Raw genomic sequence first — 211,127 nt, forward strand, 5'->3', positions numbered from 1 at the left:
TCCTTGCAAATAATCACTTATTCTGTGCATGTGGCTCTGGGATGTCAATCAAAGATCAAAAGATTTGATTTAGGCAAATGCAGAGTTTTATTTCTACTGTTACTTAGTAATAATATATACACTAGGCTATAATAGTGATATCTCTTTCCAGTTTTTTTTCCTGGCATATTTTCTTTTACCCAGCAATTGGAGGGCGGGGGGTGGATTATATCTGTGGAGCCTACCCAGAAGAACAGGAATTGATTTATTTTACAAAGCTAGAGTTTTATTATCACTTTTTAATGAATAGCTTTGGCAAGTTGTTGTTAGTTTTCTGGGAGACAAGAAATAATCCTCTATCACTGTCACACACAACAGATGGTCTTTGAAACTAAAGACCAGGAATCCTAATAAAATAACTCAGAATCACTCACAGATGTTTTCCAAGCAGCCTCAGTTTCTTTCTGATATATACTGGGATAAAAAATTTTTTGGGTCAACAGGGAAATAAGACAGCAGCAGGGAAGCAAATGTGATCTCTAACTACCACCTGCACAGGCAGAAAACAGAGACTAGAACAAGACATGGAAGCCACTTGACAGATTAAAAGAGAAAAATTCACAATGCATGAGCTGAAAAGTTAAAAATAAGAATAAGAATGATACCAAAGACCAGAGAGTGCTGTAAAGAACATTTTTTGCAAGCCGCCAAATGAAAGGATTCCGTTTAGGGAGCACGTCCAACTTTCATTAAGAAACAGCAATCTGCTCCTGAAAAAAGTAAAAAAGTACAGAAATCTGTTTCCAGGATGAATGACACAACAGTAATATTCAGTCTCACAGCAATAGAGAACATATTGCAGAGCACATAACCATTCATCAGGCAGTTTGCTATTTATTATTGCAACTCAGTTAGAGCTCCCGAACCCTGCTTGTTCAACATCTTATTCTGGCTTTTAACATTTGACGGTTACAAAATAAGACTCTTACCACAAAGCCTGAAACCCGTTTATGTTTAGACAGAGTTTAGACCCGAAGAAAACCATTTTCTGTCATCTGTAAGAGCTCAAAATTAAGGTGCAATACTACGGAAGATGACAACATAGGCTTTAAAACCTTGTTCTGCAGATATAAACATTTTAATATTTATTTTTGCTCTGTGCTCTTTACCCTAGTAGGGTAAAGCAGAGGTGTTTGGGGGTATCTTTAAAAATGTACAGACACCTGGCACGATTGTGTGGCTGAAGCACACAACATGTGGACACTGAAGCACACAACTATGGACATTGAAGAAGCAGGGCTTCAGACCAGAGTTTGCGCCTAGCATGCTGACATTTTTTAATTGCCTCCCACCCACAAGGGGAGAGTTGATTTAACTCCAAAATGGCTGCTCAGGGCTAAAGTCAATCCCCACAGTGATAAATGATGGGGGCAATTAATGGAATTCCTTTGAAATCCTCACAATGGCAACCAAGCCTGGAAATGAAGGTACTAGTTCTAAATCAGGGGTGTCAAACTCGATTTCATTGAGGGCTGCATCAGGGTTGTGTTTGACCTCAGGGGGAGGGTGTGTGTGTGTGTGGCTAGGAGGCATGACCAGCTCAACATCACTCACTGACGCTCTATTTTCATCTGTGATGGATTCCTGCAGCCCTCTGCCAGCGAAAATGGAACTCGGGAAGGCTGCGCATGGCACTCCCAAATTCCATTTTCGCTGGCAGAGGCACTTTGGGACAGTCCTTTGCTGTTTCCAGGGTGGGCCTGCTCATCTAAGCATCCTGCAGGCCAGATCCAGCCTGCAGGACTTGAGTTTGACACCTGTTCTGATCAAGGCTCATTGAGACACAAACAAACACACATTAGTTCCAAAACCCTTTTTTCTTTATTTCCAACAGCTGTGAATTTTATTCATTCACAGCCTGTAATGAGTCTCAAACAGTTTGCAAAGAGTCTTATGGAAGTTGTCCTTCAGGATAAGTCAGATAAGCACGCACCTTTATCTTCCTTGAAATTCTGCCAATGACTAAATCTCCAATTAGTTATACAAGGCCAAACGGAGCACAAATTCAACAGAGCTTCAGGTTTCAAACCGACCAGTATGAACAAAGTTGCTTCCTGCAAATGTTCATGTCCCTTTGCTCTTCCTTTATGTCTTATGGGCCAACAACCTCCAAGCCTTACTCCTGAGTCGTTCCTTTTGTCTTAGCTGTTCTTGTCTTCTGGCAGCTCTGCGCATGCGTGCACTGGGAACAGGCTCCCTTTGTTCCTCTGCCTCGCTGATCTCAATACTGGACTCCTCGTCTGAGTCCTCCCCAGACTCCTGGACTGGCCCACCCTGGAAACGGCAAAGTACTGTCCCGAAGTGCCTCTGCCAGCAAAAATGGAATTTGGGAGTGCCATGTGCAGCCTTCCTGAGTTCTGTTTTCGCTGACAAAGGGCAGCAGGAATCCATCACGGATGAAAAAAAGAGCCTCAGTGATTGATTGATTGATTGATTGATTGATTGTATTTGTTTGTCAAACATGTATGTACAAGATAACAAGTGTAGGTATGAACATAAACATGAACAAAGGAAGTAAATACAGATAAATGGGGACAGGAAGAGAGGGACGGTAGGCACGCTGGTGCGCTTATGCACACACCCTTTACAAACCTCTTAGGAATGGAGTGAAGTCCATGGTAGACAGTTTGAGATTGCAGCTTTTCTGCCATTTCTGTTTAAAAAATGAAACTCAGGGGCTTACACTAACTAAATCCACAGTAAAACCCATAATTATCTACAACATACAGTATATAAAATATGTCCATAAAACCCCATAATAATTATAGGGACACAAGAAGCAGCACCCGCAGCCATTTTAGGTACAAATTTAACAGTCACCACAATCTCCAAACGCCCACGCCAGTTTTTCACAACCTTTGTTAATAAATGTTAATCTCAATAACGAGGACGCTGTTCTTCTTTCCTGACTCTGTAGGAGGGATGTTCTGTCAGAGAATGCAGTTCAGTCCTCACTTTCTATAAAACTTAGAAAATCTCCATGCAGACTAGAATGCCTTCCTCAGGGGTAGCCCTTGGATTTAGCATAACAGATTTGCAACCTTGATTACTAGGTTGGATCAAAAGGTGAGTCCCTCTCCCAACTTTATCTAATCCGGCATGCCAAAATAACAGTTATAAGCTCCATTTTATAATTGGAAAACACATTCAATAAATCTAGTCGACGTTTAAAATGTATTTCAAGGTAAATTGTCAAGTCATGTCCGATTCTAGAGGGTGGTGCTCTTCTCTGTTTCTTAGCCAAGGAAGCCAGCGTTGTCCAAAGACACACACACACAAACACACATACATTCAATAAGTGCTTAATGAACAGCATACTGAGTCCATTTGTTTACATAATAATACTTCTTAAGTTCCTAATTTCTACCCGTTATCCAATCATTGATAAAACAAGTCCCAAGTTCGAAAATATTCTGTGTCTTCTTTTTCTTTTAACTTCAGTGTTAGTCTGTCCATCTCTGCACAGTCATATTTTTTTTAATTATATCTTCTTCTATAGGTGTTTCCTCATTTTTCCAATGTTGTGCAAATACAGTTCTTGCTACTGTTAAAACATATAACATCAAATTTACATTCCCTTTATCATATTTTTCTGGTATTAGGCCTAACAAAATTAGTTCTGGCTTAAAATCTATATGCTGTCTTAACATTTTTTTCTAGCCACATGTGCATTTTCACCCAGGTTCTTTTTTTTTTTTCTTTTGGTCATGTCCACCAGAAGTGATAATATGTACCTGGTTTCTGATTACATTTCCAGCATTTGGTGGACATATTTTTAAACATTTTGGCTTGTCTTGCTGGTGGTATGTGCCTTGAACATGTTATAAAAGCTTTTTATAAGTGGTTGCCATCACCAATGTATAATTTCTTTTCCAAAGACACTTCTTTGAACGATCCAAGGTTGTACCAAATACTGTTACCTTCCCTCCAAAGTGGTACCTATGTATCTACAGGCATTTGCATGCTTTCAAGCTGGTAGGTGGATAGGAGCAGAGGCAAGTAACAGGAGCTAACCGTGTCATGCGGCATTGGGTCTCAAACCTGGGCTGTCAGCTTTTCAGCTGACAAGCCCAGCATCTTTAATCACTGAGACATCACACCCCCTAAAATAGCAGTAGCACTTAGACTTATATATCACTTCACAGTGCTTTTACAGCTCTCTCTAAGCGGTTTGCAGAGTCAGCCTATTGCCCCCAACAATCTGGGTCCTCATTTTACCAACCTCTGAAGGATGGAAGGCTGAGTCAACCTTGAGCCAGTAAGAAATGAACTGCCTAACTGCTGGCAGCTGGCAGTCAGCACAAGTAGCCTGCAGTACTCCATTCTAACCACTGTGACGTCACGGCTCTTAATTTATGCATTTATTCTCTGCAGATATAATCATTTTCCAGATTCTCTTCTCTCTTTGGCAGAATTTTAGGTCCTGACAAAGTTCATCATGGTCAGAAACTGAGGGCATACATATGATTGGGGATAAACTAATGTCTATCACGCAGCCAAAAAATGCAAAATTTATTTTGTTTTAGCTGAAGTCATTCTTCAGGAATAAAAGTGTTTGCATCAGACTGAGGCTGAGAACAGCAAGGACAGATGTTTTTAACTAGGTAATCTTAATGACTTTAGTCCATGCAGCCCTTTCCTCCAATGATACAAGCAAAGCTACTAAGGTGGCCTTGTTAGCTGAAAAATAAAAATAAAATAGTAAAATAAAAAATAAATAAAATAAAATAAAAACAACATAAACAGACAGAGGCAAATAGTATCCCTTTCTCTGATTTTGGTTACCTCCGGATGCCTTGGACTGCATCCCCTGTAGTCCTTTGTCTTTGACTCTTGGCGATGAATGGATGGAAGTTGAAATCCAAAGCATTTGACAGATACCAGATTGTGAAGATTTGGTTCAGTTTAATTAGATGTCATCAAACTGGGTTTGATTTCTGGTGACAACTTGGACAAATGCCTTCCTTCTCAACATCTCCTCAGCAATATTTTGGCTTAAATTACATAGTCAAAGGTTTTAATGCGGTTAAAGGAGACCTCCTCTTTGTTTTTTCTCTAGGTGTTTCTAGTTCCTTTCTACGCAGGCACTGCAGTCCACATTCCTCCTATGTTTCTATGGAGATTCCCTATCACCCAGGTTATGGTTGTCCCAGAGGTGCTTTTTCAAGAGGTAACCGGACTTCAGAACTGGAGAAGCTTCTTGGGTGAGAAGCAAAACGTCTTCAAAGAAAAACCAGAAAGCCCAGTTGCCTCTTGGGGGCAGATGGGGGGAGCACCTTTGGGATTTCTTCCTATGTGCTAGACCTAGACTAGAGCAAGGATCTCCAGACTTGGCAAGACTTGTGGACTTCAGCTCCCAGAATTCCTGAGCTAACATGACTGGAGGAGGAATTCTGGGAGTTGAAGTCCACAAGTCTTAAAGCTGTCAAGTTTGAAGAGCCCTGTTTTAGAGGAAAAGAAAAGGGATACCGGGGAGAGAGGGAGGGATCGGTGGGAGGAAGCAACCCTTGATACACGGCCACGGGCAGAGGATTTCTGCCCAAAGCGGTCACTTTCACTTTCGCCCCTGCTCGTTTCCATCGTTCCAGCGAGCATCAAGTTTCCGAACCCCCACCCCCCCGCCCCACCGCAAGTAAAAACCTTTTAAACTACAACTCCCATCATACCCCAATCTCCCTCGTCTCTCTATCTCTCTCTTTGGCCCAATGGGAAGAAAAAGATTCCGCAGCGTTTGACCTTCCCCTGCGATGCGAGCCAATGGCGAGCCCGGCTTGCGCCCTCGCTCAGCCAATAATACGGGAAGACGATCGTTTGAGGGCCGGGCGGGAAAGTGGTTGCGATTTTGAATGTCGAGAAAAGTCTGAAAGGTAAGCGATGGCGAAACGGGTGTCTGTGTGTGTGTGTGTGTGTTGCCTGCCTGCCTATCTGCCTATCTCTGTCCAGAAACATTTTTTTTTAAATGTTTAATGTTGGTAACTCGCTTGATAATTCTAGGGAGACAAAAGGAGAAACGCTAAAAAACATGTTTTGGAAAATCCTTGCTACTAAGCTTTATCGAGGGCTTTTGCAAACGGAAGTTTACCTATTGAAAAGGAAGCAGGGTGGTTGTCCCGTTTCATAAAATTCGTGTTTCTTTAATGGATAGCAAAACCCTCAAACCCCCTGCTTTGATGTGTGCATAAATCTTGGTTTCTGTCTCTGGTTCAAGATCAACACTTTCACAAGGTTTTAAGCTGGAGGGTGTTTAGAATAGACTACTTTATTGGCCAAGTGAGATTGGATACACAAGGAATTTGTCTTGGTGCAAATGCTCTAAGTATACATAAAGAAAAGATACATTCGTTAAGAATCAAGAATCATAACGTACAACACTTAATGATAGTCATAGGGGTACAATCAACAATCAAATCATGCTAGGAAGCAGTCGAATATAAATCGTAAGGATACAAGCAACAAAGTTACAGTCATACAGTCACAAGTGGGAAGGGATGGGTGATAAGGAGTGATGAGAAGATTAACAGTAATAGGAGCGCAGACTTTGTAAATAGTTGGACAGTGTTGAGGGAATTATTTATTTAGCAGAGTGATGGCATTCAGGAAAAAACTCTCCTTGTGTCCAGTTGTTCTGGTGTGCAGTGGTCTATAGTGTCGTTTTGAGGGAAGGAGTTGAAACAGTTTATGTCTGGGATGTGAGGGGTCTGTAAATATTTTCACAGCCTTCTTTTTGACTTGTGCAGTATACAGATCCTTGATGGAAGGCAGGTTGGTAGTAATTGTTTTTTTCTGCAATCCAAATTACATTGAAGTCTGTGTCTGTCCTGCTGGGTTACAGAACCAAACCAGATAGTTATAGAGGTGCAGATGATAGACTCAATAGTAGAACTGTATCAGCAGCTCCTTTGGGCAGTTTGTGCTTTCTGAGTTGGTGCAGAAAGAACATTCTTTGTTGTGCTTTTTTAATGACATTCAGCTTAACATTATGCAGAATACTCGGGTCTCTAGCTTAAATGATTTGAATGCCTGGGATTTTTTTTTTAATGTAAATAGCCTGATGGACGAGTAACAGCAGAATTCCATTGCAAAACTGTCCTTAAGCTGGAACAATGATTTCATTTTTGCTGTTTGAAATATCTTTTCAGAACGATGGCTGAGATGAAAGATGATAATGATGAGCTGGCAATGCTTGAAAAAGACATCAAGGAATTTTGGGCCAAGTTCAAAACTATTTGTTGCCTTGAGCCTATTGATCAGGTGTTGGGGCTAAGAGACTCGTTCTATGAATCCATAAACAATCTTTCAGGTAAAATTACGTCTGGTTTATTATTTTGTTGCAGCAGAAAATGAAATATCCAGTATATTCTTCATTCCCCCTTCTAGCTCTAATTGATTGGGGTAGGCGGACCATGGAAAAGAAGAATGATATCTAAAGTATCTAAACAAGACTTTTTCCAACCTTTTGGCTTGCCTGGGCCACGCTGAGTGAAGTGGAATTTTCTTGGGCTGCATATAAAATAGATAATGTAGTTCATGTATATAAATAATAAGTTTCCTTTATTTTTAAATATTTTTAATAAACTCTTGTGGGGCCACATTATTAGATGTCCAGGGCCACAGGTTGGACATACCTGATATGAACTATGTACGATACTCCTTTTTCATTTCACAACAATATTGTGGAAAGTTTCATCTGAATATAAAGTTTGTGGGCAATGTTATTGATTAGATTTATATCCCACCTTTCTCAGGAAGGTGAATTTATATATTTTCACTGCTTTATATTTGGTTTTATATCTGGTTTTATATTCTGTAAGCTGCCTTGAGTTGCCAGGGGCGAATAGGCGGCAATATAAATCCAATAAATAAATACATAATAAATTAATTTAACCTAGTATCAATATTTATTTACCTTATATAGCTGCACATTTCACTTTTGCAAGACTAGGTAGCTTATAATACAGGTAGTCCTTAACTTATGGCCATTTGTTTAGTCACCATCCAAAATTACAACGTCCCTGAAAAAAGTGACTTATGACCATTTTTCACACTTATGACCATTGCAGCATCCCCAAGCTTAAATGATTTGGGTTTGGAATTTGGACACTTGGTAACTCACATATATTTATGACAGTTGCAGTGTCCCAGGGCTATGTGATCACCTGCAACCTTCTGACAAGCAGAGTCAATCGGGAAGCCACATTCACTTAATAAACATATTACTAACTTAACAACTGTAGTGATTCATTTAACAACTGCAGCAAAAAAGGTCATAAAATGGGACAAAATTCACTTAACTGGCTTGCTTAGCAATGGAAATGTTGGGCTCAATTGTTGGTCATAACTCAAGGACTACCTGTACAACAAATAAAAAATATAAAATAAAATAAAAACAATAATTTCTGGCTGAGTTTTGATTTTGTTTTTTACATTATAGATAAATGGTCTAAAAGACTGAAAGAAGGGGATGAAATTATCAACAAATTTCATGAGTATAGCAATGGTACAGTATGAATCATTTCTCATTTTTCTTAACAATCATTTTACAGAAGCTGATAAACCAAGTAGAATGCCTGAAAAAAAATTTGTTTTTAAACTCAGTATCGATGTCTATCCTGAAAAATAATGTCCGGGCCACCTTTTCTATAAAAGCAAATGTAAACTGCTGAATGCAGTGCGGATGAGCCAAACCTTGATCTAACTTCCAGTTGTGTTATAGAATAACAACATGTATTTAATTGTAAAGAAGCATAGTTATGAACTTCAGATAATCTTTGCATTGTCAGTAATGCTTCTTCTGTTCCTTTCCTCTCAAAAGTCCATGAATCAAACTGTTTGGATAATGTCCACTGTATAATATTAAGATGATGAAGGTGCCAGTTTTATGGGAAAATGTATTTCTGTTGGATTGGGACTAAATGTAAAAACTTCCAGGAGCTGGGTTTGGCTTTTCAGGCCTACAGGGATATGTAGTTTTCTCAATAACAGTATGAAATTGCTTTCCGTGGCTTTCTTCTGGGTTTTCTTTTTCATCCCAACCTAGTCTTTAGTCCTGCCTCTGCCTGATGGTTTATCAAGTACTAATGAGAATGTGTTGTACTGTAAATATAGCACTAGCACTTAGACTTATATACCACTTCACGGTGCTTCACAGCCCTCTCTAAGCGGTTTAGAGTCAGCATATTGCCCCCAACAATCTGGGTCCTCATTTTAACAACATCCGAAGATGTGAAGGCTGTGGTGTCATCCAGGTGCTGTGTAGTTTACTAAAACAGTGTTTTGTTTTTCTTTATATTTCATGTGGGTGTTGCATTTAATGTTGCATTTAGTGGTAAGGATAGTGGTTAATATCTAACACATGTAATATATAAACAAAATGTTCTCAAATAAGATAGAAATATTTATTTTGTCATATTTATGCAGTGTATGTCACAGCATCTTTCCAACATATTTTGTTCAACTTTTTAAAAGTTTTATTCAGTAAACTATATTACCCAAATTACTGAGGGGTAAACCTAAGTAAATAGCTTTTGCGTTTTAAAAAAAAGATGCACCTTGTTTTCTCTCTTTCGTACAGAAGTCTGTGAGTTGAACAAATCAATTGAAGAAAAGCAAGCTAAAATCTCAGAAGTTCTTTCTAATATTACGGATGAGGAAAAGGAGAAGACAGACTTGATGAACAGCATTCAAGAGTTAAAGGAAGAATTAATCCGAAACAGTAAATGTAAGTTACACTGGGAAAATGGAACATGAACAGTTTAGATTTCTATCCTGCCTTTCCTCCTGAAAGTATCCTATGTAATACTCTGTGTTCCAGTTTCCCCCCGAAATAGCATCTGGTTGGGTTGGAATGAGAGAGAATGGCTGGCTCCTGAGCTTTCATAACTGAGGGTGTTATGGAACGTGGGATACCCAGGTCTCGAATAAACACATTAATCATTACATCATACTGGCTATTTTGATAATGACTCGGGAGATGTTGGAGCTGGCCATTCCAATTCAACCAAGTCAGTTTGGAACCACCATGTTAGGATACCCACATGGAAATATTTCTCCCTGTAATGAAAGAAATAATACAAGTTAATTCAGTTGTGGGTTGTTTTTTTTTAAATTCTTGCTCCGTATGCTAATTTGGTGCTTCTGGAATGCTTTACTTAGCCCTATTAAATGGCTCCAAAGAGCACAGTCAAATAGGAAAAAAAGCACAGAGAAAACAATTTCATTTCTCTTCCTTGTGTGTATTTTATATTACTGTCTCGCTTTTAGTGCTTCCTTGCAAAATTGCCTGCAGTTTTAAATTGAAAGTGAAATATTTGATTTTAGATAGCAATAGCACTTAGGCTTATATACCCCTTCACAGTGCTTTCCAGCACTCTCTAAGCAGTTTACAGAGTCAGCCTGTTGCCCCCCTCAACTATCTGGGTCTCCATTTTACCGATCTCAGAAGGATGGAAGGCTGAGTCAACCTTGAGCTGGTCAGGATCAAACTCTTGGCAGTGAGCAGTGAATTAGCCTGCAATGCTGTATTCTAACCACTGTGCTGCCACGTCTCTTAGATGAAGATGCCTTAATCTTAATGGGCTTTCCAAGCTGAGTCTGTACAGTTAGAAGTAAGCATATATGTTCAATGATACTTGATGAAGAACCATCATATCCAGAAGCTCATATACTTCAAGCCTCTTAGTCTTGCTGGGGTTGTGCTGTAACCTGGTCTCTCTCATCCGGACTCTTACAGCTGGGTATCAGCATATTAATGGTATTTCACTCTGTGCCAACAGATGACCTCACCCAGATGTAGGAGTGAGAAGAGAGATGAGTTCTGAGGCATCCCACATAAGAGCTAGATCTTTTCCCCCACCAATGCTGGCTGAAACTAACATTGGAGAAAGGAAAGCGTTACTACAGAACAGGGCCTTCATCCCAGCCGCTGAAGCTGGTCCAGAAGGATACGATGGTCAATGGTACTGAAAACTATCCAAAGATCTAGAAGGACCAGGACAGATACATCAAGCCCGTCAGAGGTTATTCATGAGCACAACCAATGCTTTCTCAATAGTGTAACCTGTCTGACTCCTGATTGGAAAAGTCTAGATAATTTGCCTCTTCCAGGGTCTACAGAAGTGATGCACCTACCATTTATTCCCCAATTGTCCCTTAAAAAGGGAAGGTTGGAAACTAGATAAAAATCATCCAGTACTGTTGAGTCCAAGGACAGAGTCTTAAACAGAGGGAACAGACCACTGTCATCTTCAAAAACCCCTATCCTATAAAGCATTCACCACCACTTGGACCCAACGACGTGTCATCTAGCTGACCTTGACCAACTAGGAGGGAAACAGGTCTGATACACAGGTAGTAGAGCTCATAGCTCTGAAGACCCTGTCCAGTTCCTCAGAGCTAACTGGCTCTGAAATTCACCCCAAACTCATCCCTTTCGTAGGACCTGTCCAGCTAAATGAAGTACAATAGATCTGAGCAACTTTGTCCCACAAACTACCCTTTCTCAGTAACCCTGCAAGGGCTTCTCCATCCCCTCCCAGAGGAGGGATCTGGTTACCTGAAACAGGGCTACCAGTTTCTATTTGCAGATGCAATAAGAGCAGAGAAGTGAGTCTGCTTTGTTGCTCTTACCACTAGCAAATAAATCCTAAGAAAGGCTATTATCCATGCTCAATTGGAATTGTTCTCCAGCAATGAACTGAGTGTCTATTGTGATGTTTCCTTCCCCCCAAAACTCAGAAACTAAACAGCATTACACAATCCCAGATTACAGGGAGTTCACAGAAATGCAATCTAACCTAGATAGCCCAGTAAAGAAACTGCAAATGATAAATTGGGTGATATTTTTTAAAAAATGGTTCTTTTGTTGAAAACGTCAGGTACTAATGCTGAAAAAAGAGATGCTTGATTCCATAAACTTATCAACTTACTAAAAAAAAATGGACCCAGGCATAAGCTTAGCAGAGATTTTGAGGCTTTGTTTCTTTTTAAATTCCAGCAAAGCATAAAACAGAAGAAACAGAGGGAAGACTTCAGAAAGCTGAAAAATTATTCAAAGAGAGGCTTGGATTAGAAATACGAAAAACATGTGGTAAGGTTGACGCTCGCATTTCTACTTCAGAATGACTGAGGTTATCATTTTATAGCAAAATCAATTTGTTTACAAAGCTGATGATTATCACTGCTATGCTATATAAGCTTAAAAGTAATATTTTTTTCCATGCAGATTTGCAATGTTGCCAACGGTTTCTGCAGGGGAAAATATTCTCACATTCAAAAATTTCTTGTCTGTGCAGGGCATCACTGCCAGCTCAGCCTCATTTTAAAAGCTCTCTGTAAGAGACCAGTTCAGCCCTCCGCTAACCCTTGTCTTCATCATCTTGCTTGACAATTTCAGGCAATGAATGAAAGAGGAAGAGGTTGATCAAAAATGGGGGGCAAGTTGTAGAGTAGGGGGTCATTGTCCCCTTCAGGTTTTGCCCCACTCATTGCTTGCTTCAATCCAATTTAGCACGTGGTTTCCAATTAATGATAATTATGATAATTCAGGCTGTGCAGATGGCACCATTTGGGGGACGGAAGGCTCTCAGCAACACTGAACATTGAAAACAGTGAATTTCTGTGACTGTCAGAAACACCAGTTCTGATTTATGGAAAAATGGAGAGATCTCTTAAGAGATGAGCATAGTTCAGCAGAAAAGGGAATCCTTCATCTTCAAAACAATACATTTTGCATATCTTGAAAATTTACCTTTCCATAAAATTGGGTACCAATAGCAATAGCACTTAGACTCATATACCGCTTCACAGTGCTTTTACAGTCCTTGCTAAGCGGTTTACAGAATCAGCATATTTCCCCTAACAATCTGGCTCCTCATTTTACCCACCTCGGAAGGATGGAAGGCTGAGTTAACCTTCAGCCTGGTGGGATTCGACTTGCCGGCAGTTGGCTGTCAGCAAAATAACCTGCAATATTGCATTCTAACCACTGCGCCACCACGGCTCCTGAAAAAGCTGGTAGCTGAAAAAGCTGCTACCAGATTTCTTACGTTTTTGCCTCGCAGACTTAACACGGCTCTCTTTTCTACAATATCCCCAAGGATAATGCTTTTCATGAATGAGTAGAACGTTTCTGCGTGCCAAGTGGTGTGGGTTATTTTTCCTCACAAGGGTTTTGTGCAGTGTAAGCTTTTTTTTTTTTGCAAGCCTGGGAACAAATAAATATTCAGTGCCATACTGAGCTCTGATCTGTCTGAACTTCAATAAGAATCTTCTTAGCTTCTTAAGTTTTTAAAAGTGCTATTTACTATTATAACGATCAGAACCATGGAGTCTTAAAAAATTCAGCCTTCACATGTTTTCATAGGGGATAAAATATTTCTGAGCATACCCTTGATGAAAATAATGGTTTTCAGTACTAGAATAGATTAGAATAGAATAGGCTAGACTAGACTAGAATAGAATAGAATAGAATAGAATAGAATAGAATAGAATAGAATAGAATAACAGAGTTGGAAGGGACCTTGGAGGTCTTCTAGCCCAACCCCCTTTTTAGGCAGGAAACCCTACACCACTTCAGACAAATGGTTAGCCAACATCTTTTTGAAAACTTCCAGCATTGGAGCATTCACAACTTCTGGAGGCCAGTTGTTCCACTGATTAGAACTGAGCTAGCGAATCCAGTCACACATACATTAGGTTGTTTTTGTGACATTTACGCATCCTAGTTTTGCCCTCAAGTTTTCAGCCAACCCTGCAAACAGGGATGGGCTTTTATTGCTGATAAAAGCCTTCAACTGGATTATCAAGAGACTTATTTGAATGGGATGCTCATCTCCTGCCCATCCTCCAAAAGGACCGGAAAGCCCATGGGAGTGTGTATTGCAGCTTCCCTTTTCTTGATCTCTTCAAATGGCTTTTTCTCTCCCTGCTCTGAAGAATGGACACGGGAGCCAGAAATCCTGGGGAAGGCAAGCAGTTCACATTTCCATCCCTAAAATCTTCGAAAATGGCCTTTAGAAAGGCTCCAAAGGGATAGTGGCCCTATATGGGCTTGAAGTTGCCTGTCCTTCATTAAAGGCAGTCAGTTCGCATCCATTTATTTCTGTCTGTGCACAAACATGTCAAAAAAAATCTGTTATTCTTTAAAGGGAATTTCTAAAACTGCAGTTAAAGTGTTACTCTTGGTCCCAAGATTATTCAGGGTTAGGGGATGGGGGGGGAACTTCAGTGCACAATAGCCCAATCAGGCATTGTGTGTATTCCCATTGATCCTTTGTAAATGACTATTTGGATCCAGGGGAGCTTTTCTCAAAGTAGAAATAAGTCTCTGTGCAAATAAACCAGGAGTTGTGATTGGTCAAAGCTTCCCGGGGGAAACAGTTTGCCATTTCCCACACCGTTTCCTACACTAGTTAGACCAAGGGTTTTCAAAGTTGGCAAGTTTAAGACTTGTGGACTTCAACTCCCAGAATTCCTGAGCTAACATGACTGGAGGAGGAATTCTGGGAGTTGAAGTCCACAAGTCTTAAAGCTGTCAAGTTTGAAGAGCCCTGGTTTAGACATTCATTACTAATAATTTCTTAAAATGTGAGAATAAAGGAGGAACCGTTTCAGACTTTATAAAACGGCAGTACATCTGAAATATATATACAGTTTTATCTGGCATACCTGAGATTTAATGCCTCTTTATTTTTGCATCCAGATAAGCATTTGCAATTTGTATTCCGCTGCATTGATCACAAAGATTTCCAAAAGCCATACATACTTACTCTTTCCATAAATGAAGAGGGAGCTTACGAAGGTATGTATGGAACTTCCAACCATGTCTTATTTTCCTATTTCCTTTATATCAAAATAAGCTCACACCTATTCATTCTCATCATCTTTTCATTCTACTATTTTTTAGTAGCCGTCAGTATTGAAATGATTATTTTAAGATTGTAGTTCAGTTTTTCCATCAATTTTTATACATTTCTCTTGGCCACCTCTGGTTTTTCCATGCTTTTTTTTTTACCCCCTAAGGGCTTGAACAATTTACTAGTCTGTGCATCAGGTTGTATTATGTCCTGTGTTCCAAAACTTCCCTGCCTTCTCTCCAACAAGACTGGGCTTTGGCAGCTTTTTGTGAGATCTGTCCTGATTTCTTATTTCATTCCTGCTTGAAAAAGACCTGTGTGGCTGATTTGCGCTCTCTCTCTCTCTCTCTCTCTCTCTCTCTCTTTTAACCAACTGAAGCTGGGTTTTACAGGTAGTCCTGGAGAAACGACCGTAATGGATCTTGCCCATTACAGTCATAAGTCATTGCGGTTGTTAAGTGAGGCACCCATAATTCACCTTGCTCAGTGACCACTGTCCTTTGCCCTCTCAGGTCTGGTTGTTATAGGTCTGTGATGGCCAATCTATGGCATGCATGCCAGAGGTGGCATGCAGAGCCCTCTCTGGCCACACGAGCTGTTGCCCCAGCTTAGCTGCGCATGCGCCTCATGCCGGCCAGCTGGTCTTCAGGCCTCTGCCATGCATGTGTGGGGGCGGGGTGCATGGGGGGGAGAGTAGGGTGCATGTGCAGGGGACGTGCACACATGCGTGGGGAGCGGGGCACATGCGTGGGGATGCATGTGCATTGCATTTTGGGTGTGTATGTGTGTGTGTGTGCATGCTTTGGGCACTCGGTGCCGAAAAGGTTAGCCATCACTGTTATGCGTCATTAAACAAATGGAACAAAAGAGATGCCTGCCAAAAGAGGACAGGCAGATCCCCTCGGTTGCATAGAAACGGTTGCTAAGCGGGAGAAAAAAAAGGGCCCGGATCCCAAATGATCTGAGTTTCCTTTCTCTGGCCCAGCATGCTGGCTCCCCTCCTCACCATGCATTATAGAGAAAGAAAGTCTCCCTCTCTGGCTGAGGATGGGGAGTGGGTAGCAATGCGCTGTGCGAAGGAGCAAAGCTGTTGCAGCTTTGTTCCGGCCTCTGCACAGCAGCACATTTCCTGCCCTGCCTTCCCTCTAGCGTGGGGCAGGGAAGGAAGGCAGCCCATTGTGTAGAGAAATGAAGTGGCTTACAACATTCCTTGTGGACTTTCTGAAGAAGCTGGCAGGGAAGGTTGCAAGTGGCGATCACGGGATCGTGGAGGGCTTGGCAATCTGTCGTAAGTCTCAACGGGTTGCCAAAGGGTCCAGATTGCAGTCACATGACTGGAAGCCCTGCAACAGCCATAACTTTGGGCACCAGTGGCTGTTATTTCAACCGGTCAACTGAGTGAACGGTTTGCAAGCCAGGGACTTACCCATATATAGTGCAGAGGCACTGGGATTAATGCGAATCATGGAAAAGGATATGCCAATTGGGGCAATGCTGCCAGCAAAGCATCAAGGTGATGGCATTGTTAGGATCTTCTAGGGTGGCTACTTCAAGGGCCCCTCCGGAGGCGTGGATAGAAAAGAGGTCCTCTTCCGTAGGACAGTCAACCTCCGAGACCTCCTCTGAATGATTTGCATGGTCATTCTTGTAGCTATCCATTCTCTTATTTCTGCTTTGCGAAGTATTAGTGGCCACTTATCTAGCACAGGGGTGTCAAATGCACATCTGGTCTTCAGGGTGCTTAAATCCAGACCACGGGGTCAGCCTGGAAATATCAAAGGACCAGCCCAGGGTGCCAGTAGCGACTAAAACGGGATGCATGCGCCCCCCGCACTTCATTTTCACCCTCCATGGCCTCCTTCAGCACTCTGCTGGTCAAAAATGGGCCCCAAAACAGGTTGGAAAACAGGCCGAGAACAGCCCTGAGAACGGCCCAAAAATGGGCTGAAAAAGGCCCCCAAAACAGCCCAAAATGGCCGGCAGGAGGCATGGAGGGTAAAAACTAGCTGCAAGGGGGCCACATGTGGACACCCCCACCCCCCCATGCTCTGTTGTGGCCATCAGGGTGCTGAAGGAGGCATCCATCCCGTCCTGCCAGCCCATGGAAGACACCTACAATGCTGGTCTTGCCCTCGAAGAAATCCAGTTTGACACCCCTGATCTAGCAGCTGTGAAAAGTAATGGTAAGAGATAGCCCAGTTTTCTTAGAATGTATTGACTAGTTTATTAAAACTTCCCAAACAGTTTAGAGTAAAACAAACCAAAATAGAGTAATATATTTTAATAAAAGCCCTCAGGAAGATTTAAAACCTTCACAATGACTTACAGTATAAGAGACAGCTGATAATATGAAGCCAGCATTCAACTTCCCACATATGTGTTTCTTGGTCTGATGTTGAGATAGAAAATTGTGAGAAGTGAAGGCAGGATATTCTTTTCTATGTCCCTTTCTGACTTTTATATGTCCAGATGTAATATACTATGTCAGGATGTCTTATTTTCAATTTTTTTTGAAGAATATAATTCACTGCTTTTTCCTAGTGGTCTCTTGTTCTCCTCCCTTGGACTGCACAGAAGAACTACAGCGGAAAGTGAGAGAAACCAACAATTTCTCTGCATTTATTGCCAATGTTAGAAAAGCCTTCATTGCTTTGACCTACCAATAAAGCACTGCTTATTCTCTAAATCTGCCCTTCATATTTTGTCACTTCATACTTGGGAAGAATAAAAGTCTTGTAACATCTTGAAGGTCTTGGACAATGACTGTGAAAACATAGGTCCAGATCTTCATTCTTATTTTGAGTTTTTAATGCAACCTGGGTTGTGAGAATAAAATAGGTGTGGGTGGAAAGCTAGCTGTGCTGGACATAACTCTTGGAAGGATTCAAATGTAACATATCTAACTAATAACCTAATAGAATTAGGAAATAGTAACCAATCATCTGTTGAATGATTGTCCTACCTCACTAGGCAACAAAATAATAATCCGAGGATCCCCTCAAGGGGGTATATTTGAAAATTGGAAGTCTTGTATCTTCTAGCAGAACAAATTTCTGGTTTGCTCAGCCTTGCAATAGGGGTGCTATTATCTTCATGTCCTAAAGTCTTATGAGTCTGAAACAAGAAACATTGTGTAGAATTTGATTACATGGTGCCAATTCCGTTTATGAATAATCTCTATGTAAATTGACTTCCTCTTGCATTTCAGAAATAAATGTCAGTTTCCCTTTCATTATATCGCAGAGATCTCCCAACAATTTATTAAATGACTGGTTAACGTGATAATTTAAGAGTATCATTTAAAAGGGATTTAATGGAAGTTGTCTCTAATTGTTTTGTTGCAATGCTAATTCACCAAATATCCATTTCAGAGCTGCTTATAAATAAAAGTATTCTTTGGCTTCTATTCTGAGCATAGAAACATGTCTGTTGGATTTGTTATCCATATTGGGGTGGTTATTTTTCTTTTCGTTTTAAAGAGAAGGTTCATCATTGCTCCTGTCAGTCGCGAGAGTGACTTCTTCCACATATGTAGCAGGAAAATTGCCTTGTTTCCCCTTTCTAGAACCGTACCACCAACCACTCTTGTCTTTGTGATGAATTACAATTACATCACCTGAAAGGATAATACAAGCCAGTTAATATTTACTTAATTATGTTGTGTCATTTAATCTAATGCATGGGACAATACCCACCAATGCAAGGCATGTATAGAAGCCCTTCCCTCTACGGTAGGTGTGTCAAACTCAAATTTCATTGAGGGCTGAATCAGGGTTGTGTTTGACCTTGGGAGGCCAGGATGGGCGTAGCCAGCATGATGTCACTTGTGTCACCTGTGGCGGCCTGAGCGCTCTGCCAGCAAAAACAGGCTCCCGAGCTTCGTTTTCGTCTGGGATGGTCTCTTGCAACTCTCTGCCAGCTAAAATGGAGGTTGGGAGGAGCCCTGTTTTTGCTGGCAGAGGCACTGCGGGCCGGTCCTTCTTTGTTTGCAGGGCGGGCCCATGGGCCAGATCTGGCCCCCGGGCCTTGAGTTTGTCACCCCCTGCTCTACAGGCTTTCAAACAAGGCACCTACTCTTAAGTGCATCTTGCACGTAAGTAGGAAGAAGATCAGGAGACACAACTTTGCAGAGCTAAAACTGGGTTAGAAAAAACGGTGCATTCTTTGAATTCCGAATGAAGTTCATTCCATTCCTCTGGTTCATCCCAACCACACTGTTGCTTAACTTAATCAGGAACCACATCATTGAACCAATTTATAACAAGCTTGATTTCTAAAGCTCTATTACAAGATACAGACTTGCTTTTAATAGCCTTTAGCTGTAAGCCGGTCCTTTTGCAATATCAGCTCAGGTTTTTTTAAATTCCCTAGCTGGTTTCTTTATACATAGATTTCCATCTTTTTTTTTTTCAAGCTGTTTATCTTTGATCAATGAACATCTGCAGAAATGTTCAAGGTGTGATTATAATATTCTTCTATGTGATTGTAATGACAGCCACGTTCCTCCCTTGAGTTTTAATTTGGCCAACTTAGGACGGCTGTTTTAAACCTGTATTTTCTCAGTCCATTTATCATTGAGATAATTACTATTATTTGAGGTACACTGATAGAGTTAGGCAGGATTCAAACCTTTACCAAATTAGTTTCTTTTAAATATATATATATTTGCATAGTTAGCTCATATCCCAAGTTTTCTCATCAAAGTAATTCTAACTGCGTAGCTTTTTCTTGTTACATTCTGAAACAATTATCCAAGGGCCTAGGCAGAACAAAGTTCTGAAATGACCCACAAACTTTCAGAATTTTTTAGGCAAATGAGATTTGGTTACCTCTTTCGTTCTTTCTCCACTTTCATTTTTAGCATCCAATAAGGGGGATTAAAAACATGGGCAGCCGCCTTGAGATGGTGGCCCAGTAGGAATACCGAAGAGCATCACAAACGGAAAAAAGCTCTGAATAACAAATCAACTGTGATAAGTTGACATTGGCAAACCATGCCAGAGGGCCCCCAATAGTTCTATGACCTATGTTAATGAGTCCTCTTCAGAGGTGGTATTCAGCAGGTTCTGAACGGTTCTGGAGAACCAGTAGCGGAAATTTTGAGTAGTTCGGAGAACCGGCGAATCCCACCTCTGACTGGCCCTGCCAACCCCATCTATTCTCTGCCTCACGAGTCCCAGCTGATCAGCTGGGTCTTCTTTGGTTGCCCTGCATAGGAGAACGGAGCTGGAAAGCAGGTTAGTGGGGTGGGGAGGGAATGGGGATTTTGCAATAACCTTTCCCTGCCACACCCACCAAGCCATGCCCACCAAGCCACAGAACCAGTAGTAAAAATTTGAATCCCTCTACTGGTCCTCTTTGTTTAAAAAAAATATGGGTTGGGCACCCATTGATTTTTTTATTACAGTCCTCAAAAGGGATTAGCATTTTATTGATTTCCAACTCTCTTTTTTCGAGATTTTTTGGAGATTAGGATGAGTAAATGTTACCTTTACTTAAGCAAAGCTCGTCCTCTCTTTCTGCGTGGTAATCATACACAGCTCGACACGTTCTGCTTTCTGAATTCTCTGGCTGCAAGGAGGTGGTGGAATTGGCGCTGCTCCCTGTTTCTGCAATGTCAAGCCGAAAATGGAATATTTTTCATATCGGCCCGGTTGATGCCTTTTTCTCTGCAAATGATCCCAAAGCTCTATACAGGTAGCCCTCGACTTAACGACCAGCACAATTGAGTCCAGATTTTCTGTTGTCAAGTGAGATATTTGTGAAGTGAGTTTTGCCCCATTTTACAACCTTTCGTGCCACAGTTGTGAAGGGAATGATTGCAGTTGGTAAGTTAGAAATTGTGGTGAACAGCAAAGGACTGGCCCGCAGTGCCTCTACTAGCAAAAGAGGAGCTTGGGGGGCATCCCCCCCCCCAGCTCTGTTTTTTTTTGCCATTTTGGGGCATGCACAGGGGGCCCGGCTCCATTTTTGCTGGAAGAGGGCTATCAACACAAACAAAACGAATCAAGAAATATTTCCCCTTTTGCATTTGATCATGCAAGAAGGAACAGGAAAGGAGAGAGGAAAAGAGGAAAGACAAAGAAAAAGAAGGGAAGATGAGAAGAGATCAAGGAAGGAAAAATAAGGAAAGAGGGGAAGGAAGGAGGGAGATTATAATGAGAGTGAGGGAGGGTCTCAGGGAAGTCCTGCCTTACACTTGGCCACCACAGGTGACCATGACATGAGTCCTATGTCACGCCCACCATGGCCCGGCCACACCCCACATACACACACCCTGGCCCTCCAAGGTCAAACACAACCCTGATGTGGCCCTCAGTGAAATCAAGTGTGACACCCCTGCCATAGAGCATTGTTTGGGTTCAATCTTCCTTTGATTAATAGCTGCTCGTTTAGTATATGAAGTAGATTACAATTAATTTTGCAGCCAAAAAACAACTGGGTGGGGAAAATTAACAGGAATAATAGCAATAGCAGTTATATCACGTCATAGTGCTTTACAAGAGGTTTACAAGTCAGCATATTGCCCCCAACAGTCTGGATCCTTCCAAGATAGAAGGGTTAGTCAACCTTGAACCGGTCAGGATCAAACTCCTGACAGTGGGCAGAGTTAGCCTGCAATACTGCATTCTAACCACTGTGCCAACACGGCTCTATATAATTCATTAACTAAGGGTCTGAGGAGTCCACCGGTAAATTTAGCTATTGTTTTAAAAATCTCTATTTCAGACTTCTCTAATCATTTGATGCCCACCTTTCTAATATTTCCTTGATAGAGTAAGGACCTCATTTCAGCTAGGTATTTATGAAAGGGAAACAGAATCAATTTGGTGTAGTGCTGAAGGCATCACACTAGAAACTGGAAGACTGTAAATTTTAGCCCTATTATAGACATGAAGCAGCTGGCTTGACCTTGAGCCAGTCACTCTCACTCTGTCCTGGGAAGAAAACAATGGTAGATCAGTTCTGAAAACTGTAGGGACTTATCCAGGTCATTGTCAGAGTCAAAAATTGTCTCAAAGACATACACAGACAAAAAAAGCAGACAGAAGGAAGCTGGAGTGATATAAACTGGGCTAATAAATAAATGAATAATTTACCTGGCAGGCAGTTTGAGCTAATCCCAGATTCACCAGTATTCTTCATTTTCAAGTTCTGCTTAACACTCTTCATTGTAATAGGGCAAATGATAGTCACAGAACTATGTAGACAGTCCTAAAGGGAAAGGAAAATAGTATTATTTCTCTTTGCTTATTCAAAAAGTGTACAATTCGGATTTCTTGGTCCGTAATCCTGTTGAAAAAACTATCACCACAGATAAATTCAAATTCTGCAAACATTTAAAGCAATCATCCCAGATGCCACCGAATCCAACCACAACTTCTACACATGATTGTTGATATGTATTTTAAAAATAAGATGTAGGAAGATTTTCTAAAGTGAGGATTCTGACAAGAGTTGCTTTGAATGCTGTTGGAAAGCTCTGCAACCATTCTGATCTGTAGCACAGCAGGGGAAAAAAACTTGCCACACACAATCTCAGCAGCAAAAGCTGACTGAGTCAAGTCTTTATGTGTGTTGTCTATAGGGTTGTGTGATTCTTGTCTTCCCTTCTATGTGAGGAACTGGAGCTTTCCTGGATCAGCTTTCAGTAACGTTCTATTTTTAATAACCCTGCATCTTTGAGTGCCATACTATTAAGAATATCTCTCTTAATTGTTGGAACCTTACAAAAAAAAGTTCATTTTGGGGCTACAGTGGAAGTCAGGGATTCTTTTCTGGAGGATTTTTCCAGACAGTATCAAGATGTAGAAGAGAGGGCTTGTGAAGATGACTTTGGAGGTCTGTGGACACTTCCAAGCCCGTCTACTTTATACATATTAAAATAATCCATAACATTAAATGAGTGGAGTGGAATGGAATGGAATGGAATGGAATGGAATAGAATAGAATAGAATAGAATAGAATAGAATAGAATAGAATAGAATAGAATAGAATAGAATAGAATAGAATAGAATAGAATAGAATTTTTTTATTGGCCAAGCATGATCGGACACACAAGGAATTTGTCTCTGGTGCATAAGCTAACAGTGTACATAAAAACCAGCAAGTAATAGGTCATAGATATAAAATATAAATCATACTTTCAGTCATTAATCATAAGTTACAAACAACAATTCTCCAATAGGAGAAGATAGTAGGAACGGTGAGAAGATGAGAAATGAGACAGTGCTGTGAGAATTAGGTATTCAGCAGACTGAAGGCATTGGGGGGAGGAGGGGAAATCTATCCTTGTGTCTAGTTGTTTTGGCATGCAATGCCGTATAGCAGCGTCCTGAGGGGATCAGTTGAAACAGATTATGTCCAGTTTGTGAGGAGTCTGTAGATATTTTCTCAGCCTTCTTTCTGATTCGTTCAGTATACAGATCCTCAATGGAAGGCAGGCTGGTTACGGTTGTTTCTTCTGTAGTTCTAATTATCCGTTGAAATCTGTACCTGTCCTGTTTGGTTGCTGTGCCAAACCAGACAGTTATTGAGGTACAAATGACAGAGTCAATAATTCCTCTGTAGAATTTTTATTGTAGTTTTACTGTAGAATCTAGTATGCCACAAATCATTAACCTCTGAAATTTACTCCATTTCCAAAAATGTTCCTGGAAATTGCATGGTTTCAGAAGCATCCTTACAAAATAATAAAATGTGAGTGGCTGCAACTCAATACTTAGTTTGGAATTGTGGAGGAGGGGATACTGACGAATTTTACTTTGAATAAATGGGGCTTTGGGGACTGGCCAAATCACCACGGCAGCCATAAATGCTTGAAAAACTAAACATGTTCCAAAAGACTGTTTGGGAATGACAAAAGGGTTTTTAAAAAATGATTTTATCCCTATCATGAAGACAAGTTATTGGCAACGGTAAAATGAAAAAGAAAGAGAGAGAGAGGGAGGGAGGGAGGAAGATCATTTACTACCACAAAGGAAATATGGATGCAGATGCAGTCAGAGAAAGGCATGAAAAGAATTTTGACTAAAATCAATATTTAAAACAGAACATTATGATACTTGTTTCACCTATGCATATGCAAGAAAAGAGATTAAGATGAGCAATCAGGGTAGTCTAAACTTTAAAGTGGTAGTATCACATTCATGTAAATATTAACAATAAAGCAGTAACATCATTCAGAAGGGATTAAGAAATTGTAAACTTCACTTACAGTCACTATAGCCAAACCTGAGAGTATATAATATAATAAATGACATGCTGTGTACATATCAAGATGTAACCACCTTCAAGTGGATTAATTAGTAACCAAGTATTAATCCTGAGACTGGGCCATTTCCAGGAGGTCTTACAATAACATAATAATAATCCAGGTGGGTTTACAATAGCCTAATAATATCTGATTTCCATTACTTAGCTATAGGATTAAATAAAAGGGCTGAAATAATTCTGTAGGTCTATGGCATGAGGTTATAGATGCATATATAGGTGATCTCCAAAATTATCTTATGGACAAGTAGTACCATATCTCAAAGGTCATAATATTACCTTTTCTTTCCATTTTGAAATGCAGTCATTGCAGGGATGAGTTGGTTTAGGCTTCTTTTCAATTTCAGCAAGTGCACTCCCCAATTTGAAATGATTTGCTTGCAGAAGGGCAGCTTTCAACGTTGCCTTTAATATATATATATATATATTTAAATATATGTAAATAACAAATATTTTGATGTAACCATTTTGTTTTCCCAGTTCTGATTATTGGGAGCAGAAGGAGACACTGAGATTAAATGATCTAGTTTAAAATACACTTAGTCCCCATTAGCAACTACAGGAAGCAGCAACTTAGATATTGAGAGGTCATTAAGTATAAAATATCATACCCACTGTACTTATGATTTTACTTAAGCTTTGCTTTGCTTTATAGCTATAAAGACAGTCAGGTGTGCCCAAGTGGGAGGGAAAGATTCTGGAACTTTATTCATAAGAAAACTGAGTGAAAGGGCAACTCTTAATGTCCTTTTTCTCCACTCCTCTGGCCATTTGAATGCTCACCCCCGTGTTGGGATATTTAGCGACAAAAGAATTGATGTTTGCATTTACATTAATTGGAGAGAAAGGGATTACATGAGAGCAAGGAGGGACATATGGGACATATGGGTAATTCACTTGGAAAGGAAGCCCTGGTTCACTTAGCAAGCAAATAAAAGCAGAAGGTGTAAAACTGATTAAAGTGTGGTCAGTTACAGGAAGCAGCGGTCAACTGGCTGATTAAGTTTCCAGAGTTGATCTTTTTAACTTGCAATTAAGACTTTTTTAGGTATGCGCTATGTTGCAGAGAAAAGCAGTTCAGGACTTTTTTATTTTTATTTTTTTTGCCATGTATATGTATACATCCAAGGTAGACTATGATTCTGTAATTCTGTTACAGAATCTGGTTGTCCTGCTATAGATGCATAAACCTCCTCCCAGGGGAGAACAGAAACAAACTGAAGTGGATGTGCAGTGTCTCTAACAATGCTTCAAGCTCCTAAGCATATAAGCATATAGCGCTTATAAGCAGTATAACGGGAATAATGGGAAGCGAGCTTCCTACAATCTTCTCAGCTGTCCTTACCATTCTCTGTATGGACCTTCTATCTGAGTCACTTCTACTGTAAAAGATCACTGTCCAAGCTAGTTACTAATTGAGGACTATCTGTACTTGTTTTATTGTTCTAAAATATTTGCTCAAATAATATTAACCTATTATAGCCAATGAATCTTCTAGTAAAGATGACATTGTCCTAAACATTTCAACCCTATTCATGTATTCATTCATTGTATTTTAATTCATGTCAGATTATCTTGTGCAAAGTGCCTTTCTTAAATGGCTTTCCTTAAATGTTAAAATGACTTTCCTTAAATGCAGCCCCAAAACTGAAAGGTTGTTTGAGTAGTTACCAGCCTAACTTCATTGATGTATGCATTATTAATTTCCAATGTACCTCATTAAGCTGTGCAATGGTATCATTTATATTCTTTGCATCTGAAAACTGTGGAGTTTCTTTGTAAGCCTGAAGCATCCGTTCTAAGCCTTTAAAAATATAAACACAAGGATTTGCTTAGTCTTCATACACTTCTAAATTAAACCTGGAAATCAACCATGATATAATAGCACTGTTAGCAAATTTCCATTATTTCCATTAAAATATTTTTTAGGTTCTCAATACAATATGTAATGTTAGAATAAAGCAATATACATGCTTTAAAAAAAGAATGAACAATATTAGAATGTACACAATGGTATTCATCTACTTTCAACGGTAGAAGTACTAATCAAAAGGAACATTATTCAGGCACCCACAGTTTTGTTACAGTGACAGTGTGTCTTGTTTAATATCAGTTCAAACTTTAGGAACCTACATATCGTATTTTCACCTTAAAACAGTTGAAAAGGCTGTTCCAAATTGAAGATGTTACTTGTATTCCTACCATGCATCCTCAAATCTCTATAAGTACTGGGAAAATTCCTGGTCCATTTGAATATTTAAAAAGTTAAAAGATGTAGCCCACTCTCTTAAGTAGGGCTTTTGATCTTGTACCCCTTGTTGATCTATGAACTTATATTGGGGGGGGGGGGGGACTGCATTATTTTTTGTTAACCTATAAACTCAAACTTAATTGTTGCTTTTTATTTATAGGCAAGAAAGTAAAGTATGGTATCTAAACTCCCCTCCATGTTAACTTCAATATATTTCATTATCTAAAATCATATTCCCAAAAGGGTATTGTCTTTTTATTGATTTAATGTATTTAATTTTTTAATTTTTAAATATTTTAATAACAATATAAGCAGAATTGGTTTCATTTGTAATGTAATCTCTAGATAGATAGATAGATAGATAGATAGATAGATAGATAGATAGATAGATAGACAGACAGACAGACAGATAGATGATAGATAGATAGATAGATAGATATAGATATAAATAGATAGATATAATCTAGCTATTTATCATTTATCTATCTGTCTGTCTATCATCGATCTATCTAATCATCGATCTGTCTGTCAGTCTATCCTCTATCTACTATTTGTCATTCATCTATATTATTTTATTAATTTAAATACATTTTTCTGAAAAAGTCTCTGCAGATTTCAGTGAATTCTCAAAGGAGTCCCATGACAAAAAAAAGTTAAGAACCCCTTCTGCAAATGTTACCAGCTAAAGGGGCCAACAAAACCCATTATCCCAAGGGGGACAAACTAAGTGAGAGTTGGGCTTCTTTAAGTTTGGAAGAGCTAGAAAGGGCACGAATTAGATACGCCTTCACCTTGTGTAAATGATCAAGTATAAAATGCTGAAAGTGTGAGGTAACCTGTTTTGTCCTGTAGGGCCTTTTCCAAGTCTGTTTGGACCCGTGTTATTTTAGCTTTAATGGCAGTTTGTCTCCTTTCTTTTTCAATTAGGCTCATCATATCTTCTTCCTTTCATAGAAGAGGGGAGAATGAAACCAAGATTAATATATTTTGATTAAAAGGCACGCAGGGTATGAAGTAAATTTTTCTCAATTCATGCCCATTGTCAAACTAGCAATTTGCTGTTTATTTTAGTAGCCTTATGAATTATGAAATGCTTCAGACATTAAAAGGAAAGAGTTGGATCCCTTTGGCTGGGGGAAAAAAAAGTGGACAGACATTGCTGACAGTCCGAATCAAGGGTGAAGCTCACAGATGCCCTTCTACCCTAATATACTTTCCCAATTTGGTCTGTAATAATTTGTTTTTAAGTTTATATGGAAGTGTCAGTGGAAGACAGCAGATTCCTTGTTGTTTTTAAAATTCCATTATAGGTGTGTCCATTCTCCTCTGCATCAACTTTTTGCTTCAATTGTCTCCCAGAGACCACTTGTGTCACTTTCTCATTAAAACTTTAATCAAAATCCCCAAAGATGCCAGATGAACAACTGTATGGTCCCAAAGTCATAACAATCAAGACTAGCTCCTAGAACTGTTATTTGTTTTTAATCTTTCCTCAGCTTTAGCCTTCTCTTCACAAATAGTTATAGGTGAACACTTCAAATAGGCACGTCTGCCTGCCTACTTCCCTACCTATCTCTCATCTCTCCCTGGCTACCTGTCTCTCATTTCTCCCTCTCTCTCACACACATCTCTCCCCCCCCCCCCTTTCTCTCTCATTATCATCTATGATCGTGATGGCAAACCTATGGCACATGTGCAACAGGTGGTCCGCAGAGCCCTCTCTGTGGGCATGCAAGCCGTCGCCCCAGCTCAGCCTTCCACTGGCCAGCTGATTTTGGGGTCTCTGCCACGCATGTGTAGGGGGTGGGGTGTGCATGTGGGAGCTGCGTGCACATTCGTGGGAGTGGGGGGGAGTACAGAGGGGTGTGTGGCATGCTCCCCCACTGCTCCCTCCTTTTGCTCCCAGGAGGCTGCAGGGAAGCCTGCTAAGCCCAAAACGGGGTGTGAGGTGTGCGTGGTGTGGGCCCCCCACTGCCCATTTTTGCTCCCAGGAGGCTGCAGGGAGGCCTACTAGGCCCAAAATGAGCAGGGGGGGTCACGCACACACGCGTGGGGATGGGGGGAGTTTGAAAGTTCACACATGCATGTGGAGCAGGGGGTGTCAAGCACATATGTGTAGGGGTTGGGGTGAGCAGGAAGGGATCGCGCTCATACTGCCTTCTGGGTGCAGGCATCACTGATCTATGATCTACCTATCTAATTTATATACCACCTATCTCATGAAAAATAACTCTGGGCAGCATACAATAATCAAGTAAAAAACAATATATACATCAAAATAAGCATTTCAAATATAAAAAGTCAACATTAAACAATTAGAGATTAATTGAAACAATACAAATATATTTTAAAAATATCTAAAGGGTGAAATAAAAATTGAGATTATGTGGGATAAAAAGTTGGAAGCTGGAAAAAGCAATTCTGTAGTAAACTTGAATCTTTTCACATGGCCGTAGGAATTTACGTTATTGAAATCTATGTCCCTGTGAAATAGACATGACCCCTTTATGGCTTTTCTCCAAGTTGATATGTGAGCAGAATTTGAAATACTGCAGCCCTATTAAAGAATTTGCATGTGTTTAATTAAAATACTAGAACGCAGTAACTAATATTGAGTCTCTTCAATTAAAAATAGAGACCTTGAAATCCTGGCTATACCCATAATAATTGTTAAAATATTTTGTTCGACTATGCTGTCATATCCTTGTGCATCTCAGATCTGGTTTATCCTGAATACCAAGTGTTATTCACATAAGTATTCTGTGTGACATTGATCCATATAGGTGTATGGATCATGCCATGTACTGATAAGGTTGCATCTGAAAAAGCACAAGTCTCTGTGTGTGACAGGAATATTTTATGGAAATATTTTATGGGAAAGTATTTTAACAATGTCTTTCATTCGACATGAGTCAAGATTAGGGGAAGAAGCGTACATAACTATGTGGACAGAAGCAAATCTTGTTTATGACTTGCATATTTTAGAGGACAAAGTATATTTGGTTTGAGCTACAATAATCTAGATCAGGGTTGTCAAACTCAAGGCCTGCGGGCTGGATCCAGTGCTTAAATCAAGTGCTTAAATCTGGGCCTTAAATGTGCCCTGGAAACAGTGGAAGACTGGCCTGTGGTGCCTCTACCAATGAAAACGCCGCTCTGTTTTCACTGGCAGAGGGTTGCAGAAGGCCAACACAGCCAAAAACAGAGCTCGGAAGTCCGTTTTCGCTGGCAGAGCTCTCAGCCCACCACAGGCTCCTGCGGCATGAATGATGTTGACCTGGCCACACCCCTTGGCCACGCACCCCTCTCCCCTGGGGTCAAACACAGCCCTGATGTGGCCCTCAATGAAATTGAGTTTGACGCCCCTGGTCTTAGATGGTCATTCTTTCTAATGACATCATCATCACAGAGATAAGGAAAACTTTTCCCTGGTGGGGTCTGAATCAGAGGTGGTATTCAGCAGATTCTGACCAGTTCTGGAGAACTGGTAGTGGAAATTTTGAGTAGTTTGGACAACTGGCAAATATTACCTCTAACTTCCCCTTGCTCCTATCTATTCTCTGCCTCCTGAGTCCCAGATGATCAGCTGGGTCTTCTTTTGTTGCCCTGCACAGGAGAACAGAGCTGGAAAGCAGGTTAGTGGGGTGGGATGGGGATTTTACAGTATCCTTCCCCTGCCACACCCACCAAGCAATGTCCACCAAGCCACACCACGACCACCAAGCCACACCCACAGAACTGGTAGTAAAAATTTTTGAATCCCACCACTTGTCTGAATTTGTTTAACCCTGATATGATGTTGTTTAGTCCCCATCTAAGTAGAGTTAGTTTGTATTTTCCTTTAAGTGAAGGAAATAAAGTATTAAACTAAGTCATTGATGCTGAAGGTGTTGATTTTCCGTGCCATGATTCCCATAGAATGCATTATAAGATATGGGCTATGTTGGCACAAGATTTGTCCATAATTAAATGTAGTTTCAGTCAGAACACTTTTTAGAATTCGTTTAATACTGAACCATGACACACTTGCTGTGTTTGAGAGTACAATAGACTACAATTTATGTCATTCATTAAATAACATAAATATGCTGTCCATCTCTCCTTCCAAAGTGACTATAAAATGTGTGCTGCAGAGATACAGCTCCAAAATCAAAGATTCTTGCCACTTTTAATCCCATTGATTAACAGAAGCATTGTGAATGTATACATATGCTGTCTCCTTTGTTTTCCCTTTCCTCTCTGTTCTGCATATTCCTGATTAGAAGACTAATTTTCTTAAGTTCTGCCTATCAACATACTCCAGTGGGAAAAGTAGTTTCATCTCTTTTCTTCACCATGAAGGCTTTATATTGGAGCATGAAATGTGCTTACAGTTGATAGGAGATTTTAAGCTTCAGATTCTGAGTACTCTATAACAGGGGTGTCAAACTTGATTTCATTTTGGGCCGATCAGGATCATAGTTGAACTTGGAGGAGGGCTGGGAGGGTATGTCCAGGGTGGCATGGACAGCTTGACGTCAGTCGTGTTGGGAGTGCTTATGGCCCGAGAGCTCTGTCAGCAAAAAATGGGGTCCCAAACTCCATTTTTGGCTAGGATGGCCTCCTGCTACCCTCTGCAACAAAAATGGAGTTCAGGAAGGCTGTGCAGGGCCCTTGTGAGCTGTTTTTGGCCACGGTGGCCTCCTGCAGCCCTCTGGTAGTGAAAACAGAGACCCTCCGCACTCCGTTTTCACTGGCAGAGGCACTGCAGGCTGGACCTTTGCTGTTTCCAAGGTGGCCCAGTGGGCCAACTTTGCAGGCCAAATCTAAGTACCCTGCAGGCCATGAGTTTGACACCCCTGCTCTATAGTAAATGGTTTGGGTTCTACTCATGTACCAGGAAAACCCCAGGTGAAGGGAGGGGTGGTGTAAAACCAAAGTCAGGGTGACAGTGGCAACCATGTAATCAATATCCTGCTCCTTTTGTATGTAAGTTGAAATCATGAGCATACACAAAGAATTGCACCAATGTGATCACTATCTTGACATTTTGATATAGCAATAGCACTTAGACTTCACAGTGCTTTACAGCCCTCTCTAAGAGGTTTACGGAGTCAGCATATTCCCCCCTCCCCCCCCCCCCAGCAACCTGGGCTTTCATTTTACCCACTTCAGAAGGATGAAAGGCTGAGTCAACTGTGAGCTGGTCAGAATCGAACTGCTGGCTGTGGGCTCAACTAGCCTGCAATACTGCAACCTAACCACCATACAACCACAGCTCTTGGTGGCATAGCGGCTAGATATTACACCTACCCCTTGGACACGGCTGTCATAAACATGCGCTGTGCTTGTGAATGAACTGAAGCATTCCAACCTACCCAAAAGTACAATTGGCTGGCTTGTGGTTTTGTCTTGTGCAAGCATAACCAGATTCTATACCACCACCCCAGTTAGCTAATCCATCCTGATATCTTTCAGACGTGCTCTGTTTCAGCTTCCAGCATCTCAGTCAGGAAAAACTTAAAACAATTCCTTCCATGATTGAGGACAGGAGATTTGGCAGCCCACTTACGTAGTAGTCCGTTAACAAGAGTTCGAGCTTGGTCTCGGCAGCGGTTACTGACATTTCCTTCACTAACATCTGCACGTCCTTGTCAGCTTCTGCTTCGGCGACAACACTGTGAACCTTTTCATGACACTAGAACGAACGACAGATGAGGTTAGACTTTCCGGTAATATTTAATTCGAAGCAAAAGAACGTGGGATTAACATACCGCAATGAGGCTTTGTCCAAAATGAGAAAGAAGCTGGCTGTAACGATGTAACGTATTGCAGAGGAGCAGGAGTCTGTCTTTTTCGAGGTCAAGAATGCTCTGTGGAAAAGGAAACAATGATTACTCTCTGCCAGGGGTGTCAAACTCACGGGGTCACAATGGCATCTTGTGACGTATCGTTCCCCCCTTCACTAAATCGGGCATGGGCGTGGCCAATGTGTGATGCATCCGGCCCGCGGGCCGGGAATTTGACAGCCCTGCTCTATACAGAAAGAAACATTTAAACATGAGAGTCAGAGCAGTTACTTCAACCTTACTCAGCCATTAGCCATTAGGGCTTGTATCTAAAGTGAATCCTATAGCGTTGAATGGGCCTTCATTCACTCAGATTAGCTTAGAGAGTGCGTTAAAGTAGTAGGTGGAAGTGTTAGATACCTAGGTGCCTTGAGAGGACCAAAAAGAAAAGTGGGATAAAACTCAATAAGTCAAGATCGAATCTGGCTCAGTCATCACAACCAGAGGTTTATTCTTCCTTGGAGATTCTGGTCCTGGTAATCAGCCCAGATTCGATCTTGCAACATTATCCTGGGACATGTATGTTTGCCTTTACTCAATCAGTCAGTTTAAAAAATTCTGAATGTACAATATTACTATTGATTAAGGGCACTTTGAACCCTAGTGATTATGAATTGTCAGGCTTACATGCAGGAAGTATTTTTTCAAAAACAATGCATTTTTGTACTTAAAGTGAGATTTATATTTGGGACTTGATCTTTCGTTCTGGCTGTCGCTCACTGTTGAAAACTCAAACAATGAAAGACGGGTCTTTGAAAGATGCCCATCCAAGCATCAGGATGCATCTATGTTATTTGTTGTTGGAAAGAAAAGTTTTGCTCTTCTGGAGTGAAACTTAGGGAAATTGATGTCAGGAAGACAGTAAAACTCTCTGAGTGTGACTAGTTCTACTACAGCTGGGCAGAAGATTGCATTTATGCATTCCCTAGAATTTCCTCCCATCGGTTCCAGTCCTGCTAGAAATATTGGTTAGAGAGGTTCAGTCTGGTTCAGAATTTATTTGGTAAAACTTCCCCGAGTGAGGCAGATGCAAAATCAGATCTTATTTCCTTCTAATCAGCACAAAAAATGCAAAATAGTAATCAAACATGATCTAATTGCTTATTTAATGTGGTGCACCCAAGTCAATAATGATGCATCATTCCAAAAACTAGATGAAGAAAGGAGTGCAAGTGAAATTCCCTCTCTCCCTCCCTCCCTCTCTCTCTTTATTAGGAGCAGCTTTATTTCCCTATGGAGCTTTAAGAATTGATTCTAAGATTACTTCAACATTGTATTTCTGGGTCACTGAAGCCATCCATTTGCACTAACAATAGCTGGAGAATGCCATTTGCTTGCATATTGTTAAGAGCAGAAAGAAATGGACCCAAACACTTGGGAAACAGCTGGAGCTCAATCAAAAACTAAGCTGGGGTTTGGATCGTGAATCTTTCTGACTGCTATGTAGGTGTGTTCCTTTTAGCTAAAGAGTACTGAAGGAGTTGGATAAGACCTAAGGATGTAATTAAAGATACAGAAGCTCTCAGTGGAGGTGGTGATGCTCAACAGCGTTTAATTAAACTGCTCCAAGAAAAAAAAAAAGAGAGAAAGAAGATTTATGGCCAATTTGGTGGGTTTTTTTTTAAAAAACGAAGCACTTTTAACAAATTTCAGTATTTGTACTATTTTTTTAAGATTCTAATCTAGTTCTGGGTGGTCATTAATCTGATTTTAACTAGGTTGGACTCAATGAGATATACGCTAAGAAAAGAAAGAAAGAAAGAGTCCAGGAGCCCTTTTAGTCTTGCATGACTACACATCAACTATGGAGCTATTTATTTTAGCATTTTAGTAAGCCTTGCAGGCAAAAGGACAAGGTTGTCAGTCATGGCCAGAATAGAATCATGGAGTTGGGAAGGCCCTTGGAGATCAGTTCAGGATCCACTGGACCATATCTGGCAGACAACCTTTCAGCCTGAAGACTTCCAATAAGGGAAAGCTCGTCATTTCAAGTGGCAGTCTGTTGACATCGTCTCTGAATCTACTTCTTTGTAGTTTAGCTCACCGCTTCTGACTGCGCTCTGGGACAGTGGTGGGATTCACATTTTTTTACTACCAGCTCTGAGGGTGTGGCTTGGTGGGTGTGGCAGGGGAAAGTTACTGCAAAATCCCCATTCCTTATCCACCCCACTAACCTGCTTTCCAGCTCCGTTCTCCTGTGCAGAGCAACAAAAGAAGACCCAGCCGTTCAGCTGGAACTAGAGAGGCAGAGAATAGATGGGGGTGGAGCCAGTCAGAGGTGGCATTTGCTGGTTCTCTGAACTACTCAAAATTTCCACTACCGGTTCTCCAGAACTGGTCAGAACCTGCTGAATACCCCCTCTGCTCTGGGGTAACAGAAGATAAATCTACCCCTTTGCCTACATAATAATCCTTTAGAAATCTGAATGCTGCTGTATTTTTCTGCGGTCATCTTTTTTTAGGCTAAACATATTCATTTTCTTTAATTGTTCCTTACGGGATGTTTTAATGTGAAGAACATGTTGGTTTTAACTATTTGGAAGGAGGAAAGCATACAAATACATATTAAATATTTGTTTTTATTTTTAAAGCTAATATGTATGCACAAAAGCAGGAGTCAGTCCAAGCCAAGAATTTATATTTCGCTGTTCATCTTGTCAGGGAATAAATCTTGGGAACAGCATGAGCCATGGAAACTAAACATATCTTGACAACATTTATGTTGCTGCAAATCAATATACTTTTCTCACGTGGTGCTCTGTCTTGCCAGAAAGTAAGGAAAATAATATATTACCGATGAAATTCATATACTCACATTTGATTTTACCAAATATAGGTAACAATTGCCGTAAAAGTATACTACAAACCAGGAAACTTCAGTTGGCATGTGAAGAGATCTCTTTATCTATCCTGTTTCTCCAACAATACGGCCTCCCCCAATAGGAAGTCCCAGCATGTTTTATAGGCATGAAATGAAATTAAGCCCCTCCCCCCAAATTAAGGCCTATATTAAAACATGCGAAATGGGGGGGAATGGTGGGGGGGCTTGCCGTTAGGAAGTACTTTTGTTGCACACCCGGATATGGTGCTGCCTGCATTGACCCCGACACGAAGTGCCCCACCAACACAGAGGTCAACATCCAAGCCGTCGCTGCCCGCCCGCCCAAAGATGCAAGGGGTGGAATTAAGTCACCCCCGAAAAGACACCCTAGCCATTTTTTCGGGGCTCAAAAAAAACTAAGACCGGCCTTAGTATATGAGAAACACGGTACATATGTGCCCTGTTATTCTGTCCTCCAAATATGAAAGTTAATGATGATGAAAATCTGACAGATAGGAGAAGGGGAAAGAAGCTGAATCTGTGGTAAGTGAGGATGAAAAAGGAAAAATTTCTTATCCTTCCTCCAAAGCAGGGGTGTCAAACTTGCAGTCCGCAGGCCAGATGCATCATGTGGTAGCCACTCCCACCCCCAGTTTAGCAAAGGGGGGAAAAGTTGCAATGCATCACATGATGACAACGTGTTGTCGTGAGTTTGATAACCCTGCTCCAAAGAATTAGTAGCAGCTCTACAAATAACTTCTTGCCTGCTGTTACCTACATCTTTGCATCAGGCTTAATGCTGGGAAAGGAAAAATGATTATCCTTCCATAATTAGGAAGTTGTAGGTGGTTCTCTTGCAAAGAGCCCAGGAACTTGCTCTAAGTTTTTTTTTTTTTTAGAGTTGTGGTCAGGGGTGGGATTCAAATTTCTTAACAACCGGTTCTGTGGGCATGGCCTAATTTGTGGGTGTGGCTTGGTGGTCATGTGACTGGCTGGGCGTGGCTTGTATGTAAATATTGTAAATATATATGTAAAGATTGAATTTTGTATTTTAAAAAAAGAGCAACTTTTACCCAAAATCAGGCAAAGCAGGTAGGCAGATTGAGCTGCTTGCAGAATCACAGCTTCACTCCCAGATCTACCTTTCTGCAATCTGCTGCCTGAGTCTGCACTGAAAAATAGAAGCTTCAGTCCTAAGAAAGGTTCAGCTCTGCTCTCAGGCCACGTCTCCCTCCTCCAACCCCCTGAATACCACCCCTGATTGGGCCTCAGGGAAGCCTCCTGGGCAGGGTGGGGGGGAGGGGAGGAGCCAGCCAGTGGTGCGATTTGCCGGTTCTCCGAACTGTACCGAATCATAACCGGTTCTATAGAACTGGTCCGAACTGGTAGAATTCCCACCCCTGTTCGTGATCCTGGGAAGACTTTTTGGCATGGGACCATGCAGGATATTTAAAAATGAAATGAAATTGCTTCAACCAATGAGTCCTGCTCTCACACACAGTTCATTCTTCTGGAATGGTGACAAAAATTCTGCACGAGGTCTCCATCAGTACCGTTAAAATTATTGGCCCATTTACGTTAGGGATTTATTTGTTATAAATAAATAACTTTCCATCATAGAGTGACAAGTGTGGGATGTTTGAGATGCTGGGAACAGAAACCATTTGATTTCATATCTTCGTCAAAACAGGGTTTAAAGTTATACTTTGGGGGGGCCTTAGATGTTTTATCTTGAATGCACACCTGTAAATCAGGAGGTGCCTCACGGAATTGCAAATCAAACTTGAATATAATTGGAAAAGGAAAGAATATGACTTGTTTCCAGCTGAAGAAAAGCTCAGTAGAGACATAACAGTGCTGGAAAGAAACCTCTAGCGACTTGCCTGATGCCCATTTTCTAATGCCTGCTCCCATTTCACACGAGTTTCACAGGCAGTTAAGTTCTTCTTGTAATAGTCTTCGTCTTCCTTTGCCAGTTTGATAGCAGATTTTTCTAGGTTTCTGAGAAACTGAAATGAAAATATAAGTGCAGGATTATTATTTTTTTTAAAAAAAGCATAATTGATTTCAGACAGCAGGGGCACTGCTTTCAAAGCAGGTTAATAGGTGAAAATGGTATTTTATCTTGACACATGCAAGGAAAGAGGAAAAAGCAACTTCTCTGTAATCACTAAGATTTACCAAGTAATGTAGAAGAATAGGAGAAATGTGCTATTATGGGCTATGGAAGTGCTGACAGATACTTCCCCAGAAGGTAATTAGAAAGCAGATAAGTGTTACTCTGGGAATTGAACATCCTGAGTCAAGTTACCTGTCTACCTACTCCACCTCATTTATATAATGTCTCCATTTGGGCATACACTGTCTGAAGACATACCTTTTTTTTGCTCTTAGGGGAAGCCAATGGGTGGGAGCTTTCTGTATCACGGAAAAGTGCTTCATGGTCCTTGGTCAGCTCTTTCAACTTCTTCTTGGCCTATCCCGCAAATACACCAGTATCAACAGAATTCATAATCAGAGTGAATTAGATCAGGGGGATCAAACTCAAGGCCTGCAGGGTGCTTAGATCTGGCCTGCAGGACTGCCCGGAAACATCCAAGGACTGGCCCGCAGTGCCTCTGCCAGCAAAAAAGGAGCTTGGGAAGGCTGCTGGCGGAGGATTGCAGGTGGCCATCCCAACCGAAAATGGAGCTTGAGAGCCCGTTTTCACTAGCAGAGGGCTCAGGCCACCACAGGTGCCCACAACACAAGTGACATCAAGCTGGCCACACCCACCTTGGCCACACACACACACACACACACACCCCTCCTGAGGTCAAACACAACCCTGATGCAGCCCTCAATGAAATCAAGTTTGACACCCCTGTCTTAGATGCTTTTTACCCAAACCATGGGTATTGAGATATCAAAAGCCAAGAGGGTGAGTACAACTACGGGACCAAAGCTCTACTCTTTTTAATGCTCATTGGCTTCGTGACTCTTTTTGACACACAAATATACACAGCCACGGTAGGCATCTCTGGCTTGCAGTAGGTAATATTTAGATGAGATCTATCAGTCACTGCCCTGAGAATAGTAAATATTTCATTTTGCATACTGGTCAGGGTAATATAGGGTAGAAGAAAATGTTCATTTGTCAAAAAAAAAGAAAACAGAGTTGTATCTTTCAGATTACTAATTTTTAAGCATTGGAAAATTTTAAGTCCCTTATTTTAGAATCATCTTCTTTCCTTCTTGACAATTAGAACTCAGTCAGCCAGTATCTTTTTTGTGGTCATTAGAGACACCCACTTCTGAGAAAGAACTTCTGAATCCCATTTAAGTAAATGGAGCCACTGCAGCAGTTTCCAATGGACGGTTCACTTCTAAGTATTTTGCAGGAATAAAAGATTAAAACTTGCCTTTAACTGTTGACGCCAGTTACTGGTAACTGCTTCAGCTGCCTTTTCAACTGTATTGTCTACCTTATGGGAGAAACACCACAATTGAGGGAGGGAGGATATAAGTGTTTGTTAGGTTTTCATTTTTAATCTTAGAACTGATACGATTTCAATAATTTCCTTTGGGGGAACATAACCTAATATATTTAGTTACGTTGGACTTTTTAACTGAAGGTAAGTTTTAAATCTTGATTTTTTAAAAGAGCCTTTTCTTTTTTTACAATAGTTAGCATAAAACAAAAAAAAATATCCAAGAGAATAACAGTTTACATTTCTTTCAGTGTAGGACTTGCCAGGCATATGTGTCTATCTACCATACAAGAAAAGGATGATTGATATTTTTTTTAAACCTCACACCTGCACATAGACACCAAGTTTTGCTAAAGAAATACGTTGGAAAAAGCTTTATAGCGAAATCTGTAGGAAAAAGTGAATTGCATCAACTGACATGTAATATTGTGCACACCATCCTAAGAACAATTCTATCATTTTCAACTTGATCTCCCATTACACTTATCACCAAGTTTTTCATGGACCATGTTTCACAAGGTGTCCATTTTACAGTGTCTTAGATCAAACAAATCACAAAGGACAGAATGGGTAACCAGTGTGTCTTTAGGTTAGAAAGATTTTCTACCTAAGAGACCCTTGAAATGTGTCTGATGCCTTCGTCTTGTTTTGCCAGATCACACAATTGTTGATTGACTGCTTAGAATCCTAAGGGGTGGAAAGCATGCAGTAGATGCTTTGCCCACAAGATGCACAGTATGGAATAAATCACCCTAATAAAATCATGATTCTCGAGCCAAACTCAAAAAACTTCAAAGGATTCATTAGAGGCGACATACTGGCACTGTCTTGTACGAAGCCAACTCTGGCATACGTAATTTATAGTCAGCTGTGATACTGTTTCCCCCCTCCTCCCTGGGTGTCTCATAAACCAGATTCTTCAATTGAGCATGTTCATGGGCTGGCTGTCATCCTTCACATTCTCCAATTAAATATATTCGTGGGCAAAAGCTCTGGTATTTTAGTTATAATCTTTTAAAGATAAGAGTTGGAATGTACGTTCAATTTCAAACTGTTGCACGGCTCTTCCAGATTTCCTTCATCCCCTCCCGTTTTTTTATGGCAACTACTAAAACCGGCATAGGAATGTTTTATGAGTTGACAAGATCATTGCCACAGCACAGTCACATTGTAAAGGGCAAGGCCCTTGGTGAAATTAGAAGCCCATCCCAAAAGCCAGATGTAACCTTCTTTTCACCTGCATATTTTACATTCAAGATTTGAAGAAGGAATCAGTTCCTGTAAGCCGGATACAAGAAAAGCAGGTCACCTATGGTGATCCTTGCCCATCTGGGTTGGTTAGAGACATGAGATAGGGTGAACTATCCCAAATCTGGACAATAAGGTCTGATTTGAAAGGAAATATTGCCTTTACAGCTTGCGGTCATGAATGACTCTCCTTTTTCTAATGCATCTTCCCTCTTTGTCTGGGTCTCCAGGAATAATCTGGTAGCTAGTGTGGGCCAAAGTCAATTTTGCCCATATTGCTATATTTGTAACATGTTGAGACCTGGGGAATGGATGAGATTCAAATGAAGGATTGGTAAGTGTTTTTCCCCCATCGAGAGATATTTTGATGACAATTTGGGGTACAGGCTTGGATCCTAGTCAGTATCATGGTAAGGCCCAAATACTGTAAGCAAAATGTTGCAGTACATTATCATAACAACAAGGGTTATCTGAACTCACTGTTTTTTTCTTCTTCTCATGGTCCTGCAGGATACGATTCATTGGGTTTATCGCTTCCGTCTGAATGGCTTTGCCAAGCTTTCTAGATGCAGGACATAAAATACATACACCTATGTTATGAAAACTTGCCTTCTCAGAAAGCAATATCATTTGCCAGACAACCACAGCAGAAAGGATTGTAAATATCACCCATTCAATCTCCTCCGAGGAGACAGTAACACGGCAATGTTTATTGTAGAAGTTTTAAAGCCCTTCCAGGCCTCACTACACTTTGAATAATGAAGCAGGTACTGCTTACCTGTGCAAATCTGATTCAGATTTCAGCTCCTCCGAAACACAAAGCGAAGTACGATGAATATAGCTAAAGAAAGACCACGGGGTGGAAAAAAGGAGAAATATGTTTTTATTTCAGCTCCTGAATGAGTAAGTTATCATTGCTAAGAACCTGGGAAATATGATATTTTTACTAGGTTTGGGTTTACATTTTCCTATGATCTATTTGGGAAATCTGAGACCCAAGTTAATTCCGCAACAGTGGTTTTATAAGATGAATTATAGATGCGTATTGCTTTATCGAAATGAACCCTGGAAGCAAGCTGGCTATATTTGAAAATAGTTTAGTGTGGCAAAGTGACACCTGAGTGATATGAAGTTAATGTGAGGGCTGCTTCATTTTTTCCCCCAACATTGGAGCATTTTGTTTTAATTCTATTATGCACATAGAGCAAAAGGACATTAGATAGATATGGACCATTAGTTAGATATAGATCATGGAAACCCCCTTGTATTTTTTTTTCCAATTTGATCACTACCATTGACTAATAGTGGAATACTTTCCCTATTTTGGGTTGGGAAACAAAGGCAAACTCCAATGAAAGCTCTATAACGCCTTTAACACATATTTTTTTTAAAATATGGAGAAGCTTCCCAAGTTTCCAGTGAACCTCTCCCTGCAAAAGAGAAGATCACATGAACTTTGTACTAAGGCTTCTCTTGCTTAGCCCACAACCATGTGAGGAAAGGAAAAAAGAAAACCTTGCCCTTTTGCAATAGGCAAAGTTCTTTCCTTTGTAGATTCAAATTTCCCGGCTGGGAGAAATGCAAAATGATTTGCGTTCAGCTGCATTGAAAGTCAGAATCAGTTTATTAATAGGAAGGCCAATAAGAAGAAATCTCACGGTGTCCCTAGGATTAATCTAATAGGTGAGTAGGAAAACCTCTCTTTTATACACTTCAGGTTCTTTGATTTGTAGGTGTGAATCTTTGAAGACTTTGATTTCTTTGTGTGTGTTGAATTCTTTTCTTGGGATCTTGGTTTTATGGTCCTGATCCTTTGTAGTTGCTTGTTTGCTATCTTGTTTCCTTCCTGCCATGCCTTTTGGTTTGCTTTTCGCAAGTTTTTATAATTTGCCATCTATTTGATTTCTATGGGAAAGGATCTTAGCTAGTTTGTAGGGTTTTTTCTCTGTATCTCATGCCTGTAATTTTCTCCTTCCTTTGTTGTGAAAAGTAAGCTGGCTCCAGCTATTTTAATAGCCCTACTTGATAAAGGGTGGGGGCTGTTTTCCTAGAAGAGGGAGGAATCGAAACTTCCAACACATGTCTACATATACAATTGTTTCTAACAGAGATTGCCCATATCTGATATAAAATGAAAATGATGAAAATGAGAAGAAGGATTCCCATTTGTGATTGGGGACTATTATTAATCCACAAAAGTACTATAGTTGTCAGTGGTCAAAGCCAAATCTGGCTCTAGGTTCTACTTCAGTTTACCTTTCCAATGAGCAACTGAGCCGGAAGATCATTTAAAAACAGTTTATTAGTGTACCCCAAGTAAATGGGGTCTCTCTATGAACAAAAAGAAGAGACAATCTCTGGCCTCACGTTTCCCTCCTTTTTATGGCTAACACAACAAAGAAAATGCAAGAGGAAAGTTGACAGGACAGAATAAAGGTAACCTCCCCTTTGCATAGGAAATCAGTTGCATGTAGTCAAACATGCTACATATTTGCATCCCATGATATCACACATGTTCATTAAAATGAGGTCTGACATCAGAAGGGGCATAATTGTAAGGAAGAAAGGTTGTTTAGCATTCACCAAAGAGATCAGCCAGACCTCAGGTTGTACTAACAAGCTTTTTCTTATCTGGAGCTAGTCTCCAGCTTGTTTATCAGTTTAGGAATTTAAAAGTTAATACAACTGAACATCATTTTAAAAGAGAGAAAATAAAGTCAAATTAAAATACAAAGGAACTATATTAGTTAACAAATTATAAAACCCATGTCATTTGCCCCTCAGTGGTGGACTTCAATATAAAAAAAAATGATAGCCAAATCTCACATGACAATTTTAGGTAAGGATTCTAAACTCTTGTAATATTTGGTAATATGAAACAATTCTCGTTGTTTTAGAAACATTTTAGGGAGCCTGCAGTGTCCCTGTGGTTCCTCACAATCACCTTATTTGTAACCATCATGCATGGTGGTTCTCAACAGCTTCCAATGAGGATGCAATTGCTGCTGTTCTCAAGTGGAAAAAAAAATCAAGAAAAGCTGGTCTCAAGCAGAGCAATTCTTTTTAATCATCAGAGCTCTGAGTTCATCCCATTTGGTCAGATTACATCACTACCAGCACATCCAGGAAGACAGATTTCCTTTTGTCACACCCAGAAGAGAAGAGGACTTGTAGACTTGGATCTCCAACAACCATCCGAGGCAACACATCTTTACCCTGGAAGAAAATCCTGGACCAGGGGCGGAGGAAAAGAATATAAAAGTATAGTTAATACTTACTTCACTTTTATTTTAGTCAACATTTTGGCAAGCTTGTTTGCCAATTTCTCCAGTCCTTTACCGTATGTAATCTCCAAACTAGTTCTGTGGAGAAAAGAATCAGTGGGCACTCATTCATCTTAGACGTTTAGAACTTTGGAAACTTCACCAAGGGAGGGAAAAATGAGCATTTGGGGGGGGGGCGCTGGGGGGGCTGGAGGAGGGAAAGTGGGGAGACAGGAATCTATACAGCAGGCGTTAAAATAATACAGTAGTTTTAGCCTTGACCCAAACTGTGCTAGAGGCTGTACAAGCCAGAATCTTCTGCTAAACAGTCTAATAAATCTCACAAAAGTCAGACTTGGAGGAAGTTGAATAATATGTGAAAACAAAATGGACAAATCCACCAGTCCAAAGACAACATTAAAATGAACAGCTTCTGAAAGTCTGAATCAGGGGCACCCACAGCAATGTTTCCATGGGCAGAAAGGAAAAAAATCAAAGCTTTTTTGGAGTCTCTCTCTCCCTCCCTCTCTCCCTCCCTCCCTCTCTCATCTCAAATGACATCTAGGATTATGGCTCATCAGTGAAGGTTGGCAAATGTCCTTCCCTGCCATTGCAAATGTTTTCAATCATGTTTATGGCATTAAATTAGAATCGACACTTCTCTATCCTAAAGGGTTTCTCAACTAAAATTCATACATGCCTTTAAAAAAATTGAAAGGAAATAATTTGATTTTTTTAAAAAAAAATGGAAAGAAACTGAACAAGCAGAGAAATTACGCTTTACCTGTAACTGCCAATTCATTCTCTCTGCAACTGCTGGAAGCAGGGGGAACAATTCATTAAGCTTTACCCAGCACGGGTTTTATCCCTATGCATGCACAGGCATCGTTCCCCCAGCCTTCCAGAACAGCAGCAACAAAGAAGCAAAACATTTCACCAGTTTCAGCAGGTCCATTTAGAAGTGGTTCGATTGCAAAGTTTTTAAGAACACAAATACTACAAAAACGGTTTATATTCTAATTCAATGATTTCTTTTATTTATTCCCAGACAGCATGAATCCATCACCGATGGATAAATAATTATTTAGTTGTGCTTGGAAGGATGATTAATGGGATTTTGCACCTTGTTTCAAAGAGTACTTTTTCTTTTGAAGGCACCTCTTTAGAAGAAGGAGGGTGGATTTGAACTTTCTCAAAACAATTGGTTTTCAAAAACCCCTTCCTCTTCCAAATGCATGCTGCTCCTTGCACTTGACAGAAACGATCTGTCATTCTGGAAATTTTACCCTTCCCTGCTGCTCTATAATTCATGTCACTCAGCAGCTCATATTAAAGTCAGCAGCGCTCTCCTAAGAATTCTCATTTGCACTGTCATGAATCAGTTATGCCCTGTTTGCCCTCAGCACTCATGTAATTTACATGAGAAAATTGGTTTCCGTCTCTCAGCCACTCTTAGTGGCTTTGACTGGAACGTAATTCATCAAACATACTCCTTGAATGAAGGTGGAGCAGGAGGGGACTATAAGAAAACGTACAGGATAAATAACCAGAGGACAGTTAAAAGAGTTATTACAGCCAGAGGTGATATAACTGGATCCTTTGAAAGGACTGATCACAGATCTGTATACTAATTCAGATACAGATGTAAATAAGTTGAGCAGTTTCTCTTGTTTATCCTTTTTTTAATATTAATTTATTAATTTTCAATAAACAAACATACACAAATAAAACACAAAACATAAAAACATAAAACTTCTTTTTGGAAAGCGGCTTAATCCCGGGTTACATCTTTTTGTACAGACATAAATTCAAATTCATACTCACTTTATATACCATTTCATATCTTATTTACCGTTCTACATTTTCTATAGAGCTTCTCCCCTCTTTTCACTCTCTTAATTCTATTTTATTTATTTCATCTCAATTTAGATCATTTTGCTTATATCTTTTGTCTGTTCTGTTTCAATTATCTATTATCTTTTCTCATTAATACAAAATTTCTCCTGTAATCACCGATTGAAGTATGACGCCTTTATATCTTTCCCCTAAATTTAACACTTAAAATAATATATAATTTTCATTCGGATTCTGCTTAGTACATTCTAAAGCTACATACTGTATTTTAAAATAAGAAAAAATAATAAGTTTATAATATAATTAAAACAATAATCCATAACAAATTAAACTCTATCATTAGGTCTTAAACATTTTACACATTCCTTTTAATATTTTATCCCATTTTATAATCATATAATGTTCCAGTTTTCTAACATTATTTCAAATACAAATACAACAATACAATCTTATGTACTTTTGCAGAATCTCTTTTTTAATTATATTTTTACCCATTATCTCTGAAAAATTCCTGTTTCTTTACATCTTGTTTCAAACCTTTGTAACTTCTCTCTCCTTTTTCCCTTCCTTTCTTCTCCAATCTAGCCTTTTTACCCCCTTGTCTCTTGATCTCCACCCTCTTGATCTCCACCCTCTTCTGTGTTCCTCTTTTCTGTTGTTTTCTAACAATGTGTCCATTTTTCACCGTATTTTTCTCTATTTTGGTTGTTTTTTTAGGTCTTAAATTCTCCATTCCCTTTCCCCTCTTTCCTTTTTCTTCCCCAGCTAGAGTTGCTTGTTTGTTAAAGATGGCTTCTTCTTCACCCCAATCTTCTTGTTGTTCTTGTAGTTTCTGATAGGTAGAAATCGCCATTTCTAAGAAATGGAAAACAGAGCCAGAAGAGCCCTTCCCTTCTTGTTCCTCTTCTTTTAACTTTTTGAATTCCATTTTCAGTTCATCGACAAGTAATCCCATTGTGAAAAAAATATTTTTTTTTAAACAACCCAAATGTTTTTAGTCTTTCAAATAATAATTTCCAAAAGTCCCAAAGTCACTAAGCAATCCAAATACACACAGACTGTTTCATTTAGCACTTTCTTCTTTTTACACTTTCTCTTCCTGGGGTTACAGTTCAGTTGCAAAGTTCCAGTTTAAAATGTATCTTTTAAGAGTCTTGTTACAATTTAGCTCTAATCTTATAAATTCCAAGCAGCCTCTTCCAACAAAATCTTAATATTAATTCTTTTCCTCTCCCTTCCCACTTATAACGAAAAAAGTTTTTTTTTCCCCAATGTTCAGAAATCTTTATTGTCCCCTTGGCTTTACTTTTCAGTTTAATTACCTGCTGATGCCAAAGCGGGTTTTTCCGATTTCTCGTTCAACAGCTGTCACCGTAAGGAAGGAGAGTGAGAAAAAACAAATTTTCCCTTTTAACTTTCATTTGCTGCTTTTTCTAATCTTCTTTGGGAGCGATGTATCTTTAATGAAATTCAAATTCCAGGGTATTTAAATGCTACTTATTGTCCTGGTCAGCCAAAACTTTCACTTTCTCAGCTTCCTCCTGCACATTCTTATCCGGATGAAAGCTTCTTTGTGGCGGCCATTGCTGACCGCCACTCCACCGCTTTCGGAAAAGGGAGTTAAGCCAGCTGAGGAGGGGGGTTGCGATTCTCCTGGACCCCTGCCAGATCTCCCCTGTCTTCAGTTACCTCTACGGGGTAACTATTATCCCCCAAATCCGGCTGGATTGGGGGCACTCCAGCGGCGAGCGCAGCAGAAACCGTGCATGATCGCAGATTCCTGCTGCCGCCAAAGACTTGCAAACCAGAACTCCAGTTTCTCTTGTTTATTCTTGATTTGATAATAGCAATAGCACTTAGACTTACATACCGCTCAGAGTTGGTATTCAGCAGGTTCTGACCAGTTATGGAGAACCGGCAGTGGAAATTTTGAGTTGTTTGGAGAACCAGCATATACCACCTCTGACTGGCCCTGCCCCCATCTATTCTCTGCCTCCCATTGAGTCCCAACTGATCGGCTGGGTCTTCTTTTGTTGCCCTGCAGAGGAGAACGGAGCTGGAAAGCAGGTTAGTGGGGTGGGGGATTAGTGTGTATTAGTGTTTTTTTCCACTTGCCTGCGATAATACACACTTCAGGAAAGCAAAACACAACTCAGGGGTCATAAGCTTTGCAGGCAGACAAAGCTATATTTCTTGTTTCAAAGGCCAAGACAGGAGGTGGTGACACAGTGCTTGAGAGCCAGTAGGAGAGGAATGACCGCTTAATTCACTGAGATTAAGAATTTTGAAATTAATTTAAATGGCACTTTTGAAACAATCCCAAGATGAAATCAGAATGGCCTAAAATAAATACTTGGGGAGATCCCAAGATGTAATCTAAAATTGAAATGTTTTTTTTTTTTATGAACTGATAGAACAGCTATTCCTGACATCACTCCATTAAATTGTACATCTGAAATTGTACATTCATGTTTGACTTCAGGTTTTGTGTGAACACAGCTCTTGTGCATAAATGTATGGCTTACTGTGTTATGTGTGAACATAGGCATTGTACTTTATTCAATAAACCATGATTAAATCCAACCATGACTTACTTCAATGTGCAAATCAAACTAGTTACTGAGCCAAATACTTGCTTGATTCAGAATCAAGCTGTTAAGAATAGTTCAGCAGCTCCTAAAAAGTTGTGCATTTTATTTTCTCAGTATTATAGGCGGGGGGACACACTCCGATGCTCGGGCATCTATGAAAGGAAGAGCAGTGATTTTTGTTCACCTTCATTTCCCCCTCCCTTTAACTGCACATATGGTAAAATGTTTCATTCTATTTATAAAAGCATCACTTTCATGTCATACAAAGGAAGTCCAAAGGTTTAAGATACAAGACAAATCTTCAATATAGTGGCAATTGCTTTTTTTGAAAGGTACAGCAAATGAAAACCATAGTGTTCAAAATATTTGACAAGAAAATGAATTGGGTTTTCAGGATGAAATAAGCTGCAGCTAAAAGTCTTCCCTCTCTTTTCAGTGATAAGTACATTTTAGTAAATCTTATGGAACTTTTGTTATGGAATAAAAAAAAATCAACAATAACAGCTACAAAAAGTGTCTTCTAGCCTAGAGATATAAGTGATGGGAAGGAAGTAGAATGGTAGATTTCAATTAAATGTCATCCATTTTAAATTAAATAGAACGGTTTAAAATTATTCCATATTGAAATCAGTAAAGCATATGCTTCAGTAAAGCATAAACACTATAGCTAAAGTTTCCCATGTTATAAGATGTTATTCAGAATAAGGGTGTGACTATTCTTACGTAATTCCCATCTCTGGAATGAAATCATGTGGGATGAACCAAGCTGAAGATTTGATTCAATGGTTCGCCTTGAAAATCAAGACCGGAAAAATGTGGCCCTCCCAACTGCTGTTAGATTGTCGCTTCTAATGTCTGCATTCTGTTTCCAGGATGTCTGAAACTGCTTGGGAATGTCATCCAACACAATTGGAAGACTATAAGTTTCCTATCTAGGCCATAAAATCAACTTTAGAGAAAGAATATTCCAGATCGCCTTTTGAATACTTGATTAATAAGCCAGCAATAGGGTTCAGATTAAATTCCTTTGTTTACCTGGGTCTGCCAGTTGGACCGCCCCCGCCAATTTGGGTGTTCTATGTTGGAGGGTGTTCTATGTAGGTAGAAGATCTCCATCCTGATGTCCTCTTGGATTTTAATCTTTATTTAATTTTTCATAATCATAATTGTTTTGTATTATCTTTTTAAATAAACTTCTTTATCATTCTATAAGCCACCCAGAGTTGCTGCAACAATGAGATGGGGCAGCATGTAAATTTAACAAATAAATAATATATAAAATGTGTCAAGTAACTAACCTGCAGCAGAGTGACATGTGGAGCACATCAAATAACACTAGAGGTGATCAAAATAAATAGAGCAATGGGGGAATTAAAGCAGATGTCACCCAGAACATGTTTTCCCCTTATTAGAAGAGCTATACTGACTTTCAATTAACAACTGAACTGAATTCAGAGGTCTCCTGTTTAAGAGCTTTAAAGTCAGTAGAGTTTGGAAATGGGTAACTTATAGACACTCCTCTTCCGTATCAGTTACCTGTTCCTTATCATCCACAAGACATATTGATCCAGTATTTCACTCCTTTTTCATTTAACAGAGCTTATTGATTTTTTTTTTGGTCACCTTGATCATTTCAAAATAGATAGATAGATGCTAAATAGATTAATAGATAGATTTCATTTGTATCAACGATGTTCTGCAGAGTTGTGCATTTCCCAATTGGCTAGAATTTGCTTCACCATCTCTTGAAAGTCAGTTGATGTAACATTCGTAAGTCTCTAAAGGGGAATTGTGCCTCCTTGGCTCAGATGTGTTTTGTGTAAAACAAGTGAAATGGAAAGCACTTTTTGCTCATTCCAGTTTGGCTCTTTGCAAAGTATCTGCAGAAATGACTTTAGCATCCTCTTGGCCTTCTCTTCCTCTGGCATTTTCTCTAGGAGGTCAAAAAATTTAATTTCCTTTTTAAATTAATCATCCTGTATTGCTATTTCTGCAAATTCAGTTATGGTTAATTTTTACTAGCAGAACAAGCCAGCTTCTTAAACAAATTGGCTTGCTTTAACAAACCCTGGCCAGAATTTCTTGGATTTAGATGAAATGGCAGCCTTGTAGCCAATCACAAACAGAAATAAAAACCTTCAATATTTTCTCAAGATGTGGCTATGCAAGTGTGGGTAACAGTACACAAGGGCACACAAAGAAATAAAATCCAGGTATATAATATTATTCTGAAACTTGTCTTTCCCCCCATAGTATTAGTTGTCCTGGTTACCACTGGGTGAGTAAATTAAACACTCCTTGCAAACAATGCAGAGTCTCATCTTAAAGCCTGCTCCATGTGACAGCAACTCTCTCTTCCTTCCCAATTTTGAAAACAAAAACAAATTCAGTAGCACAATTTGTTTCCTTCTTTCAGGCTGTTCATACATACCTCTGCTGAAGGATAGATAAGAGTTGCTTGCAGTAATTATCTCCATTTTTAGAATACTCTTTCAGCGCTTGGTATGCCTGATCATGCTGAAACACAGCACAAGGACTGAGTCATTTAGAGGGTTTAACATTTCACAATATTTCAAGCCTACGTTAGGGTGGCCTGCTATGTGGTTCTGGCACAAAGCATTTGGAATTGTCTATACCTGCATGGGGTGTGTTATTGTGTGTTTGTGTGTAATGGGGGGGGGGGGAAGAGTGGAATGAGTGAGTGGCAATGATTTTCTTCCCAGCAGGAAACATTGGGAATAAAAGAGTGGAAACTTAAAGGAATAACTCATTTTGTAAACAGGTGAACCAGTGAGAATATATACAATGCCCAAATTTGTGAGCGTGCGTGCACAAGAATTTCAGCTATTAAGGTGCAACTATTTTCAGTATCTGACATCTCCACCCAAGAAACGGAATGCCCGGCCTACTCACAAAGAGATGTATTTACAATATTACCACAGCATTTTTAGCATCCCTACAAGCGTTCCTGCCTGCTCAGTTGTCTCCCTCTTTCAAAAACACCAGTTTTTCTGTTCTTAATGTATGAATGATGTTAATTTTTGAAAGCATTACAGTATTAATAAAACTGAAAAGCACAAGGCAGCAGAATCTAAACCAGTTTGTGTCCATATATAGTCAATCCAGATGAAGCGGAGAAAGACAAAAAAAATTGCCAACTCTGTCCAAAAATCCTTGTAAACTTTCTGTGAAATATTTCTAATATCCAAAAATTAAAACTGCAATAGCAACAGCACTTAGGCTTATATACCGCTTCACAGTGCTTTTACAGCCCTCTATAAGCTATTTACAGAGTCAGCATATTGCCCCGTAACAATCTGGGTCCTTATTTTTTCGGCCTCCGAAGGTTGGGTGGTTGAGTCAATCTTGAGCAAGTCAGGATCGAACTCCTGGCTGTGGGCAGAGTTATCCTGCAATACTGCATTCTAACCACCGGGGCACCACAGCTCAAATACATTTGACACTGTAATAGATGGATATTATCTTCAAGCATGTTAGTGATCCTCACTTGTTTTTGCACCAAAATGAAATTTGAAACATGACAAAGGGTTGAGGGTGTGTTTCTTTCAGGCTGTCCTCCAGTCAAAATCACCCAGCTCAGAGAAAATCCTGCCGTGATAATTGGTTGAAATAAAGGTTCTAGCAAGGATCAAAATCTCTTACAGGAGGCAGGAGACAAATGTGACAAAATATGTGATTGAACAAACAAGGAAGTTTTTTCCCACTACTAGGAAGGGCACTGCATTTTATTTTATTTTCTCTGTAACTCTTTACATACCCAGGAGTTGTTTCAAACAATCAGAGGAAATTTCGTCTTAACCACTGCCTGTAATTTTTTGCAGCCTCCTTCTTGATCTGCCATTTCAGTTAGAAGTGTAGTCTTTGAACAGGAAAAACTTAGGTGCTTCTGATATAGAAAGATGGGCAAATTGTTATTGGCAGAGGGATATAGGAGGTCTTATAAATTTTGGACCTGCTTTGAAAGGGGGAAAGGAAACTACCATTGCAACAGATTTGTCATTAGGGGGGATACTATGTGTTTTTGTCCTTTTTTAAAATTCCCATTTTTTTACACGTTTTTGTTTAGTTTTGTCTCTGGTTAATTTTTTTTCTTTTGGGTTTTGTACTTTAACCTTTGCAATAAAAAATAAAATAAAATCATGCTTTGTTTTTTAAAGGAGACCTTCGGATGGTATGTTAGGGGTGCAATTTGGAAATGGGCCCAGGGCAAAATGATATTTGATTAATCAAACCCCTTAAACTTCACATTAGATTACTTAAACATTGTTCATCCGATTGTTCCTGTATGTTGGAGAACTCCCCCACCCGCTGGTTATTTTGGTTGCAGGTTTTTGGAGGAAGTCTGCCAGCTTCTCCCACAGACTTCCCACCTACTGGTTTCAGCAAAGAGAGGAAGAGAGGAGCTGTTCTAGGAGAGGGGAAACTGAACTAAGAAAACAGGTTAACTTTGGGCAGCAGGGCAAAGCTGTGTTTTTAACACAAACATTGTGGAAGCTATTGTGTGGCATTAGCCACGTCATAGGAGCATGGGGTCTCACGTGGCTAGGATGCTAGGTTGGAGATTAGCAAGCCTTCATTTGGGACCTGAGTGCTGCCATGGGGCAGAGCGAGCTCTTATTTTTTTCCTCCAGTTTCTGCCAGGGACATAATGGGAGCCCCCAACTAGGCATCTCGCCCACCCCTCACCGTAGCTAATCCTTTCAGCCTTGAAGTGCCTCGGTGCTTCTGATACAAGTGCACAAAAACAAAACCGATCACCCTCTTGACGCTTCCAGAATGCCTCAAAGAAGAGATTCAAACCGACAAACCAAAGCATTCAGGGGGGATCCTATGCTGCTTGGGCTCTTTTCCCTGCTGGGTTTCTTCTCCTGCACTTTTTTTTTTAACCTTTCATACCCAACATCTTCATCTCCTAAGGAGGAGCCCCACTCAGAAAATCAAGAGGCCTCAGCTTTTGAGTATGCATGAAAGGCACCGAGATGCTCGTCCTTAGCTTAAGGAGAGGTGAGCAAGTTGGAGACAGAACATCTGAAGAGTGAAAAAATAAAGAGGAAAGGGTACTTAGAACATCCGAGGATCGATGGTACAGCTCAACCCAGTTGCCAGCTGCTTGATCCAGAATCCAACTTCCAGGTAAGAGCCCTCAAGAAACCCTGCGGGAACAAGGAATTCTTTCTGCTTGCCTCCAAGCCTTTTTGAAACTGTCCCTTTTCCAAGCACATATTCCAGTCCTCTGGTCAAAGGGAGGAAAACAAAGGAGAAAATTGCACAGGAAGGCCCATTTTCTACTCACCGTGCAGCCAGCAAGTGGGTTCTTCATTCTGAACTGCCTGCTATTGCAGTAGCATATCCAGTTTGGTCTAAGACTGAGGCTGGGTGTTTCACGGCAAGCAATTAGGTCAGATGAGCAAAGCAAAATACGAAGTAATTAAGAGACTTGCCCAATGGGTGATTGTTATCTAATGTGTTTCCTGATAGACAAGGAAAAATCAGAAGGCTGGAAGCAGTTTGGGGAGTGATTTCTGAGCATTTTTTAAAAAATCAGCCTGCAAACAGAGCGCCACTGTAGAATAAAAAGTGATCCCGCCAGGGTAGAGTGAATAAGAGGTTGGGTTAGAACTGACAGCCTTCTCTCGTAATTCAGATCCTCAGTCATAAAACTCAGTAGGTGACTCTGAACCAGTTATGCGTCTGAAACCTTTACCACTTCACTGATGGTAAACTTGAAGCATCTGTACTGGACTGCACACAAGAAAGCCAGAACATCAGTGTAGCAAACACTTCTGTCTAAGAACCAGAAGCAGAACTGAATTATATTGAGTAGGCATCCCCGATCAAAACTTCTACAACTTCTCCCCCAAAATGTTGCAAAACCTCCCTTGATGTGATTCCATAAGCACATGAAGGTTGTTTTAATTAGTGACATTTTCTACTCTTGGTATTTCCCGCCCCCCAAAATTTCTGAAGTAAATGCATGACCCAAGCCCCCCTCAAAAAGAGCTTTCTTTTTGGTGTCCGGCTTCTTAGCTTCTCCTTGGAGCAAGGTAGCTGCTAAAAACATTCAACTCGACTCCCAAATCCTAAGATATATAAAAGCATATAAGGACATTATTCAGTCTGGACCAGAGGTGCTATTCAGCAGGTTCTGATCAGTTCTGGGGAACCGGTAGTGGAAATTTTGAGTAGTTTGGAGAACCGGCAAATCCCACCTCTGACTGGAGATTTTACAGTATCCTTCCCCTGCCACGCCCACCAAGCCACACCCACAGAACCGGTAGTAAAAAAAATTTGAATCCCACCACTGGTCTGGACTCACGAAAAAGGCCATGGGAAGCACCCGAAGAAGAGAAGGATCATAAATCAATACCTGTGAGAAACGAAGATGGCAAAGAACCTGCCGATAAATGTTGGATCGTTATAGCGCCACATGGGCCATTCTTGATGTCCACAAGGAAATGTGTCTTATTCCTTATGGGAAACAGCTGAAGATGGGCATTTCTGCTATTCCCTTCCCAATCTTCCCTCAACACACCTTCCAAGCACATGGAACAATTCAAGGCGTGCCCATCTTCCTTTGCTCGAGAGAAGAGCAAACACAGGCAAGGCACACCTAGGATTAGGCAAGCTGTTTTCATTCAAGGTGTATTAGGAGGGGATTGAAGATATCATAATACTGGCAAACCTGTTAGGTAGCTAGCTAAAAAAGAAGACTAGACTCTCTTAAGGACCATCTATATCTGATAATTTATGCCCATCCTGTATAATCAGGCAGATCAGGCATAATCTAATAATCAGGACCAGGAAACACACTTTGCTCTCATAGCACTTGTCTCTGAACAGCATCCTCTCTGACATCCCTATGGTCCACACCCCGAAGCTGCTTACAAGGTCTTTGAAAACCTGGCTGATTCCCCAGGTTTTGAATTTAGGTGAGTGGCAGGATCATCACTGAATTTTTAAAGTTGCTTTGAATGTTTCTCTTCTAGACAGGTATCATTTTTTTCCCCTTTGCTTTATTGTTCTGACTGTTTTGAACGTTGTACACCGCTCGGAATCTTTATGGAGTTGGGTGGCCTCTTAAATTTGACAAAAGAAATGAACAAGACACATTGGCTCAAGAACAATCATTTAACATTGTATGAACCAGGACAAGTTTGGGCTATTTTATGTGGTTCAAAATTATGATTGAGTGTGATATGTAAACCCAGCCAGTCATACATGCAGCCTGAAACAAACTCCGTTGTGTTGAATAGTGAGAAAAAGAACATAATTTGGTGTTTGCAGAAGCGTAACAGATGCCTGAATCCAAACCGGCTAAACTACTATTCCCGGGCAGTCCAATTTGTACTAAACATATTCAGTACCTGTGGAATATTAAACCAAAGACAAAAATGGAGGAAGGGTGAGGAATGTTGCTTGTATCTCTTGAGGAGGCATGGCTCCCTAGTGCCCCAAGCAGCAGATCTTGTTGGGACAATATGTTTTACTGCAGATCCATCTTGTACATTCTAAGTTTAGTTCTCTTTTAGAGCTGAATACGTGGGGATTTAGGTGAGTGGAGATTGCTCTCCATCCTGGAAAGTGAGATGTAACCCCATTGGGTTGGAAGCAAATATCTCAATGCCATTTAAGAGTATTGGGGTACTCTTAGGTCTCACAGTACCTAACCGTGGTCTCAGGAAAATAAATGGGTTGAGCACAAATCAAAGAACAAACCCCTTTAGGTGCTCTGTCTGACCTATCTTACAATATTTGAAATTATTAAACAAAGAAGTAACAACAAAAATCCATCCTTATCTTTATTTTCAGAAATGTGTCTAGGCATTCTTAGATGACGGTGATGCCTCATTTGGAAGGGATTGAAGGGAAATATATTCTTGAATGTCCTCCTGGGTGCTGGACACAGTGATGGACTTAAGTTACATAAAGGCAGCCTCCATCTGAACATTAGCAAATACTTCCAGTAGGACGAATGGTTGGATAGTCCAACCAATCACCAAAGAAGACAACAGAATCCCCTTTTCTAGATAGGGCCAAGCTGACTCCAACAAACATTTATTGGGATAGTTTTGATTGGGTTTCGACACCAAGCAGGACATTCTATCAAAAACAAAGGATGAAATTTAAGGAAATCTGCGGCATGAGTCTTTAGTGGCTGTTTCTATACATTCTTATAAAGTCTTTAGTGGATTTTTTTATACAGTTAAAAAGATATTGGGAAATGAGAGCAGTCAATTTATTTTTTGCCTTCATGGAATCATTGAATTATTCTTCTAGCAATAATTCCTCTCTCCAAGAAAGCAGTAAGCAATTTGAGGGAATAGTACTCAAGACATCCACAAATTTTGCAAAAGTGATTTTGATCCGAGATTAAAACATGTCCTTAATATTGACAATGGTGCCTGTGGCACTGCCAATACTAAGAAAATACTCTGCTCACTGAAACAATCCTCAGGATTTGCCTCTTGGGATTTGTTTTTTTTTTAATAAACTACAATTTGTGAATATCTATCTCACCAACAGGAGGATCGTCCATTTGGGCAAGTAGAAGTGTCCAGTGATTCCTCAGTTCTCAATCTGTTTCAGAGGCATATTTGCTTTTGGGGACAGGAGGAAACGGGGATGCATCACTTTAGGAAAGTTGTGCTGAGTCAGAAAGTCTTTTCAGGCAGGATATGGCTTGTATACAATGTAAATAGGTACTAATACCAGCAACACTGGAAGTTTTTAAGAAGAGATCGGATAACCATTTGTCTGAAATGGTATAGGGTATCCTGTTTGAGCAGGGGTTAGATTAGAAGAACCCCAAGGTCCCTTCCAACTCTGTCCTGTTCTATTCTATTCTATTCTATAGTCTATTCTATTCTATTCTATAGTCTATTCTATTCTATTCTAAATTCTATTCTTATGAAAAAGAAATTTCCTTACTGAAGTTCTATCAATTTTTATGTGAACTTTGCTTTGCTCAAAATATTTCTATTCTGACTTTCAATCAAGAAACATCAAGATGGTAGGAGCAGCAAGGTCCATGCAGCTTTCTTCCAGCCCTACGCAAAGCTCCTTATTGTGAGTCGTGTATATTCCTGGTGCCTGAGGTCACAGTTTATTGAACATATGCAAATGTTTCTATAGATTACTGGAAGGTAAAAGGGTTGCCTGGGCGATGCTCAATTACAATGTGCTTTTGGCTAATCGTGTTTTATGGCTTGGCATGAAGTGGGAGTCCAGATCTTGTGGTTTATGCAACAAGTAATAGCTTAGTGTGATTTGTGAATCCAACTTCTGATCAATCCGCTTAGAGGACTTCAGCCTAGGTTCAGGCCTTAAGCTTCCCTTTGCAAACATTTAATTAGAAAGAAGACAAGTGGGGAAAAAAAAGTCCTAATGCTTAGTGTTTATTATGAAAGTGTTTTCAAATCTAAATTCACAATATTGATTGATTGATTCCAAGTATTCCAGAAGAATGGTTATTTTTATATTTACAACAAAAAGGAGAAAGAAGCAAAATCCAAGGCTATACATATTGTTCTTTTTTTTCTTTTTTGACCATGGAATATGCCAGTTAAGTTCTGATAGTTCTACGAATTTCTCAGACTGTTCGATTGTCTTGAAATCTCAGGGGGAAAAATTACCGCTTTTGGTCCTGAGCTGACCTACTGAAAAGGCACAGGGCACAAAAATGGTGTTATCTTTTGGGGTACGTTGCATTTCCCGACGCCCATCTGTTGTAGCCCTCCATCATATCTGATTGCCTTAAATCAAACTTTGTTTTGATCTGATTGTCATTACCATCTGGTTATGATCACCTTATTGTATCATTAATGTGCAAGGCTAAAGCGAAGGTTGAAATAAATACTACCAACATTAAAAGAAAGGGAAGCTACTTCCTAAGTATGCAAAGCTGAGCCAGGCACTTGATTTTCATTTCAGTTAAAAACATGCTGTGATGGAACCTACATAAAGGAAGTTCCTCCAACAACTCAAGATAAATTCTGAAAGAGAGAAACTAAAATTGGGCAGTTTAGCAGCAGCATCCCATTTGTCCAAGGAAGACTCTTGTAGTATAATAAGAGCCCTTTTGATTGTTTCTGATTTCCAGACGGCTGGATTTTGAACACTTTGGTCATTCCCACAGTAACATGCAGAACTTTCAATTTATGAGAATTCAGGAATACACAGAACATATAACGGCAAACAATAATGAAATAATTAAAATATTAATAACAAGAGAGAAGAAACTATTCCATCCGCTTCTTACAGAAAACTAAAGTTTATGTTGTGGTGAATATATGTGTGTACATATGTATATGTATATATGCTTGCACACACACCTATTACTTTGTGGTGAAAAGAATGCACATTAATAGCCCTAAATGCCAAATTCTGGCCTGTATTGTTAAAGTGATGACAGACTGTATAATTGACCTGAACCATTCATTAGCATACTGTGTAACCCATATCTTTTTATATATAGTGTAAGACAAGCTAAAGAAACTGGCATTCAGTTACATAACAATATGCCCATCATTCATGGGAAACTATAGCATTCATAAAGCACACAAACACGCTCAGTTCCAGTTGTGGAATATCTGGAACAAAAGCATAGCTTCACAGGCCATCAGTCTGAAGAAGGGCCTCCAGGTTCACTCCCAGAAATGTATTTGAAAATATGTGAAAATGGTCGGTTAATCTCCTTCTCTAATAATCCCAACTGAAGGTTTTATTCTGCTAAAAGACGAAAGAGACCTACCTCCATATATCAGATATAAGGAAGAAGCCTGCTTCAACATGTGAGAGGAGTAGAGAGGAAAACACATACAAATGCTTCTCAGAAGAATGGCTCATAGCTTGATCTCATTAGCAACTACTATCCAATATTTTCTCCTTAAACAAAATGGGGAGTATTTCACAAAAGAATGTGTGTGTGTGTGCGTGTTTTATAGGATGTGCAAGGAAGAGAGAGGAAGTGAATTCTGGAATGTATGCACTTTCCCCTCCATTGTATATAAATTTTCAGTATGAATCAATGCGTGTGATTAAGCTCCAACTAAGGGTACTATTTAAAAACAGAAATTTGGGGTGAGGGGGGTAGGAGAGGAAAGGAGCAAGTTGTCTGTGTAAGGGCTGAATTACAAGATGAGCGCAAAGATAGTCACATTGAAGTTTCTGACCCAGACTTCTATGTTGGGTCTCAGGTAAACCAGTCCTACAGGAAATGGCAATCTGCATCAAAGAGGCAACGAATGAGAAATCCACTGAGCCAACTCAAAAATGACAACAGATACGTGTATTATTTCTTTTTGGCATTTTTAATCTGGCACTCTACAGTTTGGATTGAAACTGCAGGTTAGGTGTCACACTTCCAACTTAACTGGATGTATACCAAAGAGACTTTTGCCTTCAGACGTGTAGCCAATCTTTTTCTTTTCTTTCTTTTTTTAAAAAACACACTGTTACTTATTTTAGTGCGTTCCATTGTTATTTGATAACAGAATAAATGCACACAACTATAGATCTTACTTCACTACTCCAGGGCTGGCTACTAAAACATTCAGTCAATCTAAAGGCTACTAACTCCCAGAGAGTTTTCTTCAATTTTTTTTTTCCTATTCTACACACTCCACCCACAGCATTTCTTACTCTAGTGCAAAAAGGGACCAAACAGCTTTTACAAATCAGACCTTTTAAACTTTTTTTTTTTTTAAATAAAGAAGCTACGTGAGAAAATACCGTTAGAGGCAAAGGAATACCAGATGGATTCTAGGAAATCTTCCTGGGAATAATTCCTTATTTTGACTTGGACTCTTTGCAGGCACAATCAGAGGAGGACATTGAACTTACAGACATGTGAATACTATCCCCGTTTTCTTACAAGAAGGGGCATCTTTCCAGTGGAATCTTCATGGCATTAAAAGAGGCCAATTTTCCTGTGGTTTAACACTGTTTACTTATATTTTATAGCCTTAACACCCATACTATCTAACACTTTTCTAGTCGCTGAGGTGCCAACTAGTGAAGTTGAAACCCCTTTCTTTTATTTATCTAATTGCAATGTTTATATGGACATGGGATTAAGCAGGCCAACTTTCCAAATTAGTGTTTGCTTTCAATATTATCTAACTGAAAGAACATCAAACACACATTTATTTCAACCACCTCACTTTATCAAAACTCAGGTTCTGTTCTTTGTGTGGCCCTTGTAATCAATCGGTTTAAAAGACATCAGCCTAGCATCAAAGAGTTGAGCTTGAATCAAAGGGTGACAGCTTTGGAATGACAATATAGAAATAAAAATAGAAACTCTGGTACCAATTAAATTTTAACAGATATCCAGAAGAGTATGAATACTGATTCACAACTCCTGTTAATTTCCCCTTTCTTAAACTCTTGTTGAGTGCAGGGCTATTGATGGATTACGTAGAAAACATAACGGGACGTTTTCCATATTTGCATTTCAAGAGATTTTTAATCACAGAAGTAACTGGTTTTTTTTTCTTTTTGCCAATGTATTTGCACAGAATAGTCAAGTGCCCAGAGACCAGCTCAAGACTTAAGATACTTTGGGGGATCTTGTGCAACAAATCAAACATCTGGAAGATTGAGACCGGCATATCTACATCCATTGGGAAAACAGAAAATACCAAGAAACAGTCGTACAAACTCTTTCTTCATATAAATGGTAATCAGAGCAGCTAATTATTTTGTCTTCTTTTTACCTCAAAGCTCTTCCCATATAATAAAGCCGGATAAAATGCTATTCAACTTTTCTCAAGCTGTAGATATGCAGCAGCAAAAAACAAAACAAAAAAACCCCATAAAACAGACCACCTTCCCAAACTGGTTTACAATTAATTTCCGGCTCATTTAAACTAAAAGCAAGTGCCTCTTAAGCAGGAGGTTTTGGTAAGATAATATCCATTTGAATGAGCCACTCGTCTTGTCACCCCAACAGTAAATGTAAAAATTGGGCCTTTGACTATGATCCATCAAAACTAGCCCTGTGGATAATTCAGTCTCTCTTCTACATCATGCCTCTAGAGCCCACATTATTCCTAGAAAGACATTCTTCCCAGTTTCTGTTCTTTCCTTTGTGCTAGATCGTTCAGTACTAACTTTGGCGCGTGTGACTTTTGGGCCAAGCAAATGTATATCTTCTAAAATAGCTTTTAAAAAGCATTGACGTGAAATTCAAACCATTTGTTCCAGATGTGGCCTGTGTAACTAACTGGCAAAGTGGATTCCCCACTCTTACTCACAGCAGCCCATGAGCCCTCCCAAAATAGGCTACCAAGATGGTTGGGGGTATCCTTGATCGATAGACTACTGAAAGTCCTGGTGGAGCTGAAACTAGGTATCTCCAAACTTTGGGTGGAAGACCTATTTGTGAGTGCATTTCTGCTTAGAAAAGAAAGAAAGAAATCCCTCTCCCCCATTTCCCTGACTATCAAGGTCTCTAACCCTCAGATATTTTTCCTATAATACAGCTATAAAGATAATTGGGGCTGACTGCTCTCTCTTTTGCAACACAGAAAGCTCTAGAAGAGCCTGATTTAGACTTCACTCTCCTGCAAAGGTTTGTATAAAAATAATAATAATAATAACAGGAATGCATGTGGGATACAATCCTCCTGACTTATCTGCAGTGGTACCGATTCTACCTGTGCCATGTATGTGTAGTTTTTGCTTCAGCTAAATAAATATATAAATAAAAGTAAAGCTGGAAAAGGAATGACAGGCTCCCAGCCAAATCTGAACTGACTGGAAGGACTAGAAACAAAAGAACCCTGGACCGATTGATAATTGATTGAATCATCCCAGCTCAGGTGTTGCTGATGCACAAGATGAGGCACTGGGATGGTTTGGTCAGACTCTACACAGCATTTTGGAACAGCTGGAATGGCTACTCAGGGAAGGAAATGAATATTGTAAATAACAAGAAAGTAAAAGCAAGAAATAAATATTATAATTATTATAAGCTAGTCCTTATACCAGTTCAATTGCACATGCTTGAAAAATGGATCCAAACAGAACATTTGAGGTAATCTGCAAGATAGGAACCTATGCTGAAGATGAGTTAGTTCATTTGGCTGGAAGCCAAATTAAATTTGCCACTAAGTTGGGGTGGGGGTGAGAGGTTAAAGCAATTTAAAAACGTGTTCTTATAGCATGTATAGTGAACAAAAATGAATGTTCAAACTGACTCTGTTATATAAAACTATCAAGATAACATTTTAAAATGGGGGGAAATGACAACTGCGATTGTACCAGCAAGTTCTAAAGTCAGCAGCTTTCAGCAAAAAGAAACCTCCCTCTCTTTAAAAAAAAAAACAACAACCTAGAAAGAGTCATAAGCTTGTGTGATTTTTGTAATAAGAGAAATCTTAGCAGGCGACTACAATATCAGAATACTGGCTAGAGAAACCAAGCACAAAAAACCCTCTATATTTAACCCAGCAATCTTTAACCCCAATGAAGTCCAAAAGAGAATCTTGAGGAAGTTTTTCTGTTTCATTTGGAAGTCATCTCAAAGTAAGATATAAAATATATAATACGCAAAAATCTACTGAAGAAAATACTGCTCCCTGGTCAGAGATATATAGATAAATAGATAGATACAGCATGCCTTCATACAGAAAATCATGTGGCGCTGTCATTTACAAACAGGAAATAAAGCAGTGTGGTATTAGAAGCTTTAAATATTCCAAGTGTGTGTAGATAATTTTTCTGAGATTCAAACCCCCACACACACAAAAAAAAAAGAAGGAAAGAAGAACAGAGAGAGAGAACAAAATCAAATCAAATCCTGCATCCACAACTTATTTGTTTTCTGTAGCAAACAGTTCACGTAGCAGTGTATACTCCAAGGATTAATATTCCTCTGCAGAGTTGCTACCAGTGAGATACCCGTTTGTTCCATTTGTCCCATTGATGGTAGCTGAGCTGTGGGAGGTCCTTGACTGAAGAGTGGAGGTTTCCTCATCTGAACTGGACTCAACATCACTTCGGTCATCTTTTGTCTGCAAAAGATGTTAAGGAAAGGGGAAGCGGGGAGAGGAGAAGGAAACCTCATTGGTATCAGTTGCATAAGAGAAAGGAGATTGGCTCTATGTTCTGTTGTTTTTTATTTGTTCGTTAAATCTGTGACCTTGCCAACTATCAAAGTTTCTTGGCAGTTTCTCTGCCCCCGTGCAAAGTTAAACTGGAAGTTAAGATACTTCCAGTTGCACCTTAACTATATGCTTCTAAAGTGCTAAACCAGAGAATTTGAGGGACCCGTGGATCAAACCAGTAGGTGCTGGGTGAGGACCCGCTTCTGTGCTTTGCACCAGAAAGGACACTTAGTTGAGAAGAGCTTAATCCTTTCCCCTTTCCCTGCTACCTTACCATCTGCATCTGATCAGTTCAGGCTTTTTCCCTCTCCCAGCCCATCTTACATCTGGTACTAGAGCTAGGCTGGGAGGAAAAAGGGCACTTTATAGAGTTCAAGTTCAAGTTGGACAGCAGACTGATCCATTTGTTAGACTTGAGAACTAGGTTAGACTCATGCACCAGGTTTTGCACTATTGCATATATGCCCAGTGGGACAGACAAAATAGACAGACAGACAGACAGACAGATGAAAGAGGGAGGGAGGGAGGCTGGATACCTCTGGTTTCATCCTTTCTGCCATTTGCTGCCTTCTAACCTCACCTTTTAAACTTCTGTATTGCGGTCCTCCCTCCCTTCCACAATGTCTCCCAGAATCTCTTCAAGATATACTTGTCTCAACTTCTGTTGCATCTAAAGCGGGGCTATCAAACTCCCGGCCCAAGGGCCAGATGCGTCACGCACTGGCCACGCCCACGCCCAGTTTAGCAAAGGGGAAAAAAAAGTCCCGATACGTCACGTGACACTGCTGTGATGACATGAGTTTGACACTCTGATCTAAAGCAAGCTTCAGCATTATTATATTCCTATCACTCTGAATGTCCCTTGTCAATAAAGCTAATGTAGTCTGGCGCCCGCTTTGAGGAAGGAATGGCAGATAATCAGAAAATCTGATCCATTAATCTACGGCTTAAGCTTTCATTTTTTCTTCCTCTCCATATAAACAAGGAGAGGAACAGCAATAAGGGCATATTATCACTTCTTGCAAAACTACACTAGTATATTGAAAGCTTATACCAGCTATTCGTCTTGAGGTTGTTATTGCTTACGCCACTAGATTTGCCAAAATAGCCGTAAGAGATTCCAGCTGACAATTTTAATTACACATTTTTTTGTCTAGAGTTCCCATAGGTAATTACATTTTTGACAAACCAAGCCACTTAATTGGTAATATCTCTAGTAAAGATATCAACAGTAAAAAAAAAAAAAAAAGGTTGGATAGCGAGGAAATGTTGGCCTTAATAAACAACACACAACATAGGAAGCTACCAGTCATGGCTTCAAACTGGATTATGGAAACCAAAACCCAACAAAACAAACCACTTGCTATAATAATAATAATAATAATAATAATAATAATAATAATAATAATAATAATAGTAATAGTAGTAATAGTAATAGTAATAGTAATATTAATAATAAAAAAGCAGGATTTGGGATTACAGAAAGCATGCAATCGTGCTTTTGACTGATCAGAAGAGAGATCAGTACTGGAAGCCATGTCTGTAGTGGCAGTCAAGATAAGCAGGAGAAGGCGTGTGCCAAGAAGCAGCAGCAAAGAAAGTATGGCAGCTGAGAAGGGCAGGAACAGCTAGTGAGCCATTGATTTAAGATGGGCAATTTGTAATCCAACAATCAAATTGTAATCCCATATGTGGCTCCCAAATTCTTATTTTTAGGGTAGTTCCCAGAGCGACCTCTAATCTTGACTCTGAATGGTACACTCTCCCAAAATTAGCAGTTGCCTGCCATATTGAGGTGGAAAATGTGAAGGCCACACTTTTAAGAGCTTATATAATCTGAACGTAGTTAGTCGGAGAAAATACATTGTAGAGAAATGGGGAGAAATCATGTAAACTTGCAGCTGTATTCTTAATCTCATTCTGTTTACTCCTGTCTCTCAGCTTTCCCCCAAATCCCACTACCAAAAAGTTCCCTACTCCTGCATCAATGAGTGCTCAATATACTATGAATTAATGTGCTATATAATAAAATCCCCGATCGTGAATTGCATTTGGCATAACAGCAGGCAGTAAATTTTGAGCAGAAGAAAAAAAACACACACCTACTAAACAGAAAAAGGAGCCTCAGAAAAAGGCCAAGCAGTATCAAAAGTGACAAGAGATGGAGGGTTGAGTGAACCTGCAAGGGTGTGAATTTGATGCATGTAATGAATTTTAGCACCGCATAAGAAAGGAACTCTAGCATCTAAAGCCTCTGAAGTCTTGCTGGATGTCCACAGGACACCTATTATTTCAAGGCCAAACAGACAGATTGTTTAAGTCATGTATATTGAATTCAAATGTAGGATGTAAACCACTGACAAAGCAGAAATAAAATTCTCTGCTGTTTACTGTTCTTACAGTCACCAGACCAAAGGAAATAAATAGCCCTATCTAGTAACATTCCATAAAATTTTCACAGGAACCTTGTGGGCCATTGCAATTATTTTTAATTGCCTCTCCTGTAAATTAATGGCAGGATAGAAATGATAAGCTCAGCTGGGGGCAACGCTAGAAAAATTTCCCTTTTTCATATTTAAATGTTTCCATTCTGAAAAGGTCTGCAGAACAGGAGGTCAAGAGAAGAGTCAAATAGCTTCATATTTTCATTCTGTCTAGGAATATGCTAAATAATTGTTAGCTCTAGTATGATGTCAAGCTCGGTCAACAAGCCAGTTGGTCAATTCATGTTGCATCCAATGGATCAACACTCAGCTGATTTGGGGGGGAAAAGGTGGATGCTGCCCTTTTGGGAAAACCCTAAGGAAGAAAACAAAAACAAATTGCTGGCTCCAGAGCTGCAAAGAGCATGCAATCTTTAGCAAAGTGAATATTCAGCTGAACAATTAAAGGAAACAGAAAAGAAAGGAGAGAAGCGGCAAGCCCACAGAAAGAGATACTGTGCTGTGTTTTTCCTATCAGAGAAACTTACATGCAAAGGATTCCACTTCCCAGCCTTCAGAGGCAGCAGAAAGGAAATTATTAAGAAGGTTTAGAAAGAAGACACATGCAGTTTTCCCATGAAACAAGAGGCTGCCTACCAGAACACCAATTAAATACCTTCCAGTATGCAGCTCAATCTGGAAGACACAGAAACTGCACAGAACTCCAGCTATCAGTCTAAAGATGAGATGCCTGGGTAGATTTGTGGTTTCACATTCTGCAACTGCTCAGGGCTGTTTTGCATATTGCCTTTTTAATGTTATTTATTTATTTGTTTGTTTGTATGCATGTATGTATTATATTCTCCACACATATTTTTTTTAAAGTAAAATACACTGCAAGAAAACGTTTGTAATTGCACAAGTGCTTTCAGAAGGATTGAAAATACCCCTGAGAAGTGTACACACTCACAGGTAGAGAGATTCTTCTAGTCCTAAAAAAACAGACCTTTGCTCTGGTGATGAACTAAGCACAAAACTTCAACAATAAACACTTGAACCAGAATAATATATTCAATCTAATACTCAAATAATAAATACGTATTCAGATGGTCAAAAATAAATATTTCAGGCTCACAGTGGCTAAACCACATGCAAATGTGCTTAGCCAGGGTTCACTGAATAAACCACGGTTGGCTGAGTTAGCAAAATAGTCTAAACTATTTCCGGAAAACCAGGCTGTAGAGAAGTGCAAAAGGCTGTTTCACCTTCTACTGCAATTAGGCAGTTTGGAGGAGCTGTTCAAAATGATCTTTCCACTGGAAACTAGAATTTAGTTCAGAAATCAGGTAGATAAATAGGAAAAAAAATACAGACAACCTAAAATGAATTTCCATATGTATAGAGCTCAAATTTCAGCCTTTGAACCTTTCAGAGTGTGAGATACCCACCTACAGTTTCTATTTTGAGGTAAAATAGTGCTGAGTGATTCTTTGGAGAACCACAATTTGCTAGCTGTGATAGTTGAATTCACATAATGTACTAAGATATAGATATAACAAAAACTGAGCTTATATTTATTGGAAGAACTGAGCTTATGTTTATTGTGAGTCTCTTTAGCAACATATTTAAAGTCAAAAATCCTAACAAAACTACCCTAACAATCCTAACAGACTTTCACTGCCAAAAAAGTCAATAAAGCATGCAAGAATATTTACTGGAAAAGTAGATGATGAAAAGACATCAAGAAAAAAACATCCCCATTGATCTTACCTTGCCTTTCAAAATAGCTTTATAGGCTGCCTTTATTATTAAATAGGACCAAAAGCAGTGGAGAATTTGAAGTATCGAAAGTAAAATGATAAAAATTGATAAACCGGGAAAACCACCAACAATTTCAGGCAGTTCGAAGAATACGGTATTCAGTATCCTGAAAGAAACGGGGAGGAATGAGATGTACACTCATGAGAAATAGATCATTTACCAACCACTTTATCACAGAAATATTTAGCAGTCAAGCTGGTAGCAAGGGAGATTTCACACAGCTTCTATGAACTTAGAGATGAAACTGTCAAATATTACTTTTATATTCTTGCAGAATTTACACATTTGATTCACAGAGGACTAGTTTATTCCTATTTGTCTAATCCCCATTTCCTCCTTTTAAAAAAAAAATTTTTTTTACATTTATATCCCGCTTTTGCTCCACCTATTTTGAGAACCCTCTACAGAATCATACCCATTTCTGTTGAGTTTGCTGTCCTAGAATTACTTCCATGTAGACGCTTGATTGACTTCTATTAAAATGCTGGTTGATAATCTATATTTATACCATATTCTATTTCACAACAATATCTTTAAAGAAGAAACAGAAGATTAAAAAGCAAAACATAATGTGTGACAATAAGATAATTTTTTAAAATAAACTACCCCAAACTAAAATATATGCCTGAAGTTTAAAGTCATGCCACATTCACGATCAATTATTTAAAGAAGAGAAACAATACAGGCTGTAGTAGCACGAGTCCAAAAGCTCAGAAGAGTAAACCTTTGGTCCCAGTGACCAATCCAGATTGGATCTTGCAACGTTATCCTCGGACCTGTATATTCGCCTTCATTCATGGAAAAAAACAACTACCAACCAAATCAAAAGTATGGTTCATTTAGCACCCTAGTCTAAGTATCAGAGGGAACAATGAGGTCTCTGATGTCTTCTATAAATGGTCAAAAGAGTCAAACTTATCCTCTTGGGAGGATGGTGTTCCAAAGGATAGGTGTTATGACAGAGAAATCATGACAATAAACAGAAGGGACACAGAGCATGCCTACTCTGTTGGTTCTGGTGGGAGATAAGCACAAACAACTGCCTACAAGTAATGCAACAAGTAACTTCCTGCCAAATGTTGTCCTATTTTGCTTTAGAGACTTGTTTTATTTTGCAACCATTCTTCAGTGGGACTACAGTGAGAATTTTGTCTGTATGTAGAAAGACATGTCTTATCTTGAGGGTGGATATTTTTAAAGGTATGGTTGAATTTTAGATTTCTTTTTAAGAAATACATCAAACAAAAAATAAATATGGCATGAAATGCTAAGTCGGGGTGTCAAACTCAAGGCCCGGGGCTGGATCTGGCCCCCGGGGTGCTTAGATCTGGCCTGCGGGGCTGCCCTGGAAATAGCGGACTGGCCTGCAGTGCCTTTGCCAGTGAAAACAGAGCTCAGGAGGGCCACCCGCAGACCTCCTGAGCTCTGTTTTCACTGGCAGAGGGTTGCAGAAAGCCGGCGCAGCCAAAAATGGAGCTTGGGAACCTGTTTCTACTGGCAGAGTACTCAGGCCACCACTGGCACCCTCGACATGAGTGATGTCAAGATGGCCATGCCCATCCTGGCCTCCTAGGTTAAACACAACCCTGATGCAGCCCTCAATGAAATCAAGTTTGACTCCCCTATGCTAAGTGATATTTATTTCATTAGTCTTGCAGGATTATTCATTGTGTATCAACTTTTTTTTCCCTTCCAAGGAAACATGATAATAGACCAAATATAACCACCAGGTGGCATCTTTGGCAAGTTAGCTTCAGTAGTCCATATTATGATTTTTATTTTAGGGGAAAGTTCTGCAACAACCAAGAAATTTGAAGCATCAATTTGCTTATATTTGCAATTCAATGTTTGTGAGGAAACAAAATCTGACATTGCATGGAAAAGTGGAGATTAAACTTTATACAGGATGTGACTGAAGATTCTAAAGGTGAGAGACACAAATGGGAGACACATCAGTAGAGTCCAGAGACAAGGAGGATGAATGAATTTCATTCATGAATTGGAATGAAATTTGAAGCAAGGAGAGAGATAATCTTACAGAATGATCTTGAATGTTCTGGACTTAAACCAAGGAGCTGCTATTCTCTGAGAAAGAGAGAAAGAGAAAGGAATGTTTTCAAAAGGATGGTTAAATGAAGCCTGATTAAATGGGTCAGATTTTTCCCATTGTGGTATCTTCTTCATGATTCTCGATTCCAATGTCTTTAATTCTAGTCAACACGGCTGGAAATGGAAGACTCAGAAGTTTAAAGAGAAATCATTGAATTAGGCAGTGGCCTAGAGTATACCATAATGAGAAAAGATGATGCAGACAGAAGATGAAAGGGAGCAAAAGGAATTGCTAGGTTCTACAATTACTAATTGTTATGAATTAGAGATCATGGTTTTTCCTCAACGCACTAACTTCCATCAATGTAATTAAAAGGAAAATGTATCATCCACAGTCTTAAAAGACTTAATATTTTCAATGGTCTATGCAAACCTTTCAAATTTCTCAAATGAAAAAGGGCGTTGGTACTTACCTGATACACCCGTTCTCTGTGAGCTGTGAAGAGCATCCAGAAGTGGGAGGTGCTTCAGTCTCTTCTGGAAAGGCTGGGCTTAAAATTCCGGGACGCTCCTCCTCCTCCACAGGACACCTCCCCAGCGTCCCCCAGTTTTGCAAAGACTGAGTGCCAAAGTCCGGAACTTATCACCTAATCTAGATCCCTGACCGGAACGGAACCCCACCAGACAGAAAGAAATGGGTGGGGTTGGATGCTCTTCACAGCTCAGAGAGAGCGGGCGTATCAGGTAAGTACCAACGCCCTTTCTCCCATGAGCTGTTCAGAGCATTCAGAAGTGGGACATACCAAAGTTTGGCCTGTCCTTAGGGAAGGACTCCGTCTGGGTTGAAAGCCACTCCTAAACTCTGTGGACCCTCTGCAGGACTTTCTGCCAAATGAAGCGTCCGCTGAGGCATAGGCATCAATTTTATAATTTCTGACAAAGGGCGATGGTGAAGACCAAGTTGCCGCTCTGCAAATTTCGTCTATGGAAGCCCGTGTGGCCCATGCTGCTGATGTTGCTGCACTCCTTGTTGAGTGTAATGCCCTTAGGAACTGAGATGGACTGGCATTCGTAAGTTTTAGCTATGATGGCTCTCAACCATCTACCGATGGTCGTCGACGACACCTTGTGTCCTAAAGTGGATGGGTTGAAGGATAGGAATAGAGCCTCAGATTTTCGAAATGCCGCTGTGCGGTCTAGATAGATGCTTGATGCCCTTCGAACGTCAAGTCGCTGCCATTGATGCTCCAGTCTATGAGCTGGTTTCAGACAAAAATTTGGAAGCACCAACTCCTGCGCTCTGTGGAAGACTGAATTTACTTTAGGGGTGAACGATGGATCCAATCTGAGAACTACTCTGTCTGCATGAAACACGCACAGGTCCTTTCTCATCGACAATGCTGCCAATTCGGAAATCCTCCTTGCTGATGTGATCGCAATTAAGAAGACCACCTTATATATCAGGAATTTGAGACTAGAGGTTCTTAAAGGCTCGAACGGGCCAGTTGTAAGTGCGATTAACACCTTGTTGAGCTCCCAAGTGGGATAGCGGTGAATTACAGGAGGTCATAAGTTTGCAGCACCCTTAAGAAAGCTGTGGACATGTGGATGGTGCGCTATGGAATGAAGGTCACCCCAGGATATCACCGGGGATAAGGCCGCCACCTGTCTGCGTAAAGTATTTGGAGATAGGCCCTTGGTCAACCCCTCCTGTAAAAAGTCCAATAATTGTCCTATTGATGGGGCAGTTGGGTCGATCTTAGACCCCCCGCACCAGTGACAGAAAGCAGACCACGTGGCCTTGTATATACGATTTGTTGAGGACCGTCTGGATGCTTGTATGGTGGCAATGGCATCCTCTGAAATCTGTTGGGTCCTTAAACAACTCCGCTCAACCTCCATACGGCTAGGCTGAGCCATTGTGGGTCCGGGTGAAGTACCGGCCCTTGCGAGAGGGAAACCCTCGACAGTGGAATTTTCCAAGGTTGTTCTCTCGACAGGTCCTGTAAGCCTCATTGGGAAAGGTTGAAGAAGAGGCCACTGCCACAATGGGCTCATCCACCTCCGGCATTTTGAGAAAATTTGAAAACTCTGGTGCCAAATTATAATATCGTTTATCGTACCCTGTTGGGGCTGGGTAGGATGCTGCTGATGCCCATTGATTTTGTACTAATTCAGCAAACATATGAGGGACAGGAATAGTTTCTGCCTCATTAGCCGGTTGTGAGAATATTAAATCCTCGGATTTGTCCTGAGACCCTGTTGACAATGGATGAGGGCTTGATGTGTCTAGTTTAGCTGTATTCTTTGCTTTGATTTAAAGAGGTGCGGACGAAAAAGGCCAGAAAAGGTAGGTTGGTCCGGAATGAGGCCTTCGTCATCCAACATTCCTCATTCTAGGAATGGTCAGCCTCTGACACCCCAAGTCCATCTGATGGATCGACCCCACCTCCATGGGAACATCCTGGTCATCTAATTCCACCTCCTCCCAAAGACCCCGGACTGGTATGTCAGGAATATTGGGGAATACCTGAGTTTGATGATGTCCCATATGCACAAAGGATTGAACAGACAGGGATCCCGCTTCCGAAGTAGCCGAAAAGTGTCTGGTCTGGATGGATTGCTGAACTCCAGCCGCAATGCCCTTTTGTATGGCCATCTCCATCCATTGCCTCATTTCGATGGGAATAGTCTCAGGTAATCCCTCCTCCTGTCTTAAACCGGCGGTCGTAGAGGTGAAGATTGCCTCTGGGATTCGCCGGGCAATGCTCATTGGAGGAGATATGCCTATGGGAGGCTGTCCAGAAATAGCCTGTCTGGGCTGGGTGGATAAGTCCAAGGGCCCCAACAATGTACTTGGGCCCTGATCTGATTGTTGTGTCATAGCCATTTTGTCCGCCTCCCTGGCCCGTTTCTGCAACTGCCTTTCCAAGGCTTGGTGCCATCTATGGGCATCCTTATTCGCTGCCTTAGAGGCCTTTTTGGGCCCACTGACTTATCTTGGGACTTATCTGTCTTGGAGCGGAAGATGTTGTCACCTTCCATTGTGGAGGACTGATTCTCATGCCTCTAACTTTATTTTTTAAAATAATAATAATAATAATAATAATAATAATAATAATAATAATAATAATTAGTTGTAGTAGTAGTAGTAGTAGTAGTAGTAGTAGTAGTACTTCGGGGTGATTCCTACCCCTGTGGTTGAAAGTAGAACGCTTCTCCAGGAGTATAAGTCCATATATATATATATATATATATATATATATATATATATATATATATATATATATATATATATATGGCATTCAGCTTTGTTTGGGTATTTTCCCACGTCATTGTAGTTGTGCTTTTAAAGTTGTAGCAACGTTTCGGCAGAATCTCATCTGCCATCATCAGGCTTCTGTATAGTGTTCTTCTGTGAGTCAGGCTTTTACAGTGGTTTCAGATTTAAATTTGGGGCAGCCTATTACTGTGCCAGAATGGTTTTTTCTTCATCCTGATTGGTTGGGAGTCTTGGTCTGTGTTTATTGGTCTTGGAGTTTGCTGCGTTCTGCTTGATTGGTGTTTCTAATATCTTCTGTCTGTTTTGTGGCTTTTACAACACACACACACACACACACACACACACACACACACACACATATATTTACGTGCCTATATCTACATGTAAAACTGTGTATATGGGAAACAGTATCTAAGGGTCCGCAACAAGTGAAACCCCTAAGTGCTCCAAGTAAGAAATATTCTGGATCCCTGGTCCCCAACAAGGGAAACCAGCTATACAGAGCCTGGATGGATCCTTTCCTGTCAAAAACGTCCCGCTGTTTGAAATGGCACTTGCGGCTTCACTTCAATGTAATGATCCAAAAGCAATTGCAAAACAAACAAAAAAAAATCCAATTTAAGGACTAGCCTGCTTATCCAATGCCAGCAAGATAAAAGAGAAATAATGCCAGGGAAGTGGAGTGGGAAGGTACCTGCCCCGGTCCCCAAGAAGGGAAACCAGAGGGGAATGTGATATTTAGGCGCGAACTTGAAGCCAGCCGTTGAAAATGGCGGGAAGGCAGAATCCCCGGTGTTAATTGCCTGAGCAGTTTAATGAGCCGCTGCTGCTGACTCTCTAAATTGTCAGATAAATGATCCTGTCAGTTGAAACGGCAAGGAGAAGTGAGCCGCGGCTGCAAGTGCTCCACCAAGATCGCAGAGATAAGACAATTGGGGGATTAGATAAGCTAATTGCCTGAAGCGGCCGTCTCAGGCTGCCTGCGGAGTGGCAGGCTCTGCCAGCTACAAGGAACAGCTCTCAAACTGATCGGGGGGATGACCTAATAGAGCCACAAGCCTTGAAATCGCCAAATTAATTGGGGAAAAATTTACAAGCCGAATTAACCCAAGAGCAAACCTGAATTTTGACTAGCTGAATCAGAAAACCGTTCCAGTCAGGGAGTGCACAACCTCTTACCACGAAGGCTGAGCTAAAACTGGGGGATGCTGGGGAGGTGTCCCGTGGAGGAGGAGGAGCGTCCCGGAGTTTTAAGCCCAGCCTTTCCAGAAGAGACTGAAGCACCTCTCACTTCTGGTTGCTCTGAACAGCTCATGAGAGAACAGATACATCCATGCCCATAAATGTATGAGGCACAATGGCATATCTGGTACTGTATATGAGAATGGGGACAATGTGACTCAGATAGATATTCCATTGGGTGAAATTGTGAATGGTGGAAAGAATATGATGGGGGGAAAAAAGCAAACATATTGATCTAGCTCATGGGTGGTACTTTGTCATGGTTTACTTAACTGCTGTTCATTGAACAGACCACAATTAGCAGTTCATACAATATGCTAAGCCCAAATCAAGGAATCCAGAAGGTGTTGCTATGACATGCGATTGCAGTCACTGTGATAGAAAAAATTTCTAGGTTCATGTAACTAATGTTTTTAAGAGAAACTGAGTACACTTTCATTTATATGAAAGAAAATATCTGACTTTCTTATGGCTACAAAATAATACAGATTCACTGTTAAAATTGTTTCAATTTTCAATAGAAATCTCAAGAAAAAATGCAATTATATGAGTTTGAACCATATACTGTATGTACTTCCTTTAATTTAGATTTAATATTCTATTTCAGCAACAAGTATTAAAATCTTTAACAGCATCTTCAAATCCTACTGGAAAAGACTTCCTTTCAAATGCATCTTTTTGCAATTCTCCATTGCCTTCCATTTTTAAAATGTAATGATTAAACACCTGTAATTACCCTTTATTCTATATGAAACATAGAGCTGTATGTAACTATAAAAATTCAATATAATAAATAATATAAATGCTAATAATAAAAAACAGATGAAACAATAAGATAGAAGATATCTAGCTACACTCACTACATGGAAGGTTGTTATACTTCAGTGCTAAGTCGCTTTTTATAATTTTGTCCCTTGGGATACTTATTAAAAAATACCTGAAAAATGTGTCCAATTACTTTATGATACTTAATTAAATGCAACCCACAATAGAATTAACAGCGTCTACCTTTTTTTCTGTTCATATAACTCAGACAAGAATAGGTAATATATTTATATTACAAAAGTACACTTTGTCTTTCCCAATTTAAATAGCTGCTTGTTTAAGATAACATTTATGTGACAAAATGTACAGTAATCACCAAATCTTAATTTGTTAATTGTCCAATTAATTAAAATAGTTTTTGAACAACATTCTTCATAAATCTTTACCACTGTCTGGGATTTATATGAATTGTAATTAAAAATCTAGAGATCAGACCATTTACCAGATTTTAGGAAACACTGTTCTGAGTGTAGCTAATTACAAAACGTTAATTTCCCAAAGGAAAAGGTGAGATTAAAAGCAAACAGAACAGAACAGAAAATTAACAATACGAATACTGTTTTTCTGTTTGTACATTTTTTTTTAAAAAAAGCAAACTCCTGAATATAAAAGATCTTGCTCCAAATTTCAAATACTTTATAGAAAGGCGATTCTAGCCTCACAATACACACCACGACCCCCAAAATTCAACCAAACTGCTAAGGAAGTACAAGGTTTGATAAAAATTGTAATCCAATCTAAAGCAGGGTGTTGAGTTGAAGGAGATGATACATTTTGAATATTATTCAAGAGTATGCCTTAGGTCAATTCTGTTGCAAAGGTTTGAATGTAGCTGAAAACCCATCCAATCTACAGCATTTTTTTTTCCCTGCTGAGTAATCCAGTCCTGGTTACTTCTGCCATTTTCAAAGTGTAATTACACTGAGAGGAAAGCAGCAAGGAAAATAAAAATCTGCTACTGCACTTCCACTGAATTTCGACAGATGGATTAGGGAAGATAATCATAAATCCAGGCATCATACAGTCAATCAAATTTTTATTACAATCAAAAGCAGCATAAGGAGGGTGGGTACCATCAATTAAAAAGCATCTAAAATATTAATCACGATATAAAGCTAAAAGATATAAAATAAGCAGTGAATATCTAAAAGGAGGAGTAGGAGCATTAGAGGGCTGCAGAGAAGCATAAACTTTAGTATGGGGTAGATAATTCTATCAAATTACAGAGCATGATGAACTAGATGCTCATTTAGTTTAGTTTTTGGCACAGGGGCATCATCTGATGGGTTTTAAGCACCACAGCACAGAATCTGGCAACTTTATATATTGTAGCAGGGTTGGTATTTGAAAGCAGAAGAAAAATGTAGAATTTTTCAATTGCAATTAATGATGAGATGAATGACTCTGTAATATAGGCACTGGAGAAGCACATGCTCTGTTGTTTCTGTGGGTCCAGAGTCATAGGGCATTCTCTCTCTCTCTCTGTCTGTCTCTCTCTCTCTCTCTCTCAGGAGTCTTCCTGTATTGCCTTCAAGGACAGCTTGGGGAGGGGGGAGGGAATGATATCATGCCAGAGTACAGAACACACAGAGTTTTAACTTTTCTTAAAAAGAAATGAGAGTTTATCAAGCCACCAGAATTACTTTTAGATTTGGCAAAGCTGTAGGAAAGTTTAGAGGATCTTTTAAGGTTAGGCTTCAGGGGCATGTCTTTCCACAATTTTTTGTTGTCACAGAATGCAAAGCCCTATCCAATTTCTGTAACCTGCCACCAAGAGAAGTGGACACAGCATCGAACTCCAGCAAATTACACCTAAATGGTCACCTAGCTGAGAGCCACATCTTTTCCATGTTATCTGTCATCTGCACCTCTATAACTGTCTGGTTTGGCTCTGCAACCAACAAGACAGACACAGACTTCAACGGATAACTAGAACTGCAGAAAAAAAACAATTGCTGCCAATCTGCCTTCCACTGAGGACCTGTATACGGCACAAGTCAAAAAGAGGGCTGTGAAAATATCAACAGACCTCTCACATCCTGGACGTAAATTGTTTCAACTTCTACCCTCAAAACAACATTATAGAGCACTGCACACCAGAACAACTAGACACAAGGATAGTTTTCCTCCTGCATGCCATCGCTCTACTAAACAACTAATTCCCACAACACTGTCAAACTATTTACTAAGATTGTATTACTATTATTCTTCTCATCCTTCCTATTATCTCCTCCTACTTATGACTATAACTTTGTTGCTTGCATCTTTATGATTTATATTGCTTTATTTAGTTTCCTAGTATGATTTTGATTGCTTATTTAGTATCCAATGACTAACACTAAGTGTTGTATCTTATGATTTTTGATGAATGTATTTTTATGTACACTGAGAGCTTATGCACCGAAGACAAATTACTTGTGTGTCCAATCACACTTTTCCAATAAAGAATTCTATTCTATTCTATTGTTACCATAGTCACAACACTATAAAGCAATCTGTGTAATAATAAAAAAGCAGATGTTAAATTTGACACCTAATATTTGGATGGTGGTAATCTTGGCAATGCTCTCTTCCTGCCAGGAATCACCGATTCTTCACTAGGGGGAAAATATCACACTATAAAAAAACTACAGTCCTGAAAACATTTCAGGCAACAGACCACGAACAGGTTCTTCCCATACAATCCTTGAACATAGTCTTTCATAAAACCTGGAGCCACCTATTGGCCATGCCTGGTAGAAACTTTGGGAAGGGCAGCCCAACAAAGCCACAGATTTCCAGATTGAGGAAGGTTGCCTTAGCATATGCAATCCCACGGGGGAAAAAAGTACACTTACTTACCATAAAGGATATATGCCAAGCCTTGTAATAATGAAAATAATAGCAAACGAAAGGAAGAGGAAATCACAGAGTTTTTGAAACTTGCAGTAATTTGCCATTTTGGCTGCCTGTAATAAGAAAAGGAAATAGGTCACTTTCTTTGTAAAGAAACTGCAGAAATTGTACCGTATAAAATATTCAAGTATGCACGGTCACTATTTGAATTTTTTTTACTGCCCTTACTACTTCTGCTTTGAGGCTTTGCAGAATATCGTGAGGGCAAAAATTGACACTGTCTGTTAACACCTCTCATCTTATTTTTTTAATGTCTCTACTGCTACATGCCACCTTTATTTCTCGATGATACTTTCCTAGTGCTTTCAGAGCTAACTGGAATCTTCAAGATACCCCCTTCCCAAAGAGGTCCACAGCCATCTAAAAATCATCTGTTTGCTTTTTCTTCTGTACTAATTCAATCACATCCTTGTTATTTGACCTCTCTACATTCAATCCCTTCTTTGAATTATATTTCAAATACTGTATACTTGGGCTTACAAAAAGTTTTGACAAAGTCACTGTAGTAGATTTAGGGATGAAGGCAGACGATGACAAGTATTTTAGTACTCCATTAAGGCCCCTATTTTCTTCTGATGAGAAGAAGCTGGGACTAGGGGGAGTTTGGGCTGTGAGAGGTAGCTAGAACTTCCTCCTGACCAATAAAATGTTGGCTGCAGGTTCTGAGAATATCAAAGATTGCAGGATCAAGTTTTCTGAGTAGGTATAATAGTATGTGGGAATGACCTTGGGAGAATGGATAAAGAGATGCTGCCTAGGAAAACGGTCAAACAAGTGACAGCATAGCTTGCAGTTGCACAGTTGGTGGAGCAAAAGGCTCAGGAAGGAGTTCTCCCCAAGTCTTTGGGCTGTACAGTTGTCTGTGGGAAAACTATAACTTCAGATTTGCAAGATTCTGTAAATGTAGCTTTACAAAAAAATAGAATTAGTTTATCTGGTCATTTCCTGTCTGGTTTAGCTGCTAAGGATGACACCAGGCTTGGATTCATATCCTCCCGTAAATGCCTGGGAGAATAAGAACCAACAGGGTAAAATTAGTCAGAAACATACCAGCAAAAACATCAGGAATGTTTTATTTCTTTTCAGTGCTACTATACTTAGGTGTGTAGTTTTAAATTTGGTCATATTTTGCTTCCGTGGTTTCTTGCCTGCATTAAAATGTGCTCATATAATTATCTAGCAGCGTGTTTTAAATGAATTTTGATAATAACACAAATTATGATAAAAATAAACTACAACAAAAACGGATTCTGAATAAGGTGCAGAAAGTCAATCTCACTGTGTTCATGAGTCTCACTTCCAAAGACAAATACAAAGGTATTTATGGTCTTACAGAAACCGTCCTTTAAAACAATGTCAATACATTATGAGCTTTCACAGGGTACAATATTTGTTCCAGGTAGAGACCATTTTGGACAGCAAAGAATTATTACAAATAACTCTCTCTTACCTCCAGCACGAAATCGACAACATCATGAAGACAACAAGCCAGGGTTCCAAGTCGTGTGAAGTTGACTACGTAAGAAATAATTAGTAATAAGACTGCCACAATATGATGTGTGAACATGATGCTAAAATCCTGGAAGATAAAGAGACAGAAAATAAAGCACCATTGCATAAACTAGTTTTAGTTTTCCATGTGTCTTTATTTTCCATCTTGATATTTTTGAAGAGTAAGGAAGTCTAATTTTTCTTTGTGTCACAATATAACATAGTCTTCATTTAGCAATTCTTGTGGTTACCTATCCCTGCCACCCCACATTGCCTGCAGTTGATCTTTGTGGCTGATGCCAACTGATGAAGCCATGCTCAGCTGAGGCAGCTGCTGCCTTTCATGAGAATTTGGGGAGGCTGCATGAGGGCCTCAGGAAGGCCAGCAGCTACCTCAGCTGGATGCACCTCATCAGCGGTGGAAGGAAAAGAAGTGCAAAGGGCAGCTGAGGCTAGCAGGGGTAGACACAGGGGTGGGATTCTACCAGTTCGGACCAGTTCTATAGAACCGGTTGTTACGATTCTGCACAGTTCGGAGAACCGGCAAATTGCACCACTGGCCTGAAAGCAGAGCTGAACCTTCCTTAGGACTGAAGCTTCTATTTTTCAGTGCAGACTCAGGCAGCAGATTGCAGAAAGGTAGATCTGGGAGTGACTCTGTGATTCTGCAAGCAACTCAATCTGCCTGCTTGCTTTGCCTCATTTTGGGTAAAAGCTGCTCTTTTTTTAAATAAAAAAACTCAACATTTACATAAATATTTACAATATTTACATACAAGCCATGCCCACCCAGTCACATGACCACCAAGCCACACCCACAAATTAGGGCATGCCCACAGGACCGGTTGTTAAGAAATCTGAATCCCACCGCTGGGTAGACAGCAGAGTGCAGGATGGCCAAAAGGGCAGAGATTGTGGGGGGAGGGAAGACACATATTGAATGTGTTTTATGTATGGGCACATGTATATAGGAATTTGGCAGCAAAAGAAAGACTATCTCCTATCTGCTAGAGCCAAAATATCTATGCATGCTCATAAATGCTTTTCAGTTTCTTCAAGGATCATGGACTTTAGCAGATGGGCGTCCACGCCAAGTATGTCCCTCTCTCCAAAAGCAAATTAAAAGGATCTGCTCTTTCCTCTCTTGACTCTTACCTTAGTGCAGATTGAGCAATTCACACAATCTCAAAGGCTGCAGTAGGACATGTAGGCATGTTTTAAGGAGTTGTAAATGGTGAGATGAGTGGCTCAAGGATTAAAGCATTCGTTTTGCCCTTTAAACTCCCCCAAACTCCCCCAAATCTACAAAGAAGCTCAACATTTTTGGCTCTTTGCTCTGGGAGATGGCTTCATGGAAGGCACAGATAGAATGGTGGAGGACCAGACAGCCTGGATTTTATTTTTATTTTTAAAATTAATACCTAGGAACATCAATATGATTTTAATGTTCTGGGAAAGACAGTGTGGGTTGGACAGGTATTGGAAAGACTCAAGTTCAAGTACACCCTTACTTCAATGGAGGAATCTGAATATAAATCTAACAAAATAAAATCAATAAGCATGTGGGGACATTCCAAGACTGCCCCCTGGTGTGTTTAACATAAAAATACACTTTATCCTCTATCGGATGCACTAGAAGAAAGAGACACATTCTTTTTATTGTTGCCATAATAGTTTAAGTTTCTACTATTCCACATTAGCAGGATTAGCACTGCCAAAGCTATCTCTCTCTAAAGGTGACTGAGTCACTCTAATTATTGCTGATTTTAATCAGGTTCCAAGAGACAGACAGTTTTCTAGGATATTTTGATAGGTTTTTTTTTCCAGAAATCTGGAAAAGAAAATTACACACATGCACACCTCTATGATACAGGGTAATTAGCAGCTACTGTAGTTTCAAAACTGGCATTAGCTACTCCAACTCTTCATAAATACCTGTGCAAAGGAACACATCTATTGTAGATTGCTCTTGGCTAGGTTATGATTTGAAGTAAATGTCAGTATTTCATCTGCTTTTGGAGGAAATACTTGATTGCTCTATAGAGGAATCTAAATGTCTTTCCCCCAAGTAAATATTTTAGTACACCAATAACTTATTAAGGTAGCCCTTTTCTAAAATCCTTTAAACAATGACTTTGAGATAGGTCTCTAAAAATAATATCTGGCAAAACAGACCTGACCTTGTCATCCTACCAAAGTGTAAAAGTTACACTGGTAAATTTGACTGATGTTCAGGTAAGATATTCTAGGATAATCATAAACTTCTTGCCAGTCCATTCTCTCTCCTTAATTCTTTCTGCAAACCATAAATGTAGCATGGTGATACATAGAAAAATGCTAATTAAACTGCCCACACATGCCTCTTAAGCTTACAACAAGCTGCACATGATGATAGCCAATAAAGATAATTCATCCCTCAGGGCTCATTATGAGCTATGCAAAAAATGGCATCTGTTCCAACAGGTTATTTTTGCAGAATGCCAATCCGATCATATGCACTGGATTTGCATATCCTGTTCATGAAACCTCAGCCAAGCAGAGGTAACCAAGTGGAATAAACGCATCAATAACTAAAAGACACTTTTGAGAATCGGAAGACGCTTTTCTGTCAAGAGTTTGCTACTGGATAAACAGCAGGGTAAGCACATCTGTAATATCAACCATTCATAACCTAGGATTATCCAGTTGTTGGATGTGTCTTGCTATGCCTCTTCTCCTCAGCTGCGAATGTGAATGAAGTCACCAACATTAATTCCAAAAGACAGGTTGTTGTTTTCTTTAAAAAAAACTCACACACAGTTGCTGTGATGATTGTTCAGTCTGTATTTGTACTTGGCAGACTGCTATGGTTTCCTAACAGATGGAGGAAAAAAAACCCCTCCATGTTCTTTCTTTCTTTTATTATTTATTTATTTGTCAAGCAATTATAAGATAACATAATTATAAGAATATTATAAGATAACATAATCTTCTTCTTTTGTGTTTCTTCCTTTATCTAATTTAGACCCCTTGCCCACCTGACAAATAAATTGACTTTATGCATTCTTGTGACAGAAAAAAGATTTTCTCTCCCATCATGTTGGCAAAGGCAGCATACAAGAAACCTGGACTTCTTATAAAGCCAAGAAGAATATGGCTGACACTTCAAGCTTCCACAGGTTAGAAGTACCAGTTATGGTAAGGAGGAATTGAACAGTTCTCCTCCCACGCTTGTGATGAAACGGCCTTGAAGCATTTTCTGGCATATGAAATTCATGGAAAAGTCTTCACAACAGAAGTCCCCAGGTTGTACTCATTGCTTAAAGTTGAAGGGCATACACCAGATAGAATAGAATAACAGATTTGGAGGGGACCTTGGAGGTCTTCTAGTCCAACCCCCTGCCTAGGCAGGAAACACTATACCACTTCAGACAAATGGTTGTCCAATCTCTTCTTAAAATCTTCCAGTGTTGGAGCATTCACAACTTCTGGAAACAAGTCGTTCCACTGATTAATTGTTCTAACTGTCAGGAAATTCCTCCTTAGTTCTAGGTTGCTTCTCTCCTTGATTATTTTCCACCCATTGCTTCCTGTCCTGCCCTCAGGTGCTTTGGAGAATAGCTTGACTCCCTCTTCTTTGGGGCAGCCCCTGAGATACTGGAACACCGCTATCATGTCTCCCCTAGTCCTTTTTTTCATCAAACTAGACATACCCAATTCCTGAAACCATTCTTCATATGTTGTAGCCTCCAGTCCCTTAATCATCTTTGCTGCTCTTATCTGCACTCTTTCTAGAGTCTCAACATCTTTTTTACACGGTGGCGACCAAAACTGAATGCAGTATTCCAAGATATTCATCTGATGTACAAAGTGAAGTCATAGTGAATAGCAAAAAGTCAGAAGTCAGGAAAATCATTTGTCAAACTGAAAATCAGTAGGCCCAGTTGGGTGGAAGCAATTTTGCTGCTAACCTGACCCCGGAGAAATAAAATAGGATCACAGCTGCTTAATGCAGTAAGATCAAGGGTCCCCCTACTGCTTCTGTTCTGATTCACCGTGGAACTGGGGTGTTCTGATTTTATGTATGCACTGGTAAGTAATGCATCTGGTTGATTCCTCTTCTGTATGACATATGCGGGCAGGGAAAAAAATATCTGCCAATCATGCTGCAGTCAGTCTGTCTGCACCAGTCTGTTAGTCAACTTTAGGTCCTTTCCTGTTCCCCTCCACTTACTCACAATACTTTCATAGACAAAGCTGAATACTCTAAAAAACACAACAGACTGGAGTCATGAAAAACCTGAGTCATAAGTGTGATTTTTATTCAGGATTTATTTCCCCCTCCCCCCTGCTTTCTTTATATAGCCTTCCAGATTCCTTCATGCTCTGTGTGGGGACACTGAGATGGAACTGATCCTATCGTTTCAGAGTTCTACTAGTTCACCATTCCATTTTAACACCACTGCGGCTTTGACATTCTCTACTTTTTTCCCTTCCCACCCACATCGTTTCAATCTTTGCACAAAATCGGGACTGCAGGATTAATGTGAATTACTGTAGTCATAGGACAAGCTGAGTAGTCTACCCTGCTGTGCAATTTTGCACAATGCAATAGAATGATAGTAACCAAGGCTGATCAGGAACATGAAGGAAGCGGATCTTCCTGAATTGGGTAATACACACTGCTCAGATCCTATACCCCAATGTCCACCCCATTTTGCCTCTGACTTAAATAAGTGGTGAAACACGATTGATTTTATACTCCTCCCATCTACTGCTGGATACTATTGGCTTAAGGGCTGGTGAAGAAAGATAGATGAGAATGATTTAAGTCTATCTCCTCAACTATGACCCCTTTATGACCTGTGGGCTTTAACTCCCAAAATTCCTGACCCACCATATATTGGTCCATTCAGAGTTCTGGGAGTTGAAGTCCACGGGTTGTAAAAGGGTCGTAGTTGCCCATCCCTGGACTAGAATAAGCAACAACCAAAGGATGAAGTGGGGGGAAATTGTTATGGCATGTTTCTTCCATGGTTGTCTATAGGGAAGATTTGTAATATCTTATCCTCTGCTTGTCACTTGGTTGAGTTGGGCAGCTATAGAAAGAGAATGAATGAATTAAGAAATAAACAAAAGGCACACTTCCTAGCTCCCATCAAATGATAATACTTAGGAGAAGGAAGCAGAGCGTGCCCACTCTATCTGACCTGGTAGGATAGGTAGATGTCCCCAGGGACATCTGCCCTTGGCCCTTGTGTCATACAGAGCTTTAAAAGATGATGACCAGCAGCTTGTACTTCACTCAAAGTATGTCCATCATAGTGCAATTTCTTGCTGTTTCAAAATCATAAAATATTCCGTGAAATAATTGGAGAAAGCTGTGACACTCCCAAAAAGCTGTGACCTGAGAAGGCTTTGCAGCAACATCAGGCTCCGCAGCATATCTTTTGTTTCCAATGCTATTCTCAGGCAATACTAGGCAGCTGAAAGTGAATACCCATTTTTATTCCCACTAGGATAATTTTAAATCCTACTTCCAAGATCAAACATGCTGGAACATGTTTAAGATTTTTTTTCCCCCTCTAGGAACAATCTGCTTTCTGATAAAAAAGCAACAGTAGTAACAAAAACATTAGGTTACCAATTATACAAGGATGTTTTTTGTGTCGTGGAAATGAAAACCACCCAGAGTAGCCCTAAAGCGAGATGGGCAGCAAATAAATCTAACAAACAAATAAATCCAACTGCTAAGCAACCAATATGTTTTCACACAACCTTTCCCAACCTGGGGTTTAAAAGTCAACTATGATCATTTCTACCAGCATGCTCAAGTTCAGTATTGGAAGAATATCATATTGGGTTATGTTACTATAAATTATTTCTTAGTACATATCCCCCCCGCCCTTAGGTGTCCTCTAAATCAGGGGTCCTCCACCCCCAGGGCACTACCAGGCAATGACCTATGTGGAACGGGGCCTTATGAGCTACAGGCCAGCACATACGGGCAGTTCGACTCACACGAACGGTGGCCTGGCACGCATGCACGCGCAACTCAACTTGCAATTGAGCTGAGTATGTGTGCGTGCTAGCCTGCCGCTGATGCGAGTCAAACTGCGCATGAGTGCACGCCAGCCAGCCCCTCACATGTCCTGGTTCCCCTCTTCCTTCCCCCACTGCGTTGCCAAGGCACAACGGTTGGGGACCGCTGCTCTAGATGAGTTAATTTCAATTCCCAAAATTCTCTGCAACAGTTTTACTGACGATGGAATTCTGGGTGCTGAAATCTGTACATTGGAATATTTAATGACACATAAAAAATAAATATTTTCTAGAATACTTTAATATAATCTTAATAAAATGGTATCATACTAATGAACCAGTGATCAATATTGCTATCAGCTCCCAAAAGATATTAAAAGTACCTCAGCCTAGTCCAATAATGCTAGCAGGTTATGCAACCTGACTTTATATATTGTTTTCTGAAAATATAATAACCATTCACAGCTGCAGTCTTAACACCAAATTTATATTGCCCTGGACAATTAGAATTAAGATGCTGCTAATAGGGCAGTGCAAAGCATTCATAAAAGTGTTTTGGAAAGCATATTAGTACAGATGAAGTACTTCTTTTTATACTCTATGTGCATGCAGACAATGTTTTTATTGGGATTATCCACAAAATTAAGCAACTATGCATATACACAGAGGCTGACAGAGTTGAAAATGTTTAACTCTGTTATATTTCTGCCTATATACCACTTTTTATGTTTTTATTTTAAACCACCCAGAGTCACTTAGGTGAGAAGGGCTGTGTAGAAATGTGATGAATAAAAAAATAAGGTGCATAAGTCTTGCAAAAGACATGGCTGGATTAATGCTTTGAAGGGCAATACTGTACTTAGTGGTTCAAATGCTTTGCACAGTCCTTGGTCACTATTTAATGCATATGTGTCAGTCAAAGAGATGTTACACAGCTCTATCACATAGCATTGTTCTTACCTTTCTTTTGATGTCAATGAACTGAGAAAACATTAGAGACCAATAGAATGCCAGTTCAAGTATATAGTAGTAATGAATCTCAGGCATCAATGGCTGGAGAGTAAAAATAAAAACAAAATATTAAAACCCAGCAAGGTAAATTCAATAACTTTGTGAACAAATCCTTATCAAAAATAGATTTCTGCATAACAATTTTGGAGATTTGGTGGGTTTAAACAATATTTTGAACAATACCTTTTCTTTATTTTTTTTCAACCCAATGAAATATTGGAAAGAAATTATGTGAAGGGCTGAAAACTCTCTCTGTCCATCAGCAGATTAACTCTCCAAAAACAAATGAAAAGAGCTCAAATTTGGTGTGATGGGAGAAGCTGACAAATAAAATCAAGTTGGAAAATTGTCTGGTTCCATCATTCCAGAAAAAAATATATCCCACAATGCATACTACTTATGAGAAAGGCAGCTGATCCATCTCATAGCTGTTGTTGTGGGGGAAATAGAGGAAGGAGTATTAGGTAAGTTTGCCACTTTGAGTTATTGGTAAAAAATAATAACGGCATGATACAAATAAATAAAATACAAGGGCAGTAAAACTATATATAGACACACGTTAACTTCAGGTAAAGAAAACAGAACTGTTTCTTATGACTGCTGCTGATAAAAGGGTTCAAAAAAAAAATTCAAGAATGCTTGCTTTTTTCAATGTCCAGATCTGTGTTTTTCAAACTTAGCAACTTTTAAGATGTGTGGAATTTTGGGAGCTGAAGTCCACACATCTTAAAGTTCTCAAGTTTGAAAAACACTGATCTAGACTAAATGAACGAACTGCAAGGTTGTATTTGAAGATGGCAGCTACGGCCATTTCAAAGGATGGCTGTACATTTTCAACATTTTACATTCATGTTATGCAACACTGGTTGTTGTTATTTTACCTGGTATGGGTAACCAATCCAGCACTGCTTTGTGTTCCACAGCCAGGGACTCTTAAAAAAAGTAAATAAATAAATGAGAGAGAAAGAGGGAAAAAAAGATTAAAATGCATGCAGAGCAATGCAACCGCATCTTTTGGATATTTGAAACACATTCATTTGGCCCTGCCAGAAGGAATAAAGCTGGGTGACTTTGGGCCAATCACATTCTCTGAACCCAACTGCTTTCACCAAGTTCTTGTTGTCGGGATCATAGGAAGAAGAAGGAGTGTTGGATATGTTCTTCACTTTGAGTTATTTGTAAAAAATAAATAAATAAAGGTGAGATACAAACAACAAACAAACGTACATTTGTCTGTGGCTTAACTTGTCATATGAACTCAACCATTATGCTTTGCAAATTAAAGTTTATGGCTTAAGATGTTGTAGGATTCTAGCTAGCTATGGTTTATTCAGCAAACCATGGTTATTTGAAACAGGACTTAGCACAATTAAGTAATTCAGTATTACTAATATCATATCTCAAATACTAATTATTTTCACTTTCAATGTTTTACTTATGTGTCTGAGGTACTTACTTTATACTCTAGAGTCTAGACCTCATTATAAATGACATTCTGCTACACTCAATAATGCCGTGTTCCATTAGTCCATAACTTTCTTTCCTACAAGGTCTCAAAAATAAAAAGGGGCACTAATGGTTGATCCTTGATTTTTGTCCAAATGTTTGAACTTAATTAAGCAGTCTGGCTATGGATCCATTTAGGAAATGAAGCTAACAGTTATTGGCAATCCTAAATACTTTTTAAAATAAGTCATTTAAATCTTAAGCATGTATATATTATCTTGTATAAGGAGAACTTCATATTCTGCATTTCTTATGAACTGTGTCACAATCAGCTACACAAGTGGGTGACATAGAATTAATAATCAAACCACAACCTAGCAATATGTAATACTAGAAATATTTAATAATAATACACAGCTCAATTAATTTTTGTTATATTCTATGGACACTATACCTACCTACATTTATAATGAGAGAAAGATAAATTTATTTTTCTTAAGCTATAAATGATCCAGTATGAAAAAAGTTGAAATCTGAAATTTGAAGTAAACTTGAACATTTTATTGACTAAATTATCTTAATTGTTAGGATTGCAAAATATTCATAGTACTTATTATGGGCTAAATATTGATCTGGGCTGCAGGTATGATTATCAGGCAACAAATAAGCAACCATACAATGCAATGAATAAAAAAGGGGGAAAGCTAAAGTAATACGTACTTTTAATGATTTTTTAACAAGGCAATCAAAATTGAAATATATCCCAATAAACAGCTATTTTGGAGCCTGCCATACTTTCTTGGTGATTTCAAATTTTTAAATCTGAACAAGAAGAAAAATCCTCAAAACTGTAACATAATGTTCTCACTGGCTCAACAATCAACCTCTGACTACTTTTGCTTAGTTAAAACCTTGCAGCCAGTCACAAAAGAAGCTGGTACAAAACTAACTGATAATTCTACTTTCATGTAGCTCCTGGCCCAGTTTCCAAACATCATCACCTCATATTTCTGGCAAGAGCAATCTGTCTTTTCCTCTAACTTGAAATAAAGTGGATATCATAAACATAAAGAAGAGGGGATCACAAATAATGGGCACCACCACCAACTACTAGTGCAATAATATTATTTCCATTTATTCATTATAGGAATGAAATGATGGCAGCAGTGATATATGCAGAAAAGAAACAGTTTGTGATATTTACTAATCCTTGAGCAGAAGACAGCATAAATAATAATAAAAAAATTCTTGGACTAGTAAATAATAAGGAATTTTGTTAGGATGATTAAGTTCTGATTCTGATACTGAGTTTGGAATTCACCTGTTCTTCCTCTACAAATGTTATTTGTTAGCTTCTTCTATAAGTCGATTTATCCATTTACCTTAACCAAAAGATGTTTTAGAAGGTCTTCCCTGATACCTAAACTTCTAAATAAATATTTTTAAACTACTCAAGGCCCAGGCAGATGGCCAGGTTGAAGTCCTATCCATCAGCAAAGAAGTACAGATAGTCCTCAACGTATAACCTTTAGAAATTACAATGGTGCTGTACTTCTGCAGGGCCCGCATGATCATGTGATGAAAAATTGGGCACTTACAAGTGACTGTTGCACCTGCCCCATCTGTCCCCTCCACCCTTTCCGGCTGGGTCCCAGAGGATTCATGTCATCTCAGAGCCTCCTCTGCATCCCATTATGCCTTGTTCCACTTACCTTTTCCAAATATTGCCTTTCTGAAAGAGTTCCTAACCAATGCGACATGTGGCCTTCTTGCAGAGGCTATCTTGCACCATTCTGAACTTGGCTGCAATTCTTTGCGATCTCTCGGAAGGGCATGGTTTTTCCAAAATATGAGATTTGGGGGAAAACTTTCTGAAGGATTGAAAAAATGGTGCCCGCTTCCAGAATGGTGGGAGGTGGCCTTGATAGGAAGGTCGCAGGTCGTATCAGCTGGGCACTCTAGGAAAGGGGAGCTTCAGAAATCGCCATTCTGAATGAGCATCCTGCTCATGTGACATGTGGCCTTTTTAACAAGGATGATTTGCATCATTCCAGAAGGAAGCACCATTTGCCCAATTTCTCTGAAGAGTGTTTTGGAAAATACTTCTGATACCTTTCAGTCAGGTTATGGTAACAAAATGGCATTGGTCGCACTTTTAGGTGACCACTGGCAGGAGCAGGATAGGGGTAGTTCATCCATTCTTACTATTCTTGACTGTTCAGCTTCCCTCAACCAGTATGGTTATCAGTATGCTTCTGGTTCAATGCAAGAAGTGAGTAATGACCTATAGAGTCCCATGGCATGGGGCTGAGACCACCTCTTCCCAGTTATGTCTACCTGCAGGGGTGGGATTCAAATTTTTTAACAACCGGTTCTGTGAGCGTGGCTTAGGTGGTGGGCATGGCTTGGTGTCATGTGACTGGGTGGGCATGGCTTGGTGGTCATGTTACTGGCTGGGCATGGCCAATTCAACATCACTCACATCGAGGCATGCATCTCCTCGCCTGGCCTCTCATGACTGTGGGGAGGCTGCAATAGTCCTAAGTGTGAAAAATGGTCATAAGTCACTTTTTTCAGTGCCATTGTAACTTTGAATGGTCACTCCACACAAGCAAAGTACCAGCAAAGGAGGGGAAAAAAACTCCAGAGAAGTTCCTGAGACAGGAAGTCTAGCCCTGCCAAGAATGTAATAAGGGTTAACGGAGAGGCAGTTTCTGTAAGCAACACCAGAATGTTTCCTTCCTGCCTTCCTTACAGGATTAGGCCAGTAATTTCTTCTAACAACTGGTTCTCCAAACTATTCAGAATGTTAACAACTGGTTCTAGCGAATAGGTGTGAACCTGTAGAATCCCACCCCTGTCTACCTGTCCCATCAGCTCTAGCAGGAGGAAAGGCATGCTAAAACTCCTTTCTACTAGAGAGCATCATCTGACAGGGCCCAGGAAATAAAGCCTTTTCTACTGTAGTGTCTGCTTTTGAAACATCATCCCCACCCCCACCCACTCCCAGCGCTTAGACTGACCTGAATCCTACTGGTTTTTCAGAAAACCTTAAGGTATGATTTTGTTACTTGGAGATCCAGATGTGTGTTAGAGGCTATATACTCTGTTAAATGTCTGGTGCTTTTTTGTACTTTGCCGTCTCTAACTTGCATAGTTTTTATATTGCTGCTTGTTTTTTAATTGTTGGTAACTACCCAGAGATGTGCCTTTGAGATCATACTTATCATACTTCTGCTTTAAACTTCTCTCTCACGGGAGACGTTCTAGCCCTCTAATTTCCACCTTTATTCCACCTAATTTACTCCTCCTCATCATAAGAATCCAGCAGGCCCTGACAGTTTGTTCCTTCTATTGGAATATTTTTATTAATAGCAATAGCATTTAGACTTCTGCTTGATCTTTATTATTTTTAACAATAGGAGAACCAATAAAGATTTTTCCTTCCTTCTTAACTTTTCCTGCTTAAGATATATAACATTAAGCCTAAATGTTGCTAATTCTTCTCTTTTCTTCTACATGTTTATAATCCTCAAAAAGATTATTAACATTTTAGGCTATTAGTGTTAAAACATCTGTAGTTCAGAATCATGGAATAAATTATATCACACTGGTGATATTACTGAAGGGCCAGGTTCTATCTGTTTTTTGTTTCTTGGCCATTGCCCTTAAATGAGCAAAGAACTGACAATTTGTCACAAAGCATCATTTTAAAGCAATTTAGTATTCAGATAGATTTGATGCTGACTCCAATGCTTTTCACTTGTGAAAAAAAAAATTTCATTTTCTGAAAAGCCCATTTTGAAATTTTGTTGGGTGGGGGGGAGTTTAGGAACATTATCATACAGAGAAAGGAGAATCTGGATGTAAACAATTAATAGTCTTATTTGAAAGCAATGTATTATTTCAAAGTGTATAGAAAGCATCTTTGTTCTTAATCCCACATGAAAGCCCTTCCCTACAAATAGTGCATCTAGAAGGCCAATAAAGAATATATCCCACAGAATCATGTCTTTTTTTGTGTGAGAAGACTACACGCACAGTTCCTCATTTCACAAGCTCTCAAGAAAGTGTAATGGAATGGAATGAGGAGGTTAACCCCAGGACTGAGGTGGTACATTCCAGAGGAATAAGAGGAAAGTTGGTCCAGATGTTATGTGGGAGGATAAAAGGGTGAAGATCTCTCCCTAACAGTTCACATAATATATTATACCTGTAGATAACAGAAAGTGGGGAAAAATTATTTATAGGTGTAAAATAATAAAGAACTCGGCCTGGAAGAACTGCCATGTGTCATTCTGGGTTTTGGGCCTGACAGAAAGATCCTCTTGAATCAAGTTCAATAGGTGAAGCACAACAAAGGACCTCCAGGAATAATAATTTCTCTGTTTCCTGTTTGCCAAAAATCACAACAACCACAGAAGAAAGCAGGAGACCCATCAGCTTTATTCTAATATATGCCTCAAGAACCAATCATTGGCTCTCTTGTAGAAAAGGCTCCAGAATAGTTTTGCAGCATAGAATTCAGACCAACCAAATTTCAACAGCAAGCTTTACAACTGATAGTGAAAATATTAAAATGGTAGATAGCTTCTGCCTTTTAGCATCAGTAATCAACAGTAAAGGAATAAGCAGTCAAGAAATATACCACAGAGTAGCACTTGATGGTGCACCCATGAAGGCTTTGGAAAAGATATTCAGAGGCTGTGGTGTGTCAATACTTACAAAGATCAAAATAGTGCAAGCCGTGCTCTTTTCTGTGATACTCTAAGGAATAAAAAAATCAGGGGTGGGATTCAGTAATCCCAGCAACCGGTTCACTGCACAGTGCTGGGTGGGCATGGTCTATGGGAATGTACAGGAGGGTTGTTTTTCGTCTTCCTCTGGGAGGGCGAAAATGGTCTCCCCTGGGCTCTGGAGGCCCCCTGGAAGCCAGAAACAGGCCGGTTTCCAGACTTCCGGAAGGTCGTTTTCTCCCTCCCAGGGTCCCCCTCTGTGCGGACCTTTCACTAACCTGCATCAAAAATGGGCCACATGGAGATTCCTGGGAGGGGAGGGGTGGAACCAGCCGGTTGGTTCAAATACCGATTTGGCAAACCAGATGCAAATTTAACATCCGGTTCACCCTAACTGTTCTGAATCGGTTCACCCGAACTGGTCTGAATCCCACCCCTGCAAAAATTGGACTTTGAAGAAGCAAGATAGGAAACATATTGGCATTATGTCCCCAGAGTAGGGTAATTTGAGCTGCTTCAATTTGTGCCTTGAGTGACAACTTTAAACTGATTTTTTTTCAATGTTCCATTTGTTTACTTTCTTGGCTGTCCACATATTCTTGGGAGCCTGCTCTAAAACACCAAAGCTGAAAATTGTCGATACTATTGGGAGTGGGACTAGGAGGAGCCCTATGATGACGAAGATCATTACTTCACCAAAAATTGGCAGCACAATAGCAAACATGTAGCACCATCAAAAAAGAGGCTTTAGTCAGGGGTGGGATCCGACAGGGTTAACTACCAGTTTGGTCATTTACGAGGTTCAGTGATTTACAATGTGTTTCCCTGCAAGCTGCTGGTGCGTGTCTGTAAATCATCATCAGCATGCTGCGTGCAGAGAAGCAGCCTTTGAAAAAGCCCATTTTTCCTGTTTTTTTTTAACTGCAGCTGTGCCTCACACGGCAGCTGAAATTGAAAAAATCAGGAAATAAAGGTCAGGTAAGAGCCCGGGTGGGCAGGTCGGCAAAAACATCAGCAGACATAGAACCGGTTCTATGTCTGCTACTCTTCAGAGCTACCGTTTCTACAGAGGTGGACAGAACCGGTAGAAACCCACCCCTGGCTTTAGTGCTATGATGGGCTATTGAAGAATTTACGGTCTATTTATGAGGGGAGAGAGACTTTCAAGTAATCACCACTCCTCAGTACTCACATGGATTTATTAAATGAAGGATAGCAACTCAAAGGTTACTAAATGGTACCTATTGTAACAGCCATATAGGTCTACCATTCAGCATCAAGCTGGAAAACAGAACATCCAGAAGACTAAATGTCTATGGAGATGCTCAGTCATAGTTGTCCCAAAGGTGCTTTTGCAAGAGGCAAGTGGACCTTCTGGTTTTTCTTTGAAGACGTTTCGTTTCTCATCCAAGAAGAGCTGAAGAAGAAGCTTCTTGGATGAGAAGTGAAATGTCAAAGAAAAACAAGAAAGTCCACTTGCCTCTTGAAAAAGCACCTTTGGGACATCCAGCAGATTATTTATCACACTGGAGTGAGTGTAGTACTCCAACCTACACATTAAATAGCTAATGTAGACAAGGGAAAGAATGAGGAAGGAAAATCTGGCAGTGACTAGCATAAGCATTTCCTTCCCTTTGTTTTCTCCCCCGGGGGCTTTATAGCAGCCTGAAGGACAGGGCACCACACCTGGTCTCAATTATAAGGACAAAATGCTGAAACTACCAGGATGTAGGTGTGTACATTTGGAAGAAGATTTATGTGGTGTAGAAGAGCCAAAAGGAAACATTTGAGCAGTTATAAGCTCAACAAGCAACTTAGGCAGTGGTGGGATTCAAATATCCTTACCACTGGTTTGGTGGGCGTGGCTTGGTGGGCATGCACGCACCAAACACACACTTTGCACAGGCGCAGAGGCGTTCTAACTCACCTCCTGCAAGCCTGCATGATCCCAGTTGCTTTGCAGCTGCCGCGCGGCACTCTTCTGTGCCGCGCTAAGCAGCTGCGCTTCAAAAGCAGAGGATAAAGGTGAATATGGGAGTCCGGGTGGGCAGGTGGGCCTAACAGCAGAGCAGCAGAGAGAACCAGTTCGGTCTCCACTGCTCATTGCTGCTACCAGCTAGGCAGAACCAGGCTGAACCAGTAGAATACCACCACTGAACTGAGGGTAAAGGAGAAGCCGCCAAACCAATGGTGGAGAAGCAGAAGGGAGAAGCAGAGCTTAATAGTGGCACCACTCCAACAGGAAAGCTGAGGAGCTACAGTCAACCAGTCACTGGTGAAACATCTTTCTTCTTTCATACAGTACAGAATGAGAAACTGCACATCAGTGAGTGAGAAATGCAGCTGGCAGACACCAACCTGAAGGTGGCTAAAGACATTGGTTCAAGTTCAAGCAACAGATAGTGTGGGAATAAAACAGAGACTAGACAAGACTAGACAAGAGTAGACTAGACTAAACTAGGCTAGGCTAGACTAGAATAGAATTATTTATTGGCCAAGTGTGATTGGACACACAAGGAATTTGTCTTGGTGCAAATATTCTCAGTATACATAAAAGAAAATATCAAGAGTCAAGAATCATAACATGCAACACTTAATAATAGTCATAGGGTACAATAAGTAATCAAATCATACTAGGAAACAGTCAATATAAATCGTAAGAATACAAGTGGCAAAGTTGCGTATTGGATGGGTATTAGTACAGATATGGTATAAGCCTAGTAATAAGTACATTTGTTAATTTTTTTGTAATAAAACTCAAGAGGATAAAAAACTGTCTGTATGATGTTGGGCTATACCAGGGGTGTCAAACTCGTGTTGTAATGTGATGTATTAGGACGTTTTCCCCCTTCACTAAACCAGGTGTGGGCATGACACATCCAGCCCATAAGCTGCAAGTTTGACAGCCCTGACCTATACCATTTTGCAAAACAACCAGTTACAGGAAACTATTCAAATGGAAGTTCCATAGTAGACAAGCCTGGGAGATAAGAACTTCATGAAACAGCAGAACCTTAAGAGTCTCCGCTGGAAGATTCTTCAAAATCTAGGATAGGAACTCATACAAAATGATGTGCCAAAGCAGGTGGCAATTTAGAAGACAGCCACCATTTCAACAGGGACAGCAGAGAAAAACTTGAAATATATTTTAAGAAGGGATGACATGAAATATTAAAAAAGAAAACATCCAAATTTACTTCTCCCTCAGTAGTCTGGTTTAAAAAACCAAATAATTAATCTTAGTGTGAACTACTGTGATTATCTATGGGGAAGGAAAGAGAACCAGACCAAAAATAGCTTTTAGCAATAGAGTTCAATAAAACACCAAATCACTTGGATCCACCCATGTACTACGACAATACATTACAATATCCTTGGTTCTTGGGAAGAACTCGATGTGTATATGCAGGCCAACACCAGCTAAAGAAACAGGCATTTGTGACTTCTGAACATTGTACTGAACAGATGGTAATATCTGGGCATTTTACAGTTAGATAATATCAAGCATGGACAAATTAAGAATTTGATTAATAAAGAACACATCCAGAGGGTGAGAAAAGTGCTAAATTCTCAGGGTAATGAGTTAATAGCTGACCAGTTGCTATAATGTTGTAATACAATAATGTTGTAATGATGATGCAATGGTAGCAATGAGTCAGCAGGGTTATTTGACTGCTACTACTTTAAGAGGCTATATTATATAAGAGACCCTGTGAGAGCGTATCTTTCTCTCCATGTGTGCTTCTCTGGTGTATCTGATTACTGATTGCTGATTACCGATAGTTCAAGTCCTCTATCAAAGCACAGCTGTGTGAAAAAGTCCTGCACGCTTTCAGTTTTAAGCTGTATTTACATGCTTAATCAACTTTTCACTCATAGAAACCATGCAAAATTAGTACTTTGATGAAAATTTCTGTAGTCAGATTGAGATGCATAATTTTTATTAATATAACCAAAGTCTTCTAAAGGTTTTGAGTGAGTTTATGTGCTAAAATAAACACAACTTGAATTTTTGAGAATGTTAGGATCGAAAGTAGCCAATCAGCAGCGAGCTTTGGCTGACCAATCAAAATGCACAGAGGCTAAATCTATGAGCCAATCAATGTTGTCATACTCTCTGACTATAAATAGGCATGAAAAGCATCGAGAAATTTAATTTAGCTCTGGCTCTAGGCAAGGATGAAGGCCTTTGCTTTCACCAGTACTGAGCAGCAGCATCGTATCATTGTGCTTCATGAAGAGGGTTACTCCTGCACAGAAATAGCCAAGAGAGTGAAATGCCATCACACCACAGTGAGCAGAGTGGTTGAAAATACCAAATAACTGGTTCAAATGATGACAGGCTCCACTCTGGAAGACCAAGAAAGTTGACAAAACGGCAAGATCAGGCTCTGCAACGCATTTTGATGGCTAACAGGAAGCTCATCTCACCTCAGATTACAAGAATTTGGGGTGAAACATGTGATGTAAAAGTGTGCACAAACACAGTGCATTGCAGACTGCTTTCCAGAGGGCTCAAAGGCTGCAGGGCTCAAAGCAAACCTCTGCTCACAGATGCTCACCACTCTCATCGACATGCGTGAGCCAAGAAGTATGCCAAGTGGACCAACAAACAGTGGCCCAAGGTCATCTTCAGTGACGAGAGCAATTTCTACTTGACTGGGAATCAGTGCAACAAGTATGTCAGAAGATTTCCAGCTGAAGAATTTAGGCTGTACTGCCTGAATCTATCTGTGAAGCATCCATTGCAGGTGATGATCTGGGGCTGTATCGCTGCTTCTGGTATTGGTTGGATACAAATCATGCAGGGAATCATGAATTCCAAGCAGTATGCTGAATTCCTGGAAAAGACCATGCTTCCTTCAGCTCAGCAACTTGTAGGGAAGGACTTTTACTTCCAGGATGTCAACGCTCCTTGTCATTGAGCCGAGTCCGTCCAGTAGGGGATGAAGAAGCATGGTGTTCAACTCCTGGATTGGCCAGCCTAGACCCTGGATTTAAACCCAATTGAGAACTTGTGGGCCAAGATTGGTTATGAAATAAGCAAGAAGCATCTGAAGACCAAGCAGGAACTGATTGAATCCATTATTCCAGCCTGGCACCACATTGTCACCAAAGATCATGTGCAAAGCCTTATACAGTCTATGCCGAAGCGATGCTGCCTGGTGATAAGCAATAAGGGCTGGCCAATTTCATGTTAGTAACCATGTTTGATTACCTAAATGGTCCTTTTCAGTACCACAAACAATAAAAATGTTAACAAAACAGTAGCATCATCCTTAGTAATTACAACACATATGCCACTGGATATGCATCAGTTAATCTGTTTTCATAGTCATTGTAAGCATGCAAGAAAATTCACAATCCCCATCCAAACAGCACCAAATTGAAAAAAGCTTGTGCTTTTAACTTAAAAACCACCAGTATTTATTTAAATATAACAATATTTGCATAACAGTTAGCATAAAATATCATAAAATCAATGGCCTATCCAAAAAATGTCATAAACCTGACGAGCCCTATCCTTCGGGAGCACTGTTATTTTATAGCGCCGGATGTCTCCTTTCATCTAGAGCTGGCCGCCATCCTGCTAATCATGGTGGCATCTTCCAAGGGGCTGGCTGTGTGGGGGAAGGCTCCGGAGGCTGCTGCTGATGACGTGGTGCATTGTGACTCCCCAAATGGAGGCTACATTGATAGCTGTTAATGTTGGGATTTTAAAGATGTGGGGGCGAACAGGATGATTGTCTCTGGGGCTGTAATTGCTGTTAATTGTTCAGGGCTCATCAAAGGAGAGGGAGGGGCTGCTGAGATAATGAAGCACAGTACTAGCAACAGTTTGATTGGAGTTGAAGTAATGCTAGCCAAGAATGCATCAGCAACTTCCTTAGGTAATTACAGGGAGTGTTCAGAAGTAGGGTGGTGGGAGGAGATGGGGTTAATGAGGTAATAATAATATGGGTGTGTATAAAGGGGGAGAGGAATTGTTACTCTGTAAGGCTGTTTTTGTGAGGGCATTGTTTCTACTTGCCCCATTTCAAACCTGTTGCCTGACCGTAGCCACCATTGACAATAACCCTTGGGACCTGAACCTCTGACACATAGTATAGGTAAAGTGTTACACACACAGGAAAGCATTGATTGTGGCTATCCACTGGAGTATCAGGCTCTAGTGGAGGTTTTGAATGAAAAAGAGTGTGAAGTGCTCCCGCCCCATAGACCTACAGACTGCGCTACAGAACTTAAACCAGGGGCTCATCTACCAAAGCCACGAATGTACTCGATGACCACAGCAGAGATGAAAGAAATGCGTAGTTACATTGATAAAAACCTAGCCAGAGGGTTTATAACACCGGGTCGAGCGCAAACAGCGGATCCCATATTCTTCAGGAAAAAGGATGGAATCCTTCGTCTATGCGTTGATTTTCGTGGCTTAAATGCTGTATGCATGGAAAACTTGTACTGGTAGCATTTTTACGAACTTGGACCTAAGGGAAGCTTATTATTGTGTAAGAATTAAGTCTGGTGATGAGTGGAAGACCACCTTCAATTGCCCTTGAGGAAGTTATCAATTCCGGGTCATGCCATTTGGGCTCCAGGGCCCCCCGGCAGTATTTATGCAGTTAATAAATCAGGTACTGCATGAACATCTATACAGGGGGTTATTGGTATACCTGAACGATATCCTAATTTATTCTAATAAACTTACGGAGCATGTGCAGTTGGTTAGAACAGTGTTACAAAAACTCTTAAAAGCTAAGTTATACGTGAAACTGTCGAAATGTGAGTTTCACAAAACCAGCTTGGATTATCTGGGCTATTGCATTTCAGGGAAAGGGATTGAGATGGATCCAGGGAAAGTTAAAGCAGTATTAGAGTGGCAACCACTTCATACGAGAAAGCAGTTGCAAAGTTTCCTTGGGTTTGCGAATTTCTATAATTTATTCCATCATTTGCATCTGTAGCACTACCTCTAACCGATTTGTTGCAGACAAAATAGCTCCCCTCCAAACCGAAGCCAAGTCATCCGATAAATTGGATGCAGGATTGTCAAATGGCTTTTAATAACTTAAAAATCTTGTTCGCCAAAGAACCAGTACTTCAACACCCTAATTTAATGACCCCATTTATTGTGAAAGTGGACACTAGTGACGTGGCGGTGGGGAGGTGTTCCTGCAAAAAGATGAAGAGGGTAGACTGAAGCCATGTGCCTACACCTCTCGTAAATTATCCAAGGCTAAACAGAATTGGGCTATCTGGAAGAAAGAGGCGTTCGCCATTCGTTGGGCATTAATGGTATGGCGTCATCTGTTGGAGGGTTCTCCCATAGCCTTTGAAGTGTGGACTGACCACAAAATCCTGGAGACCTTGCTACCTCCAAAGCAGCAGAGATTGGCTCAACAGTTTAGTCGATTTCATTTTGTGTTGAAATACGTGCCTGCGGGGAATAATTTTTTGGCAGATGCTCTCTCATGTTTGCCTCAGTATGATTGCAGGAGGGAGGAGATAATTCAGTCTATCATACCTCCAACTTGTAAAAGTGCTAGGCCAGTTCTGACTAACCAAATCAACTGGGACAACCTCCTAAAGCGTGAATTAAAGGATGATGAATGGTTAAAACAGAACTCTAAAACTCTAGAAGAACAAGATGGAGTCTGGTGGAGGGACAATAAGTTGTACGTACCATTGCAGGTGAGGTTACTAGTTTTGAAAGGGTGCCATGACGTCAAAACGGCAGGGCACTTTGGATTCCTTAAAACCCTCCACTTAGTAAAAAAACAATTCTGGTGGCCAAGGATGAAATTTGACATAGAGGAATATATAAAAGAGTGTGCTGTGTGTGCTGCTGCTAAACCAAAACTTGGAAAACCGTTAGGCTTGTTGCAAATGGTTGCTGAACCAGAGAGGCCATGGCAGGAAATAGCCAAGGACTTCATCGTGGACTTACCTAATAGCACAGGATACACAGTAATCTGGATGGTAATCAATTTGTTCCCAAAGCAAGTCCATTTCATCCCAGGTGCAGGACTACCATCTACAAAACATTTAACCTATCTCTTTATTACCCACATCTACCAGTTGCATGGAGTTCTGAAATCTATCATATGAGACAGAGGTGTTCAATTTACGAGATTTTGGAGGTCGTTTCTGCAATTAATTGGGTCCACACAGGGACTCAGTACAGCGTACCACCCCCAGCACCAACAGGGCAGCAGAATGCACCAATGCTGCCATAGAGAGATACCTGAGAAGCTACGTTTCCTATCAACAAACAGACTGGGCCAGTCTTCTTCCATTTGCAGAGGTGGCCTGTAACAATGCTGTCCTCCAGAGCACTGGTTACATTCCCTTTCAGGTGGTATGTGGAATAGACTTCCAGCCGATACTGGAATGGCCACAACCACCACAGGTGTGGGGATCATTGAGTGAATGGGTGGAGGTGATACAAAGCACCTGGGAGTCTGTGAGGTGTGCCTTGAAACATGCAGGGACAGTGCACAAGACATATGCTGACAAACATAAATGAGAAGGGGAACCTTTCCAAGTAGGGGATCTGGTATATTTATCAACAAAATACATAAACCTATCCAGACTAGATAAGAAATTGGATCCTAAATATATTGGGCCTTTTAAAATTATCAAAGTCCAGCAACCGTTGAATTGAAACTAACCTCTTTGCTGGGAAAGATCCATCCAGTGTTTCACAGTAGTTTGTTGAAACCTATAGAGCAAAAACATCTGCAAAACCAGTTACAACCACCTGGGCCGCTGGATAACAAACAATATGAAATCAAAGAGATATTCGATTCATGAATAAGACAGGAGAAAATACAATACCTGGTTCAATGGAAGGGATGCCCCCTTAGTGAAGCTTCATGGGTAAACAAACCTGACATGAGAGCCCCTGTTCTGGTGAGAAAGTTCCATACCCGATATCTGAACAAGGAGGGGGGGTTGGGACTAATGTATTAATTATATTTTGTAGGCGGAGGCCTGGTGAAGGGGGTCTGCATGATGAGCCCTACCCCTTGGGAGCACTGTTGTTTTACAACACCGGATGTCTCCTTTCATCTAGCATCGGCCGTCATCCTACTGATCATGGTGGCATCTTCCAAAGGGCTGGCTGTGTGGGGAAAGGCTGCAGAGGCTGCTGCTGATGGCATGGTGCATTGCAACTCCCCAAATGGAGGCTACAACGATGGCTGTTAATGGCCTTGTTGGGACTTTAAGGATGAGGGGGCGAACAGGATGATTGTCTCTGGGGATGCAATGATGACACTTCTAGGGCAGTAATTGCTATTAATTGCTCAGAGCTTGTCATAGGAGAGGGAGGGGGTGCTGAGATAATGAAGCTCAGTACTAGCAACAGTCTGAGTAGAGTTGAAGTAATGCTTGCCAAGATTGCATCAGCAACCTCCTTAGGTAATTACAGGGAGTGTTCGGAAGAAGGGTGGTGGGAGGAGATGGGGTTAAAGAGGTAATAATAACATGGGTAATAATAAAGGGGGAGAGGAATTGTTACTCTGTAAGGCTGTTTTTGTGAGGGCATTGTTTCTACTTGCCCAATTTCAAACCTGTTGCCTGACCATAGCCACCATTGACAATAAACCTTCATCACTGCGTCTGGTGTGGAGAGTTACTTGTAAGTAACTACGGTTCTGGACCTAAGGGCTTTGAAAAAACCGTAAACCATAAACCGTAAAGCGTGCATTTTTCACACAGCTGTACTTGTATATATATATATATGCTTTTGTAGGGACAAAACCACTATATGTAAATACAAACCTGTGTGGTGTATTTGCTCCTGAGTTGTCTCATCTATTCACACTGTGTGCACACTGACATAAACACAAAATTAAGTGGTGAAAACACCATTAAAGACACCAATACCTGGGCCACACCTGTGATACTATATACTGTTGGAATTATTAAATGAACATAAGCTGAACTGGAGGGTTTGTACCAGAATCAAGTATAATGATCATTCCCTATGCATTACATCTCCATAATGATAATGATAGATAAAAATGAAGGGAGAGATTAACTTCAAGTCAAGCAAACCGTTGAAGAAAAAAAATCATATATTTGCTGATTATGTAACAGACAACCAAGAACAAGTATTAATGCAAGTAAAAAACTGGATCTTATTGAATGTACACAAACAAAATATGAATATCAGAATAAAATAATAAAAATAGAATGTTGGCAAGGAAAAGCATTACACAATCAATTTCTACAAAAGATATCAGGGAAAGTGGATAAAGATAAAACCTGGTAATGGCTGACAACTGGAATGTCAGAAAGAAAGAAAGAAAGAAAGAAAGAAAGAAAGAAAGAAAGAGAGAGAGAGAGAGAGAGAGAGAGAGAGAGAGAGAGAGAGAGAGAGAAAGAAAGAAAGAAAGAAAGAAAGAAAGAAAGAAAGAAAGAAAGAAAGAAAGAAAGAAAGAAAGAAAGAAATTAAAGTCTTCATTTTAGCTGCACATGAGGGGAACATGACATGGACTTTGTAATTTGTTAGTTAACATTGTTTGTATTTGAATTTGACTTATTTTCTTTTCTTTTTATAATGTTTATTGAAAGTTTCAAAAAAAAGAATATATTTTAAAAAATGAGAAACATGTTCTCACATTTTTGCAATGTTTTCATAGTAGTGTACATTTCTATTAGTGTCAAGAATTTGACTTATTTTCTATGTTCAAGCTCATTACAGACTAAAATGTAGGAAAACTTTTATTCTATGGTTGCGTGGATTGATTAGATAGCTTTTAACATTCCTAAACTGAAAATATAATTTACAGAAGGGTGTCTGGGGACTATCTCCTGATAAGAAAAAGATTCTTAGTATCAACTGGCATCTGGTTATCTAACTTCAAACAAGCTTTGTAGTTGATTTCCTGTGCAAGGAGGCATTACTTTTATCTTGTCCGAACAACTTTCCTTTCATTTTCTTTGTTAACTAAAAAAAGGAATGTAAGACGAGTCTCAAGGTTCTCCTTGTCATAGGGAGATCACACTTTATTAGGGTACCCTAATAAATACTTTTTCATGCTCTTCCAACTCAGTTGCTCATTGGGAAGATAAACCTAGGCAGAACCAAGGGCCAGATTTGGTTATCAGTAAAAACAAGTTATTTGAACTCATGTAATCAAGGCCAGATCTTCAAATGATCAAAGTAGATTATGGAAGGCAGAAGAGGTAGTATATACCATCAGATTGTGCAAGATTACACAAGTGAACACAATTACTAAATTAATGTAAAATTATGTGTCAATAATGCATGACTAATATTGTGGGATTTCCAAATACAAATTAATAATACACCAGATTTAACTGTGGTTGAAAAGAAAGTGTGGATAATTGATGTGGCCATAACAGGGAACAGTAGAATAAAAGAAAAAGAATTGGAGAGGATCACAAATATCAAGATGTGAAAAAAAAAGAACTGGAGAAAATCACAAAATGCAAAGGTCTGCAAATAGTAGTAGAATGACTATGGCAAAATAAGCAAAAATAACTCAATAGTAATAAGATGCTGAATATCCAGTTGGACTTCCTCAGTGATGGACCGAAATCCACAATCGTCTGCAGTTTCAGCCCGTGCTCTCCTTTGGAGGGCCCCAATCTACTTGATTTGAGGCCAAAGCCACCCCATAGAAGTGGTGAAGAAGGGGAGACCGCCAGCTGGGTTGAGGGGAGCCACATCTCTCCTCCTTGGTTTGGCATTTACTCCTCTCTGAAGACGGCAGTAGCAGTGGTCAAAATGGCCACCCTGAAGAGGAAGATCTGATCAGACAAGAATGTGCAGGAGCGGGAAAGAAGGGAACAGCTTGAGTGACCAGGCTAAGCTGAATTAACATCTGAATACAAGGTACCCTGGAATTAAAATACTTAAGAACTTTTGAAAAAGATTTTTAAAGCGGCGGTAAAGAAGAGGGGGAAAAGATTTGATAGCTGGAAGTGGCTTTGAACTCTGAAAGAAAAGCCTGAAGAAGAAATCAGTGTAAAATGCTCTTGACACCAAATCGGCAAATTTAAAGCTGAAACTGAAAGTGTCAAAGGGAAGATAAGGAATTTCTGAAACTTAAAAGCCAGAAAAGAAGAAAAAGCAGAGGAAAGGAAAAAAAGGGGGGCGGAACTTGGACATACTACAGAGTGCCACCTGGTGCTAAAAGAAATTAAATGTGAACTTTAAAAACATCTTTAAAGAATAACAAGGTAAGTGAAATCTTGCTACAATAAAATAGAGCCCCTGGAAAGTGAAAGTGGAGCTTGGAACTTTGTAACAAGAAAGAAGTAAGAAGAAACTGTTCTGGGACTGTTTGATGATTTTGGAAACTCTGGATATTGAATTATTTGATTGTTTACAAGTACTGAGAAGCGTTGAAAGATGGCAGAATTTTTTGTAGAACTGAAAATGGAATTAAAAAACATGAAAGAACAGCTGCAAGAGAAAGGAGAATCATTTAGCTTTGCTTTACAATTTTTGGAAATGGCGGTTTTGGAGTATGAGAAACAACAAGGAGCTTCAGAGGCCATCTTTAACAAACAATTAGGACAACGAGGTTTGAAGCGAAAAGAGGGGGAAAGGGATTTAAAAATTGGACATTAGAGGAGGTAATTAGAAAAAATAACAGTTCGAAAAATAAACAAAATACAAGGAAGGAGCAGAAGGGAGGATTACAGAAGGAAGTACTAAAGAGGGTGGGAGACAAAAATTGGAGTGAGAAAAAGAGGGGAAAAATAAAGGGGAAGAGAAATTACAAGAAACAGAACCAGGAAATAAATAAACAGGGGAAACAAACAAGAATAAAAAGAAATAGCTTGTTTGAAAGACATAGAGACAATGGTTGAAAATATAATTAAGGGAGAGGATTCTGCAAGGTGACAAGGGATTGCATAAATATATTAGAAATAATAAACTGTGTAGAAAATAGGAGGATATATGCTATTAAAATGGAAGGTGAAACTGGTATTGTTAATCAACAGAATGTCTGTTAATAGTCAAACCAAATATAGAGATATGAAAATATGAAAACATTTATACTTAATGACAGTATATATAATTGACATGAATGATACGAAGGATAGAGATATCAAAATATGTATATTAATATATATAAGGATCTATAAAATATAATTGTAATGAATAATGAGAAGGACTGTAAGGAGATGAACATCAGTTTCTAGGATGAATTTGAATTATTAATTATTTTCTTTCTTTTTTTTCATTGAAATTTAAAGTATTTTAGAGGTAATCTAAGGGGGAAGCACCATGAAGAATCTGATTGAAAAGGGATTTATGGTATAATATAGTTATTAGGAGATGAATGTTATAATTGTTTAAGGGGACAATTTAAAAGCAGAATGTTTAATGGGATTTGAAAGGGAATTAACTATAAGATGTAGCTGACACACTCTAAATGGTAATTATAGAGGAAACCTTGTTTTGTAATATCTAAAATGTGGAGGCATTTTCTGAGAAATGAGGATATAAGAATATGTAGTGAAATTTTAAACAGGACAGATAAAAGTATAAGTGTAATGACTGTGAAGGTATGGAAATTTTGAAAAGGAAATGAAATAGATCTAGAAATGAATGAGAAAACTATAAAATAAGCCCGAGGGAGGCATTTGAGTAAAGACAAATAGAGAACATATAAAGTAGTGATAAGATAAGAAACTGATGTGAAAAATGAATATGTAACTGAAATTACATCTGTATGGAGATGTGAAAACCTGGAACTATGTTGTACACTAAAAAAAAGATGTCCTATTTTTCTTTTTGTTTTGTGAAAACCCAAATAAAATTGTTTACAAAAATAGTAATAAGATGCTTTGGGTGCAATTCTAAAACATCTGGAGGACCACTTGAGTATCACCGGCAATGACAAAATCATCATTGGTCAATCATTCCAAAAGGCAGCTTTATTTGGAACAACTTACATCTTGCAACAATACCTGTAAAATTATTAAACAAGAACATCTGCCTATCTCAGGTCTTTGGAAAGGACTCAGTAGGTGGATCAAAATGTCAAATCCAGTTTAAACATCTAGCTGACTGCGGGATCAACCATAATGATAAGAATGTTTTTCAACTGATGTTATTCTTGAGAAATACACTGGGACTGGGACCATAAAGAAATATTTGGAGCCACAGTTTTGCTTGTTTTTGCTCATTTTTAGTTTCCCATTTCCCAAACACAATGCATATTTCCACTGCAATTTATCTGTGTCTTTTGGAAACTTTTAAACTTTCTCCATGCTAAAAGAGACTGCAGATACTGAGAGTCTACAAAACCCACTAACTCTATATTACTCTGCTGCTAATCCATTTTTGCCAGCATGGATAACTTTCCTATATTAGATTTAAAAAAGAGACTTATTAAAGCTTTGAAGAATTTGAAATCAAGTTTCTCGAAGGGATTAAAGATCAAAATTGTTAATAGTAAAAGGAAAGAATATAAAGTTGGTTTACTTGATCCAGGTTAAAATAGATGAGTTATTAACTCTGGTATTCTTTAACGGACTTTTGCTGATGAGGAATGAAATGACAAGGCTTTAAGGGGATTTCTTTATAGGTAAGAGATGGAATCTGGAAGAAAAGATCATTTGTGCATTTTAAGAGAAAGTGATAAGTTACTAAAATTGTTTATACTTCTAATGAAGGGGGAAGTTATTACTTTATATATTCTTGTTTCTTTTCTAACTTTCTATTTTCTTATTTTCTGCACTTTTTAATCTTCTCCTTTTTATTATTTTGGTTTTTTTTAGCTTTTATCTTTTCTTCTGTAATTTCTAATATTTTAAAAAGAAACTCTCCTGCTATGTTTTAGTAACTGTGCTTTCAGGTAGCTCTGGGGTCACAAAAGAAAGATCTACAGTTTGTATGCTACCCCAGACCCTTTAAGTCACCTGGCCCTGCCTTAACAAAGCAGTGTTTTATCATCAAAGACTGAACTGAATAATCCTGCTCTTGAGAATTACTGTCTCATCTAAGAGCCAAGGTGGTGCAGTGGTTGGAATTCCCAACCTGGAATTCTAACATGATCAGTTCAAATGTTCATCAGAAACTACATGAGGTTATAGGAGTATCTTCTTCTCACTTTCAGCAGATCACATCTGATGCAAAAAGTCTCACAGGGAAATATACATTTATATTCTGATTCTATAGTATTATACTTTATATTTATTTATTTATTTTATTTATATTTATTGAATTTATATTGCTGCCTATTCACACATGTTGACTCAAGGAGGCTTACAGAATATCAAACCTCATTTAAAACAATAAAACTAATAAAACTATAAATAACTAATAAAAAATATTCATTCTTTAGAAATGAACAAAGATTCCCTCTGCATCCAGTGGATGAATGTGTGACCATAACAATACATAATAATGTATTGAATTTATTGGTTTCTGAAATATATTTAGAGCAAACACTGAAAATCTCCAAATTGAACGAGGAGAATAATCGCAGAACTCAAGTGGTTACTAAAAAAAAACCCAAGACAACAAGTATCCATTTACCATAAAAGATAACAAGCATTTTTATTAATTTCACAAAACAGCCTCTTTGAAAGTCATGGAAATATTTCTGAAAATTAACAGGGAGAAGAATTTTTTTCTGAGAATTTATCTTTATTTATTTATTAATCCAATTTAAATTGCTGCCCATCTACTTTTATTACTTTTATTATTAACAATCCTCTGAGATGGATAATGACTGGCCCAAAGTCACCCAGCTGGCTTTCATGGCTAATGCAATTTTAGAACTCACTGTTTTTTGCTTTCCAGCCCTGTGCCTTAATCATTAGACCAAACCAACTTTCCAAAAATTCAAAATGCAGTGCTTCCATTCTGTGCTTTGGGGCACAAGAACAGTCAACAATTTCAGATTGACAAACAAAAATAATCAAGTTGTCTGTCTATATCAGGGATTTCGAAATCAAGACCAGGGACTAGTTCTGGCCTGTGCAGTACTTAGCCCCCATAGGGCTGCCCTGAAAACAGGAAGGACTGGCCCACGGTGCCTCTGCCAGCAAAAAATCCATTTTCACTGGCAGAGTTACAGCAGGCTGTCACAGATGAAAATGGAGCTTGGGAGCCTGTTTTCACTGGCAGAGCACTCGGATCATCAAAGGCACCACTGACACGAGTGATGTTGAGCTGGCCATGCCTCCTGGCTATCCCCCACACACACCCGGTCCTCCCAAAGTCAGACAAAACCCTGATGCAGCCCTCAATGAAATCGAGCTTGACACCCCAGAAAGACTGATGGAATTCCTACAAAATATATGGATGAATCATAGGCTCAAAGCTGATGTACTTTTTTCAACTTACTGTGCCAACTGAGAGCCTGTGAAACTTTATAATGGAAGAAGGACAATACTGTTGTATGGGGTGACAGATAATGAATAAGTATCAGTCAGTAATTCAGATTGACAAATAAGTACCCAGAAAAATAGAGGTAACAAAACCTCCTTTTTCAAACAGAACATACATAGCTGGCAAGTGACAAAAGCAAATTTAAGGGCAACAACAAGAGACAGTAACAGCAGCCATAGAAAGAAAAAAATGATGGTAGCAGAAGAAGCAAAGTGGAAAAGTTGGAACAGGATGGTAGAGCAGGATGGTAGAAAAGATACTGTTGGTGGATCGGTGTAGATGTATCTCTTTCAGGAGAAAGATTTAAGCCTATATTTTTGTACGAAAGTTCTGTGAGGGGGCCTGTTTGAATGCATGTACTCTCTTTTGCTCTAGATGGGTGTGCCTCTCAAAGCTTAATCTGCCACCTGGAGAGCCTCAGGACTAAGAACATTGCTGTTTCAATTAAGCTGACCTACTAAGATGAAAGATAAAGCTTTCAGTCAATAATTTAGGGTTATATCTTCTTGTCAAGAATGTTTTTTTTTCTGTTTCCTCATGGGACTTTTAGAAGATGATTGTGTTGTTCTTCAGTTAAGTCATGACTGAATCCACAACCGCATGGACCACAATATGTCAGCACCTCCCCACATCTTCCATTATCTTCAGGAGATCTTCCAACCCATGACCACTACATCGATGACATTATCTAACCATCTCATCCTCTGCTGTGCCCTTCTCCTTTTGCCTTCTATCTTTCCCAACATCAGGAGCTTTTCTAATGGGTCTTCTCTTCTTATTTGGTGGCCAAAGTTTCAGTTTTGGTATCTGTTCTTCTGAAGAACAGTCAGGGTTGATTTCCTTTAGGATTGACTGATTTGATCTCCCTGCAGTCCAAGGGACTCTCCAGCACCACAGATTGAAAGCATCAATTCTTCAGTGCTCAGCCTTCTTAATGGTCCAAAAAATTCCTTCTACTTTAGCCTATGGAGATTCTCAGTCATCCAGGTCATGGTTGTCCCAAAGGTGCTTTTTCAGGAGGCAACTGGACTTTCTTGGACGAGAAGCGAAACGTCTTCAAAACAAAGAACAAGGAAGTCCAGTTGCCTCCTGAAAAAGCACCTCTGGAACTTCCTTGTACTTTGTACTCTGAGAGTACAATCTGCTTCCAAAATGACTTAGGCTAATAGTCTATACAGTTGCAGGCAAGAAACTCTCATGTTACTCTGAAATTTTCTGCTGCACATAGGCAAAGCGTAACCCACATTTAGAAGTATTTTCAAATACAAAAATACCAGAAAACCTGTGTGGCCATGTTTCTTACATGGATGCACAACCATATTACTTCATTTGTTTTCTGAAAAACTATAGGTCATTTCTTCACAACAATTGAGAAATGCTGTACATTGCCACAGTTTGTGGATTCAGCAGAAGGAATTTCCAGCATATAACAAATGGAGAATCAAATCTGCTTGATTCTCCATAGAAGTAACAACTTCTCAGGAAGACATAATAACTTTGAGATGTTTAGGGGCTTTTTGATTAATTCAGTGGCAATGGAGGTACCAATTTGTCTTATTCCAGATGCTTTCTGACTAATTCCTGTTGCCAGAACACAAATGTGCATTTTAATTCAGACATTATATTGAAGAACAATTAAAAGGAAGACACTGAATACATTTATGGAATGTGAGCAATAAAGTGATTAGAAGTTTTAAAGTTCTAAACATGTTAATGTTCACATCTGTTTAAACTGAACACAGGCCTCATTTTGGTATTGATCTTATTGCGATTGCTATGATGGTTAATCTTTGACAGGAAAAGGACTGGGGCTACAACATCTGATTCTCTGGAATCTTTCAGTGGAGGTTGACACTATTGCTATATATTTCTAGGATAGAAATTGAGATTACTATTCCATTCCTGACACCTGTCCAGTTATAAATGGGACACTTCTGTAGCACAACATTCTGAGTTCTTTATCTTTCTATTGTATCAGACCATTCAAAATCTAATAAAACAAGAGTAGGAATCAACAAGCCCATCACACAATTCTCATACAGATTCCAGGTCCTAGCTCTCTAACAAAGTGCAAATATAAATATAATTAGGGAAAAGTGAGATTGCCAATTCCTGAATAAGGATATCCAACTTTATTGCCCCTTTAATGCTTGAGTGGCCTCCTTGATGCATCTTTGTTACAGTGCACAAGTTAATTGTGTGACACTAATTGTCTCTACTCAGCTGCAATGAGATAGAAAGGATGATTCTTTAATCTGAAGATGGAAGCAGGCAAGATGGGAAAAGGGAACCTGGGACCAGACAAGACTATTTTGAAAGAACAGTGGAGGTACCTACAACAGTCGGATCTGAGAAATGAGCTCATACAGTCTGATATGGGAAAGGAAAGAAATCCTACTTTTTCTCCCCTTAAAGAATAGAAGCTAGAATAAAGATTTAAAAAATAGTAGAAGCTTAAAGTCTGTGGAGATTTTCAGTCATCCAGGTCATGGTTGTCCCAAAGGTGGTTTTTCAGGAGGCAACTGGACTTCCTTGTTTTTTCTTTTGAAGACATTTCGCTTCTTATCCAAGAAGCTTCTTCAGTTCCGACAAGATAGATAATCCTGCCATTCTCCACTATCCTGTCAGAGCTGAAGAAGCTTCTTGGATGAGAAGTGAATGTCTTCAAAAGAAAAAATAAGAAAGTCCAGTTGCCTCCTGAAAAACCACCTTTGGGAATAGAAGCTTAAATTCTACAGAAGCTGTTCGTCATTATTACTAAGGCTATCTCATCTCTGCAGTAACTTTCAGTTTATCCTTGCATGGGAATTGGAACCTTTAAATAAGATTAATTGCGGTGGCTTGGATATAAATTGACTTGCAATATTTGTTTTTCTGGAAGCTTCCAAATATCTGAAGATAGTTCAGGTACTCTAGTTAATTATACAGTGAATTATCTTACAACTTGGGAATCTTCTAATTTTATTATGTTGGCGCTATGCTTGTTTTGCCACTAAATTGCCAGTTCATGAAAATTTTCATCTTTAAGAGTTTAAGTGAAAAATATTCTTCTGTGTCTGTACCTAGGTATGCCTTAAAATATCTGGGAGGGCTTCTAAAGGAGCCTGCCCGCAGGTGTGTACAATAAAGTACTGCTTTCTATGGAAGCCCCCCTAAAGAGTGTACTTTGCATGGAAAAGATTCCAGATTGAAATCCTTATCTGAGACTTTGGAAAACTGTTTCTATACTGGACTTTATGGACAAATAATCTGATCTGATGGAATCATCTCCTTATGAACATTGCAGATTCTAGGTCGTGATTACTTTTCTTTTGCATCTTCTCCTAGCTGTTTGGGTGGGTAGTGGAATCTGTTTCTCTGAGAGGCAGTACTCTGATCAGTGAAGGGAAGGGGGGTACAAAACGATGAAATATTTTTCTGCTATATACTTTCCCTATTGCCAGTCTTTGTAAGGCCCAAAGTCAGTCAATTGTTACATCTTCCCGTTTTTATTCCAGCCCTAAAGGGCTGGTCTTTTGAAAAATATCAAAATCTTCTGAGTAATGAAGGGTAGGTGAATTATGATAAAATCTTTTTACAAGGAATGGGATACTTTTTTTTTCACTCTGGAAAATCTGCAGAATCTGCCTTTGCATTTACCATTATGTTTTGGGGGGGCTGTATAAAAAGACGTATAAACATGACATGCTTAGTGTCATAATTCTGATCTAATTATCGGGTTATCTAATCTGACATGGTCCCTAAATCCTACTCTGAATAAAGATATGTTTTAAGAAAAGAGGAATATCTTGCAACATTAATTGCAAGTGGTGAAATATCACAAAGTTATGGGGATTTTCATGGGAAAATTCAATTGCATAAATCAAAATGAAAAAAGCAAATAAAACAATGCCTGTGCTATCAAAAGAGATGCTGAGCAGATTTGATTGGCCATATATGAAAAAACTAGGGGTTCCTGAAATCTGTGTAATCTCACAGATATCAAATGAGCAAATATTAAATTAGAGCTAGTCATATTAAGTTTGGAGCATGCAAAGAAATGCAGTTACTTCTTTGAAAGAATGCAACCAATGTGTAAGACTGAGGAAGTCAAGTTGAAATCGGGCCTCACAGAGCAATAGAGTACAATCTTTTGCCTATATAAAATAGTTAAAAAATGAGCCAATCAACTAATATATATTTATAGCCAATCTAAAAATTCTGAATCATGCCGTTTTCTTTAAAATGAATCATGCCATTTTCTTCATGCAAATGGGATAGCAACAGTCTCCAAATTAGAAATCTACCTAGAGTTCAGGAGATGTTGTTTTTAGGTCTTATTATTGGATATTGTTTCTTTAAAAAATATTGTCCACCTTTTATTTTATTTTTTTTTTTATCCAAGCAAGCTAAAAGATTAATAGATGAATAGAAGTGTGTTCAGGAAGGGCTTTTTATCCACTTTTTTAAAGAGTGAAGAACAGAATTGGTGCTTATTATGATCCCTCTGTCTTTGGATTTCTACACATTTTGTTTCACATTGATGATACAGGAAGGCTAATATTGATCACCTGGAAGATCTTCCTCAATTTCTACATAAGGGTTTTTAGCAGTTCCTTACAGCATTGCAATGAGACATTTCTAATCTAAATTAGATGCATTTTTGACAAAGTATGTTGGTCTTCCAAAGGGTATGTCGGTCTTAAGATAAGTCTTCCAAAATTCAGGCCACTCAGTAGATTGCATCCATTAAACCAACTTAAAAGATTTACAGGCCAGCTATGATCAGCAAAAGGAATGAAAGTATCATGTATGTATTAAAAATGGTCCTGCATTCAAAGAATCACTAGATTGAATCAAATATTTATAATTTGGGGAAATGACACTTATTTTATTTCAGGAGATGTAAAAATAAACAGAAGAAAAAAGAAAGTAGAGGAAACTGTAAAAATATTTCCATGGCATATGGCAGGGTGTCAAACTCAAGACCCGCAGACTGGATCCGGCCCATGTGATGCTTAGATCTGGCCAGCGAGGCCACCCTGGAAACAGCGAAGGACTGGCCCATAGTACCTCTGACCTCCCAAGCTCCATTTTTGGCTGCAACAGCCTCGTACTACTCTCTGCCAGTGAAAATGGAGCTCGGGAGGGTTAGGGTACAGTCCTCGCAAGCTCCATTTTCGCTGGCAGAGCACTCAGGCCGCCACAGGCATCCCTGACACGGGTGATGTCAAGCTGGCTATGCCCAACCTGGCCATGCCTACCCAGGCCACATCCAACTGGCCCCTCGAGGTCAAACAGAGCCCTGATGTGGCCCTCAATGAAATTGAGTTTGACACCCCTAGCATTGAGTTTGACACCCCTAGCACTTGAAAACCTTTTTTAAAAACATATACAATTATTGAGTCATTTATTCAAAGTGATTGTCCAAAATAAGCCATATCCATATGGCACTCTATAGTATATGGATAGTACATATAGTACAGATTATGTAGTAGTATATCTAGTGCAGATAAAATAGCGCTTAGTGCAGATATTGTGGTTTGTCGGCAGCCTGTGCATACGGCAGCAGAATCGGACAGTGGGGAAGAACAGGGACCAGTCCGAGAATCTGGGGAGGACTCAGATGAGGGTCCTGCATCCGATATAGAGATGGGCCAGGACCATCTAGGAGTTATGTGCTGACTCCGGAGCCTCCAGAATCTGGCAGCAGCAAGGCAGAGAAACAAGGGGAGCCTATTCCCAGTGTGTGTGTGCACAGAGCTGCCAGAAGGCAAGAACAGCTAAGACAAAAGGGGCGACTCAGGAGTAAGGTTTGGAGGTGATTTCCCTCCCCTAAGGTATAAAGGAAGTGCAAAGGTATTGAAACCTTTGCAGGAAGCAAAGTCGTTTGCTCTGTTCAGATTAAACCTTGAAACTCTGTGTGGACTTTGTACTTTGGTTGTTTTTTTACAGTTAATTTGGTATTTTAGTTGTTGGCAGCAACTCAAAGGAGAGAAAGGTGAGTGCTTATCTCGAGAGACTGTTTGGGACTCATTACGGGCTGGGAATGAACATAATTCCCAGTGTTGACAAAGATCAGACAGAGAGATATTTGGACAGGCTTTCAAAATTTATATCAATCTTTCAAGGCTGGCTGGATCAAGAAACAGGTAGCACAAGGATTCCAGAAATATTACTTTATTTGGGTAGGGCATGACCAAATTTTGAAAGCCTATCAGTTTCTCTCTGTCTCATCTTATATTAAACAAAATCACAACAAGATTATTTTGAGTTCCTTCTTCCTTCTATCTCAAGATTGTGTACTATTTGGTCCAACTCTACTCACAGTATCTTTTTCATATTTTCCCAAGATTAAATTCCTCATTCATTCATTCATCCATCATATGACATATCATGCATGGACTAGCAAGATTAGTAAAATCTTGCCTAGATATCCTCTAGATTAGTAAAACACAATAAAATATAAATATTAAAAAGATCTATTTTCAAATATCAATGTCTAGGCCATATAACCACTACATTCCTTTATAAATATTCATAAGGCTATTATTATCAATACCCATGAAACAATTTGATTTGTCCCCAAAGACAAAGCATCTTACCTTTTTTAAGACGCGGGATCCATAGGTGAATATGTAAAGATAAAATGTAAATCTCCACCTGCAAATAATATAAAATAAAGAATCTTAACATCCTTGTGGTAAGAAAACTTGAGAATTCAAAATGCAGAACAATGTAGAAATGTCCACAATAGTGTATTCCAAAGTGCTCATGCGTTGCATCGATCAGTATGCTGATTATCAGAAGCATGTATCAATAAACAAGAGGAACCAAGTTTGTTTGGATACCAACTAAATGCAGAATACAGGATTTCATTCTCCAATAAAGCACTGTTTCATAACCAAAATAAAATGCATTTAAGTGAGGTCAACCTAAGTTTGTGTTTTCTGTTAACAAAGTGGCCTAAAATAGCCTATCCTAGGTCAGTATAGTATTTGTTAAAAGCTTTGGCCTTCAGCTTCCAGTTTTTATAAATCACCATGGTCAAAGGCCACACAAATTTTGGGAATATGTCTAAAAGCAAGTAACCAGGGGCAACATGCCTCATATATTCATATCTACCATCTCACTGGTTAGGTTACATTTATTGTTTTTCTCAGCGGGAATGGCAATTGAAAAACTAACATTTCCTCTCATACAAAAGAATTCCTGGAGTCAAGGTTCCATGTACACAACAAACCACATTCACAAGGACATCAACTGACCTAGTTTTAAGAGGAAACCATGAGTCATGTTGCTGATTTTGAATTATCAGTCCAGTGGGCCTGGGGAATAAGCCAGTATTGACTAACTTTATTTAGTTCTTGGGGGAGAGGGGATAAAGAGCAGCATGGGAAAACCTGCCTTATATTAGACAAAAGGGGGAAAGTGGGAATGTTAATAAGATAGCATTTAGATGAACTGGAAGAGGCAAGAAAGTTTATTTTGTCTAATAAAAATAAAATAAAAATAAATTCTGGATTGCACCACATGATCCTGAGCACACTAATTCAACCTAATGATGTGTGTGTAATTATTATAACCACCTTGCATTTTAGCAGTGACGCCATCTTAGAGGCAAAAATTGAGAAATCTGCTTATCATTCAAAGCGTTGTTGTTGTTTTATCACTGATGTTAAGACATTTGCCTCCACAATAATCTTTGTGACTGCAATTGTTGTGGTAATTCCCTGTTAGGAGAATGAGTGCACACAGGGAGATGTAGTGAGAGTGGTGAGGAATAACACACAATCATCACACAGATACACTGTATAGTAAAATGTAGTTTTTTATTTCCAGTAAACGGTTAAGCAAAGTCCAACAAACAGTCCAAGTCATACACGGTTAAGGCAGTCAGTATTCAGTCCAGGGATAATCCAAAAACAAAGTCCAGTACCATAAACAGTTCAGTAACAGACTTACATCAAATCCAAGAAGTACTATGATCAGCAACAATCAATAGGGAAATGCAGGAACCAAAAATAGCAAACAACATCGACCAACTAGCAACTAGTAACAACAGGACTAAACAACCCAGGTTTCTGGCTCCATCTTATCGCTGTTTGAGGAACCACACCCAATTACAATTTTAGCATTCCCTTAAAGAGACAGTATTAAATGTCTATCCTGGTTTATATATTTCCAACCCAACTGTTAGGTAACTATCAATTCCTAACAGCAATAATCTTTTCAAATCAACGCAGACATAATATTAAAACAATTAATTCACTTCATTTGGTGAATGCAAAACAAAAACGCTTTGTTCAATATCAGTTCTGAATTCTAATGGTTACAAAGTTCATCTTTGTCCTTTCTTTAGTTTTCATTAAAAGAGCTTTCCATATGTAATAAGAACCACATTCAAGAAAAAGTATAATAAAGTAAATGTGAAAGGGGAAAAAAGAAAGGGAAAGAAGGGAAAGGGGAACGAGAAAAGGGAGATAGAAAAAAATGAAAACAACAGAACAGAAATGAAACAGAAAACATGAAAAATTTATATAAGAAGTGCCTTCCAATCTTTCTCTTCGCAGTTATATATATAATTCTAAACAAACATCTAAATACTATGTCCAATTCTGGACACCTCACTTAAAAACAGACATAAGATTGAGTAAGTCTAGAGATGGGCAACAAAAATGGCACAAGATCTGAGGATCAAAACATATCAGGAGATTGGGGGAACTACTTTAAATATGTACAGTCTGAATAACAGAAGGGAAATGGGTGACATTATTGATAAATAATGTATTATTTAAATATATTAAGGATATGAGTAAGATTCTAGAAGGCAGTATTTTCAATATTAAGCAAAAATCAAAAACATGGGGGAAATCAGCTCAAATTGACAGGAGAGAAGTTAAAAAGTGATGTTAAGTGAGTATTACTTCACAGAAAGAATACAAGTAGTCCTAGACTTATAGCCACAATTGAGCCCAAAATTTCTGCTGCTAAGTGAGACATTTGTTAAGGGACTTTTGCTCCATATACTGCATTCTAACCACTCCCCCACCACCACAGCTCATACTTAATATTTCAACTAAGTATTAATCTTTAAAATCCTCTGTATCAATGTATCTATTTGGATCTAATTGTTTTCAGCTTTTTTAAAATATGTCCTTCGTTTCCTTCCTATTCCATGACTTAATATAATTATTTTGAAATAACATACAGTTCATGTTTGTCATGATAATACCCAAGTCTTTTGCTTTTTTCTCAATCTTAAAACCAGTTTACTCCATCAATCGTATTTGATGATCTACCTTCATATTTTTTGTTAATATCTTCATTTTCTGATTTTTAATCTTAGAGGAAAAGAAATTTTTTTAAAAAAAGTGGGCGGAGAGAGAGAAATTGAAGACAGTAGAGAAACTCCTTCTGTGAGTTGTTTGTAAAAAGGAAAACACTCCACAAAACTACTGTGCAGCAACTGGCAGTGGCAGAACTTGGGTACTAAAAACAAGCAGAAAAAAACTTTACAAAGAAGGTTTCCAAGGTTTTTACTGCTTGTCTGATTCTCTTTAGGGCTCATCCTTTTCCGTGACTGGGTCCTTGGTAGTAAGGTATTTCCCTTCGGTTCTCCATTCTTTTCCTCTCACTCTTCAGTCTACCAGTCACTCATCAAAGTAAGTCACTTAACAGATTTTGTCACTCTCTTTCCAACCATGCAACTGCCAATATTTATGGGGAATAACAAAAGCAGGCTAAAACAGTTTTCAGCAATACAGTGTTTAGTTCAATAAAACACCACACTACATTGCACATATACTACACCACAGTGGTGGGATTCAGCTTTTTTTACCACCAGTTCTGTGGGTGTGGCTTGGTGGGTACCCTTAGCGCATGCATGCACCAAAACATGCTTTGCGCGCATTCAGAGGGTTTGCTACCGCCCTTCTCCTGCAATCCTGCACTCTCCTTGTGTCTTCAACAATTGTCGCACAGCAATCCGCTGTGCCGCACAAAGCAGCTGAGCTTCAAAACCAGGAATTAAAGGTCTGTAAAAAGCTGGGGCGGGCAGGTGGGCCCAGCAGCTGATTGTCAGAGCAAACTGACTGGCTCAAGATGATCCTTGGAGCTACCGGTTCAGCCAAACTGGGCCAAACGGATAGTATACCACCCCTGCCACACCAATACATTACATCATCATTGGTTCTTGAGAAGAACCTAATACATATGAAGGTCAACACCAGTTAAAGAAACTGTCAGCTGTGATATGAACAGATATCTGTGCATTTTACAATTGGACAGTATCAAGCATGGACATGATAAAAATGTGGTTAGTAAAGAACACACCCAAAGACTGAGAAAAGTGCTACGCACACAATTAAACGGTGGAAACAGCATCAAAATCATCAATACCTGGGCCAGTGAAGCTAGATACTGCTGGAATTATTAAAGTGACATAACTGAACTAGAGAGTTTGGACCAAGAAAAAAACACCCAAGGAAATTCACTATGCATTATGTCCCCATAATGATACTGATGGATGGATATGGAGGCAGATCTTAACTTCAAGTCAGGTGAACTAACTTGAAAGAAGGAAAGCAGGCATTTGCGGATTATGTAAAAGACAGACATGAACACGCAAGTTAATAAGAATACTTTATTTGCGGTCACAGACCAAAACACAAGTACAACAAAAGAAGAACATGGGGAAATTAATCATGAACAATTGGTCACCAAAAACTTGACTAAGGGGAATTATAGCATTCTCCTCTGGTGGTTACAGCTCTTAAAAAAAATGTGGAAACCTGAGAAGCGATATATGAGGAGCCATCCCCTAGACAATATAAGAACAAATTACTAACACTGGGTCTAGAAGGGTCTGTTTCAAGGAGAGACAGTAACTTAGATCTGTCTGCATTATACATAGGGCAATATTAAAGGACATGCTCCACAGTTTCAACCTCAGCTCTGTCACAGGGGCATAGCCGCTCGTTAATCGGGAGCCTCTTAAATCGCCCATCCAGTAGTGCTGAGGGCAAACATTAAAGAGAGCTAGGGAGAAAGCTCTTCTATACTTGGGAATGGTTAGAGTGTAAAAATAGGAAGCCATCCTCAGTCCATAATTATTAAATTGGCTGAAGATCAGAGGGGAGCAAGTTTTATTAGTTCTGGCTCGTAGATATTGCAAGTCAATGTCCACAAGCCGTTGGACTACCCTAAATTGGGCGTCCTTAAGATGATAATCTCCCAGGGCATCCCCCGTAAAACCTAGCAGGTGTAATTTCCTCATTAGCTCCTTCTCCCAAATATGAGAGTCAGCAAATGCCAGGGAGATGTAGCTACCAGGAACTGCCAGAAAGAGCACCCAAAACCACCATTTAAAGGTGTTAATCCACGCCATACATTCGTCTGATTGAGTGCCCAGTTCCAGGTACATCAGAGCAAAACTAACACAAGGAGGAAGACCTAGAAGTTTTCTAAAAAAAGACAGCCTGGGTTCTTTCAATACAATCCTTGAAGCCCCATATCCACATAGGAATTCCATAAAGAGTTTGAGCCAAAGTTTTGGCTTTGTAAATATGCAGAGCAGTAGGAATAAACTGGCCTCCTTGGATATAAAAAAATCTTAAAATCTGCTGGTGACTACAGGAGGCTGAATTCAGCACCTGGGTTCGATGTCTAGTCCAAGCACCAGTGTTCTGAAATTGAATACCTAAATACTTAAAATGGAAAACCTCTTAACAGCATTACCATTGATAGCCTAGTTACACAATTTCCGGGCTCTAGAGAACACCAATACTTTGGATTTGTCGTAGTTAATAGACAAGTGGTTCTCAGCACAGTAGGACCTGAATGCAGAAAACAATCTTTTCAGACCTGGCCTTGACAATGAAAGGAGGGCCGCATAGTCAGCATAAAGGAGAAGTGGGATCTTCATAGTTGACAACTTTGGGGCGTGGGACTCAATACGTCCAATGTGAAAGGCCAAGTCAGATAAGAATAAATTAAACAAAAGAGGAGCAAGAACACAATCCTGACTTACTCCATTCTTAATTGGGATAGGATTTGAAAGTTCTCCCTGCAGACCACACCTGACCTGACTAGAGGTCTGGTTGTACAAGGATCTAATTAGGAACAGAAGACGTCTATCGATAGAACTTTTGAGCAGTTTTGACCACAACAGTCCCCTAGGGACTGAGTCAAACGCTGACTTTAGGTCAATAAAAGCAGTAAAAAGTTTGCCACCTGGTATGGTAGTATATTTATCGACCAAGTGCACTAAGACAAAGCAGTGGTCCAGTGTGGCACAGCCTGCTTTAAACCCAACCTGTTCAACACCAATAATATTGGACTCCTCAACCCAAGTGAGGAGTCTATGTTGGAGATATTTGGCATACAGTTTCCCAATGATGAAGAACAGGCTTATGGGGCGATAGTCACCTGGATTGTTCCTATTTCCTCGTTTAAAAACTGGAACAATAATTGCTAAGCTCCAGGAGGTAGGGATCCTGCCAGAGTTATTGATATGCATGAAGACTCTTGCTAAGAGAGGAATCCACCACTCAGGATTGGATTTTAGCAGATCAGGGAGTATAGCATCAGGGCCAAGGGCTTTGCCTGACTTGAATTCGGAATAAGCTTGGTAATCTCAGCATGAGTCACGGGTTGCCAGTCAGGAACTGCAGGAGGCAGCTGTGGCCCAAGCACAGTCGAACTTGTTGACACCTGGAAAATTGCCAAGAAATGGTTTTCCCAATCTCTGTTGGAAATACAGCAGAGTGGGAGTTCTTGATGACCTGGCAAGGAGCTGGCAACAATTTGCCAAAATAATCGAGTGTTCTTCTGCTGGATGGAGGGGAGAAGTAGATCCCACTTCTCTCTCTCGCTTTAGCTTTATTTTTCTTAGCAATTAGTCCTTTATACTCCCGCTTCAAGCGATAGTAGTCCTCTGGTGGGCATTTATCACCTTGATTACAATAGAGCAAGTAAACCTGATTAATCTGGTTCCTGAGCATCAGACACTTTTTGTCAAACCAAGAATTACTTCTTGAATGATATGGACCACTCGACGGGTCCTAGCTCCCTTTGAACACTATTAATTAGTGATTCAAAGGCCGAGATTGTCCCTGGGGCACTACTTGTTAGGGCCTGATTATATAGGCTGAGACACTCCGGAGATGATAAAAAGGAGTGGAACTTTCTTTCAGTATTAGAAGACCATTTGATCCTCCTTGCATATGAGGCCGCATAGGGATCTAATATCTGGGGACACGTAGGGAGATGTATATTTGAGGAAAGCCCAATGATTGTAACCAGGGGTAGTGCTCGCTCTCCGTAAGGCAGTCCACATAAGCTCGGACTGCCTTTCTAAGAAGCTGGGATACCAGCACAAAATCAATAACACTATTTCCACGTGAGGAACTAAAAGTAAACTCACCAGCTAGATCACCTAGGGTACTCCCATTAAGAATTATCTTATTGTATTGGGCTGCTAAAAGGGCTAACTGAATGGCAGCAACTAGAATGCCAGGTAACTGAATGCCAGTAAAATTTGTTAATTCATCCTTAGAATGTCTGGCTGAAATCAGGTGTCCTATGGCCTGGAGGGTTTCTTGGGAGTAGAGCGCCTCAATCGATGGGGGAACTTGGCCTCCCAATCGGGCATTAAAGTCCCCTCCCTATAATGATGTGCAGCGCTGGGAATTTAGTTTTCATACAAGTAATGTAATTCTCCAGCATGCCCCATTGAGCCTTAGTATCAGCTTGCCTCATCGTCAGAGGAAGATAAATGTTGAACACTAACAGTTTGCTGCATCCTGTCTTAATTAGGAGCACCATAGCTAAAGAGCCACAGGGGGGCAGCTCCACCGTCTCACCCTTTCAAAGAAGTAGAGACCAAGCAAGCTAGACCACCCTTAGGCCTTCCTGTTGTAGATTGTCTGGTGGCGGCCAAGGAAATGACCGTAAACCCTGTAAGGGATATCTTATCGCATGCCCAGGTCTCCTGAAGCAGGACCACATCAAATGAGTGAATATAGTTGGTGAATTCTGTGGTACCACACCATCTCCCCCAACCTGCTATGTTCCACGAAAGGCATTTAAGTGTGCAGGGTTTTTTTTTGCCAGATTTAATAGTCATTCTGTGTGATTAATTTTTCCCAGAGCAGCCTTCGGATCTGAAAAGATACACCCATTGCTAAGTGGTAGGGTCATCCTCTTAGGAGGCAAAGGCAGGGAAGGAGTTGTTAGAGTTGTCAAAACTGAGTAGGAGAGAGTAAAAGTTCAACCTTCTTCAAATCATCAGCTTTTAGCCCCAATAACTGTAATATATGGCCCCTCGCCAGCTGTGTTGAACTCCAGTGAGGTAAGTTGCCATTAATGGGATTAATGATGAGGGCCACCTGTTTTGACTGTAAGACCAGGTGACTGTTTGCGTCAAAAATTGTAAAGTTCGAACTATTGGTAGGATTACATTGGCCAGTGCTTTTGCTGAAGCTTGGCAGGGAGAACCCTGCCGCCGCATCAGGCTGCCAAGCGGTCAACCCAGGCCACCCACTGGTAGTCCAGGAAACTTAGTAGTTTAAAGTACTTATTATTTTATCGAGGTGGAGCTGAATGCTCGCTGTAGTTTCTGCTACCAAGAAACATTGCTGAGCCAAAAGTTCTGTAAGGGTGGGCTCCTTTAAGGATTGGTTGGGGGCCGTAGTTTTAGATAAGCCTTTGTTCTCAACTCGGGGGACACCCTCAACCATTGGAAGATCGCAACAACCGGCAGCAGCCAGACAAAAGAGAGCAGGAGCTTTCAAACCGAGAGGCCGAGCTAAAACAAAGTCCTCACTTGGATTGCTTCAGAGAAGGTTGAGGAATTGGGTCAGTGAGAGATCTGCTCCTTTTCCTTGTCTTCATTATATGAAGTAGCACAATAAAGGAGGAGCTGTGTAATATAGCATAGAGTCTAGTCACTGAAACAGGTCCTTAATACAGAGGAAAAGGAATCGGGAGTCGAGAAGAAACGAGTCCTAATGCAAACAGTGGCAGAGCCCCTCACAAGAATACCAAGGATGCTGCCCTCCTGACAGAGCAGGGAACATGAGTTAATAAAAATGATAAAATAATAAAAATAGTGGCTAAAAATACAATAAATTAGATAAGAGAAATCACATCAAAGCTAGGCATTGCTAGACTTCCAGCTAAAGAAGTAAGATGTGTAAAACAACAACAAAGAAGCAGCAGCTGCAAGGCCCTCCTATAGCTGAGGCCCAGCTCGGGCTTTTTTTTTTAATAAATTCAGCTGAACCATAGCTGAAATATAGCTAAAAGTGGATTAGTGATCACACTGCAAAAAATTCAAAAATGTAAAGGGTTTAAAAATAAATAAAAATTTGAAGACTAAGATATGATAGAAAAATAGCCTTAAAAGCAGGTAATAATTAGAATAGGCTAATTTAATCTTAGTTAAGCAGAGAGCCTGCTTGCCTGCTGCTCTCCAGAGAAGCTTCCTTCCAGGTGGTGCCTCTTGAATTGTGCATGTAAGAATCTCTTCCCTTTTCTCTTCTGAAAAAGTTTGAATGTGGTCAAAGAAGGTTCTTTGCAGTTGGTTTGCAGTGGCCAACAAGCAAATTAAAAAATTGGAGCTTACTGAATGTACTCAAAGCAAAATATGAACATCAGAGTAAAGTAATAAAAACAGGATCAGAATGCTGGCAAGGAAAAGCATTACACGATCAATCTCTAAAAAAGATATCGTGGAAAACGGATAAAAATAAAATATGGCAATGGCCACAATGGAACCTAAAAAAGAAAAAAGAAACTGAAGGCTTGATTTTTGCTGCACAAGAACAAGCTATCTGAATTTGTGCAATCAAGGTCAAGGTAAAAAAAACATAATCAGATGATCAAAGTAAATTATGCAGAAAAGCAGAAGAGATAATTGATTGTACATTCAGATTGTGCAAGAAGATTGCATACACTGATTATAAATAATGACATGGCACAATTACTACACAATGAGTTATTGAAAGAGCTAAAAATTATCATGTGTTGGTAATTGTGGGATTTCCCAATACAACCTTATAAAATCTTAGCTCATAATATACCAGATATAACTATGGTTTGAATAGAAAAAAGTGTGGATAACTGATAATGGGATACCAGGAATAGTAGAATAGAAGACAAAGAATTGGAGAAGATCACAAAGTATCAAGATATGAAAATTGAAAGAAGAAACACCCCCCCCCAAAAAAATACAAAGACTTGCAAATAGTAGTTCAATCGGTCTGGCAAAAGAATCCAATAGTAATAGGCGCCTTGGGTTGAGGCACCACTGGCATTGACAAAATCATCATCAGTCAATTGCAAAGGGCAGCTTTACTGGGAACAACTTACATACTGCAATGATACTGTATCTGTATTAAACAACAACAGCTGCCTATCCCAGGTCCTTGGAAAAAACTCGATAGAGAGACCAAAATGCCAAATCCAGTCTAAACATCTAGCTGATCAACCATAATGATAGGCAAATAATAATTTAAATAATATAATATAATAATATTATAATTTAAAATTATTATTATAATTTCTTATAAAGGTTTGTCCTTGAGAAATACACTGGGGCCTCAAAGAAATATTCGGAGCTATTTCCCCGACCCTTTTTTATTTTTTGCTTATTTACCACAGAAGTGAAAATACTGAGATGCTGCATGAGTCAAGGAGTGAGTGAAACAAGAAAGAGACACTTTTAAAACTCTGGCTGGAATTGTCTCTGGAGAACTGTATATGAAGTCTGTTAGCTCAAGGCCATTTCATCTGTTGGAAATATGGTGAAATTCAGTAGTTCTCAACCTTTTCTTCACAATGGACCCCCTTTAAATAACTTTTCTGGCCACGGACCATGGCCACGGACCACCAAGACTTAAGGCAAGATTTACCACATAAGATTTCTTCAAGCCTTCACAATCCCGTCACAACATTGTGGCCTCCGTGAATCACAGGTTGAGAACCACTGCTCTACTTAAAAGAACCACACCAAGAAGTCTTGAAAATTAGAGATGAATGTAATCCCTGCTCCTCCTAACACCTTTATTGAAAATCTGCAATCAGGATTAAGACTGCAACATAGCAGAGATCTGCAAAAGATAAGACATTATTTCCTCTTAAGGTCTACTTAAGACTTTAATAAGTACAGCTAAGAAGTAACTTTGAATGCAACCAATCTTGAGCAACCAATTAATTCTATAATTATTTATTTTTCTGGGAAAAGAAGGAAACCATTCTTATCTGCCATTTTTCTGTAAATAATAGGATTAAGATTCTGAATTTAAGATTGATCAAAAGAAATTAAGAAACAACACATCATATAAAAGATCCAAGACTACAATTCCCAAAAAAATTATTTAGATCTTATCTTTATTTAGATAGTACCTACATGAGGAGAAAACTATGAAATATAACTTACTCTGATATTCCTCTTTCTTTGCTGATAGTATAGCTTCAGTTCACTAGCACAGTTTTACTTTTGAATAGTACGTTTAAAGGGGATCAGTTCTTTTTGTTCATCAGAAGGAATTAAAATTCCTTAATATTTTGATAACCTACTAGATACATAAAAACTGATTTTTCAGATTAAAGTACTTGACAGGCCTTTTTGACAGAACATGAGAAATATTACTGCAGAAGGATGATTCTAATCCAAGTATTTAAAGCAATACACACAAAGCAGTTGGAAATCTTTATTGTGTGTCTATTTGATTTCCTAGCTGGATGAACTCTGATAAAAAAAATCAATATTTAATGGTCTTAGTATTACTTGAGATGAATGCTTACCTAACTCTGCATGATTCCTATGCAGCTTTGAGAACATCTAAGCGTAATTTACTAAAAAAACAACAACCCACTCCCCATTTTCCTATGCTAAAAGCCATAAATACAAAATGACTGGACAGGTGGAACAAAAACAAAGATATATGCTGACTAAGCAAGAATGCAAGTAGCTTTGAATTTTGTTCACTGTTGTATCATTCTTTTGTTGAACGGCTGTCAGCGTTCGGCAGAGAACAATTTCTATTGCTGTTCTAGGAAAGATTCTGCTGCATCTTTGGCTTGCAGAAAATATGCAAGAAAACAGCTGGCCTAGGATGTCCTTTGCCACAACTCCATCATCCTCAGATTAGAGCATTTCACTTGTAATGTTTCAGGTAAGAGCTTCCAGAAGACAAAAGGAGCATTTCTATATTGCCAGCTGTAACAAGCTGCTATCGTAGCAGTATTGTTTCAATTTCAACCAAAGTTGTAGACAATTCTCATCATACGGTTATGGCAATAGACATATGCGAAAAGAAGTTTATTCTTGCTTTATTTCCTCTAGTGCAGGGGTGTCACACTCAAGGCCTGCAGGCCAGTGCTTAAATCTGGCCTGTGGGGCCGGCCTGGAAATATCAAAGGACCAGCCCGCAGTGCCTCTCCAGCAGCACTCTGCCAGCTGAAAACGGGCCGCCCGTTTTAGCCAGCAGAGTACTGCTGGAGGCTGGGGAGGCCAAAAACTGGCCATGTGGGGACATCCCTGCGGCCTGTTTTTAGCTGGGAGAGTGCTGCAGGACGTCATGGAGGCAGAAAACGAGGTGCAGGAGAGGTGTGCGTGGCCCCTAAGCCCATTTTGGCTGGCAAAGTGCTGCAGGAGGCATCCATCCCATCTCCCCTCCTTGTTCTCCCCCACCACCACCACTGGCCTGCAGAGGAGAACTACAATGCTGATCCTGCCCACAAAGAAATCCAATTTGACACCCCTGCTCTAGTGTGTGCTCTCTGCTAACAGCTCTTCACAACAGCTACAAACCTAGTCCTCAGCCTCTCTGCATTATGCTGCTTTCACAACTTATACAGATGTGACTTTGCAAGCATAGCCTGTTTTTCAATGGATTAAGTAGTTTTTATAGGACCATAATGAGTATCATGGAGGAAGATGGGATTCCTAGGCCAAGTGAAGCACAAGTTAATCATTGAAAAAAGTTCCAATAGTGGCCAAAGTATAATAGAAGACATCAGGCTTTCCCATTTGCTTAAACATTTAGCAAGAGAGAAAGCAATGATTTTCTCCACTTTGTGTTGTGTTAGGATTTTCCAATCATTTTTCCCCTGCACTGTATGTCATTTAACTCACATATAGAATGGAATGGAATGGAATGGAATGGAATAGAATAGAATAGAATAGAATAGAATAGAATTCTTTATTGGCCAAATGTGATTGGACATACAAGGAATTTGACTTGGTGCATATGCCCTCGCATAAAGGGAAAAAAATACATTCATCAAGAATCACAACACTTAGTTGTTCTATATTAACATTCTCCAAATCCTGAGTTCTGATTGGTCCCCGCGGACCGCAACCTGATTGGTTAACTAAACGACTGTGATTGGCGTGCTAAGAATCTACCGTGATTGGCCGAGCCAATCGTGGGAAATTCAAAGCACTGCCATTGGCCACCGAGCCGCCGGCCGGCTGAATAAAGCCAAGCGGTTCGCAGGTCCTGGACTGAACTGTATATTCAATAAAGAGCTGAATGTGCACTTTGAGTCTTGTGTCTCTATGCGACCCGATCTACCCGGGACCGATCTCCCGGACTTAACACTGGCGATGAAGGTGGGATCGTGAGACGAGAGACCACCAAGCACGTGGCAAATGGAGCGAAACGACCAACAAGATGGCCAGCAGCACCCCGCCACCCGCTCCTTTCGACTCAGCCACTGAGGACTGGGAATCCTACACTGACCGATTCCAGATGTTCCTGGAATGCAGCAACCTTAAGGATGTCAACGGGCAGAGGAAACGAGCTGTATTCTTGACACACTGCGGGCCCACAGTGTTCAAGATGGCCAAAGCGTTGGCAAAGCCCACCGACGTAAAAGAGATGGACTGGGCTGACCTCGAGCCCATCCTACGCCACCATTACACCCCTGCTGTGCTTACCCTCATCCAAAGGCACGATTTCTACCGGCGAGACCAGAGCGAGGGTGAAGCCATCAGCAACTTCGTGGCCCAACTGAGGGACCTTGGAGGCCTGTGCGGGTTTACCGACTTGGACGAGGCCTTATGCGACCGAGTTGTCCTCGGGCTCAGAGACCCCCTGCTGCAAAGCCGGCTGATGGCCAAGGGCAACATCTCCCTCGCCGATACCCTCGCTGAGGCGACTGCAGCAGAAGCCACTCTCAAATCGGCAGCCTGGATGAGGCAGGCGAACACAACGGAATGACCGACGACCAGCAAGACGACCCCAGCACCGGCGAGGCCCGCAGAAACCAGCCACCAAGAAACGACCACCACCATGGCGACGTCAACTCCCACTCCAACACCGACGAGGAGGAGGAGGAGATCCACCGGCTCCAGGCAGAATGCGATCAACAGGACCGGAGGGGATGTAAGTCAGGGTTCCAGTGTGCTGGCTGCGGCGGCGATCACCCCCGCTCCAAATGCCATTTTCTCGATGCCATCTGCCAGCATTGCAAGAAGCGGAGCCACATCGCCAAGGTGTGCCGGAACAAGCAGAACTACAGCCCCCAGCGATGAGGCAGCAAACCCCAACAACGAGACGCCCTCCCCCAGAAACCGAGACCGCCAAGCCGAGAGCCGATGGAGCCGCGACGGCAGGAACAGACGACTCAGTGAGGCACAGCGACGAGAGGAAACCCACCAGATGGTCATCATCGGCCATTCCTCAACCATCGATGCACGGAAGGTACATGTGGAGGTAGGCATCGAAGACCAACCCTGCGAAATGGAAGTGGACTCCGGGTCCTACCTCTCCATGGTCTCCTGGTGCACAATCAAGCGCCTAGTGCCTACCATCTGCCGTGAACTGGACGACCAAAAACTGACCCTGAAGGACTACCAGGGAAACCGCATCCCTGTAGCCGGCATCGGACATTTTAAGATCACCTTCAAAGGCCACACTGAGGTACTGCCACTCATGATCATAGACAAGGACCGCCCCAGCCTACTCGGACTGCAATGGTTTTCCCCGCTGGGAATCAAAGTGACAGGCATCCACCACACAGACGAGGCAGACTGAGAAGAGGCGCTCGTGAGGGACTTACAGGAAGTCTTCGACGACACCCTAGGCAACTACCAAGGTTCCCCTATTTCTTTCAACCTTAACCCAAACGTCGCCCCAATCCGCCTCAAACCATGGCAAGTGCCATTTGCGCTCAAACCCATAATCAATGAGCAGCTAGACAAGCTCATCACGCAAGGGGTCTTAGAGCCAATTGATAATGCCCGCTGGGAAACACCCATAGTCACCCCCATCAAACCGGATGGCTCCATAAGAATCTGCGGTGACTATAAGGCCACCCTCAACCATGCCCTGCAGCAAAGCGCCTACCCCGTCCTAGTAGTACAGCACCTTCTACACTCACTGGGGGGAGGCCGGGTCTTCGCGAAGCTTGACCTGGCACAAGCCTATCAGCAACTGCCGGTCGACGCCGAAACAGCCGAGGCACAAACGACTGTTACACACCAGGGGGCATTCCGATGCAACCGACTCCAGTTTGGAGTCAGCATCACACCAGGACTCTTCCAAAGCCTCATGGAAAGACTTCTCCAGGGAATAAAAGGAGTGGTGCCCTACTTTGATGACGTGCTGGTCGCAGTCGCCAACAAAAAACAATTGGACCACAGTTTCCCATCCTGATATAATTGCTTCTAGTTTTTGAAAATATAAAGAAAACGAACTGACCAGGTAATGTGGTAGCTTAATGAACTGAATTAAATAAGCTGATCAGTCAGACAAGTTTCTTTCAGAGATTCTGTTTTAGCTTTCATTTTTTGTTTGCTTTTATTATTTGTTTTGACCCTGAATGTAATAAAGTGTAACAGTCACTAAATAGGGCAGACAGACAGAAGATTAGCTGAGCACTACTAGAAGTCAGAAAACATGATTAAAAACTCCTTGATTTCACAACACTTCGACAGACTGTCTATTCTCAGTCACCTAGGTCATGATTGTCCCAAAGGTGCTTTTAAAAAAAGATAACTGGACTTTCTTTGTTTTTCCTTGGAAACATTTCACTTCTCATCTGAGACATGAAAAGTTTTCAAAGAAAAACAAAAAAACCACGAAGTTTTCCAAGTGAAAAACTGTGATCACCCTAGACCAAACTAAATCCAAAAATGTTAAGGAATTCCTGGTGGCTTGGCATTAGGCAAATTAGCCATCAATGGACTCATTGGAGATAAGCCACACTTATATAGTATTTAAAAAAGCTACAGAAACAAAAAGACCAGAGTACATCCTCTCAAGCAGAGATTAACATCAGACAATCAAGAAGAAAATGATACCCTAATCAAGGAAATATTGAGGAGAAAACTACATCCCATCAACATTGGCAGGGCAAGCTAATGTCAAGCTAATGATAATGGAAAAAACAGCAACAGAGGAAGATAGAAGGAGTACCATCTTCTCTAAGTTCTGTTTTTCTTTTTCTTATATTTGTGTGCAAGTAACTGGTAAGTTTGGCTTGTGTTAATGAAAGCTAAATTCCCTTGAAGACATGGGACAAAAATGATTGGGTTTAAAGACTTGTAAAAGAATTGTATGTTTGGACAATTACTGTTGATTATAAATGGCTACATATAAATTAGATTTTCAGCTCTCTTCTGCTGTCTTTCAGGTCACTTGGCAGGAAGCAAACTAGCAAGAATGTTCACATGAAAAAGCAGCCGTTTTCTGGCAGGGCAACCTAAAGACATACTGAATAATTAAGGAACAATCTGGAATTTCTGTAGCTTGCACACAAGTTATGGCCCTGCACATTTCATGAAGAAGACCTTATTATTATGCAATCACAGGGTGATCCAGCCTAGAATGAAACTATCTGATGCAACTCCTGCTGTTCTGGCAATCAGCTTGTTTGATTCATAAGTGCATGTGTTCCAAACATTCTTTTATTATTTTAAGTATCATAGCCCTATAATGTCGAGTTTCTGCCTTAGAAGGCTTTTATATGTGGACTAGCATGCTTAAGATGTGTGTGTGGTACTTTGAATATTTAAAAACACCATTAGACCTGTATTTTTTTCAAGCATTTTCACAAGGCTTTATACACAAAGGTCTATGCATGTATGTGCATTTATAGATAACGCTATAGCATCCTGTCCCTGACTCATCTAATTTAAGCCAGACAGATACAGATGGATGTGAAACACCCTCATCACCCTTTATTTTTCTGTCATGCTCTTCAGCCACTTATGCCTAAGAGCTTCTAGATGGTTCAGAATGAGAAAGACTGCTGCCAGCCAACTGCCAATAGGCAAAATAATGTTTGCCCCAATTGACGTTGTCAGGCTACAATTCAAAATAAATTTTAAATACACCTTCTGCCTAGATTCCTTCCTTGAGTGCATTGACTCAAAATTCTGATTGAAAATTCAGCTCATATTTTGAAACTAAACCAAAATCAGCAAGCTATGCCTGATGCTATTGAGATACATAGGTAAAGGAGAAGCTATCCCTTACCTAGAGCCTGTTAAAAATATAAAAATCTTTGCAGACAGTAAAAAAAAAAAAGTACCAATGACTTGTTCTAGTTCTCTTAAATTACCATCTTCTCTAAAATCTCTGTCTCAAGATAGTTTTGATTCAATGGTACATTGAAATACACCTTAGCTGGGATCTGTCAAATAGTCTTTAGCTAACAGATCTGGCAAACCAAGTGAAATTGTAGTCCAGGAATGAAGGCTAAAAGCATCTTTATTGAGATAGTCTATAAGAGATTTTTGTAAGTCTGATTGCACTGTACGTCTGCTTTTTATAGTTCAGTGGATCAGAGAGGCATCTGTCTGAGCTGCATCCAAACAGTATCTCATTCTGGACTTTTAAAAAATGCTTCTTTGGCCAAGGCAATGATTTCTGCATTCTGTCAGGGGACAGGTCAGGGCCATCATCCTTCCTCTCTAAATACGTGGATCCAGTGGGAAACTGCCATTTTCTACAGATTCAGAGCATAAGATTGAATGGAAGGATTTTTTTCCACAAGAAAGGAATAAACATTAAGTCCTGCCATCTAAGTAGAGGAAGCGAGTTAATGTCATCCTGGCATTAGAGACTGAGAGCAGTCTGATTCAGAAGAGAAGTTTAAATTTTGACAGGAACTTTATGTCTTGATTTTCTGCCCTTTAAAGCCTCTAAATCTAAAACAATGAAATGAATTAAAAAACAAACAGAAAATTTGTCTCCGTTGACTCTACGGATTGTAAAATCACAGCAGCCACACTACTCGATCATAGAAGTTCTGCTAAGAGTGACTGAAGATTACTTTTTAGTTTTACAGCAATTTCTGTATAATAGTTGATTCTGTGTTTAAATGTGGGAAATAAATCCTGCGACATCCTTATTCTATTGGATTCCAATTTTGTTTAGAGAGCTGTAACTTACATCTATGCTTCCAAAGAAAATGTGTTTCAATTATACGGAACAAAAGTCAATTTGAAAAGAGGGAAAAGAGTTTATCCGCTTCAATAAACAATATATAATATCCCCAAAAATCCATGCAACTTGAGATGAAGAGACTTCTCTTCCATCGAGACTTGAGTAAGGAAAAATAGAAACAAAGAGGAGGAAAAGAATTCCTTACAGGCTCTCGCAGAACTTCCTAAGAATGCTTGGTTTTTCCTGGTTGCGTCTCTGTCGAAACCAGCGCTGAATACTGCGCACATCCCAGTCTAGCTGCTTGGATAGCCCTTCCAGCCTTTTTTCATCTGGATGCTTTAAAAAAAGAATCAAAAAGTTACTCTTCTGAGACTTCACAAAATTCAATTGGTACTTTCCCCCAAAACTAAGCAGTTAAGTTATGCATGCAAAACAGAAAACACCCTTCCACGGATGATTTTCTGTCTTAACCATACTTTAATTTAAAATATAAGTTGCAAAGTTGCTTGGGTGGTCCTTATATTTTAACAAAATAGTTGGGAATAGCGAATACTCTTATTAAATCACGCTTTCAATTGTATGCTAATGTTGATGTCTTTTTTGCTCCATTTATTATGGAATACAGCTCAATGTTTTTTTGCCTTCTGTTTTTTGTGATGTTGTTTTTCCACTCATTTTCCACTGGGCCTACTGGCTAGAAATTTGGGGACCTGTAAACCAAATTCTCTGGATAGCTTCAGGATGGGAATGGCTACTCACACTTGTTTATTTTTGCTTCATTCAGACACTATGTTTAGGGGTTTTTTCCCCATCCTTTACAGCTTTGCAGGGTACCCATCTCACAAAATGATCACAAAATACTAACTTATTTCTTCATGGATGATTCATAATTCTACAAATTCCTTTTCCAGAGAATAAAAACGCATTAATAGTAATAAAAGTAGACCTCACTTATTGACCTCTTATTTAGTGACCATCCTAAAATTACGATGGCGCTGTAAATGGAGATTTACAACCGGTCCTCAAAATTTTGGGTGTTGCAGCATCCCAGCACTTATGTGGGACTGCCATTTGCAATTTTCACAGCTGGATTCTGACAAGCAAAACCACTGGGGAAGCTTTCAGGAAGTTGCAAGTAATGGTCACTTAACAACTGTGGGTTATTTCTTAATGAGCACAGTCAGCAGTGATATCATAAATTGGCATAGTTGTGAGACATGCTTAATGACCACACCACTTAGTGACAGAGTTAGTGACTCCAATTGTGAAGACTACCTGAATTTTTAAGCATCATTATGTATTGTCCTAAAGGGTACCTCAAAGTGTAAGTTTTGGATATTCTCTCCTATTGTTTCTTAAAATGTTCAGGATTGTGGAATGCTATTTTTTTAAATTAAAAATACCTATAATTCATTTTGTTAAAGGGGGAAAATCAAAGAAATAAAAAGATATTCTATATACTCTGGTACATTTAGTTTTTTATAAATCATAATGGAGTGCGTGATGTTGCATGTTGATATATTTAAACACATTTAAACATTAAAATACATTAAAACCCGGTGGTATATTCCATCCATTTCTGAAGTGAGATTTGTTAAAGTGATACAATGAGTATAACATTTAGTTTATTTTTGTATTTAGTCTTAGTTGCAGGGAATGTTAAAGTTCAGTTTTATAATGATATATTAAAGGAAAAGACAGATGTTCTTTAAATGTCTTTTCACTTAAGCTCATGTTCTGTAAACTTACACCAAAAAGTCTTCTACTTTTTTTTTTCTCAATTGTTTATGACATCTGAGCAAAAATTTGCCAACATCTTGCTTTTGATCTTGGAATTAGCTTGTGATAAATTGTATATTTACTTGGTGTGCTACAGAACATTGTTTAAGAAATTATTTGTATAGATCTGAAATCTAATTTTTTTACAGAGTCTATATAAAGGTAGATTAGTACTCAAGGTTTTGGGTTTCTGTCTGGACTAACTGGAGGGGCTGACAGTAAGTTATCCGATGGCAATTATATGCTGGTAGGAAAGGCATGAAAGAGAAGGAAGGCAGTCAACTAACAAGCAACTGGGTCCAAATATGTATTCTTTTCAATTTCTTGCTTTATAAATTGTGTGGTTCATAGGAGAACAGTTCTTCTGACCAGGTATTATTTATAACTAAAGGGATTATTTATAAAAAAACAACGGGCACAAGTGATTTATTACTATATAAAGTATGTCATGAAAGTTTGAAAGTTTGAAATTGCCAACAAATATGTGGCAGAGCTGGTCCAGTGGTTATTTAATGTTATTGGTAGAAGTGAATGCTATGAACATTTTATGATGGTTGTTAAAGATAAACATTCTATAACTCCATGACAATTGTTCATAAAATGACTATTACCCTGGATTTCAATCCCTGATACCAACTGTTTCCATACATCCTCTCATAAATTATATTTGTGTTTTAATATTTTGCCCTTTTTTGGCTCAGAAATTTAATTTATAATCAAAATTCTTAATCAAATTTAGCTATACACTGGAAATTGATGCAATTTTCAAATACAAAAGCTGGATTGATACAACATGCTAACCAAAATCAAGCAATCTTTCAAATTGAGCTAAGATTTTAGATAAGCCCATTAATCTGTGTGTCAAGTGTCTCCGGTGTGGAATGTTTTACTTCCTTTTCCTTTTTATTGCTTTAATCTTTCCTAGCAAGCCTGAATTGCTTGGCAGATATAATTGCTTGGTCGTATAATTTGAATAAATAAATATAAATGGAATATTCTGATACAGCATATTTGGAATTGGCCTTAGATTGTGATGACTCACTATATACATTCCAGCAACAGTTACTGGAATTGGAATTGAGAAGCATCTTAACATGAGCATGGAGTCTAGCACAACAGACGGTGTTTGTTTAGAATTTGAAATCAGTTCAGTTCCTTAGTTGAAATAGTCAAAGGCAGACACCATAATACTTCAGAATTTTGGACAGTTTGATCTTACAATTTCAGAAGACAGAAAGGTAACACAGAAGGACAATTCTATCTAATAACCTGTTTGCCTGCATATTCCAGAGACCAATGAAACGTTCAACGGAATTGCCCACTAGATCACTAGGCAAAACCCAGGTGTCTTCCCAAAACCTTCTGGATCCCCCAAACACCTCTGGTAAGACTTGTGAATTTGTCCATCCTCCCTGCACAAGCTGGTGTTTCTGGCGAACTAATGGAAAGGTATCCAAGCCCTGGTCATATCTCTTATGTTGTGATGTAAAGGCTAGATTAACAGATCTGGCATTCCAAAACATTGGCCTGTGCACAACTTGTCCAGCAATTTGGTCCGCATGAGATGGAACTGGAGTGCCTGATTGGAAATGTAGTGCCAGTCCTTCTTGTCCTACAATGACTTGCTCCTATCTCTTACTACAGTGGCCCCCAACCTTTTGGGTATCAGGGAATGGTTCCAAGAAGAAAGGTTTTTCCGTGGAGTGGATCCCATGGATGGGACTTTGCTTGCTTGCATGGTACAGTTGCTGGCATGTCGCGGACTGGGGCCAGTCCACAGACCAGGGATTGGGGACTCCTGCCTTATTTTACTCCTCCGCCCATCATGTTCACTATTTGCCCTCTTCATATTTGTCTGTCTAAGCCAGGAGTGTCAAACTCAATTTCATTGAGAGCCACATCAGGGTTGTGTTTGACCTTGGAGGGCGGGTGGTGGTGGTGGGTGTGGCCAGGATGTGTGTGGCCATAGTGGATGTTGCCAGCTTGATGTCACTCATGTTGGGGACACCTGTGGGGAGCAGGACTTCCATGAGACCTTCACTCACTCTCATTATAATCTTCCTTCCTTCCTTCCTTCCTTCCTTCAATTGTCTCCTTCCTTCCTTTTTTCGATTGCCTCCTTCCTTCCTTCCTTCCTTCCTTCCTTCCTTCCTTCCTTCTTTCCTTCCTTCCTTTCCTTCCTTCCTTGCTTCCTTCCTTCCTTCCTTCCTTCCTTCCTTCCTTCCTTCCCTTTTTTTCCTTCCTACTTCATTCACCTTTCTTCTTTCTTCCCCTCTCTCCTTATTTTTCCTTCCTTGGTATCTTCCCATCTTTCTTTCTTTTTCTTTTTCTTTCCTCTTTCCTCTTTCCTTTTCTCCTTTCCTGTCCCTTCTTGCATGCTCAAATGCAAAAGGAGAAACATTTCTCCTTTTGTTTTGTTTTTAGTTTGTTTTGCTAGCCCTCTGCCAGCAAAAATGGAGCCCAGAAGGAGTGCACGCGGCTCCCATGGACTCCGGTTTTGGCCAGAAGGGCCTCCTGCAACCCTCTGCCAGTGAAAAAGGAGCTCAGGTGGGTGCGTGCAGCCCCCCCGAGCTCTGTTTTCACTGGCAGAGAGCTACAGGAAGCCATCGCGGCTCAAAATGAGGCGCAGGGGACCTGCGTGCAGCCCCCTGAGCTCCATTTTTGCTGGCAGAGGCACCGTGGGCCGATCCTTTGCTGTTTCCAATCAGGCCCTGTGGGCCAGATCTAAGCACCCCTCAAACTGGATGCAGCCCGGCCCTTGAGTTGGACACCCCTGCTCTAAGCTACATCTCCTCTGTCACTATCCTAGGCCTGTACTGGGTAATCATATATTGATTTCAGAATTGTTACACCTGGCAGCTATAGTCAGGCGTAGCCAGGCTCCAATGGAGGTGACTCTTGAACTACGCAGATACAACTTCCAGATTGTTTTTCCCATTCTTCTTTTCTTTCAATATCAGTTCTATAAATATAGGTAGTACTTGGCTTATGACCGGTCTCTTTTAACAACCATTCTGAAATGGTGGCCTTGGAAATTGTGCTTTATAGTCCATAAACACTTCCACCTGTGTAAGGCCTCCCCTCCTTGCAGTCACATGAATGCGATCTGAGTGTCTGGCAACTTGTTTATGCTTATAACCAGTTACCAAGTGCCCCATGATCATGTGATCACCATTTGCAATTTTCTGCTGGCTCCCTGTTATAGGTGAAAATTTGGTTATTACACTTGAGAATATAAAGAGCCGAACCGAAGCCATTTTGTGTTGGCAGTCTGAACTTTTAAAGTTCAGAACATTTATGCAATGTGTTTTCTGCTAGAAATTATACAAGGTTGCGAAACTTCGTGCTTGGCGTAAGTTAGAGATATGTGCTGGATCGCTTTGACATTATAAGTCACATTAAGAGATATTAACGACCTTCTTATAATCTTCTGATATTTGAATAATAGGGAATCTGAAGATAAATGTGAAGGAAAGAATGTTGGGGGATTTCCAATGGCAAGTGGGGGAAGTTATGTGGAAAGACCCACAACTTTCCTATGGGATGCTATGTAATTTTGATATGAAAAACAAGATGTGTTGTCTAACTGTTTATGCAACCATTTATGGGTATAAAGATGTGGGTCTTACTGGAAAGGGTGTCCCTTTTTCCTCATACTGTGTTCAGTGTGGGTTGCAGGTGATCGGTACTGCAGTATCTAACTCAATAAAAGCCAGTTATGTGTCTTCAGAATATCAAGTCTGTTGTTTCATTTTCTGCGCTCACTTATCACCCTCCCTCCGAAAGTAATTGGGGAAGCCTGCAGGGAAGCTTGCAAGCAGTTGCCACCTGCTGAGAAGCCTTCCTCTCCTCTCTTGAGGCTGACTGAAAAAACTGCCTGCTGGGGGGAATCTCAGCTCTGTGTGGTGTTGAAATTCCCTCCCAGCAGGGCAGCTCCTTGGAGAGAGAAAAGGCCGTGCGTCCCCGGAAGGAATCATATTCTGCATGGAGCTGAGATTTTGCCCCCCACCCCACCCCAGGCATTCTCCTCCCCTCCATGCACAGGAGGCAAACCTTTCCTTGGGCTGCAGGATTTTAACTCTACTCCTGAGGCCCAATAAAAACTTTTCCCAAGTGGATGCAGAAGGGAAATCCTTTGTTTCCTGGAAGTGCTGGGGCTGTGGTAGTTGAGTGAAGGTGGTCACGTGGCATCTTGCTTAACAACCACTTTGCTCAGCGACTGAGAGTTCAGTCCCAATTGTGGTCGTAAGTTAAGGGCTACCTGTAAATCTTTTTTTCCAGTCAACTCAGTCCAAATGCTTTTTTCCTCTTTTCTTACTCCTGTCAAATGTGTCTTGCGGTAATTAGTTAGCACACCCTTCACACTAGCACAGAGCCACAAATATAGCCACAGATCCCATCTTATGTAATAGCAGCATTTGGATCATTTGTGAGAGGAAATTAGCAGGGTACTTCTATTACTCATTACTAAAACTATCAAATTAACATGCTAATGAGACAGCTATTCCTAATAATTAATTACATTGTCTTTGATTAACAACCTTTACATTTGACCAAAGCAAATAAAAGGATTTTAAGGAACACGTTTTACCTTTGTGATGGCAGTGAAGACTTTTTCAAGAATAGCATTAGGCTGAGCCTTCTGTGGTCCATTTGCTTGGACTTTTAAGCCTAAAGCACATGGCTTAGCTATAAACCTAAAATGGAGAGAGAAATAGGGAAGAAAAAGAGAAAAATAATTAGGTACATATGACAAATACTTACAAATTAGGGCATTCTATTTATTTCTTCAGCTGCACACAACTCAAATGATGAAATTATTTTGTCTGCAAATGAGTATATTTAACACCAGTATGTTTAACCTGTGCATGTGGGTGTTTTGCTTCCCAGTAGAGAGACTGCTATTAATCTCCCCCTATGTAATTTTGGTACCATGTAACTTTCAGAGTTTATTGTCCTGCAACAGTCTCATGATTTGCTGGGGTAACACATTCCATAAGGCTTTTGCTAGCATGCTGGTCTGCAGCACTGATGTAGTGTCATATGAATAATAGGTTTAATTGTTTCAAAAAGCTGATCTTGCTTCGCACCTGCTTCAAAAGCAATATATTGAGAGGAACATTTTGCCAAATACAGATGCCTGCAAATACATGCAGATGAATGTAGGAATAGAGCTATGTTAGCCTACGGTTGCCAAAAACCAGAAAGACTTGGGTAGCATGCTTTCAGCCTAACGCATTTTATTGAAAGGCGTAAGTTTTTCTGAGCTACAGCTCACCTCCTAAGATGCATAGAGTGACTAATGTAGGGTTTAAATTGGGGCTGGGTGAGGGAAGGGAAGGGAAGATAGTCACGCAGATACAGATTACATATGACAACAAGTAAAACAAGCACTTTATCAATTAATATTACAATTGTAAACAAACAGCAAAGCCCCTTTGGATTCTGTGTAGGACTGCGTAAAATAAGAAATAGAAGTCTGGCATCAAAACAAAAAAAATAAAGACAAATAATATGAGAGCATTTTAACTTCCTAGGGTATTCCACTACAGATCTCAAATGAGCTGTTTTGGAGCAAAGAAATTCTATCAGCACAGTTGAGCAAGAGACTGCTGAATTCTCATAGAGCAAAAGATCACAAAATCTCTTAACAAGTATATCATCAATTGATCAAGCACCTGCAGTCTGTCTCACAGGTGATTCGCATCAATATAACCACCTTGGCTAACCTGACAACCACAGGTCAGGAACCCATGTATGGACAAGAAACAGACTAGCTTCCAGGTTGACAAAGGAGTTTGACAAGGCTGCATATTCTCCCCTTATTTAACTTGTAGTACTCGAGTTACGAACACAATTGAGCCCAAAATTTAGGTTGCTAAGTAAAAATTTGTTAAGTGCATCGGGCCCCATTTTACGACTTTTCTTGCCATGTTTGTTAAGTGAATCACTGTATTTAAGTTAGTAACATGATTGCTAAGTGATTCTGGATTTTGCTTGTCAGAAGATCACAAAAGGAAATCACATGACTCCGGGACACTGTGTAATAGTCATAAATACGAGCTAGTTGCCAAGCATATGAATTTTGATGATGTGACCATGGGGATACTGCAACTGTCGTAAGTGTGAAAAAATAGTCCTAAGTCACTTTTTTCAGTGCCATTGTAACTTTGAACACTCATTAAATGAACTGTTGTAAATCGAAGACAAACTATATGCTGAATACATATTAAGGGAATTTGGATTGGAAGAAGATGTGCAGGAAGAAGAGAAGAGAAGATCAATAATTTGTACTATGCTGATTATCCTAATAGCTGAAAATGCAAATGATCTTCAAGTCCTAGTATTAAAAATAAAAAAGCACAGTGGAAAAAAATGAGACTAAAATGAAATATAAAGAAGACCAAACTAATAACAACAGGTAGAACAACCAGCTTTAGAATTGACAATGAAGATACTGAAGTGGAAGACAGATTCTGCCATTTAGGATCAACCATCAAGAAAAAAGGAATTCTTGTAGTCAAGAAATATGCCATAGGATGAGCATTTGATAGAGCAGCCACGAAGGCCTTGGAAAAGATATTCAAATGCCATGGTGTGTCAATTCTACCAAGAACAGGATTGTGCAAGGCACAGTATTCCTTGTAACATCCTATGGAAGCAAAAACTGTTCTTTAAGATGCAGGAATGGAAGGATATTGATACCTCTGAACTTTGCTGTTGGGGAAGACTCCCAAGAATAAATATTTATTTATTTATTTATTTATTTATTTATTTATTTATTTATTGTCAATCGCTTACAAGGTAATAGATATAAGTATAAACATGAGTAAGAATACAGGAAATAGGTACGAATAAATGGGGACAATAGGACAGGGACGGTAGGCACAATGGTGCACTTATGCACACCCCTTACAGACGTCTTAGGAATGGGGTAAGGTCAATAGTGAGGTTAAAGTTTGAGCTTAAAGGACTGGGGGTTAGAGGATGTAACAATAGAGTCAGGTAGTGCATTCCAGGCATTGACCTGTTGACCTGTTGATGAAGTCGTACTTTCTGCAATCAAGCTTGAAGCGGTTTACATTGAGTTTGTATCTGTTGTGTGCTCTTGTATTGTTGCGGTTGAAGCTGAAGTAGTCATTGACTGGTAGGACATTGTAGCAAATAATTTTGTGTGCTACGCTTAAGTCTAACTGTAGGCAGAGTAGTTCAAGGTTGTCCAAGCCCAGAATCTCAAGCCTGGTGATAGAGGGTATTTGTTGTGAGCAGAGGAGTGTAGTACTCTTCTTGTGAAATACTTCTGGACTCACTCGATTGTATTAATATCTGATATGCAGTGTGGATTCCAGACTGATGAGCTGTATTCAAGTATTGGTCTGGCTAAAGTTTTGTATGCTCTAGTTAGCAATTCGATATTTCTGGAGAAGAAGCTTTGTAAGATTAGATTTACAACTCTTAATGCCTTTTTGGCAATGCTGTTACAGTGAGCTCTGGTGCTTAGGTCATTTGATATGAGAACTCCAAGGTCCTTGACAGAGTGAGGATCATCAATGAGGTCATATCCATCTAGTTTGTATTTGGTGTACTGATTTTTTTTACCAATATGTAGGACAGAGCATTTGTTGGTCGAGATTTGGATTTGCCAGATGATTGACCATTCAGATACGTAATCAAGGTCACTTTGAAAAATAGTAGCATTGTCAGTGGTGTTAAATATTTTTATGTCATCCGCAAAGAGGATGCAGTTGTTTATAAGGTGATAGCAAAGGTCATTTATATAGAATATAAAGAATGTGGGTGCTAGAACGCTGCCTTGGGGGGCACCGCTGTTAACTTGAGCAGGGTTTGATATAGCGCTCCCTAGTTTTACTATTTATTGCCTGTTTGACAGGAATGCAGTAATCCACTTATTCAGGAATCCGGAAATGCCATAAGAGTTTAGTTTTAACAGCAGTTTGTCGTGTACCACTGAATCAGAGGCTTTGCAGAAGTCTATGTAAATTGCGTCTATAGCTTTACCTGGTCAAGTAGAGTAGTCCATATGTTTTTGCAGTGTAGGAGTTGTAGATTGCAGGACAATTTTTTCCTGAAACCAAATTGTTTTTTGGAGAGTAGGTTGTTTGACTCTAAGTGGAGAGTGATGAATTGGTTAATGATTGATTCCCTGACTTTGCACGTCACACAACACAATGAAATTGGTCTGTAGTTTTCAAAAAGGCTGGGGTCACCTTTTTTGAAGATAGGGAAGACCGTAGCCAAGGACCATAAGTTTGATAAGGAGTTGGTTCTGAATGATATCTCTATATAATGCTTAGGGGTTCCGCTATGGCAGAGGAGAGCTTTTTTAAGAAGTATGCACATAATCCTTCGGGGCCAAGATAGGGATGATTTTAGGTTTCGTAGTGCCTTTTCTATGTTATCTTCTGTAAAGTCAATATGTAGTAGGTCATTACAGTTAGTTGTGGTATGACTAGGAAATGTGGGGCATGAACCATTGCTGTTTACAAAGATTGAACTCATGGATAGTCAAGAAAACAGGAGTTATGGAGGAAACCTGGATTTTTCTAGACCTCCTTTTGAATAATTAGACTCCATGATAAAACATGGAAATTTCATAAAGTTAATTTGTAAAAAGGCTGCATTTGTGGAGCACCAGCCACTGAACATATTGGATATCATATATTCTTTTAGACTTCAAACTGTACTCTGAAGGAAGAGCCGCTTGCGTAGATTCTTACTTAAAAACTAAAAAATCCTGGGACACTTGGGAGAAACTGTATTTACTTTTTGCAGGGAAGAAACCTACACATCACTAGCAAGACTGCACTCTTTTATTTCAAAGACCATCTTGAAGAGGACAGAATATTTAGATCAGCTTGAATTAACCATAAGGGTAATGATTTAACTATGACAGGTCCTATTGTTTTCTTTGCATCCATTTGTATGTCTGTGTTAGTTTCATATTTTGATTATGGTCAAATGACTAAATCAATAGTTTCTATTCTAACTATAAATGATAATTACAAGATGTAACAGAGACTCAGCTTTTGTTATCCCAGGGTTCTAGTCTATTAAAACACAAGAGTCCCTAAGAGGGGAATTGTTTCATTTCTTTGATGAGGAAAAAAGGAGACAAACAAAGGATAACAGAGGCGAAGGCAAAAATGAAAGAGGCTATATTATTGGATTAAGTGGAAAGGGAAATAAAAAAAGAAATAAAAAAAGAAAATCAAAGGAGTTTGCCTGATGTACAAAATGAAAAAGTACATCAAACTTAGTAGAGAATCAATATTCCTATACCTCCAGAAAAAAGGAGTCCTTGCCTTACAACCATTTGTTTAGTGACCAAATTACAATAGCACTATAAAGTGATTTATAACCAATACTTAACACTTACAACTGTGGCAGCATCCCTAGAGTGATGGATCAAAATTTGGATGCTTGGCAACCAGCATTTATTTACAATAATTGCAGCGCTCTAGGGTCATGTGATCACCATTTGCAATCTTCCCAGCTGGTTTCCAAGTAGCAAAGTCAATGGGGGAAGCTGGATTCAGTTCACAGGTGCATGATTCACTTAACAACTTAACAAGCATGGCAAACAAAGTTGTAAAATCAGGCATCCCTCAATGAACAACCACCTTACTTAGCAACTGAAAAATTCTAGTCCCAATTGTAGTGGTAATTCAAGGACTATCTTTACACAGGCAAACAAGAAGTTATCTGGATACTCCTGAGCTGTTTTGCAAGCTTAATCTAATTTCCAATGATTAAAGACCAGAAGGTGCAAGGTGGGTTGTGTCACATATTATCTTCATGAAAGGAAATAAATATGTAATGCATAGCAATTGATGTAAATCCGAAGTCTGGAACTTGTGGAAATCCATGTCTTCTCACACTCACTGTTCCCATGAATTATGGCCATTAGTGAGGAAAAATGGGACTTTGATCTAGCAAAGAAGGATCATAAGATTCTCCACCTTGGTGGCAAATTTAGTTGTTTTTTATTTATTAAATTTATATACCAATTAATAATTAATTTCTGGCAATTCTAGCCATTTGTCAGTCAGTGATGGCCATGAAGAGCCTGTTAATTATAGTGTGATAACCCAGGGCACGGTACAGAGAATCACGCAAACAGCTGGAAGTTCAAACCGCCCTTTTATTGGTCCAAAGTTCCCCAAACACTCCCACATTTCTGGCAAGTCTCCAGCAGAATGATAACAAAACCCCACACAAACCTCAAGCAATTAGTCCAACCCAGGACTGTCTGCACCAAGGCTGCTCAGCAATAAATTCAAAGCTATTTCACAAAACAAGAACAAATCAAGGAGTTCAAAACATCCAGGTAATTAGTCCAGAACACCCAGAGGAATGCAAGGACTCTTGGCCAGTTCAAACACTGGCATGCACACTTCAGAAACTCAGCATTTGTTCCCGACAAATGCCCCTCCCCACAGCATCTCCTTAAGTCTCATTCCCTCAGTGTGCCTTGTGAAGATGGGCAGGGCACTGTCCTAGCACGTAGACTGCTCTGTCTGCGCTGATCATGCCTCCTCTTCACTCCCTGAGCCCTTGGATCAGAAGTGGGTGATCCTAGCTCCTCGCCTAAGCCCTGTCCCTTATGTTCCTCCTGCCTCTGCTCCTCCCCGCCTGCAGGCCTTACTACTTCAGAAAAACCTTGCCGGGACTGACACTGCCCTTCGCCTTCCCTAGTTTCCTCCAAGGCCAACAGAGCCACCCTTTCCAAGTCTGGCATTTCTTGTTCCAACTCATTTCCCCTGCAGATTCAGACTCCGATGGGGGCATGATATATAGAAAGAAACAATACAAGATGTTGTGTTGTGGGTGAAAGGAAGACACTGAATCGAGGTAACACCAAGAACTTCTTTATTCAAGTAACAGCAATGCATCGAGAAAAACCCCATCTGACAGTTCTCCTTTTATAGGAGCTGTCAGACGGGCCAACCAATCAGCTTTTAATATTTTCCTGCCTAATCAGCAGACCAGAGGGAAAACTTCTCCTTTCAATAGAACACAACACCCTTCCCCTCTTACTCTGAACAATAACAAATGAACTAACGAATTACTCAACGTAATCGCGCAAGTAGGCGGGGCGTTTACGCGCCCGCTCTGACCTGCACAGATCATTCAGGTTTGAGGCGGCGGTCAGACCTACTGGGTCTGCTGCTGTTTCTTGTTCAGCCCCTGGAACTTGCTGGAACTCCCCTTGGGGCATGGTTATTTCTTCAGGAGTGGAATCACAGATGCCTCCCTGCTGGTCTCCTGGTTCCCCAGGTGCATGTGGCTGCGGACTCTCCGGGTTTGAGCTAGCTGTAATGGGGAATTCAAAGTTTTTATTACCTTATTGAAAGGCAGGTTTGTTTTTGGGTTGGTTTGACCGTGAGGGAAGTTTCCTATCCTTCCTCTTAACTGGTTTATATGCCTTCTCCATATCCTGCCATGTTCTAATTCTACCTTGTATGATCAGGATCTTGTGATGACTATAATTTGTCCTGGAATCCATAGTGGCCCTCCCATATAGTTTTGTGCGTATACTCCATCCCCTATTTTAAACAATCTGACCTTGCTGGTAGAGTCAGAAGGTTTCTCAGTAGTGTAGCTAGGGTGCAGTCTGTCCAACCTGATTCTAAGTTTTCATCCCATTAATAACTCGGAGGGGCTTCTATGTGTGGTGGCATTAGGCATTACATGTTGTATTAATAGGAAGGTGTCTATACGCTTTTGCCAGTCTCCCGGTCCCAATCTTGCTAAAGCCTCTTTTGTGGTTCTCACCATTCTCTTTGCTTGACAGTTTCTAGAGGGGTGGAATGGCACTGTTAATGCGTGGTGAATGTTCAATTCAGCTGGGAACATTTCAAATTGAATGGATGTAAATTGAGGCCCATTGTCAGAGACTAGGATGTCCGGTAGGCCGTGCGTCGAGAATAATTTTCTTAGAACTTTAATAACTGCCTCAGTGGTTGTAATAATAATTTCCAGCCATTTGGAATATGCATCCACAACCACCATGAAAGTTTGCCCATGAAATCTCCCCCCTCCCCCTCGGAATCTATGTGTATTTTAAGCCCACAGGGATTTCAGGGATTCCCATTCCTGGTATTGGGCTGCTGGTGGTGCTGGCCTAGAATCCTGGCAATTCTTACAGGTGCCTATCCATTCTGTAATATCTTTATCTATTTTAGGCCACCACACATAGCTTCTCACTATCGTTTTCATTTTAATGATCCCCGGATGACCTGTATGTAATAATTCTAAGACCTGTTTCTGTACTTTAGGTGGAACAATGACACGCTCCCCCCATTATAAACATCCCTTGATTTCCAATATTTCATGCTGGCAGTTATAGAACAGTTTCAATTCTTCAGATACAGGCCCCAAGGCCATCCCCTTCCCACCCAGCTCAGTACTTGTCCCAAGGATTTGTCCTTGGCTGAGTGTTGAGTGATCTCTATTATGGTAAGTGGGCTGGGTAATTCCTCAATGAGGAGAACGGTCACTGCCGAGGCTGGGTCTTGAACTGTCTCTGGTAACAGGTAGCAACTGAGAGCATTGGCATGTCCCAGGGATTTCCCTGGGTGGTGGATCAGTTTATAATTATAGGCAGCTAGGAAAATTGTCCATCGTGTCAAGCAGGGAGATAAGATATTTGGAATGGGACGGTCCCCAGTGAGTAGTCTAGCAGTGGTTTGTGATCTGTTATCAGGTGGAAATGTCTGCCATATAAATATTCATGGAAATATTCATTTTATGCCAGCCACTGTGGCCAGCATCTCCTTATTTAATTGACTGTAGTTCCTTTCAGTTCCAGATAGAGTTCTTGAGTAGAAGGCTATAGGACCCTCAGTCCCATTAGGCATGCAGTGGCTTAGGACAGCCCCAACCCCAAAAGGTGAGGCATCGCAGGTGAGGGTGACGGGCAGCAATTCTGAGTATTGGATTATATGCTGTCAAAAGACAGGAGATTTTTGACAGCCGCAAAGGCGGCGGCTTCTCTTTTTCCCCAAATCCATTTAGCCTGCTTCCCTAGGAGTTTGTGCAAAGGTTCTACTATGGTGACTTTACTTGGGAGGAATATACTATAAGACCTAAGAAAGCTTGTAGCTCGGTTTGATCCTATGGCCTTAGTTTTTTCCTTGGTCGGGTATATTCAAGAGTCACCTATCAGGTATCCTAGAAATTCGACTCTGGGGCTCGCAAATTTACATTTTTCCCATTTGACTTTTAACCCGGCTTCTTTGAATCATGCCAACACTTCCATTAGTCTGGCTAACAAATTGTCCCTATTTTCAGCTGTGATTAACAACACATCATCGAAATAGGGGACGATTCCCTGAATCCCCAGTAGGAGGCGATCCATGAGACTTTGAAAAAGCCCTGGAGCAACACTCACGCTGAATTGGAGCCAGCGGCATTTAAAAGCACCCCTATGGGTCACAATGGTTTGGGCCTCTGCGTGGCGTCATCCACCGGGAGTTGTTGGTATGCCTGCGCCAGGTCTAATTTGGGAGGAAAAAAAATCCTTTTCTGAGTGAGTGCAGTAAATGTTGCACTACTTGGACAGGAAAGGCATTTTGTTGTAAGGCACTATTCAGGGTACACTTATAATCAGCACAGATGTGGACTGACCCATCTGGCTTTACGGAGGTGACTATAGGGGTTTCCCATTTAGCATGGTCTACTGGTTCCAGTATGCCCTGCTCTATTAATTTGTCAAGCTGTTTGACTATTTTTGGCTGTAACGCAAATGGCATCCTGCACGGTTTGAGCCTTATCAGGGCAACCTGGGGGTTTAGTTCAGTGAAATAGGGGTCCCCACATACTTGCCCAATCTGTCATTGAAAACATCCGCAAATACCTGGATCAGTTCCTCAGCGCTGTCATCTGGTATTATATGAACACCAGTCACCCTGAGTCCCAAAGCATCAAAACAGTCAAGCTAGGTAAGTTGCCTTCGACAATCGTCAGTTGTAGGGGCCCTTGAAATTGCTTAAATGCCACCCGGAAGGTTCCCATCCCCATGACAGGGATGTGATTCCCTTGATAATCTTTTTTAAAAATTCGCTGGGTCTTTAATGTGTTGTTGGAGATGCTGGGCTTTATTTTCTTCATTGTAACCCATGAGACTATTGACAATGAGGAACCTGTGTCTACTTCCATGTTGTACGGTGCTCCTTCAATATGGATGGTGATATTAATCTTCTTTGCTCATGGGGAAGTGGTTCCCAATAGTTGTTTGGAATGTCAAAGTTGGTTCAGAGTATTGGTTGTCCTTCTTCCACAGTTTCTATGCTTGTTCAGTTTTGAACCCTTTCTGTATAGTAGATTGGTTGTTTCTGCCTGCTGCCGGCTGGCTGGCTCTGCAGACTCTTGCTAGATGCCCCTTACAATCGCAGTGATGACAGATAGCCTCCTTAAATCAGCAATTTGATCTTGAATGGTTCCCGCTGCAACCAGCGCATGCGGACTGCCCTGTTTCTGTTTTTGTTGGTTTTTTTGTTTATCTTGAGTCTGCAGACATCTTCTTCATTGTCTGTTGACTCTTCTAGCTCGGTGTGATCTTGTCGGGCTGTGCTGCTGCAGCACATGTTGTTTGGGCTTTTTTTCTTTTTGAATTGCTGCCATTATTTTCATTGATGTTTCGGTGGCTCGGGCTGCACCTAGTGCTGTCTTCAGAGTGAGTTTGGGTTTTGCGAGCAGGCACCTTTGGAGGCTTAGATCTTTAACTCCACAGACAAGCTTGTCCAGCAATATTTCTTTGAGATCCCTAAATTTGCAGTACGACAGATTTTTGCAGGGCTGCGATGTAGTGACTTATTGATTTGCCATCATGTTGGCTCCAACGGTGAAATTCGTGTCACCTGACAATCTTTGAGGCCACTGATGCATAGTGTGTCCTGAGTGTGGAGGCACCGTTTGTACAGTTGTGGGAGTGACCAGTGCTCTGGCCGTATCAAAGATTTCTGTATCACAGTAACTCAAAAACAGGACTCTCTTCCTATTGTCCAAGAGTGCTTACAGCTCGTTGGCTTCCAAGAAACACTCAAATCAGATTAAATAAGAGTCCCAATGTTGAATGGCTGGGTTGAATGGTGTTGGTGGAGCGTGTGTGGTCATCTCGCCGAGCTCAGGTGATATCTCTTTCCGATAACCGTTTCTGTTTGCTCTGATGTTCTGTCAATCTTTCCATCAGTTCTTTTTGTTTCTTCTTCCTAGGATCCCATATTCATCGCCAGTGTTGTGTTGTGGGTGAAAGGAAGACACTGAATCGAGGTAACGCCAAGAACTTCTTTATTCGAGTAATAGCAACGCATTGAAAAAACCCTGTCTGACAGTTCTTTTATAGGAGCTGTCAGATGGGCCAACCAATCCGCTTTTAGTATTTTCCTGCCTAATCAGTGGAACAGGGGGAAAACTTCCCCTTTCAATAGAATACAATACAAGACTATAATTGTGCATGCTAAAAATCTACCTGAATTACAAAATTTGAAAACTATGAAAACTATGATTTCATGAAGCTCAAGCAGTAGTGAAACAGAGACTATAGTGCAGTGGTGGGCTGCAACTTTCTCAAATGCCTTTTGATATTTCGTAAAAAACACATTGTTCTTCCTGACTATTTTCACAGATGATGATTTATTCCCATCGCCTACGTTCTGTTCTCTCTTTCTCTCTAAAGGGCAGATTTCTGTCATAGTTTTGTAAGTGATATTCCAAACTAATCAGATTTCTTTAAAAAAAATACATGTTATTCAGAATAAAAAGATAACCCACCTGCTGACCCAAGGTAAGTTATCTCTCTTCCACCCCCAGTTCTGTAACTTAAATAAAAAAGTTAAAACAAGAAACCTCATACAAAAGAAGAAAATCATAATACAAAGCACCCTTATACAGCATGAAAATGTTGGTCAAATTAAGTATCTGATTTATTTGCAAGAAGTTTTTATATTCATCTAAATGAGATGAGACAGGGTCTTAAAGATTAGCTGGAGGGGAGAGGGAGGAGACAGATGGATTAAATTCAGATTTCAGTGAAACTGTCTATATATCCTTAGGGCCAAATTAAAAGCTGCACTTTTAGCCAATTGGCTGAAATTGGCCAGATCCACTAGAGAATATTTTCATGGATATTGGTAGTTCTCAATTTACAACAGTTCATTTAGTGACCATTCAAAGTTACAATAGCACTGAAAAGAAAGACCTGTGACTGTTTTTCACACTTACAACTATTGCAACATCTCCGTGATCTCATGATCAGAATTCAAACACTTGGCAACTGAATCATACTTATGAAGGTTGCAGTGCCCCAGGGTTATGTGATCCCTTTTTGCAACCTTCTAATATATGCAAAGTCAACAGTGAAGCCAGATTCACTGAACAACCATGTTATAACTTAATAACTTCAGTGATACACTTAACAATTGTGGATGAAAGGTGTAAAATGGGGCAAAATCAGGGATGGGATTCTTCTAGTTTGCACCTATTTGCTAGAACCGGTTGTTAACATTCTAAGCAGTTCGGAGAACCGGTTGTTAGAAGAAATTACTGGCCTAATCCTGTAAGGAAGGCAGGAAGGAAACATTCTGGTGTTGCTGACAGAAACTGCCTCTCTGTTAACCCTTATTACATTCTTGGCAGGACTAGACTTCCTGTCTCAGGAACGTCTCTGGAGTTCTTTCCCCCTCTTTTGCTGGTACTTTGCTTGTGTGGAGTGACCATTCAAAGTTACAATGGCACTGAAAAAAGTGACTTATGACCATTTTTCACACTTATGACTGTTGCAACATCCCCACAGTCATGAGAGGCCAGGCGAGGAGATGTGTGCCTCGATGTGAGTGATATTGAGTTGGCCACACCCAGCCAATAACATGACCACAAGCCATGTCCACCCAGTCACATGACCACCAAGCCATGCCCACAGAACCGGTTGTTAAAAAATTGCATGCCACCCCTGGGCAAAATTCATTTAACAATTGCCTCAATTCAAAATTCAAATTCAAAAGTAAATACCTCACAGCCAGCTGACTATTGTCTGATACAGTATCGACAAATAATTCATTTCTAAGGTTTAGGATTTCCAAAAGCATACAGGTGGACAGGAAATATTTGATTATTTAAAGTAGACTGGAAACCAGACTTCTTACATATTTAATAATGTAGCATAAAAATGGATATAGCTGATATTCCAAGTAATTTCCATTTGCTCTTCTTTAGTGAAAGACACCAATATGCCTTCCACATAAATTATCAGCAACTAAAAAACATGGTATTCCTCTTTTTGCTATGAGAAAGCATTTTATCCCTCCATTAGATAGCAAAACATGGATGGAGCTCCATCAGTATAAAATAATATGCAATACAGCAAAACATCTAGCCCCATACAATATAGAATAATGACCCTGTGTGATATGGAAGTTTCCAAAAATTGTAGAAGTATGAAGAAAATTAGCAACAAAATATAGTTGGGGAAACTTTGGGTAGTATACTTTAAAATGAGAGTTTATATATATATTGGAGTTAGGTTCAAGATGTATAATCTGAACATAGCTACCTGAAATGCAAGCATGTAAGATTTGAAGTGCTAAATGGACCATATAATTCACTTTGCTGTTGTACCAAATTTCTGCTTATTTTTATCAACCATTTAGTGCGGTGGGGAGAATAGATGTTGGAAGCATTCCATTAGAATTGTGGAAGAGAATAGTAAAGCTCTGGTTTTGGAGCTGGCATAATACGGTAATTTTTAAAAGCTGGCATAGAGTATTTCTAGAAGAGGAAGGAGATTATATGATACTAGCTCGATACCCGTGCTTCGCTATGAAACTATGTGGTCAGGCTTAGTTTTTGGGGAGGAAAATAAGGGGAAAAATTCTGCCTCTTCCTACCAGCATCCATCGGTATTCATCTGGCTCCCGTCCTGTCAGTGTGTGAGAGAGTTGAGAGCTGTTTGGAAACTGAAACAGTATTTGCTGTGTGAGCAAGGAGACAGCAACAAGCCTAGGCGTGGCTTAGCTCAACTGTTCTGTACTAAAGCTGGTTGCTGCTGTGAAAGTGAAACTCCTCTCCTCTGCTTGTGTTTTGCATTTGGAACAGAATTATTTTCAGGTGGGGAGGGGGAGTAGAACTCCTTAGCATCAGAATGTGTTAATAATAATATTCAAAATACTAATACTCTGATGGCCATTTTGAAAAATGCTTTCTTGGTGAGCACCTAGAAGCCAAGATGAATATACGTGCCAAATTTCAAGTTTGTAGGCTTTATGGTTCTGGAGGTTTTGTGATGATGTGTGAGTGGTATTTCACTTTTATATATATAGATTCTTTGGAAACATGGTCAGGAAGACATTTTGGTGCAGCTCTGAAACACACTATTCCTTTCATCTGCAATTAATTCCCAATACAATCTGTAATAAGTAATAAGTTATTACTTATTCTAAAGTAGCCAGTAATTCAAAGTAGACAATACAAGACAAACAGCTTCATTCTTTCTCCTTCAAATGTCAATCTTTACATTCACTGTTTCCCAGTTTCCAATCTGTCATAAAATAAAGAGCATTCTCTTTTCACGCACACAAAAGAAGCAAAAATATTCTAATTTTCCCTTGCAGATCTACCACCCAGGCATTTGTCAATAAAGTATTAATCTTTATTTGTCTGATGGTTTGCAAAAGCATGTCTTCTACTAAGTTGGCTAGACTGCAAGAGAAAGGAAAGTTTTAAAGTCAACACCAAATGCTGAAAAGCTTCAAAGGTCTTTCTTTCACCAGACCAGTAAGATCTCCTAAATACTTTAGAGCAAGTCTAGAACTATGACATCAACCTTCCAAAGCTCAAATTTTATTTTAAGACTCGAGTGAATGAATGAAACACAAGCTAGGAGTTGGAGACTGGGATGATAGGGAAGACAATCTCCATTCAAAAAGCTATAGGACAGGCATTCTGGCATGACTGCTCTATCAAAACCTAAAATGAGAGAGAAAACAAGTAGCTGCTTTTTTAAAAGTAATTAGGATGCCACTGGTTTGCTGTCTGTAGTATGTAGTAGCCAAGAGTACATTTAATGGCAGAAACATGGTAAAATTTCCACATGATGTGGCTAATAAATAACTACTTCAAAGAAATGATGTCATATAGAATAAGCTCCATTCAGAAGTTTCTAAAGTATTTGAACCTGTGAATCATGTCCAACAATGATGGACATTGTCTTGAAATGTTCTTAGAAAGGTAGTTGCAAAGGTTGTGCAAATATACAAAATTGGTTTTATTTTTCTAATACTGCTTACTTCATTTCCTTTATAAATCAAATGTATACAGCTACCCATCTTATGTAATGTAGGAATTGTACAACAGTCAACTTAAAAAAAAAGAATATGAAAACAAATATTTAAAAACAGAAGATCAGAGATAATGGAGATAATTAAATCTAAATTCACAGTGGTACTTTGGTACGCAACTGCTTTGAAACACATCGAATTTGGTACTCAATGCATCTTGATGAGAAAATTTTGTCCCGATACTCAACACACAAGCTAGAACTTGGCTGCCTTGTGACTTATCACATTATTTCTTATAGGAAAAACTTGTTTGGTACTCATTGTACCTTGCAGAACCAATTATGATGCGTACCAAGGCATCACTGTATACGCAAGCTCAAAGCAGAGAGAGTGAGTACATCAACCTCAATAGTAGAGCTATCTACACAAGTTTTCAGTTCCTGGCATGTCCAGGCCTGATGGCATAACCAAGTTATGAGAGACCTCCAGGATACTGAAAAAAGTGAAACTAATCAAATATCCGGAGGGAGACTATTCCATAAGGGGGGAATAGCAGAGAAGGTCTGTCACCTGGGAAATGTAGGTCCTGGAAGATCTTATTCTCAGCATGTCTTCTCTGCCAGAACTAAAGGTCAGCGTTGATATAATCAGGGAGAGGTGGTCCTTCAGATAACTCAGTGATACTATATTGTTCAGAGTTTATAGATAATTGATATGAGTTCAAATTATTTGGAATTTTACCTGAAAAGTATCAAAGGTCATGAGAAGTAATAAAAATTACCATGAACAATCACTACTTTGCAAACATGTACACCAAGTCATTTGCATTTCCTTGAATATAAATACAACAGCACACCCCAATCCTCAATGGCCAACATATGTTTTCAGAAAGAGTGGTGTTTGGCTTTGTAACTGATTAGAATGATGACTATGTCCTCCTTTGTTGAATATATTTGGCATGTTCATATCAGCCTTGGTCCTCTTATCCTGTGGCACATACTGTCATCCTGATATCCTTATTGCCACTCTGAGGCTGGAACATATGTCCATGAAAGTGGAAATATCAGTTCTCCAGCCAGCACTCCTATTTCCTTTTGCAGGGAGAAAAATCTAATTTCCTAGCAGTCAGGAAAAAAAGGGGGAATTATCAACCATAGAAAAATGTCCCACTCTAATGCCCAAGAAAAACATGCAAGAACATTATGTTTTCAAATTTCCTCTTAAGCAGGAACAGGAACTGAGATGATAATTAGTTATTAGTTAGGGGGCATGCATAAGCGCACCAACGTGCCTACCGTCCGTGTCCTATTGTTTCTTTTATTTTTCTTATATGTATCCATGTATTCATAACTATGTTTATACTTATACCTATTACCTTGTAAGCAATTGACAAATCAAATCAAATAAATAAAAATTAGTTATACCCAGTTTTCACAAGATCATTGGGACAAAGAACAATGATGCCAAATTCAAATTGGTGTAGCTTCTGCATGTGGTAAAAAACTGCTTCCTAGTAATTAAACAAATACTAAACATTATATACATTTTTGACTATTGCCAAAGATTGAAATTACAGAACTCAAATGGTAAAATTGTATTGATTGGATTACTGCTAAAGGCCGCAAAGTTAGTGTTTGACTAAGATAATGACTATTTGAAATTAGACGAAGCTCTGATCCACAAGTTTCCATTGCTGGTAGGCTCTGGGTCTCTCGGTGCCTCCTGAGGCATCCTCATACAATCACTGAATGACCACTGCTAGGACAGCTGGAATTGCGGTCATTGAGCGAAGTGATCACATGGGCATCTCGCTTCTACACTGCATATATTGATAAATAAATAAACATAAAAATAAATACTGCATGTGTATATCTATACATAAGGTTTAAAAAACCCTATGCTAAGATTTTAAATTATGACTATTTACGGTTGTACACTAAAATACATGGATAGTTACTTCTATTATACAAATATATAGGTAAAGTAAAAATGCACATCAAAGTGAATTTGCTTATTAATCAATTTCAATTTGAGAAAAGAAAATCATTTCCAGAAAAAAAAATCATTGTAGAATTATAGCTTATAGAAATTACTCAGGCTGGAAAATCAGCCTATTCTGTTACCTGGATTATTTATCTAATTATGTTTTAATTATTGTACCTATGTATGTTCAGGAAATAATTTGCTTTAAAAATTAAATTTACATTTTAAATAATAAACTTTAATTTTATTAAATGAAATCATAACATACTCAATATCAGCATAATATAATCAACCAATTAACAAAACCCAACCAGGTTTTGCCACAATATGTATGTTCATTAGAGACCCGGAACTAATTATGGCTTCAAACTGAATTCATTTAGGTATTAGAAATACTTTGAAGGTATTATACCCTAATATTTTTGGTGCACTCCTAAAAATGCACCAGCTGGTTCCTCAGATGTTAACATTTCAAAGTAGTACAAGTAATTGTTGACTTATGACCACAACTGAGCCCAAAATGTTCATTGCTAAGTAAGGCAGCTGTTAAGTGAATTGCACATCATTTTACTTTTTTTGCCATAGTGAACCACTGCTGTTGTTAAGTAAATCATGTAAAGTAAATAATGCGGCCAGTTAAGCATATCTGCTTCCCCCATTGACCTTGCTTGTCAGAAACTGCCTGAGAAGGTTACAAATAATGCTCACTTGACCCCCGGGGCAGTGCAATTATCAATAGATACTTGCCAGCTGCCAAGTGCCCAAATTTTGATCATGTAACCATGGGAATGCTCCAACGATCATAAGCGTAAAAATCAGTCATAAGTCACTTTTTTCAGTGCTGCTGTAAGTTTGAATGGTCACTAAAGACATGGTTGTAAGTCAAGAACCTACCTATTCCTTAGTCTGCCAAAACAGTAGCTTTATTCTATAAAAATTCCGGCTTGCTTAGGATCACAGAAAAAATCTGGTATTGGAGGTAGCTTGCATTGAAAGTGTTTATCCCAAGTTACCAAGTGAGTTTTCTGGCTGAGGCTGGGCTACAACCTGGGTCTCTCTTGTGTGACTTTCAAACTTTAATCATCACAATGCATTGCTGTAACTATTCCAAGTATTGTACTTTCAATACTACGGAGCCTCAATTTTAACAATACATTCCATTAATTTTGTTTCAGTATGCTTTGGAACCAGATGCTAAAAATAGATGAAATATTTTATCTTATGTGGTGTTGATAACTATGGATCAAAAAGCCAGGTAGGGTAGATAGAAAAATAAAACAAAAAGGAACAGAAGAAGGCAACAGCAAACTACTTCTCTGCCAAGGAATGTCCATGATGTCACAGGAGGCAAGCAGAAATCAAATGGAACTATGAAAAGTGCAACTACTACTGTATGTGGACGTTTTGCAGTCAGCCAGGTCACAGTTGTCTCAAAGGTGCTTTTTTAAAAGGCAACTGGTTTGTTTTTTCACTGAGGAAGAAGAAAACATTTCATTTCGCATCCAAGAAGCTTCATTGGCTCTGGCCAGAACTGATGAAGCTTTTTGGATAAGAAGTGAAATATCTTCTTCTTCCTCAGTGAAAAAACTGTCCAGTTGCCTTTGAAAAAGGGCCTTTGAGACAGCTGCTGCTGTCGCTGTTATGAATCTGTACAAAGCCACAGCTCCCACCTGCTCATCAAGCAGGAGCAGGGGTGGGATTCAATTTTTTAACAACCGGTTCTGTGGGCATGGCTTGGTGGTCCTGTGACTGGGTGGACATGGCTTGGTGGTCATGTTATTGGCTGGGTGTGGCCAACTCAATATCACTCACATCGAGGCACGCATCTCCTCGCCTGGCCTCTCATGACTGTGGGGATGTTGCAACAGCTGTAAGTGTGAAAAATGGTCATAAGTCACTTTTTTCAGTGCCATTGTAACTTTGAATGGTCACTCCACACAAGCAAAGTACCAGCAAAGGAGGGGAAAAGAACTCCAGAGACGTTCCTGAAACAGGAAGTCTAGTCCTGCCAAGAATGTAATAAGGTTTAATGGAGAGGCAGTTTCTGTCAGCAACACCAGAATGTTTCCTTCCTGCCTTCCTTACAGGATTAGGCCAGTAATTTCTTCTAACAACCGGTTCTCTGAACTGCTTAGAATGTTAACCACTGGTTCTAGCGAATAGGTGCCAACTGGTAGAATCCCGCCCCTGAGCAGGAGCCATCCAACCACGGGGACCCCTAAATTGTGCACCAGTTCACTTCTGATCCAAGTGCAGTCCCATCCAGAGTCAAAGATAACTAATCACCAGACCCTCAAACTCAAACTACTGCATCTTTCAAGGGTTAAGCCAAAGTCTGTTCATCCCCATACAGACCTTTACAGGCCGCAGGACAACATTACAACTTGCCAGGCTGGGGCAGAGATGTAGAACTGGATATCATCAGAATGTGTGTGTTAAGCATCTATGTCTACAGGAGGAAAGCCTTTGCATGTTCTTCCATCAGCAGGGTTCTGGCTCATGGTGAGACAATACAGGTTTTCCACTACCCTTTCTAGTAGTGCATTTCTGCAGGGGAGCTACTGTCATTAGAATGATGTCCATAGGGGCTATTACTTCTGGATTTACTTTGGCGGTTGGAATGAAATACAATTACAAAATTAAAATAGTGTTAATAAATAAAAATCCAATCCTATTTAATCTTTGCATCGCATAATTGCAATTCAACAATACACAAATGGAAGTATGTGCATAACATGCCAGCGACACTGCAGACACATATATTGATGACAATTCTATGCCATGCAGATTAGTAAGAAAATGGAAGAACTGTGTACATATAATCTAACACAACATATTAATTTTAATAATGGATTTAATTCATGACTGCTCATATTTTTACATAAACACACATAACAGACAGAGAGGGAGAGAGAGAGAGAGAGAGATTTTTATAGATAAAATAGGAGTGCATGTTGCACATTTTATTTTAAAAATAAAAACTAGGGTTTTTTTCACATGAAATCTAACCTGTACTTCTAGGCAAATTGACAGAACTAGGTCAAATACTTCTTAGTATTTCTGGCCAATTTCAGTCAATTGGCTAAAAGTGCACTTGAGACCAGCCTTTAAAAAAAATCATTTGAGCAATTCAGATCCCAACACGTTATTCCTACTAGAGACAGGTAGGGAATAAAGGATGCTATACCACCACACTCTTTTTTAACCTGACACATCTGATTGTTTCTAAATCTTCTATTATTTTAGCATTAGACAATTCTACTTTGTCAATGTATCCCTTAGGTGATACAGCAGACTAGGGTGGCAGATAAAATATTAACACAGCTAATTAGTCAAGTGTATGATGAAAGCAAACAAAAACAATTCTGTACTTGGGTTAATGGTCAGGCAAAGGTACATCTCAGGTAAAGTACATGGCAAAGGTACATGGTCAGGCAAAGGTACAAAAAAAGTACATCTTTTTAATACTGTTTTATTGATTTGTATGTAAGGAGCAGGAAAGCTACCGTAAATCTTGCAGGATAATCATACCTGTTTTTCAAGACATGCCTGCAAAGCCAGAGATTCTTTTAAGGCTTGAACAACAGAAAATCTGATGGTTTGACCAACCACAGAAATACAGACCATTAAGAACTTGTATATAAAACCATGTCTACTAAGGGCAGGGGACCCCAATCCCTGGACCGCAGCCCACTACCAGGTCGTGGCTTAATTACAACGGGGCCATGTGACTGGCGGGCCAGTGGACATATATGTGCGCAGAGCTTGGTGTGTGTGTGCTCTGGTCCACCACTTGCATGACTCAAGTCGCATGCACACGTGCACGACAGTCCACTGCTCACACAGCCTGGTTCCTCTCTCCCCGCCAGTCAGGTTGCCAATCCGCAAAGGTTGGGGTCTGTTGTATTAAGGGAAGACATGTTAAATATAATTCAAAAGAAAATTGAACTCACCAAAGGAACATCTTGATCTATTTTCATTTGTAGGTTAGATCAACTTTATAAAATTGTTCAGGTTTGTTTTATCTATAGCAGGGGTCCCAAACCCCTGGGCTGCGGCTTACTACCAAGCCATGGCTTATTCACAACCGGGCTGTGGGAGCAGCAGCCCGGCATGGAAGCTTGACTCATGTGAGTGATGGGCCGATGTGTGCATGCATGTATGTGCACACCGACCCACCACTCACATGGCCCAGTTCTGCTTCCCCCCCACTAGGCGCAAAAGATCAGGTTCTAAATAAAAATTTAATTTAACGGATTTATTGTTACTCATGCCTAAGTACAGAAATATTATCAATTAATGGTTAGCACTTGCTAGGAGTTAAAGAAAAGTCAACAGCAGTTCAAGCTTGAACTTGGCCCACTTGTAGCTACATAGAGATTCTAGGCTTATTCCTCTTTTAACTCCACCCCAGGTTCTGTCAATCCTACACACACACACATACACACACATACACAGAGTCCTAATTGACTGAGAGGATAAATACATCCTATCAATAAAAATAACAAAAATTGAAGACAAGAGATTTCTTGCACTCCCTACCAAGGTAGACCAAAAATTGAATCAACTGTATTAAAAACCAAGTCTTACCACTGTGATCTCTGTCCTTGCATAGAGCATGTCTGCATAATACATATATACTTCCAATATGTTCCTACAAGTGATCCACTTATATCAAGCAAATTATTTCCATCTTTTTTTTAAAAAGCAAATAAGGAAAAGCCTTTCAAATTCTAAGTATCCAAGTATCATTTTTCTAGAACAGTGATTCTCAAACTATGACTGATGAAGTTCTGCTATATAGCTAAGATTTATTGCCAAGTTCTGGTTAGGGGAAAGTGAATCTATATACTGATTACTCTCTATCAATTCTGCTGTCCATTGATCAGGTAACATCTTGCTTCCAGGAAGAGGTATCTAATATTCTAGGAATTCCAACTGAAGAAAAATCCTTAAAACGCCCAGGAAACAAAGTTACTAAAAATATTAAAAATAAATTCCACTGAAATTTCAGATAGATTTTTTTTTTTTGCAGAAAACTGAAAGATTTTGCTCCAGCTATAAGAAAATCAGTCAGATATAGGATGATTTTATTTGGCCGCAGAAACAGGAGTGGTGGGGTCTCAAATTTAAAACATTACTTTCAAGCAGCACAATGAAGTAATTTGCTTCAAATTGTATTTGATGATTTACCTAAGTGGTAGAATGCTACAAAGAGTATATCAGAACCTGAGAATTAAAAAAATATATGCTTTTTCAGCTCAAGATCTATTTTAAATAGACAAAATCAATAATGTTTCAGATCTGAAAAAAAGATATCTAGTATTAATAGATGATATCTCCTTTGTAATAACCCAGCCATGCACCTGCATGCTGTCCCAAGCCCAAATAAATGGGGAGGGTTGCAGTAAGACCTGATAATTTATTTTGTAAAAGTCTTGCTAAAAATTTTTTATGAGACTCTCAAATGAATTTAGTATGGTGTCCAATGTTCACACACACACACACACATACACACACACCGAGGGCAGAAGGTACTCAACAAGCTACTGAGGAAGAATAAGGACTTGCAGTGATGGCATGAATGACATGCCTGGAGCAAATCCAACAGGAATCCCAGCTGATGTTGCAGCCAAGAGTCTCACTTAGCAGCCTTAAGCCCAAAACTGATACACTGAAATCCAATTGAATCATGTTTGCTTACATCTAATAGACAGAATCTTGCCAGACTAAAGCTGTAACCTTCTAACCTAACAGATATTCACTGGGAGATTCTAGGGCATGTCTACTTTGAACCTTTTCCTCCCCCCACCACCCCGTCCAGTTCAGGACTGCACAGCCTCTTGTTATGGGCCTCTCTCTGGAATGTGTTGTCTCCTCTCTGGGAAGCTGTGAGGCTATTGCCAACATTTCATACCCCTCCTCTTGCTGCACATTCCATGACAGCATCACAGCACTGCACAAAGATATATTGGATAGCAATGTGGAACGTCCAAAGGATGAACCGGGGTAAATTGGATATCATCAAACAGGAGGTGACCAGATTGAAAATCCTCCTCCTTGATATCAGTGAGCTATACTGGATAAACAACAGTTATTTCCAGTCAGAGGAATTAACTATCTATTAATCAGGCCATGACACCCAGGAAAATGAATGGAGTGGCATTTATCACAAGCAGGAAACCCACCAAAGCAGTCAAAAGCTTTCTCATGGTTAACGATTGCATTATGATCATCCAAATCTGTGCCACATCCCTCAAAATCATAGTTATCTACATCCCAACAACTAATATGACAGAGCTTGACTTAGAGCAGGGCTGTCAAACTCCTGGCCCTGTCAAACTCACATGCTGGCCATGCCCACACCTGGTTTAGCAAAGGGGAAAAAAGTCCTGACATGTCATGTGACACAGCCATGATGATGTGACTTTGACACTCCTGACTTAGAGAGGTTTTGTGCCACCATTTTTGGGACAAGTGCCCAAAAAAGACCTCATTTACATACTGGGTGTTTTCAATTCAAAAGTTAGCAACCAAGCAGAAACAGGCAGCTTTGGACTTGGGGAGAGGAATAATATGGGTAATTATTTAACTCAATTTCAAATCACGAGGACCTAGTTCAAACAGCACAAGTGTTGCTTTTACTTTTGGACCTCACCAAATAAACTGCATTGTAATCAGATCAACTATGTCATGTGTAGCTATTGTTGAGCCAGTTCAATCCTCAATGTCAAGACATATCCAGGTGCCAATCTGGGTATAGATTATGAATTGTGGTGGCTAAGGTCAGAGTGGAACTAGGCAATATCAAAAAGACAGCACCACCAAAGACATCACCAAAATCCCATCCATGTATGCAACTGAGATGAAAAATAGGTTTGAACTATTGGATACTGCTGAGAAAGAGCCCAACAAACTGTGGCAAGAAATTCAATTGCCCATCATTGAAACAGCAGTTGAACACATACCACACAAGAGCCTTGAGAAAAATCCTGAGTGGCCCTCAAATTAAACCATCAGAATAGCCAAGCTATGAAAAACAGCCAAAGCAGAAGGCAAATGGAAGGAAGCAAGGAGATTAAATGTGGATTTCCAAAGATGCTGAGCTTGTCAGCTGGAAAGCTGACAGCCGGGGTCTGAGACCTGAGCACCATGTAATGGGGTAAGCTCCCATTCCTACCTACCTAGCAGTTCGAAAACAGGCAAATTCAAGTATAATTATAGCCCCCACTTCAATGGGAAGACAACAGCATTCCGTGCGTCTTTGGCATATAGCCATGCTAGCCATGTGACCATGGAAAATATCCTTGGACAACACTGGCTCCCTCAGCCAAGAAATGGAGATGACACCGCTAGAGCAGTGGTTCCCAAAGTGGGCGGTATTGCCCCCTGGGGGGGATGCCTTGTGTAAGAGGCAAGGGGGCCGGCAGGGGGGTGCTAAGAGGTGGCAGGGGGGCGTTCGAGGTGCCAGCCCTGCAGGCTCACTGACTGCCAGCCACGCAGCCCATTGACTGTTTCATTGTTCCGTAGCCAGCGCCTCAAATGTGGAACCTGCGCGGGGTGAGCACCCTTTCCCATAGAACAAAGGAAGTGCGCAGAGCCCGCCCAGCCTCCGCCTCTCCAGCCAGCTGGGCTTGCGTGTAGGAAGCGGGTGGGTGCAGCTGCAGCTCTCCAAGGCGCGTGGCTCTACGTGGCCGTCGAAGACCTAGAACCTAGCCTCCCTCTGCAGCCCGGTTCTTCCGACTGAGCCCTGCGCTTGCTTGCTTAGTTTCCAAGCGATTGTTCCCTCCGCCTCCCCTGATCTGGGCTGCTTCCGCACGCCTTCCTCCTCCCAGGCAGAGCATAAAGTTGGGAGTCTCTGAGCATGTGCAGAGTACCTCCCCTTGCTTGGCCCGATGGAAGTGGACCTTGGGTTGAAGCAAAGAGGGTGAGGTCAGCTGCATTGCTGCCCCGGGGAAGTTGGCATTGCAAAATTGGATGCCAAAGAGGACTGGAGAAGGGGCAGAGGGGCAGCTGCTGGGGGCTGCAGAAGGGGCAGAGGGGCAGCTGCATTAAGGAGCAGGAAGATCTTAGCCATGGTTTACTCATTGACTAAGCCGGAATCAAACAGCTTGCTAAACTCTAAACCAGAATGGCTGGGTTGATATATTCAGCCCATGTTTCTCATCCTTGACAACTTGTGTGGACTTCAATTCCCACTCTGGCTTTGCTCTACTTTCTCAAAGTGCCACTGTTGTCACATTCTTTCTGTCTGTCTGTCTGTCCATCCATCCATCCATCCATACAAAAGGTCTGCCTGTCTGTCTGCCTGCCTTTCTACCTACCTACCTGCCTACCTACCTATCTACCAATGGGCACATTGGGAAAGTAGAGCAAAGCCAGCATGAGAGGGAGGGAGGGAGGGAGGGGGAGAGAGAGAGAGACCTGATGCATCAGATTGAAATGAGGCCTAGTTTAGACTGAGGCCCTTTTCCACATTGAAACATCTTTGCCAGCACATTGAAACATCTTTGGCTTCTATAATTAAAGGTTTTGTGGACAAAACATGGTCAAGACTATCAGGAAGCTCTCACATTTTGTTGAGGCTTTAAACAGGATCCATTGGACCAGATCTCCAACCTAAAAAATTACTTTTTCCAATGTATTAGAGTGCCAATTCTGAAGAAGGCAACACCAAAATGTACTGGTGAATTACAAGGAGAGCACACACACACACACACACACACACACACACACTCTTCTAACCCTGCTGGAGCAGGTGATTGGACTAGAATAGATATCTCATTATCTTTCTCCTCCCTCCCTCCTTCTTTATTTCTTTTTCTTTCTGTCCCTTCCTTCCATCCCCCCTTTCTTTGTCACTTTTTCCTTCTTTCCCTTTTCTCTTTCTTTTCTTCCTTCTCTTTCTCTCTCTTTCTCTTTTCTTTCTCTCTCTTTCCCTCTCTCAGGCTCACCTCATTGACTTGACTTGCTTGGGCAGATCCCTCCAGTGCAGCGGGCTCAATGGGGTGGACCTGTGGGGCCGGCACCTAGAACGCGGCAGTGTCGGCATGTTTGAAAAGTAGAGCAAAGTCAGAGGTCAGTAATTTTTGCTGCAAAGAATCACAAAAGCTTCTGGGTTGTGCACAAGAAGGGACACACATGTCAATGCAATTCAGCAACATAAAATAAAGAGATACAAATAAAACAAATCAACAAGAATCGGCAAAGCATCTCTGATTAGATTTTATTCACTACTTGAATCTAATCAGAGATGCTTTGCCGATTCTAGTCCAATGACCTGCTCCAGCAGGGTTAGAAGGGAGTGTGTGTGTGTGTGTGTGTGTGCATGGCTGTCAAAACTCCAAAAACAGGTCAAGTATCTCTGGGGAGGCCAGTCATAAATTAGAACACCTGCTAAACAACCAGCCATTAAGTGAGGACCACTTGTATTTGGTTTGCCAGTCACCTGGCCACGCCCACCCAGTCATATGACCACCAAATCATACCTACCCCATCATGTGACCAGCAAGCCATGCCCAGCCAGCAACACACGTCAGCCAGTCACATGACCAGCAAGCTATGCCCACCCAGTCACATGACCAGCAAGCCACACCCACAGAAATTTGAATCCCACCCCTGGGTGGGGGGCACCGAGGATGAGTTTGTAGCACCAAGGGGATGGTGGACTGAAAAAGTTTGGGAACCACTGCGCTAGAGTCAGATGTGACTGAACAGAGAAAATCTTACCTTTACTACTATTAATAATATATTTTTTTAAAAAAATTAAAATCTGGTATCTTGTTGCAGTTTCAGAACCAAACGACTATATGGATGTACCAGCTCACAGAGACAATGAAGCTGGCAGCCCAGCAGGCAGGACAGAATTAAAATCAAACACCATCACATATGTGTCCTTTTTCAATGGAAGCCCAGACTGATCACACAGCTGCTGTTGAAACAGCTGCTACTGTACCCATCTCAGGCCTAGGAGCTACTTCCTTGCCAAACACATAATGGTAATTTTAGAAAATTCTTCGCCTTTCTTGCTCAATGTCAAATGTGCAGCTTTCTTTTCTCTGCCTGAATCCATGTAGGATGTGTATGAACCTAACGATGGAAAGAACCACAGGCCCTGATTTGGACAATTATGTTAATTTTGTGGCACCTTTGACTTCTAATTTCTTTATTATTTAGAATCCTGTCAAATAAATGATAATCAACTGTGAGACCCATCACAGAGTTTCGGTTGCTAATCAGGAAAAGACTGGAATAGAAAATAAAATGCGTGCTTTCAAACCAGTTTGGACTTCTGGTGACTGCCTGGACAATTCCTTTTCAGTTTTCGAACAACTAGCAACATTTTCAAAAACGTTTTGCCACTTCTTTTTTATAGGGCAGAGAAAAACTGACTCGCCCAAAGTCCCTCAACTGGCTTTGTACCTAAGGCAGGGCTAGAAATCAATCTCCTGATGGCTTAACATGGACACCACATTTTTGCCTTGGGAGTGGGAAGAGAGGGCTTCATCAGCTGCAACAGAAAACAAGTATTGGTGTCTCTTCCCTGCCATTTCTAATTCTATGCAGAGGAAGGATTGGGAGGGGGGGATATAGGTAGTCCACAATTTACAATATTTCATGTAGTGACTGTTTGAAGTTCCAGTGGCACTGACCAAAGGGACTTATGATCATTTTTCAGTTACGACCTTTGCAGCATCCTCATGATCATGTGATCACAATGCAGATGCTTGCCCACTGGCTCATACTTATGACTGTTGCAGCATCCCGGGTCACGTGATCCAGTTTTGCAACCGTCTGACAAACAAAGTCAATGGGGGAGCCAGATTCACTTAACAATTTGGGCAAGAAAGGTTGTAAAATGGGGCAAGACTTACTTAACAAATGTATCTCACTTAACAACAGAAATTTTGGGCTCAATGGTGGTCTTGAGGACCACCTGTACCATAGCTTCCTGCTACTCTGAATCAGAAAGAAGGAAAGACGCTTCTTGGTATTTCCAAATACGAGACCAACAGGGGAACCTTTTATTTCATTCCATTTACATTTTAGTTTACTGTAATTAAGTTAACATGAGTGCAGGTCGTCCTTGAGTTAAGACCATAATGAAGCCTGCCTAGTATGGTCATAAGAATAGAATAACACAGTTGGAAGGGATGACTAGTCCAACCCCCTGCTTAGGCAGGAAAACCCTATACTAGGGTTGTCAAAATCAATTTCATTGAGGGCCACCTTAGGGCTGTGGTTGACCTTGGGGTGGGGTGGGGGCATGGCTGACTGGGTGGGTGTTGCCAACTGGGTGGGAATGGCCAACTGGGTGGGAATGGCCAACAGGGTGGGCATGGCCAGCTTGGCACCATTCCCTAAACTGCTGGCATGTTTCCTCTTCGTACTGGGTAGACCGGGCCAAAGCTACGTTGGCCTGACCTTTCTTCACACTGGGTAGACCAGGCTGAAGACATGGCTGGGTCAATCTTTCCTCTTCACATTGGGTAGACCAGGACAGCCCCACAGGCTGGATCCGACCACATTGCGGGCTGGATGTGGCCTACGGGCCTTGAGTTTGACACCCCTGCCCTATACCATTTCAGAGAAATGATTATTCAATCTCTTCTTAAAAACTTCCAGTGTTGGAGCATTCAACAAGCCGCGGAGGTGCAGTGGTTAGAGTACAGTACTTCAGGCTACTTCTGCTAACTTCCAGCTGCCTGCAATTTGGCAGATCGAATGTCACCAGGCTCAAGGTTGATTCAGCCTTCTGAGGTGGGTAAAATGAGGACCCAGACTGTTGGGGGCAATATGTGGAGTCCGTAAACCACTTAGAGAGGGCTGTAAAGCACCGTAAAGCAGTATATAATTCTAAGTGCTATTGCTATTCACGACTTCCAGAGGCATGTTGTTCCACTGATTAATTATTCTGTCAGGAAATTTCTCTTTAGTTCTAGGTTGCTTCTCTCCTTGATTAGTTTCCACCCATTGCTTCTTGTCCTGCCTTCAGGGGCTTTGGAGAATAGCTTGATTCCCTCTTCACTGCGGCAACCCCTGAGATATTGGAACACTGCTATCATGTCATCCCTAGTCCTTCTTTTCAAACATACCAGCAAACGTTCTTTATATGCTTTAGCCAGTCCCCTAATCATCTTTGTTGCTCTTCTCAAGTTGAAACAGTTGTAAATCAAGTCACCCACATGACTGACCCAATTTTATGACCTTTTTTGCATCAGTCATAAAGCAAAGCTGGCAATCTCTAAGCAAACACTGCAGTCATTTGGTGAACCCCATTGTCATGTTTGCTGAAAACAGGAAGTAAATGCTGATTTGGGGCAAAACCATCATAACATGCAGTCACAAGATGACAGGATGTTGCAAACAGCCATAAATGCAGTCCAGTTGCCAACTGCTTGAAGCGTGGCCATGTGACCATGGGAGGGGAGGTGCTGTTGTAATTTTGAATTGGGTTGAAAGTATCTCTGGGGAGATCTGTTGTAACTTGGAAGTGTCACTAAGCAACTGGGTTGCAAGTCGAGGATTACTTATACTCCCCAACTTTGTATGTGATATCCCCTCCCTTCTGTCACATTAATATAGTATTGTAGCAATTGGTAGTACCGCTGAAAGCTTGGGGGGAGGGGCTGCTTTGTATAACTGTGAACTCATTTTTTTTCAGCCAACATCTAAGGAACTGAGTAGTTTTTTCCCCACCTAATTCTATTCCAGGTGGTGTTTCATATTTATATTCTTCAAATGAGCTCCCAGTGACACATATGTCTTGTAGCCTCCGTTTTCTCAAGAAGACATCTGTGAGATTATTTTGGCTAAGGAAGGGAGTGAGAGATTGGTTTAGGGGTAGCCAAGGGGTATCATGGATTCCTTCTCCTCGCTCCATGGTGTCAAACTGGCAGCCAGTGGGCTGGATGCATCACGGGCAGGCCACACCCATCCCAGCTCCGCAAAGGCAAAAAACATCATATGATACGATCAAGTTTGACACCTGTATCCTAGCTGAACATATCGATTAGATCAGGGGTGGGATTCAAAATTTTTAACAATCGGTTCTGTGGGCGTGGCTTAGGTGGTGGGCGTGGCCATGTGACTGGGTGGACATGGCTTGGTGGTCATGTTATTGGCTGGGTGTGGCCAACTCAATATCACTCACTTCGAGGCACACATCTCCTCGCCTGGCCTCTCATGACTGTGGGGATGTTGCAACAGTTGTAAGTGTGAAAAATGGTCACAAGTCACTTTTTTCAGTGCCATTTAACTTTGAATGGCCACTCCACACAAGCAAAGTACCAGCAAAGGAGGGGAAAAAAACTCCAGAGACGTTCCAGAGACAGGAAGTCTAGTCCTGCCAAGAATGTAATAAAGGTTAACCGAGAGGCAGTTTCTGTAAGCAACACCAGAATGTTTCCTTCCTGCCTTCCTTACAGGATTAGGCCAGTAATTTCTTCTAACAACGGGTTCTCCGAACTGCTTAGAATGTTAACAATCCATCCTAGGGAATAGGTGTGAAGTGGTAGAATTCCACCCCTGGATTAGATCACTATCCTTGTTGTTTGAACACCCAGTACTTAACACTGTTCCAAACTAACCACAGTACTATATCTGTTTTAGACTCAGTTTAGCAACTCTTCCCCCTTACATAAAAGCAATCATATGGAGCTTGTTCAGCAATTTGTTTCTATGCAATTCTTATGTGCAATTAGTCTTTCACAGATGTAATCAAAAGAAAATCTTTGATGAAGTGCATTCAGGTTACCCAAGATTGAATACTTCCTTGGGAGAGTTTCACTGAATTCAGCAACACAAATGCCAAAATAACCATGATTAAAGTATTTAACACAAAAATACAAGCAAAATGAATCATTCTTGCTTATTAACAGTTCTAAGGCAAAAAAAAAAAAAGCACCACAATCTGGAGCTTCTGCTACATTTGCATTACATGATTTAAGCAACAGAAGCATTTAAGGGACAAGATATTAAATGTACTATTGTGTGGAATAATGAACTGAGTTCACAGCATCTCATAAGTATATACTTATGAGATGCTGTGATATCAGTTCATTATTCCCAAATATTGGGTGAAGTGAGCACCATTAAATGCTGTATCAATTCCGGGATATAGCATTTAATGCTATAAAAAAAAGCAAAAAGAAAAGAAAAATGAAAAAGGGAAAGTCCTTTCCTCCAAATTCCTAAAAGGTAAATGCCCACTGCATTTCATCTATATGAATTTCAATAGCTATTGGACGTATTTGCAAATTATGCTAAGCCACATTGAGACTTGGTTTAACATTTGACAAACTTGGAGCATAATTTGGACCAGCGCTTCTTAACTCTCCTCCCCCCCGCCGTACTCTCCCAGCTACCTTGTTTTATTTGTTTTACCGCCCTGTGCAGATCTCATTACCAACTATCCCAACAACACGGGATAGTAAGTGGTGCATGTTCTACACTGTAGCCCATAAATCCTGGTTTGGGCTTAGTGTGATAAGAATTCCTAAACCAGAGGTGTCAAACTCAAGGCTGGTGGGCCGGATCTGGCCTGTGGGTTGCTTAGATCTGGCCCACAGGGCCATCCTGGAAAGAGCAAGGGACCGGCCTGTGGTGCCTCTGCCAGAGAAAATGGAGCTCAGGAGGGCCCCACATGCTGTTTTCGCTGGCAGAAGATTGCAGGAGGCTGCTGCAGCTAGAAACGGGGCTCGGGAGCCCGTTTTTGCTGGTAGAGCACTCAGGCCGCCTAGGATGCTGACATAAGTGATGTCGAGCTGGCCATATCCACCCCCTGGTCTCCCGAGGACAAACACAACGCTGATGTGGTCCTCAATGAAATTGAGTTTGAGACCCCTGTCCTAAACAATTGTCTCTTTTTGTTTTTCTGCCTCTATGTCAGTCATGACTCCCGGTGAGTACTTAAACTACTTCTTGAAGATCCTAGGGCTGAGATAGAGAGGGACTAGCTCAAAGTCTCCTGGCCAGACTAGAATTTTCACTCTCCCAATTTCTAATCTCATATCTCTATCACAACCCCAAACTAGTTCTCATGTTTAGAAACCACAATTAACAAAATCATGGCTTAATCTATTTGAACTGTCACTAAAGGTTAGTTTATGGTTCAGCCACCATTATCTACTCAGAAAATGGAAGGGTAAGAATGGCTACATGGTACAGTCTTGCTCCAGTTTCTTTTTAGGTACTTGCCCCTGCTACTATACAGATAGCATGAAGATTGAGAAATCACTGCAATCAGCACCTTATTGCAGTATATTATCTTGGACATGTATCTTGGGTTTCGTGTATGTGTGGGTGTGTATGATTAACATCTTGTGGGAACCAAGGCACCTATACATTCATACATACAGTAAACTCCACAAATGCAACTTTGAACTTTAGAGAAAACAAGAAACCTTATATATGATTGCTTAGAAGAAATTTTCATTACCTTCAATATTTTCAAGTAATTATGCAAGTAACATTACAAGCGAATGGTGTTTTGGTTTTTGGTGTGTGTGTGTGTGTGCTTTTGAGTCAATCATGAATCCTAGTGACTACCTGAACTAATCCTTGAAATTTTCTTAGCCAAGTTTTTCAGAAGTGACTTGCTGTTGCTTATTTCCTAGATCTGAGAAAGAACACCTGGCCCAAGGTTACCTAACTGTCTTTGTGCCTAAGACAGGATTAGAATTCATGCCCTCCCAGTTTCTAGCCTGATGCCTTAACCAGTGCGCCAAAACAGTTCTAGTAGGATGCTAGCAGACACAAATTACAGTTAAGAAATATACTGATTTTGATATCTATTAGAATTATGAGGATGCAAAAATGAAATTTCATCTGAAGTGGGGGGAGAAGCCCAGACCTAAACCTGTAAGAAACTAGGAGATGGTGATAAAGAAGGAGAATTATGCACATAAGCATAATAACGAGGCTGATTATTAACCCAGTGTCTGTTCATTTAAATGAGCCTCTCTAATCACATAAGATAACCCCAAAGAGGCATTCCTATTTAAATATTTTTTTGGATGGTTCAAATACTTACATATGCATCACTTGATCTAGCAGTATGTTTTTATTGCAGAACAAACTGAAAGCAGCATAAAGAAAGAATTCAAGTGTTTAAATAAATTCCAATGAAAATATTCCCTGGGATTAGAGAAAGCATGTGATGAGAGGTTGGTTTACCTCAAATATTGTTTACTGCAATTACTATAGCAAACTATCTTCCACTTGCAACCAAACCCTTAATTTGCAGGTGAAGCACTATGGAACAGTTTTTAAACTACAACCCAGTAATTTGATGTGAAGAATCTTTTAATTGAGAACTACCATTAGCCTATTCTTCTCCCTAGACAGCAGTATTTCAGACAAAAATGCCGATTTTCAAATTCATCTACTATGTTATGTTTCCAAGAAAAATAGCATTTATCAGTAAGAATAAATTGTATTAGGCCTTCAGGTTCAAAATGAATTTAACTGTGTTCCATCTAGAAGCCGTTCTAGCACCTTGGCTTAGAAAAGCCTCAGTGCACCTTGCATGAATTGATTTGCTTAAGTTCTTATCAGTTCTTGCAAAAAGAGCTCACTTAATGGTAGGGTACACTGTTCATGAGTTAAGTATCCATCCTGATCTAAACCAGAATAACCCACTTGAGCTACCTGGATATAGGGGCTCTTCTTCCACCCAGTTTACCACGTATGTTGCCAATAGAGGTGTCTAGCATAGATTTTGTTGATTCTGCTAGCAAGACTTACTGAACAATAATAGGCTGGAACATTTTAGTTCCCTTCTTCCAGATAGCTAGACAAAAATAGATTTTCAGGATCCCTTCCAAACAATTTTTTTCCAGTTCTAGTGAGAAGCAGCCCATCTATTACCAAAGTCCCTTATAAGAAATGTGTCCCATTATCAAAAAAATCCAAACTATTCTGTTTGGCTCCATCCATAGTCAAATGTTCATTTCTAGTATTCTTTCTCCTAGACCCAAGTCTTTCAACAGGAAGAAATGGAAAATAAAACATCACAAGTGCCCCCAGATTCCTCACCCTCCTGGCCAATGCTCTGTAGCCCCTTGCAGCATCTTCAAAGGTATGTCTGACTATGCTATTCATTTCCACATAGTTCAGTAGGAAGGAAAATTGGTCAGTGGTCTGAAAAAGCATAACATCTCAGCACTCTGGCTCACATTTGCATTCTTTTCGATGCCTGTGTTGTATTCTTACATCAAGATGGAAGCTTATACGGGGAAAACCTTTTACATACAGAGCAAACTAAGTATTTCACAATGGTAGAATTCACACATCACATTAAACCATGATGAAGTTTGTTTATGATCAGTATCTTTTGGGAACCAAGGTTTATAAAGCTCAGCTAGCACAATCTATAAACCCAAACAGTTATTCAACAAGCTGTATGGCAAATTGATATAACATTTGTAGAAATTTAAATATTTTATTCTTTGTTTTTATTTATTTCTTAAATTTATAGGCCACCCAATTTCTAAACAACTATGGGTAGTTTACAACAACAACAAAATCCCTGTCATAAAAAGAATACAATCAACTGGAAGAGCAAAATGTCAAAATAAAAGCAAAATATACAGCACAAAATGGAACAACACAAAATAACGTTGTCGCGTCCCCCCCCCCCAAAAAAAAATGAGGGAGGGCAATCAAGGCATGGTGATTTAAATGAAATAAATTATTGGATAATATAATATAACTGGATAATATAATTAAAATAGTTTACAGGTCTCTTTTTAAAAAGTCATTAAAATAGCTTGCTTTAAAAAGCAAATAAAGTATTACCAATTTGTTGAGAAATATGCAATTAAACACAATGTAATGAAAGTTGTGCTGGAATTTTATCATTCCCCACGTATTCTTCCATCACAGATTAAAGCTACTACAGTTGAAGTTCACTATTTTCATAATCCAGTACCATTTTCTTAAAAACTACTATAGTTGAAATATACCTATTTCATAAATCACCATCATTTTATTCCTTGGATTATTTATAGCTGATTTCTGGAATGCATTGAAAGATTAATTTTCATCTAGCAAGCTATGTTTACAGAACATATAAAAAGATAAACTCCAATCTTTGGGTATACTGCCATCTTGTATCTGTAACTATTTGTTCATGAAAGCCTTAACCCATAGTTTTTATTTACAAAAAAAAATCCCTGTGTAACCAAAGTATCTCATTCTAGTTTTTATTTCATTTTATTGCACTTTACTGCATTGTATTGTACCGCATACGTCCTATGATATCCAGATATAGAAACTTTGCTCATGCAGTCAAATATACACTGGGAGGAGATTTTATTCTTGTCTGAGAAAAACAAATTTGCCTCTTTATTTAAGCCAATCAACCAACAATTTTGCAAAGCCACATGCTAGAGTCCCAGATAATACTGAGATCCAGACTGGAGAATAACTGTAGCATGCAGAAGCCATCATTTCATGGTTTGGGACATGTAAAACTATGGTTTGCTACAAATGTATACTAAATGTCTTGTTTCCTCCCACAAGCACAAAACTTGACCCAGGAAACTATAGACAGCCTAACATCAATAACCGGGAAGATATTGGAAAAGATAATAAAAAAAACAGATCTGCCAACATCTAGAAACAAGTAAAGTAATAACTAGCAGTCAGCACGGGTTTGTAAAAAACAGATCATGCCAAACCAATCTTATTTCATTCTTCAACACAGTGACTAAATTAGTAGACCAGCAAAATACTGTGGACATAATATATTTAGATTTCAGCAAGGCATTCGATAAAGTAGACCACAACCTACTTCTTAGTAAGCTAGAAAAAAGTGGAATAGATAGCACCACCACTAGATGGACTCGCAACCGGCTGGCAAACCATACTCAACGAGTAGTCCTTAATGGGTCTAAGTCTACACGGAGGGAAGTAAGCAGTGGAGTGCCACAAGGTTCCGTCTTAGGCCCAGTACTCTTCAATATCTTCATTAATGACTTAGATGAGGGAATAGAAGGGGAACTTACCAAATTTGCAGATGATACTAAGCTGGCAGGAATAGCTAACACCCAAGAAGATAGGCTCAAGATCCAGATGGATCTTGACAGACTAGAACACTGGGCCATATCTAACAAAATGAAATTCAATCTAGAGAAAAGTAAAGTCCTACACTTAGGCAAGAAAAACCAAAAGTACACATATAGACTGGGTGAAACCAGGCTCAATAGCAGTAACTGTGAGAGGGATCTTGGAGTCTTAGTGGACAACCAGCTAAATATGAGCCAGCAGTGTGCAGCAGCAGCCAAAAAAGCCAATGCAATCCTAAGTTGTATCAACAGAGGGATACAGTCAAGATCAAGGGAAGTACTAATACCACTCTATAAAGCCTTAGTAAGACCACACCTAGAGTACTGCATCCAGTTTTGGTCACCACATTATAAAAAAAATGTTGAGACTCTAGAAAAAGTACAGAGAAGAGCAACCAGGATGATTAGGGGACTGGAGGCTAAAACATACGATGAACGGTTGCAGGAACTGGGTTTGGCTAGTCTAGTAAAGAGAAGGACCAGGGGAGACATGATAGCAGTCTTCCTATATTTGAGGGGCTGCCACAGGGAGGAGGGGGTCAAGCTATTTACTAAAGCGCCTGTAGGCCAGACAAGGAATAATGGATGGAAACTGAACAAGGAGAGATTTAACCTGGAAATAAGGATAAACTTTCTGACAAAGAGACCAATCAACCCATGGAACAGCTTGCCCTCGGAAGTTGTGGGAGCGCCATCAGTTGAGACTTTCAAGAAGAGATTGGACTGCCATTTGTTAGAAATGGTGTAGGGTCTCCCGCTTGGGCGGGGGGTTGGACTAGATGATCTACAAGGTCCCTTCCAACTCTGATTATCTGTATCTGTATGATTCAGTTACTCCATAATGTGTAAACCCATACTTTCTCATTTATTCCATAAAGAATGGTTAAGCAAAAATTGTTGCATGAATGCAGCTTGTGTATACTTTGTATAAACATTATATTTTACTGTCTTCTTGTTCTTAAACTTAAAGATAGGGCATGTGAGATATGGACAGGCCAATAGAAAAAAGAAACAGGTACTATTTAGAACTCAATAGCCTTTTGCATTGAATCATCAGATCACAAGCCACATTGTCACTGGGTTTACACATAATGCTAAGTCATAATGTGTTTTGTTGTGCTGTGCTTTAATGTACTGTACAAATCCAGCCATTGTGTTTACAGATGGCAGTTTATGCCTTTATTAAATAAGTCATGCTTAAATAAACCATGCCTTTGTCTCTGAACCAAGCTTTGAAATAGTACTTTTCCCTTCCACAAATTTCCAATCACAAAACATTAACATGATCAGAATTCTGGAAAGGAAGCAGCATCATTTTGTTCTGTCCTTAAAAATTAGACAGCAAAGAGGCTCAGGACAATCTGACTAGGTTTATAGACTATACTAAGCCATTATACATTTGAATTTGATGTTGGCTTAGCACAGTGTGTGAATCTAGCCACTGTGATTTGTAAACAATGGTTTATGGCTTAAAATTGGGAATTTATCCAAATTGTGGCTTGGTTGACAAATCATGGTTAAAATTCTGGATCCAGACATCTGCACCAATGCTCCAAATATACAAGAATTGGCTAATATAACTTTATAAATAAAATAATCAGTTCCATTTGATTCAGAGTTTCCTATATTAATTTAAAAGTAAACAATTTTCATCCAGAGCTAATTAAAGTTCAGCATGTAACCCTAACCTAAAACATGTAGTTTTCACATGAATTTCCCATCTTCCTTATGCAAACATTGAAAATCTGAGTAGCCAACTCTTTATAAAAAGCAATTCATATGAAGTGCATAAAAATACTGAACATGCAGTTTCTTCTGAAATGGAATTGTACAGTATTCCTCAGAAGAAATTCTTCAAGTACACAAAGCCTAAAACAAACTCCAGGTCATTAAGTTTACCTTCCACTGTAGACAAGTTAAATATGTTTGCAAAGTGTTTGTTCTTATATATAAGGAACAAAAGGACATTACTGGATATTCAATTTAGCTAATAAAATAAAAGGCAAATTGTTGCTTTCCAGGGCAAATAATTATGCAACAATGAATCTCTGGTTGCTTAGTTTTAAAATAAAGGAAAAGGTGCTATTTCAAAAGCCTGTTTCTCATCTTACATATTGCAAATAAATTGGTTGATTTCAAAATATCCTTCAACTTATAATAGCTTTGTCCTGTCAATACCTGTTCATGACATAATTCTTTCAGTCATGTTGCTCAATTTTCACGTGCTCTATTATGATCATTCTGCCATAAACTGAAAATAAGGGACAAGAACAGAGTACGTTCAGTGAGATCAGAACAGAAGATGTGTGCTGTGATTATGAATTGCAAGAATTTTTTTTTGAAAAATGGAGACCAAAGAATGTGATTAGAGATGAGGGAGACAAATGTACCTGTAGCATTAACTCAAATATGAAATTCTGCTGTGTCCACCATAAGGGGTGATGAAAGAAACAGCTGCCTTCTCTGAAAAGGCATTATTCTTGGATAAGGAGGGACTAGCAGATAAGGCTACTAGCGGCAGCATTACCTTCGGGTATGACTATGCTGAGCAGACTTCTCGGGCACTGTTCAGCCCCAGTTAGAGCTTCAGCTGCTAGATATCAACAGACATTTCTCAGCTAGGCAACATCTTTTCTCCTTTCTATACTGTCTTAAACAGGGCAACCTTACAGTATGTGGAGAGAGAGAGGAAGGAAACAAGGCAGGGAAATTTTTTTCCCCAATACATTGCCAGCTTGTGGTGACAGGTGGGGAGTGGGGGTGAGAGAGGCATAGGGGTTTTTTTTTTCCCCCTCCTTTTCTATTTGACTGTTTTTGTAATTTCTTACTTTGTCCTCACACAGCTTCTAATTAGAGGAAAATGAACTATGTCAAGGCTAGCACACTTTTTCCTCCACACAGCCTAAGAAAGTATTGGACAGTGTGGATCTATCGCTTCTGCTGGTTCATCTCTGGCATGGGTGTGAGTGTCAGAGTATCACTGGCTACAGACTTTTCCACAGGCACAGGAAAGACGCTTGCAAGATCCTTTCAATACTGAATAATTTTTTAACAATGGAGAAGGCAGAACTTGAAAAATCTAATGGCCCTTGGAAAACACTATCATGGACACATAAAAAAGTCTAGAATAAACAGACTTTTCCCCCCAAAGCACTTACCTGTTTCTATCTGTTGCTCCTATTCAGAGGAAGTTTTTTTTAAAAAAACACACCATTTTTTTAAAGCATGTAGTATTTAATGAAAAAGAGCAAGTGATAAAGGTCTTTCATTTCCTTTCTTAAAGAGCTTCTATGAAATACCTTGGCTACATTGGGGAAAACAGACAAATCTTTCCCCCCACAAGAACTCAAGTTGAAAAGATAGAGGTGGGATGAAGAAGAGGAGTCAGGGGATTAAAGGTAGAAATTAAACAGTAAAGGAAAAAGGGTCCATATACTGTTATCAACCTCATCCTTTTATCTTCTAGTATGTCAGATTAAGAAGCTTTGATATACTGTATTATACACAATCAGAATATTAAGCAAATCAATGACAAAGAAAACCTTAACAATTTGGGTTGACTATATCACCTGGAAACCTGGAATAAAAAAGTAAAATTCTAAACAGTATCAATCCTAAGGGATTGGGAAAAGAATTGTGCAGAAGTTTATCTTAAGCAACAAACCCTTTTTACAGTATAATATTTTCATTCTATGGATTGGGTGACATTTACAATGTTTTATCAGTTTACATTAGGATTTAGGAACTATGATTTATTATATTGCTAATTTGATCAACAGACATTTTACCTGTGGTGAATATTTTTTTGAGTTGAGGACTAAAAAATGAACATGAACTATACCTTAATTATTAATGTAATCTAATTTATGACAAGAACATATTACTCTTAAGTAAATGCACAACCCTAATCCTTTTTGCTTATTAACCACATGAACAATATACAAATCCCTTGCTTATAAAAATCAGAAATTTATTTTTAGAATTGGACAAAATTGAAAAGTTATTTACTGTAGGATCTATTTTGATCCAGGGCTCATGACTCTATTTGCTTTTACCTGCTTGAAATTCTGCAGCTTCAGCTTGGAATTAAATTAGTTATTTTTTTAAAAAAAACTCATTTAAGGCTATGACTATGTAAAGAAAACCTTTTTTTTCCTCTCTTTCAATGGATTTTATAGTTTCTCCTTCCTAAATCCTGCTGTTAGAAAACAGTGTTTGGCGTCGGACGGCCTATCTTAAAGCACATTCCATTGAATCCTGCTATATTTATTTGACACACAAAGCCATGAGGCTGTTCAAATGAAGTTGATTGAGTTGATTGAGAGACAAAGAGTTTCGCTTTTTCTGAAGCATATCATTCTCCACAGGGTAAACCCCCCCACCCACCCAAAAATTTTTTTCCCATTCTTCCAATCTAATACCAGCAGACTGGCTGATCCCTGTCAGTGAAATTTTGCCTTTGAATGCCATCATGTGGGCTTGTTGCCCATCACAAAACAGCCTGCTCTAATACTACAGAAGAGCGGATCTACGATGAACTCAGATGCTCCCCAGCCAAAATAAATCCTTTTTGGGTTTTTTTTTTGTTTTTGTTTTTTGCTTTACAAATCCAATGATCACACCCTGGACTAAAACAAGTGTTAAAGAAACCACATCCCCTCATCTCTCCTCTTTTTCTTCAGGGAAGTTTGATCCGTCCATCCCATAGTCCTAACTCCAGAAGCTAAATTAGAGTCACACACACACACACACACACACACACACACAAGGGTTCTTTCCCTACAACCAACATATATATAAATATAAGTATATAAGTATATAAATATATATATATATAAATATATGTATTGGTTGTAGGGAAAGAACCCTTATGGGGTCTGTGTAGTCCACCCCCCCTTAATTTAGCCTCTGGAGTTAGGACTTAGATATATATATAAAACGACCAATATATATGATTATATATACCGGTTTATATATTGGTGGTGATGTATATATTGGTGGTAGGGAAAGAACCCCACACACATATATATATATATAGCGCTTCAGGCGCACAGCAACCAACCCCAAGAGGCCAACGCGACACCTCAGCCAGCCGGGTACGGCCGTTGTTAAACGGGAAGAGCGGACTTTTCCCCACCGGAGCCTGAGGTGAGATGGGGCGGGGAGGGGACGACGAAGGAAGGCGATGCCCAAGGTAGTTTAAGCCACCTCACCTTTCGAAAAGAATGCGGATCATGAAGATGCAGAAGGCCAGGGGAAAGGCTAAGTAGAGGTCCTCCACCTGAGGGTAGGTGGCTTCTTCGGTGTTCTTCAGATCCGCCCAAGTGACATTGTGGGGCAACCAAAACCTCTCGTTCCAGAACCAAGCCAGGATCCCTGCCATCTTTGCTTTGTCTGGCTCAGCTTCTGCCCCCTTCCACCACCTTTATTTTTATTTTTATTTTGCTTTTCCTCCCCGCTTGCCGCCGAAGAAGAAGAAGATGCTCAGGCGCGCGCGGGTGTCCGCCGAGCTTAATGTGCCTTGAATCTGGCCGGTCAGCGCTACGGATGCTATTCTAAACCCCTCCCTGAGCGGCAGCGGCGGCAGCGGCGGCAGCAGCAGCCACATCCAAGCTGGGCCCACCCAGCCTTGCCAGCTTGCCAAGCTTCAGCGAAAAGGCCGCCCTTGCCTGTCACAAGTCCTTCAAGGAGACGCCCCCTGATTGGCTGCTGCCGCTGTCAACCAGCTGTACGCAGGCGAGTCCTAACGCTCCCCCGATGGAGCTGCACCCCCCACCCCCCCACCCTGTTCGATCGAGGAAGGAGGAACGAAGGGTGGATTCCGGCTGGGCAAATTCAAATTGCTTCCTTGGGGTGCTGGAAGTTGGGGGTGTTCGGGTTTGTGTGTTTTTTAAAAAATAAAAAACTGGGGATGGGTGTGTGGGAGGGGGGAGATCTGATGTATGATTTGTGTTGCTTGGAACGAATCGAACCTTCTAGCTCTCTTTGCAGGAAAACATCAACAACAACAACAACAACGCGTTGCCTGTCCATTGGAAATATTAGGCATGTGTGTTTGAAGAGGAGAGGTCGGTGTGCAAACCCACTGGAATCGTGTCACACTGGGGAGAAAATAATAATAGGACATCAGGAAAGGTGGGAATGCATCTGGTGTGAGCAAAATATAGAGCGTGGGGGCTCCACCCCTAAAATATAAACAGGTGGTGTGTGGTCTTATTGCTTCTGTGCCTAAGTTGAGCTGTAGGATAAGCCTACCCTCCCTCATCCCTCAAAAAAATAAATAAATAAAAAATTAGGTAGCAGCAGCAGAGGAGGATGTTGCTGGAGGATGTTGTAGGCAGCAGAACGTTCTCTACGGCGTCTCCAGACCCTACCACGTCTGTCACATGTGCTCAGTGTGAACCTGCTTTCATCTGTGAAGAGCACAGGGCGCCAGTGGTGAATTTGCCAATCTTGGTGTTCTCTAGCAAATGCCAAACATCCTGCAGTGTTGGGCTGTAAGCACAACCCCCATCTGTGGACGTCAGGCCCTCATACTACCCTCATGGAGTCTGTTTCTGACCGTTTGAGCAGCCACATGCACATTTGTGGCCCGTTGGAGGTCATTTTGCAGGGCTCTGGCAGTGCTCCTCCTGTCCCTCCTTGTACAAAGCCGGAGATAGCAGTCCTGATGCTGGGTTGTTGCCCTCCTACGGCCTCCTCTATATCTCCTGATGTACTGGTCTGTCTCCTGGTAGCGCCTCCATGCTCTGGACACTACGCTGACAGACACAGCAAACCTTGCCACAGCTCGCATTGATGTGCCATCCTGGATGAGCTGCACTACCTGAGCCACTTGTGTGGGTTGTAGACTCCGTCTCATGCTACCACTAGAGTGAAAGCACCGCCAGCATTCAAAAGTGACCAAACCATCAGCCAGAAAGCATAGGAACCGAGAAGTGGTCTGTGGTCACCACTGGCAGAACCACTCCTTTATTGGGGATGTCTTGCTAACTGCCTATGCTTTCCACCTGTTGTCTATTCCATTTGCACAACAGCATGTGAAATTGATTGTCAATCAGTGTTGCTACCTAAGTGGACAGTTTGATTTCACAGAAGTGTGATGATGTAAAAGATGTTTTGTAACCTTCCTGAGGCAAAAAGAGTTGCCGGGAAAGCCGGACAAAAAGGAGTTTGAGGTGTGACCTCATTTTGACTCATTTCCTGGTTTGGCAAGAACTTAATTGCATGCTAACTCACCAGCTGTGTTCCCCCAAAGTTGTTTTCCCCCCAAAGCTGTTTTATTATATGATTCATTAAGAGGGCAGAAACCTCTCTGAGACCCATGGTGTTATCTGAATCGGGAGCAGCCATGGTTGCTTATTTGCAGAAAGTGGAGTTTAAAGACTTGTTTAAGTTTCAAATGTGAGTTATTCTTCAACCCAAATATTGTTTATTTGCTTCCTGGAGCTATTCAGGGTTTCCCTCATTCTAACTAGGAGCTCGAGACACAACATAAAACTTACTCTTCCAGTTGTTCCTGCTATAACCCCCTTGGAGCACATTGGACAGTCATTTGATCCTAGTACTTTCTCCACTATACTTTACTGGAATTATTTTCAATTGGATGGCATGCTGAGCTTCAGGTAAATTTTTTAAATTGGACTACTAATCACAATGAAGGTTCAAAGAGAAGTAAGATTAGTTCCTAAGATTTCTTGCTATTCCTTTCAGGTATATAGCATGTATAGGAACATAGTCATGGTCTTGAAACTTAATCTTGTCTTATTTTAGAATCTGTGAACTAATATAACACGACCTTACACTACTCTTGGTTCTTCATCCTCAGCTGCTAAGGTAAAGGTAAAGGTTCCTCTCACACGTATGTACTAGTCGTTTCCAGCTCTAGGGGGCGGTGCTCATCTCCAGCGCTGTCCAAAGATGTCTCTGTGGTCATGTGGCCGGCATGACTAAACGCCCAAGGGACATGGAATGCTGTTACCTTCCCGCCAAAGTCGTTCCTATTTTTCTACTTGCATTTTTTATATGCTTTCCAACTACTAGGTTGACAGAAGCTGGGACAAGTAATGGGAGCTCACTCCGTTACGTGGTGCTAGGGATTTGAACACCAAACTGCTGACCTTTCTGATCAACAAGCTTAGCGTCTTAGCCCCTGAGCCACCATGTCCTACTATAGAACTAAAAAATGTTTTGCACAATATGTTCTGCATTGTTTTTTTCAAAACAGGTGTATATTTAAATCTCACTGTTGAAGCAACTCTGATTATATATATATATATATATGTATGTATGTATGTATGTATGTATATGTATATGTATATGTATATGTATATGTATAAAATTTCTTAAGTTTTCGGGGGTACTTACATATATGGTATTCGGCTTTGTTCGGGTATTTTCCCACGTCATTATAGTTGTGCTTTTAAAGTTGTAGCAACGTTTCGGCAGAATCTCATCTGCCATCATCAGGCCATCGTCAGACGAACACAATATAGAAGCCTGATGATGGCAGATGAGATTCTGCCGAAACGTTGCTACAACTTTAAAAGCACAACTATAATGACGTGGAAAAATACCCAAACAAAGCTGAATGCCATACATATATAGAGAGATATATAGAGATATATATATAGATGTATAGATATATAGATATATATATTTGACTGACTCAGAGAAGAATACAACTGCTGTGTTAAATCACGCTGTTTAAGAACACCAGAAACAGCTGTTCAAGTCTAATTGGGCTTGCTTGTGCTTCCAACAAAGTAACTCTCTTTAAGCCTCTGAGAAATCCAGAAGGACACTCTTGAATATGATAATGTAATTTCATTTTGAGAAACATATGTGAGCCATGATATCCTTTTCATTGGAAGAGTGCACACTGACCAGTATTCATGCTGGTGGCAACTCCTTATGCCATTATCATTTCTAAGATCTTTCCATACACAAGAACTGCACTGATCTGTAGTCTTATGATTCTGCATCTTCTGGAGGCCTTTACAGGCTGCATTAATTAATTGTTGGTTCAGCAGAAAATAATGGTTTTGCAGTGTTTTCTCTGGAACTATGAAGTGTAGCTATTTTCTATTTGTGGGAACTCTTACCTTTTATCTGCTTCCTAGCATTTAGGCTCTCCTTTCTTGAACTATACATAGTACCTTGCTGGCTGCCAAACCATGTCATTTTGAAGTATTTCAGTAGTAGCTTTGACATTTCCCCTCACCCAATCATGTTTTCCCTTACTATAAAAACAAATGTAGTCAGAACAGAGAGACAGAAAGCTGCTGGAATTTTTGTTTTCTGCTTCCTATTGGCCAGCTGGATGATCCTCTCCCTGATTCTCCACAGTTTAAGGGGAATAGCAGTGAAAGCATTACTATAGTTGTGTGAAAGTTTGTGATGCTGTGGAAAGCATTACTACAGTTGTATGAGGTTTGTGATGCTGTGGAAGGGCTCTGTTAGTTTCCTGTTAGGGTCTTTTGTTGTTCTTTCATTGCAGTTCAAGTCTTTCTTTTGTTATGTTTTCAAGAAATCTTTTTTTTAGTATAAATGGATGGAATTTAATTTGCAGACTAATTTTGTAATACTGCATGGGCAGTTAGATAAAACCCATAGTTGTTTAAATCTCCATGTATTTTAACTGCAAAATATTCAAGTATTTTGAAATATCTGGCATATTGATTGTGTTTCAGAACAAACGACCGAGAGGCAGCGCCTACACATCTTGTTCGCCTACGCCCCTCAGACCGGATGTCACGAGGAGGAGAAGGATACCTTCTGGGAACTGCTCGACATCCAACTCAGGCAGATCCCACACGAAGACGACATCATCATCTCGGGCGACCTGAATGGTCATGTAGGGCGGGACAAAAACGGACACCAGTGCCACGGCGGGCACGGCACAGGCGATACGAATGAGAATGGCCAGAGGATCCTGGACTTTGCCGACTCCCATGATATGACCATCACGAATACCTGCTTCATTAGGCGAGAATCTCAACTCCTCACCTACCATAGCAGAAACGGGAGCCACCACACACAGATCGACTACATCATCGACGACGAAGAGCCGCTAAAAACGTGCTCAACGCCAAGGTGTACCCGTGCGAATCGAGCAGTCAGCACAGGCCGCTGATGGCGAAGATCAGGATCAGCAAGCCCAAGACCAAGATTGACAAAAGGAACGCAGACCAGCCACGAATCAAGTGGTGGAACCAGAAGAAGATGGCGGGACCCCTCATCAAACTGGAGCAGTTCCTGCAGATGGTCGACGGGCCACAGGAAGCGTGGTCCATGTTGAAGAGCACTGTTCACACTGCCGGCTGCCAACAGCTTGGTTGCACCAAGCCAGGACGGAGACGCATCGAACGCGAGATACATGGCTCTGGACACCGGAAGTACAAGATGCCGTACACCTGAAGAAACGGCTCTACAAGGCCTTTCTTCAGGACAAGACCAGCGAGAGCTCTGCGAATACAAGGCGGCCAAAAGGCAGCCAAGAAAGCAGTAGCGACAGCCAGAAGCTCCCACTACGATGACATCTATGAGAAGCTGAACACGCGAGAAGGCGAGAATGAGATCTACCGCCTAGCCAAAAGCAGACACAGGAAGACCCTGGACATTGACCAGTTTCATGGGATCAACGACGAAAGGGGAAATTTAATCGTGAACCCCAGAGACGCTGCCGAGAGGTGGCGGCAATACTTCGAGAAGATCTCCACCGAGGAGTTCCCACACCCACGAACCCCCGCGAGGTGACCCAGTTGAAGGCCCAGTCTCAGGCATTTATGCCAGCGAGGTCACCGACGCCATCAAGGCCATGAAAAACGGTAAGGCAACAGGACCAGACGACATCCCTGCCGACTTCTGGAAAAAGGCACTACCGGGCTCGGCATTGTGGCTGTGCGAGCTGTTCAACAACATTGTCTCCATGGGAAAAGTGCCGCACGACTGGTACCGCAGCACCACTGTTCCGATCTGGAAGGGAAAGGGCAGCCCAGCGGACTGCTCCAACTACAGACCGATCAGGTTACTGTCACACACTATGAAGATCTTTGAACGTGTCCTTGATAAGCGCATTCGGGACATCGTCGACATCAGCGTCAACCAGGCCGGATTTATCAAGAACTGCGGCACCACCGACGCCATCTTCGGTGTGCGGATGCTGATGGAGGCTCACAGAGAGAAGAAAATCCCGCTCCACACCGCCTTCCTGGACTTGGAAAAGGCCTTGACCGAGTCCCTGCACGATCTCATCTGGTACGCACTGCGAGATCACGGCGTGCCTGAGCTGCTCGTACAATGGGTCCAACTCCTATATAGATGTCACAAAAGCCGTGTAAAAGCGGCAGCTGGGATATCAGAGGAGTTTAATATCACCGTCGGCGTACACCAGGGCTCTGCTCTCTCACCACTGCTGTTCATTCTGGTGATGGACACAATTACACACGACCTGTACACGCCCGCCCCATGGACGCTGCTCTACGCCGATGATGTGTTCCTGGCTAACCTGTGCAAGGCTGAACTCGAGCACCTAGTCCAACAGTGGCACGACCGCCTCGAGCAGTTCGGGCTCCGGCTGAACCTAAAGAAGTCCGAATACCTGACCACTGACAATGAAATGACAGGCTCCATCCACGTGAACGGGCAGGAGCTACCGCGCGCCTTCACCTTCAAGTACCTGGGAACTATTCTTGGGGAAGAAGGCCTATTACAAACTGAGGTGGCAGCCAGGATCAACGCAGCGTGGGGCAAATGGAAGTCCGTCACGGACGTCCTCTGTGACAAGAAGATGCCGATGCGCCTGAAGGCGAAAATCTATAACTCTGTGGTGCGCCCCGTGGCCATTTACGGCGCAGAGTGCTGGCCGGCGACCAAAGAAGTTGAAAGCAGACTCCAGATAATGGAGATGCGAATGCTCCGATGGTCGGTAGGCCTCACCCTACTCGATCGCGTCAGGAACGAAGAAGTGAGTAGACGGTTCAACGTCGTGCCCATCCCCACGGTCATGAGGCAGTCCCGGCTACGATGGTTCGGCCACGTGAGCCGCACCAAGGAAGAATCTATCATCAAATCTGCAATGAAGGTGACTGTCGGAGGAGCGAGACCGCGTGGTAGACCTAAGCAACGCTGGATGGACACGATCAAGGCCGATCTAGAGATCGCGAAGGCAGACCCGACATACGTGGTAGACAGAGAGGTGTGGAAGCAGTACTTAAGGACCGCGAGACAAACGCTGAAGAAAAAGAAGAAGAAGAAGATTGATTGTGTTTCAGAACATACACAGTAATTTCTGCAGGTTTTGTCTGATTTCTGGGAGATGAGGGTGGATTCATAAAATACACTGGTAAAGACTGATTTCTACAATCAGAAATGGTGGCTATTGGAAGTCCTTGACCTAGGACCACAATTGAGCCCAAAATTTATCTTGCTATGTGAAACATTTGTTAAGTGAATTTTACCCCATTTTACGACCTTTCTTTCTTGCCACGGTTGTTAAGTGAACCATTACAATTGGTAAGTTAGTATCATTATTCTTAAATGAGTCTGGCTTCCCCATTGACTCCTTGCCAGAAGGTCCCAAAAGATGATCACAAGACCCTGGGACACTGCAACCGTCATCAATATCAGTCAGTTGCCAAGCATCTGAATATTGATCACATGACCAAGGGGATGCTTGCAAAGATTGTAAGTGTGAAAAACGGTCATAGGCCACTTTTTTCAGTGCTGTTGTAACTTTGAACAGTCACTAAATGAACTTGAGGACTTGTCTGTATTTGGCATTCAGACAACCAGGTAATTGTCAAAATCATGCTTAACATAAAGTGGATAATGGGAAGTAAAGTGGCCATGAGCTTTGTGGCTTAGCATGTCATGCAGACAGCCAATAAGTAGCCAGGACTGTATGTGGGATGGTAATAGGTTGAGATGGAGGCTGCAGTCTTAAAGTTGAGTTTGCCAATATATTTGGCTAAAATCTAATCAGCTAGTTTATAGCCAGGTCTATGTTCAGTAATAACACATATTTTTGCTTTGAGCAAAGCGATTAGCAAACAGAATCAAAACTTAGTAAAAGGTGGACCTAGAGAACATGGAAACAATGGTTGCTAAGATTAACAAAAGCCTTAAAACAGAGGATAGCACATTTGATGAAGGGTAATTCAGCTGGCTTTAGAAAGCTATGGGCAGTAATTATTTAATCAGAATTGTGGGACTCAGAAAGCAGAGCCGATTTGTTCCTCATTGAAACCCACAGTTTTCCTCGTATCTTGATCAAGGACATACAGACAAAATCTTGGTTTAATAAATAAGGCATAATGTGTTTTAATTTGATGTACACCTTTTAAAATAGTGGCTACAACTGTGCACTGCTGTGACTTCCATTTTCATTTTCTGACACCCTACCGCACCCCCATCTGCTGGCCTTTTTTGATGTGTTTTGATAACACAGATGAAAGTAGCGTGGCTGTCTTGTCTTTCAGACATCATTATTTCCCCTCTCAGCGTTTGGAGGATAACTGATTAGGGGCTTGGAGACAAAAAAACATATGATGAATGGTTGCAGGAATTGGATAAGGCTAATCTAGTGAAAAGAAGGACCAAGGGAGACATGATAGCAGTGTTCTAATATTTGAGGAGCTGCCACAAAGAAGAGGGGGTCAAGCTATTCTACAAAGCACCCGAAGGCAAGACAAACAGCAGATGGAAACTAATCAAAGATCTAACCTAAAACTAAGGAGAAATTTCCTGACAGAATAATCAACCAGTGAAACAGCTTGCCTTTAGAAATTTTGAGTGCTCCATCACTGGAGGCTTTTAAGAAGCGACTGGATTTACCTTTCTGAAATAGTATAGGGTCTCCTGATTGGGCAGAGGGTTGGAATAGAAGACCTGCAAAATCCCTTCCAACTCTGATGCTCCATGTTCTTTGATACAATTTTTCAGCTGTTTTATCTAGGTGATTTTAAAAACAACTTTACTAGCTGCCTCATTCTTTTGTGTGTGAACATGTTAGTTGCTGTGGGAATACGGAGATAAATACATGTTTTGGTTTCACTGTTATAATTGAGAAAGAGAAAGTATACAGATTTTTCCTTTAAAAAAATAAACAGTTTATTAAAAAGTTTTACAAAGAACACGAAAACTGTAAAAAAGAAGAAAACAAGCAGAAGTTCAAAAAGAAAGAATAAAAGAAATAGAAGCTTCCAATTTCCCTTGCAATAAATGTAATTATAAATGTCAAAGTCATGTCTTACTTTATAATAACAAAACTCACTTTTTTTCTATTGCCCAATTTTTTTCTCATCAAAATTACAAATCATACAATGCATTTTTTCCTTTTCATGCAAAAAGTCTATGAGGGGTTTTCAGCCATAAATGTAGATACTGTTCTTTTTTCCCCTCTCAGCAGAGAAATTAATTTAGCCACCTCCAAAGTTTCATTATTTCCACCACGCATTCCTGCATTGTGGATAGAGGTGAACCTTTCCATTTTGGGTCTTGCTGCAGTTGTCATCCTTAAAAACAGAGTTCCCAGAGAACTTGTACAAATCTCTCTACCTGGAATATGTGGAATGTTTAATTATTCATTTATTGTGTTCTTAAGTTTATTAACACATAGGGAAAATTAAGAGGTCTTGCAAGTATGAATGATCTAAATGACATTAGGGAAGCAACCCTTCCAGATAGGTGTTTATTTTTAATTTATTATATTTGCAATTTGGCTTTCATTGGAGTGTGTAGAACATCATAATTTTGTTGAAATCTTTCCTAATATAGTACTTGGATGAATTTAGTAGTAGCAAGTACTTACAAATTCTAAATTTAGATTATATGAAAAGCAAACTAGCAGAGACAAATTTTTTCTAACCAGTTTTTACTTCTTTATTCTAAGATGAAATATTTATGTAAGGTATTTTTTTTTAAGGAGTGCTTCATATTCAAATGAAAAACTATGAAAGTAGATATTAAGTTAGCATTTTCCTATTCAAAATACAGGAGCTACATGGTATTCATTGAAGTTTCCAACAAAAATGTAAAGTGAGTCAATTTTTTTAAGAAAGAATGCTTGGGATGTCTGCCCACTGCTGGAATATATGAGTATTACTGTCCATTTTGTGAACTATTATTAGCTTGATTTACAGCCTGCATTCATACATAATGTCAAGCTGGGTTTTTAATTGATCTGTTGAATAAGTCATTCTGGCCTGGTTTGCACATAAAACTAGAAATGATGTGAGTTTGTATATGCTAAGCAAAATCAAGCAAGCCAAGATTATAGCATAGTATTACTGTCTGTTTCCATCAGTCAGACTTTATGTCTGTTATTGGCTGCTGTTGCTTACTTTAAATTGGATTTAGGCCAGCAATTTGTAGAATTTCTTCATCTATTGTAGTTTATCAACCATAGGTTGTGGCTTAACATTGTGTGAGCTTAGCTGATTCTGTCCTATTTGGCCAAAGGTAATTTATTCAGTAAACATGCAGTTGCTTGCCAAATATAGGCATATTGTATAAGCTCAGCCATTGCATATTTAAAATAGTAATATAAATGTGCAAGAACATAATTTACTGTATATCATCGTATAAGACATATTTTTGATATGATCATATCCTTGCTTAGATAGTTTATATTTTGGGGGCTAGTAATGATGTGTTTATCTAATCAGAGATATACAACTTATAGTCAATGATTACAGAAGTGTATAATTTATCTGTTCTATCAGCTTATAATACTGCCTGTGTACACTGAGCATTGAATTAAGGGTTTAAATCTAAGCACTTTACTAAATTAAAGCAAAACAAGTGGAATGATTTTACAAAAGTTATTGATTTGACTTTTCATAAATCTTTACAGAAGAAGAAGGCATGCTAAGAAAACAATAAGGAGGAAAGATGGAGGTCTTTTGATCAACTGTAGACTGAAAACCAGGCTGAAATGCTATTAAACATAGGATTCTTGGCATGGTCTGATTTCCAGAACAAGCCTATGGATAGATAGACAAAGTCAGAGGATGTGCACTATCAGATAGCAATAGCATTTTATGGCCCGCTCTGAGCTGTTTACAGAATCCGCATATTGCATCCCCCCCCCGCAACAATCTGGGACCCCATTTTACCCACCTTGGAAGGATGGAAGGCTAAGTCAACCTTGAGTGAGTCAGGATTGAACTCCTGGCTGTGGAAAGAGTTAGCCTGCAATTCTGCATTCCAACCACTGTGCCACCATGGCTCCTATTGTGATACATGGTTCAACTCATACTTCAATTCATTCACGGTCCTGTTTCCTCTACACTCTGGGCCAGCTTCTGAAAAAGATTTAGGGATGTATTAAGCATGGAGTTAGAATCCAAAACTATTTAGCTTTACAAGAACTGTTTCTAGTAACTGATTTACTTACTAGTCTTTAAATCTTACAGCATTCTCCTGAATTTGTGCTTAGATGATTCAGTAATATCTCCTGCAGTCTTGCTGTGTTGATTTATTATACAGCATTGGAAGGACAGATCCATATTGCTGGGTGCAGCAATGAAATTTTGATAGAGGTGATGTATCTTCTTTTTTTAATAAAGGGTGTAAGACAGGGCTGTTAAACTCACGGTCCATGGGCCGGATGAATCACGTACTGGAAAAAAGTCATGATATGGCACATGATGCTGCCGTGATGATGCGAGTTTGACACTCCTAGTGTAAGCGAAGTTTGAAACAATCAAATTCTGTATCATTCTTTTGTTCTTCTGTTCTTTCGTTTATCTATCTACAGTACATTTGAGCTTGATTCAACCCAAGCATACAATTTTAGGGCATTAGTAGTGCTACTGCCTTCTTCCAGGAGGTTTTTTACGTTCCAGTTTAGCCCACAACCCCAGTATTTCATAATGATAACTCATCGAAATACTTACCTGACCTGCTTAGCTTCCAAGCTCACACAGAGTTGGCCAGGTGCTGCCATCTACTGATAATTATTTTCAAAAGATATGTTTCCAGCCCTGTTTTTTCTTTCCCTAAGACAGGTAGTCCTTGACTTACAACAGTTCACTTAGTGACCGTTCAAAGTTACAACAGCACTGAAAAAAGTGACCATTTTTCACACTTACGACCGTTGTAGCCTCCCCATGGGCACGTGATTTACGTTTGAATGCTTGACAACTGTTTCATATTTATGACAATTGCAGTGTCCTGGAGTCATGTGATTACCTTTTGCATTCCTCTGACAAGCAAAGTCACAACAGTGTTACTAATTTAACAACTGCAGTGATTCACTTAAATGTGGTAAGAAAAGTCATAAAATGGGGCGAAACTTAACAAATTTCTCACCTAGCAACATAAATTTTGGGCTCAATTGTGGTCGTAAATTGAGGACTACCTGTACACACATACACAGACACAGACACAGCAGTTTATGATAATTGAAAGCAAAATGATAAAATGTACAACTTCAGCAAGGGACTAAACATAATAAATCCACTTGATAAAACAAAAATGATAGCATCAATCTGCAGGAAATAACATCTAAAAACCTGGAAGAAGATGATCATTTTACGTTTGCACCTAGACGCTAACAAGGAGACCTCATTTTACTATTTCTTTATGTGTTTTAATTTTCTTCTATTTTTAATCCTGTCTTATAGAGACAGCTGGACACTCTTTTCAAAACAGTGATATGAATCTTGCAAAGGAGAAAATAGTTTTGTTCATGTTAAGTATCTCTTTCAGATGTTTTGCACAATACTAGGATTTATAGTCTTATGGCTCACCCAAATTAATTAAAGGTAAGGCGGGAGAAAGACTTTTGTTATTTACTGCGCATAGAAAACAAGGAATTATATATGATGTCATATACAGTTGACAATGGCTATAGCAGATTCATATTAAAAATCAGAAAAAGGGAGAAGCACGCAGAGAGAAAGAGAGGTAAGCAATAATATAAGTACTGCATTTAGAAATTAGTTTAATTTGAGTGTATTTAGTTCAATCTTGAACTAAATATACTCAAATATACTCAAAACTGTAGAAATGGTGGTAGATTTTAGGAGAAACCCTCCTATACAACCACCTCTTACAATACTAGACAACACAGTATCAACAGTAGAGACCTTTAAGTTTCTAGGTTTTATCATATCTCATGACTTAAAATGGACATCTAATATTAAAAATGTCATCAAAAAATCACAACAAAGAATGTTCTTTCTGCACCAACTTAAAAAGCTCAAACTGCCTAAAGAGCTACTGGTTCAATTCTACAGAGGAATTATTGAGTCTGTCACCTGCACCTCTATAACAGTCTGATTTGGCTCTGCAACCAAACAAGACAGGCACAGATTTCAACGAATAATTAGAACTGCAGAAAAAAATCATTGCTACCAACCTGCCTTCCACTGAGGACCTGTATACTGCACAAGTCAAAAAGAGGGCTGTGAAAATATTTACAGACCCCTCACATCCTGGACATACATTATTTCAACTTCTATCCTCAAAAGACTCTACAGGTGAAACTCGAAAAATTAGAATATCATGCAAAAGTTCATTTATTTCAGTAATGCAACTTAAAAGGTGAACCTAATATATGAGATACACTCATTACATGCAAGAAAGATAGTTCAAGCCGTGATGTGTCATAATGGCTTACAGCTCATGAAAACCCCAAATCCACAATCTCAGAAAATTAGAATATTATGAAAAGGTTTAATATTCTAGGCTCAAAGTGTCCCACTCTAATCAGCTAATGAAGCCATAACACCTGCAAAGGGTTCCTGAGCCTTTAAATGGTCTCTCAGTCTGGTTCAGTAGGAAGCACAATCATGGGAAAGACTGCTGACCTGACAGTTGTACAGAAAACCATCATTGACACCCTCCATAAGGAGGGAAAGCCTCAAAAGGTTATTGCAAAGGAAGTTGGATGTTCTCAAAGTGCTGTATCAAAGCACATTAATAGAAAGTTATGTGGAAGGGAAAAGTGTGGAAGAAAAAGGTGCACAAGCAGCAGCGATGACCACAGCCTGGAGAGAATTGTCAGGAAAAGGCCATCCAAAAGTGTTGGGGACTTTCACAAGGAGTGGACTAAGGCTGGAGTCAGTGCATCAAGAGCCACCACACTGGACATGGGCTTCAAATGTTGTATTCCTCTTGTCAAGCCGCTTCTGAACAACAAACGTCAGATGCGTCTTACCTGGGCTAAAGAAAAACAGAACTGGTCTGTTGCTCAGTGGTCCAAAGTCCTCTTTTTCTGATGAGAGCAACTTTTGCATCTCATTTGGAAACCAAGGACCCAGAGTCTGGAGGAAGAATGGAGAGGCACACACTGCAGGATGCTTGAAGTCCAGTGTGAAGTTTCCACAGTCTGTGTTGATTTGGGGAGCCATGTCATCTGCTGGTGTTGGTCCATTGTGCTTCATTAAGTCCAGGGTCAACGCAGCCGTCTACCAGGAGATTTTGGAGCACTTCATGCTTCCTTCCACAGACGAGCTTTATAGGGATGTTGACTTCATTTTCCAGCAGGACTTGGCACCTGCCCACACTGCCAAAAGCACCAAAACCTGGTTCAATGACCAGGGATTACTGTGCTTGATTGGCCAGCAAACTCGCCTGATCTGAACCCCATAGAGAATCTAGGGGGCATTGCCAAGAGAAAGATGAGAGACATGAAACCGAACAATGCAGAAGAGCTGAAGGCAGCTATTGAAGCATCCTGGTCTTCCATAACACCTCAGCAGTGCCACAGGCTGATACCTTCCATGCCACGCTGCATTGAGGCAGTAATTGCTGCAAAAGGGGCCCAAACCAAGTACTGAGTACATATGCATGCTTATACTTTTCAGAGGTCCGATATTGTTCTATGTACAATCCTTGTTTTATCGATTGCATGTAATATTCTAATTTTCTGAGATTGTGAATTTGGGGTTTTCATGAGCTGTAAGCCTTCATCACCACAATTATGACAAATCACGGCTTGAACTATCTTGCTTTGCATGTAATGAGTCTATCTCATATATTAGTTTCACCTTTTAAGTTGCATTACTGAAATAAAGGAACTGTTGCACGATATTCTAATTTTTCGAGTTTCACCTGTAAAGGGCACTGCACACCAGAACAACTAGACACAAGGACAGTTTTTTCCCAAATGCCATCACTCTGCTAAACAACTAATTCCCACAACACTATCAACTTATTTTCTAAAACTGTATTACTATTATTCCTCTACTACTAGATTATAATAACACTTCTTACTACCCATCTCTTCCCACTTATGACTATAGCTGTGTTGCTTGTATCTTTACAATTTATAGTTTTATTTGTTTCCTAGTATGATTTGATTGCTTATTAGTAACCTATGCCTATCACTAATTGTTGTATCTTATGATTCTTGATGAATGTATTTTATTTTTTCTTTATGTACACTGAGATCATATGCACCAAAGACAAATTGCTTGTGTGTCCAATCACACATGGGCAATAAAGAATTCTATTCTATTCTAATAGGTAGATTTAGGTACTAATCATAATACAATTATGACTATATTCCTACAGCACACTAAGTCATAATTTATAAATTTTAGTTGCCTTGCTCACCCAAACCTTGGGTGAGGCTTACAAATTAAACCATTAACCTTAGTTTATAAATTATACTAGCCAGGTTCACACAATGTTAATAAACCAATTATAGTTCAACAGCATATTGTTTGAACTTAATTAGTCTTAAATTGGTAGTTTTTTACTGAGAAATGGAATGACTAATGGTGATTATAGAAGACCTTGTAAGACAATTAAGCACAAAATATGGTGCTTACAAGAAAAATATACTGAGGATGTATCATAAATACCAATAGTGTAATAGCTCAAAGAACAGAAGCAGGGCACATTTTAGATTCTGTAACTCTACTGTTCAGGGCCATCTGCTTATCAAATGTACAGTTACCAAACAGATAATACACTTGTAATATCTAATCTTTTAAACTGAATTTATCTGGGAACATTAAAAGTTTAACATGAAGTTTGAGAGACTCAAATGGTATCACAGATAGCCTTCATTTTACCACCACAATTTGACTGGCAACTTGGTTATTAAGTTACACAGTTTCTAAGTTGAGAATTAATATTTAGATTTCCATTCATTGGGAGGAAGGGATTATAAGAGAGTAAACAGGCACACAGTGGGAGACATTCAATGAGAAATACACATAGAAAAAAATGTGCTAACACCAACGCTTTTACCCAGCACACTTTAAGCACTAAGTATGAAAATAATTAAAGTCTTGTCAGTTACTGGCAGCAGCTGTGAACTGGATAATTAAAGTCACAGCTGAATTTAAGTTGCATCAGCACTTTTAGAGAAGTGCTGTGCTGGGAGAAAAGCAGTTAAAGAAGGTATTACTTGCTCTGCAGGAGTGGTTAAAATAACGGATCAGGCAGGACAAGGTGTACTAAGTTTAATGGCAAACCTATGACTAAGAGAAAGATGCTGTGAGGATAATAAATGCATGCCTGGTTGCAATGTTATATTTTTTTCAATAACTTTGAATTGTCACTGTAAAAGGCAGGCAGTACACAAAATCTATATTTAATAAGGAACACGGCCTGATGTGAGTAGCAGGATAATTTGCAAAAATAGTTTTCTACATGTGGCCTTAAAGATGAATATTAGCATCCATTCCCTTTTTTAATATATACATTTTATTAGGAATGTTGAATAAGAGCACAGTTAAGAGAGAAAATATATAAAGAAATGACTTCACAACAGCTAAACAAATTTAGTAACTTTACCCTCTCTAAAGTTACAGTTAGTTTACTTTATTAGTTAGCCCTTGGGTCATATCAAAGTGCAGAGTTCCAAACACAAATTATTACTAAAATCTGATAAAAACAATTTAAAATTGAATTGGAATAAAAACAATTTAAAATGAGATTGGAATAAAAACAATAATTTAATATATGGATAAATAAAATATGATAAAATTATATTTCAGTGTCACCCCTACGATCTACCCCAGTCAGTTACACATATACCAATCTCAACTGAACCATTTTGCTCAAGTACCGTGCTGTATTAAATGTTGTTTTCAAATTCTGGCCGCACATAAGGTAAGTTGTTTTGATATGGAGTCCCCAATGGATCATTGGTTTAGTATATAAGAGTGAGGTACTTGTCTCTCACCCTCTTACACAGGCAACAATCAAATAGGATGTGAGCCAGATTGTCTACCTCTGCTGCTCCACAAATGCAGAGACATCCATTATAGGGTATAGAATGGAATCATCCATATCTTACCCAAAGTTACAAACATATTGTCATCCATGAACAAATCCATAAAGCATCATCTTTTTGGTTCTTGAGTAAGCATCCTTTCCTAAGTGCAATGATAGCAAAATGACAAAACATCCAGTTATATTGCTATGTTAAAAACAAGTAGGTTAGGAGTGGAATTTGCTGGCATGTTGTGACACATTTTTTTGCCTTCCCATGGACAGCTGTGAAGATGAAATAATGGTTCTGTGACAAAGTCAAAGATTTGAAGACAAATATCATCTGGTTATAAATAGCTTGAATGACAATCCAAACCAGGGGTCTCCAACCTTGGCAACTTTAAGACTTGCGGACTTCAACTCCCAGAATTCCTCAGCCAGCTTTGCAGAGTTGAGGTCTACAAGCTTTGCTGGCTGAGGAATTCTGGGAGTTAAAGTCACAAATCTTAAAGTTGCCAAGGTTGGAGACCCCTGGTCCAAACTGTTCCCTTTAGTAGAATCTCTCTCTCTCCCTCCCTCCCTCCCTCCCTCCATCCATCCATCCATCCATCCATCCATCCATCCATCCATCCATCCATCCATCCATCCATCTATCTATCTATCTATCTATCTATCTATCTATCTATCTATCTATCTATCTATGGTATTCAGCTTTCTTCGGGTATTCCAGACTAATTCCCCATCTGACTCCTCCACCCACTTCCCCAGCTTGGCCATTCTCTCTCCAACACAGAATAATTAGGGGCCACCAGATGAAAAAACAGAGTCTAGAACTGTCCTAAACAAATGGAGCTGTTGGAGATCCTTTGTCATGTTTGGTTTTTAAACTCTATGGGCATTGAGGGAATATGATCTGTTAACCTACATAGCTGTGGTGGCTTCTGTCTCAGTCAGGCTGGCATTAATTTTCATTTAATGTTTTAAAAAAGGACAGGAAAGTGAAGCTGGAACCCAAATGGATGGGATGCTGTCAAAAGAACTGTCCCTGAGATAACTATAGCCATCACTTTTTTAGACTGTTGGGCATCAAATAAATGAATCACTTGATTATCCGGAATCAAGTTATACTTGGCCAGCTGAGTCATGAGGAAATAGTCAATAAATCACAATCTATCCACATTTTAATCACATGGTTTAGCTCATGGTTCATTGCATTGTGTTTAAATTGAGAAAACTGGACTCCATAAAACTATGATTAAATTAACCTTGCATAAATCTGCCAGGCAATCAAAATAACTACCATATGCTTTTTTCTGGCTAGATTTAGATGCAAAATGCAAACAAACCACATTAGGGCTGAGGGCCTAAACCAAATTATTGATTCTCCACAGTAGGATTGGGAAAAAATGTCATGAACCTTCTCCCTCCAGGTTCAAACTATTTATGATGAAGACTGTTGCTCTGATCATTGGAGCAGCTAAATCTTATTGTTGTGATCTTCACAAGATTCTTACCTAAAGCTGCTTTCATCCTCTTGATAGACAATTAGCACTGGATTCCATGCAACTGTCAGGGGGCAATGCTATCTTTTGCTCAGACTCCCTAAACTGCAAATCAAAATCAGAATATTGAATGCACTGTAGGGTTCAGGCCCCTTTGTACATAATTTGCTCAATATGGTAAATACAGCAATATTATGATATACTCTGCCAGCCAATTTATGGCCCCAATGATTTCTCAAATGTAAGAAATCTTGGAATTTAACTGTAACATTGATGCTCCCCTCCAGGGTTGGGCTGCTGGGGATTCGCAGGGGTTTGGAAGAGCCCCTAGGTAAGATTCTGTGCCATTCAGAGAACCCCCAAATCCCACTCCTGGGTGGCGCTGTCCACCCCACCCCTCCCAGGAGTCCCCATGCAGCAGGTAAGTGCAGGGTGTGCATGAAGACTCGGAGAGGGCAAAAAACGGGCCTTTTGGAAGTTCGGGAAGGCCAGAAATGGGCCTGTCTCGGGGAGGCCATTTTTGCCCTCCTAGAAGCTTGAGGAAAGCCTCCAGAGCCCAGGGAGGGCAAAAGCGTCCCCCCTCTGCCGTGGTGCAGGAGGTTGATTAGGCCACACCCACCATGGCCACGCCTATCCAACAAGCGGGCAGAGAACCCTTTGCTAAAATGTTTGAACCCTGCTCCCCTCGCTCCAATTCTCTGCAAGGCAAACTGAATTGGGCGATGATAACATCTGAAAGGACAAAATAAAGGACTTTAGTCTTCAGGGCACCTAATATAACACCCTCCATGAATAATAATGTCACCTTGGCATTAATTATTTGAAAGAAACTGATTTTTTGAGACTCCCCACACAACTACGTAATTTGTGAAAAGAGGAAATGTCATCTAAAACTGGCTGAGCAATGCTAGCAGCGCTCTAAATCAATACAACTGTCTTCTCTGATTTATGGTGTACGTGTCAAACTTCTGGAGCACGACTGATTACAGCTTATTTAATTACACTAGTTGATCTGTCTGGAAACAAAAACACTGAATAAGCATTCTCCAACTTTATCTGCAGTAAAAGTATATACTTGATTGATTTTAAAGTCTTGACATCTATTCTTTAAGCCTTTAGAAATAAAGCCCACTGTTTCTTTTTTCCCCCCGAAAATTAAACTTTATTAAAGATTAAAAAGAAAAATATATGCAATATCATATACAATGTTTCGTTGCGAATGAAACCAATATATAAATACAAATAATTGATGTAAAAACATATGTTTCTTATCAGCTAAGACGGTGTAGTCATTTATTGAAAATAATTTTACTGATACCCACTTTCTATTTTTTGGTATCTCTTCTTAGTTTAACCACTTCATGTTTCAAATCCTTATCTTTTAATTTCCTGGTTTTTCTTTTTCATCCAATTATACCATTGTTCCCAAGCTGTAGTATACTTCGAGTCTACCTCATCCCTAAGTTTTTGTGTGAGTAGGTCCATTTCAGCACAGTCAAGAACTTTCTGTATTATTAGATTATTTGTTGGCATCTGATCATCCTTCCAACATTGTGCCAACACAATTTTTGAGGCCATGATTATATGGAGAATTAAATATTTTATTTATTTTGGGTAGTCCCCTTTTAACATTCCCAACAAAAATATTTCTGCCTTAAGCTCCAATTGTATATTTGTAATTTCTTTTATCCACATTCTAATTTTTTTCCAGTACTTTTTACTTTTTGGGCAAAGCCACCAAGCATGAAAGAAGACACCTCTCATTTGCTTACATTTCCAACAAGTCAGATTTAAGTTTGGGTACATATTTGCTAACCTTGAAGGTGTCAGATACCACCTATAACACATTTTATATTGATTTTCTTTATAGACAGCCAATTTTATTATTTTATAATTTTGTTTCCAAACCTTTTCTCAATCTTCCAAATTAATGTTGTGTCCTACATTCCTTGCCCATGCAATCATTGGGCCTTTAACTATTTCTTCTGCCATTTCAAATTCTAGTAGATAATTATACATGTTAGAAATTAGCTTTGCATCTGTCCCCTCTAATATTTTATCTAATTGGTTCGGTTTTATCTCAATTCCAATTTCTTCTGTATCTTTTTTGTATCTCGTTTTGAGTTATAAGTATGGCCACCATTCTATTTTCATCCCTTGTTCTCTGAGTTCTTGGTTCGTCTTTAATTCTCCTTGAGAGCTTAGGACATCATAATATCTAATCATTCTTCCACTTTCTAAGGTGTTGGGGTGGATCAATGCCTCCATGACAGAAACCCATCCTGGAATCTTCATATAGTGTTGTGTTTGATCTCTTTCCACACTTTTAATAATGAACTTCGAATTACATGTCTATTAAAAAGTGTATCTCTCTTAATTCCAGGATTCCACATGAAGGCATGCCACCCTCACCTCTAGACCATGTCCTTCTAGGGTTAAAATTCTTTTATTTCTTAAATTGGCCCATTCTTTAATCCATGTTAAAACTACTGCTTTATAATATAATTCCCAGGCAAGTAGTTCAAATCCACCTCTACATCTATTATCTTGTAATGAACTAAGTTTTATTCTCGCTTTTTTCCCTGACCAAATGTATGTCATGGTAATTTTGTTTAATTCATTAAAAAAAATTATCTAATTTAATTGGAATGATCTGAAATAAAAATAGTATTCTTGGTAAGATGTTCATTTTGATAGTAGCAATTCTCCCTAACATTGATAATTGTAATCCCCCCCATTTTTCTGAGTCATTTTTTATTTCTGATACCAGTTTTACATAATTATCTTCTTTTATTGTTGAACATCTTGCCATAAGCCAAATTCCTAGATATTTAAATTTTCTTAACAATTTGTATACTCATTGTTTCTACTAGTTTCTTTTTTTTGTTTCTCTGTTAAATTTTTTGTTATCGTTTTGGTTTTATCTTTATTAATTGTTAAACCTGCCACTTCTCCATATCTTTCTATTTCTTTAATGAAATTTGGTCCTGATTTAATTGGTTCTTCTACAAAGAATACAAGATCATCCACAAATGCTTGGGCCTTATATTCTTCTTTTTTAATTTTTAGTCCTTTTATTTCCAAATTCTGTCTAGCTCTCCTCAACAGGATTTCTAAAGTTATGCTAAAGAGCAGAGGTGAAAGTGGACATCCCTGCCTGACTCCTTTTTCTATTTCAAATGAATTTGTCATTTCTCCATTATTACATTAATTGTTATATTAAATGTTGTTATTAAGCTGCTGGCTTACTGACTTAACATGCTTCAGAGAACAGCTGCATTAACACAGTCCAAAGGGAGGGGGGGAAGTTACTGCTGAAGGTTATGTAGGCCTGCTGAATTATTAAAGAATTGTTAAGTAAAATGTTCGTCCTATAAACATAATTGGTTTGTATAAAATAAAAAGTCTATCCTATGCCTACCTCTCTTATAATGTTTTTACACAGAAGATATTTCTCCTAGGAGAATGATGCAGAATGCTTAAAATAAAATTAAAAAAATAGATTCACGATATTCATTGTGCATAGAATAGACTGAAAAAGATTTAAGATCATTTAAAAATTATGTTTTGTTGATAGCCACTAGAGGGCTTTGGGAGCCAGGAATTAAGATATCTTCCTTGTAAGTCACCTTAAATCAGATAAATATTTGTCTTCTACAGTCAAATCCATGAGATGCTTTTGTGCGCCTTAAAAGTGGAAGCACAACTAACTAAATGGAAAATACCTTTTTAAAAAAAGGCTCCTAACTGTGTACATTTTAAGAATTTTCTCATGTCATTTGCACTTAATTATTTTAATGAAACAGCTAACATGTCTTCTTTGTCAATCAGTGGGATTGTTTTTTTCCAGCTATGAATTTAAATATGTTGTATGACCGTTATTAAGAGTTGATCAGCAGGCACCCGTTCATATTTTGCCAGGCCTGCTTGTTTATGGTCTAAGACAGGGGTCCCAAATACTGGGCTGCGGCCTGTTCAAAACCGGGCTGCCGGAAAAATGGGCAAGCGTGCATGTTCAACTCATGCAAGCGACTTGTAAGCGTGAGCATCAGAGGTGGGGTTCAGCAAGTTCTGACCAGTTCTGGAGAACTGGTAGTGGAAATTTTGAGTAGTTCAGAGAACTGGCAAATACCAACTCTGACTGGAGATTTTACAGTATCCTTCCCCTGCCACGCCCACCAAGCCACGCCCACAGAACCGGTAGGAAAAATTTTTGAATCCCACCACTGATGTGCATGCATACAAAGCTCCACTGGTCTGAGCAGAGGGCATTTGCATACGAAGCTCCCTTCGTGAGAATCGAACTTTGTGTGTGAGTGCCCTCCACGCATGCAAGTAGAGCTTCACATACGAGCACAAGGGCCCTCCACTCGAGCACCTTCCATTTGAGTGAGTGAAGGATACGCATGTGTGCTGTTCGCGCAAATGGAGCTTTGCGTGCACACATGCACCAGCCAGTCACACACACACCCTCTCCTTGCTGGGCCAGGTCCCCCAGCTGGAAAGATTGGGGGCTGTTGGTCTAAGACAGGGATGTCAAACTCAATTTTATTGAGGGCCACATTAGGGTTGTGTTTTACCTCAGGGGGCTAGGTGGGGGGGGCGGCATGGTGGGATGGATGTTACCAGCTCAATGTCACTTGTCAAGGCTATGTTTTTGGCCGTGATGCCCACTGCAGCCCTCTGCCAGCAAAAATGGAGCTCGGGGAGGCCACAAACACGGACTCCCCAAGCTCCATTTTTGCTGGCAGAGGCACTGTGGGCCGGTCCTTTGCTGTTTCCAGGGCGGTCGGCCTTGAGTTTGACATTCCTGGTCTAAGAGAAGCCTACCAGGAAAATAAGTCAGAATGGAAAGGATGTGAAAGTGATGTTAGAAAGTATGCTGTTAAAATCTGCTCAATATGACATAATGATTTCAAATTTAGAGAGAATTTGCCATGTTTAAAACATGGTAAATGCGGGGAGTCCTTGACTTACAGCAGTTCATTTAGTTAACTATTTGAAGTTACAACAAGCACTGAAAAAAGTAATTATGGCCTTTTTTTATACAACCATTGCAGTATCGCTATGGTCACATCATCAAAATTTAGCTGCCTGGAACTGACTCATTTGTATGACAGTTGCAGTGTCCTGGTGTCACGTGATCACCTTTTGTCACCTTCTGACAAGCAAAGTCTTATGTGGAAACCAGATGAACTTAACAAGTGTTATTAACTTAACAACTGCAAACATTCACACAACAACTGTGCCAAGAAAGGCCATAAAACGAGGCAACATGAACTATTATAGTCACATGAACTGTTAGGCTAGGTGTGGGAGTGGCCTCAGGAGTTGGAGGTGGATGGCACTGTGTTGTTCTAGTTCTCCTCTTTCTTTCAGAGCTGGTTCCAGTCGGTTGATGGGAGGGAAGAGATTTAGTCCGCAGCACCTACCTAGGGTCTCAATTCTTCTGAGCTCTCCTATTTAACATCTATATGAAAGCTGTTGTGATCCAGCCTTATCAGTTCCTTGCGATAATTGCAAGGCCATGAACCCCCAGCTGAAGGGCTGCAAATTAAGTTCTGGCAAGCAGTCTTTGTGGCACGAAATACAATGAGCAAAATCTTCAGAAATATGAATTGTGGTCTCCTATGACAACCATGGCCCTTTCCTTCTATTTATTCCCCAGGCAGGAAGGGGCTATTCAGCATCTACATGTGCTTTGCTTCCCGAGTTGAATCCTTGTTCTCTGGTGCTCACCTCTTCTAACTACTCTGCACATACATGCATCTGGAACAGGCCCCAGCTGTTCTTCCTCCTCACTCATATCAGCCTCCAAAGGCAGCTGCCTCTCCAGTGGTTGGGAAATGTTGGAAAGCCCTGGCTCTATCTCTGCGTCCAGCACAGAGCATCCATCAGAGCCTTCTTCAGACTCCAGCACTGGCCCAAGTTCCTCCATGTCAACCTTTCAACCTCCTCATCGTCTGAGTCTGCCACTAGCTCAGCTGGTAGCTGGTGGGCCACAACAGAAGCTGCTGGGTGAGGTGATTCGATGGTTTAGGTAAAGTATCACCAACATGCTGATATGCTCAGCTTTCAATTTTCATCTTGGGCTGCCTGAGCAATGCCATGGATGTCCTATCCCAGTGCCTGGAGGCTGTAAAGGGTACAATAACCTAACAGACCAAGTGGCTTTGGATATTTGGGCTTTGTAGTGACAAAGTTTTTCTCCTGCAAGTCCTGGATGGGGTGCCACTTCCCCAGATGGACCCAATGCATAATCTGGGGCTTCTTGGACTTGCAGTTCCTGCTAGAGGAATAGGTAAAAAAAGAATTTTGCACCCCTTAGGGTTGTGCACTAGTTGTGTCCATTCCTGGACCACAGTAGCTTTGTTCATAGTCAATCGTGCCATCTTGCCTGGATTACTAAAAGAAATTTTACATTGGCTGACCTTGAGTATTTAGAAACTTCAACTGATGAAGAATGCAATGGTTTGGGTAGTAAAGGGTGTTGAATATTTGACACAAGTAACACTACTGTTATATGAGCTGCATTGGCTGCCAATTTGCTTTGGGATACAATTCAAGGTGCTGGTTATCATATCATATTTAAAATTCTTCATGGTTTAGGCCGGGGTTACCTAAGGAAGAGGTCCCCTACCTATGGGCCACGGCCTGTTGGGCACCAGGCTGCATGAATGGCTGTGTGCATACTCCCCCACTCAAGCGTCACAAGGGTGCTATCATCACCATGAGCGTCATGCAGCTGCTTGCAGCCCCATTCGAGCATGCACGTGTGAAGAAGCCTGCCTCTTTCTCCCTCTGGGCCACTAACCGAGAAGGGTTGGGGAACTCTTACCTAAGGGACCCCTCTAAGAAGTTAGAAAAGTTATGGGACCTTTCAGGCAAGAAAAGTTGGCTAGCATGGATCTGGTGATGCGTTTTCTCTGCCATAATTACTGCCCTTCAGAACAATTTTCCTTCAGAGATCAGAACGATACTCAACACTGTTGGCCTTTCTTTAAGATGGTGAAAATTTGATTGTGTGCCTGGGCCTGGGGATTGGAGTGTGTTAAGTGCCCCATTTCTTGGCTGAACAGGTGGTCCTCTACATATATTACTTTAAAAATGGTACAATGGCCTCAGAAAGAGTGCTTTATGTCCTGTAAAGCACTTCTAGGCATCACAAGACATTGGCTTCATAGTCCTTTACAGCACTTGTAGAGCAGTGTACAGTGTCAGCATATTGCCCCCCCAACAGGCTGGGTCCTTATTTTAATAATCTTGGAAAGATGGTGCCGGTGAGGATCGAACTCCTGGCAGTGAGTTGAATTAGCCTGCAATACTCCATTTTAACCACTGCGCCATTATGGCTCCAAATAAAGACTTTCTAGCTCGAATTGCATACAGTAATATAAACTCCCTCCCTCTTTTCCCTATTTCCAGACAGAATCCATTTGTTATAGGAAGCTCAGTGCATGGTGGCTGAAGATTTTAACATAAAATGCATTCTCTTCTCTCCCAATAGCTGTTCACATATCATTCTTTAATTGCTCACTATTTTGCTCCATTAATTTATAAAAGATTAATATATAAGCAATCAAATGAAAAGCAATCAAACGGGCTCCCTTTTTTGCAGTGGTTGAATCTGAAACTGCAGAAGATATATCATTTGAAAAACTTATAAAGCTTACTTATTTGAATATAAGCCAAGCAGCACAAACTGGTGATCTATAGCAAATAAAGTGGGAGAAATTACAGTTGCCTGACAAAATATAAGGCATGTTTTATTAGTACAAATTGCTCATAATGTTGCATCAGAATATCTTCCTTCCTTGCCAATGAAGAGAGATAGATCACATAAATAAGGTAGAGTAGATTTGTATGTTTAAGTCACTAATTGTGACTTAACACACAATTCTGGATATATTTTCTCAAAATAAATCTTGCAGGTAACTTTATAAGAGACTGGAAGCTGTCAGGGGAGTTTCTAAATGTTAAATACAATAACAGATGGTTAACAGAGGGATTTGAAGGTTAGTGTATAACATTGACTGCCCCCCCCCCCCATTTTTCACATATGTATGATGATTAGATGTTGGGTGGATTTGATTATTAGATAGAGACGTCCCCATCTGGGGATAGAGACGTCCCTATTAAATAGGGATGTGATGGTTTATAAATATTTTTAGACTTGTTATGTAAGGGGAGGAGAATCCAACAACTTTTTAAAAATTTCTTTTCAGCATTCAGCTGGGATGGATTCATGATGTTTGATGTCAGATTTATTTGACATTTGGGTCATTTTTTGAACACAAAAGTGCATGTATTTTTTTTTCTATTTTGTATTTTACTCTTGTTGAATACATATACATATATATATATAGTATTCAGCTTTGGGTATTTTCCCACGTCATTATAGTTGTGCTTTTAAAGTTGTAGCAACGTTTCGGCAGAATCTCATCTGCCATCATCAGGCTTCTGTACTGTGTTCGTCTGTACAGTATTCGATGAACACTATACAGAAGCCTGATGATGGCAGATGAGATTCTGCCGAAACGTTGCTACAACTTTAAAAGCACAACTATAATGACATGGGAAAATACCCAAACAAAGCTGAATACCATACATATAAATACCTGCGAAAACTTATATATATACACACACACACACACAGAGAGAGAGAGAGAGAGAGAGAGAGAGAGAGAGAGAGAGAGAAATGTATGTGCGGGTTTCAGTCTTTTCAGCTAACAAATGTGGAAGATAATGTCAGCAATCCTCTAACAGATGGAATAGGAAAGTTTCCACACACTCCCCCCCCCGCCCCAAAAAGCTATGTCATTTTATTCATGTATACTTTTAAATTATTCAGATTTGGCTTATACCATTGGTAGGTTTTGCACACTATGCTATAAGCCATCCTGTGATTTATTTGGTTTGGGCTAAATATGATGTGTACATCCAATCAACACAGTTTGTAAATGATACAATGGCTTTGCATGCTGTATGAATTGAGCCGAGGATGGTTCCTTCAATAAGCTACAGTTAAAAATAAAATGTGGATTACAGAAGTTCAATTTGTAAATCAGATTTTTAAAAAAGAACCCAAAACAAATCTGGTGCTGTTGGAATACAAGGAGCGCCGGTGCATCTACACAGAAACTAAACCACCAAGAAAAGAAAAATTATCAAAACCTTCAATATTAATGTGCTTCTACTTCCTCCTATAAAAAATATATTACAAAATGTAGTATGTTGAAGAATTTCTGCTTAGACTTGACTTCCTCTCCCCAGGCTTAAAACTGACCCTGCTGTTAGCACCTAGCTTTTCTTGCACTTTGTCTCTTTTATTAGGAACAAAGATTCTATTATCATTTGTTCTCTTGTGTGTCTTTGTGTCGCTCCGACTCTCATGATCCCTAGGCAGTGTCCAGTTATTTTGACATAACCTTCAAATAAGATTTACCCTGTCAGTAATAAGCAAAGTTAAACATCTTTCCAAACCTGACTTAGGCTTCATTTTTAAATAAAAAATGAATGAAAGTAGAATTTAATTAAGGTGAACTGCCAACATTTGAATCAAAGAGAGATTTAAATCTTACAACAAAACATTCTTCCAGCTTTCAAAGTTTAGGTGAAATGAGGATATTTTTTTTTAGTGTTCCTTATTGATGATAATATTAACACAATAATTGCTAGGAAGATATACTATACAGCTGTTATTTAGACTTAAGAAAATACAGCTGATGAAAACTTTGTTTAACAGAGAAGTCTAATTTTTGATAGTCATCACTGCATGTTCCTGTAACTGGAAAAAGGAAACAAAATATTATATCTCAACTAGTTTTTGTTTATTAAAACTATGGTTTCCAAGTACTACAGAATGGAGAATGGATTTTAGCATCCAAGGGGGAAAAACAGAAGATATATTTATATATTCATACAACTAACTATGTCACCTTACAAAACAGCATAGCGCAACGTAAGAGGGAGAACATCCTGTTTAAACAGAAAGCTAGTTCCTTCATGAGAATCAATCATACTTGCCAGGGTAAAATGAAAAAGTAAATAGGAAAGTTGATGTAAAGCAGAAGATTACACTATTTCATTGTTAATAAATTAAGGCCACAGCAATAGTGAGACAGAGAATCTATTATTAAATAAAATTCTCCTCAGTAAAGGTTTTGCTTCTTTTGATCAAAATCTTAAAAAACAAACAAACCAGAACAGCTTGAATCAAATCTTTTCTGTACTGTTTGTCTATAAATATGCTGGCCAGATTTTTGGTATGGCATTATTTATATTAAAAAAAAATGCTTAGGATTGCACTGTAGAACTTCGTTTTGTTTCAAAAATAAGATCTCTGAGGAAAGCATTCTTAGAATCCAGTATGGAGTTAGGGGTGAACTTCTGGCTCTTGTCCATCAAGGACACTTCCTGTCTCCATTAGCTAAATCCAGCCATGGTAATGCATATCTACGCCTAAACTATGCAGCTAAGCACTTATGTGATCTCCAGGGTAACCCTCATTCACAGACAAGCTTTTCCTGGACTCCTGGAAACAGCACGTACCTGGAAAATACTATTACTGGGCTCTTTTAGTATGTAACTGGATTACAAGAACAAATGCAGAACCTACACCAAGTTCTTGCAGAGGCAGAAAATGTTTTGGGTTGGGGATGACATTTTGAGGTAGATAGGTGCTGTCACAAAATGGCTGCCCTGAAAAATGGCTACCCTGCTGGGTATGGCGAATTACAAAATACTAATTAATCAGGGTATGAAAACATCCTTAAGATGATTTCTACCACTTAGAAAGTTTTTTCTGCAGGCAAGTCTGATATTAGATGCTGTAGCTTTGCTCAATAGCACACCATCTTTGTTTTCAATTTCCAAGAAAAAAGAATTAGGTGGACCAGAAAATAGATTGCAAGAATCACTATAAGCCCCAAATAGTCTGGATCACTTGAGGAATTTTTATGAATAAAGCCAGATTGAAGAGGATGGTCATCAGTTATGGGCATTTTGCTTCTATCAGTAGTTTACTACTTTGTTCTACAAGAGTGTCACAAAAAATAGGTGTTTTCCCCCAAACACTATTTAAAATTATTATCACTGAATAGCAACTCCTAGTGCAGGGGACTCCAAAATTGGCAACTTGAAGACTTGTGGACTTCAACTCCCAGAATTCTCCAGCCAGCTCCAATTTTGGAGACCTCTGTCCTAGTGCATCTTGCTGCAAGGTGTGCTGCTAGAAAGAGCAGTTTGTTTATTATGTATTAAATTTATATGCCATCCATCTCACTGTCAAGTGACTCCACCAATGCCTGGAAGTCACAGGTTTAAAAGTGCTAAGATTCAAATGTGTAGGACATGTATACTTTGACCCAGTGGTGCGATTCAATTTTTTTTTACTACTGCTTCTGTAGGTGTGGCTTGGTGGGTGTGGCAGGGGAAGGATACTGTAAAATCTCCAGTCAGAGGTGGTATTTGCCGGTTCTCCGAACTACTCAACATTTCCACTACTGGTTCTCCAGAACTGGTCAGAACCTGCAGAATACCACCTCTGCTTTGACCTAGAAAAATGTGATTAGAAAAATTATGTTAACTCAATGGTGAAAAATTACTCCTTGCATATATTCAGAAACACATCTGGACTATGATGACATGACAACTAATAAACTTGTTGTGTTTGCTGTGTTACACAACATTTTGCTTTGTTGTTTTCCACTTCTCCAATCTGTTCACCCCTAAATATATTAGATTTCCATGCCCAAAGACTCTCTGAGGATCTGAAGTCCAACAAATTGCTGGAAAATAGCACCAGGTTGGGATGTGAATACTACACACAAAGCACTGAGAGGTAGTGTAGCTGTCAAGGGATTAAACAAGAGTAAGAAGATCAAAGCTCACTAAAGGCCATTCTTTTCTCTGTCGGTACAAACTACAAGAAGATAACCCTGATCTTCAGAGGAACTGTCTTCTTGGGAACTTAGGGAAAATGTTTGTCTTTTACTGTAATATTAATGACTTTAATTCAATCCAAGCACTTTAATAGCCAAAATAGTTGAGGATAGATAAAAAGAAACTATAGTGTTTTCTTTCAGGTGGCTGTTTCAAGAAAGTGGAATGCCATAGTGTTCTAGAACAGGACTAAGCAACCTAATAACTTCCAGATATTTTTTACTGGAAGTCTAGCAAACATTTCTAATTAGCTATACAGCTATACAGCTGTATAGCTAATTAGAAATATACAGCTATATATATTCTTCTTCACATTGTTTCGATTTTCTTGAGTTTCTCCATAAGGAAATGCATAACCTTGCAAAAAAGAAACTCAAAATAAAACAAAGAGTTTTGCTCTGCCACTTTGTAAGACTTTGCTGTTCTAAAGTTTCCACAAAATTTCTTGCACTCAATGCATTTTTTTTAAAAATCACTAATTAAAGAAAACTATTCGTAAAACTTCTTGGATAAATGGAAAACTTTTGCTGCTCCTTTCTCAATATCTAATTACTTCACAAACGCTGCAAAACATCTCTTTGCCAGACTCTGGTTCCGGTTACCAGATACGACTCGCTAGTAGCAGAAATACATTTCTCCTCTCTACCCTCTAGTGACGGTCTGGAGTTTTGCAACCCGGACTCGGCGTCCTTTAAGAAAGTTAGGAATACCCCTCGGCGCTTCAGCTTCAGCTATT

At 39.9% G+C, this 211,127-nt stretch overlaps 3 protein-coding genes across 17 annotated transcripts; 1 reads left to right on the plus strand and 2 right to left on the minus strand.

The window, feature by feature from the left end:
• Positions 1-5,641: 5,641 nt before the first annotated feature.
• On the plus strand, positions 5,642-17,577 carry SPC25 (SPC25 component of NDC80 kinetochore complex). 2 transcript variants are annotated; one of them, XM_026697105.2, is made up of 7 exons: positions 5,642-5,906; positions 7,179-7,339; positions 8,471-8,536; positions 9,611-9,757; positions 12,032-12,124; positions 14,738-14,836; positions 17,433-17,577. In XM_026697105.2, exons 1-7 carry the CDS (start codon positions 5,797-5,799, stop codon positions 17,555-17,557), a joined length of 801 nt encoding a protein of 266 aa, XP_026552890.2. In that variant the 5' UTR covers positions 5,642-5,796; the 3' UTR covers positions 17,558-17,577. The 2 variants fall into 2 exon arrangements, with proteins under 2 accessions (XP_026552890.2, XP_087776136.1); XM_087920010.1 differs by lacking the exon at positions 5,642-5,906 and adding an exon at positions 5,923-5,933.
• On the minus strand, positions 17,091-54,061 carry NOSTRIN (nitric oxide synthase trafficking). 13 transcript variants are annotated; one of them, XM_087919991.1, is made up of 18 exons: positions 53,879-54,061; positions 52,805-52,982; positions 49,922-50,007; positions 46,770-46,937; positions 43,061-43,144; positions 40,561-40,623; positions 40,263-40,344; positions 38,466-38,528; positions 37,442-37,540; positions 36,948-37,073; positions 32,169-32,267; positions 31,967-32,092; positions 27,252-27,360; positions 25,880-25,968; positions 24,444-24,569; positions 21,992-22,106; positions 20,381-20,500; positions 17,091-18,507 (listed from the first exon to the last, which is right to left on the minus strand). In XM_087919991.1, exons 2-18 carry the CDS (start codon positions 52,829-52,831, stop codon positions 18,365-18,367), a joined length of 1,725 nt encoding a protein of 574 aa, XP_087776117.1. In that variant the 5' UTR covers positions 52,832-52,982; positions 53,879-54,061; the 3' UTR covers positions 17,091-18,364. The 13 variants fall into 13 exon arrangements, with proteins under 13 accessions (XP_087776117.1, XP_087776122.1, XP_087776120.1 ...); XM_087919996.1 differs by lacking the exons at positions 43,061-43,144; positions 46,770-46,937 and adding exons at positions 42,897-43,011; positions 51,269-51,397 and having other exon boundaries at positions 53,879-54,038; XM_087919994.1 differs by lacking the exons at positions 43,061-43,144; positions 46,770-46,937 and adding an exon at positions 42,897-43,011.
• A 2,973-nt stretch (positions 54,062-57,034) lies between these two features.
• Positions 57,035-180,419, minus strand: CERS6 (ceramide synthase 6). Of its 2 annotated transcripts, XM_087920009.1 has the most exons (11): positions 179,981-180,419; positions 139,011-139,116; positions 132,846-132,976; positions 114,839-114,896; positions 86,564-86,614; positions 85,632-85,724; positions 78,610-78,738; positions 77,106-77,212; positions 66,815-66,971; positions 65,593-65,616; positions 57,035-62,528 (listed from the first exon to the last, which is right to left on the minus strand). In XM_087920009.1, exons 1-11 carry the CDS (start codon positions 180,148-180,150, stop codon positions 62,379-62,381), a joined length of 1,176 nt encoding a protein of 391 aa, XP_087776135.1. In that variant the 5' UTR covers positions 180,151-180,419; the 3' UTR covers positions 57,035-62,378. The 2 variants fall into 2 exon arrangements, with proteins under 2 accessions (XP_087776135.1, XP_026552885.1); XM_026697100.2 differs by lacking the exon at positions 65,593-65,616 and having other exon boundaries at positions 179,981-180,417.
• Positions 180,420-211,127: the final 30,708 nt, after the last annotated feature.

Source organism: Pseudonaja textilis, chromosome 1 (genome assembly GCF_049901715.1).
Source record: "Pseudonaja textilis isolate UNSWEBS1 chromosome 1, rPseTex1.2, whole genome shotgun sequence".
Taxonomy (NCBI): domain Eukaryota; kingdom Metazoa; phylum Chordata; class Lepidosauria; order Squamata; family Elapidae; genus Pseudonaja; species Pseudonaja textilis.

Bases quoted from the DNA above. Each gene is read 5' to 3' on its own strand.
- SPC25 (XM_026697105.2), top strand. From the start codon at position 5,797: ATGGCGAGCCCGGCTTGCGCCCTCGCTCAGCCAATAATACGGGAAGAC. The intron at 7,340-8,470 runs GTAAAATTACGT...TTTACATTATAG, and splicing joins ATCCATAAACAATCTTTCAG to ATAAATGGTCTAAAAGACTG. The intron at 12,125-14,737 runs GTAAGGTTGACG...TTTTGCATCCAG, and splicing joins AGAAATACGAAAAACATGTG to ATAAGCATTTGCAATTTGTA.
- NOSTRIN (XM_087919991.1), bottom strand. From the start codon at position 52,831: ATGAAGAACCCACTTGCTGGCTGCACG. The intron at 43,145-46,769 runs GTATGTAAGTCT...TTTTCTCCACAG, and splicing joins CTGAATACCAACTCTGAGCG to AACTAGTTTGGAGATTACAT. The intron at 32,093-32,168 runs GTATGTTAATCC...CGTTCGTTCTAG, and splicing joins TTGGACAAAGCCTCATTGCG to TGTCATGAAAAGGTTCACAG.
- CERS6 (XM_087920009.1), bottom strand. From the start codon at position 180,150: ATGGCAGGGATCCTGGCTTGGTTCTGGAACGAGAGGTTTTGGTTGCCC. The intron at 85,725-86,563 runs GTAAAATAACAA...TTTACTCTCCAG, and splicing joins GGATTGGTTACCCATACCAG to CCATTGATGCCTGAGATTCA. The intron at 65,617-66,814 runs GTAAGATCAATG...CTGCCTCTGAAG, and splicing joins AAGCTATTTTGAAAGGCAAG to GCTGGGAAGTGGAATCCTTT.